Source organism: Marmota monax, unplaced genomic scaffold (assembly GCF_021218885.2).
Source record: "Marmota monax isolate L192 unplaced genomic scaffold, Marmota_monax_Labrador192_F-V1.1 WCK01_AAM20220418_F8-fsc00011, whole genome shotgun sequence".
Classification (NCBI taxonomy): Eukaryota; Metazoa; Chordata; class Mammalia; order Rodentia; family Sciuridae; genus Marmota; species Marmota monax.
In genome coordinates this window covers 26,653,310-26,941,667 of record NW_026693082.1, presented here as the reverse complement: position 1 = coordinate 26,941,667, position 288,358 = coordinate 26,653,310, and the positions used below count along the sequence as shown (strand labels likewise).

The window sequence follows — 288,358 nt, the reverse complement described above, 5'->3', positions numbered from 1 at the left end:
TAGTCCATGCTTCTTCCCAAGGAAGAGGTATAAATCCTACTGCAGAAGTACCATCTTATAATCCACATGAGAAAAAAAAAATGAGATGAACACAGGCACAAAACACAAGCACTTATTTTAAGCTCAAGATATAATAAAATTATAGTATTGTGTATGGACATCTCTCTGAAGCAATCAGGAAGTAGCAGAAAATTTACCAAACTCAAATCCAAACAGACCCATGTTCTAATCCCAGTTGCTCCACTTACCACATGCAAAACTTCCATCAAGTTTTAAGAAATATAATTTTATTATCTTCAAATGAAGATAAACCTCTTTTATTAATTCCCTAGTATGTGCCTGAGATATAATAGGTAGACACCCAAGAAATGATAGTCTCTTTTTTCTTTTAAGAGGCATAGAGATTACACCACATTAGCATGCTATATGATTGTTGGTAAACTTACTTTTTTTTAATCCCAAGAAATGAATTTGAATACTGTATCTAACATTTCAAACTCCATTAAACTATCTTTTTCTGCTTATTCATGTGTAAATAAAGGAAAATTAAAAACAACAGCAGTATGTATCTGGTATGCATTTCTATCTTTAAGGTTTAGTGGAGGTATGATTGATGTTTCTCTCTTTTCAATACATTATGACTTTAGAAAGTAACAGAAAATATGTTAAGCAATTATCTCTCTCTACCTAGAAAACAAATCATATATTTCAGAAAAGAGGCCTTTATTAAATAACAAAAATGAGAAAGATTTTATGATGTAGAATATACAGAGTATAAACAACACATTGAAGACATCAAGAGAACTAACTTATACAAAATAATCATTGAAGTATTGCTCATTGATTCTTATGTTAAAGTGAAATATGAAGCTTTTGGTTTTAGATATATAGTTGACTATATTGTTGACTGACTATTTATAAATATGCAGTTACTCCTTGAAATCATTATTTAAATTTTTTAATTCTAAAAAGCAAACCTAGAGTGTAGGTACTATTGTTATCTCCATTTACCAGAGGAACAAACTAAATCACTTAGAGATTTAGTGACTTATTCAAGATGACACAACTAATAAAAGATCTATATACAAATGAAGATGAAAAATTCATATTGAGAAGTCAAAATGTCCTAATCTTTCTGTTAAAATGTCATATAATCCCAAAATGTGCCAAATGAGTCAAAGGTATGAGATTACAAGAAATTAGCAGAAAATCTGCTTTCTGAACAAGCATATACTTCAAGTTTTTGTGACAACTTGATTGTTATCCCATTTCTCAATTATACTTCTACATACTGTTAAATTTGCCTATACCAACTGAAGTCTACTAGATAATGGCTACAATTATTGCTAAGGCAATCCACCAACACTGTAGTTGATATTCATTAGTTGTTTGTTCAGAATCAGAATCAATCACCTCCAATCAGTGTGTTAAAGTTTTTGATTTTTTATTTTGTTACATTTTGTTTTTTAAGATTGTCCACCTATTATTTTCAGCTGTGTAAAGGTTAGGTAGAATCAAATTATTAATCACAGATTGGTTTAGGGATGGACACTTGAAACAATTCTAGGTAAATTAGAAAAAAGAAGCTATTGACTGGTAAGTTCTGAGAAAGATCTTCTCCTTTTCCCTCTGAAAGCTACTGGAAAAGTACTTATTTTCTTTAGTAGATGATGTTGCACATATACAATAATTTGAGTGTGCAGCAATTATTGGCGCTACTAGGAGGGAGAATCTAGATACCAGAAAAATAAAGACAACTTCAAGGCAGTGCACAAGAAAGATATATAAGATGTTGCAAGTCTCTTGATCGGAGCCATGCTACCTGTATTGTTCAATTATGCAAATCATTGAAGTCACTTTTCAATTTAAACCAAGTTTCATGATACAATCATACACAGCAGGATTTCTTAACCTCAGCACTACTGACATTGGCCCAGATAAACATTGTTATGGGGGCTGTTCAGTGTATTGTAGGATATTTGGCAGAATCCCTGTCCTTTATCCACTAGATGCTGGCAGAACATTCCCAGTCACTACAATATAAAAATATTTTACAGACATTCCCAAGTATTTCCTACTGGACAAAATAACCCTTTGTTGAGAAGAACCAGCAGAGAATATTAATAAATATGGGTGTCTTTCCATTAACCATTCTTTCTATCTTGAGTTTTATTCATGAAGTTTGATCCTTAAACTATGCCACATAACACTACTTAACTCTTTGGCCCCAAGTTTGTTTAAAGGCTAAAAATGTGATGAAATGTAGGCTGACAGATTTCAGGAAAAGTTTATGTTTACATATAGAAAACCAACACTTCCTTTATCTTCTTAAAATAGGCGATTCCATTAGATTTGGGGAAATCAGTTGTCCTAGGAATCATGGCCAACTATCTCATGGCCATGCTGAAAAGACTCCTAAAACTTAAACCGAGTACAAAGACAAATGAATAAAGAACAAATTGTTGACAAATTTTATCTTGTAACTGAATCAAACCAACTCTGAAGACTTCCAGTTTCTTGATAAACCTATTTGATTTAGGTTATTACTTATAACTCTACATCTTCTCTAAGAATTTGCTTTGACTTGGAATATAAAAAATCTTTTAGGCAAACAAACAGATCAATCACTGTTTTCTGATAGATAGTGATGTTAATGCTCAATATTTTTCCATGCTTTCTCTATGGCAGCCAACATCATTTGTGGCTATTGAGCACTTAAAAGTTGGATAATATGATGAGAACCTGAATTTTTAATACTAATTTTAATTGACTTAAATTTCACACAGGCAGGTAGATAGTGGTCACTCATTGTCCAATACAGGGAGAAAACAAATTAGAAGAAGGTTATGCATTCAGATGCATGGTTAGCAATAAGCCTCAGTTAACAAATAAGGAAATATGAAACATGAAATTGAATTATAAGATGAACAAAACTAGGAATCAAACAATTAGTCAACTATCAATATTCCAAATGGTGACATGTTGCTCTGAAGGCTGCCTAAAGCAGGTATAAAAGTTTAATTTGGACAAATCCATGTCACCGTCTACTTGGTCTTATATGTAACAGCCAAAGCTGTAGCATATGGATTAGACAATCTTAGGTCAGACCTACCAAATAAATGCACAGTCACCTTTGGCTCTGGTTGCAAAGAATATAAGATATTCATAACAGCATCTGCCTACTTCTTTAGTGGGCCTTATAAGCATTCAAAATAATAAATATGCCAGGCATAGTGGTACATGCCTGTCATCCTAGCTACTCATGAGGCAGAAGCAAAGCTGAGGCTGAGGCTGAGGCAGAAAGATCACAAGTTCAAGGCCAGACTGGGCAACATAGCAAGACGTTGTCTAAAAAATTAAAAAAAAAAAAGTTAAAAGGTCTAGTGATAGAGCACCCCGGTTTCAATAAACAACAACAAAAACCCCACATTATTTTCCTTTAAATTGAATTTCTTCTCAGCCATCTAGGATGTGGTATCATCCAGTTTTGATTAGTGAATAAACAAAAGAACACAGCTCTTAAGCAGATGCTCTTTCTGCCACACCAAGGCAACCAGGAAACACCACCAATAAGTTCCTATGATATCTTCCCCATATAGCCTTAAAATTCCTCTGCTTCCTCTTTTAGTATCCTTTCGTCTCCCCAGGAAACAGTCCAAGAAATACTTAATTTCAAAATGTTATATATACTACTTTATTTAACTTGTTGTTCTCTGTGCAGATACCAGAAATCCAAATAATTGTCTTTACTTTTTCCAAAATTAAAATAGCAACTGCCCCCTGAAATCTACAAACACACACATAGGATGCCTATGTTTTTTCAGAGTGAAAGTTTGGTTATGTACTCAAATAATAAAAATAGTTTACCAGAGAGCAGAGTGACCTTTAAAAAAAAACAAAAACAAAAAAACTCCGACTTGTGAATCTCTATGTCAAAGCTACTTTGGAAGCTTAAAAACCAAAGGCATTAGCAGGTGGGTCCTGCTCCATATGTTTTCAGATACCTGAAAGACCTTCTATATGATAGTGCTTTACTAGCAAGTCTGAATGGTCAATCCAGTGGGAAAGAATGTAAAGAGGGGAGGAGGGATTTCCAACAGGTGCAGTATGGTATAAACAGCAAAACTCAATCCTTTTTACAAGAGTTGTAAAAACAAAGAGGTGGTAGTAGCAGCCTGACAGCTTTCCATATTACAAGGCCTTTGGTGATTTTTTGTGGTAGTTTTGTGCTCCTAGCATAACTTACATATGACTTTCAGTTTTTGGCATAATTTCTGGGTCCATATTAAACACTGCTCCTTATTGGAGGAAAGAGGATGACATAAACTTGAAATAAAATTTGCCACCAACTGAGTGGGTGCTACAATAATCTTTAACAAAGCAGCCAAAAAAGAAAATATTAATCTTGTTGCTGAGAAAAAGTCTTTTACTTTGCCCAACATTGTTGGAACATTTGGAGGGATCATGAGCAAATATTTAGGTTAGGGAGATGTCAGCCAAGGTAAAGGTCTATCAGTGAAAAGGGCTTTGGGAGCTCCTGTCTAGAGTGAAATATTTTGCCAAGTGAAAGTATCTAAAGGGAGAATAAAACATATCAAAAGATTTATGATTAGTTTTGGGAGGAGAAAAGGAAAGGACTAAAGGAGAGGAAAACAAGAGTTTGAGCATACAAAAGTAAATAAAGTTTAGAAAGTGGCCTATTTAACAGTATCCATTTCACTAAATAGAAGTATATAATATAAATGAATAATTTAACAGCGAGACAAGAGAGGATAGCAGCTATGTGGAGAGGTAAATTCCAAGCTTCAGTTAAGTGTACTTTTCAGACTATTCTCTTTGGAAGTATTTTCTGCCAAAAATATGCTCCCAGGCTCACCTCAGGTGATGCATTAGCATTCTGAAAGCTTTTACCTAAACCAATAAATGAAATTCCCTGATTAGCTACAAGCCCTGTAGACTTGGTAACTTTACCCATTAATTAACAAAGGGACAAGTGAAAGGAAGTAAAGGGCAAAGCACAGACGCATAGGGCAAGAAGTGTGGCCATTTCTATTAAGTTCTAGGATAACAACAAAAATGAAAACAATTGATTTGTGGCCACCCTTTTCTGGGCAATTTGTTGAAATAGCTAGAATTTGGTTTAAAATAACATAATTCAGCTGATCGGTGATCTGTATATGTATGGGCCGGCTTATGTGTATATGTGTAGTGTATAGATTTTCACACATGCACTCAAAATGCTAACTGGTATGTATAAATATTTATGACACATTTGTCAATTCTATTTAAGGGAACATTATGGATAATTTCATTTTGAAAATTGTAATGCTGGGACCAAGAGAAGATTACAAATACATTTCCTAATAGAAATCAGTCAGATACATATATGCTAATAAGATGAAGAGCTACCATAATAATTTCCTTTTCCACTCAAAAATGCAAGTGATGGCTGGATTTTAAAGACACGGAGGATATGTGACAATGAAATATGTATTAACTGAACCAGAAATATCAGACACAAGTAATTTTTCCTTTATAAACAACTGATCTATTTGGATAGGAAAATGTCACATTGAAGCACAAAAGCACCTGGAGTGGGGATAGACGGAAGATTGGTTGCAGGAATTCTAGATGAATTTCAAAGTAACAAATCAGCCCCTGACAAGAGCAGCACTGAAGAGTTTGATAATATAAATATGCAGAGGGTATACTCTAGCCTGGAGAAGATGTAGAAACCAACACTATCTAAATCTAATGTGATTGCAGAATAAACCATGTTTGCTTTCTGTATCTCTCTATAGAATTACTGAATTTAAAATAGCAAATTCCATCTACTCTAATCTGATCATATTTTCCCTAGAGAGTTACAAATGGTATTTCTTAAGAACTGCTAAACTGACTTCCCTAGAGATCAGAAAACAAAATAATGCTGACTTCTGATTCTAATATAAATCTTTGCATTTACCAAAATTTACATAATCATTAGGAATAATGACTAGAAGAATATTTGGTGAATTAAGTATAAGATGAGCATATATATATATAATTAGATAATTATTAAATAAGTTTTATAATAAAATCAATATATTACTTATGGTAGTATTATCAGAAATAAGATTTCTAAAATAAACATTTTCATTCACTTAGTTAATGAGCAATCTCCAAGACTGTATAAAACAAGCTGTTAAAGAAAAATAACAAACTTACGTGGGCTGGAGTAAAGAGGATATTTTATGAAATAGAACTTGACATGCCTGGAATGAAGAATTCTCCATGTAATTCTTAATTTTATTAAAAGTGGAATTTCCAAAATTTGAAATGGAAATTAATGAACTTCTGTGCATTAACATTTAATATATAAATCCAGAAGTTACAATGAGACTGAATAGTTCTCACTAAATGAAAATGTATTTGAATTTATCAATATATTTAAAGAAAGGAAGCAGCATTGTATTCAGCAGGTATACAGGTTGCTATGGAACCCAGGAACAGAGAGTATCAGTGGATATCATTGTCCTTGCTTTCCTAGTAGAGAAGCTAAGATGTTCAGAGACTATTAAATACCTGACACGCTCAATTGTCCTTTGTCTATTTTTCTAACCCCTTCTCAAGTTTCTAGCTCTAGGTCTCTCTCCTTCTAAGAGAATGTGATGAATATTAGAATTTACATAGGACAGAGTGTTTACTATGAAGAAAACCATCTGCACTCATAACTTGGCTCTGTCTCTGTATGATTTATAAAAGTTACTATATCTCTCGGTGATCCCGTTTCTAAATAGAATTAATAACTGTGGTCACTTCATAGAGTTTGAGGAAAAATAAATGGAAGATATATAATTAGAGAATTTCCCAGTACACATTGTATGCACAAAAGTATAATAATCAATTTATATGGTCCCAATGATAGTGATTCCCATAGTAAATTAATGAGCAAATTTCTCTTATGTAGCTTACATAGCAGAGAATAACCAACTTAAAATATGATATACTAAATCTTTGTGATAGCTCCTACCACCAGTAACTGGGCATTTTATTGCCATTAATGTGCTATATTTATTTTGTTAATAGAATTTCATTTTCAAAAGTGTACTCATCCTTGGGCTTCAGCATCAGTGGGCATCAATGTCATTGTATTAGAGGTCATCTCTCTCAGATTTCTTTTAAATCAACATTTTCAAATGTTCAGCTCTGTGGAATAGTAGTTCCATGGCACATTACCAAAAAAAATAAATAAAAAGAAGAAGAAGAAAAAATAAAGGTTCCTTGTCCAGAAAATGCCACATGCTGTACTATTTTTTAAACTTTCATAGAAATTCTATATCCTGTCCACACACAGGAACAGGGTTAGCTCTTGTTCCATTCTTTTTTGCAAGGATATTACTTTAAAAAATGAAATCATCATTTAATGGATGATTTCTTCCTCCTAAATCAGTGATGAAATATAAGATGGTTAATATGTTCTGATTTACATGTTGCTAAGGACTTAATATTAGTTTTCCTTGAAATTCATATTAAAGTCTTAACCTCCATTGTGGATATATGGAAATAATTAAGGTTAAAGAAATTCATAAGGGTAGAGCTCTGATCCAATAGGATTATGTCCTTATAAGAACACACACTGGAGAGCTCTACCTTTTTCTGCCCTCTTACTCCTACCCTGCATGAAAATAATAAAGACTACACAAAACATAGTAATGGGCAGTTGTCAGGAAAACAAACTCTACCAGAAGCCAAATAAGCTATCACCTTGATCTCTGACCATGGACTTCTAGCTTCAAGAATTGTGAAAAAAATAAATTTCTGCTTTTTAAATCATCTAATCTATGACATTTTGTTATTGTAGCCTGAACTGGCCAATATGTGTGTGAATGGAGATTGATTTTGTTGGTGGCTACCTACTGCATAGTGTTAGAAAAACTCAGAACCTGCTGTAGTGAACTGTGAGCAATATTCAGGAATGGTGGTATGAATTTCAAGTGAATGCTTATGACTTTCAATAGATATTTGAAATTCCTTAGCAAGGTATTCATTAGCCTGGTCCTTCTTCATGTCTTAGCCCCAACATACCATGGGAATATTCTTAAAAGAAAAATAAATGAGGGTATTAGTTTCTTTTAAAATTTTTGATCCCAAGCCCAGTGGCAATCTTAATGAGTTTCCCCAAATGTCTTCTGACCTGAGCATTCTCTACTCCTCTCAAACCTTTAATATACCTTGTTTTATTCAGCTTTTTCACCACTGCGACTAAAAGATCTGACCAGTATAAATGCAGAGAAGGAAAAGTTTATCTGAGGGTTCATGGTTTCAGAGTTCTCAGTCCATAGACTGTAGGCAGTATTCCTTGATGCTCTAGGTAAGGCAGGATATCATGGCGGAAGAGTATGGTAGACGAAGACACCTCACCTTATAATCAGAAAGCAGAGATAGATTTCCACTTGCCAGATACAAATATATACCCCAAAGTCATTCCCCTAATGCCCACCTCCTCCAGCCACAACCCACCTGCTTTCAGTTACCACTCAGTTAATCCCATTAGAGGATTAACTCACTGATTGGGTTAAGACTCAAATAACCCAAGCATTCCTCTGAACCTTCTTGCATTATCTCACACATGAAACTTTGGGGGACACCTCACATCTCTAATGATAATGATCTTGATACACAAATGTTGTCCTGTACCTATATCTGTCTATTTCCTAGCAATTGGAATAAATGTCCTTTCCCTAAAAAGAGTCCATTCCTCCACAAGAAAATCAAAATTATTCTATTTACTTTTACCAAGAATTTACTAGAGTAAATTAGTTACATAAGTGTTGGAAGACACAGAAAGTCAAAAGACAGTTCCTAGCTAAATATTATAGCAGGCAGCTTTTCTAGAGCTGAAGACCAAAGGAAAGAAACTGCGGTTAAGAGAACACAGAAGAAAGCCCAGCAGAGCTGGAAATTGGCCTTAAGGAGGTAATATCCCAGGTGCTAGGCCCCAAGTAAGCTACTGGCTCTGAGGAGTGTCACAACCTATATCACTTCATCAGCATTCAAATCCTTTCTTGAACATTCTATAAAGCCATCTCTGGACATCACATTCCTCTATAAATGCTATCTTGCATCAGTAACCTTTTTAACTACAAAACTTTTCAAAATAGCTACCTAGAAAGTCTATTTTCACTTTGGTAATTATTATTCAATTATTAACCAACTTTGGTTTTACTTGCACCTTCTTGTAGCATAATTCCATAAATACTGAGCCACAATGTTCACAGAGTGAAGGACCCTTCATACCTTATGCCCATCTAACTTAACCTCTGACTCCATTCAACCCAGGTGGATCTCTCTCCTAATGGACATACCCCTCTTTGTAGATTTCTATAACTTTCCAGGTACCTAACTATTTGATGTTCTCAGTCTGTTATATTTGCAATGCTTATTGTATTTCACTTCTAAATGTTAGTATGTAACAAGTTTTGATCCTGGTTCATACTATTTCTGCGGCTTCACTAACTCTGTAAAAAATCTGGTATAGACTTAATTAACAGCATCTATGTGTTTATTAATGCTAAATTCATATATCTAAATGATATTTCTCTTCTCAATTTCATTCATCTGCTAGCCCAATATTCCTCTTCATTGTTGTAAAAGCCAACTCAAACAAAATATAGTCAAAATGGTACTGCTGATTATCTCTTAAAACGTTTTCCTATTTTAGCCTTCTCCAAGTCAGGAACTAAAATCAATTCCTACCACTTGCTCAAGTTAAATATTAAAGAATATCCTTGATGATTCAATTTCATTTATCCTCCACACCCAATTTTTATAAGTATGCCCTTGTTTTGACTTCCAAATGTATATGAAATTCATTTACTACTTGCTATTCCCATATTTAGCACTGAGGGTTCAAACCACCACTACCACATAGTCTTCTGTAGCTTCACTACTGATTCAATCTCTCCATCATAGAGTGATCTTTTAAAAAAATGACTCAACTCTGGTTATTTTTTTTCTTTTGAAGATTATCTTCCTACAACACTTGTACATATTCCAAATGATATTCCATAGCCTAGAGAGCCTTGGCTGACCATTTATATAACTTCACCTTCTGCAAGTCTCCAATATACAAATTGCTATGTTCCAACAACATTCTACTTCCTTCAGATATTTAACAAATCCTGAGTCCTAACGATACACTACCATTATGGCAAGCACAATGCTTTTCATCATGAATATAGTCTAATAGAAAATGACTCAAATGCACTCACATGTGTGCATGCATGCATACAATCAGACTTTAATAATGTTGAACAGGAAATGAACATAATTTAGGACAAAAATTGCAGTTGGCAAAAAGTTAAGCTGAAACCTGAAAAATGAGTACTCCTATAAAGGGAATAAATATCTAAGACCACCACCATGTGAAAAAGCTCAAAAAACTTAGTATAGAGTATCATCTGGTAGGAACCCAGGATGGTTGGAGTACATAAAATAAGATGGAAACAGGTCAGGGTTATAACTGTAAGGAGGTAATAGACACAACAATTTGGAGCATTATGTATTTCTCAACCATGGGAATACTGATATTTTAGATCAGAAAATCTTTGTTGTGGGCAGCTAACATGTATATTATAAAATAGCAGAATTTATGGCCACTAGACAAAAGAAACATATGTGTTTGAATTTGACAATTATAAATGCCTCCATATATTGCAAAATGTGCCTTAGGATGCAAAATAATTCTCAATTGAAAATCATTTGACTTTTGTAAAAAGTTGTAATTATACTCTAAATGTGAATTATGAATTCTGTACTCTATAGTATTTCATTTAATGATCTATTCATCTATCCAATGAATATTTATCTAACTGACCACCCAATACTTTCCAGACACTAAGTTCTAGAGATAAAAAATTGAACACAAGTTCCTCCCTCCATGAATTGTACAATCGAGTGCAGAAGAAAAACTCTAAACAAGTAATAGCATATTTAACTAAATTTATGAAAAGTTCTATGAATAAAAAGTACATATAATAGGCACACCAATTTGGAGTATTATAACATTAATTTTCAGTTAAACAGTCAGAGTTCAAGATAGGTAGATTTAGTCATCTAGCATCCCTGCATATATCAAAATCTTCTATAACTTTCAGTTAAGGTGTATGTTCCATCTTGTTAAGCTTATTGATATATTTTACTTGAAAATAAACTTTTAGAAGTTTTAAGATCTTAGAAGATATTTTATATTGAATGACCCAACACTGATCATGAAAATTTTATGAGAAATTAAATGTGAGGTCTGAATATAGAATTTAACAGTGGTGGCCCAGTAGGATGAAAATTCAACTATTTTCATGAATGAAAGAGGACATACTGATGAATTGGATATGTGTGGTCAAACACAGCAATGAAAAATGATGAGTTTTAAAGAAATCTATAAACAGAACAATAACTACGTAACTTTTAACAGAAATAAGATACCCAACTAAACAAAGGAGATAAATTCTTCTGATTATATGAAATTAATGGAAATTCGCAAAGATAATTAAAAGGGAGTCTCATAAGTCAGTGGCAAAGTTAATCACTACAGATCATTATCATTATGTTCATCATTCTAGCCATTTCTCATATTTCTAATTGTGTAATATACTGGTCTGTATGTAATGTAAAGCAAGCTGAAAGTTGTATCTGTCCTTAACCCACAGCAGATTATAAAAAGCAGATATACTGTTGGTGCTTTCATTGTTTCAGCTTGTTTGATATGTGAATTTTGACTTTATGACTGAGGACATCAAGGTAAAGAAGAAAAAGGTGGATGTGGAAGGGCAGCATTTGAGGCAAGATTCAGTAATGGAAAAGAGCAAAGAAACCCAGAGTAGCCAAAGCAATCCTGAGCAAGAAGAGCAATGCTGGAGGCATCAAACACTGGACCTGAAATGACACTAGAGAGTTACAGTAACAGAACATGGTACAGACAGCAAAATAGACATGAGGACCAATAGAATATAAGAGAAGACACAAGAGACAAACCCACATAGAGTCATCAGATTCGCAATGAAGATTCCAAAAACATAGTTGGAGAGAAGATAGCCTTTTAAACAAATGATGCTGGGAAAACTGGATATCCATATAAACAAGAATGAAACTTGATCCCTAGCACTCATGCTATCAAATCAATGTGGATTAAAGATTCAGGAATTAGACCAAAAACTCTGCAATTGCTAGAAGAGAATATAGGCTGTACAATATATTAGTACAGGCATCAACTTCCTTATTCAAGACCCCTAAATCTCAAAAAATAAAACCAAAATGAGTAAGTGGTAAGGTATCAAATTTAAAATTTTCTGCATAGTAAAGGGGAAAATTAAGAGTAAAAAGAGAGCCTACAAAATGAGAGATAATCTTTGTCACCTGTTCCTCAGGGATTAACACTGAGATAATATAAAAGCTTAATACTAAAACATAAAAAAAACCCCAATTAAGAAATGAGTAAAAAACCTAAGGAGACACTTCTTAAAAGAATACAAGTGCCAACACATATGAAAAAATATTCAACATCTCTTGTAATAAAAACTACATTGAAGTTTTCTCTTATTCCAATGAGAATGGCAACTATCGAGAATACAAATAATAATAAATTTTGGCAAGGATGTGGGGGAAAAGGTACCACTTATATATTGTTGGTGAGACTGAAAATTTGTACAGTAATTCTGGGAAGCAGCATGGAGATTTTGTAAAAAAAAAAAAAAAACTAGGAATAGAACCACCATATGACCCATCTATCTCACTCCTCAGTATATATCCAAAAAATCTAAAATTGACATACTAATTTATAATCACACTAACAGTATAAAGGTATTCCTTTCTTTCCACTTCCTCTTTAGAATATATTACTGTTTATATTCTTGATGGTTGCCACTCTCACTTTTATAAGATGAAATCTCAGTGTAGTTTCAATTTACATTTCCTAATTGCTAATGATGAACATTTTTTCATGTATTTATTGGCAACTTGTATTTCTTTTTTTGAGAGGTTTTGCTTTTAATTCATTTTCATTGTTATATTTTTTGAGTTCTTTTTATATTCTGTATATCAATCATTTATCAAAATATTGTTCTAATTATGTAGGTTCTGTTTTTGCATTCTTGTTTCTTTTGCTATGCAGAAGATTTTTAATTTGATGCTATTCCATTTATTGATTCTTCATATTATTTCCTGAGCTTTAGGGGTCCCATTGAGAGAGCTGTTGCCTGTGCCTACATGTTGGAGCATTTAAACTATGTTTTCTTCTAGGAGTTGCACAGTTTTTGGATAAGTCCTAAGTCTTTGATCCACTTTGAATGGATTTTTTGTTCAGGGTGAGAGCACGGCCACTGTTGAAATCAGTATGAAGGTTCTTCAAAAGACTAGGAGTGGAATTACCATTTGACCCAGCCATACCACTCCTTGGTATTTGTCCTAAAGAATTAGATCATTATATTATAGTCATACATGTATACTCACGTTTATAGCAGCACAGTTTGCAATAACCAAAGTATGAAAATGGGGTATGCATTCATAAACAAATGGAAAAAAAATCTCTCTCTCTCTCTCTCTCTCTCTCTCTCTCTCTCTCTCTCTCTCACTCACACACACACAATGGAGTTTACTCAACCATGAAGAAGAATAAGATTATGTCATTTGCAGGAAAATGGATGGAACTAGATACAATTATGTTAAGCAAAATAAGTCAAAATTTAGAAGGTTCACATGTTTTCTCTCAAATGTGGAAGTTAGAGATTAAAAAGGAAAAGAATGTTGTGGGGAGGGCTTCTTATGAAAATCAAAGGGACATCAGTAATGTAGAAAAAAGATACCAGGAGAGAGAGGAAAAGAAAGGGGAAACACTGTTGAATAATGTAAGCCAATTATATGATTATATTGTATGTACATATGAATATGTACCATGCTTTAAAAAATCCCACCATTATGTACAATTATAATTCATCAATATGAAAAAATATAAATAAATCAGTATACTATAGGGATGCAGCCACATTTATAGTAGCACAATTCAATTTTTATAGTAGCACTATTAACAATAGCCAAGTTATAGATGCCTGTCAACAAAGGAAGGATAAAGAAAGAGTGAGTTTTATGCAGCCATAGAGAAGAATGAAATTATGGCATTTGTTGTTTTAATTGATAAAACTAGAGAACATCATGCTACGTGAAATAAACCAGTCCCAGAAATTCAAGGATCAAATGTTTTCTTTTATATGCATAAGATGAGCCAAGATAATGAGGAAAAAAATAAAAGATAGGAGGAATCCCTTAGAAAATAGATGAGAGATCAGTGGAGCAGAGGAAGAAAATTGAAGGGGAAAGGCAGGGAATGGGAAAAACGAAAAAAAAAAAAAACAGTAAATGAATCCGATCAAACTTTCCTATGTACATACATGAGTATACCTCAGAGAATTACTTTTAGGTGTGTTCATATTGCACTAATTTTAAAAAATAACTATAAACAAATAGAAGAATGGTTAGTAACCACATAGAGGAAAGGGAACAAGAGGAGAGAGGAGGGCAGGGTAATGAACAGTATTGGGAATTGATTGGAAGCAAATTTATATTCCATGCTTGTATAATTTTGACAAAATGAACCCTAATAGTATATATATCTTTAATGAACTAATAAGATATGGTAAAAAATAACTTAAAACATAATGGCCATACAACTAGTTCTCAGCCTTTTCCACAAGACCATTTAAAAGGCCTCTGGGAGACCATGATGTAAAATGAAAGCTCACAAGTTTATTGGGAATACCAGCTGGTCTCTGGCCTTAGTTACCAGGATTTCTCTTACTAAGCAAACATGTGTTTGGCTTTAGGGCTTAAAGCATTTCCATTTGTAAATGTTGTACAGACAAGCAACCATTTCCTTTAAAAAGCTACCTTTTGGATCCTGGGATATGCACAGATAAATGTCTGTTTACTGACAACTGACATAGAGTTCTCTCTCATTAAAAATGCTGCCAATATGAAAATAAACTGACAAAAATAAATATCACCAAACAATGTATGTGGTTTTGGATTTTGATCCACATGATGCTTCAGATTTTTGGAAGGGAAAAAACTGTTTTGGAAATCATCAGATTTGTTGATGATATGAGAAAAACCTACCTATATTAAGACAAAATAAAATAAAACTAACAAAAACAGCCACGTTATAATTCACGAGCAAGTTTTGTAAAAATCTATTTAATTTTCCATGATGGACTGACATTATGTTTATCCAAATTCATATGTTGAAACCTGAGCCCTCCATTGTGAAATCAGAGATACAGAATTTTAAAAAGGAATTAAGGTCAAATGAACTTCATAATGGTGAGGCTCTAATCTGATAAAGCTTATAAGAATAGATACAAGTGTATACAGAGAAAAGACCTTGTGAGGACATAGGAAGAAAGTGACCATCTTCAAACAAAAGGAAAGGACCTCAAGAGAAGCCAATTCTGCCAACCCCTTAATCTTGAACTTCCAGACTTCATAATTGTGAGAAAATAAATTCCTTTTGTTTTAGATGCATGGTCTATGGAATTTTGCTATGACAACCAAGCCAACTAATGCATTATACACTTTTAAAAATAATAATCTCAGTTTGATATTATTATTATAGTTTACACATGAGAAAATAAAAGACAATGAAGGTAAGATTATGTATTCTTAAGTCACAGAGCTAGAGGCTGAAAGAGTACTCCTCGCAGATCCACTATATCACAAACATCCCATGACTGACCAAAGGCAAGTCGTTTTATCCATAAACCAGCAAATTTCCCAATTCAATAACAGAATAATGCTTATGCTTATGATACAGGTATAATTTTAGACACTATTATTCAAGAAGTGGATGAAAAATACAAATGAGTCAGAAATAAAAACCCTTCCTGATACTTCTTTTCCTAGAGCTCTTCAAATTTATACTTAGTGGCTATGTAATTCAGTTTTAACACTTTTTATTTACATCATAAATATTTATTAGCTATGTTTCAAAGCGATTTTTAAAATCTAAAGTGCTAAAGAATTGAAAAGGTCCTTCATTCAGATACATTTATATAGGTATAGACACATGTCTCTTCATAAACCAATATTTACATAAGTTATTAAGAGAGTGAAGTTCCTACAGTTACAAGGAAATAAAGCACATGACACTCTACTTTTTATTTACACTAGTAATTAGAGATATTGTTATGGTAATCAAACACCAAGGCTATGTAAATGTATTTTAATTTTTTTCTCAATCATAATTTCTTTTCTCTTAGGCACATTCATTGTTATATTAGAAAAATATAAGATAATGCAACATTCAAACTTGTCTCTGGTTACTAGATATTCCAAGTGATAGAAAAATTCGATGTTTTTGAGCACTTTCATATTCCACAGTATACTATCCACTTAAATGCTCTAATTTAGCTAAATCTGTCAGAAAATTAATAATGTCACCATTTTAAACATTTAATCTATCAATGACTATCAACTTTGAGATAAGTTAGGGTGTATATTATTCAATATTATCATTTTCTATTAAGAAAATAAATTATTTAAATATTTACAGTGTTTATAAAACACCTTTTTTGACTAGAAGGTATGAAACAAGTTTTATCTGGTCCCATTCATTCTCAGGGATAAGTGCTTATAAACACTTATATATAATGCTAGAGAAATACAGAACAATTTCTCTACACCTACAAGGTTATTCCAGATTGGTGATGTAGCTGTTAACTACAGAGAGAAAAAAAAATCATCTTACACCTCACTGGAGGGAGCAAGCTTATTTCTGAGGATAAACAAAGGCAGAAGGTCTAGATTACTATATTTGAATACTTCCATTCTTTTGGGGACTTGCCATAGGCACATCACATCTTTGTGATTTAAGTTTCAAACATTCTCTAATGGAATGGAGGTATGTTCAGTCCAATATGTGAAATAACTGATTTGCACAGCAGCTTCTGCTTTTGACTAGGCTCAGCTTCCTACACTCAGTGATAGAGAAATTTTCATTATATTCATTTAAATATAAGCTGAAAGTGGATTTTATGCCTCCCCCAGGTTTGCAAGCTATTAACTAAAACTCACATACTGTTCTGAGTTCTTAGACTATATCCCCCAATTCCTTTGCAAATTTGTGTGGACACAGGCCTTCATTTCTAGTCAATGAGATACAAGTGGACATAATATATGCAGCTTCGAGGTCTGGCTCATGCACTTCTCCAACACACACTAATAATGCCATCTCCCTTTTCAGTGCCCACATAAAGGACTGTAGAAGCAAACTTGAAAGCCACTGTTGAACATGACAGAATTTCCATCAGCTTGGAATCCTGAATGTATGTATGGGGAAGATGTAGCCTCTTGCACAGGACTAACACACATTCAAGAAACAGACTTCATCTCATGTCAGCCAGTATATATTTGAGAATTCATTTGTTACTTCACTTATTTAGCCGGATTTGTAGAAAATTTTTTCTATGCAACAGTAAACTTTCATTTAATGGTCATGAGATAATTGATTTTGGCTAAATTCTTACTATGAAATCTTCACTAAAATATAGGTTTTAAATGTTGAACAAAAATAAAACACTGAAACAATAAAAATATTTGTAAATATATAATATATATATTATATAACATATAATATATATATTTTCGAACATTTTGTAAATATATATAATATATAATATACAAAAAAATCTTTGTAATATATAATATACATAAAGTCCACATGTAAGTGATAATGTGTATAAATCCATATTTTCAAAAATATTCTTGATAATTTTAAATTTTGGTGAATTTTAATTTAATTTTAAAACAAAATAAAATTATTTTGTTTTGTAATATAGCTTAAAAATAATTCATACTAAAAATGTCAGTTCTACCATTTCCTCATTGCTTCCTATTAATATCATTTCAGTTTGAAATTTTCCTCGCAGGAATATTTTAAGCCATTTGTTCATTTTGTTAAGTGAATTTGTTAAAATGAAATGATATAATCTGAAAAATCTATTGAAATGGCTGCATGTAAATTGCAGTTGCTAATAATGCAATGAGATGAAAGTGAATAAGTATAAAGGTGTCAACCATTCTTCATTGTATAAACTTAATTCCCACAGGATCATCAGGTACTAGAAGTAACAGGGGAGTGTTTCACCTAATAACCTTTGAGAGCTATGGTTAATGTTAAACTAAAAATATGAAACAAATTAGGCTTTAACATTTCCTTCCTATACAAGTTGGGATGCCCCCTTCTCTTAAACTCAACAAAGATTTTTTTTTATTAGTCCAGGGTCATAATTTGGTACTTGAAAAATCAAGTAGGCTTCTCATTAATTTAATTCCTATAGTTCCATGTGCTGGCAATTACCCAAAGTTTATTTCCAGAAATAGTTCTCAACCCCCCAGCCTCGTTATGTCTTCTGCTTTCTCCCTGTCATTTCTGAGATTTTAAAATCATCTGGAACAATTGGCACTGGAGTGATAGTATCCTTCAACTAATTTTTGCAGCCAAGTTTAAACTTGCATCATCAGGAAATCTTTGTGCTTGTCTCTCAAACCATTTTAAATCTTCTTTTCCTCACTCTTTTGAGTCCTCGGTAACAGGTTTGGCATAACTGTCAAGCCCTTGGTATCTGAAGTTCCCTGGAGCCTCCCACTTACCCAAATATCTGGCTGAAACAACTCAATTCTTGCCTGACTATTCTTAGAGTACATTGGCAAAATCAGCAAAAAGTAACCAAGGTAACCTGTAATATTCCCCAATTACAGCTTTATCCAATCACTTTGGAGTACCATAGGCTTGTAGATATGTGGTTTGCTATACAGATATCTCATAGGAGACTTTTAACAAACGTTTACAACTACATAATATGAACCACAGCTTCTCAGTCTCTGATACCAGTCTCTTTGCCAGCTGTGTTCTAATTGCTAAACCAATACACTGAATTAAGCAGAACTCACTTCAGTGTATCAGTTATAGCTATGCTAACTATTGAAATAAACAAATCCCACATCTCAGTCACTAAGTTCAATATAAGTTTATTTCTTTTTCATTTTAATCTTAATAGGTTGTGAGGCAGATTTAGGAAGGTAAATTATTAGTTCTGTACAACCATTAAGAAGTCCAAGTTTCTACTTGTCCTATCTTGGCATTTTTTTTTAATTCGGTGGGCAGATAAGAAAGAAAATAAAAAACGGTCAATTTTTTGGCAGAGTGGGGCAGGGTAGGGTAGGTCCAATAGGAGTACATCATTTTTCCTTCCATGTCATGGTCACATTAATTGCAAGAAACAGTGAAAGTAGTCATCCAGATGAGTATTCAGGGGAAAAAAAAGTTTGAAAATAATTATCTAGTCTCTTTAATGCATGGATGATTGAAATAATCTGCAAAGGGGTTCCTTGTTTTCACTTTTTTCCTTCCTGTAATTTTATTCTCAAAACAATAACAACTGAAAAAGGAGTCAAATGGCTTCATACTGCTGCTCAAAGCTCCACAAATAATGGCCTATTTTATTTTCTGTAAAAAACAAAGTCATTGAAATGGCCTGTTGCCCCACTACATTACTATCCTTATCTCCTACAATCTTCTGATTCATTCTGGTCCAGCTACACATACCTTTCTTAAGTGTACTCAAGTAGGACAGGTACAACCTGGCCTGATGATTTTTGCACTGGCTACTCATTGCCTCAAACACTCTTTTTCCAAGTGTCAGCTAGCATGTCCTTTAATCTGTGTTTCAATAGTACCATTCCAGGAGTATATATCCCCTCCCATGTGTCACCACTAATAATCTCTCAGCTTCAGAATCCAGTGCTTGCTGAGGCACTCATTAGCACAGAGTACCAACAGTACCTGATGGGATTGTCCCTTGTGGTAGGCCTCTTTAGGCCTCTTTGAGGTTAGATGGGACACCATGATGAATTCCTGCCCACAAGCTATGAATGGAAGAGATCTGATCTTTCTTATCCAAAGTAATTAATTGCCTGGCTGGAACTTTTGGATTCATCCTTCCTTCTAGTATGGAATTAGCATACTTACAACCAGGGCACTTCTAGAATTTCTTATGTATACACAGATTATTTGTTAATATTGCTACTTGTTGTCTGTTTTCCATAAAAAAAAATACGTTTATGCAGCTGGGATCTTTATCTGTTTTCTTAATTACTATAATCAAAGTAATTAGAATAATATCTATTATATTTAATAGATGTTCATTAAATATTTATTAAATTGATGAATAAATTTTTGTTCCAAAATTATATTCTCTTTAATAAAGAAATCAACAAAAAGAAATAATGGATGGGCACAAAGTCTCCAAAGAATAGTTGAGAGGCCTAGAAAAAACTACAGTGTGAAGATTCGTTCTCAAACCAATTATTACCCTATATACATATATGATTACACAACCAATGTGATTCTACAACTTGTACAACCAGAAGAATGAGAAGTTACATTCCATTTATGTATGATGTGACAAAATGTATTCCACTGCTGTGTAAACTAATTAGAACAAATTAAAAAAAAATGTTCAAAGTACTGCAACAGATACCTTACCAAGGCAGATATTCAGATGGAAAATAAGCCTATGTAAAGATACTTCATATTATGTTATCAGGAAAAATGAAAACTAGAAAGAGGTACCACTCTGCACCTGTAAGAATGTCTCAAACCTGGAACACTTATACCATCAAATTCTGAGTAGAGCATGGAGCAACTCATTCCTTGTTTGCAGGAATGCAAGATGGTATAGCCACTTTGGAAGATAGTGTGTCAGTTTCTTATACTCCCAGCACACAATGCAACAATTGCCCTTCTTAGTGTTAACCCAAAGGAAGTTAAAAAGTTATATCCACACAAAACGTTTACATGGAAGTCTACAGCAGCTTTGTTCATAACTGCCAAAAAAAATGAAGTAACTAAGATACTTTTCAATTGATACATGGTTTCAATTTATGAATGGTTTGTCCACACAATGGAGTATTATTAGTGGTATAAAGAAATGAAATCAACCCATGAAAATGCATGGAGAACCTTAAATGCATATTATTAACTGAAAACAGTCAATATGCAATACTATATACTGTATGACCCCAACTATAAGGCATTCTAGATAAGGCAAAAATATGGAGACAGTAGATCATTGGCTTTCAGGGGTTCCAGAGGAAAGCAGCAGCGATGACAGGATGGGTAGATAGAGCACAGAGGATTTTTAGGAGAATGAAACTACTCTACATACTTCTATACTGGTGAATGCATGTCATTATACAATTTCTCAAACCCACAGAACACTATAAGTATACACTCCTGTAAACTAAAGACTTTGAGGAAAAATGATGTTTTGATATAAACTCATCACTTGTAATAAATGTGCCACTCTGGTGGGCGATGTTGCTGGAAACTAGATCTGTGTGTGGATGGAGAATGTGGAAACTCTGTCTGTACCTTCCACTCAGTTTCACTGTAAACCTAAAACTGCTATAAACAAAGTATTTTATTTTGAAAAATCAATCTAAATATTGAATTACCACACATAATGAATATGGAGAATACACCAATATATTTAATAAAGACTAAGATATACATTCACATGCTTAACAGATTTTTATTTGTGCATTTTTTTTCATCTTTACAAAATCCTAAAGGATTAATATAAAACATCTGTATACACTAAAGACTGATACCTAAGAGTCTCCACTAGTCAGTTTCCTCTCATTTTTTATTTTCAGTAAAAGGATCCCTCATGTTTTAGTTGGACACCTGTATTTCTCAGTTCTTTTTGTAGTTTGATTTAACCATGTGCCTATATTTGAGCCAATGGGGTATGAACAGAATCAATGGTAGAACTTCTGGATCATCTTTAAGAAGTTTGCTCAGGATCCCATGGATCTCTCCTACCACTGAATGAGAAATGGTGATCACTGGAGCAACTGGTTGACCTTGACAGAGTTACCTTGCTATATCACTTGGGGCTCAAATACCCATGGGACTATGATATGATAAATATTTTAATTAAGTTACTGCATTTAATTCTCTTTACTATAGCAACTTAGCTAATTATTTGAAATACCACTAAAGCCAAGTATGAGGTCACTGCAAAATTGACTTCTAGGTTTTCATTGTTTAGTATAAAAGAATAAAAATATTTTGCCATTTCTTCATTGTAAGAGAGTAGAAATATTTCTTTTCACAGAATGATTCTCCCTTTGAAGAATATAATTAACAATTCTAAAAAAACACTTTAAAAGAAAATCTTATCATTAGGCAGATGCAGTATTTGCTATTATATATATTTGTATACATTTTTGTGCATCAATTTTTATAAGAAATCTTCAACAGTTGACACACAAAAAAATGCTCAGGCAGAATTTGTGTGTGTAGAGAATTATTATGTCATAGAAAAACATACATTTAACTCGTGTTAATCTCAACAACCAACAGAAAAATAATGAACATTTGCATATGAGAAAAATACAGTATTTTCTTCGTCACAAAATAACTTTTCTGGGAACAATGTTAGTTTTATTTAATATATATTCTTGGTTATACTCTTCTCATGGAAGGGAATGGTTTGTAAAAGCAGAGCTAATCCATATTCTGTATATTTGTAAATCTTACTTTAGATCAATTTGATGCAAATTATTTTTAGTTGAGCAGGACAATGTATGATTAAATTGGTTTTACTCAAAATGTATGGCTTCATCTATTTCCTGAACTCTGTCTAGAATGATTTGCATTCTATTGTTCCTGTTAGCTGACACCTTCCATAATATAATCATATCCCTCTAGTTTAGTTCTATTTCTTTTCTTACCTCCTCTTAATTACCCCTTTTGTACCTCTAGTCTATGGTCTCTGTCTCTCTAATACATGGAGGTACCAATTTCACAACCCCCAAGGCTTGTCAGGTTAAAGATTAATGAGCAGACTATACCCAGAGGCTTTGGAAAGGTTAAGCATAATTACAAATGGGTATTTTATGCAATGCTGGAGATGTGCAAGCTGTTTTCTAAAAAAAGGGCAAGAAGAAAAGTAATAAAACTTATGGGATTCATGTCAACTATTGTATCTAAGGCAAAAAAAAATCTTTAAATTGGAAATTAACATGCTAACTGAAAAAGATTAAATTATATTTTATTCACAAACACAACACACAAACACTGATAGTAGTAATCAGATACAATCAGAAACCATACAATCATTGATTTCTAATTTTACCTTTACTTTTTTATTATGAAAAGATACTTTTTCATATTTAGACCAAAAGTGTTTGCAAATAAAGACGGTAGCTAAGCACTGTAGTTACGTAGTTTTCACTTGAAATTTTATAATTTACCATGAAAATAGCTACTTTCCTGGAAAAATAACTAGGAATTTCTGTAGAGGTTCAGCTACACAATTACTGTAAAATATAAGATGAACATCTGGCCATGGCAGCACCAAGGGGATGGTATTAGGATTATAGTAATTAAAAGAAATCCAGCCAGTGTTTTACTAATTATAAAGTGTTACCAGAGTTAATATATAAATGTTTAAGAGTCAGAAAGCTGTTGATCTAATTGGAGGAGTTTTTCTTCAAAATGTTTCAGAATAAGGGAATGTTAGAATTTTTTGCTTGAGAGGGACAAAATGTGAATTTTTAACTCTAAATTTGTAGTGGGAAGTGAGTTTTTTTTGTTTTGTTTTGTTTTGTTTTGTTTTTTTGGTAGGAGAGACTGGCCATTCACAGTGTACACTCAGTTTTCCTTAAGAGTATTATTATTCATGTTCCTAGATTCCTTCACTGGCTCCACTCAATGACTTTGCAATTGTCATCTCTCTCACTTGCATCAACATTTTTCTCCTACTGAAGTTTCCATCAATGCATGAAGTCTTGACTCCATAACTCACAAACCTGAATTTACTCCTTTTCTTTGTAGTAAAATTACCTGAAATAATTTTTCTTGTCTCTTATACCTTGCCTTTCAGTCACTTTTAAACTCACTCCAATCAGGCTTTCAAATCATTTCAACTGAATGGATATTGTCAAGTTGCCAATGATCTTAAATCTAGGGTTCAATCACAGTCATCCTCTTCCTTGGGTTATCAACAACATTTGGTATATAATTATTTCTTAATTCACTTTCTTCATTTGGTATCTAAGACATTCAAAGATTTCACCTATCTGCATAATTGTTCCATTTAATTATCCTTCTGATATCTTTGAGTTTTTAATGTTTAGGATTGCCCCCAAACAGTCCTTGAACATTTTCTTTCCTTTATCAAAACTTTCCCCCTTAGTGAATTAATGGTAAATATAATTTATAGGCTGAGCACTGATATAACTTCCACTGTTGACCAAATATCCATGTTCTCCCTCACATGACCCAGATTCATTAAAGTGAGGTGGGCCCATTAGGTTGGTCATCACTAAGGGGTGATGTCTATCATTGCTGGGCCACAGCATGTAAGAATAAGATGCTTCTCCTCTGATACATGGTGAAAGTGAAGGTCTAGTGACACAAAGGAGAGTTGAGATGGAATTATTTAAGTACTTAGAAGAGTGTTTGGATACATAGCAAATGCATGAACTGACCCAGCTGTAAGTGCTGGGTCAGTAAACTTATCCTGTAAAATGGTGATTCATATGTAAGCTGATAAGCCATATGGTCTGCTTCAACTACTCAACTATGCCTTTGTAGGAGGAAAGCAACCATAAACAACATGTAAGTGAATAAGCATGGCTATGATCCAATAAAATGTTATTTATGCAAACACTTAGTGAGCTGTCTTTGACTTATGGATCCTTGTTTATGATCTCTGCTTTAAGCCCCTGAGACACTGAGGTTTCCTTTTCATCACAGTATATAACCTAGTCTATTCTGATTAGTAGAACTCTCAAGTTTATTTTTCACTGAAGACCTCCAGACACGATCAAGTTAGAGATAATCTGAGTGGGTATGTGGGATGTATTTCTTAATAAACCCATTGTTTTTTATTGGCCATGTCTAGATTTCATGCCAGTTATTACCATATTTTTACAGGGAAACATGTATTGCTTTGTTTTCTTCCTTCTTGGCAATGTAATATTGATTTGTGGATAGACTAGTCACCTAAATTTAAGTTTCAGCTTTGATTCACTAAATAATAAAGACATGCTAAAAGAATAGGAGAGAATACTGTGTTTGCAATGTGGCCTGTGGACAAATACTAAAACACTGGAAAACTGACTTGTGCAAACTGCTCTACCATGGGCTAAAGTGTGAATTGTGAGAGCGTGTGGTCAGGTAGACAGTGAATAACATTTCTATTTTGAGCAACTCTGAGGATAGATAACACCAAAGACATCTGCCCTTCTAGACAAAGTTTAGGTTCTGTCCTCATAACATCAGGGGATTGAAGCTAAACAATGATTGAAACTAAATTCTTCAAAGGTAAATGTAGCCTAGAACACTAGAATAATTAATTCCCTACTCTTGTGGAAAATGCTAAGCCATTTTCAAAGTTATGTCCATTCCACTTCCTCCCATAAGTTGAAACAGAGCCTGCTTTTGCTTAACATTGTCCCCTGATAGAGAGTCATCCTAAGACGAAATGATTAAATTGTGTGAGGTCAGGAGATGCATGTGCCTCTCAAACATGTAAAGTCCAAAGCAAGAGTAATTCAACTTTTCAAATCCATGTGTTTTTGTTGTTGTTGTTGTGTATGTGTGTGAGAGAGAGAGAGAGAGAGAGAGACAGACAGACAGACACAGACAGACAAAGCCACATCCCCAGCCTTATTTTGAATTTTATTTTGAGACATGGTCTTACTGAGCTGCCTAGTGCCTCGATTTTGCTGAGCCTGGCTTTGAACTCCCATCTTCCTGCCTCAGCCTCTTGAACTGCTGGGACTATAAGCATGCGCCACTATGCTTGACCAAATCCATGTTTATTCAATAAACATTTTTTTTAAAATCATCTGTGTCTGAATTTAAAATACATTACTTGAAGACTATATTAAGGATGGAAATCCATGTTTTTAAGTCATGCCTCATTAGAGACCATTCCATTGTTGACATGAGAAAAATTCTAAATTTCTGCAACCTGTTTCACAAGAATCACTAAGCTAAACATTCAAGAGAGAGCTTTATTCATCTTGGAGGTTTTGAATATTTTGGTGAGCAAATAAGTGTTCCTAGAGCTATTTCATAATTTCAAAATTAGGCATTGGATTATGAAAAGGCATTTTTTTTTTATTTTTAAAAGGACAAATCATTTAGAAAAAAGAATTAGAACTTCTACCTTCATCTGGAGCCAATGTTATGTTAATAAACAACGTTCAAGATTAAGATGTGGTGACTATGATTTCATTACTAGTCATTCTTTTGTGAGCTAAGATTCTGCATTTTGTTACTAGTTTATTTACAAACACATCTAACATGCTATAGAAGTCGAATGGTTTGACTCCCCCCTTGAAACGTTCTTCATAGCTGGTTACAGTGGCCAAACCTGTAATCCCTGTAACTTGGGAGGGTTAGGATAGCAAATAACAAGTTCTGGAACAGCCTGGCTAACTTAGTTGAATAAAAAATAAAAAGGACTGTGGATGTATCTCAGTGGTAAAGTGCTCCTGGGTTCAATCCCCAGTAAGGAAAATTAAAAGTAAACAAACAAAAAAGAAACAGAACATCCAGATCCAAAGTACAGAGTTATTATAATTAGAAACCTCAATTTGTCTTGCTAGCCAACAGTGGCCCTGAGGACAAAAGCTGTGAACTTCCTGATATTCTATCCCAACATGACACCATTGGAAGCTCTGGGAAAAACAAGAGACTGACAGCAGGAGAATGGACCACGCTAAGTCCTTGTTTTTTTCAACCTTGCTGCCCTGTGTGCTGAGATTTTGCATTTTAACAAGTTCCCAGGAGATGCCAATGGGCAGGTTTAAGGATTCTCCGTTCAATAGTCAAGAGCAACTGTGTGCCCAATAAATACTATCTTGAGTTAATAGGGACTACACTTGTGATTTTTCTGCTTCATAAGGTGAAAAATGATATGCATCCAGTAGAAATCATACTCTGATTTCGATCTTTCCTGTGCCTAGCAATAATGCAGTATGATTCTCTTATGGGCAGTGGTGGTAAGGAGGCAAGTTCCCATCAGCAAGGTTATCATGTTGTCATCTTATGTAAAACAGGCTGTTGGATGATTTTGCCTTGCTGTACACTAATGGTGGTGCTTTGAGCATGTATAAGGTAGGCAGGGCTAAATTAGGATGTTCAGCAGGTTGGGTGCATTTTGTCTTGCTGTATTTTCAATTTAACATAGCCTTAAAAGGATGCCTTCAGTTGTGGAACATCTGTATCCGATACAGGTATTGGGAGAAATTTGGGGCCTCTGGAGAATCCAGGGATCAGATTGGTGGGTGGGGAAAATGGAGGAGGAAGAGGTGAGAGTAAGAGTGTGGCAATCCAGGGATCTACTTAAGTCTCCATGCCATTCTTGCCAGTTCTTAAAGTGCGAGCTTTGCAGATACATGTATCTGGGTCAAGATGTCAAGCTCCAAGGCCCCTCACATCACAGCTGAAGATTGAGTGCTGAAGCAGAGAGGCTAAAGGAGCTGAGGTCAGTTGCATTTCCATTCAGGCATGGAGGACACTGCAGCTGTGGCTCTGCTTTAACCTCATGAGCATACATGGTAGAGATGCTGCTCAGACTTTATCTTCCAAGACAAAACTCAAACAGGAAAATTCAGTACTGCTTTGAACTCCAAATCTTCCTTATTATTAATGGTATCAAAATTCCACTGATCCTTGATGTTCCCCCTGGAGGACAACTCTGATCCCTGTATTTCCTCCATCCAATCTCAGAATATGAAGACTGCTCTCCTTCTACTTCTACTCCTTTTGATTCCTTATAGTTTTGGAGGGCCCAAGTCCAGCACTGCCCTGGAAGAGTCCCCTCCCCTGTGTGATACCAGGGTGGATGGCAGGAGAGCCTGTGAGAGGAAGCCATCACACCTGCAAGCCTGCAAGGGAGGTCTCTGCCTCTCCACTGCCCAGTGTTTGTGATTATTGGTCATTTTTATTGGTTCGTTATTTAACCAATACTCATATATGGGAAAGTTAAAATCAGTATGGAGAAATGATGTGGAAACTCTGTCTACCTCATATTCAGCTGAGAATACATTACAAATACTTTCTTAATGAGCGGCCTTTAACTTATATTGTACCTACAAAACTAACAGTGTTGGAGCAGAAATTATGTAAAAAACTAATGTCCCCAGAACAAAATGTTTCTTGGTTTTGTGTCACTTGGGATTTTTGCTGTTTTCCTAAGAACAATTATAGTAATGACAAGGCCTTTCAATTTAATAGCCTTTAGAGATAAAGCCCAATGTTAGAGGAATTATTTTCCTATTAATATGGAATGGACTAGTGAGTAAAAAGAACTATGAAGGAGTCAAAATGAAGATAGATAATGTGTATGCAAGAAATCAAAAAGGGCAGAGAAGATGGGATGTGATCTTTGATGCAGCTTGGGTATATACACTGGAGCGTCACATTCACACTATGGGGTAAAATAAAGCCCTTTCCCAGCATTTAATAGCGATTACAGATGTTATTTCATGTATTCTTCCCAACAACGTAAAATTATTAATTTTACGAATACCAAAGAAACTCAACCTCAAAGAGTCTGAAAACTTGCCCCAAATCATTGACATCAATAGTTCTAAAATTTCTTAGTACAGGAGGACCACTGTGGCAGGATTAACCATTCCAGTACCATAAACCCATCCCCATGCTTCAATTTCAGTGTTTAGAAAAGCAGCTTATATAATCTCTCCCCCAATTTTACCCAGAGTTTGAGAAACACTGACTTGAACAGCAAGAAGCAAACTCGGGATTCCGAACACACTTTTTTGGATCCACATTAAAAGCTAAGCCCCAACCAAAATCAGCAGTAGACAGAAAATATAGATAAAATTTATAACATGCTCATTTGAACATTAACAGTGGTCATGGCATTAATTAACCTTGGACATTAGATCTTCCCTTCAAACTCTAAGGTTCAGCACTTTTTTAAAGACCTTATTTTACATAATCTCTACCTTTACTAATTAATTTGGTTACTACTTTGCTATATATTTAATTTTAGTAGTTACAAAGTTTCTTTCAGTTGCAATATTGAAGATAAATAGAAAATGTGGTTCATGTTTTGTCCAGGGAAGTGAGAACTGCCATTGATATGATTACTGGCACCAAGTAGGCTTACAGAAGCTGAAGCTTTGAGGTTTTATGGTATTACCTATTCCCATATCACACATATTAAATTCATGAAATATGATACGTCAAGAGCTTTGTAATGTTTTAAACAACCAATAAATAAATAAATAAATAAATTCATTTGCACATAGATTTAGAAGCCTGGCTAATCATCAAATGTAATGTGTAGACACACTGTGGTCGACTAAATTCTGCTACCAGAGGTTTTTCTTTTCTCAATAATTATTTATTATGTTGTAATACTACCTCATCTTTTTTAAGTGATAAAGTGGACATCACTTTTCAAAACATTAGTTCACTTTATAATCTCATAATATCAAAACTGTTCAAGCAGAATTTTCAAATTTTATTAGGTTTGGCAAACATACATATACAAAATAAGAATTCATACCACACTTCTATATGTTTTATACCATGCTAAAAGATAAATATGTTAAATTCTTATTATAAAACAAGTTTGTTTAATCTTCCTTTAAATTTACAATCCAATGATTCATGATTATGGAGTTCAGCCTGTATTCATTTCCTAATTCAGTAAGCATGTGTTGGGTACTATTATCTTCAACTTTTACTATTTTATATTTTGGGTCTTCCAAAGATGAGAATAAAGTTATATTTGTACTAATACAGCTTAAAATTTACTATTTTAGGTGAATTTAGTGGAAAAGCAGTAGCCAAATAATTAACTGGAAAAAAATTTCAGGAACTATGTGATGAATATTTAAAATATGGATCTAAGACAACTGGTAGAACTATTTCACCATCAGAGTCTAGAATGGAGGACCTTCAAGACATTGGGTCAAAAAGATCAGAGACAGTGAAAGAACAGGGTCAGGCCAAGGATAAAGCATGAAGATCAGATCTTATGTAACAGGCAAAGAAGGTTGGGAACAGGAGGAGTACAGACAAAGGAAAACGTTGGATACAGATCAGTATGCAAATATATAAAGTAGAAAAGAATATGCCTGAAGAATCAGCTAACAGAAGAAATTTCTTCACTAAAATGCTAACAGATGAGAGACTGACGTTGAAAAATTTGTACCGACAAATTCCCTCCAAAATTTAAAAAAAAAAACTATCCCAATTATTAGAGGAATCATCTGGTAAAGCAATGACTTGCTGTTTATCACTGTGAATTGGTCTGTTTTCAGTTTAGTATGACAACTGGGAAGAGCAGTTATCAGTACACCTGGGTTCTAGACCCTCTTTTTGGTAAATATCAGACATGCTTGTCCAACTTACATGAGTCTGTACAATGATGCCAGGCAGACAGAGGACAGTGTGGAGTAGAGTGGGATGAGGAGAGATTTCAGATTCAAGATTGTGGGACACGAAAGGGGCACTGCACACAGGCCAGAAAACTGGGAGGCAGAGAAAGTCACTGTGTGGTACCTCCAGGAGGAAGTAACACTTAAACCACCTTCATTGCAGGAAAGGTATGAAAAGAAATAAGGAAACAAGACATTTTGGCAACAGCAGTGATTGGATTTGGTTTATGAAAATGTATAGAGTTGGCAGAGATAAAGCCAGCCAAGATTTAAAGAATGATCATGAGATGTCTAAGTTATGGCTGAACACTATTTAAGTATTCTTTCTAACATGACCCCATCTGCAACTTAAGGGGGTATTATGGTTTGGATCTGAAATGTCCCATGGAGGCTAATATATGAACAGCTTGGTTTCCAGACTGTAGTACTACTGGGAGGTGGTGGAACCTCTAGGAAGAGGGGCCTACTGGAAGGTAATTAGGTCACTGGAGGCATGTCCTTGAAGAGGATTTTGAGACCTGGCCATCTCCCCCTTTTGCTCTTTGATTTACCCCTCATGAGATGAAGAGCCTCTGCCATGTGCTATCCACTAAGATATACTGTGCCACCAAAGGTCAAAAGCAACAACGCCAGTGACTATGAACTGAAACCTCTGAAATTAATCAACATAAAACATTCTTCCTTCTAAGTATTCTTAGGTATTTTGTCCCAGTGACAGAAAGCTAGCAGAGACAGAAGCCCATTTACATAGCCCTCTTATCACTTCTTCTGCTACAGATCTGTGGCCCCCTGTACTCAGTCAATCATGGCTCTTTCCCATTTAACCTAAGACCACCCCAATACAGGCAGAGACTACCAATACTAGAACATGGGCAGGAAGAGTTGAAACCTATTTTCTATTCTGCTTTGGAGAAATTAAGGTTGTAGCAGAGAAGTCAGGCATGGGTCACTTAACAGTGAACCTGGGGAATGGAAGAAAGTAAAAAATGAGATCTACTACAGAGGCTTTGCCACCTGCAAGATGAGATAGGTGAAGGAGTGGGAGGCTGCCAACAGGACTGAGAAATCTGCTTGGAATGTTGGAAGATTGATGGGCCATGAGAAAAAGCCCAGGAAACAGATGGTGGGGGATTTAATTAGGGCTTTGTAAATTTAGGTGTAGGCAGGGCATATAAGGGACTAGACCTTATGGCATAAGAACATTTCAGTGGACTGGAAAAGAGCACAAGCTTTTTAGGAACAAAAAATATAATCCAAGGTAGAAATGGGTTATTGTATAGAACAATTAAAACAATAATATCCTCTTCTTATTCTTCCAGGGCTTGAAGAACCTTCCCTTATCAACATATTGAGGGTGGTCAGAAAAGCACAAGTCCTTATATAAGCAGCATGAAAAATCAGGGAGACATAAAAGAGCCAGAATAAGTCAGAGGACAGGAAGAACGTGCACACAGGGAAGGCACATGCTTAATTTCACCCTACCTAGCTCCCTGACCTGCATTAAAGAATTATTTTGTAGTCTTTGTATTTTATATGTATAATAATGGCTAAGTAATGCATTGGCAAAATATTCCACACTATGCTAATAAAACAGGCATTTAAGATACAAGGGCATTTTCTAGAGTAATGGTGTTTTGGTCCTATCTTTGTATTTAATCCTTACAATATAAAAGAAAGCTGTGGCCCTCTCTAACCATCCAGGAATCAAGAGTATGATGTTACCCCCATGATGTAAATAAAGTCCTTATACTCACTCGGTGATTCGAGTCCTTTCAAACTCTCAGAATGGAAAATAGAAGTTTCACCATATCTATGAGACAGCCCACTAACCATAGTGCTCTCACACTGGAGGTGCAGAAGCAATGTCACCCTCAATGAGGTCATCGCCATATAATTTTGCACCATTAAACTGCAGAAACGGCATATCTGCTGCATACTTTCTTATTTTAATCTCTGTATTTGAGTTTGTTGTTAGGCCATAGAGTAAAAGAATAGAAGCAAATATGAACTTAAACTGATACACAACCACCATCTAAGGTGGGTACATAGAGATGCTCAATTATCAGGGTACTAAGCTTATTTTTATCTTATGCTTTTTAAGAAATACAGTGAGGAAAATAAGCCTACATACCATAGATCATTATGGTTGTACCTGTTTCAAACATGGGTGATCAGGTTTCAAAAGGCTTACAGTAGTAGATGCAAAGTGAGTTGCCCTGATTCTGGTCATCCCTATGGGAAATAAACTATAACTGGTCTCCTCAGGATGGAAAATGAATAAATGGGTTTCACTGCTATTTGCTAAAGCAAGGTCACCATGGCTGAATAGCAATTTGGGATGCATAACAGTCAAACAGAGGCATTTGATCCTTGCTTGTCTGTAAATTAAGGTATTAAATTTGTAAGATACTGCTCTTAATTCACAGTTTTAATATAATTGTGTTTACTCAATCAGAGTTGTTGGACATTGTAATTTCTGAGTTCTAATCTGTTTTATAAAAAGACAGAGCCAGCACTGATTGTCCTCATTAAAGTTTGAACAGCTGCTATAAAAGCAGGATGATGGAGCTGAACATCAGCTTAAGAAGGAAAAAGATGTAAAATGATAGAACCAGGCAGTAGAATAAAAAGGAAGCTAGAATTCTTCAGTCATTTTCTTGATTTACTTGATATCAGCTAAAGGGCTCTGGAAAATGGGCATATGACAAGGCAAAGCACTGCGAAGTTGATGACAGCTAGGATTTATCCTAAATATTCCAAAAACAGCATTAGGGAAAACAGAGGTTCCTAGGGATTTGCAAGCAAGAGAGATACTAGGATAAGTGGGTAGGAGAAGCACCACAGAAGTTTAGAAAACTAAAAGAATAAAACAAATTTTAAAAGAAAGGAAAACAAACACTGGCAGATGAAAGCAAGTTGAGAACTGTGAAACAATTTCGATTAAATTTTTTTTCTTTACCTTTCTTTCAAACATTCTTGTAAAAAGTGTACTACACTGACCTGGTAATTTGGTATTCTTTTCCTTTAAAAAACCCAATCTTTGAATTAGTAAGTGAAATAATTTTGTAGCCAACTGTGTTACTATGTAATTAGATATATGATCAGTCAACATCCAGGATGAATGGAATATTATAGCTCATAATAACTTTAGAGTCTCATGGACAGTTAATGGCCTTTGGAAAGAAATACTACTCAAGCTTCAAATTCCAGCTGAACTCTGCATGCTATAAGGGCAGGAGAACTTAGACCAGATGAGTCCCTTTCACAAGCACATATCATGCTGTGTGGATCTGGCTGTGGAAGCAGTTTGCCAATCTTATCTTCAGTAACACATAGTCGGTGTTCAGCCAATAATGAATGTCAAAATAATACTTAGCTTCCCTTTGGGTGACTCAAAGGGCTCTGGCCAGAAAATAGGCATAATAACCTTTCTGGTATGTTTCTCATTAATTGTCCTTCAAACTGAGAGGAGTATTTTCAGAAGATTGTTTGCTTGTGCTGAAAGATCAGGGAGCAGTGAACAGTGTGAAAACTATGAAGTTGGACAAAATCATTATGAGTGATATAGTGCATGAAGAAAATGAAAGTCCAATCCAGACACTGGAATATGCGGAAAGCTTCTGTGCATCTATTATTACTATGTTGTGATAAATGGCTGCTTGCACACTTCTGAGCATCCGTGTGCAAAATTGAGATTTACATATGAGTTACATATGTTCCCTCTTTTTCTGTCTAATCAAACTCCTAGCCCTAAGTTGAAGCCGGACAAAGCCTCAAAGGAAAGAATTAGAAAAGTGGGGACAGGAAATAGAACAATCCTTGCGTGGAAATATAGAAAGAGTACTAAAAGAAGGGCTACATGTGAAAGGGAGAAGAAAGCAAACACAGCTCCCAATGAGTTTTGCCTTTGAATCCTTCTTCTCTTCTAGACAAAACAAAAATGTTGATAAAGAGACACTTTTATAAGAATATCTCATCCAAGGAAAGCAGATGCAAGCTCTAGAGATGAATATCACTTTGTATTCCAGAAAATGAGAGTGTGTAATGAATGGTAGCACACATCTGGTGAAACCAGCATGGTGGGGAAAGGCTAGCCTCTGAAGGTCAGACGGGATAGAACTAAGACAATGAGGTAAGAACTTAACAACATCTTGAAAAAGTGTTTTCCCAAACTCCCTCTGCAGGGGTAATTTAAAACAAACTATCAGCGATGAAAAGAAGATATTCCAGAGCGTACATTTCACTAATGCCTCAGAATTTCTTTGTTGCAAAAAGTATTTAAAGAGTGTTTTTCTATAGATCAACATTCTTCTATGTTATTATTGGGCTTTTGCTATTTTATGACAATATTATTGGGTTTTGGTTTTATGGTGATCATGTTTTTTTAAGCTATAAACAATCATAAATCCTTTCTGAGAATTCACCAGGTATCAATATTTTAAAAATACTCTTCAATCTTGATAGTCCATATTTTTCAAACTAGAGAAAACAGAGATTAAAATAATTATAAGTAGATTTTAAAATTTTTCATCTCTTTTATATGTATACACAAACACAGCCTGTAGGTCTCTATATTAATTACATGTATATATTTATATTAAACATAATATATATATAATCTATTACAGAAAGAGGGCAGTTAAATGACTCTTTCACAAACTAGTTTCATGAGCCAGTGATATGTTTAAGGTTAGCAACCGCCATCACATACAGCTTGCTTAGTGGGAGTATGCATAATGCACCAGAAGCAAAAATTTTTAAAAAATGTTTATAATTCATGTGCTTGGAGTAAAAGGTAAAAATTTAAGAATCAGAGGGACATAGTAAGAAAAAAAAACCTGTCTTCATGTCAAAGAAATAAAGCCCATGGATACTAAACATTTCATGAAATTTTTATGCTCTTTAGCAGCTTGTAAGATAAAACAATTCTTTACTGTAGAAATTATATAGACAAGACTGTGCTTTACTTTGGCAAATCAGACACATCAATTAAAAAAGAAAAACAGATTTAAAAAAATGATAGGAAATGGAGAGAATAAACCTACAATGGCACTGCTACCTCTTAGGAAGCTCACTGTAAGATAAGTACTTTTCACCTGCTCCACTCACTAGAGCCTTCAATTGCCTAGAGACAGGCTCAGAGGTTATGTAAGTTTTCCCAGGTCACATACCTCTTCAGTGGCAGTGTTAGCATTCAAACTCCAGCTACCTGACTCTAGAGCTCACATGCACCATAAAAATAGGAAATACGCAGAAATAGAAAAGTGACAAAGTGGAGAGATGGTTTCTCATAAAGAGAACTCTGATAAAGGGCTCAATGTTTTCCTATGACTCCTTCCACTGCCTAAAACATAATGCATTTCACACAGCTGTTTCAAATAAAGCCTTTCAGTGTGGGGCAATGAGCTGGCACTACAGCACAATTCAGTAAAATTTGAACAGGTCAAAATAATATTGGTCAACAAAATGCCTAGAAATTTGATGATCATACCTGATCCAAAGCTACCAGGGCACCCAGATGAACATATTCTTCATGGACCACAGGGAAATCCTCTACTTTCATTTTCTGGAATACAAACTGACGTTTCATCTCTAGAGCTTGCATTTACTTTCCTTAGTGAGATATTTTGTTACAAATGTCCCTTTACCAGCATTTTTCTCTATAAAGGAAATAGGATTTGAAGGCAAAACTGAGATGGGAGCTGCATTTGCTCTCTTTTCCCTTCCATATGTGGCCTTTCTTGTAGTACTTTCCCCATATGTCTATGAATGGAAAATCATCTGAAGAAAACAATGCTTGAGATACTATGAATGAGACATGTTGTTATACTTGTCGGGGTACCTATTAATTGAATCCCTCATGTTTTCTAAATGCAACACCAGCATCGGTCCAGGACAATTTGGTCTAAAACAAAACAACATTAACTTGTGCTGAACATGCATTAAAGTGAGCATAGCAATAAACAGCAATGATCTTAATAACATCAGTACTCTCATGTTCACTGCAGTCCTATTCACAGTCAGAAAAAATATGAGAATACATTCATTTGCTTGCCCAACTTCATATCTTTCCATATAAATCTTTCAGCAGCTCCATGATACATCATGAAAAAAATTAATCTTCAGTTTGGCATGCAGCCCTTTGTGATTGGGCCTTACCTCCTGACAGTGCTCCTGTAACCTGCTCTCAACTCAGAAATAGTCACAGATACTCTCTGTTGTCCAGGTGAATTTTCATAGGCCGTTCCCTCTGGAAGAAATTCTTACCACAAACTACTATCGCTTTTGACCCGTCTAAAAGAAACCCTTCAAAATTCAATTAAACATCTTTGTAAAGTCTTGGCTGAAAAATGTGGCATACCTCATTTAGGCATACCTCCCTTCTCTTAGTGTCTTTCACATTATCATTTCCAGTTCTTTTCTACTACTAAAATTTTAGGTTCTTTCCAGAACCTAAGTGATATATCTGTCACCTCCTTTACCCAGCACTAAGGTTGGATGTAAGAGACTTACAAAGATATTTGTATTAATAGATGAATGACATATTTTAAATAGCTAATGTATGTAACACATAATGATTCTCAGATTTAAATGAAACAGAAAAATCAAAAGGTACATAATCACTATTTGAGTTATTCCGAAAAATTACCAGTTCACTTCACAAAAGATTTAAGACCTCTTACAAAATGTGTTCAATGCAAAAGGAAAATAAGTAGTCAAAGGAAAAATTTCACAAGGAAAATAATCAACTCTGGGGTACAATAGGCACAGTAAAAATGCATGCCAAATTTCATTCTAGAGGAATAGGGGGATGAAATCCACAAATAAAGTATCTGGTGACAGAAGCATGATCTGTGACCAAATTCACAGGGACCATAACAAGAAATCAAACCAGTTTTTCAATAGAAGCAGAGCTGTTCTTGATTGGTAAGCCAGAGGGAAATTTCTCCCTTTGGTTTTCATAAAGAGAACTCTGTGGGATAAAGGGTTCAATATTTTGCTATGCCTCCTTACACTGCCTATAACAACACATTTCACATGGCTTTTTTCAAATAAAGTATTTCAGTGTAGGGCAATGACCTGGTACTAAAGCACAGAGAAAATGTAAATCAAAATTTAGGGTCAAAGTGATATTGGCAAACACATATATAGAAATTTGATAAACATACTTGATCCAAAGGTAATAGGACACCAGAAAAGCGTATGCTGCATGAACTTCAGGGAATCCTCCATAAAAATTTTCTTTCAAGTGGGTATCTAATAACAGAATGACAGCAGGAAATTTGAGCTTATATTATTTGGCAAGAACCTAGAAAAAAGGAACTCCTATTCTTCTAACTATAGCCTATTCATATCCATTGTCAATTAACTAAGAATAGTATGTATAAAATAAGAAGTCTAATGAAGACCTTTGCCTGAATGTATAGCTAATAATCTTCAATAAATATATTTGATAGCATTATTAATTTGAAAAAAAGTGACAAAAAAGGCTCTTGGATGAAACAATGTTACCTTACTCTGAACGTGTATTAAAGTGAGCATTAGCAGTAAACAGCAATGATCTTAACAATATCAGCACTCCCATGTTCACTGTAGTCCTATTCACAGTCAGCAAGATACAAACACAAAAGATGAATGGATAAAGGGACTGTGTCACATATACACACAACACAATGTTATTAAGACTTAAAAAAGGAAATCCTGTCATTTGTGACACTATAAATAAACCTAGAAAATGTTATGATAAGTTAAATAAGCCATCCACAAAAGAAAAATAATATGTGATCTGACTTATATACGCAATCTTAAAATATTGAATAAAACCTGGCAGTACAATGGTGGTTATCAGGGGTGGAGGAGGTCGGAGGAGTAGGTGGCAGAAGTCAGGAGATGTCTAAGGGTACAAAGTTTCAGTTATGTAAAAGAAATAAGCTCTAGAGATCTAAAGTATAGCATAAGGCTATAATAATACTGTATTGTATACATGAAGTTTGCCAAGAAAATCAATCTGAAGTATTCTCACTCCCCACACAAATATTTAGAAGATGATCTGTTCACTGTGTATATGCATAATAAAACATCACTATTTTTATTGATTTTTTAAAATAAATGACGGCAGAATGCATTACAATTCTTATTACACATATATAGCACAATTTTTCATATCTCTGGTTGTATATAAAGTACATGGACACCAACTTGTGTCTTCATACATGTACTTTGGATAATGATGTCTGTCACATTCCACCATCCTTGCTAATCCCCTGCTCCATCCTTTTTCCTCCCACTCTTCTGCCCTATTTAGAATTCATCTATTCCTCCCATGCTACCCCTCCCTACCCCACTATGAGTCACCCTCCTTATATCAGAGAAAACATTTGGCATTTGGTTTTTTGGGATTGGCTAACTTCACTTACCATTATCTTCTCCAAAGCCATCCATTTATCTGCAAATGCCATGATTTTATTCTCTTTTACTGCAGAGTAAAATTCCTTTGTTATATATACCACATTTTTTTAAATCCATTCATCCACTAGATGCAATTTCAGTTCAGAAAATTTTTATTAAAAAGGGGGAAAACTATAATGAATTCTAAATATACCAAAATTATTTAAAATGAAGAATGGGTGTGGAGAAAGTGGAGAAACAGGAATATTCATGTATTGTTAGTGAGGATGTAAAATTATATATTGGAATGATATATGATATGGTCTGAGATTTTATGAAAAATTTAAACATAGGCATAGCACATGACCAACCAGTTCCACTCTTGTGCATCTAAACAGGGACATGAATAAATATGTACCCAAAATTTCACACATGAATTCTCATAGCATTATTCACAATAGTGAATCTTATACAAAGAATGCTACTGATTAATAAAAAAAAATAGTTCTACATTTATAGATAGCTTCACGGAAGAAACCTGTAAATCATTTTGCTAAGTGAATGAAGGCAGACCTTAAGGCCACATATTGCATGATTACATTTATATGATGAAATGTCTAAAATAGCCAAACCTACAGAAACAATAATTAGATTAGTGATTGACTGGGATGAGATTTGGAAAGGATAATAGGTATGAGGGATGTTATTAGAGATAAACTAAACTATGGTAATTATAGTGATTTGCACAACATTTAAAGTTACCAAAATTAAGTCCTATTTTAAATGGGTAAACTTATAGTAAGTATATAAATTATATCTAAATAAAGTTGTTTAGAAAATGAAGTCCAAATAGTGATATTTGCAGATTTTAAAAGTGTTGAAGGAATTAATTGCCAGTACAATTAATCAAACTGTATGTCAAGAGATACCAAGGTGAAGTTCAGACTATAGGATCATTCATTACAGGAAATGGGGGTCAAGATATGCAGGAAGACTAAGCAGCACTGGGAACAATCAACATGGGCATAAATATAAAATATTCTTTTGAAAAAGCAAATGAAAGTTGGTTAACTGAATGGTAACAATATTTTGTGTTATAGGTGAAAGTAAGTGTGTGTGTGTGTATATATATATAATTAAAAAGTGAAAAAAAGATAGATTTATATGTTCTTAAATAACTCAGGAATTAGTATATTAATGTAAATTTGGAAAAGAACATATGGTGTAAACTATTATAACCACTAAAATTAATAAGAGAATTTATTATTAAAAAGTCAATAAAGAAATAATAGATGAATGCTTTATTACTAAAAATAATCAGGATAGAAGGAACAAAATACTAAAGATGAAATAAACAACATGCAAGATGGATTTAAATCTAATATGGGTAATTACATTAAATGCAAATTAACTAAACACTCAAATTATAAGATAGAAATTAGATTTAAATAAAAATAGGAGAACCAACTGTGCTTTTTATGAATAATATCTTAAATACAGGGATGTGGATATACTTAAAAGAACTGGGAAAGAAAGCAAGTGTGGCATATTTATATTAATATCATAAATACATTTTAAGACAATTAGCATTACTAGAAACAGCTGACATACTTATAAAAGCAGATCAGACTGATAAAAGCATCATTTCATGGAAATGTTACAATTTTAAATGTGCATGTCATATGTGTATTTAGCAAATACTTTTAAAGATATAAAACAAAAAAATGGTACCAACAGAAAATACTCATGATTAGAGTTAGAGATGTTTAACACAATTCTCTCAATAAGAGGCAAATAAGCTTACAGAAAACTTAAACAATTCCAATAACTGACTTAACACATATTTGTAAAGCATTACACAAGTAACTATTTAATGCACATTCTCTTAATATGCACATCGGATACTTCTTCCCAAAGAAAAATTATATATTGGTCACAATGAATAATCAACAACTTTCAAAGGTTTGACATCATACAGTATTTGCCAACTACAATAGACTAAATAAGTCAATAGCAAGATATCTAGAAAGTTTCCAAATATTTAGAAATCAAGTGATTATATTATTAATCAAAGCAACTAAGGAGATATGATGAAATTCTGGAAGCAGTTTGAGCTAGATTAAAATGCAAATACAACTGAAGAGTGTTACAGAGTTAACTCCTTTTTACTGGGGAAGGAAATGTTAACCCTGACCAGATCCACAAGTAATTATACTAATAGTGGTACTATAGGAATAATACAGGAGAAATTTAGGAGAAAAAGACTTTAGCAGGATATATCTGCTCATTCTAAATCACTTGTCAATTTTAAAAAATCACTGGAATTCACTATTTATGGAGTTTTCGGGAATGGCTAGCTAAAAAAAAGCCAGGTAAACCTTTCAATCTATGTGATAATAGAGAAGAAACCTTCGAAGCTTCCACATGGATACAGTTTCTTTTGAGAATGATGTACCATGTACATTGTTACATGTTGCTAAATTATTCAGAATATAAAATGCCTTCTAGTATGGTACAAATTGACAAATTGGATAGCTGTCCACAGGATCAATCCCTTGCAGCATTTTGGACGTATACAGCATACAAACACATCTAGGTGATTATGTATACCTATGTGCACATGTGTAGCTGTCAAAGGACCCTTAACTATATTATATAAACTTTCAAAAACTCTTACAGAAAGAGTTTTTGAAATCCAGACAATACAATCTGATGGAAAAAAAGGCCGGAAGAAAGTTCACAAAAGAGGATATCCATATGGCTAGTGTGCCTATGAAACTACCATTAGTTACCAGAGAATTGAAAAATAAAACCATGATAAAAATGCCTAAGTGTAAAATACTGACAACATCAAATGTTGGCAAATGTGGAACTAGAGTTCCAATAAATTGCTAATGGGAGTGAAAACGATATACTCATCTCTGTTTGGTTTTAACAAATTTTAACATACACCTACTATATAATCTACCACCCTTCTATTCATTAGAAAGGAGTCTGTATGTACACACAGTCTTTAGCAAGAATATTCACAATAGCTTCATTCATAACTCCAAACAGTAATAATCCAAATGTCCATTAGTAGATTGAATAAGTTAAATTGCAGAATCCATTAACCATAAGTAAAAAGAAAGTTATAGCGGTGCAACAACACGGATAAACTTCATACCACTATGTTAAACAAAGGAAGTCAAATTCATACTGCATGACTCCATTTCCATCAAATTCAAGAATGGGTAAGATTAAAATGATTAGGAGAGTTATTAGAATAATGGGTAATTCAGAGAGGGGATTGAAAAGGTAGGGAACAGAGAAGCTTTATACAGGCATAAAAATGTCTAAATTCATGATATCATATACTTTTGAGATTAGAGAATTTTACTCTATATTAAATTATACCTGAATAAAGTACTTTCAACATGAAAAAAATAGCAGATAGGCTCGATTGTTTGTTGAAAACAGGTGTTATGGTTTGGATATGATGTGTCCCCCAAAAGTTCACATGTAAGAAAATGCAAGAAGGTTCAGAGGATGAATGATTGGGTTAAAACTCTTAGAACCCAATCAGTGAGTTCATCATCTGATAGAGATTAACTGAGTGATAACTGAAGTGGTAGGGTATGGCTGGAAGAGCTGGGAATTGGTGTCTGGCTTGGGATATATATTTGTATCTGGCAAGTGGAGTTTCTCAGCTTCCTGATTATCATGTGAACTGCTTCCCTCCATCACACTCTTCCACCACGATGTTCTGCCTTACCTAGAGCCCCAAGGAATGAAGCCAGCTTTCTATGGACTAAGACCTCTGAAACTGGGAGCCCCTAAATACACCTTTCTTCCTTTATCCTGATCCTGTTCTGATCAGGTCCTTTAGTCACAGCAGTGAAAAAGCTGAAAACCACCACTGGTCAATAAAAAATTTTTCACCAAGATAGGAAAAATTACTTGTCTTAATGGTCTCTACATTACCATCTCATTTAAAATCAATTTCAGGTAAGTAAGATGTCTTGTGGGATAACAATCAAAGTTTTGTTGTTGTTGTTTTGTTTTATTTTAAAAAAATCAAGAATAGTGCTCAAATCATGTCACTGTTTTACAGGAGCCTTCATGAAAATCATAATTTATAGAGTTCTTTAAGATTCAGTTTCATATAAGCTTTTATCGTTTACAAATTAACAATGGTGTTTTATGAAATGGTATGTAATTATTTCCTTTTCACAATGTCAACACTGATAGTACAATAAATAAAGACATTAAGTTCAGCTGAAAGTACATGTAAGTACAGAAAGTACATGTTAATAGTTTAAACAATAAACTATAAAATTGTATTCTAATAAAGCAAACTAGTGAGAAAATTTCAAAAAATATTTAAAATATTCAAGATGGTCAGAGACACAAAGTTCACCTTAGCACTGACAATAAATTCATCAGGCAGAAATTTTTATAAGGTTCTATGATATATAAGATAAGCAATGGTCTAAGTAATATTCCTTCAATAAAGGTAGTAACTTATTTTCTATGGCACTCCCTGCTAAAAGCTAAAAATATAACATTATTAAACATTTCCCATAGAAATTTTACCTTTTTAAGATAAATATCATCCAAGCATATGGAATCTCTAATCTAGAATAAACTATCTAGAGGTTCAAGGGACAGCATATCATGTTTGCATGTACAAATACTAGGAAAATAAACAAGAATGATACTTTTTATAGATATCATTTGAAGATGGCATGATAGCTTAGAAGAAACTAGAGGTGAGTTATTTATACATGAAGTATATTGGATATGTAAGTACCTCTATCTAAAAACTACACAAAAATTTCAAAATAGTAGCTACAATAAATGGAGTATCCTCTCTGTTCTTATCTCTTCAGCAAAAGTTCGTCAGTCTTTCCAGTTTCTGTATCCTGAGGTATCTTAAACTGTTTTCAAACTAGCAGGGAATTCTTCCACTCTTGAGAATGTAACAATTGCAAACCACCAAGCCTTCTGAAGTACAAAATGAATTCTAGTCTGTTCTTTTCCCTGAAATCCTGCCTTTATTCTGCATCATCCACATCAATTTCAGAGACAGGTCAATGATCTCTGTTTACATAAAAAAGATATGAGGGAGTAAGACAATAAATGGTGTTTTCATACCACAGTCATGCCTTATTCACATTGTCATGTCTTAGAATTTGGCTTTTAAAATGGAATCCATGCTTTCTTGACCTGTAGGCTATGTGTTATCTAATAGATTACGTATAATTTCAGGTGACCTTTTCTCCCATTCTTCAAAATAAGGAAATGGAAGATGTTACATACGTAAGCAAAAAATCTTGAAAATCTAATTATGCCTTATAGCATAGCTGAGAATGAGGCATGGGAGCTCTGTGACTCTAGGTGTCCTGAGTGTGTCTGTGCCTGTGTGGGAATAAATTTGTATGGTTCTTTTTCCCCACTCTGGTGGACATGCTCATCAAGCCACTGTAGGACACTGTGTTATCTGCAGTTATACACACCTTATTCAGGTATTATTTTGTGAAGAAAATAAGGTGGTATCTAAGTATGTAATCCTTAACTTTTGTCACTGGGTATTTTACATGAACTAAAAGTGTTGTCTCTCCTCTAAAGTTTGACTCTAAGATAAATGTCACTTTCACGATTATTGCTCTCTCTCCAGAAAGCTTGTAACATAGGAAGTCCTGTAAAAATACAGTAGCATTATTTCTAGCCAACATAAAGTATGTATAAGTTTGAGTCAGTATATAAGTTCACACAAATTTCTTCCAGAGAAGACTCAAATCACAAAGCAAGTGAAATACCATTCAATTTAGTCTTCATATTAGTCAGAGCATGAGAGATGCTCTTATCTCTTTCCCTTCCCAAAGCATGATTAGCAGTTCAGCTATTACTGTTCTCCTTTCTGATGTCTTGTATTAATAACACAAGGGAGATTTTGTGCACTGGGACGCAGAGAACACACACTGGTATCATGGAAGTAATATTTGCAGAGTTCTAATCAGTTTTAAGAATTTCACAGATATATACAGAATGCAAACCAGTAAACTATCTGGAGATAAGGTATTGTCACTGTACTTTTGTTTACTCTAAAAAACACATTAAAGTCACGTTAGATGTGTCATGAGGAAAAACAAATTAGTTGTCTTCAGGAATCCAAGCCTACAATGAAAAGATAAAACATACTGTGGATAAAAATCAATAAATATTTGTTATAAAAATGTTATCAGGGATCATTTTGACCATAAAAAAATTCTAAAAAATTGTAAAATCATTTTTAAAATATATTGTGTACAATTAGACAATGATCTGTGGTATGCAGAAACATTTCTCTAAACATTCATAGCAATAAAGCAAGGATAAAACAAACCACACAACTTAATCAAGCATCTCTCTCTTCATAAAATACAGTTCCAATGACTTGCAATCTTTCAAAATATTACATTACAAAGCTCTTTATGAAGTATCTAATTAAAATATTGGAGCAATGGAATATTTTTTATGCAGGCAAACTGTTACCCACAGTCATGAATTAGTTGCAACTGTGTCAACTAACTGGTAGTAAATGTCAGAGAAGAAGTCATAACTAACAAAAGCTATTTATGGATCAGAGAATAATGTTGAAATCAGCATTTTAAATATTGTTTATTATTGAATTAAAATTATTCATTCTTAGGCATACAATTGCTATCTTATTTCATTTTAACAGAGACCATATAGTTTGGTGACATGCTCCAGATTTTGGAAAGACATCTGACAAAGGAAAAACTCTTCCCACATTTTATAATTTTACATTTGATGTCCCTATAATTTGTATCTATATTAGATACATAACATATTTCATATATTCCAAATGTGACATAATACATACCCCATGAGTCCATTCATACAATGAGGATATGAACATGTCTACTACAAAAGTTCTTGAGTGATCCTTTGTATTCACTCCTTCTTGCCACTCCCCATTGATCATTCTGATTGGTCACTAAAATTTGAATAATCTAGAAATTATGTAAATAGAGCCAGCATGCATAATGTATCATAGAGTATCTATTCTTGTCTACTTTCATTCAAGCAAAACTATTTCAAGATTCATCTGTTATTGCTCATGTAGCTAGACTATTTTTAATTTTAGATTTTTTTCCCTGATGTGGTATTACACTGCAAGAATGTACCAGGATTAACTGGACACCTGAATTGTTTTCAGGTTAAGGATACTGCCAATAAAGCCATTGTGAATTTCTGTATAAATTTTTGCACGGACACAGACTTTCATTTCTCTCCTGTAAGTACTTGGAAACAAAATTTCCGAGTCATCTGGAAGGCTATAATTAACAGTTTAAGACACTGTGAAAACTCTTTTCCAAAGTGTTGTAACATTCTACCTTCTTACAGTATTTAAAGAGTTCCAGTTGTTCTACATCCTTGCCAACACAACTACAAACCTTAAAAATGAATGCCTATCCTTAGACAATATTGGTAATAATATGAAAAAGCAATACATAGGCTTTAGTCATTATATCCATTTCATCTATGTTGACAAATTGGGGGCACAAAACTTTCCAAAACACCCTCTATCACTTTGGTATTTAGAAGAATCAGTGATACTGTCCATTCTCTTTCCTTATGCTGGTGATTCGTATCAAGTCTTCTTTTCCCTTCTCTTTTCTAATCTTTTGTCAGTTGATCAGTGTTACTGATGTTGGTTTCATGAACATTTCTCAGGATTTCTCTTGCAGGTTACTCATTTTTAAAAATGTACTCGTAGCTTTTTTTTTTTTTTTTAATCTCCTGGATCTTTTTAGTCACACATGACAGCAGAATCCATTTTGATATAAATATACAAGCATAGACTATATTATTCTAGTTAGAATCCCATTCTTATGGACGTACATGATAGTGGGCTTTACGATGTTATTTTCATATATGTTCATGAGAAAATTGTCACATTAATTCCACTGTCTCCTTTTCCTATTCACCCTCCCCTAATTTGCCCATTGACTAATCTACTAAACTTATGTTTTTTTTCCCTTATGGTGGGATAGCTTCCACATATCAGAGAAAACATTTGACCTTTGGCTTTTTTAGAATGGCTTATTTCACTTAGTATGATAGCCTCCAGATTGATCCATTTGCTGGCAAATGCATAAAGTCATCCTTTTTATGGCTGAATAATATCCCATTGTATATATACACTATATTTTCTTTATACATTCATCTGTTTAAAGGCACCTATGTTGGTTCCATCACTTATATATTGTTAATTGAGCTGCTATAAACATTGATGTGGCTACATCACCGTAGTATGCTGATTTTAAATACTTTGGATATATACAGAAGAGTGAAATAATTGGGTCAGATAAACAATATGCTACCATATCATATTGCGATATATTTGGAGAATTTCAACACATATGATTAAAAAACAAAATTAATGACAGCAGTTGATATAATATTCTAATAAATAGTGGATGCCCTTATTTTATATAAATGCATACCAGAAGTCTAAAATGAAATTGGAATAAGGATAAATTTTGAATTTACAGGAAATAAACACATCAATATTTTATTCAAATCCATTGTATCAGAGCAACATTTGTTACATTTAATAGAAAAATTAAATAAAAGTTACTCAATAGAGTCATAAACCAAACTGAAACATACGCATGTATGCATGGACAAAAATATTTTCTACATAATCTTCTCTTTAATCATCTAATGTCTACATTTCATTGTAGAGAATTCTAAACCTTGAGTTATTTTCAAATTTTAAAACCAGTGTTTCCCATCAAGTGACAAAGCCATTTACATTCACAGCAGCTGAGATTCTTTTTTTTTTTAAACACATGGCCTTATGCCTGAGCTTCTATTATTTCTGTTCCAGAAGAATGCAATAAATATGTCTAGAGACAAGGGACAAAGTTAATAAAAGGCTGTCCTTTCCCTTGCCTAAGACCCTGGTTTAAAATGAGCTATTTTCCCTGAACACCATATATTAATTGGATGGCTTCAGCTTCAGCCACAGACAAAAGCAGTCCAGATCATGATTATTTGCAATATAATTCTTCTTGATATGATGAGCAGTCACATAGATATTAAAAAGTAAACTTCTTCCATGAAAAGAAAAAAGATCTTAGAATGCAACCTCTTGTAGGTCAATTAAAGGACTGCTGCTGATACCATTTCTAGCATTGTGTGTGTCCCTCTCAACGAGTCATGCATATTTTATAATCCTAGAGCTTTCAAAACTATTTGACTTCTAATTGGCTCAATTTTTTAAAAAATGAGTTGTTTCAAGAAAAGTGTTGTGTGTTTGTTTTTAATATTTAGGATCTTCCATAATAAATGCTACCAGCCATAGGCACCCGGTAGGAGAAAGAGTTTAATTGAAGTAGATTCTCAGGAGATAATTGTTCATTTGAATTAGATAAAGCAATGCAGTTTCTCTCTCTTTTGGTATATTTGTCAGGTTTAAAATATATTTTTTTCATATCATATGGTGTTCTCAGGCCTTTATTCTAAACTAATGAAATTAGATTCTGCATCTAAATTTCATGTAAATCTTTTATCCTAAATAGTTTTTGATATCTGGACTCTTACTTATCCAAAGGAGCATAGAAAACAGCTAAGCCTGCATGTCTTTACCCACTCTGCTTTGGGGATAGTCATTTTAATCTCCTAAATGGCTTCTTCAATTGCCAGGGAATTCATGTGAATAATCACTGACAGTAAGATCATCAAATACAGGGATGTAACTCCTCCTCCTAATCCCCTTCCTGGCTTTTTTTTTTTTTTTTTTTTTTTTGGTACATATAAGAGATTGAACCCAGGGGCACTTATCCACAGAGTCACATCCACAGCCCTTTTGTTACACTTTATTTAGATACAGGGTCACACTAAATTGCTAAGGGCTCCCTAAATTGCTGAGACTGGCTTTGAACTCATGATTCTCCTGCCTCAGCCTCCTGAGCCACTGGGATTTCAGGTGTGTGCTGTCACACCTGGCTGTTCTTATAATTTTTGAAAGCATAACATATAAGCCCACAGTTCTCATCTGCAGGCAGATTTGTGCCCCAGGGAACATTTGGCAATGTCTGGAGATATCTTTAAAGGAGAAATGCTGATTTGTAGAGGCCAGAGATGCTTCTAAGCATCCTGCAAGGCTCAGCATGGCTCCAGACACCAAATCATCATCTGACTCAAAATAACAGTAGTGCTAAGGTTGAGAAACCTAACACAAATGAACAAAATTAAGGGTGATGTAACAGACTTATGCTATTTTACATTGTTAAACTCCTGACTAAACACCTAAAATATTTAGCTTTTTATACTTCTCTAAATTCAGTTAGCCCTAATGGCAAATGTTCAAACATGCATTGACTTTCATTCACTGCCTCATTATAAAAAAAGGGGGTGGGGGGGTGGGTTGTGGAAGATTTAAAAAGAAAAAAAAAATCAGTGGTTCATGCCTATAATCCCAGTGACTTAGGAGGCTAAGGCAGGAGGATCACAAATCTGAGGCCAACCTTCAGCAATTTAACAAGACACTCACCAATTTGGCAAGACACTGTCCTGGGCCAGGGGAGGGGGAACTGGGGATGTAGCTCAGTAGTAAAGTGCCTCTCGGTTTAATATCCGAACATGAAAATAAAGTCTCAGTTCAAATAAATAAAAGCAATAATGTAAAAACAGATTAAAACAGAACTGCACAGTTAAGGTCTGAGAAGGTAGTTGTCTGATCACTACAATTGTCTTGGAGTTCCTCTAAGGGCAAAGAGAAAACATTGAAAGCATTTAAGCTGCACAACCGACTTCTTGGCATTTTATGAAGATTACTCTTGTTTGAGAGTTTAGGTAAAGCAGTGTGCAAAGACAGAGTTCAAAATAACAAGTTTCAATTCTTCAAATGAGGAAATTTGATAGTAAGAACTGGTTGATATAGAAGACATTTTGAAGATAAAGTTGGACATAACCACAATTAAGCAGACATAAAATTGTGAAGATGCAGACTCAACAAGGATTATATCTGGATCGCTGTCGGCTTAAACATCAAGGAGCTGTTGCCATCTAGGATATAGAACATAGTGGAGGGTGGAGAGAAGGATAAATCTCATTTTTTTAATATCTTTAATATCCTCAACTCAAAAATCTCTTAACATTTTGAGCAACCAATAAAAAAAATAAATTAAAAAAGTCTTTACATAATTTTTTAGGAAAGATTCAAATTTTTGGATTAAAGTCTGTATTGGAAGCATAGAATCCCTCAAGAAGCATGAAAGTGTTATAAATTTAAATGAGGCAGAATTCATGGGTACCCAGAAGTCACAGGAAAAGTCTGGATGTTAGAGAACTTTGTTCAGAGACAATGAACTCATCAAGCTATATTAGGGTACAGGGCAATTGCTAGATCAAGAAAACAAGCAGTGTCTCAAAGAGAGGCTCCTGCCTCCTTCCAGGCCCTCCTAAGAAGAGTTACATGGAACAGTACAAATATGGCATCCAAAGTCATGAAAATGTATCGAAGTTAATATTGAAGACTGACATGCTTTAAAATTCCCAAAGTTCGTTAATGGGAATCACCTTATTTAATTCACACAACCTAAATAGGGAAGACAGGTATTGTCATTGCTTCCTCATTGTAAGTATTGTTACCAAAGCAATAAGAGGGCACTGTGTATTTCTCAACATCAAGCAGGATATAAATGACATCACTAAGTTCTGAGCCAGGTGTTCTCATCACTAAAAATCCCTTCATTTTTTCAACACAAACACTCAAAGTCTGAATACACATAAAGATATGGTTTAGAAAATGGATTTTCTTCCTATGAGAATTCTATGTATACAATAAAAATCAATGTGTCATTTAAAGACTATAGCATAATACTAAAATACTTCTCTATATCATTTGACTTAAGATGTTAAATTGTTTAAATATTTATAATGAACACATGTAGCATTAAATAGATTGCTATTGATAGTAGCCAGTCACACAGCCTCTCTCAAATTTTAGTGTGTTCCCATGATGTACATTTAGCAATAAACTATAAAATTATCTATTTCAAGTGACCTTGGATGTCAATTTGAATAGCCAAGGTTTCTTAAAGCAGGAAATTCAGAAGTAAAGGAACTTTAACACACACGTGCTCTGGTTTCAATGGTACACTATCTGGAATAAAATTGATAATGACTTCAGGACTGCAAATACTTTATCAGTCCCAGAGGCTTAGTCTCCTCACACCAGATGCAGGAAGTTGACTGTATTCATTAATATCCTTCCCTGAGGTCACAGGTGGAGAGAGAAGGAGCTCCGGAGGGGATAGCTAGTGAAATAAAAGCAAAGCATATTGAGTTCTGTGTGTAAGGGAAGGATGCAGTTTATGAAGTTCTCATTGTCTTAAGTGTGCAAGTAAATTGAAAGTCAAGTCTACTGAAAGGAACACTTTGTGACTTGAGTCTTCCACATTCTTATTCCACCAAGGATAGATGGCAATTAGAGTAACTTGCTTTTGACTTTCGCCACCATAATCCAGCCTTTGAAACTACAAAGGATGTAATTTTTTTCTGTAATTTTTACTTCATAATTTTGTTTTCTATTGGTGAAAATCAGAATTTAAACATAGCATTCTTTCGTGACACTTTCCCTGTCAATCTGGTTCTCAGAGCTGAGCTTAACTGCTTCAAGTGTGTGTGCTGAATCTGTGAAGTGACTCCTGGGGGAAAATACAAATCCTTCGAAAGTCTTGCTACACAGCTTCTGCAACAAGCACCACGGCCTCCTTATCCAGCCTAACCCTGCCTACATATTTCAGAACCGAACCCCAATCTTCATCCCCCCACAGCTTTCCCCTGGTGATTTGAGCAAGCCTTGTTAACAGTTTCATCTAACAGGCTCAGCAGGTTCAACATCTGATTATCTTTCCCTCAGGTTCACGATCAAGTCTTTTTCCTTCGTTATGCACTGACAGGAACACTGTGCTCCCAAGTTGTGTGTGTGGGTAGCTTCACACACTGAACGTGCAGAAAATGTAGAGTCGACAATCTGGATAAGTCTCACATTCAAGGAATTTAATTGTATTATTGAAATTCAGGGCTGTGCCCCTGAGACATTGATCCGGTATTGTCAGTTTCAAATCCTGGGTGCACTAGCAGCATGATGATGTGTTCATGGAATTTGCAATTGAGATAATGAGGAATCAAAGCTTGTGACAGGATCACTAACTGACAGAAAACAGGGGAACCAACACAAATCAATACGGACTAGCCCGCCGGAGCCTGCCTGGCAGCCTGCGATCTTGGCAAAGCTCTTCAGGTTCCAATTTAAGAACAGGCTCAGGACTTCGGAAAGGGGCTCAGTTGGATGTGCAGACTGGGGTGACGCTTTTGCTTTCCAAGGCACAGAGAATGTTTGCTCATAAGCTTTTATTGCCAAAGGCAAGGCGCTCTGGCTTCAGCAGCCAAATAAAACAAAGGGGACAGGAACAAAGCAGTGGAATACAAAATATGGGGGAAAGAAGAAGGAAAAAGACTCATAGCATGATTGCCTTTTGCTCTGCAAGACATTAGATGTGATCTGCTCTGCTGAAGAAGTATTGAACTGTTTTTTAAAAGGTGGGGGCCCAATTTTTTTTTTTTAAGAAATGGACAGATTTTAATCATGAAGTTAGATTTTTCTGAACTTCTGCTTAGTTTAGAACTGCATAAAGAAAGGTAATTTTCAGGTTGGAGATGAGAGCAGGTTTCTAAGACTCAAGCAAAGTGGGTTTTTGTCCTACATATTTTCCTAAAATTCAGTAACCTGTTCTCCCTCAGGTTACTCAAACCCTTGTAAAACTGAGTTATAATAACAAAAACACAGGAATCAAATAAGATATTGCAAAACAAATTTTATGCCTCATTCCTACATCTATTCTAGCAGAGTAATTATAAAATCACCTGGAAGGTCCCTGCCCCAACAGAACAGGGTGGGACACATCTCTAATCTTGAAAGTCTTGATTTGGCATGTTGCCATGTCATAATTATGAAAGACAATATCTTTTATTCTCAGAATGTATTGGCTTAGATAATCAATGATATGTCATTATATGATCACTCTGAATAACTAAAGAGACTTATCAACTCAAAGTGAGGGGATTTTTTTTTTTACTAAATACAATTGAATATAGCAAATGATACCACATAAATGTTGTAGCTTGATGATGAGTTTGGGGGAAAAAAGTAAGTATTACTTCAAGTTTCTCTGAGGTTAAAGAATAAATCTGTCTAAATGGTATTAGGTAAAAAAGAAATCATTTTATTTATGCAGATTATGCCAGTACTTAAATTACTCCTCTGATGCCTTCTGTGCTTCACGAGACATGAGAACCAGTTCTATGTCAACAGTCCTTGAAAAACTGCTGGATGGCTCTGTGACTCTAAGGGTAAACTTTCTCTATGTAATCAAAGGGAGAATATATTCCCATAGCAATAAAAATGATATATTTTATGTTTAAATGCCAGGAAAGCTAATCAGAGATATTGCTTTAAACTAAAGAAGTATCTTATCACATAAATCAGTGATGAGCCATATTTAGCCTTTTTGATTAAAAAAAATTAAAATATATACAAACTTCCCTGCTTGGTATGTAGCAGATATCCAAATATAGTTATCCAAATTACTGGAAAGGAGTTGGTACTTAAACCAGGACATACTTTGACACTTGCAACCTTAAATTAACCTCACAGTTTGACATTGTCACTTTTTTCTTACTGAATTGAGAAGAAAAATCTATGAAAACAATTTATTAATAAATTATTTAAGTTATCATATAAAATTGGCCTTTCTATGAAGATCAAAGCAGGTTCTTAGCCACATAAAAAATGTTCTTGGACTTTATTTTTTTTAAGCTATACTGTTTCATTTCAGCACTTTAACTGTACTGATCTTCTAGAAACAATAACATACTTTTACAATCACATCTACTCATTTCAAGAAAAAACACCATATTTTCTATAACTTCAGAATATTGGAACTAGAGATTATGATGACAAATTTCCCTTTAAATCCTCCCCCAAATTTACTGTATATTCCTTTCCATCACAAGCAGTTAAATCACATTCTTCCAGAGCAGAAAAATTTAGGTATTTTAATATTTGGTACTTTTAAACCATAATTGAACAAACTTCATTGTCCTTCAAACTGAGAGAAAAAATTCACTAAATTATAATCCACTGTAGGAAATAACTGATTGACAAATAAATAATCATTCATTGCCTATTGTCTGCTAGGCATTTATGAACATATAGGGAAACTGGGGAAGAATAAAGTAGAGATGTCCCTGCCATTATTTTCATTAGATTCATCTTATTTGGGAGACAAAAATTATAGGCAAAGGAAGGCAAAATGACTCTAATTTTTCTATGCTACTTCCCACTCCACCTCCACCCTGCCATCCTAAATCTAAGTCATTAAAACTTCTAAAACTCTTTATTCTCGATATTTACTTCTAAGGATTTCTACTGACTATTCCAAAAAAGCAGAGATGCAGTGTAAAACTTCAAGGCAGTTGATAACACAACAACAAATAACCCATCTATTCCCTTATTTTGCTATTTCAAAAAATTCCCTACCAATCATTGTTCAACGTTCATTCCACTATGAAGAAATTATCATCCAATTGCACAAATTACCCTCACTCCAAAATGACATAATTAGAAATTTTCAGCTAATCAGCAAATGTTCTATAGTTCTGATTCCCATTCATCAGTGCTATAAAAGGGGGAGATGTCAGGGAAAGGGGAACAGAGCTCTATTAAGCATTCACTATTAGAAAATTAATACTGAAATTGATTAATAATTGAGAAAAGAATTAAAATTCTCTTTTAGCCATATTATGGAGAAGATATTGCTATAGTTACTGGCAATTATGTGAAATATTCTGGGTAATGAAGCAACTTAAATAAACTTTGCAGTTCCCTCTCATATCACAAATAGAAAAAAAATGCCATTAAGAATGTAATATTACAATTTGCATTTAAAACCATGAGGAAACTCATCACTTGAACTAACTCAGCCTATTAGGTAATAACAATTTCAGTAATTCTAAGTGTTATTATGATTAATACTAATTATAATATTATATGCCTCATTTTCATTAGTTTGACTAGCATAGTTTACAAATATTTTCAAATAGGCAAAAAGTGTACCTAAAACCACTTTAAGAGGGCACAAATACCAGGAAGGAAGAGGTGAGGCCATTAATGCTTCATAACATATCCCCAATTATATAATTTTATTTGAATTTTATATGACATTTATACAGGGCAATCAATTTGCTGAACTCTTATTTTGTAAGAATATAGTCTCTGGTGCATTATCCAGGACCGCAGATGGTTTTAGAGAAGCAGGCCCAGTGAGAGGGGTCCACTTGAAAATGCTCTCATAAGGTTCCCCAGGGACCATCAATGGGCATCATTTGCTCACAAAGGATGGTAGCAATTTGAGACAAGGCTTTAAACTATAAAATAACTGGATATCCAAAAACCCAACACCAGTGTACCAGGTGTCAGTTATTTTAGGGTAAGTACATTTTCAATTAACTAACAATCAGATTTGCAAAAGAGATTTTCTTTAATACACAAAATTCTGAGGTGAACAAAGTTATGCAAATATATATGCAGAAAAAAAGATCATAAAGAATTTGAAAGTCTAAAGGAAATTTTTTTTCTCTAAGTGGCACACGGTATTTCATGTATTTTCCAAAATAGATAAAAATTACTTTTATCATGCCAAAATAGCCTTTGTGGAAATACTTAGTTGTGTTTTAAAAAGTTAGAAGAAAGTTTCAAAAACTTGACATATACTTTAGAAAAAATATTTTCTGAGCAATCAAATGCTAAATTGTTTCTGCCTTTATAGCCACATAAGTTGGACAAACCAAACTTACACAACCTAGGAAAGTAAAGAAGAATCACCAACACTTTGAATTAAAGTCATTAAAATATTAATAAATATAAATATCTGATAGTGGTCAAAGGTATTTGTGAATGGATTTCTACTATTTTGAACACTTTTCTAACTACTTATTGAACTATGAGAAGGTAAAGTTGTAATTCTTTGAAAAATTCCCAAACCAAACTTGTTCTTGAAAGAATCACTACCAGTTTAAAATAGACTCAAGTCTTTGGAGCATTTTTCAAGGTATTCTGTTATTTCTATGAGGTTTTTTTTTTTTTTTTGGTAAATGTTCATGATTCATTCATTTCCAGCTTCCCTAATGTTATCAAGTGGAGAAAAACATAAGCTTGAGCTTGCTTTGTCATTTTGGTCTTCTATTTAAACAGATTTTGCTTTAAATGCCAGTTATATATTTGCATTCATTATTACTGATCTGCTTTAGAGTGGCAAAATGAGAATTGTTGAGGATTTGTTGCCACAAGGAGAGCTAAATTAAATATATATATATATATATATATATATATATATATATGTATATATGTACACATATATATATATATACATATATAATGTACACAATAATTGGTATAAATATTAATTAAAAAGGTATCATATACAAGTATTTTTTACTTCATAGAGATCAGTACGGTACTAATGTGTATCTTTTCACTAAAGAATAGACTATATCTACAAAAGTTTCCAAGAGGTTGAGTATAAATATAATTGTAAAGGATTTCCAACTACTATAAATAACAAGCATATAAAAAAGGAAAATTCTAGCTTTCTGAAATGTTTGAAGTAACTACCATTTAAACTAACAATATTGTAAGGGAGTTGATTCTATAGTATATTTTAAGAAAGCACAGAAACTGTCACCCTGCTTTGTGATTCCATCTGTAAATCCAACTTGATTTGGTCCACTTCCTGTCATTTTGCCAGCTTCTGGCCTAGATCAAGCGTCTCTTCTCTTGGCTTACTTGGTTTATCACATACTTCCCTGTTTCATTGCACCTTTAATCTGACCTTCTCCAGTTCTTTTCTCCTCCATCAACTGAAACAATTTGAGGCCATGAAGAACTTCCTAATTGCCAGGTTCAATTTGACTTTTCAACATTGTTTGGTATTGTTGGTCATTTTTATTTTTTGGAAACTCTTCTGCCCTAGTGTTTGATGATGCATTTTCCCCTTCACTGTCTTCTGCTTATCTGTTCATGTCTCAGGCAAGGTCATGGCAGGAAACAGATCATGCAAATTGGATAATTTGAAGATATATTAGTACAGGGACTATGTACAAAAGTATGAGCAAAGGAGATGGGTGGAGCAGTGCCATTACCTGTGTTAATCACTAAGTGTCACCACTGCTCAGCATGCACAGCAAACTGAGGGAAGGGTTACTAGAACCTGGCAATGCCCTACAGGAAGAGTGACCCCCACATTGAGAGTCCACAAGGATGGATATGGGGAACAAAAGCCCTAAACTCCCTCTTCTTGCTGGTTTTTTTAAAATTTTTTTCCTGGTTATTGGTTTTGATTTTGCAAGTTCTCTCCTCACCAACTGAATGAATAAATAATACCTAAAATTACAGAACCATTTTATGAGATCCAAACAGGTCAGCCTTCCCAAGCACAGGACAGGGTAAAGAGGTGTAGACAGTAGATCTTAAAGGCAGGTACTGCCTACTCTCTATTGTTGAGAGGGGCTTTTTCTCCAAGTTTGTCTTCATACTCTTTAGACATCTTCTTCACCCCGACATCCTCTTGTCTTCAAACCTGTCTTATTAGTTACATTTTAGTGATTCTCTAGATCTCACTTTTAAGTATATTTTTTTAAAAATGTTGATGTATAGAATATTTTTATTTGTTCTAATTAGTTGTACATGACAGCAGAATGTACTTCGATACATTATATAAATGGAGTATAATTTCTCATTCTCCTGGATGCACATGATGTAGAATCATACTGGTTGCGTAGCCATATACGTACCTAGAGTAATATTGTCTAACTCATTCTACTGTTCTTCCTACCCCCATACCTCCTCCCCTCCAAAATGAACAGACACTTCACAGAAGAAATACAATCAACCAACAAATATGAAAAAATGTTCAACATCACTGGCAATTAGAGAAATGCAGGTTAAAATTACAATTTCATCTCAGTCTAGTCAGAACAGCAATTATACAAATGTTGGCGAGGATGTGGGGTTAAAGGTATGCCCATGCTTTGCTGTTGGGAATGCAATTTGGTGTAACTACTCTGGAAAACATTATGGAGATTCCTTGGAAAACTTGAAATGGAATAACCATTTGACTCCTCGGTTTATACCCAAAGGACTTGAAATCAACATGTTACAGTGACGCAGTCACATCAAAATCTATAGCAGCTCAACTCACAATAGCTAAACAAAGGAACCAACCCAGGTGCCCTTCAACAGATAAATTCATTAAGAAAATGTGGAACATATACACAATGTAAAATTATTCAGCCTTAAGGAATGAAATTATGGCATTTGCTGGTAAATGTATGGAGCTGAAGAATATCATGCTAAGTGAAACAAGTGAATCCCAAAAAACCAAAGACCAAATGTTCTCTCTGATTTGTGGATACTATTTTTTCATTCTTTTTTTCCCATTTATTTATTTATTTAATTGGTTGTTCAAAACATTACGAAGCTCTTGACATATCATATTTCATACATTTGATTCAAGTGGGTTTTGAACTCCCAATTTTACCCCAAATACAGATTGCAGAATCACATCCGTTACACATCCACATTTTTACATAATGCCCTATTAGTAATTGTTGTATTCTGCTACCTTTCCTATCCAGTACTATCTCCCCTCCCCTACCCTCCCATCTTCTCTCTCTACCCCATCTACTGTAATTCATTTCCCTCCTTGTTTATTTTCCCATTCCCCTCACAACCTCTTATATGTAATGTTGTATAACCATGCTGGTCTCCCTCCATTACCATGCAATTTCCCTTTTCTCTCCCTTTCCCTCCCACCTCATGTATCTGTTTAATGTTAATCTTTTCTTCCTGGTATTCCTCCCTGCTTTGTTCTTAGTTGCTCTCATTATATCAAAGAAGACATTTGGTATTTGTTTTTTAGGGATTGGCTAGCTTCACTAAGCATAATCTGCTCTAGTGCCATCCATTTCCCTACAAATTCCATGATTTTGTCATTTTTAGTGCTGTATAATACTCCATTGTGTATAAATGCCACATTTTTTTTATCCATTCATCTATTGAAGGGCATCTGGGTTGGTTCCACAGTCTAGCAATTGTGAATTGTGCTGCTATGAACATTGATGTAGCAGTATCCCTGTAGTACGCTCTTTTAAGGTCTTTAGGGAATAGTCCGAGAAGGGCAATAGCTGGGTCAAATGGTGGTTCCATTCCCAGCTTTCCCAGGAATCTCTATACTGCTTTCCAAATTGGCCACACCAGTTTGCAGTCCCACCAGCAATGTACAAGAGTACCCTTTTCCCCACATCCTCTCCAGCACTTGTTGTTGTTTGACTTCATAATGGCTGCCAAACTTACTGGAATGAGATGGTATCTTAGGGTGGTTTTGATTTGTATTTCTCTGACTGCTAGTGATGGTGAGCATTTTTTCATGTACTTGTTGATTGATTGTATGTCCTCCTCTGAGAAGTGTCTGTTCAGGTCTTTGGCCCATTTGTTGATTGGGTTATTTGTTTTCTTATTGTTTAATTTTTTGAGTTCTTTGTATACTCTGGATATTAGGGCTCTATCTGAAGTGTGAGGAGTAAAAATTTGTTCCCATGATGTAGGCTCCCTATTTACCTCTCTTTTTGTTTCTCTTGCTAAGAAAAAACTTTTCAGTTTAAGTAAGTCCCATTTGTTGATTCTTGTTATTAACTTTTGTGCTATGGGTGTCCTATTAAGGAATTTGGAGCCCGACCCCACAATATGTAGATCGGAGCCAACTTTTTCTTCTATCAGACTCAGAGTCTCTGATTTGATATCAAGCTCCTTGATCCACTTTGAGTTAACTTTTGTGCATGGCGAGAGGAGGGGATTCAGTTTCATTTTGTTGCATATGGATTTCCAGTTTTCCCAACACCATTTGTTGAAGATGCTATCCTTCCTCCATTGCATGCTTTTAGCTCCTTTATCAAATATAAGATAGTTGTAGCTTTGTGGATTAGTCTCTGTGTCCTCTATTCTGTACCATTGGTCCACTTGCCTGTTTTGGTACCAGTACCATGCTGTTTTTGTTACTATTGCTCTGTAATATAGTTTTAAATCCGGTATCGCTATACCACCTGATTCACACTTCCTGCTTAGAATTGCTTTTGCTATTCTGGGTATTTTATTTTTCCATATGAATTTCATGATTGCTTTATCTATTTCTACAAGAAATGCCATTGGGATTTTGATTGGCATTGCATTAAACCTATAGAGAACTTTTGGTAATATCGCCATTTTGATGATGTTAGTTCTGCCTATCCATGAACAGGGTATATTTTTCCATCTTTTAATATCTTCTTCTACTTCTCTTTTTAGGGTTTTGTAGTTTTCATTGTATAAATCCTTCACCTCTTTTGTTAGGTTGATTCCCAAGTATTTTATTTTTTTTCAGGATATTGTGAATGGAGTGTTTTTCCTCATTTCCGTTTCAGAAGTTTTGTCGCTGATATACAGAAATGCCTTTGATTTATGCGTGTTGATTTTATATCCTGCCACTTTGCTGAATTCATTTATTAGTTCTAGTAGTTTTTTTGTAGACCCTTTTGGGTCTTCTAGGTATAGAATCATGTCATCCGCAAATAGTGATAATTTAAGTTCTTCCTTTCCTATTTTTATGCCTTTAATTTCTTTCATCTGTCTAATTGCTCTGGCCAGTGTTTCGAGAACTATATTGAATAGAAGTGGTGATAGAGGGCATCCCTGTCTTGTTCCAGATTTTAGGGGGAATGCCTTCAATTTTTCTCCATTGAAGATGATGCTAGCCTGAGGCTTAGCATAGATAGCTTTTACAATGTCGAGGTAAGTTCCTGTTATCCCTAGTTTTTCTAATGTTTTGAACATAAAGGGATGCTGTACCTTGTCGAATGCTTTTTCTGCGTCTATTGAGATGATCATATGGTTCTTATCTTTATGTCTATTGATGTGGTGAATAACATTTTTTCATTCTTATGTGATGCTGAGGATCAAACCTAGTGCCTCACATGTGTAAGGCAAGCATTCTGCCATTGAGCTATAGCCCCAGCCATAAATGTTTTCTTAAATCAGTCCTATACATTCAACTACTTAAAAGATAACTGTTTCTTGAACTATCACAAAACCTGAACTTTTTCTTCCCATAAAACTGACTCTTTCAATATTATGACTCTCAGGCTAATGCACCATCCACCCAATCATGAAAGTAAAAACTCAGAATCATCCTTGTCTCATTTTTACTCTATAGGTATATTCAACTAATCCTAATGCTTTATAGATTATTTCCTACTGAATACTGAATTTATCCCCTCCTGTACACTGTGACTATCATCAGACTAGGCAGTGTGACAAAAAGGTACATGCGAGGTATTATGGTTTTGATATAGCGTCCTCCAAAGACTTATGTGTTGAAGATTTGGTCCCCAGTGCCATAATGCTCAGAGTTGAGGTTTTTAGGAAATAATTGAATCATGAGTGCTCCAACAGCAATGGATTAATCTATTTGATAAACTAGTAATTTGAGTGGACTAGGGGATGATGGCAAAAATCAGAAAGAAAGACCTGATTGAAGAAAGTGGTTCTTTGAGGACTATATCTTGGAACCCATTACTTTCTACTCCTCTGCTTCTTGAATCCCTTGAGCCAAGAAGTTTTCTTTAACCACACTCTTCAAATCATGATGGTTCTACCTAGGAGCCAGCTGCTCAGACTGAAACCATGAGCAAAAATAAAGCCTTACTATCTTATATAGTATTTATCAGGTGTTTTGGTCACAGTGATAAAAAGCTAACATGCCAGAAATAATAGAACCCTGATTACATGAAATGCTTAACTACTCTGAGAAATAGATTAAGTCCATTCAAACATAGGCATGTGTTACTTGAATACTGAAAAATGAACAGCAGGTAACTGGGCAAATGATAGGAGAAACACTGGACTTAAATTTGCTTATGCAAAAGTTCCTAGGAGAAATAACAAATAATATATTTGAGAAACTAAATAAGTATAGCTAGAGAGTGGAGACCATCTCAAAATACCTCCAACTGAGGCTTAGGAAGGGGGAAGATGGAAGATTACAGAAGACTTTCAAACTCTACTGTGGATTTGGGACTTAATGCATATGGTACTCAAGTTGATGAGAAAAATAAAGAATAAAGGAATACACTCAAGAACATTATCCCTAAGGCTGAAAAGTTCTAAGAATCTTAGTCTATAGAGAAGGAAAACATATCCATAACCAGGTGAGAGCTATACTTGGTATCAGAAGTGTCCTTCAAAGGCTATGTCAAAGGCATGGTAGCCACCTATTGGGTAATGGAACCTTGAGGAGGTGGATCTAGTGTAAGGAAGTCATTATGGTTGTGTCCTTAAAGGCAACATAGTACTCCTCCCTTTCTGCTTCCTAGCAGCCATGAATTAAAGAGTTTTGCTCACTTTGTACCTCATGTAATGATATTCTGCTGAGCCAGGGTCAGAAAAACAATGTTGCCAACTGACTAAAGACTAAAACCTCTGAAACCATGAGCTAAAGTTAAATGTCTCCTCCTTTTACATGGATTATTTTGTTCTATATCACAATAGTTGAAATCTGATCTGACAAAGGTAACTAACAAAAAAAATCTTTCAAGAGCAACCCAATTTGTCTACTTTTTTACTTGACTCTCTAAATACAACTCACATTTTTGTGCTTTAAACACCTTTATGTATTCAAGAAGTTTCAGATTGCATTTTGACTCAGGAATTTTCTCTTTTTAGAGAAAAATCTGTTGAAACTTGTTCTCCAGGAATGTTAGTGATTTTATAACATATTTATTCCAAATTAATGCATTGGTGTAATTAATCTGGCTCCTAGAAAAAATGTTAATCACATGTAAACATACACATATGCAAACAAAAAATACTTGTTAGAGACTATTTTCATAGACAAATGAGAATAGAAATAATGAAAATAGTGGGGCAATGAATAATGGAAAAGGAAATGCATTGTCCTTTCTCATTTTTACATTTTAAACCATCTTAAATAATTTCTGACTTGACTCAATTTTCTTTTATAACCTCTTGACTTCAACTTACCACTGTCCAGTGGAGAATTATTCATCTCCTAAAGGATCCTAAAGCTTAATTAATAGAAGAACCAGCCAAAAGGATAAAGCTAGAGATATCAGAAGTAATTACAATTTAATGAAACAAGGATGAACAAATTACTACAAAGCCCAGTAGCCTAGCAAGTGACCTGAAATGAAAATTTGGTCATCAAACTGATAACCCCTTTCTCTGCCTACCTCTCAACCTGAGATACCATTTCCTTTTACTTTTTCCCATTTCATTCTGTTTTTACTTTGGAGAATATGTGAGATTATAGCTATCATCACAAATAAAATAACAATTTATTGTGCCTCTCATCCACAATATACAAGCTCATATATTCAAAAGGTCACCATGAGGCATAATCTGAAAGATGGAATTAAAATTCAACTTTAATGAAGTAATTTACAATCAAAATTAACTAAAGATCTGTTTGGATGGACATTTACTTTTATTTCAGACATACTAGAGCCTTTTATGAATATTTAGCATATTTTGAGGCCTACATGGAACTCATTACTGTCTTCCAAGAACAGTTTCTAGGGTGATCTTTAGCATACCAAATTACTGCAGCAGATTTTAGTCACTGAAATTTAGCTTAGAAAGTATTTGGAATGAAAGGAATGTTTACAGTGCTGTGCTGTTTTGCTTTGACAAATATAATCACTTTTTACACTGCAGGAGAGGAAAAAGAGGGAACCAAAAAATAAAAATTAAAAAAAAAACATAGTCATTGTTTTAAGTCAGTTGCTATCAGATGTTAAGAACTGAAAAGGGAAAATTAACTCCCATCCTTCTCCTGAGAAGCAGCAGCAGGGTGAAATTAACTGGAAAGTCAATCACCATCCTATTCATACTTCTGCTGGGACTGACATGAAAGCCCATTCCGGAGTCCATCTTGAGTTCCTCTCTAGGGATGCAGAGCCTCTTGGGCACCCATCATGATGTCTTGCTGTCTCACTGTAGGATGCACTACAAAGCATTTTAACTTTAGGAGGAATATGGGGCATGGATGAGCAAAACTTAACTGACAGGGAAAAAATTATCCAATCCAGACCACGACATTCTTTACAGAGCCATATATCAGAAAGTGCATGATTTCTACCTTTCAACAAACATCAGACCAATCTGAACTTTGCATTTTCTATTATTTAACGGTGCATTGCCTCCTTAAAGATATTTGCTTTCAGATAAGCAATTAATTGAGATATTAAAATTTACCCTGAATTTCTGCTTTTTAACTACTTATAGTCTAAGAAAGTAACTTGAGTCAATATCTCCAAATGAATAAGCTGATTTAGTCATATGGCAGACTGTTCTTCAGAAGATAGCTCATTTCAGAAATATACTGAAGGTGGGCATAGCTATTCAAATCCTTGAATATTGATAAGACAGATACATGATGTTAGATTGGACAGATCTGATAATAGCAGGGAGGAAAATTAGGCTTAATCAAATCAGAAAAAAATGTTCCAGTAAATAAATCAAATACAAAAGTAACAAAATGCAAATACATCTGTCTCTACAGCAAGGTGTTATGACTAGAAGGAAAACTACTATGTTGCTAAGATAAAAAGGATATTAAAATACTTTTAGTAACCTCTTTAAAAACAGATGATTAAATTTTAGATTTGGCAAAGGTCTGAGACATCAAAATAGTAATAGCTACAATTTACAGAATATGTGAAAAAAAATCAATTAAGACCAAATCTATTGCTGAGAAAAAACTTTTTAGTTTGAGTAAGTCCCATTTGTTGATTCTAGTTATTAACTTTTGTGCTATGGGTGTCCTATTGAGGAATTTGGAGCCCGACCCCACAGTATGTAGATCTTAGCCAACTTTTTCTTCTATCAGACGGCGTGTCTCTGATTTGATATCAAGCTCCTTGATCCATTTTGAATTAACTTTTGTGCATGGCGAGAGAAAGGGATTCAGTTTCATTTTGTTGCATATGGATTTCCAGTTTTCCCAGCACCATTTGTTGAAGATGCTATCCTTCCTCCATTGCATGCTTTTAGCCCCTTTATCAAATATAAGGTAGTTGTAGTTTTGTGGATTGGTTTCTGTGTCCTCTATTCTGTACCATTGGTCCACCCGCCTGTTTTGGTACCAGTACCATGCTGTTTTTGTTACTATTGCTCTGTAGTATAGTTTGAAGTCTGGTATCGCTAGTTTTTTCTCAGCAAAAGATACAATAAGAGAGGTAAATAGAGAGCCTACATCCTGGGAACAAATCTTTACTCCTCACACTTCAGATAGAGCCCTAATATCCAGAGTATACAAAGAACTCAAAAAATTAGACAATAAGAGAACAAACAACCCAATCAACAAATGGGCCAAGGACCTGAACAGACACTTCTCAGAGGAGGACATACAATCAATCAACAAGTACATGAAAAAATGCTCACCATCTCTAGCAGTCAGAGAAATGCAAATCAAAACCACCCTAAGATACCATCTCACTCCAGTTAGATTGGCAGCCATTATGAAGTCAAACAACAACAAGTGCTGGCGAGGATGTGGGGAAAAGGGTACACTTGTACATTGCTGGTGGGACTGCAAATTGGTGCAGCCAATTTGGAAAGCAGTATGGAGATTTCTTGGAAAGCTGGGAATGGAGCCACCATTTGACCCAGCTATTCCCCTTCTCGGTCTATTCCCTAAAGACCTAAAAAGAGCATGCTACAGGGACACTGCTACATCGATGTTCATAGCAGCACAATTCACAATAGCTAGACTGTGGAACCAACCTAGATGCCCTTCAATGGATGAATGGATAAAAAAAAATGTGGCATTTATACACAATGGAGTATTACTCTGCATTAAAAAATGACAAAATCATAGAATTTACAGGGAAATGGATGGCATTAGAGCAGATTATGCTAAGTGAAGCTAGCCAATCCCTAAAAAACAAATGCCAAATGTCTTCTTTGATATAAGGAGAGTAACTAAGAACAGAGTAGGGTCGAAGAGCATGAGAAGAAGATTAACATTAAACAGGGATGAGAGGTGGGAGGGAAAGGGAGAGAGAAGGGAAATTGCATGGTAATGGAAGGAGACTCTCAGGGTTATACAAAAGTACATACAAGAGGAAGTGAGGGGAAAGGGAAAAATAATATAAGGGGGACAAACGAATGTCAGTAGAGGGGGCAGAGAGAGAAGAGGGGAGGGGAGGGGGGATAGTAGAGGATAGGAAAGGCAGCAGAATACAACAGACACTAGTATGGCAATATGTAAATCAATGGATGTGTAACTGATGTGATTCTGCAATCTGTATATGGGGTAAAAATGGGAGCTCATAACCCACTTGAATCAAATTGTGAAATATGATATATCAAGAACTATGTAATGTTTTGAACAGCCAACAATAAAAAATTTAAAAAAAAAGACCAAATCTAAAACACTATATATACACATATATATGGATAGATAGATAAGTGTACAAATGTAGCTCATTTTTATCAAGCATTTATATTGAATAAATAATTGCATCAATGGGAAGTCCTTGTACAGCTATACAATAAGACACGTTTTCAAATTTTACACTGGATCATCCTTGCCATGCAGGCGTGAGGCCAGATGGAAGCTTCCAGCTGCTATGTCAATACCTACAAAACATTGATGTCTTCTTAGCCTGCCCAAATAGAGCCATTCTATCTGCCATAAACACTGGGCCCAAAGGCCACATTTATAGATTGCATTAAAAATGTTGAAATTATTTTTACAGTGAAGACATTTTAATAGGTTCTGGGGAAAAGGGAACTCAATGTGTGTTCCAAAATATTTGTTCTCTGGTGACTGAATGCATTTTCATGTATGCATATATAGGGAAATAATAAAATAACCATAATAACATTTTCAGGAATGTCAGCACTAAATTAACTATTCTGTTATTATTGCTTGCTTCCTTAGGGGTAAACTCTAGCTCATTCGCTTTAGTTTCTGCAACTTCAGTCTTCCCACTATAATCACTGGTTTTATTCCTTTTTCTTCCAGCCACTTGATGGTGTCCTTTTCCAAATACAAGGCAAAGAGTGTGTGTCTCTAATGACCAGACAAAAGTTACTCAAGGACGAGACAATGGAACAGATAAAACTGAGCATGCATTTTTGTTTCTTTTGAAAATGAGATTTTTACATTTCCTAAAAACGCCATGAAAATCTGCACCCAGGTTTTTAGAAACTTAAAAGCCCAAAGGTTCTAAAGCCAAAGGATGACTTTTGGCTACTAATTATTCCAAATCCTGCTTTAATACACTCAGCATTTACAGGAAATTGAGCACCACTGCCCTGTACGCGTGATGTCATTTGGGGTAAAGTCACTGCTGTATGTAGTGTTTACCCAACATCTATGTAACAGATCATGGTGAAAGGAAACTTCTTTCAAGTTAGGATATAAAAGTGGACAAGGAGGAGTCATAAGTATTTACTTACATTTTAAATCCTAATTTCATCATAGATAAAAATATCAGACTAACTTATTTTGATTTGTGTAGAAAGATATGCATGCGTAATTTAAGTGAGGGAAAAAGAAGAATTTGAGAGAGGCTGCTTTATTTTTTTTAAAAAGTACCACCTCCTAAATAATGTTCTCATAGAATCATTAAAGGACTTCACAAGGGTAAAAAGGAAAATCAACTCTGCTCATCTTTCCTTATACCTAATTCAACATGTTGGTCATTGATTCTTAAGCAGAACAAATAATCTATTGGCAGTAATTAGAAATTCTCAAGCACTACATAAAACTGAAAGGGAAACAATCTTAACTTTTGTTAATACCATATGAATTTAAGTTATTCATGAGTATTTCTATAGTAATCAGTATGAATGGTGCTGAGGAGAGGGAGAACTGCCTGGCCAGGCAGGTCAGCTTATCAGTCCTAGAGAAAATTAAATCAATAAAAATAAGATGCCAGACCTAGGTCAAATTCTATGGCAGACATGTTCATTAACCTTCTAACCTACCCACGTCTCAAACAAATTTATCACCTAAAGCTGTTAGAACAAACAGCCTAGGTATCTAATGACCCCAACCAGCCTGACTACAGTTTATTGGTGTGGATCATACGCAAAAGATCTCAGGCCTATTATCCCTCCCAGAAATTTGGAATTAGGACACTGAAAAAATAAGCAGCTCGATAATGACATCCTGAAATGAAAGTTCTCATAGATGTGCCCAAAGTCAGAGCCAGTGTGAGCCAACAATTCGTACACGTTGAAGTTCTGGGGAAACAGTGAAAATCTAACTACAGAGGTGGGAGAGGGGAAATGGACACAACAGAAAAGCCAAGGAAATGTCCACGTGGCTCTAGGCAAAAGGAAACATGCAGCAGTTCCTAGCTTTCTGTTTCTAGCCTTGCTACAGCATGCCTGAACTTTATTTTATGCCTTAAAATTAATTATTGTTTGCTCACAATACAATTCTTTGTGTAACCATTTTAAATTTTATTTTCTGCTAGGAAGTGATATAATTCAAATTATATATTCATAAATGCACACAATATGACAATATAACAAGAACTCATCATTATGTACAACTACAGTACACCAATAAATAGGGAAAAGAAAACTTCCTTTACACACATATTCTGTATCTATAATATGTGAGCATTCTTAATGTTCTTCACACTTATGGTCTACACTTTACTATGTGTGCAAATTACTGCAATCCGGTTCTTTTATATCAGTTCATGATAGTTTTAAATTTTTTAGAAAAAAGAATTATGCCTTTAGCCAGGTGCTGTGGCGCATGCCTATGTTCCCAGCAGCTCGGGAGGCTGAGGCTGGAGGATCACGTGTTCAAACCTAGCCTCAACAAGACCCTGTCTCTAATAAAGTACAAAACAGGGGTGGGGATGTGGCTCAGTGTGGAGTGCCTCTGAGTTCAATTCCTGGTACTCCAAAGAAAAAACAAATATGTCCTCTATATTAGCCCATTGACTATGTGTCTTAGTATACTTATACATAAACCACTGCCACATGAAACACATTCACTAAACCATCATATCTTGGCCCAATTCTTGTTAATGGTGGTTGCTTAGAAGAATATTCTAAAATAAATATTATGTCTTGGCTTCCTCTGGAAGATGAAATATACGTGAAAGTAGATGAATTTGGAAGACCTGTTAGCTAGTACTAATTGCTCCACCTAATGACATCTTTACACAGATGCCTTATAAATAAGAATTTAATTAAGGAAGAGCCTGTTACTTGGAGAGACACCAAAGGAAGGAACTAGCTTGATTTGTTCCAACCTTAGGAACAAAACAGTTAATCTAAGTTGAAGGACAGATAAATACACACTGGAAGCTTTCTGAAATCTTTATAATGTGGCTATATTTATTCCTTGCATTGCTTATCTTTTCTTTGTTGAAACTGAAGGTGAGGCTCTTGAAAGTAAGAGAATCTACAAGCTTTCTTTCAAAGATGATAAAGACGCTGGGCAAGACTAACACTTTTCAAAGTTATATTTTATAGAAAGTAAGAACACTAAAACAAATGATGTGGAAGTTATAATGAGAGAATGTGTGAAAAACCAGAAGCTCCAGGAAGCTCAGTTGAACCTTTGTTCATTGTTTCCTCAAGACACAGGTACAGTTTAAATTACTGGAGAAACTTGGACATTTAGTCTCCAAATACTGACTATGAGAGATGTGTTGGGAGGAGACTTACCTATTTCTTCCTGGAATTAAATAAGCATAATTAGTATCTTTGAACATGTATGGTTTTATTTTCAAGCCCACCAGTAATTGATTCATGTATTTCAAAATTTTCTGAAAAAGAATCCACATTAAATTCAAATTGTTATTGGTAATTAAAGGCCAGTTACCCTTATTTATACATATGGCTTAAAGTGTTTTCTGTACTATCATCGTAGGAACAAGACAATCTGGAGAAAAGAGCTAGGAATGATGGTTCCATGTTCACTTCATATAAAGTCACAAGAGAATTTATTTTGTTCTAATTAGTTATACCTGATAGTAGAATATATGTACAATATGTTAAAATACATACTTCCATTCTTCTGGTTGTACATGATGTAGAATTACATTGGTCATGTAATCATAGATGTACATGAATAGTAATGTCCGATTCATTCTACTTTGTTTCTAATTCCCATTCCTCCTCCATTTCCTTCATTCCCCTTTGTCTAATCCAAAGTACTTCTACTCAAACTTCCTATACTGTGAATTAGTATTCACCTAACAGAAAATATTCGCCTTTGGAGTTTTTTTTTGGATTGGCTTATTTCAGTTAGCATGATAATCTGTAGTTCCATTCATTTACTGCAAATGCCATAATTCCGTGCTTTATGACTAATATTCCATTGTGTATATATATCACATTTTCTTTGTCCATTCATCTGTTGAAGGGCATCTGGGTTTGTTCCATTGTTTAGCCATTGTAAGTTGAGTTTCTATAAACATTGATGTGGCTGTATCACTGTAGTACGCTGATTTTAAGACTTTGGAGTTCAAACTGAGGAGTGGGATAATTGGGTCAAATGGTGGCTCTATTCCAAGATTTTTGAGGAATCTCCATAATGCTTTCCATATTGCTTGCACCAATTTACAGCCCCACCAGCAACATTTGAATGTACCATTTCCCCCACATCCTTGCCAACTCTGTTTGCATTCTTGATAATTGCCATTCTGACTAAAATGAGATGAAATTTCAGTGTCGCTTTAGTTTTCATTTCTCTAATTGCTAGAGATGTTTAACTTTTCATATATTTGTTGACCAAACTTTTTTCTTCTATGAACTGTTCAGTTCCTTAGATCATTTACTGCTAAGGTTATTTCGCTTTTGGTGTTAAGTTTGAGTTCTCTATATATCCTGGAGGTTAATGGTCTGAAGGGCAGGTGGTAAAGATTTTCTCCCATTCCATAGGCTCTCTTCACGTTCTTGTTTCCTTTGCTATGAAAAATCTTTTTAGTTTGAATCCATCCCATTAATTGATTCTTAATTTTAGTTCTTGTGCTTTAGGAGTCTTGTTAAGGAAGTCAGTTCCCAAGCTGATATGGAGATTTGGGCCTAATTTTTCTTCTTTTAGGTACAAGGTCTCTGTTCCAATGCCCAAGTCCTTGATCCACTTTGAGTACAGTTTTGTGCAGAATGAGAGACACCAGTTTAATTTCATTTTGCTACATACAGATTTCCAGTTTTCTTAGCTTCTTCAACAAATAAATGGTGCTATCTTTTCTCCAGAATGTTTTTGGCACCTTTGTCTAGTATAACAGTTTATGTGAGTTTGTGTTTTCTATTCTGTACCATTGGTCTATGTGTCTGTTTTGGTGCCAGTATCATGCTACTTTTGTAACTATAGTTCTTTAGTATAATTTAAGGTCTGTTATTGTGATACCTCCAGTTTCACTTTTCTTGCTAAGGATTGCTTTAGCTATTCTGGGTCTCTTATTTTTCCAAATGAATTTAATAACTTCTTTTTCTATTTTTATGAAGAATGTCATATGAATTGCATTAAATATGTATAGTGCTTTTGGTATTATAGCCATTTTGGAAATGTTAATTCTGTCCATCCAAGAGTATTGTAGATCTTTCCTTCTTCTAAGGTCTTCTTCAAATTCTTTAGTAGTTTTCATCATAGAGGTCTTTCGCCTTTTTTGAATTTATTGGGATTCCCAAAAGTTAATCCTCTAATGATATATACACATATGAAAGTTAGTATATTATACATTTATTTTGTGATGCAAGTGGCCAACATTGCTTCACTAAAATCTTTCTGAGAAACATCTCTAGAGTGTTTTAGTCTGTTTCAAACTGCATGAAGAGAGTACCTCAGACTGGATAATTCAGTAAACAGAATTCAGCCTACAATTCCAGAGACTGAGAAGACCAATATGAAAGTGCTGACATGTAGAAAGGACCTTCCTGCTGTTTCATAACATGACAGAATGCATCACATGGTGGAAGGGTATAAGGAGAATGAGAGTAGGAAGGGAATCAAACCCATTCATATATGATCACTCCTATGATAATGGCCTTAATTCATACCTGAGGGCAGAACCCTCATGGCCTATCACCTCTTAAATGTCCCATCTCTTAACAGTATTGCATTAGGAATTAACTTTCTAAAATGCACTTTTTTGGGAGATACTTTCAAGCCATAGCAGGAAAATACTTTGCTGAAAACAAATGTTTCCTTGAGATGTGAGGGTCCTCAACCATTCCTGGCTTATAGCCTTATATCATCTTCCATCTAGGGAGATTGTGTGAAGGGGAATTTTTTGGAGGTAATAGATTCCGGCACGCATTTCTCTCCTGGGAGAAGTTAACCTGTTAAAAGTTCCAGAGCTTAGAGACTGCCTTTTATTTTCTTCTTATCCACTTGGTTCAACCAAAAATAATGACAAGTTTGGTTCTGTTCTACAGACTGAAATTTGTCTTTGGGAGGGCTATGTCAACCTACATAGTGGGGAAAAACGAGGGTGTGGGCAGGCTCATAGTGGCTCTTACTCAATCTACCTCTTGTTAACAATGTGACATTTTTGTAATCCATTTGCTGAACTGATTTTAGTTCTACATTTACCACCAAATTCACAAGAAAATGGGGCACTGTTAGATGCTGCAACTGATCTAAAGCTCTTTGGTCTAAAGCAAAGTATATTGCATGTAAATATGAAAAGGCAATTTTAGATTGCAAATTCTAAAAGATAAATTAAGCAATCTGTATAAGAAATTACTGATAACCTATAAAAAACACTGACTAGTTAATCTAACATGATTTCAAAATTATTTAAAGAAACAGAAATTTATGCATAATTATTAGAGATTAAGAAACAGATACTTCATAACATTTGATGCAAACAAAGGCACATTTAAGTCCAGAATTATAAATTCAATTAATAATTAAAGGATTATGCACAAAGGGAAGGTATATATAAAGTAGGAAATGACTTTTTCAGGTAATTAAACATCTAAATGATGCTTCACACACACAAAAAAAGTTTATTGTGACTATATTCCTTAGCCTGAATAATATTCCTCCAACAAAATAAGAACATAGTTCAATGAAACTAAAATAGCAGGAGAGTGAAGTTCCTTTTGCTTATGAGGCTGTGAATGGCTGGCTCGACTACTTTCTTCAAGTTACTAGGGATATCACGGAGACGGCAAGGAAGAGGTTAGGTGAAGAATGAAGTGAGGGCAGTTATAAAACTGGAATAATTATGAGAGGCTGGATTAAAGAAGTGAATAATTTTCACTCACAATGATCTGTATAGAAAAGCAGTGATATAATTAGACATTTTAAAGCCAATAAGAATTTCTGGGTCATTTCTGAGTGAAGAATATTTGGATTTTATAACCCAGCATTGGTTAAGCCCTTCTCTTGACATAGTATGGCAATTATTCTCCTATAAGCCTTCACAGGATACAAATTGGACAGTGTACAAGTAATTACTAATGAATGCTGCTTGGTGATGAAATGTTTTCATAGAAACAGAATAAAGTAAATGGAAAAAGTATTCTCATCAACATTGAATAGATATATCCAAAGATAATGTGTATACTACAAAAGATATGAAAAGGAGTATTTCAGTAATGTGATCATAAAGGGTCATTTATAGATTTTTTAAAAGGCTCTTTTCTCTGTGATATTTAAGAAAATTGTATGAAACAAACAATAAATATACATTACAGCTATTCAAGGTGGGATGGATGCTGAATACATTCTATTCATTTTAAGACTGATTTTTTAAAATCCCTGTAGTTAAAAATTTATAAAAACCCTCTTATATCAAATGAAATTAGAGACTGAATTTCTTTCAGTGTAATGGTTTTAAAGGGAAGCTTAACTTCATTACAATTTTCTTGAAAACACCCACATAGTCTCAGAAAAATTAACATAGATTTTTTTTAATTGCTACTTGGTCCTATTTGGCCCACCATCTTTTTTTTTTTTTTCATTGTGTATTCTATTTTCTGTCAGTTGAACCTATAACCTCAGGATTCTTACATGCTATGGCTCTGAGGAGCTCTTCCATGCTCAGTACAAGAAAAGGGGTCCTGCACTTTGTAGCCTTTCTGACATAATGACAGGAAATGAGTTTTCTGCATTGGCCCAAACTCTCTGTACTTGTCAAAGAAATACAAATAAAAATCAGAGTTCAGAAAGCTGGATATTTTCTATACTTAAGCTTTATGTCACAAACTATTATTTGATGTAACACTTTATTAATATAGTCTACCAATTCCAGAATTATGTCCCAGCTGTATCTACTGACTTTCTCAGAGCATTATTTGTTAATTCAAGGGAAGAACAATGTTGCACACTGAAAAGTTATGGAACCTACAGAAATACCACGGCAGCCCAACAGTTAAGAGCTTGGTCTTTTCAGACAAAACTTCTATAGTTCTTGACTACACTTTTTTCAAGATGAATGACCTTGGGGAATGTAATCTTTCTTGGCCTGTGCAGGTTATTGTGGGAATTAAATGAGAGGTCAATAAATACTTAATCAGAATGCACAGATACTTCCTTAGCTTCATATCCTCTCTTAGGAGCTGAGGATATGCCACACTCACTATTAAAGAGTATCTAATTTCTCACTATGGCTGTATTCACAGGGACTCTTTCTCTTCATACGTAGTCTACATTGCAATTTGATTCTAATGATAAACATCAAAGTTTATAAATGATTTTATTTTTCATAAGTCTCAACATCTAAGTGTGAGAAAGTACTCTCAAAATGCTATATTTTTCTTTTAATTTTCTTTAATGGAAATGAGAGTGATTGACTTGAAACTGCTCCACTGGGAGTTACCCACAGTTTCTCATTAATCTGCATTTGAAAATATTCTGAGGCATAGGAGAAGTTCAAGAGAAATATGTCAGGTTATATAGTACCCTACAAAAGTAGCATAAGCTCATTCAACAACTGTTTATTAAGTGCTTTATATGTAGCAGGCACTATTCTATTCTGGATGATCATGACAGAACATGAACAAAACAGACCAACTTCTCTCTGCTCTTGGAGAATATATTAGAATGTTTGGACATTTTTGGAGGGTGCACATTTCACAGGATAGGATGAATTATTTTTAAAATCAGTGAGGAAAGGGCACATTATTCAGCAAAAGGGGCTAAAAGAACTTGCAAACAATTGGGAAAAATACTGAATAAAGCCTATCATTCATATATATATATATATATATATATATATATATATATATATATATATATGCCAAACATATAAACAAACATGCACACACACAAATCCAGATGGATACAGATTTAAATATATAAAATGGAGCCATGCTAGAAAAATGCAGAAGAAAACTATGATGATTTTTAAAAAATAAATTATTTTGTAAAGTATATGCAAAAATAAAAGTTAAAGATATATCCTACATGAGTATTTTCTTTTAAAATTTATACTGAAAAATTCAAAATAAGCTCAAATTACAGCATATTCTTGGTTTAATAGGTAAACATCACCTTGAGAAGGAATAAAACCAACAACTCAGAGAAATATTAAAAAATAAACACTTGATCTGTAGTTTTAGGAAACATCTAAGAAAAATTATCAGTTCTGCTGGTTAGAAACTGTCAATAAAAAGATGAAAGTAAAATAGTGAATATATTTTTTCACTCTATGCTTGAGTTCTATTGGCCTATGCTGCCATTATTCTTTGATAAAAATACATTTAATAAAATGAAGCATTTAGTAAATAGTTTTCAGGATTTGAGATTTTGTAGAATTCTTTAATTATGATCAATTTCTGGTTTAGTTAAAATTATGAACACTAATGCCCATTGAACTTGAGTAAAAATATTGCTTTTCAAAAAATAATTTGTAGCAACAAATTATTGGATTAAATGACTAAGCAATGGTCATAAGTAAGGAAAGTCTTCATGTTATATGAACATCCTTATCTCCAGGTATAAATTATAATGATAACCCATATGTATTTTTGCATATTTTACAATATAAAGAAAATGACAAAGATTATAGGAAGTCATTTCAAATTGTCTCCTGGCTTTTAGTAAAAAATGAAACAAATTAACTTGGTTGTGTAAAATGACTAATAATGGTGGTCAGACTAGCTCTTCACAAAAACAAAATAATATTAATGGTATTTCTTCATATTTCTAATGTGCATTTACCTAGATAATCAAAAAATAGTAACAATTCGAGTGATTCTCATCATCATTGATTTTATACTACAAAGTCAAAGTTTTAAAAATCATTATGAAAACAAAATTACTTGACCAAAAATATATAATTTAGAAATAAATACTTACTAAGCAATCAAAAACCAAGGGTAAAGACAGTTCTTATGAGGAACTTCAATCAAGTTTTATGAATCTTTAAGCCAGATATAAATGCAATAACATATACTGTATGTTTGCAAAGTAAAAACTCAAAAGACATCAATATCCAAAATCTATAGATCTTTATTCTACATTTTATTATACTACCCATAATGCTTTGCATAAGCAAATTTGGAAATAAGAGCCTTCAAGCCTCATGGAATATTCAAGATTCTATTTAAAAAGATAAAAGTTCAATCCAAATTATCATAAGAAAAAAGAACAAGGAATGTAATGAACATAACAGCTTCAGAAAGTATTGAATCAAGGAGATAAAATAATGACACCATTGATTTAGCTTTCTCCATACCACAGTTTGGTAGTCATTTTTTATACCAGATACCCTAGTAGCTCCACACACTATTCTACCAGCTTTCAGAATCTAGTACAGGAGTAAAAACTAAGTTCTGGGAATGAGTATTGCTACATCATCATGATCACTAGTCCATCCCAATCTAATTTATAATACATCAGGTATGAATTATATGCTAAAAGACAAACTGAACCTATGGGACAAGGGAAGAAGTGGTTTTTCATGAGTAATTTGCACTGGTGTTTTAAGAAAAGAAACTGGATGTGGACAGATCAAAGTCCTTACAGAATTCTCATTAGTATGTTGCGTTATGCCTCCTATTCTTTTTCATCTGATCTTCCTCCTACAGCTCATCTACTCTCTGCATCCCCTAGTTAATGTCTTCACTTTTAAAAAAAAAATCAAGAAAGGTGCTTATTTCTTCCTAACTTTTATCTTCCTGTTATGTTTAACCTCCTCTCTATACCAAGAGTGACTGATGTAAAGCACAGATCTAACCATGTCACCATTAATAATTAGAACTCAACAGATACCCATCCTCACATCTCAAACCTTTGATATATCCAATTCCTTCAACACTCAGTCTCAAAAGATAACTTTGCCTAATGACATAAGAACAAAATACAAAAATAAATACATAAGTATAAATAAGTTGCTTGTGAAATGATTTTTCTCTAAAAATATTAAAAATATGATATGGAACTGAACCATTTTTGTCATCTTGAAAAATTACTTCTAGTACAATTAAGTTGAATATTTGTACAAAGATTAACTCATAAGAATACTAGAATGATAAGACAATGTATAAGATTTTTAATAAAGAGGACTCTGTAAAATGTAGACTTGAATATTAGTAGACCATTTGCTCATAGTATAAAAGAACATTGAAGTTTTTGTAGTTATGATTAAACTTTAATAAATTTATACCCACCATATTTTCCATTCATACAAAAAAAAAGGCAGCTGGGCTAATCTTACTGACTTTATGGACTCAACATTTTTCCACAAAATAAAACTACAATAATAGTCCAAAGGGAAGTTTTGAATTTTTAAAGAACTTAAATCATTATAATCATACTTTAATCTCTGACAATGACCTAGAAACACAAAAGCAAAATATATACTTAGCTTGCTATATGTTAATTTAAAATTGGTCTTTATAAATATCTAGTGATATTAGGCAACATTAACTTTGAATTTTGTTATTAAAGTAGTTCAGTGTATACATAAGCTCTCAGTGTACAATTAACAGAACAAAAGATGCAAAACATTGGTCAATGAGATTATGGAAAGCCACACTGCCACATCAGTTTATCTTATTTTACTTAGATAATTCTTAAAAATTCTTCATGAAATATTCATAATAACTGGGAAACCCTGGGCTAGAAGTAATAAAATACAGAAAATAATAAAAGATATTTGTGGGACTTGTGAAAGAGATTCTTCAAATTTATTTATATGTTGATAAATTACTGGGAACCTTGTTTATATTTTTATTATTCAGCCTATGTTTGACAGTAATTAACAGTAAGTTCTGAGGGAGATAATTTCAAATACTGACTACCATTAGCTTCATGTTCTTTGCAAATTACTGAACCTCTCTGTCCCTGCATTCCTGCCTCTTTAGAAGAACAGGGGTAAAAATAGACCTACTTCATAGGGTCACTAGCAAGTTTATGTGGCATTAATACTAGTAAAGTGTTTAGACAGGCTTGCATGCACAGGAAATACTCTCTATATACTAAATACCATTTTATTAATGCAGCCTATTTGAAATTGAAGAGACTTCTTAGACTCCAGGTAACAATTCAACCAGAACTACCAAATACTTTAGAGATACAATGTATGGGCTTAGATGGAGTCTGTTATTCATCTCCGAATTAATATTGAAGTGATAGGATTTTCTAAAACACCTTGGCTACACATGTTCCAATATATATCCCTCCACTCTATTCTGGATATCTACTCCATTTCTCAGAACAGAGGTACAGTGATCAATTTTAGGCAGGAGGTTAGATAAGTCCTTTGTTAATAGCAAGAGACAGAAAGCAAGAATGTTTGCAGCTGTGTATAACAAGTATTAGAGATAGAAAATCTATGAAGGTGTATCCGTTGTTTCATTTCAGTGATAAGTTTCTCATGAAAGGATCATATGTTGACTATTCTCCAAAATCATTCTGCTTTTCAACAATGACAGTTATTTAACCCCACACAATTTGAATACTCAACAAATAACCTGTAGTTTTCTGAAGTTTTCAGTACTCTGGGTCATAGATTAAGAAACCAATAACTATAAACTAGTAAGACATTTTTATTGTTGGTATCTTCCACCCTGATGGATCTTCTAAAAAATAAAACAGAATTTATTCCTCTAACTCATTACTGACATAAAAGCCCTCAACTGAACTTTGGGGAAGAAAAACAATATGACAAAACTCACTTTTAGTTAGATGTCAACTATTATCTTTCTTTTAGATGAAGACCTATGTAGCAATGAACCACAAATTAGGATAACTTTTGAATGTTATTTGAATTCAATTTCTATTCATTTTAATCAATTCTTCATTATTATGACTATTTTCTATTTTTAAATAGTCTTTTCAAGTGTCCAAATAACCTTTGAAGTACTTTGTTTAGTCTGGGGAAGTACAAAAGATCTTATAATGAAACAAATAGCTTGGCAGATTTCACAAGAATATTTACTATTATAAGATTTTTCAGAAAGTATCATATTTGTCATTTTACTTCATATTAAAATAACAAGTCAAGTTTATCATCCCTTAAAGATTAATTTCTCTTTGTTCTCTATCTACATTTCCCATCTATATCCTCTTTTTAACCTTAGTTATATTCAAGAGTATCCTTTATAAACCATGATGACACACCAGGTAATCAGTTGTCTAATTATGATGACACATCAGATAATTGTGACAGTGTGCACAACAAGCCCATGAAGTAAATGTCAATGTAAATTTCAGGGTACAAACAAGTCATCAAAAATTTTAAGGAAGCAACATGACTATACTCTTCCATCAATCTAACCAGCAGGAAGATGATGAAATGAGGTTGCTGACTCAGATATGAATCAGAAAAGTAGAAGTAAAATTCATTTAAATATTTCAAAAGTGTCCTTTTGTGAGGTTGTGGGGGCACTGATGACATTCTCTGTGATTCTTTTGAGAAAAGAACTTTAGTGATTTATGGAATATAGGCCAAAGCATTACTGATCAAGTTGAAGTGTCCCATTGCCAATTCCAGATACCTTAGACCAACTATGTCTAGGTGACAGTCTTTCAAGCTCACTGAGGCTACATTAGCTCGTCTTTAAAGTGGAGAGAATGAAGACTGCATCTTCCAAAAATGTTCACAGCAATATTTCTGGTCCCACATGCCTTTCTAGAATCTTGCTTCCAAAAAATAAATCATCTATTTACTCCTCTTGAACCTGGACAGAAATTTCTACCTGCTTTCCTGCTTAGAGTTTGGTGCAGGCAATACTCCATGACTTTTCGTGTTAGGTCATAAAAGGTATTACAACTTTCACCTGGCTGGGAATAACTCCCTGAGCCACATCAAAACTCCAGCTCCAGAATCTACCACATGAGAAACAATGCGAAGAGACCACCTGGAACTGCTCAACTCCTCCCATACAATGCACCAGATATGAGAATAAGAAAATCTTCAGACCAGCACCTTACTGCCACCTCATGAATGACAACAAAGCCAGAACCACCCAGCCAAACTGCCCTTCAATTTTTGATCCATAATGTCCATGAGAGATAATAAAAATCAGTTTTAAGACACTAAGTAGTATGGAGATTTGTTATGTAACAATGATTAATAGACTAATTTTCATAAATTAACAACATAGCAAAGTTTATTTTAAAACTTCATCAGATAACTTGTCAATGAACAGCAGATGTTTAGGGGCTGGGTACGCAGCACAGGAATATAGTATTTGCGTAGCATGTGAAACTCTGAGTTCAATCCCCAGCGTTGTGAGAAAGAAAAACATGAAGGCAGATACTTATCAATTATATATCGTACCTATATTTATAACCTATGTTTCTATCCTCTCCCTGATATTTTCCAAAAAATAAATTTATCTTCTGAAATAAATTTTTCAATTGCCTGAAATTCTCTTTCAAGCATAATTTCTGTAAAACGTTTGGTAAGAAAAAACACTGATATTTCTCTGGGGCTCTTTCTTTTTAATACCTAGAAAACTAGACTGAATAGATATATTATGCCTCTGTGTCCAATAATCTTTCCATCAGTTACTTTTCATAGTCTAATTCTACACAGAAGTATAGCTTTCTGTTTTTAGTTGGGGTGAGGAATTCTGTAATTACAGCAACACAGAATACAATCAATTATCACTAGAAAAAAAAACAGATCACATCATTCTGTAATTAAACCAATAATAATTTTTGGCATAACAGACCACATACTAAAGCAAAAACTACCATATTATGTAACCAGTAAAGTGAAATGACTTATAGTCAAAGGTGTGTAAAAGAGGTATGTTTTCTTTAGACAAAGTACAGATCTGTTATGTACTGGCCATGCCAAACAGAGCTAGAACCAACTGAAACCGCTCCACAAAAAGACATGAAAGAAGTAAGGCTTTCTCCTGAGAAAGCAAAAACTTTGGAGGAGAAAGGGATTTTCAAGTAATATAATAGAATGACCCAAGACATAAATATGGTGAAATGCCAATGCCTAAACATCCACATTAGGTTGTTTGCATTTGGGCTGTTATCTATTTCCAACTTCATAAATATGATTAAGACTGCCATATGTTCCAAATGCCATCCAGGTGGTTTCTCAATTTCTGATACTAAAAATTGGTATGAATGTATTGCTCTATCAAGGAGAGAGATGGGGAGGGGAGAATGACACTGCCTTGCTTCCTTCCACACATCTCTGGTATGCAATGTTCACTTAACTGTCTTTCCTCCATGATTGGTTCAGTTTCCTAAGTTCTACATACTAGCTCTAAGCAGAATGGCTACACTCCATAGACCTCAAAGATTAAGAGTAGCACACCAAATATCAGAAGATTCTGCTCCACAACCACAGTGTCATGTTAAATGTGGTTCTGCATCACTCTCTCCCGCTCAAGTGAAGATGTAGCACCTAATCTGAAGAACTTTAACTGGAGGACTGAACTGAAACACTAGCCAAGTAGTGGGTCAAGCAATAGGGAAAACATTGCACACTTTACAGGGTTCAAAACACACAGAAAAATAAAACTTTCATACTGCCTTTCTGATTAGAGCATACTCTTGCTTTTTATTAGATACATGTTTTGCTTTTCTTGAGCTTGCTTTATGGTAGAATCAGCTCATTTGCTGACCCCTGTCTTCTTCATCCTGAATATTTCATCTTAAATGCTAGACTGGATGTTCAAAAAGATACATAATATAGAGCAGAGTTTAAAAGGCAAAGAGTCAAGGGTCCTTAGAGAGTTTTGAGTAGGACAGTCAAATAACAAGGGCACTGGAAGCTACAATTAAGTAGCCTTGAGGAACTGTAAATAGTTGATGTGAATTGCAGCCTGAGAGTGTCAGTCTCAGACCTGTAGCTGCAAAGCAAGGAAGGTTTTATCATCAATGATTTTCTGCTCAGAGTTATGTGGTATGCGTGTTATATGCTTTCTTATAAATTTATGCTATAATGTCCTTGAATTTCACTATATCCAGAAGAATATAGATAATGCTTCTAAACAAAGAGGTAGGCTGCTGTTGTATGCCAGCAATCATCTAACATGACTGACTGCTTATTTCTAATCTTTGATTTATTCACTGCTTTATTTATCAACTCTTCACCGTTACAGAGCAAAGCAAAAAATAAAACAGGGAAGAATCTTCATAACCTTATTGTACAGAGCTAGTGGTATGATTCATTACTAATACCATATCTCACAGATATTATTCCAAAACCTCCCACACAATGGTCTGTATAAAGGGTAAAATTTGTTGCTGGCTACAATGGCAAAACCTTCAAGATCATGGATAGGCACAGTAATGATCACTGAAAAACTTTTTAAAAGAGTGTCAGTCTTGTAAAGTCACAAGAAGATTTACTCAGATGAAGCATGATCAAAGAATTTAAACTGAGGTATTCCCATGTAAGATTAAGTGTGCACCCATCTTCTGAACCAAAAAGTGAGAGGTAAATCTTGATCTCTATCCTCTATCAAAAATTTTAAGTACTTTCAGTTGTAACTCCAAAACAAATTCTAAATCTCTCTCATACTCTCTCTGCTCTCCTGAGGGGCTTGTCCAAAAAGCCATCACTGGCTTGGATTGCCTTAATCTGGACTCTTCACTTGTTATCACCTCACCATGATCCAAACTCTCTGCATGGCATTAAAAATCTCCACTTTATCAAACTGCCTTGCCTTTAGTAGTCTGATCTCTTCCTGGCCCTATGACTCCATCTAGTCCCTGTCCTAGCCATATGTTGTTTTGTTTTATTTAAATCTTCTTTGAACATTTGAAACCTCTTCTTGCCCGATGGTTCTCACCATTCCTATAGCTTTACATGACTGGCTTGTCCATCCACATAGGTCTCCTTGCAAAGGTATCATTCTCAAAGACCTATCCTGGCCTTATTTTCAAGTAATTCATGCCAAGTTATTCACCATCACTGTTTCACTTTTGCTGTTACATTATCTGACATTATGTTTGTTTTGCTATTTTACATGCTTATATTTTATCTAACTGCATCTAAAATATAAAGCAATGTATCATGTTTACTTGCTATTACTATGCAGGTTATAGCATATACTAGTAATCAATAAATATTATTTGAGTGAATGAAAGATCTCTAATAAAGCATAAGATGATAATGAGGTAAAAGAAAGAAAACACATTAATTTTATCATAAATACATTTTAAATCAAAACTTGTATTATTGCCAATATTTTATGAAACATTGTCATTTTGTAATTTTTATGAAGACATGCAGAATAAAGGTTTAGTCAGTACTTTTATGAATTTATATTTATGCATGAAATGATTAGGGAAGCAAAGGTTGATTGCAAGCATTACCAAAAGGCATGGTTAGTTGAGCTTGGTTTCTTAATGAGACTTCTGAAATGCAAACCTATTTGAGAATGCAAACATACTTTTAATAATTAATGATCATTAGTGTCCTCTAATCAAGACAGAATTATTTAAACAAATAATTATCTTTCAGAATTAAAAGGTAAATAGGAAGTTAATTCAGATCTGTTTATTTTTCTCTGTATTGTTTTCAAATAGGTAGCAAATGCTCCATAGGTGAAAACAAGCAAGTATTCAAATAGTTGCACCAATCTACAAATGAACTAACTGGCCTTATAAAATATCAACAAGCATTCCACAACATGAGGGCTGTTATCCTAGAATTCAAAATTACTCAAATTTTTATACATGTATATATAAGTAAACATTTGCCCTCTTTGCATTCTCTATTAATGGAAGCCATTTTCTTAATCTGAAATTTCACAATTGCTGACTTAATAGTGAGAATATTACATCTCATTTATTTTTTCATCATATGGGATACTTTGTCCTTTTTCTGGTACTATAAAAAAACCAGAAACTGAAAAATTTTAAATCTGAGGCTGAGAAGTCTAATGGTGTTGGCACCTGGTAAGGACCTTCTAGCTGCATCATTCCATGGAAGTTTAGAAAGCAAATAAAAGAAAGGAAGAGAGCTCACATACATGAGAGGCAGCAAGATAGGGCTAAGCTTACTTTTATAACAAAAGCATTCATAAGACATTCACCCTGGAAATCATGACAGTGTTTTCGTAACTACAGAGCCCTTATGACCTAATCATAAGGTCCCCCTGTTTTATTGGGGATTAAGTTTCCAAAACACTAACTTTAATAGAAAAATTCAAACTATGGCACCTATCTTAGTTTTATATACCCCTTAATATACATTCCATATGTGAATACAGACACTAATTTCTGTTAGATCTAGGAAGTAGTCTGATACAGAAAGCTGTCACTCATAAGGCCAAATTGACTTTGATTCTCAGCCTACAACTTATTGGCTTTGTGACTGGACAATTTCAGTTCTGTAAGCCTAATTTTCTCATTTATGAAATAGTAATAAATCTCATAAGGTTACTATGAAATATAAGTGACATGCTTGCTGTCGAGAGACCTAATACAATGTTGGAGCACTGTCCTCTCCATCTCTTTGGATCTCAGTTTTGACCATAGCAATGTGGACTTGTCAATTCCTCCACCAAGTCCACACTTGTTTTGTTTTTTTTTTCTTCTTCCTTCTCTTTCACTTTCCAATGACAGCATAATTACCTATGTGTTCTTTAAAGGATTCATTATATCAAAATCTAAGACTCTCAGACATACCAGGGATCAGCCTGATCATTCATATCAGAATGTTTGCTTTAATATCTGTTAATCTCTTATGCATTTCTTTCTCTTTTTTCCCCATCTCTACTTTCCCATGTATAAGTGCAAAATTCAATGATATCCTTGAGAAAGTCACTACTAGTCATACTAAATTATAAGTTTGTTGGAAACTCAGACTGTACAGTGTTTATATAATTTAGGAGGCAATGGCAGTCATTTTGGTAATGTTCTTAAAAAGACACATATTATGAATTTTTAATTCTCAAAATAAATGCCATTTAAAACGTTTTAACTCTAACACAGATCACCTACATTTGAAAAGACAACTTGGGAGACAGAATACTTCAGCACCATGGAGACTCTCACCTTCCTCCAGCCCACTTCACTATGTGTACCAGAGAGCAAAGGACTTTCTCTCCCAGGTGAAACCCCCTTCTCTTCAGTTCCACTTCTAGAACATCCCAGAGTCCAACTTTACTTGGTTCTTTTCATATTTTGTCAAGTAGGAATAAAACAAAGAAATATGTAGTTGAAAATGCATTTGTATTTGAAGGGAGAACTGTGTATTCAGGAATTATCGCTCATGCAAACTGAGATAGTCATCAATCATAAGTGCTCCTTTGTATCTACAGCAGCTTATTACAGAGAAAAGAAGTATTTCTGGATCCTGAGAAATTTGCTGTCAGAAATGCTACACAGAACTCCTTTCCTTTTTTAATTTCCTGCTACCATCTGAAAGCAGACACGAAGTAGAGCTTTCTTCCTTTGCTGTGCCCTGAGAATAGACAGGAACTAACACTAATCTGCAGAGCTACTACTTAAATCAAAATCTGGAAATATCAGTCATTATTTTTATTCTTTAGAATAGTCACAGTAAAATAGACATGAGACTTTACAGTTTATGTGAATTTTGTGTGTATACAATTTGATTGATACAAAAATTCTATTACATTTCAACTATGAGAGAACCAGGGACTTGGGACAGGAACACAGGGCTTCTGTCTGTATATCCTATATTTCCTTATTAATCTAATTTATGGTAAAACACCTAGTTTCAGTTGAAGTAATAATTTAAGTTATTTAAATATGATTTCTTTGTATGTATACACACACACACGAACAGGAAAATGTTTTCCCTCCAAGATTTTGGTTTATCTTTTGTGACTTCAAATAATATTTTAGTACTCTACATAGATTTACTCTTAATATCTATTTTTCATATGATAAAATTTTGTACAATGGTGTGCTGTTCAGCCTTAAAGAATGAAATTTGTCATTTGCAACAATATGAAAGAACCTGAAGGAAGAAGAAATATAGCCAATAAATACATGAAAAATGTTCAACATCTCTAGCAATTAGAGAAACAAAAATTAAAACTGTCCTGAGATTTCACCTCACTCCAGTCAGAATGGCAACTATCAAAAATACAAGTAACAATAAATGTTGGCAAGGATGTGGAGAAAGGGGTATACTCATACATTTCTGGTGGAACAGCAAATTGGTGCAATCATTCTGGAAAGCAATATGGAGTTCCTCAAAAACTTGGAATGGAACCACCATTTGACCTGGTTATACCATTACTCTGTGTATATCCAGAGGAGTTAAAATCACTGTACTACAGTAACATGGCCACATCAATGTTTACTGCAGCTCAATTCATAAGAGCTAAACTATGGAACCAACCTAGGTGCCCTTTAACCAATGAATTGATAAAGTAAATGTGATATATATACACAATGGAATATTTTGCAGCCATAAAAAATACTGACTATGACTTTTGCAAGAAAATGTAAGGATTTGGAGACTATCATGCCAAGTAAAATAAGCCAATCCCAAAAAACCAAAGGTCAAATGTTCTGACATATGGATGTTAACACACAGGATGGAGAGGGGAAGAATAGATGTTCAGTGCATTAGACAAAGGTGAATGGAGGGCAGATAGGAATAGGAAAGACAGTAGAATGAATCCAATATAACTTTTCTATGTTCATAAATGAATACAGCACAGTGAATCTCTAAGTCATGTAATCCAGAAGACTGGGATCCTAACTAGAATAAGATATACTCCATGTGTATATAAATATGTCAAAATTGACTCTACTGTCATATATAACTAAATAGAACAAATTTTCAAAAAAGAAAAAAGACAAATACTATGTGACCTCATATTTGAGCTACAAAAAGGTTGATCTTGTAGAAACATTAAAATGATGGTTGCCAGAGGCTGCCTGTGGGGTGGAAAATGAGGAAATTTTGGTCAAAGGATACAAAGTTTAAGTTAGAATAAATTGTGGGGACAGATTGTATAGCATAGTAACTATTGTCAATAATAACAATGTATACTTGAAAATTGCTGGGAGCATAAACTGTAAATATTCTCACCATAAAAAGTATGTAAGTTGATGACTATGTTAATTAGCTTGACTTAATCAGTTCACAATATTTAAATATGCTTTTTGTCAATTGTACCTTAATGAAGCAGGGAAACATTACAATTCTTTGGACAGATTCTGTACATACTTAAATTTCATTTAATAATACATTTTAATCAGAGTTTAACCATATTATTGCTTTCTTTGACACTGCTTACACTCTGTCCATTATTCACTCAATGAATGTTTACTGGATACCAACTACATAAGAAGCATCATCACTTTAGGTGCCAGGTGCACAGAAGCATACTCTCATGATTTTATAATTACTCAATTTGTACCAGTACTCATAATTTTATACTATCCACTGTATTTTCTATTGTATTACTTTAATATCACTTCTCAAAAAATCTCAAATGCATAGTTTGACTCATAAGGAGTTCAAACAAAAGTGCATTAACACTATGAGAACCTCATTGCTTTTCCATATTGAATAGATCTGATGCCCAGCTATTATTCACATAATATCGAGGTTAGAAAGAAAAATATACTCAAATTTATTTATTGTTTTATTTTTCCTATACATTTTCTATCAGAGTCCAATTATAGTTTATTCTCTTACTCTGATGTAAGACAAATAATTATGAAAAAAAAAGTAAGGTTGGGACACGAATGAGAAAACAATATAGCAAAATCTTGTTAATCCAATGCTAGTACATTCAAAATAACATTCAAATTGAATCAAAAGTTATTCCCCAGTCAAATAGGTATGGTTTTCTCATTAAAATTGCTCATTTAATACAAAGCATGCATTATGAATTATTTAAGGCAGAAATTAGGTCCCAAGAGTACTTTGCATTATTAAAGAGGTAAGAATAATTCCAAAATATGCCATGAAACATCTATATATCAGCTACAGTGAAAATGTATCTGTGAACCACTTGAGGCTGCAAGATTTGGTACACAAGAATCATTTATTCACCTCTGCTCTTTAAAACATATATTCAGGAAAATTCTTGTAAATTTACGACTTTTTCTGGAAAAGACATCATCCATGCTACAGGATTATTTCATTTTAATAATTAATAAATTGAAGAAGCCATCTCTTAACCATGATCTAATTTTTCAATGAGAATTTTTATTCATCTTAGCATTGAATTTTTTAAAAACTCAAAAATTTCCACTGTGATTGCTATTCTGGAGAAATAAGAGAATCTTGCTGTTATGAAAAGGTTCTAAGTATACTTGGACGAAAAGACTGGAAGGTACAGTATTGCATTTTTAAGAGAAAAAAAATCCTCATTTTTGCTATCTTTGAAGTGGAGCTACTGTGATCTGATGCTCAGAGGATCTTTGGTGTTCATTCCAAATTTAATATGATTTTAATGCTTAAGAACCTGAGGGTTAGTCATGAGCAGGTGGTTATCCCAGTTATTCCGAAGTTGGAGGAAGGAGGATTTTTGAGTTCAAGGACAGCCTGAGCAAATCTGTCTCAAAATTTAAAAAAACAGAAAAGGGGCTGGGGATGCATCTTGATGGTAGAGCACCTCTGGTTTTCATTGCTAGTTCTTGTTGGGGGGATGTTAAGGCTTACAAGTATTATGAAAATACAAATTTATTAGGATTGTTCAAAATGTTAACTGTACCATCTCATTATAAAAAAGAAATCTTGTTTTCATCAGACTCCCTGGGGGCACAAATGTCATTTCTCTTTTAAAACCATTAAACAAGCCAAGAGCTGACAGTACAGTAAACATGGTGGAGGCTAACATTATCAGAGCAAAGTTTTAGCGTAAGATTCCCCTTCTGATCCAGGATGTGTAACCATTGAGAACAATTATTTCCTGCTGTGGCCCAAGTTGTGTCAACATGACAATTCATTTGGGAGATTTGGAAATCATTAGAAAAGGTCTGCAATATTTTATCCCCCTAAGGACCTTAATGTGCTATGTCACCATGGTGATTTATTACTTCTCCTGAATTTCCTTGGAATAGATAAAACATGTACAGCTTAACATTCTATACTCTTTAAATTAACCAGCCTAAGTATCTCTACATGATCCATTTACAGCACAGAGAGGGGTAGATTTGAAGGTTAAATCATGAAAGCATATGAGGGCAGAATCTGTATTTTTATAGTAATAATTTATAGAATAAAAACTCTAATTTAAGGAAAGCAGATTCAATTCATGCAAGAGGCATGATGGCATTAAATTTGCAATTATAATTCATTAAAACAGGCATACTTTCAGTAGTGTTTTTGGTAATTATCTTTTGTACAATTTCTGAAGTGCAACAGATAACAAAGATATCTAAAATAAGGCCTCCATCCTCAAAAATATACATTAAAAATATTTTAGAATTTCCCCTAATCTTATTATTTGGCTCCATCAAACCAAAGTAAAAAAATAATAATACAAAAAGCCTTTTCTCTCTCCTTCCCAGAATTTCTTCTTGAGCAGAGCTAATGTTATTCAACTAACAGCTAGTAAACTCTTACAGACAGCCAACTGCAATCCTCCACTCCTCAAATATACTTCAAAAACCAAAACAAGTAGACAGTCAGCTCAAGTTATCCTGGGAACACATGGAGCTGCTCACAGTGATAATGTCTTGAAGGGGGCCTGGAAACATCTTTCCATCTCTGCCCAAAGAGGGAGGGTCTTTCTCTTCCTCTCTCTTTGCAAACTCTTCCACTGTTATACCTTCACAATTCCTGCCTGTTCTCCATGGTGCAGATCTGCATCACAGAATACTTTTACTTGGTGGTGTGATGGGCTTGCTTTACATAGCTTCAGAATCTAATTTGTGTACAAGTTCTGTGGAGGCTACCTGGGGATGAACATAGGAAGTATGTCACTTGTTAGAAACTACCAATAACCAGAAAGGAGGCTGATGTTGGGTATACTTAAACAGAAAATAAATACCAATTTGGTGGTGATACCAAACACAGAAATATCCAAAACCAGATTAGTCTGTATTAGAAGAACTTTCTTTTTTCCTCATTCTTTCCAAGTTTCCTCATATATAGCAAGCATTAAGCTATTGATTTTGGTTTGGAATGAATGATGCACCTGGAATGCTAGAGACTGGTATAAGAGAAGCATGCACCTTGACAATATCAGTCTTCGTTATTAATTTGTTCAAATTTGCACTTGACTTTCTAAGTCCCCTTTTCTAGGTTTAAATTGAACACAGTGGATGGGTTTGACTCAGTTCCAGGATGGTTATGATCCAAATTATTAGCCTGTATGTATCACTACAGGTTATTAAACTGTGTTCATGTTTTCTCGTTTTGGGGGAACTTTTGGGCCTTCACCTTTAGCCTTTTCTACTGTCCTCTTCCTGACCACTATACCTGATTTAACAGAACTGCCTACTGCTGTCCTTTGTCCTTCATGTTCAGACTCTCTGGCCAATCCCTTTGCTCAAAGCACTTCATCCCTGTAGCCTAAGACCCAGCATGCTAGAGTCAAATGTTTTTCTGGCAGCCTAACACTGTGAATAAAGCTTTGGTTCAGTTCACACAGATTGTAGGGTATCAATTAGGGAACTGGCTCAATTTTAGGAGCAGAAACATACTCTCCACTGACTTCTACTACCACAATCATAATCATCATGCTTATTTTTCCAGCTTTGGGTCAAGCAACCATGGCAGGGAGAGACAAAGGACGTTGGATTGATTTTTTTTTTAATTATAAAATAAATTCTTCAATTCTAAGTGTTTGCATCCACCTGTCAAAAGGTTTCACTCAGCCACTCAAAGCTTTGCCATTTGAACTCAGAAAGCAGAACAACCCATGTTAAGGGCAAAAATCATTGTATAACAATCCCCAAGATTATGGGTCAGACAGGTGGGACAGGGAGATGACAGCAGTGTTAGTGGCCCCTCATCACCCTGTGTTTGCAGGGTTACACTCAAATATAATTAAGGGGCTGTGCCTGTGTGCCTCTGGTCTCAAGGTTAATTAACCACAGGAAAATGACACCTTCAGGTGTCCTGTACCATAACAGCACTTGCAGGGAGAAGCATGATTTTAAATTGACAACACTGACACAGTCAGACAGCATAGTGGAAACCAACAGAGGTGAAAACAAAGACTGACATAGGTTGCTGCACTGTCAACAAGATGGAAAAAGGACACATCCTTCCTGCCTTTGGTAGTGATAATACTTAAGCAAAGAAAAACTCACCCACCACGCCTCATTGGTGAGTAACCCTCCATGACTGACTGCACAGGGAAAACCCTGCCCTCTGTGCTGCCCCCTTCACCCTATCCCACTAAAGGCTGGAATTCCTGAGCCTGACGCTCCAACTCCTATATACACTCCACATTCCCAGAACTCCCTTGCTCCTCCCACAGAGCCAGCATCATGTGGTGTTGCTAAAGCCCCTACCTCTCACTGGAAGCTGAGACCTTGCTTAGGACTCTTCCCTTCTAAGTTTATTTTTTGTCTCATTTAAAAGCTTTTTAAAAAAATTCTGTATCTTTATTCCAGTTCAAAGTATGTCCTGACTGGTCTGCTCTGGGATCTTCCATACCCATGTGACTTAGAAGAGATGAATTCAAAAAGAGAATCTCTGGTCCTCATCATAAAAGATCCTTGAGTTTCTTACCAGGTATATTTGTATATGGAACTGGGCCTGTACTACCTGGTTAAGTGTTGGGGATGGGAGGAAGAAATGTATTTCTGCAGGGTGACTGGCACCCAATCAGCCAGCACAGAACCCCACTTAGGCTTCTCTGAGCACTGAATGCAGTGTGCCCAGCTCTCTCTCCAACCAAATCCCCTCTGCTATCAATTTGTAAACAACTCAGCTCTGCCTGCATAATATGTGAGCAGGCAATGCCAGCGCCTGCCAGTGCCACACTGTGCCCTTCCCTGTTCCCAGCCAAGTGCACCTGCTGCCCAGGGCTCTGGCTGCTGCTGCTGCTACTGCTGTTATTATGCACTGCCATCGCCTGCCCTGCTGCTTGCAGGGCTGGCGGCACATCTTCAGCATGGGGAGGAATGTTTATTAGTTTTAATTGGTGGACACGGCTGGACAGTGACATTTGGAGAGTGTTGTGTCGTTCACCCTGCACCAGGTGCCGGCTGCGATGGCAGATGTAGGTTTATCAACTTAGAATACAACCTACAGATCGCTGCCTTTCCAGAAAAAATGCAGCCACTGGGCCCTCCCCTACCTATAGGAGCACACATTCCTCCTGTACTTTTTAGTTCATGTGTTCTTTCCTTTTCTGAAGAGATTTTACTTAATTCAGAACACAAGGGCTTCCTTAAAAATACTCATCCTTTCTCCAAAACCCATAAACGTGTAGTAGAAAAACACAAGTACCTTCGTTTGACCCAAGCATCTTCCTGAGTTTACTGCCAACACTCTGTATGTTACAACTCCTCACACTTTTTAAATAACATAGATATCCACTTAGCAAATCTTTTTACACAGTGTGATGTTTGAGTATCAGATTCAACTCCAAGTAAGTCATCTTTTCCCCTTAAGAATCTCAAGAATCTTAAAGCTGTATGGCTTTTCAATCTAACAGATTAAGCTTTCACATATTTAGCTACCCATTGACTTTGTGGTCCTCTATCTCTTCCTCCTACAGGGTTCAGGCCATCATAACTGCAGGAAAGTCAGGTGCAAGTCCTAGTACCCTTCTGAAGTAGTAATGAACCTGTGAGTTGCCAATCATCTGTCTCCTTTTGTTGCACCAGTCTTGGACAAAAATCACAGGCACGAAGTCCAACCTGAGGAAACAGTTCTTTTCTCAGATTCCTTTCTCTGCTTCAACCTCTCAAAGCATTGGCTTCACCAGACTACCAGAAACCATGAACCTGGCTTGAAGTTGTTGCTTTATGCTTTAGTAATAGTGGTATTTGCCACATATAGCTCCAACTTGTTTATACATTTCTATCAGCCTCAGCTGCTGTAGGAATGAGCTGAGAAAGTACTTAGTAGCTTCCCAAGCGCAAAACCAGCAACTGTAAAACTCTTCTGCCACCTAGCGGTACAGCAATAGTGGAAATCATTAGGAAACAAACAGTTTTATAGGGCCTAGATATCAACTTGTTCAACTTTGACTTCAGTCTAAAAGGAGACAATTAAAACATACACCCCAAGTTCTCAAGTGTAATAATTAAAAGAGACCTAGAAGTAGTGTTTTAATGATTTCAGATCTTTAAACAGTAAACGAGTACATATAATGCCCTATACTGATAGCATAAGGCCCTGAACTGTTGATTTATAAAACAGTGACCTGAGCAAATAAAATCATTATATTGAACTTCTCCAGATTCTCAGGATTTTGTCTTTTTTCACACCATCTGTTGTTTAAATACCACCATTCGGAAATGGAAGGAGGATTTAAAGTGTGATGGTTAGTAGAACAAAGATAATCTTTGTAAAACATTTAGGCTGTGTCATAGCATGGACACAAGAAGGCGGCACAACCACGGGAGGTGGCACTCATCCTGAAACACTGAAAAGCAAGAACATTCTGGATCTATGTGGCTCATGCTGTAACAATGATTAATGAATTCTACCTTCAGACAGTTTTAAACGAGGACACATAACATTGCAAAATATTTTTTTTTTTTTTACATTACTTCCAAATCATTGCTGGGTGGGTCTCTGTTGTTGTTTCCACACAAGTGATGCTGAGGTCTAATGGAATCCCTCTTCATATCTTGGGATGTTGATTCCTCTTCAAAAGACAACAGGATTTGAAGAAGAATGAGTACTCTGAAAGGACCTTAGGAAAATATTCTAAATAGCAGATGGCATGTCTCCTTATGGACAGCTCAGCATTCAACAGTGAGATTTAGATAATGCTAAAGGTGTAGAAATTACAGAACCAAATATCTTTTTCCTCTCTAAAAATGTAAAACAAGAAAACAAAACCTATGCATAATTTATGGATGCCCCAGGACAGTCTTAAATTATGCAATCCACATATCCAGGAAAAGTTGCTTAATATATTCCTTAGTTACTTCATGACACTGATCATCCCCATATGCACACACGCTATTTCTCAGACAAATTAGAGAAGCATGTCTGTATCCACCGTGTGAGAAGCATTCATTTCTAAAGCAAATACACCAGTGAGCAGGGAAGCACAAAAGACATTTGCTAACTAAATGCTTCTTTTATCAACTCAGTGGTCTTCCCTGCTCAGAAAGCTTCTCAAATGTGCATAATGGGATTAAAAGCACTCTCAATAAAGTTCATTACCTTAGTGGTCCTTCCCATCTTCATGTGAAATTAACTGTGTCTCCTATATGTACATCTACTTAAGGTAGTAATTTAATGGCAATAACATCTATATCTAAGAGGGTTATTTTCCCCTTGGATCTGCTTCACACTCAAAAATCTTGTCATGCTGCTTAGAATATAAACCAGAAACACTGTTTTCCTTCTGTTGCAGGGACATAATGAAGAAATTGAAAAAGGAAGAGAATTAAAGAACTTTGAAAGAAATAAACTTAGAAAAGAAAAAATGCCACAAATACCTACAGTAAGATGTTTACTGGGGAGGGAGATGAATAGGCTATACATATGTTTGATTTGCATTAAGTACTTTCTAAAATTTTTAATTTTTCACTTTATACTCTTAACTCCTCTCCTTTATCCCTTTGGATCCCACTTCTTCCTACCACACCTAAAATTTTGTCCTGTCTATTTTAACAAGTCAGGCTCATCTATTTTCTATACATTTTCCAGGCAAGTATTCTTATCCATGTTAGTTTCTTCCCCTCTTATGGACAGAACACTTTAAAATTTTTTCTACCTTCTCACATGTCCCAGGAGACACTGATCCTCTGCCCAATTCCAGTACTGAATCCCAATGTGCCTAATCATAATGATCATGTTATATTCATTAATTGAGGGTGGGCCTGTGGTCATCCCAATGGAATAGGTGGTCAGCTTAGAAATGTGTATGGGGTAGGGAGCAGTTTAAGACTCCATGCTGGGAAGAGATTAAACTCCTTTGTACCTGTGGATATGGCTCTCCCCTGTTCCCTTACCCAAAGACACTACACAGCTGAAAAGCCAAAGCCAAAAATCCATTTCTTTCCAACAGGGACAGTTCCTGAAATTTTTGCCTTTTATATGATAGTACTTAAAATTATCCTAAATGTATGGATCTTACTTTCTAAACACCCCTTGAATTAACCTTTTATAATCTATTTATATTCATTTAGTTCAGGACCTCATAATTTCTCTCTTGAATTATTGTTACAGCTTCATAACTCTTCTATTTCAAATAAATTCTTTACTCTGCCCCTCTATGACCTTGTTTAATTTCATATACAACAGGTCCAACTCCAAATCCATCTGCATTCACATTTAAAACAAAACCATTCTGTGTGGAGAGCAGGTATTTTCTGCTCAACTCATGCTTGGAAATATAATTTCTTCTTTAACCTTATTTGTCTTGGTCTTCTATTATGCAGCCATACTGAAATAATTATACATCTCAAATTTCATTTCTTGCTGATAAGCCTTTGCATATTAGTTCCCTCTACCTGTAAGGTCTTCTGGCATCATTCAACCCCTACTCTTCTTTACTTCCGGTAGGTACTTTGTAATCAAGTGTCTGAGAAGTCCTCTCTCTCATCCTATTTTCTGTGTTGGTTTTATGTTCTTTTTCCTCCTCCCATAACATGTTATACTTACCTCTTAACCTAGCACTGAGCATGCTGCTCTGTGAATTTGCTCCACTAGAATATCAGCTCTTTGGGGGTTTAAAATATTAGGTTAACAGGTTCCCCATAACATGACTGGTACAGAAAACTCTCATTAAATGGTTTCTGATAAATGACTGTATCCAGTGGGCTTCCAACTTTAAAAAATTCTAAAAGCAACAGAGCTGGTTAGTGGCACAAACACAAGGAGAATTGAGATCTCTTGATTCCAAGTCCTATTATATTCCTATTACACATACAATGTTTTAGGCTTAGTTTATTCCTGATCCTGCTGGTTAAAACTCAGAACTGACATTTAAGATACTAAGGGCTTTACCAGAGCCTTACAGTTAGAATTGCCCAAGGCAAATCTCTTAATGGCCCTATCATCCTTTTTTTATTTACAAAATAGGGGTAATTGTACTGCTCAACTCTTTTTGCTAAGAAAAGATTAATGTTAGCACCAGTGAAACCAATATCCATGAAAACGATTCAAGACAAAGCCAGGAGTCAAAAACAGTGTCCTCAAGCCTTGTTTTTCTTTTTTTTGTTTGTTTGGCTGATATCCTTCTGTGTATTCATTGAATACAAGAAATGCAACCACAACTAAACTTGAAGTACACTGCATTTCCCCATCTTCAATATCTGAGAATGAGAACATTAACATGAAACAAACAAAAAACACAAAGCATCTTCTATACATATCTTGTTTTGAAAAATGAACTTCATTTCTATTTCAGTGTGTTTATGTGTGAAGCAATAAGCCCTTGACTTTGTAGAATCATATTTTGACTCATTTAATCATTTCTACAGACCACACATGTATACCCTGAAATGCTGTGTCTTTAGATTCCACACAGTATGTAGCAATATAAACATGATCCTATGGGGGAAATAAATCATAATTGGAAGGAAGTAAAATTTGAGTCTTTCAATTCTGAATATTGTAAGAACTATCAGTAACGTTGCTTTATACATAAAAACAGTACACTCTAAACAAAATTATTTCTCTCCTCAAATGCTGCCTTATCCAGGAGGCCTTTCCCAACCACTCTACAAAATGGCAATCCTACCTCATCCCCAGCACACAAACTATCTTGTATATTGAGTTTAGCTGAAGGTGTAGCTCAGTGGTAGGGCACTTGCCTATCAGGCCTAGGTCCTAAGTTCAATCTTCATCACTGCAAAAAATAATCAACACTAAAGGACGCATCTTTATTTTATCTGTTTGCTGAACAACTGCCTTTCTTCCCACAAGAGTGTAAAACTCATGAGGACAGGATCCTTACTTTCGGATTTTGGGTTTTCTTGATGTTCCTGGTACCCAAAATAGCATCTAGCAAGTGGCAGTTTCTCAACATGTATGAGCTCAAATAACAAGTCTCCTACAAAGTATAGGTCCTGTTTGTGAGACTCTTAACCACTTTTTTGTTTTCTGTAACTGACCTGCTTTTTTTTAATCTGACAGCTGACTTTTTTTTTTTTTAAACATATCATGGCTGAAATGTGTTAAAGGACTTCAATGGTCATTCTCTGGATAGTTTTAGTATATTCAGTAATTGTCATTGATAATTGTCACAGATTTGCTAGTGATAGGCATTTCACTCATGATGTGAAATATCATTGCATTATTAGAAATAATATCATTGCATTATTTAGAAATCACATTTGTTCCTGGGAATCTACAGTCTCATGCTAAGTCTCATGCATGGGATTGCATGGTCAATCAAAAGTTTTTTTTTTAAAAAATGAATGATTCCACATTTTACTTCTTTTTAAAAAATTGTATTTATCCTCTGATATACAAAAACATGATTATATAAATTTAAAAAATACAAAAATATTTTTAAGAACTAGAAGAAACTTCAGTAGAGAAAGGAATAAAAGAATAAAAGGAAGGGAGGAGAGTTGGGATAAGGAAAGAGTGGAATGAACCTGACCTAACTTTCCTATATACATTTATGAATATACCACAGAGAATCTCACCAGCATGCATGTTTATAAGACACTAATTTATAAAAAACTAGAAGTAAATAGCAGAAAGATCAGTAGAGCAGAGGGAAGGGAACAGGTGAAGTGAGGAGGAGAGAAAAAGAGGAAGTACTGTGGACTGACAAAAAAAACTATACTTCATGTTTTTATAATTATGTCAAATGAATCCTATTGTTATATATAACTAAAAAGAACCAATAAAAATTTTAAAAATTATGAATTAGAAAAAAATAAAAGTTTGAAATTCTTTGATCTTCCTATAAAATAAAAAAAAAAAATTATTCTCATGGTTTACAAGGTGCTCTCCCAACCCCATGCTAATGTTGTAAAACTAGCAGTCTGTGAGCCACTACAGAAAGATAACAAAGTACTTCTAAGATAATAACATTTTCTCTATGCCTTATGTTTTAATAATAGTTCCTAATTATTTGGAGGATCTAGAATTTTGCAGGGGATAAAATCGTAAATTAGCAAAATGTCTATTTCTTAAAAGGAGCAAAATAAATTTTTATTTCCTTGATGGAAAATATAATAACTTTATACTAATTTATCTTGATCCACCATAATGACAAGCAAAATTTAAATGTGTATAGTAAACTATGTGTTAATTTAAAAAGTGTTTGCTGATGGAAAGATACAATTTTGAAAAGACTATTTCCCAGTAACATCAGAGTACGATGGATTATTACTCATATTCAGATTTTATTTTACCATGTCTTAATGTCTGAGCTTACTCATCCTGACTATGCCCCAAAATGGAGACTAGTAATATATTTGAATGAAATAAAGGAGGTACTAGTCTTTTTTTGTGACAATAATTTCAAGAAAACATAGTATCTTATCAAGAATACCACCTATTGCAAAAAGTATCCCATACTGATTTTAGTACAAATTTCTATTATTCTATAAATGTTAGAATCTTCATTCTACTATAATTTCAATATCATAAGTTTTATTTGCAGAACATTTGTTGAAAATTTAAGTATATTGTATGTGATATCAAAAAAGGGGTGGATACATTGTGTTGAAGAATTTCTTTTTAATGAAAATATTACTTTGGCATATTTTAAAATTAAATTATATAAAGCATGTTTCTGCAATAAAACAGATTCCTTATCCTACCATTGTATTTTAAAACACGTTCCAGTTTAGTCTTTTTGCTTGTTTTTGCTTAAAAAATACTTCTAAGTCAAAAGAAGCTACATATGAGGGATTATGGTTGTAATAAATTTAAAGAATAATTAATAGGTCCCTGCCAGATGTAAAGAAGAAAAACAGGTAAACCAATGATAACATAAGCCAGATTTTGATAAATGCCAAAAGGGAGATACAATGTCTTAGACCTTGGAAATGTGTATAACTGAAGCCTTTAAGTCCCTCCTTATCCTATTCCAATTTATAACAGCATTAAGCAAGGAGCTTTTAGTTATCAGGAAGAAAATATATATGATCATATCAGATCTCTGAATCATTTTCCATTTACTCTAGTAAGACCATGAACATACTAATGAACCACATATTCACTTTACTCTTGGAAGGTTTTAAAACTTGTTCCTCTCTTCCCTTTTGTTTACTTCCTCACCAGGAACCTTCTGAAACTCTAGTTGACTGAACCCCTTGACTTATCAACCTGTCTGTCCCCACCACATTTTGTTCCTATTCCTTCAGCCAGTTTAATACATGAGGCTGCTCTTACAGCCAAGCCTATGTAAATTATTAAACACTACATCATATGCCTCACTAAAATCAATATATAATGCAACCACCACATGGCTGTAGTTCTGTCAAGGCATCCAAACAAATAGGTGCTCTATGATCTAATTAGAGTATCTATTACTCATGTTGAGTTGTCTTGAGAGTTTACTAATATATTTTTCTTAAAATTTATTATATTACTAAGGAGAAGATTAGACATTTGAGGAAAATATTCAAAATGAACCTACTTACCTATTATTTTTAAAATTGAATGACACATTTTGTCTATAATGCTTTATATTTTTCATGTTCTGTGACTTCTGAAAAGTCAATCATTCTTTGATAATGTGTTCATTCCCTTAAACAATTTCTATCCATTATGTTGTCATTTTTCATGATTTAAATACATTTTATAATTGAATTAGTTTGGTTTAAATTAATATGCTCTGTATACCCAATTATCTAATTATCAGAAAAATTTCTATGCTTCAATGTTAAATATTTTGGCTAAATTGAAAAATATGCTTGAAAAATACATTAATAGATGTTACTTTCCATGCTCTGAATAATTTATAATGATGGCCTCAATGAACTTACATAACATTAAATGTCATGACAGATTAATTAAGCTGATAGTCCTAAAACTCAAACCCTTTATGTTGAGCCACTGGTAACAGAAGAATGGAGTAAGATTTTGGTCATTCTGGCCAAGACTATTCTGAATCCCATGACTGAGAAAGGGGAAAGTTCAACATTATCTATTAATGATTAACCACCAAATATTGCAGCTTAATTATTTTCTGGTATAAAACTGTGGGATATTTCTACATGTATCTGATTTGATTAGGAAAATACAAACTCTGAAATAATCAAATCTGCTTACCACGTCTCTTAATGTCAAGGGAGTCACTTGGATGAAATTAAAGTCAGTCAAATTACTCATAGTGCCATAAATACTTAGGCTAAGAATTTCTGAGCAAAGCAGATTCCTACCTGTACTTGCTTTAACTTCCTTATCTTGATAAGGGGGAATGGGGGGGCCACTGACGACTCTCAGAACTGCACAACCATTTAGAAGCAGGGCTAGAACACGATTCTACAGATTCCCAGTCCTATATTCCTTGCATAATACCTTGCTATTTCATCATTCTCCAATAAATGTAGGATGACACTGTTGTGGAGTTTACAGGATTTGAAATCTGTATGAAAAATTATTACAATGTCTAGAGCTCTTTACAGAAATTTTAGAATTCATAGGAGTATTGAAGTAGGTAGAGAAACTATATTGATGATTTGTTCAAGATTTAATATTTTATATTTAAAATAATTAGCTCATATGGGATTAGATATAGAGAAGACCTAGAGTGAGTCAGCAGAGTTAACACTCTATTCTTACATACTCTCATTCCATTGCATGTTTTCCTCTCCCATCTATACAATGATTGCAAACTGTTTACAACCCAAATCTCTTCTCTATGTTCCAGAGCTTAGTATTTAATGGTTAACCTGATGACTATGAGCAACTCAAACTCAAAATATCAGAAGTGGGACCAATGTTTCTCACACATCCATAACCCCCTCCCCACTATAAAAAGCAAGTCAAGCATAACTGCTTTATTCTCTATTATTGGTGGATTGAACCAGTATCCATCTCATTGAGCAGCCCTAAGTCTGTTCTGTAGTGCCATCTATTTCACTTCTCACAAGCAATTAGTCACTAAATCATGCCTGTTTGTAACTCATTCAATTCCTGCTCCTTCTCCATCCTACCCCCTACCCCCTAACAGACTTGCCTAAAACCCTGACATTGTTCTTGGAGTAACGACACAGCAAATACATTTTACTTCCTTCCTAATAAATTTAAAACCTGAAACTCCTCACAGTACACACTCAACTGATCAAAAACAATCTTCCTTAAAGCCATTTAAACCATTACCTCAGCTAGGCAGTCTTCCCATACTGACAAGGATATACAAGATGCTGCTTATAACTGCTTTCATTCGAAATCAGGCACGCTTCAGTTAGGTTCCACTTTGGCAAAACAAGGGGGTTAGATTTACATTTTGAATGTAAAGACTATATTTCTTATAACACACTAAGTTCTGATTTTAAAGAAGAGGATTTAAAAGCACCTCTATGTACCAGTTTAAAGTTCATTATCTGTTAGTGAGAATACTTTATATCACTGTAATAGAAACTTCATTTAAGCAAGATTACACAAAACACAATTTTGTTAACTCAAAAAAAACTATGTAAATCACTCAGTGATTTACAGATACAAGATTTTCAGGTACAAAAAGATCTAGGATTCAGTATCTTTGGCAGGTGATATCTTCTCCATTTTTATCTCTGCTTTCCTTGGTTAGCCTGTCTCTAACAGGTCTTCAAACTAGTGTTTCTGAACAGCTACATTTTTCATTATCACTCACCTTTTACTTCCAGGATAAATAGAGTATTCCTTTTCCAATAATTTCAGCACAGATACCAGGACTAGGTCTTACTGGAATAACTTAGGCCATACACTGATATCTGAATAAATCCCTATGACTATGGATATTGTAAAGCAAAATTAACCAAATTTGATTATCCAGCCCTAAGTCAATGGTGAAAGAGTCAGAACCACTTGCACCTTTACAGATTGAGCTCAGGTAGGGTTTGTTGCTAAGAGAAAATCTATTAGAAAAGGAGAAATTTATGCTATCTAGGTAAAATTAGCACATAGTACACTACAAAGTCCAACCATATTTGAGGTTGGTGTTATCCCAACATATTTTTCTACTACATTGGGGAATAGCAAACATTTTCCATAAAGAACTAGACAGCAAATACTATATGCTTTTGTAAGCCATATGTGATGTCTCACTTTTTAACCCCCTAAATAAATAAGTGCTGCTTACTCCTTCACCACATGAAAAAAAAATTGAGGGCTGAGTTGGATTTTACAAGGGTCACAGTTCACTCAATACTGCACTAGACACGGTAAGTAAGGTAAGGGCAGAAGCCATGTCTTTTTGATGTCTGCATTCCTGGTGCTGGCACACAGTAAATGTGTATTTGTGAAATAAATGCAGATTTAGATCAATACATGAAAAATGAATTTGAGATTCATTTTATATGTTTCATTAGAAAAACCAAAAGTGGAATTGCTATTTAGATACTTTATATCATTCACCTAACCTCAGCCTCTTGGAGAAAACAATTTGGGAGAGACAGAAAAGTTGTAATTTTAAAAAGTAGTTCTTCATGCAGTTCTTGAAGACCACAAAGAGACTACTAAATAAGAGCAGAATTTTCTGTCAGTACAACCAAGGGTGAAAGAATCTCCAAAGGACCTGGTAAAATTCTTGCAGCATCACCCTGATGAGATAATTATCACCTGTTTAATGAACAAGATCATTAAGGATGAAAAGACAGGTGGGCAAGCCTATTGTTGTATTTTGATTAATTTTGTTGCATTTTAAAATATGGATCCAATCCCACTCATGTTTATAATCTACTAGAGCAATCAGTTCCCAGTGGGTGACTTGCTAAGACCCATGTTTGTGGTAACAATTACAGAAATAGAGCTTCCATAATATCTGGAATTGATATATGAAAATAAATTAGTACTGTGTATCAGAGTAATTCATGCCATAATCAGTATTTCCTCATTTATCTTTAACACAATTCTTAATTTCACATCTACATCATTCCAGATAATTTCTCGAGTTCAACAATTATTCACTCTCAGCTGGACACCCAATCCTGTAACTAAACATAGTTCCATGTCACTCACTCCCCTTGATGTCCTTTTCTGCCCCTTGCTCATACAGTTTAAAATATGCAAGCATAAGAGAGATACCTTCTGATGTCCACTTTTGTACTTTAGTTAGCTCAATGGTACTCCAACCACACACAGTATGATATGACTGTCCTAATTTTCCAAAACCTTTTAATGTTGCCTTACTTGGGAAAAAGGGTTACCACATAGGTGCAACTGTATTAAGGAAAATGAGATATGGTCATCCTCCACCAAATATCAACTGTCCTTAAAAAAATATACATTCAAAAAAACATTATGAAGATAAAGACGGAGCTTTAAGTGATGTGAATACAAGCTGAGCCTCAGAGAAAGGGGGCAATGTGGCCACAAATCAGGAGTTGTTTCTAAAACCAGGAAAAAAAAAAAAAAAAACACAAACCAGATCCCCACTCCCCCATAGCCTTCAGAGAGCTCAGCACTGCTGACTCCCGATTTTGGACTACTGACCTCTTTAACTGTCAGAAAATATATTTCTGTTGTTTTAAAATATAACTAATTTTGTACTAATTTGTTATATCAGCCATGCGAAACTAATATACCCCTTTTCTTAGAATACCTTGAGTCACTGCAAACCTTCACATCCTTTAAACCTTATTTATCTCATGCACTAAACATGGCTGCAGAAAATGAACAACTGGTATTATTTAAATCCACAATCACATACTTCCCTGATCCATTCATTCTCCTCCTTACTCTCCTAAAAAATGATTTGCTGTATTCAGCATACTTATTTTTTCTTTCCATGAAAATAAGAGCAAACAAAGAAGTTTTATAGACCCTACCATTCAGAATAGGTACCCATTTATCCTGAATATGCAGATTACATAAACACTATCTAAACATCAAAAGCAATCCCAATCCATGAGCATTTCATCTATCTCTTCTTTCCCATAAAAGATCAACACTATTTCTACTTCTCTTCTAAATTTTCTCCCTACTGAGTCATTTCCTTCATTTTTAAACAAGTTCCTCTTTATACTATCTAAAAGCCCACTTTTTTAACTTTTAAGAAAAAGTCTACTGAGAGTTGTCTGGACTGACTATTCCTTCTCCTCTTTCTCATATTCCATTCCATCAACTTTTATCCCAGCCATTCCACTAATGGTACTTTTGTGAAGGTGAATCATGACCTGAATGTTGCAAAATTTGATCAGTTCCTATTTCCCCCATTGCTTCATGGATCAGCAGCACATTACATAACTTTCATTTTTTTCCTCCTTGATATGATCTCTTTACTTGGCTTTCAGAAGCCCTCATACTCTTGCTTCTACATCTATCCGCCATTCTTTGTTTTTCTTATCTCTTGAAGTGGGCATATCCTAAGGATAGCCTTTGTCCTCTTCGTTACCTACAGTCATGGATTATAGATCACCTCCCCACCACACAGTCTCAGAAGTTTAAATACAATCTATTAACCAAATAACTTCTAAGTTTATATCCCCAATCAAGACCGATTTCCCAAATTATAGACTTTTATATTCAACTATCTACTTGGCATTTTCATTCAGTTGCATGTAGAAAATGGACATCACAAACTTTATTTTTTTAATATGTTTAAATTGTAGTTGGACACAATACCTTTATTTTATTTATTTATCTTTATGTGGTTCTAAGGATCAAACCCTGGGCCTTGCATGTGCTAGGCAAGCGCTCTACCTACCACTGAGCCACAACCCCAGCCCAGATATCACAAACTTAACACTCAAAACATCCCATTTCCCTACCAAAACATTGTCTTTCTTCTTTCCAGTTTGAGGGCAGCTCTATTAGGAATTTGTGTTAGTCAACTTTTTGTCACTGTAACCAAAATACTTAACAAGGATAACTCAGGAGGAAAAGTTTATCTTGACTCCTGGTTTCAGAGATTTAGTTCACAATGGGCCAACTCCACTATTCTGGGTCCAAGGTGGGGCAAAACATGATGGTGCAGGGCATGGCAAAGAAGCACTGCTCCATTTATGGCGGCAGGCAGCAGAGAGGGAAGGGAGAAGGGGTTGTGGGGAATATGAACCCTTCTACTCTATGCTTCCAGTGACCCATCTCCTGCAGCCATGTCCCACCTACCTACAGTTACCACCCAGTTAATTCATTCAAGCTAGGATGAACTGATTAGGGGGCAGTTCTCATAATTTAATCATTTCAACTCTTGCATTGACACAAGAGATTTTAGGGCATAATCACATCCAAATCAAAAGTGTTAAAGAAAAAAACCATGAACATGACATCACTGACTCATATTCCTCTTATACCTTACACACAGTTCATCAGCAAAACTCATTGGTTCTATTTTTAAAATAAAATACATTTTTAAAAAATCGTCACTCTCCCCCTCCACTGCAAACACCTGGTCCAATCCATAGTTATCTCTTTTCTGGTCCTCTAGAAAATATGTTTTCATTCTTCTAGAATTTTTAAATTTTATTTTTCATTGGTTCTTTTTAGTTATACATGACAATAGAATTCAATTTGACATAATTATAAAATCATGGAATATAATTTGTTCTAATTCAATCCCAGTATTTCCCTTTCCTCCTGACCCCTATTCCTTTCCCTCTCCTTATCTTTTTGCTATTTTTAATTAGTGTCTGATGGAATTTTAAAATAAATATCTACAATTGTATCATTTCTCAGACTAAATTTTCCATTGGGGTCTCTATTTCATTCAGAAAGGCATATGCTCATTTATATCTCTTACCTTATCTTCTCTGGTTTCATCCTTATTCATATGTCTACAGTGGCACTCTTGATACTTCTAGAAATACCTGGACACTATCAACTGAATTTACACTGTCATACGCCCAGATTGAGATGCCCATTCTCCAGAAACCTACAGATATAATTCCTTGGCATCCTTTTAATTTGATTGTAATTCCAATTTCTCAAGGGGGCCTACAGTGAATATCCTATTTGAAAATTTCCCACTTACAAACTCTATTCCTTAATTTCCTTCATGCTCTATTTTCCAAAGTCCTTCTCACTTTATGCAATGCTGTATAATTTACTTAATTCTCAGGTTTATTGTTTAACTTCTTTCCTCTACACTAGAATATGATGTTCATAGGGCAGACTTTTTTTTCCCATAGATGCCAAATTCTTAGGACAACATCTGTAACTTAGTAGGTACTCATTACAACTAAAATAAATAATATTCTAGTGGACCCATTCTCAGTAAACTTGAATTCCAATTCCTACATTGTCATAAACAATAGGTTTTTTGTGTCATTTTAAATTGCAACACCTCTCCTCCAAAGTGATTTAAATGCCAGTCAATTGACTAGTTAGGAAAATAAGTGATTCTCAATGCTCCTTATAGATGGCAACATTTCATAATTCCAAAATCTTATTACTAATTTATGATAGCAAAAACAAAGATAAATCTTTATTGGACACTAATATTGTTAGATGTTTTAAATCCATCGTTTCACTTACAAATCCATGAAATAAGGTATTCTCATTCCTATTTTGCAAGTGAAGGATCTAAGTGAAACTTAAGGTAGCCTGTGAGCCACAAGAACTCAGATTCTAGCACACTGCTATCTTACTATAAAAGTAATACAATACCATGACATTTTTGTTACTACAGCTCTGTACTATAAGGTTTGGTATTGCGATGGTTCCTGCTTTACTTTTCTCACTAAAGATTGCTTTGGCTAGGCCTCTTGTTTTTCCTAAATGAATTTCATGGCTGCTTTTTTCCATTTCTATGAAGAATGTCATTGGAATTTTAATAAGAATTGCATTAAATTTGTATAGAACTTTTGGTAGTATGGCCATTTGGATCAAATTAATTCTGCCTAACCAAGAACATGGGATATCTTTCCATCATCTAAGGACTTCTTCAATTGAAGACCAAGGAATAGAATCTATTCTGTTCAGGGTTTAGTCAAGGAACAGACCCTTATAAATACAGTTCTCATCCTAGACAAAGGTGTATAAGCATACATTGGCATAAAGATAGCTTCTTCAACAAATGATACAGGGAAAACTGAAAATCCATATGCAACTGAATGATACTTAATCCCTCTCTCTCACCCTGAACAAAAATCAACTCAAAGTGGATCAAGAACTTAGATATTAGAACAAAGACTCTGCAACTTAATAGAATAAAATGTAGGCTCAAATCTACCTTATGTCAGGTTACAAACTGACTTCCTTAGCAATACTCCTAAAGTGCGAGTAAAATCAAGAATCAGTAAGTTGGATGAAATCAAACTAAAAACTTCTTCACAGCAAAGGAAATAATCAAAAACGTACAGTGCCTACAGAATGGGAGAAAATCTTTACCACCTGCACTTCAGAGCATTAATCTCTAGAATACATAAAGAACTCAAAAAACTTAACACCCAAAACCAAATAACCCAATCAATAAATGGGCTAAGGAACAGACACTTCACAGAAGAAAAAAGATCAGTGAGCAAATATATGAAAATATGTTCAACATCTCTTGCAATTACAGAAATGCAAATTAAAACTATATAAGATTCCATCTCACTCCAGTCAGAATGGCAATTATCAAGAATACAAGGAACAATAAGTATTGGCAAGGATGTGGGCAAAAAGGGTCATTCACACATTGCTGGTGGGACTGCAAATTGGTGCAACCACTCTGCAAAGCAATATGCAGATTCCTCAGCAAACCTGGAATGGAAAGACCATTTGACCCAGTTATCCAGTCCTCAGTATATATCCAATGGACTTAAAATCAGCATAGTACAGTGACACAGCTACATCAATGTATATAAAAGCACAATGCACAATAGCTAAGCTGTGGAACCAATCTAGATGCCCTTAAATAGACGGATTAAGAAAATGTAATGTAATACACACACCCAGTGGAGTATTAAGCCATAAAGATGAAATTGTGGCATTTTCTGATAAACGAATGGAACTGGAGACTATCATGTTAAGTGAAATAAGCCAACCGCAAAAACTGAAGGCCAAATATTCTGATATGTGGATGCTGACACACAATAAGGGAGGGAGGAAAGAATAGAAATTCACTAGATTAGACAAAAGGGAAGAAAGGGAAGAGAAGGGGGGATTCGAATAGAAACAACAGTAGAATGAATTGAACATAACTTTCCCATGTTCTATATGAATAAATGACCAGTGAAACTTCATATCATATGCAACCACAAGAATGGGACCCTAATAAGTTATACTCAATGTATGTATAATATATCAAAATACACTGTCATGTATATCTAAAAACAAATTAAAAATTTTTTTAAAGTACACAATAGCCATTTGCTGATCTATTTCTTCAGGAGACATGTACTATGTTTACTGTCAAGGACCTACATGGTTTTTCTACCTGGTACACCATTCTCTTAGTAAATCACAGCTTTTCATCTTCCCCATAGCTCTAGAAAAAAATTTGTACTTTTAGGTGAGATCTCACAATCTGGTCACTACCAGTTTTAGAAGTGCACAGCTTATGTAAACTCAGCAAATTACTGCCCTTCCTTTGAAATCACATAGAGTAGAAGAATAATCTTTCAGGGACTATATGCAGCTAGATGTTCAGCTATATGTAGGTAATTCTTGTATGAAGATGCAGAGGAGGAGGGATATGGATTGACTTTAATACTATGTTTTAGTGTTGGTTTTGGGTACTGGGGATTGAACCTAGAAGAGCTTTACTACTAAGTTATATCCCCAAGTCCTTTTAATTTTTTTTAGTTGGAGACAGGATCTATGTTGCTCAGGACCTCACTAAATTGCTGATGTTGGTCTCAAATTTGCAATCTTCCTGCCTCAGCCTCCAAAGTCACTGGGATTACAGGCATGTGCCATAATGCACAGTTATCAGTTCTTGAATCACTGGCAATTCTAGATTCAACCAACCCTGAAACTGATATTTTGAATTTTCCCTGTATTAATAAAATAAATTATCCCATCAGTCATTGTTTTTCATATTTGCAAAAAACTTGCAAATGCTGTATTTGCTGAATTTAGAATTACAGCCCAAAATCATCTGCACTAACATACTCTGAATTCCATCCCCAATCCTCCTGAAAGATATAATACAGATCAAAATGGGCATGTCTTGGAAAGTGAAGCTGAATTAATTAGACAAACTTCAGTGCCAATAATTGAAATAAAATCTTCAGGGAATACTTCAAAAAATAATGGAAACCTAAAATAAATATCAGTGGTACCAGAAAGTTCATGAGCCTTTGGCTAAAAAGGCAAGTTTTACAATGTCAAGAGATCATAAGGAACCAGACAAGTAATAGAAAAATGAATGGCCTGAACTGGATATTTGAAAATATAAGTAGTTGTAACTACAGATAATAGAGGAATTTTTCCCTGCTTACAAAGGACTTGTCCAACTCAGTTCTAGCCATTTATGATCATTTCTGCAGGCTTTCTAAACCAATCCAGAAATTTGAGTTTTTCCTTGAAACCTCTATTCATAAATGTTAATTCAAGATTTTTACTCAGTGAAGTCAAAACAGAGTACATCTGCAGGGCAATCTCAGCCCTGGGCCTCTATTTTATAACCTGTGCTTTAAACTGTTATCTGGTACCAGTGATGTCTAATCATAGTATGATCACATGTACACTCACAGTGGCCTCCCATGAAAGTTCTTGAGAAAGTCTTATCTTTGACGTGACTTCTTAAAGTTCCTCCAAGATGGATATTTTTAAGTTGTAGGATCTTGAACTACTCCTACATACTGAGATGTATTAAGACAATTTTTTTCAATTTACTACACAACTGATTTGAACTTCCTTCACAGAAACACATGTAGGATAGTATAGATAAAAATTAAAATATTTCAATCAATGCATACTCTAATTATTTTTAATGCATTCTTTCAGATTTCTTCTTCTTCCCGTCTGCTAATTATCTGAGTTCATGGTGGAAGGAGCTCTAAAACCTTGCTGATAGTCAATAACCCTCTGGTCACCTGCAGTGACACCATTTGCCAGTGGAGTTCCTGGACACCCGGAGCACACTGAATTCTGCAATTTGTGGCCTGTAAAATAGTGGCACATTCTTTCAGTGTAAACAGGCTCTAAGGAAAGTCATCTCTCTGCTGCTAATTACCCTCAGCCTCATCAGCTGCTATGAAATACCCCCGGCTGCATCAAGACAGCATCCTGAGAAGAGGCTAAACAAGTTCCTTCATTCTACCTGGATTTCACTCCTCACCAGGATAAAACAAGATATGCATCTTTGGCACGTTTCTAGTTTCTCTTGACAAAAATTCTATAATTGAAATATCCAGGGTCTTAAATAATAGGGGTAATTAAAGAAATTTAGGAAACACTTTCTGGCTAAAACTAGATCTCTGTGAACTTGGAAATCATGTTTTTTTATGCTAGAAGATGAATATTGTTTTCCCTTTCTTTTTTGCACTCACATCACACCATTCCTAACATTCTTGAAGGTAGATGGATGCATCAGGCTAAACACAGAGACCATGTACAAGAAAATCAGAAAAAAAAATGCACCACAAAAAATAAATCACTACACTCATGTAGATAGTAAAGTAGGACATTAATGCAGCATATTTAGTTTGGATGCTCTAGTAAACCAAACTTGTCCAAACATTTCAGTCCTCAATTTAAAACTTGACCATTATTTGAACACTCAAAGATCTGGAGAAAATAAATCTTTCCACAGTGTTCAATTAGAGGATATGTCTTCTGCTTTACTTTTGTAACTTCTGAATTTTAGTGAGTGGTAACTAATATACAACTATTGATATATGTTGTTTAGTTCTCATGTTTTTCTTTCTCAACACTGATTCATTTTGTTCTTGCTCTTGAAAAATGTTTTAAACTAAAATTTCTTTCATTCTAACATCAAAGTTTCCCCCCATAGCAATATAAAGTTATCATTTCATTAAGTCATATTTATTTTAATGCACTTAATAAAACTATGAAGTAAAATTACTTATAAAAGCCATTTTTCATTTTGATATACAGAAGAATTTTTTTGAACTTTGAAAGTTTACTTTTGATTGATTTTTAATGACAAAGTCATCTTTTCTCCATGTTAAATTGGTTCTTGAATATTTCTTAGGTGATGCACCAGAATTAACCTGAACATTTCTTTGATATATCAGTGTAAGTATTATTTCTTAAAATCTGTTTTAAATTAGTGCTCTTCATTCCATGGCAAACATAGTACAATTATAGACATGCATAATTTAAAACAAATAGTCTTTTCTAAAACTTCTCTTTAAAATAATTAATCTCACTCAAGTAAGTATTAAGTCATGAAACCAAATTTTAAATTTAATTCTGAATTTCATGAAGTCTAAGTGACCTTGAAGAAAAAAACATAATTCTAAGCCATATTTTTTTAAGACAACTGATAGAAATTAGACACATTCTCACTTCTGAATTACATTTCAGACTTTAGTGAAAGGAACAGTGAATTTCTAAATTTTAAAAACGCATCAGTACAAATTCTAAGAAGAGAGATTCTGGTGTTAATTTTCAATTGTTTGTAAATCCATGGAAACTGATTCCTGTGGATCACCTATAGATTCCAGTATATACACAACAATCTCAGAGGAGTACATTAGAATCCAGCACTATATACCCTCCATATCCACGTTCCATGTAAGAAATGTGTATACCCATTTTATTCATGCTGAAGAAAATACCAATCCTGAATGATACCTTGAAAGATGATAAGTTTCTGCCCAGACTTCTGCCCTCTTCCCTTCAGTATCCCCAGCAGCATGCCCAGCCAGATCAGAGCTGCTCCTTCATTCCAGATGCTTAAATGTCATATGGTATAAACCAGAACCTGACCCAAAGGCTAGAGTAGGCTATGGCAGCCAATCCACAGTGAACAAGAAATCAATACATATTATTGTAATCCACGGAGGTTGGGGGACTTTTGGGTTAATTGCCTCATTGCATCAGCAGCTTATATAGAAATTGATACGTAGAAGATGCATGCTAGCAAAGCAAAAATCTAAAACATGTATCATGTAGCTTTGGGACCAACTTAACAGGTGGCATGGAAATTCATTTCAAACTAGAAAATGGGTGACATACAATGTATGGCAAAATATTTGGCAAAACTGTAACCTGTACTATTGAAGAAAGCAGAAAGTGTAACTAGTGATTTTAGAGCTTTGGTTAAAGAGATTTTTATATTGTCTATTATCAGCAAGGAACTTTTTTTTTAATTGGTCACAGTTGTTAACTACCAGGAGAAAGATGAACTAAAAAACGAACTGACCTATTTATAAATATAAAAGCAAGAATCCCCAAACACCTGGACCTCAAGGATTAAACTTGCAACTGATTCTCATCTCCACTCTGATTGTTAGATGGAGAAACAGCCAGAGAGAAAGTAATTTAAAACTTCTTTTAAGATCCCCAACTGAATTCAGTTGTCCTCTTGTAAATTTTTCTTTCAAAAAGAATTTAAATTTTGTTTCCATAAGAAAATTTTGAACAAGAAAATTTTCTTTCAATAAAATGGTTCAGTGAAAATATATTCAGAACACCATTTAGACTTCTAACAATTGCAAAATACCTCTAAGTATACAGATATATTGGGAATGATAGAGAGTGGACTCATATTTAAAAGTTATTTTGAAAGAACTGCACTGCCAAAGGTGCTGTAAAACTAAACTGAAGAATATTCTGACTGTTGAAGTGAAACAATTACTGGTGCCCAATTTCCTAAGGACAACAGGCAGGTTGAGAATGTAGCTCAGCCATCAAGGAGGACCCTTTCTTCAAAACCCTCCTCAAGTGTTGTAAGGAAGCATCAAAGAACAAGGCTGTCTGCCCAGAGGGTTCAATGCCTAAAGGACAGATTGGGGAGCGACTTTCAGAATAGAAATTGAGCCTACTCAGTATCTCCTACATCCTGAATAAAAATCCTCAAAATATCTGCCCAGTAGGATTTCAGACTTGCTACGGATCGATGATTATTGTGTGAGTCCCATTGTTCCCCTTTTTGAATAGGGGTGATTATTGTTGTCTTTTCTCTGACCCACCACTGTGTGTTTGAAATGTGGGAGAAAATAACTTTTCCAGTTTATAGATTTTCAAATCAATACATCTAGCCTTAATGTAGAGACAACATCACAAGGTACTTTGCTTAGTGATATCTGTTGCTTACAGAAATGAATTGAGTAAAACCTAATTGATACAGTATGAATACATTTTAGAAAAGTTTACTGCACACAATTTAATCATTTAAATGAATTCATTCAGCAAACATTTGGTACAATAACAAAATGTAATTGTCTTCTGGTAGGTGGGAAGGAAGCATCAACAAAATGGACCTGGCTAATGAGAACAGAACTTATAAAGGCAGATTTTTAAAATAATGTTTATCTTGCTTGCTGCCTATGTATTTCCCCAGTACTTGAGTCTTGTGCACATTATCACTCAGTGCTAAAATTCCTAAAAATATTCTAAATGTAAAGAACCTGAGTTAGAGAGCCATCTTGCTTAAATTCCAGGGTCAAATTCCAAGGTAGATTACAAGAATCTACCATGAAATATCCCTGAGAGGGATGTCAGATTCACCCTAAGCATTTTTTCAAGGCGCTATTACAATAGGAAGTTCCCAAGGAGAAATCAGAATCATTCTTCATTTTTAATACCTCCAATGAAATTCATCAAATTGAGTTAACTTCCTCTTATTTTTTTTAACTTCCCTCTACCACAATCTCTATGCTATTCAGACCTTATCTATACCACTCAATCATATCTCCACTGAACCTTCTTGTGTTGTTTCACATGTGAACTTTTGGGGGACACCTCACATCCAAACCATAACAACCACTATTCTATCCAGACCCTTATCATTTTTAAATCTGCAAGAAGAATACCCTAATTTGCTCTCTAATTCTTGATGAAGAAAGTCCATTCTCCCTGTAACCATCAAACCGACTTATCCAAAATCAGAGTGAAACACACTGGACATACCTCTAAGTAAATCCAAGTACTATCTCCCCTCACTGACTAGATCAAGTTTATAATCTTTCATATGTTGTACAGGATTCCCCATGAAATCGTTTCTGACTTAATTTTCGGTCTCATGTTTTCCTTTGTCCTCAAAATTTACATGTATCAATATTAAATTAGTAAGAACCAACATCAGATATTTGATGATTCCCAAATTAACTGATTTTAATAGACATACTCCTGCACTGTAGCTGGAGTAACCTGAACAAACCAAATTGACTTGAGATATTTCAACAGGAAATCCAAATAAGCAGTGATAAACTGACAAAGACATCTTTTATTTATTTATTTTTTTTGCTTCATGAACCCCATGACTTTTTCCCCCCTCAATCAAGAATTGTTTTACTCCCAGCTGCTTGGGGGGCTAAATCAGGAGGATTTCAAGTTCAAAGCCAGCCTCAACAACTTAGCAAGGTCCTAAACAACTCAGCGAGACCCTGTCTCAAAATAAAAAACAAAAAGGGCTGGGGATGTGGTTCAGTGGTTAAGCACCTCTAGGTTCAGTGGTTAAGCACCTCTGGTTTCATTCTAAAAAAAAAAAATTGTTTTACTGAATTTACTCTCAATTTGAACAAAGGTGAATTATACCCAGGTTTAGAAACTTCAGCCTTCAATATTATTAGTTTAAAAATAACAAGGGGAAGAATGATTTCTTTCATTTCTCAGAGTGTCAACATATAAAAGAAAAATATAGAGAAAGAAGTACATTGGGCAACACATATTTACAAATGTCAGATGAATTAAAACTTAGGAACACTGAGGCAGTTATATAGTTTATGTAACCACCAGAAGGAAAGCAAAACTAACGTAATCCTACAAAATGTCAACTTATTTCACTTAAATTATTTTGATTGGCTACAACAGGGTTACTCAACCCCAGGCTGTTGGTATTTGGGGACAGATTCCCCTCTGTGGGCACATGTGGTGAAACAGGAAGTATCCTATGTAGTGCTGATGTTTTTGCATCTTCCCTGGCTAGTGCCTCTAGATACCAATAGCAATACCCATCCAGTTGTAGATGTATTTACAGACATTTACAATTATCCTTAGAAAAGAGGGCAACATCCTCTGCATAAGAACCACTAGTCTACACTGATGAAAGTTATTGAAAATTGTGTTATTTTCCCTTTCATTTTACTCATCCAGCTACAACTTTGTGTAGTTAGACCTATGAAACTTGTTGGTCATTCAGATGACCATCTTGATGAGCTTTCCTTACAAATTACCACTCAGCCTGTCCAGAAACATTGGAAAACCTTCTGTGAACTAATTCCCCCCAAAACAATATCACCATGTGGCCACTTCTGTGGTAGAATTGCACAGCTGAGTACACATGAATTTTCTTTTAAAGATGTTGTGTTTGAGGTATGACTTCCAAACAATCAATAAGCTCTTGAAAAATCATTTAATTCTCTCAGACTCAGTTTCCTGACATGCAAAATAAAATTATATCTGTACAGTGGACATTAATGTGTAGTCCTGAGGAGTAAATACCAGATATGAAAGTATACTGTGAAAATTATAGAAGCATTTTTCTTCATGATGCCATTTCTCAAAATATAGGTTGAACACAAAGATTCAGAAACTCCACTTGAGTGGCATTTCCATTCTAATCTCAAACCTCTAAATTAAGGCATTTCTATAAGAAGATTGAGAATGGATAAGCTAACAGTTAACTCTTTTTAAAGTGAAATGATGTAGCAAATATTCTCTGAACCAGTTAAATTTTAATTGCTTGTACATGGATGATTCTATAGTGCTTTGCTCAGATAAGTGCTTAATAAATACTTGTGGAATTGAATTAACTGAACCAAAAGACATATTTCCTTCTAATAGATCCAGCAGTGTGACAGTTACTAGTTCCATCATGCAGGAATAAATTATGATGCCTTTAAATAGCAGCTTCATATGGAATTGATAAAATAAGTTTAGAAGTATTACCATTTCTTTGTTTCCACTGTGTCCAGTCCAACACCATAAATATTCATAATTTTGTAATTTACCTGTACTTTCAAAACAGTGTTTTACTGTGTCTTCTCACTTCACTTTCCTAGAATTCCTCTAATTTTAGTTTTAAGATATTTTACTCATCTTGCTATTTTCTAACTCCATCATTCTAAAATCCCTTCATTCTTAGAACCCCAATATCAGCATCTATGTTCCTCACAAAGTTTTCTACACAAACTCAATCACATTGATCTTTTTAAAATTCTATTTACTGACTACTAAATTATAATTGTACTACTTTATTATCTTATTATTTAATACTTCAACTAATTTACATTTTATAAATATTGTTCAGTTGATTGATGTTTGTTAGTTTTGCCTATTACTAAAATCAGTTCTACAAATGTAAGGGCCATGTCTTATGCCTGCTTTGCATTCCATGAAGTCGTTTTCCTTCAACAAATATTTTTCTGATTATCTGCTATATTCAAGTCACTGTGCTCAGTGCTTTGGGGGATAGAAAGATGTGTCAGCTACAATCCCTGTCCCCCAGTAATTTAAATGTATAATTGATAAGTGGCCTGAAGCCTATCTTAGAATTACATGATTTCCCTCAATGTAGGATATTTTAATATTTACATTTAATTTTTACTACCACCTGTTTATTGTTTAACTGTTGGTTTTTAAACTGAACATCTAAACAGGAATTCAGATGCCTTCTATTAATATCAGAGATTCTTTGTTGTGTGATGATCATGATTTTCCTTTCCCATTATATTTCTTTTATACCAAAAGAATGGCAGCAGACATATTTTCATCAGAACATTTGACCTCATATAGAAGCTTTACATTTTCCCTCCAGTTACTCTTTTAAAAATATTGTTTATTCAATCCATTACTGTAAAATTCACAACCTTTCTGTTTCACTTCAGAAGAATTTCCTCTTCCCGCTTCAAGTCTGACTGCTATTCTTTCTTTTGAGGTGATTCTGGAAAACAGTATCAATAGCTGTCTGCAGATAAATGAAGACTAAATACATTTTTACTTTTTCAAGAGCTTACCATTAAGATTTTAATTGTTAGCACAAATGCTACTAATGCCTTCAAAAGGCAGGAAGACCTTTGACAATTTACCTTTGGTCATTCATCTATTTAATCTTAATGACATCCTCTATTCCTTTGCCATTTTCATACAGAAATTACTACTTTTTTCTATTAGTCTGATACGTCTCATTAAAATTTGAGATATGAAGGAGTCTTCATTAACATTTGAAATATAAAATAATTTAAAATGTAGGTTCCTTACAAAGATTTGAATAAGTAAATGATAGTTGATTATTAATATGTACTGGCTAGAGACTGAATCTATCAAGTACCTTTCTTTATTAAAAAACTACTTGAAATTTTTAAAAAATATAGAAACATCAAAGTTTCCTCTCTGCACTTGTAATTTTCCCTACCATATGCAAGCAAAGATAAAACTCCAACCAATATTTTTCTTTAAAAAATTATACACATGAGATATTTGGATTATAAAGCACACATGAAACATTATCTATAAATTGCATATAAAACCATGCAGAACCACCACAAAAGCATGACAAGTAGACATCTAATGAACTGAGCAAGCAAGAAATCAAGATGCATTTTTAAAAGAGGAGCAATTATACATTATGCAAGATGAAATACATTCATGTCTAATGCCTAATACTTAACATATAGGAAATACCAAATATTGATTGGTTTTCAGATATAAGTTAATATTATCAGTAATCTTACTGATAATTCTCACTAGATTTCTTCCCATTCCCTAATGCTATTTTAGTTTACATAAAAATTAATGTGAGTCAGCTCAATTCTTTACAAGTACACTTCACATGAGACAAAGATTCTATGTGCAATCTTACAGCATTGTCTGGAAATAGCCTTCCAGGGATCTTATTAAGCACCTTGCCATAGTGGGCAGAGTGACATTGACAATGTTCTAGGAAACAGTGTATCCCAAGAGCTGCTTGATTCTTCTCATTGTCAAGACTTGCTGATCAGGTCCCCAGAGCTCCCTGGATTTCTGCAACTGCCAGGAGCTGGCTATTCAGCACCATTCAGAGTCCAAGAGATATCTGTAATTCCCTCCCAGCACTGCTTTCTTTTGTTTAAGCCTACCAAGGATGGTTTCTTTTATCTTCAGCAACAAAAAAAAATCATTTACTATTAAAACCTCAGTTGAAAAAAGACATATACTTGCCATCATCCCACAAAACTTCTAACCATTTGTCAAGGAAGCTTCCCTTTCTCTGTACTCTCCTAAACACATGGTATAATGATTTTTAATATCATTGACAATTTAGTGGTAAAATGGCATCTCATTGTGATTTTCATTTTTTCTTTGAATGCTAAGGAGAGAATGTATTTCATATATTCTTTAGCCATTTACATTCTTCTTTTGTAAAATGTCAGTTAAAGTTCTTTGTTCATATTTCTATTGAAGTGTTCACTTTTTTCATATTGATTTGTAGGAGCCATTAGAAATATTAACTGTTTGCTAAGTATAATGAATTTTCAAACCTTGTAATATGCTTTCCAATTATTTTGGTCCTTCTTGACAAATAGGATCCTCATTTTAAAAATACAATTTATAAATTTTGTTTCTATTTGACATTTCCTTAGTTTTTGCCATATTAAATGTTTTTGATCTTAAAAAGTTTTAATTCTTATATTTTCTGTGGATTTCATGTCAATATAACGTAGGATTCAACTTGTCTGATTTACTAGTTAATTTTTTTCCCAAATAGCTCGTAGTAATGTTTATTACTTAATCTTTTGATTTATCACTTGTAGTAGCAACTTATGATATTTGCCTCTTATCTCTTATCCTTCCTTTTTCTGATAACACCATTATATTAGGCACAGGTTAGTAGGTAAATGTCAATCATGTGCCCAATAGCTGGAACATAGGACTAATGCACCCAATGAATCAGGTGTTCTCTCAATCAGGTGTCTCTTGAAAAATAAACTGAAAACATTTGGAGTCCATTTATTGCAGCTGTGATCCCAGGATAGGCTCCACTTCATGCCACTGCCATGTGACACTGGCTATACTGTGGGATCTACCAGATTCCTTTCCCTACTGAACCTACTCTTGAGTATTCAGTTTCCCTTTAATCCACTAGGAATACTCATACTTCAGTTCATTCTTTTCTGCATTTCCTAGAGCCTGTTTACATTTGAGAGGTCAAAACTCCTGAAGAGAATGTTTACATAATAGAAAAAAGAACTGAAGGAAAAATATATTCTTGTAAGAATGTTGATGTATAGATTTGTGTCACCATCTTAGTCCAGGAAGGACCAGAATGCCTCCTAATGTATTAGCATACTAGGTATGGCCATGGATTACAGCTAATGGCAGTCAACTCAGTCTAGAGTATGCTAGCTCCTACGGCAGGTGCTAGCAATAGAAATTTCATGAGAATTTTGCAAAAATCTTTAGCAACAGAGCAGATATTCTTCCCAAGCACAGTAGTCAACACAAGACCTCCTTTTGAAGGACATTAAGCCCAGTTTGTAGAGGGTGAGACAAGAGGACTGCAAGCTCTAAGTCAGCCTAGGAAACACAGTGAGAACAAAAATGAAAAAAAAAAAAAAAAAAAGGTACAGTGGTGCATGCGTGTAATCCCAATGGCTTGGGAGGCTGAGGCAGAGGATCCAGAATTCAAAGCCAGCCTCAGCAAAAGTGAGGGGTTAAGGAACTCAGTGAGGCCTAAATAAAATTCAAAATTGGGCTGGGGATGTGGCTCAGTGCCCACGAGTTCAATCCCTGGTATTCCACTCCCCAAAAAAAGGAAAAATAAAACTAAAAGAACTGGGGATATAGCTGAGTGGTAAAATACTACTGGGTTCCATCCCCAGCATGAGGGTTGGGGGTAGACATAAGGACTTGTTTAGATTCACTCTTCTGGGCCACTATAGCATGACTGACAAAAGGCTTCTCACATCAGTGTACTTGGAGGGAAATGGATATGAAAAAAGGCCTCTGGGTATGTCTCTAGGCCATATCCAGGAACCCTGAGAAATAATTAGGAATCTTCAGCAGCCTATGGTCCCCCTTTTGATAACTCTGGTTAGACTCAAATTCTAATATGAACTACATTCCAACATGCACCTACAGAATAGGGGTTTATTCTTGAATTAAAACTACCCACTTAATTATAGTTATGCTGTGATTTGGACATAGTACTCTTGAAATTTCCCTTGAAATCAGGAGATCCAACAGCCTTCCCTCACAGTAAATGCAGTTTATTTCTTGCTGATCTGGCCGAAAGCATATTTCTTTTGAAACCTTTCCTTTGTTTAGAGGGTCCACTTGATTTTACTTCTCTAACTTTTTCTCACCACTCCATTGCTCCACTTAGTATAAACTGCCATCATCTCATCCAGTTTAAAGCAAAAGACTGCCTGCTATTCTTCCACTATTCTCCTGGCCTCCCTAAAGTCTTATCTGAATGTAGCTTTGAGGCTAATGTTATTAAAAATAGGTTTGACTATGCTGTGCTCAAAATCTTCCAATGGTCTCTACCTTGTTCAGAGTAAAAGACAAAAAATTTTCATAACCTAGGAAGCTTGACATGATCTCATTCCTCATGAACTCTGAACTCACTTCCTCCTCCTCCTCCATCCTACACCTTGCTCAGACCACACTGTAAACATAGCCGGCATGCTCACAATTCAGGGTCATACTCTTCCCTCTGATTGGAATATTTTCCCCCTCTTCCAGTACCTTGGTCAGTTTCCTCACTTACTTCTGGCCTTTACTTAAAGGCCATCTTTCCTCTGAAGCCCTCCCTGTCATCTACTTAACACATTACCTAACTTCATTATTTCACATCCCCCTGTCTGTTACAATTTCTCTCCTTAGTGAATCTCTCCAACTCTCACACCATTTACTTGCCAAGCTAGTTTATTTCCATCTCTGCACACAGCATATAATCTCCATAGGGACAGGAATATTTCTCTTCATTACACCCTTGCATCTAGAAAAATTCTTGACAACAGTTAGGGTTAGGGTTGAATGATAAATGCATCAAGGGATCTCTCCTAGTCAGGAAAGAATTTTTTTTAGATTCTCTATACTTGTTTTCTACCGAGAATGCCTAGAGGGCAAAAATCAGTCTGCTAGTTTCCTAGTAAAATAGATTGAAAAAATAAAAGGCTTTTAAGTCTATTAATATCTCATCACATGAGATATAGGATATAAAACCAAAACTTAACCCCTGAAATACAAAGGATATAGTTCATTTACTATCTGAGTGCTTTAATAAGGAACATGTGATTTGGAAAGAGTCAGATGAGAAAATTAAAGTAGCCAAATAGATGGAGTAGACTGTTGCTAGATTTTTTATATACAAAAAATGTCTAAAAAGGCTATAGCATTGTTTATATGATCATTACTGTGTGACTACAGTGAACACAAACTTGCCCAATTATCCAAGATGTTTATATGAGGAACAATCCTTGAAGCTATGGAAAACAAATTAAGGTAAAAATCAAGGCCTACTGTTTCATAGAGGAATAAAAACAGAACTCATTAAGAGTATACATAGAAGAGCTAGGAAACAAAGAAATCTGAAAAAGTATATGGATAAAATTAGCCTATAACAAGTACTTAACAAAGAAGAGGGTTCAGAATTCATCCTGTTAGTACTTGACATCATGAAGAAGTACTACCAACTAATCCCGCTAACCCTTTCTGATGCCCCTGTCATAGATGGAAAATTCGAATGTACCTTTGGTCTGACAAACTAATATTTTTTATGTTCTGAGGTTTAAGTATCTCAGCTCCATCTGGTTCAGATGCATTTATCTAGATCCTGTGTCAGTTTCTTAAATAATAAAAGTATTTTACTAGGGAAATAAAAATAGCAAATGCTGATCACTGGTTATGGGTTATGAAAGAACACATTGCTTGTAACTATAGATATATATTGAGTCCTGATGAGTTGGAGTTTATGATTGCTCACAAAATTAAATTAATCTTCTACTGATATGGCAGACTAGAGCAAATCAATGTAAGGAATAATATACCTTCTAATCAACTCATGCAAATAAATCAGATAATCAACATAAAATCAATATGCAAGTAAAAATGAAATATAAAGCAATAACTAGATGCCTAATGAGTGGTTGATGTTAAAAGTGTTAACTTTTTTTCTTAAGGTTTACAATTAGAATTATTTAAAGAGATTATTTTTTAAGTACAAATTTCTACCTTATCTCCCAGACATTCCAATTCATAAATGATATATGAGAACATTAATACACCATTCACATAAACATTTGTAAAATTATTAGTTAAGATACAGTGCAGGACTAATGGATTTTCTTACTTAAAGTTGCCACTGACCATTTCAAAGAAAATGAGCTTAATATAGGAAAAAAATATATAATTAGGAATTCTCATCAAATGCTTTTCAAAAATTATTGTTATGATTTTAGTTAGACAATAGAAAAGTTTGAAGAAGTTAAAAACATCAGAAATGTGTTTATTTGGCCCATAAAGTATAAGTAAGGCATGTTTCTGGACTCACACCACTGGATTACAAGTGTCAACGAATTCATTAGAGTAATCACCTACCCCCCCCCCCCCAAGCACAATCAAATTTAAAACACAAAGAAATTCATGTATTTCTACCTGGCTTATTTAAACAATAAGACTTTAACAATGTTCTCTCAGAGTGCCTAAATATTGCTCACTCTTCAGTTTCCATCAAAGATTAGAGATCTCTATTTGGAATCTATCCTTAAAGAAGCTGCTCTATTTGAAACAGTATCTCCAAAAATTCATTGTCCAGTCTCAGGCATTCCTTATTTCCCAATTTCTTCAATCTCTACTTTTTCAGGAAGAAATAATAATACCTTTTTCTGCTACAAATTACCATACCAAAACTTCCTTTTTTGCTCTTGAGGCTAGGCTAGCTTGAGGCTTATTTGGATTCAAAGTTTAAAGGTCATGGAGATTACATTAATTCTCTATTTTTTTATTAAATAAAAACATACTTATATAAGAACTTAAACAGTATCACAAATGCAACTGATGATCTCTATGTATCATTGATTCTATCCCTTTTCCTCTCTTTTTCTGCCTCCCGTATCATAATCACTAATTTGTTTGGTGCTCCATGTTCATAATCATATTTGTGTACTTAATCCATAAACAAATACACATAATGGTCTTGTATGTCTTGAATACTTTATAAAAGTCTTGAAAGACATTCTTCAGTGATTTTTTATGCTCAAAATATTCATGAGATTCAATCATAGAAATAAGTGCAGCTCTAGAAAATTACATTAACATTTGCATAGTATTCTAATTCCATTGTTGGTCATTTATACTGCCTTCAAGCTTATTTAAAACAGGTTGAAATAAACTATTTCCTTTGATAAATTCAAGAGTTTTCTGTGGGGGGTGGGATTTCTTATCTTTCATATTGATAAGATTTTTTTTATGTAATCTATATCACAAATATTTAAACAAATATTATACCACAAATATTATTTAAACAAATAATCTTGCTAATTTCTTACTGCGAAGTCTAGCTTGCCTAAGTATAGATTTATATTTTAATGTAAAATATTTCAATATTCTTTCATGTTGGTGATTTCAAAGTATATTTTCCAAAATTATTTCCACAGTTGAAGATCATAAAGTGATCTTCCTTTCTCCTAGGTTTTTACATTTTGCTGTTTCATATTTGATGTTTTAATCTACCTGGAATATTTTTTGAGGGTGGATAACAGGGATTGAACTCAGGGGCAATCAACCAATGAGCCACATCCTCATCCCTATTTTGTATTTTATTTAGAGACAGGATTCTAACTGAGTTGCTTAGCACCTTGCTGTTTCTGAGGCTGGCTTTGAACTCTCACACCTCCTGTCTCAGCCTCCCGAACCACTGGGATTACAGGTGTGCACCCCTGTGCCAGGCCTGGAATTCATTTTTGCATATAAAATTGAACATTTTTTTCACATGTATAAAACTTGCTTACCTTGCAAAAATTATGTGGCTAGGGAATTGGAATGAATTTTGATTCAGTTTAGTGTCACATGCGTTATTCCTGGAGTTATAGCTCTTCATTTAGAATACAAGAAGTGAGAAAGTATGGATCCTAAGCCTTTGATTTGGAACTAGTTCAATTAAACCATTAATGGAGAGTAGCAAAGGGAGTTTTGAGGTTCTTCTATATTACCAAAACCAATTCAGAACAGAGGAAATATTATATATATATGAATCTCCCTCAGGAACAAAAAGTGCACAGGTTTGGCAGAAATCTCATGTACTCTACAGTAGTTCAAGTTGAGAAGTACCTAATAGCAAGAAAACAGAGATAATCCCCGACATAAACTTTCAGTTAGAAAGCAAATACATTTTCATGCAACTAGTTACCTACTCCCACTTATCCACAGGTAAAACTTCAATATTGACTACCTTATCCCTTTACAGAGCACTAGTCAGCCTCTTTGTATGAAACAAGGCCTGTTACATAAGGAAACTTTTTCAACAGGAGAGGAAACCCAGCCTTGATACCATTGTCTTGTTAAAAAGCATCAATAGAAAATTCCGGTTTCAAGATATGAAGGAGAAAAAAGCAATAGGAAAACGTAATGATCAAGACTGAACAAGTAAACAAAAACACTAAAGCAGCAAATAACTCATAGAATAGAACAAAATTAAAAAAAAAAAAACTTATTGCTATCCTTTGCTATCCTTATGAATACAGAGTAAGATGCTACCCACCCACATACCAAAAAAAATCAGTGAATGAGAACTGTTGCAAATTAAAAGACTCAGAAGAAAGAGGTAGAGAATCAACCGAAGTCAGACATCCAAGTAAAAGATGTTCCAGAGAAAAATATTTTAAAAATAGAAGGTAGAAAATAATATAGTTGAAAAATATTTCCCAGCAGTTTAGACATAGGTCTTCACACCAAAAGTACCCCAGAAATGGGAAAGAAACCAGTCTCAGACCTAATCTTGTAAACTTTCAAAAACCAAGAGAGAGATTATTTCAGTACTTCTATTATTACAAAAGGTACAAAGCAATGTACTATCCAATGCTACAAGAGTTCTGAAAATTTTTAAACTATAATTAGCAATGCAAACTATCAAATATAAGGTTATAAAAATGTCAATATATAAGAATATATTATAGACTCATATTTCATATCTTCTTTTAAGAAAATAAGCAGTGTGATTCAAAATGAATCTCAAAATGATGCCTACACAGCTGGTCTAGAAAGATGTTGATCCAAATTAGAACAGGATGTCAGTGTGCTGTGAGCAAAACATCCTCAGAAGTACAATGCACTCCACTCAAAGGATACCCACTATGGAAGCTATATTGCTTAACAAAATGAAACAAATTATTTTTATCCAACATTAATCAAACTTAAAAAATTAGAATTCTAATACACTGATAGAATATGTGTGTGTGTGTATATATATATATATGTGTATATATATATATACACAAATACATACGTATTTAGTTTGATGTTAGAAATAGTCTCCTCCAACTTCATAGGGTTATGTTGTGAAAAGACATGTAAAAAAGAAATATAATTAATGATATACCAATTAGTTGTGTACGGAACAGTATTGCCATAATCACAAGATTAAAAAAAATGGTTTTCAAATTTTAGAAATCAATTTTTAAACAAAAAGAGAACATTTTGTAAATATGAATTTGAAAATGCAGGGATAATGATAATCAATAGAAGGTGATATAAAGGGGATACTAATATTCTCAAAAATGCAATAGAAGTAAAAAAATGGCCTACATTTGCTAGTAAAATACAAGTATATGCGTGTTACTTTAAGTAGAATATGAAATATATTAGTAAATATATAATATAAATTACATTAGTAAAAATTATATACTAGTGAATAAAAATATAAGTTCTAAGCTTTATATTTGGAAAGGAGATAAAGAGATGGGTGGAGGAGATTAGTATAAGCTAAAATCATCTTCCTTAAAAGAGAATCAGATGAACAAACAAACATTGATTATTCATCACTACAGAAGCAATCACCAAAACTGAATACTAAATTGTTTCAGCTATGAAAGGTGGTTTAATGGACCATTGCTTTGTTTTATACACTTTTTAATGATTTGCATTTTCAATATCCTTGGATTTGCTTTATTGTTTTCAAATGATTTTAAGTACAAAAATAGAAATCATAATACAAAATATCTGATGGAGAACATGGATAAATAAGTTACTTAGCCTAAGTCCATACATACCTACTAATACATAATGCAGCTTTGCCTCATTGATTCAAAAAGAATAAAGCTGTTGAAGCTGTGAAGTAGATTAATGGGTTTTCCTTGGTTGATAAAGGGTTTCAGTGAGAAAAAGAAATACATCAGAGGTAATGAAAGAACTATTTTTGTTAAGAAACTGTTACCTCCTTCTTTTTAGAGTTTACTGAACACTGGTTTTAACAAAGTATTAATAAAAAATTTTCACCCCTAGTAGCATAAAGAGTCAATATAATAGCCAAAACAAAATTTTATTAAGATATTAGTACCTTTTACAAATGCAAATAAAATTCTGTTTTTGATATAAGCCCAATAAGGCATTTTGTTCTCAAATACAAATATCCTTCTATAATGCTAAATTGTATTTTAGAGTATTATATAAGCACCATTTTCATTTCAAATTTTTAAATAATTTTAGTGTTTTTATAAAAGATAAGTGCAATATATATTTTCTAATTTTTATTTGACATTCTAAAAACAAAATTGTAACATTGGGTTTTAATGAAAAATCACTTTTATGGAACGTCTAATACAAATATTTAAAATCTTTTTTATGTAACTGCAGGTCATCGCTCTAAAATAAATTTTTGTACATATTTAAGATATATAACATGTTATGAGATATATGTATATATAGATGTAGTAAAATAGTTACCTAAAATGGAACAAATTAACAGACCCATCATCTCACTCATTTTTCCTGCCTGTGGTAAGAGCAGCTGTAATCTACTCATTTAGCATAAATTCTGAATGCACTATTAAATCTTCACTTATAAGGATATCTCTATGTAATATTCCCTGACTTTTCATATTCCTTAATATATCCTTTAATAATATACTTTTAATAAGCCCTAAATGATTACATATTCTTCTTCCAGTCATTTTCATCAATTTTAAATCAACTCTGATTTCCTAAAAGTTAACATTTGAGTTTTGAAGTTATTCATCAAATTTTAAATTTTTTCATTCCATGAGAAACAAGATAGGTATTATGAATTTCTTTTCTATGTACCCAATGATACTTTTGTTTATTAGAACAAATCTGAGAAACACTAAATTTCTTTCACATATGGGATATTCATTTTTTAAAAAATAGGGATTTTAAAAGTCTGTGAAGCTTTGGTTATGTAGGCAAAGTTACCACATTCTTCAAGTCATGTAAAAAATTTAAATTGACCCTTGAGAAACATACTTGCTTTTAGAATTAACCAAAGTGCTCAAGATATTTTAAGGCAATCAAATATATTGATTTTTTTAATGTTTAATATTTCAAAATTTTTAAATAAATTAAACCAACTTAACAGAGCTAAACCTAAGATAATGTAAGGTAGGTAAATGATATGCATTTTAAGTTTTTTTCCATATTTATACTAAATTTTTAAAAGGTAATGTATAAGAATTTTCCATCCTACCAAAACTATTAAAGCAACGTGGTTTCCATGATTAAAAATTGAGAAATAAAAGCTATGTGCCAGTTTAAGATATTCTTTGTTATAGCTCGTTTTATGAACTGTTGAAGGATGTGTAACAGAAACACTAGACAATGACTTACATAGCTAATATAGTTCCCATAGCCTGAAATTTCCCTAAGATTAGGATTACACAGGATTATTTATACACACTATAAATTGAAAAACTAAGAAATGGCTTATTTACCAACTTTTCCCCCCTTCTTTGCATACACATATTTCTTTACAGTCAGATCCAGCCATAAGAATGCAGCACCAAATGAGGTGTTTCATTTGATTACTGCAACAAAACATTTGATGTGACCACTAGTAATTTTTCTCTAGCCTCTAGCTGGATCCAGAAGTCAAGGTGGGATATGCTTAGATTCCAGAGTACTACAGAGATCATCCTCCATAATATTTGCATTGAATATGGAGAATATTTTCATAAAGCATTGAAATGTAGGGTTTTTAAAATTTGTTTTCTTATGACAGAATGCATTTATGCATTTTGATATATCATACATAAGATGGAATATAATTTCTAGTTTTTGAATGCACATGTTGTAGAATCATATTGGTCATGCAGTCACATATATGCATAAAGTAACAATGTCTGTTTCATTCTGCTATCTTTCCTATTCCCACATATCCACATCACCTCTCCTCCCCTCACTTCCCTCTACCTAATCTAAGGTAATGCTATTCTCTAGAGCCCTCCTACACACCTTATTGTGAATTAGCATCCACATATTAGAGAAAACATTCAGCCTTCAGTTTTACAGGATTGGCTTATTTCGCTTAGGATGATAATCTTCAACTCCATCCATTTACTGGCAAATATAATAATTTCATTCTTTAAAGCTGAGTAATATTCCATTGAATATATATACACATACCACATTTTTCTTTATTCATCTATCGAAGGACACTGAGGTTGGTTCCATAGCTTAGCTATTGTGAATTAAGCTGCTATCAACATTGATGTAGCTGCACTACTGTAGTATGCCGATTTTAAGTCCTGTGGGTATAAACTGAGGAGTGGGATAGCTGGGTTAATGGTGGTTCCATTCTAAGTTTTCTGAGGAATCTTCATACTGCTTACCACAGTGGTTGCACCAATTTGCAGTCTCACCAGCAATGTATGAGTGTGCCTTTTTCCACATCCTTCCCAGAATTTATTGTTGCCTGTATTCTTGATTGCCATTCTGACAGGAGTCAGAAGAAATCTGTTTTGATTCACATTTCTCTAATTACTAGAGATGAACACTTTTTCATATGTTTGTTGGTCAATTATATTTCTTCATCTGTGAAGTGTCTATTCAGTTCTTTAGTTCATTTACTGATTGTGTGTGTGCATGTGAAGATTTTTGAGTTCTTTATATACCCTAGAGATTAATGCTTTATAGAAGATGCATATAGTAAAGATTTTCTCCCAATCTGTAGGCTCTCCCCTCACGTTGTTTCCTTTGCTAAGAAGCTTTTTTAATTTGAATCCATCCTATTTATTGATTCTTGATTTTACTTCTTGCACTTTAGGGGTATTGTTAAGAAAGTCAGATCCTGGGCTGACATGGTGAAGATTTGGGCCTATTTTTTCTTTTATTAGGTGCAGGGTGTCTGTTCTAGTGCCTGAGTCTTTGATCCTCTTTGAGTTGATTTTTGTGCAGGGTGAGAGATAAAGGTTTAATTTCATTTTGCTACATATGGATTTCCAGTTTTGCAGGTACCATTCGTTAAATAGGCTATCTTTTCTCCAGTAAATGTTTTCAGCACCTTTGTCTAATATGACATGTGGGGTTTCTTATGGCAAGTAGCTTACTTTTATTCTATAAGGTTGTGCTAAGTCAACAAACATCCACAGATAAAGAATGAACAGACCTACATTAAAGTCCTGCCATCTCACATAAACAGCCATTGTTTGTATCCATGGTATTATTCAGATGAGTCTCATGTGGGCAGTGTCACTCCTTAATGATATTAATAGAAATTCATGTAGTACTATTTGTCCAACACCTATTAAGTTGTTTACAAGGCTAAGTGTATGTTATGCTAATTTCGCAAATAAAATCAAATAGGTTCAGAGATTTTCAAATGACATAACTACAGAGTAGCAAAAGCAATGTGAGAACCAAATCTCTTCTCTGGAACCCCTGCTGTTCTCCAATGAGTTCAGGAGTGTTCTTCACAGTCACAAGACTTCATGCCTCAATTTCCTTATCAGCAAAGGGAGAGAACAGAACCAGAAAAACTGAGTATGTCCAAGATTTTTCTGAGGAAAAAAACAGCTGTCAGATAACAGAAGTGTTGGCTGGTATGTATATTCATCTCTTTGCAAAATCATTACAACTGTGCTACATTCCTCAGAACTGTAGAGAGAAATGAAATGGTCTTCCTATCTTCCTTCTAACTATAGGGAAAATAAGATGTTATGAGACTGTGGAAGACAAACTTGCACGTGGGAAGCATTTTACACCAAGAAATTTTACCTATTACTTGGGAGAAAGTATTCAATTGTAAACTTTATTTTACAAACAAGGACTGTGACCTCAATATAAACTTTGACCAAGGAAGCCATCCAAAGCACAAACAGGATTTAAGCAACCTCGGAAGAAAGGTGATGATCTGTGCATGTGAAATGGGTGTAGGGTGGGGACAAGGTGTAATACATCAGTAGGAGGAAACAGGATGAGCAGTCATGAGGGCAGAAAGCTAAAGAAAAAGATCAGTACAGTACAGTATAGGGCATTTCCCTCTATGATCTCTTCTACTTCCTGGACTTAAAACTTAAGAGTGTTTCTCAGAGTCTCCCAATTTGTCCTACTTCCATGCCTACTTTTATGAAGCAGCAGCAGCAGAGACAGCATAGAACTGGAGATAAAGACAAGACAAATGAGGGATTCCATCACTCCACAGGTTCAGGGAAAAGAGGCAGAACAAATATGGTCAACAGAAGAAATTCTACAGTTCAAGGTTGTAATGCTAAGAAAGCACAGTACTGGGTCTTCTTGTGACTTTTGGAAAACAACACTGAGATGAATGAGCAGGTAACAATGAGGTTGGGAGAACAAATGTAAATTTTTAACGAAAGAAAAAAAAAAAAAGCTATTGATAGACAATGTATCTGAAGACCTCGTTTGGTGAGATTTGGGAATGCCTCCAAACCAAGCCTTTATTCTCTTCAGATAAGATTTGACCAAATAATTTCTATTCTGATTTATAATCTTTTCAGAATGTCAACCACATTCAGAAAAAGGGGGTAACTTGGAAGATGGTCTATTGTTTAAAGCAAAAGTTTCTCAGTGAGTGTGCTGAAGAGTAACAGCTCTACTGAATTTAGCAACTATCATAAGACCCAAATTGCTCAAACAAAGCTAAATAAAAATGAAATCTAGTGAATGTTCTTCTTTATTTTCTAATTTCTCCCTTCAAGTGGGCATCCTTATACTCCTTGAGAGGCGCTGAAGGCTAAAATTACCACCAAATGCTTCTTTTCTCATGTCAACCCTTAATTTTGGCCCTTTTATTCCCTTATGATCCCAGGTTCAAACAAAGACATCAAGTGCTCGGGTGACCAAATGTGAACTTCTGCTATTTGCCATTATTTGATGTAATTTTAGTGTCAACTTGTTCACTTTTAAAATGTCAGCAGTCAGGAACACTTGTTCAAACCAAGAAAAAAAAAATATAAGTGTTCTAAAGAATACTAGAGGAAGAAACATTAGCACTGAGAACTTAGAAGCCATTATAAAATGATGCAATAATAAGTACAATCCCTACCCCAAACACAAAGGTATTCTAGGATATACAAAAACTAGCAGTAAAAACTAATGGATATGAGAGCCCTAAATGAAAAATGATCTCAAAAGTTTTTTTTAATTTAATTTCCAGCTCTCTTATAGTTTGTAGAGTGATAATGGATATTTTCTCATTAGAGCCTCTGAATACCCCTTCTGCCTTATATAACTTTCTGCCCAATGAACTCTGCTTCTGCAGTTTATTTGCCTGCTTCTTTTGCAGCTGGGGCACAGGTATGCAAATTCAGTTGGGCTAGTCAGATACTTTCATCTGTGATTTCTTTTAGAGAGAGATGCAAAGAATTTAACAGTGTGTGTGGATGGTAAGGGGCAGAAAGACATCTGTTCTCAGAAGCAGCAACAATAAGAAGAATATCAGGCTCAGAGACCTGTTGTGAGCATCCTATCCCTGAAGGCAATGGCTGTAGGGTTTCTGCTGGGATGACCTGATGTATGATGTTGATTTTATTCCTAGAAGTGCAGCTAGAGCTTAATTCCTCTCCTGTTGAAAAACAGATGCCTCTTAACATCCTTTATAAAGTCTCTTTCTCCTACAATGAGAACAGGGGTTTTTTTTGTTTGTTTTTGATCTAGCATTTTATCTGTAAAAGATAAATTCTAACAATTGCTTTCAAAAACAGTGTATTAAAGATGATCTGTTTCTGTTCATTGTGCCTATTTTGCATATGACCATTTTTTCTCTTTCAAATCTCTGCAAATACATAGGGATTCTTAGCTTTGCTAGCTTCATGAATGTGTGTTATTAATTCAATTCTGATATAAAGAACATCTACAATACTTACTGAGTTTTTAGATTCTGATGCTTAATGATATAAACTCTTTGACTTCAAGATATTACCTGGGATAACAGTGTAAGTACAATACAGTGATGTCAGGTAATTATGGAAAATAAATACTGGTTCTTAAGGGAATACAAGGGAGAGTGTTCCATTTAACTCGGGCCTAGGAGGTGAGAAAGTCAAGAAAGACTAAGGTAAAGAAAACCCCAAGTTAAAAAATTAAAGAATTAATAGGATAGGAAAATGTGAAAGTAGAAATTGGCAGAAGAACAACATTTGAAAAATCTTAAGTGCAAGAAAAGAAATCATTGTATGACCAAGAAATTAAAAAGCACAGATCAGGATTCAAGCTACAAATGCAACTGGAATATGAAACCCAGAGTTAAGCAAAGAACTTGTTAGCAAAAGAAATCACTGGTGATTGAGGCCTTCAAACCCAAACAGATCTAAACTGATTCAGGATGAAAAGAATTCTGACATAATTTTTAAGAGAATATTTTTTCTTGACTAATTTAAGGTGGCTTATAGTTTGGTCAGGATATGCAAGACAATTGGGGGACATTTAAGTACCTCATTTTAGGGTCTTCATGTAAGTGTCTTTTAATCACCCAGAAGTCACATACACACATAAGATTCTGAGCAGAATTGTTCTTCTCACCCTAGAAATTTACCTTATTTATCTCCTGAAGTTATTTCTTAGCAGTTTAGCCACCTCAAGGTGCAACAAGACTCAGTTCTTAAAGATGGTCATATTTGATTCTTTATGTCAATAGCAATTAACAATATTCTTGTTATTTTTACTTTAAATGAAAACCAAAACCTTGTAAAATATACATTCTCCTTTTACTCTAAACTCACCTTCCTCTTCAAAAAAAATTATTTTGGGCCCCCAATCTCAAACTAGATATATTTTTCACTTCCTCTTATTCTACAATGATATCTACAATGACATCATGTCTTCCTGAGAAAGGAAGCTCCATTTTGTCACTTCAGTCTATTAAAGGAGATCATTTCAGGAGATCATTTCAGAACAGTGATGCCAAGACTGCATATATTCTCTATTTTGGAAAACTTACATCTATTATTTCCCCCTTTCCATAACCCTTTATTCAATAATCTATCATTTCCCCTTTTCAATGACCCCTTATTCAATAAGTAAAATCTGGAGCAATTCTCCAGTAAAATCTCTAGGACATTGGATCTTTCCAATATTCACTCAATGTACATCCATTGAACACTGGCACCATATCAACACAGGGCCAGTGAAGATACTAGAAAAACAAGACGGGTGTGGCTCCTGTGTTTTGAACTTAAATCCTAGACAGATGCATTTTCATAGTCTGGAGTTCCTTGATGGGCAACCAAGTATCTTCAAATATTCTGTTTATGACAGTTGCTCTGAAACAGTGAAGGGTATGCCATATTCCTAACAGACTCAGACTTTGGTTTTTATGAAGGTAAAAAAATTTGAAATTCTACTCACAGCCTAAATAGCTGGTGTCTGTATTATTTATAATTGGCATATTAGTAGAAAAAATTTAATGCATAATTTAAAACTAATCACAACAGTATGTCCTATACAAAGTTAATGCTCAACTACTTAAATAGTTCTCATATCTAGAACTGAGGTATAACCTTGAGATCAACAGCCAATATACTAAATAACAAATGGCAAATATAGCCAAGATTATACTGTGAAGAATCTTGGACCTTCCAATAGACCAGTGGTGCTCAATGTATTTCCCCCAAACCAGCAGTACCAACATCACTTGGGAAGTTTTTAAAAATGGAAATTATCTGGCCTCATCTAAGATATACTGAATCAGAAACTCTAGTGCTAGAGGACCAGAAATTTGTTTTAACAAGCCCTCCAGGTAATTTTGGTACACACTCCAGTTTGAGAATCAAGATGCAGAAACATCACACCAAATGGCTGCCAACTTGCCTTAAAGAACATGAATAATAACGTCACAAAAGACATAGAAAAAGGTATGGCTTCATTAAAAAATAAGTACATAGTGAACAAAGTATGAAAATATGTTAGCCTACATTTCATTTACTATTTGTCAGAACCACAATCCCAGTGTTGGTGGGAGTGTAAATATGTTTTCATTCTAGACTTGAAAATTAAAAGCTTTTAAAACATCTAACTTCTCATACAGAAATTACAACTCTAGAAATGTAGTGAGGAAATAAGATTAAGAGCTGCAGCTCTGAAATTAAACAGCCTAGGGCATAAAAAAATTTATTTCATTTACTAATTCAATGACCTTGAGGGAAATTCTTAGTAAAGTATCTAAAGCACAGTCTCCTCCGTTTGTAAAGTGTTGATAATTACAACTATCTCATGAACTTACTGTACAAAATAAATTGTATAATCCATATCAAAGTTGTAAAAGAAAAATAAAGAACATCTAGTTACATTTGCATTTTGGTTAAAAATTATCTATAGAAATAGCCTTGGATAAAAATTAACAGTATTTTGGTGCAGGCATGTCTCAAATACTGTGAAACAGTTATATAATTAAAAAAATATTAGCTGCAATTATAGTAGAACTGGGTGGTCTGTATTTTTAGTCACTAAATATGGCAACTGTACCTATAACATTCAGTATAACACTCAGCAGATGCTAGGTATTCGATAAATATTATTCATTTACTGCATTATTATTTTAAAGATATTTAAAAGTGTATCAGACAAGTTTGCTGTTGGAGATTAACACTCTGGAACTGAAAAAAGTTTATACTTATGTAAACTTCATAATATGCAGATGAACATGCGAAAATACAATCTTAGGATGTCACATATCTAGAAATACCCCTGAGCAATCAAAGACATTCAATATCTTGGCTTTGAATAAACTCAAATTAACTGGAAAATCTGATTTGTTAAAACATTTGAGCATCTCAGTTCTGCTACACTATAAGAAAATATTTGCTTATATATGTATCAAAAAACTGATAATAGAACAAAATAGAGTGTGAAAGTTGGGTTGCTGACTTTGGAAGAATCATAAAGAAACCCACATGCTATCATATCAATCTGTTACTAATAAAATGTAAACATCCTGGAAATTTAAATTGCATTTGATTCAGCAACCAAAAATAAATTCATCTTTTTTAAAATTGCAAAGTTTAATCTTTATGCCAATAAAATTTAGTGACTTATAATTATGCCCCAAAATGTATATGTGACAGTTTAAAATATAAAATATCAAGGAGAACAGTGATAATGACAATTTTCCTTTTCTCCTTACTGTACTTGGATGCAAATACTAAAAGTGGATATTGTGAGAGCCGCCGCCTTCACTATCATAGTGATTGGATCATGACTGCTCATGAATGATTGAGTCTTTCTTGCTGTCTTAATGATAGATGGATACACCTCCCTGATCAATTCTGACTGCCACTGTGATGGGTATTGACCTATGAGGCAGCTGGAAATGACTGAGTTGTGGTTGAATTCACTGGCTATATAAAATCTAGCTGAAGTTGAGGCTGTCCAGAAAATAGCAAGATTTTTTCCTACTGGGGTTATCTGAAAAGGACACATGGAAAAAATAGTACTGGACTTTAGTCTTGAAACTGACTAGCAGCCCAGGCAGATGGGAGAGGCTAAGAACATATCTCTTGGGCATCAATGATTAAAGTGGAACAAAATGTTCTTGAAGAAAGAAAGTTATTTTCCAAAGAAGTTAACTTTGTCCCTGCTTATGAGATGACAAGGAGTAAGGACCACCTAACAGAAGAAGATACCAAAGCTGTGCAAACAGAGATGATAGATACATTAGATCTGTAGAAGGGAACATGGAAAAGGTTTTAGTGGAAGAAGCTACAGATAGTTAAAAACTCTATTCAGTCTTGGCATTCAGAGGTGAGAAACCAGCTTTATGGAAGCAGAGATGACAGAAATAAAGCATCCATGATGGAAATTAAGCCTGGAGAGCAATGTTCACTAAAACGTGGTTTAAACAGAATGGCAAAAAATGAATGAAGAATACACTAGTTTTGGGGGTGCCATGACCAAAATACCTGTCAAGAACAGCTTAGAGGAGGGAAAGTTTACTTTGACTCATGGTTTCAGAGGTTCGGTCCAGGTCAAGTGACTCCATTGCTCTGGGCTCAGGATAGAACAGAACATGATGGTGAGAATGTGTGAGAGAAGAAAAGCTGTTTCATTCATGGTGACCAGGATTCAGAAACAGGAAAAGGTGAAGGGATTGCAGAAAAGATGAACTCTTCAGGACACCCCTTCCCCTGCAGTGACAGGTCCACTCCAGCCATGCCCAATCTACCTACTTACCACCCAGTTAGTCCATTTGAAATAAGATGGACTGATTAGGTTACAGCTCTTACAGTCTATTCATTATAACTCAGAACATTCCTACATTAACAGAAGCTTTGAGGAGCAACCTCATATCCAAACCATAACAGTGCAGCACAACTAAGATGCTCAATGTTTTAAGCAAATCAGGTTTTCCAATTAATTTGGGTTTACTCAAAGCCAGGCTTCTGGTAAGAAGACAGATGTCAACCAAATAAAGAACTAATGATATCTCATTAGGGTGTGTACTTGAAACGTGCACCAGAAACTAATAATGTATTGTTGAATCTTTGAAGAAAGTTCAGTGATAGACAAATATACAGACACCACTGCATAAAGAGAAATCTGAAGCAGTGACAACACATTGAAGAGAAAAAGCAGAAAGTAGGAGTGCAATTAATATTTAATCTCCCAAGTAAATCTGGTCATAAAATTAGATGCAGAAACGTTTTAAAATATGGCACCAGCAATTTTTGGATCAAAGAGGTGTAGTGTTAGAGAGGCAAATAAAATCATCTTAGAATTATGTTACAGAAACCAAAGGGGACAAGATCATCAAGAAGACCAAAGAAGAGACTGTTAGTGGAGACCTAATAATACTGGTTTTCTGGGCAGGTTATATGGAGAGAAAATAAGAACTCTAAGTGGCAATGATTAAGTTAGGAAGGAGGATAGTATGCTACTTCATACCAAGTCCCTATTCTGAACTCCCTCTGACTATATGCTTAAAAAATATTTGAAGAATAATGTTGATGTGGGAACAAATTCTGCTGAAACACCCACAGATTTCAGTGTGACCCCCACCCAACCTCATTGCTCTAGAAATTAAATGTATGTCATAGTGAAAACCCCAGTCAATAATTGGTAGCTTTGGGAAACATAATTCAACTAATTTTATGGTACAAGGGGACTTCACAAAACAGCACCACAAGATAAAAATACAGGTTTAGGAGAGACCATGCACAATTTCAACACCAGATAGATGAATGAAGTAAAGGAGAACACCAAAATGAGATTTTGAAATATGTACTATGGCTGAAAACCTCAGTTTTTAAATTCAGTCCATGATTTACTATCTAGGTGATTTTGAGCAAGATATTTTTACCTCTCTGAGCCTATTTCTTAGGCTATAAAATTAAAATACCACAACATAAACTCATCGTGGTACCTACTTGTAGAAGGCCACAGGAGGCGAGAGAAACCAAAATAAAGTGTTAGGAAGGAAATCTGTAGCAAAATGAGAAGGCAGTTCTGTTACTCAGAAATACTGCCAAGGAAAGCAGCTACAGGGGAAGGTGAACCAACCCAACCCACCCATCTTCTTCCCTTCTATCTCTGTACCATCCTTTCTCTCTCCAACTAAGGGAAGAACTATTGTTTATACCAGAAATGCAGCCACTGGTGCAGTTCATTGAAAAGACAAAGGCAAAGTGATATTAACTAAAAATCTCACTGAAAATATGGCTTTCAGCTGAGGAACCTGTTGTTCTTTTATATATCAAACACAGTGTGTACATTTGCCGCAGTCTGGCTGGGCACAAAATCACAAGCCACTCACAGCCTTGTAGATTCAAACAGCAATTCTTTATTCCCGAACTCACACCGGCACTCTACAAACACGTTCTGGGGGAATTCACGTTCTGGGCCCAAATCACGTTCTGGGCAAAATCCCAAATACTCTCTGAATCCCATGAGAACTCAAGGAGAACTCAACGAGCAGGCTCAGCAGGCTCGCCTGAGGCAGCAGGATACTCCCTATTCCCAGCAGGGTACACCTTAAACCTGGAACCGCCCTAAACCTGGATTGTCCTAAACCGGGAATGCCCTAAACCCCAATCCGCCCTAAACCCAGATCCACCCTGGTCCTTGAGCAAGGTCACCTTACATGCAATGTCACTGCAAATGACCTGGGTCATGTCATGCGTCGTTCTTACTTAGCAATGGCCCTCAGCACATCTATAGAAGCCATGAGATATAGAATTTCCCTAATATTTAGAATATTCTTTTGTTTTAGATTTTTGGTTCTAGCTGGCTGTCAGGTCGTTGCCAAATTTATTCCTCAACTAACAAATAAAAAACTACATATGTCTAATGCTAGCTGGAAAGAGAACCTGGGAATTATGACAGAGGAGGAAGTCCTTGAAGGTGCTGCAGCCAGGCCTTGAGCTTGAGACAATGGCCCACAGCTCCTGGAGAAATGTGCTCTTCTGGCTTGCAGAACAAGTTTGGTACAGTGATATGGCAACACCCTGGAAAAAGAACCATATCACCAAATAGCCAATAAATCAAAGTGTTTTTCTGCTCTACTTTGTTTCTATATACCAGAATTATATCAAAATATACTTTTATGGTGGTCAAGAGAATAGGGATGTTTGGATTTTCAAATCATTAGGAATGTTCTTTTCCTTATCCCATGCCTCTGTATGAAAACAGGCAAATACAGACATTAGTAAGTAATAGGTATGTTTTGTGGTGCCTCTTTTGACCAGACCCTCCCCTAAACCTAGACAGAAGCTCTGTGTGTCAGTGACGTGATTTCTAAGCAAAGCCACTATTTTTATATTCAAAGGAAAATGTTCTTGTTTCATGCATCTGTAAGCAAGGAATGGGTGACAATCTCTAAAGATTTGGGATGATTTCCATTTTAATCAAATGGCATAAACTATTAATGTTTACTCTTAAATTTATAATAACAAATTAAATAATAATATTGCTATCTGGGAAAACAGACACCATGGTGCCAGTTGCCTTGAAATTGCATTAATAGATAATATAGTGGTTGTTTTGGCTTTTGGTCTGTCTTTTCTTCCATTTTAGTCTAATTGATGTTTTAAAATGATAAATCTAAACTATTTCTATTAAATTAAAAAACATTGTACTTTTACTTATTAAAATAAAAGTATTTCATTTTATACTCTATTTGACAATAATTTTATAATAAAATCACTAAGTCAACATGTTACAGTCAGGTATAGATTAATTGAGCCAGAAAGCATAAAAATACTTACCTTTCACCCAAATTCAAACAAAGATACACTTACATCTTGAATGGAAAAAACTCTTCTTCTGTTAAAGGACTCCAAATACAACTCTCTTCCCTCATTTTCTTCATCTTATAAATGGGATAAAATTGACTTCATAAAGTTGAAAGATTAAGGTAATTATACAGGGCACTTAGCCCACTGCCTAGCATAAAATAGCTATTTAAAAAGTTAACTATTATTTTTTATTCCTAAAGAAACTTCATATATTTACAACTATAAACAACTATAAATGCAATTTCAAGATTGTAAACTAGAATACATTTCTCTAGAGTACCAGTTATTCCAGGCTACATTCTATGCCCCTGCACACACACAAAAAAAATTTTATTGAACATGCGTGTTGCAATAGAGGATTTACAGGGCACCAGGAACAAAACAAAAAACAAAACACTAAGAATAAGCCTTGGAATCATAGGGTCTGCATTGTTTTTTTATGATAGCAGCATGCAGTTCCTAGCATGTATCTGCAAGCTAGTTACTCTAAGGTCTTACAGAAGACCAGTTGGGAAGTTACAATTACTATTATATGAACAGTTCACTGATATAACAAAAAACACTGTATAAATTTTGTTTTTATAAATCATATTTTTACATTGCTCATAAAATGAGGAAATGAAATCTTGATTTATCTCAAAATCAACAGGGTATGAAGGATGCACAAATCAGTTCAATATCTATTATGGGTTCCAAATCTATTTAAAGGATAAACTCAAAATTTGAAACCTGTAAACAAAAGATCCTTACTTTAAGCACAGCAATTATATAAGCAGAGCAATAGCAACAAAGTGTTATCCTTCTTTCATACAGAAATAAACATGAAATACCAAGTTAGCTCAGCAGCCTATTAATATCCATCACAGACTGGTGATAAAGCATTCTTCCAGTGCCTAGATGGGGAGGGGGAACAAAAATTGAAAAATGTATGTCACAGAACAGTGTAAAGCACAATGGAGGATTAGGTAGGCTACTTAAGTGAATCAATTTGAGCTCCTCAAATAATCACTTTGGAAATGCAAATGAAGCAATGTATGACCAAAAAAAGAACCCAAAATCATTTTCTTAAGGCTATAAAATAAGAGCATTATGTATTCCACTTAAAGCAAAGACTGTTTCCAGCATGAAAGAAATCTTATTTTAAACCATCTGAGCAAGATAAATTATTTTTCTATTCATATAAATATTTGTTCCATGTTTGTACAAAATGCAATTCAATAGGAAACAGAAGATTATTATTTATCCTTCTCTTGTAAGGAGGTCTGCTGCTTTATTCTGATGACTGTCATTGACAACATCATCAATAAACACTTATCATTAAGCCAACAAAATTATACCTAGAAGGGCAAAAATCATTGTTACACATGGGTTTCTCAGTTCAAACAGTTTAAAATTTTTCATGTAACCATGAACATTCCCAGAACTCTGGTAAATAACATCAACATCCATTTACCAAAGGATTCATAACCACTACCTTTGTGCCAGATACTGTGCTTGATGTGAAAACAATGTAAGTTCAATCTATTAGTGAAATGGAGATTAAATAACATAAAATGTTGAAGTGTATAATAAAGTTATGCCAAGGGAATATCTAAATTACTTCAAAGAATATAACAACCTTTTAAACATACAAAGCCTCATAATCATGACAAAATGCAGGATTTCCTAAACAAAATTCTCTGTTGATAAAAGTAAATAGGAAAGAAAATTCAACCTTGGAAAGAAACTAAGATAAGGAAATAGCAAGAGTAAATATTGTGTAATTAAGATTTTTGGTTTTGTATCATTTCTTAAATCAAAATGTGTCATATTTTTGATGCATCTATGGATATACCACATAATAGTATTTTAGACTCCCCAATAAACACTTTTTCCATAAACTCTTGTTATTCTTCACACAGACAAGTTCAAGTCATCTTTGCAACCGGACCTATTTCTCCCACTTTATATCTGACAAAGTTTCTTAAAAAAATAAAATCATTAATAACTTTACACAGTACATCTTCAATAGTGATATATTAATATAAATAAGGAGCTCAGGGACTGGGAGCTCAATCCAGTGGTAAAGTGCTTACTTACCTAGCATAGTGGAGGCCATCACTTCAATACCTGACAATGCAAAAAAAAAAAAAAATCACCTTTCACCCTTTCTAGCTTTTAATAAAATAATGCATTCTTATGACAACAACAGGCCCCCTATTTTAAGAGAAATGGATCCGAGAAGAGGGAGAAGGAAGGGTGGCTTCAGGACAATTAAAGAAGGATCTACAGAGAGTTGCCTCCATTGCATGTTATCTGCAAGCCCCCTTTCATATTAAAGGGTGTTGCTTCTAATTACTACAAATAAATTAGTGACATACATAATAAAAAATCTCAGAAAAATCTTGTAAATTCTTACATTCATTCACTGGCCATGGTTCACCTATATTCTCACAGAAAGTAGTTGAGGGAATGGTATGTATTCACCAATGATTTCTTCCTCCACTTCTTTAATTGGAAGTGGGGAAGAGATTTTAACTACTTTATATGCAGCTGATTATGTGTCACACTGTGGCCAAAAAAGAAACTTTGCCATTTTTACTCAACTATAGCAACAACCTCAGGTATCAGTTTCCAGTGACTCCACCATCCTTCTCCAACTCCAAATGCCCCCAACTGTTACAGCTTTCTTCAACTGTGGACTATCATTCTGGTTAAGATCAACAAAAGTATTAACACCACAACACTAAGAACTACTACTCCTATAACAACTTTTTTTTTCTATCTAGGTCACAGGCATTCACAAAATTTAAACTTTAAAACCAGAGAACTCATGAAAAAGTATTTGATGGAAGAGAAATCTTAACTGAATATCAAAGTTTTCCCCATCTACATTACTTTATTGATTTTCCTCCCTTTGCTTTAACATATGTAATATTTTCATTTAAAAAATCCCAAATTTCCAATTTCCTATACCTAAAGAAATATTTAGTGATTGTTTACTATGCACAGAAAAGATGCTTCACGATAAAAAGTAATTTAGGCTTCAAAAATATTAGAAACAGGAGATAAGTTCGTTGAAAACAGCACACAACATATGAACGTATTTTATCTATAGATTTTTTCTTTACTCAACACTCAACCTCACAATCTATTAGCAGAATTAGGATTCAAACTTGTTTTAAATGGCAATAATATACATGATATACTATAACATTTCCTAAGGCGATGTCAAAAATCCTTCTCTAAACCTGTCTGAAGAAAAGTCAATAGTACTAAAAATTCGTAGTAAGATTAAAAACTTCTTCCATTTCTCCAATTTTACCCTCTAATAATAATTGGGACCACCTTCATGAATGCTATTAAATGCTATCTAAGAAGTAGGGATTTTGTTTTGTTTTGTGCAAGCAATATGTCCTTTCCTTTGTAGATTTTATTCCCCAATTACCTTCAATGACCTACTTGCTTTATTACAATAGAAATGATGAATTAGTTTTGAACTTGTTTTTATTATTTTCTTGGCAATGCCAAAATCAGTTGAAATACTTTGTCCCTCTAGACTTTTTTGGGTAGATAAAATTAATGATGAAAATCTTACACCAAGAGTTTATGCTTCCATCTCTCTCCTTTCATTTCAAATCACATTCTATAAAATCTTATTAATAAACCTATATTCTTTTTCTTTGAAAAATTTTGAATGTGCTTTCTGAGCAGCTCTATTACTCAAGTCTTTACAATTAACCTGATTCTTGATTTTAATTCTTGTGCTCTAGGAGTTTCGTTAAGAAAACTGGGGCCTAATCTGACATGGAGATTAGGGCCTACTTTTTCTTCTATTAAATGCAGGGTCTCTAGTTTTATTCCTAGATCCTTGATCCACTTTGAGTTTTGTGCATGGTGAGAAAGAGAAATTTAGTTTCATTTTGTTGCATATGGATTTCCAGTTTTCCCAGCACCACTTGTTTAAGAGGCTATCTTTTCTCCAATGCATATTTTTAGCACCTTTGTCTAATATATGATAATTGTAATTTTGTGGGTTAGCCTCCGTGATCTCTATTCTGTATCACTGGTCTACAAATCTATTTTGGTGCCAATATCATGCTGTTTTGTTACTATTGCTCTGTAGCATGGTTTAAGTTCTGGTATAGTAATGCCTCCTGCTTCACTCTTCTTGCTAAGGATTGCTTTAACTATTCTGGGTCTCTTATTTTTCCAGATGAATTGCATGACTGCTTTTTTCTATTTCTACGAGGAATGCCATTGGGATTTTGATTGGAATTGCATTAAATCTGTACAGTGCTTTTGGAAGTATGGTCATTTTGATAATATTAATTCTGTCTATCCAAAAGCAAGGTAGATCTTTCCATGTTCTAAGGTCTTCTTTGACTTCTCTTTAGGGTTCTGTAGTTTTCATTGTATAGATATTTCACCTCTTTCACTGATTCCCAAGCATTTTATTTTTTTAAGGCTATTGAAAATGGGGTGGTTTCCCCTTTTCCCTTTCTGAGGATTTGTCTCTGATATTCAGAAATGCATTTGATTTATGGGTGTTTATTTTATATCCTGCTACATTGCTAAATTCATTTACTAGTTCTAGAAGTTTTCTGGTGGAACTTTTAGGGTCTTCCAGGTATAGAATCATATCAGCAGCAAATAGTGCCAATTAGTTCTTTGTTTCCTGTGTGTATCCCTTTAATTTCTTTCATCTGTCTAATTGCTCTAAGTTTCAAGAACTATGTTAAATAGAAGTGGTGAAAGAGGGCATCCCTGTCTTGTTGCAGTTTTCAGAGAAAATACTTTCAATTTCTCTCCATTTAGAATGATATTGGCCTGGGGCTTAGCATAGAAAGAAACATATCAACATCATAAAGCCTAGTTTTTCTAGAGTTTTGAATAGGAAGGGGTGCTGTATTTTGTCAAATGCTTTTTCTGCATCTACTGAGATGATCATATAATTCTTTAAGTCTATTATGTGATGAATTACATTTATTGATTTTGATATATTGAATCAACCTTACATCCCTGGGATGAAACTCAAACTAAAAATTTCTTCTCAGCAAAAGAAACAATCTGTGAGGTGAACAGAGAGCCTACTTCTTGGGAGCAAATTTTTACCCCTCACACATCAGATAATCTCTAGGATATATGAAGAACTCAAAAAGCTAAACATTAAAAAATATAACCCAATCAATATATGGGCCAAGGACATGAAAGACACTTCTCAGAAGATGATATACAATATACAATATACAATCAAACAAATATATGAAAAAATGTTCAACATCTCTAGCAATTAGAGAAATGTAAATCAAAACTACTCTAAGATATCATCTCACTCCAGTCAGAATGGAAGCTATTATGAAGACAAAACAATAAATGTTGGCAAGGATGTGGGGAAAAAGGTACACTCATACACTGCTGATGGGACTGCAAATTTATACAGCCAATATGGAAAGCAGTATGGAGATTCTTTGGAAAACTGGGAATGGAACTACCATTTGACCTGGCTGTCCCTCTCCTCGGTCTATACCCAAAGGACTTAAAGACAGCATACGCAGGGACACAGCCACATAAATGTTTATAGCAGCACAACTCACAATAGCTAAACTGTGGAACCAACCTAGATGCCCTTCAGTAGATGAATATAAAAAACAAAATGTGGCATATATACACAATTACTCAGCATTAAAAGAATAAATTTATGTCATTTGAAGGTAAATGGATGGAGTTGGAGAAGATATTGATAAGTGAAGTTAGCCAATCCCCCACCCCCCCACCCCCCCCAAAAATTGAAATGTTCTCTGATATAAAGAGGCCAATTCACAGTGGGGTAGAGAGGGGGAATAAGGGAGGAATAGATGAACCCTAAATAGGCAGAGGAGTAGGAGGGGAAGGAATGGGGCATGGGGTTAGAAATGACAGTGGGATGAGATGGACATCATTATCCAAGTACACGCATGAAGACACGAATTGGTATGAATATACTTTTTATACAGATACAAACAATTGTTCTCCATATGAGTAATATGAATTGTAATGCATTTCACTGTCATATGTACACTAAAAAAACAAATAAAATTAACCCATCTGGTACTTCAAATTTGTCTCCAAAAAGTGAAGGATGAAAATTAAAATTTGTAATTTTCATCATTGAGGTCTTCAATTCTGATCTATAACACTTAAAATCATTGATTCACTACCTCAATTATATTATGAAATAGGTATTGTATTTTAGTTACCTGATTTAAAATTGAAGAAATGATTTTTTAACTAATAAACCCGAGAAAAACTTATTTTGTGGAGGATTCAAATCACCATCAGTGAAAATATTTTAATATATGAGTTTGGTGATATAGAGTAATTTTTCAGTATATGGCACTGCTTAACAGATTAATTTTTAAATTATATTAGAACACAAAGAAAATCACACATGATTTTAAGACTAACATAAGGAGGAAAAAAATCTTCACTGTCAATTTTCAAAACACTATTTTTTTAAAAATAGCTCATGTTGTTGATTACATAGGATGGAAACCTATGTATTTAAGGCTGCTAGACTTAAAAAAAAAAAAAAAAAAAAAAATCGACCATGAGAATGTTTTCAAATTTAGCATATTTAGAGTATGACATGGAACACTTTTATGTGAAAATTTGTGCTACAAATGATTTTTCATCAAGTCTCCAAAATACATAAATGAATACAATATTATTCATAATATTGGGCACAATCAGGAGCCACTTGTCAAAAGAAACTAACTTTATTTTTAGAACCACACACGCCAAACAAAACAGCTCCTCAGGAAAAACCCTCAGAGACCCAACTGCCACCACCGGCTTCCCACAAGCCTCTCTCTCAACCACAAGCCTCACCACCTCCCCCCATCCTCCTGCTCTTGAGGCCAATTGGCTGGGTCATATGGGCGGAGCCAAAAAAGTCCCCCAATGAGCAGCTCTGTGGTCTGAAAGGGCAGGTAAACAGCCCAATGAGCATCACCGCAGAAGAGCCAATCAGCTACATGTTGCTGGGGCCGCTGTGAGCCAATCATCAGCTTGCAGTCTGAAAGGGCGGGGAAACAGCTCAATGAGCATCTCCAATGAGCATCACCGCAGAGGAGCCAATCAGCTAGATGTTGCTGGGGCCACTGTGAGCCAATCATCAGCCGGCAGCTGGAAGTTTGCTGGGGCCCCTTCGGCTGTGGCTTTCAACATCTCCCCCTCTCTGTTTAAACAACAAGCATGTGGCTTAGGGACCGTGCTTGCCTTAGGTTGTCCAATAGTACATATGGTCCTTACCCGTTAGGTTGGTACCATTGCAATTGGATCTTACCAGTCACTGACTACCGGTCCAGTATACAGCCACACCTGTGGAGAGGTCTTTGTACCAGTGGGGGGGTGAGGTTCTTTGCCTCACCTCTGTTGGCCCCAAAATTTTAGCTGAACAATCATGACAAGCAGAAGGGAGGAAGATACACCAAGCCAATTGACGGCTCCTTTTGGAAAAATTGTACCACCAATGACATCATCAGCAAAAATACCCCAACACTACCACAAGTCGCTGCACCAACAGATAGTTCACAATGCATACAGGTGAGTTCGCAATGTGTCCAGGCAAGTTCTGCAAGCAGTTCAGTGATGGCTACTGCAGAAGCTGTAGATTGGTTTTTATCTTTGACTTCACCAGCACTGGGATGAAGGTAGGAATTCTGGCAATAATGGCTAAAGAAAAAATTATGTAACATTCCAGAAGGCAATAAAAGAAAACAATTTTCTTAACAATTTACATTGTCTTCACCGGCACTGGGATGAAGATAGGAATTCTGGCAATAATGGCTAAAGAAAAAATTATGTAACGTTCCAGAAGACACTAAAAGAAAACAATTTTCTTAACAATTCACATTATCTTTAAGAGAATTATTAAATATAATGAAAAGGAAAGGTGAAAGTAAACAAACAGATCTGTTAACCTCCTTTTTTGTTCACATATTAAAACAATCCTCAACAGTTTTTACCCAATTTAAATTAAACCATTTAAATCACGTGAATAAAAAAATATATATTTGGATCCATTTTTTCATGAGCGCTCATCATATATATATGGACATACGTACATTCAAACATATAACACAAAACACAAGTGTGCACACATAATATAATACATACAACACATAACCTAATAGTAAAGGCCTTATAACTTTTTACAGGTGAAATCTCCATTGCAATGTTTAAAAACTCTATAGTCAAAAAATAGAACTGATCAGCAAAACATTAACCTAGGTCTGTATGAGCTCAAAAAACAAAATAGAACTTCATGATATGGCAAAGGGCAATAATAAAATAGATATTGAAAAAAGCATCCTGGTTCTATCGCAGATGTAAGGATAGCCAAACTGGAGTTTTGGATATCAGCTGTTATGGACTTGAGTCAAATCATCTTCTTTTTGGTCTGTAGAAATTGCTTTAGTTAATCTCTCTGGAATCCAAATCGGCTGCTGTTCTCCCTGGGGAAACACAAATAGGCCTCCGACTCCAGACAATCACTGGGTCAGGACCTTGGTTAATCTCTCTGGAATCCAAATCGGCTGCTGTTCTCCCTGTGGAAACACACAAACAGACCCCCGACTCCAGACAATTACTGGGTCAGGACCTTTCCATTGTCCTGTTAGAATATCCTTCCAAAGTACCTTGGGCTTATGCACATTTTTTGGACACATATGCCTTTCTGCAGCACTAAGTCCTGATGAATCCAAATATAAAAAGTTTAGAGTAAAAAGGGTTATTTTAAGTTTATCTTTGGGGAATATAGACCCCTTCCCAATTCCGTCTTTTTTGCTTTAATAAGTATATTTTAATAGTTTGATGAGCTCTTTCAACTATGCCTTGTCCCTGTGGATTGTATGGGATTCCTGTTATATGAGTAAAGCCAAATGATGAGCAAAATTGTTTAAAAGAGGTAGAAGTATAACCAGGGGCATTATCTGTTTTTAACTGTTTTGGAACGCCCACAGTGGCAAAATTTTGTAAGCAATGAGCTATAACATCTTTAGTTTTTTCTCCAGAATGAAGGGAGCTCATCAAAAATCCAGAAGAAGTATCAACTGTAACATGCAAATATTTTAATTTTCCAAATTCTGGCAAGTGTCTGACGTCCATCTGCCAAATATGGTTAGGTATCAATCCTCTAGGATTGACTCCAAGATTAACTTGTGGTAAAAAGGTCACACAATTTTGACATTGTTTTATTATTTGTCTAGCTTGTTCCTTAGTTATTTTAAAACACTTTTGTAAAGTATTAGCATTGACATGGAACTTTTTATGAAAACTTATAGCTTCTTCTAGTGTAGAGAAAATATGTATGTCATGTGTAGTTTTATCTGCTAAATCATTGCCCAAACTAAGGGCTCCAGGCAATCCTGTATGTGCCCTGATATGTCCTATAAAGAATGGATCTTTTCTGTCCCAAATTAGACTTTGTATAGTGGAAAGCAAAGAGAAAACAGAGGAAGGGGAAATCCTACCAGTATCTTCAAGGGATACTATAGCGTTAACTATATACTGACTATCGGAAAATAAATTAAATACAGAATCTTTAAACATCACAAAAGCTTGCAATACTGCATTAAGCTCTACCTTTTGAGCTGATTGGGTACTAAAAATGTAAAAGTTTGATCAGGTGTAACTATTGCTGCTGTACCATTATTTGATCCATCAGTGAATATATTTGGAGCATTCATGATAGGTGTTTTTCTTGTCATTTTTGGAAAAATTACAGGATGCGATGACCAAAAAGACAATAAAGGAGTAGATGGTAAGTGGTTATCAAATGAAACATTAGATTTGCACATGATTATTGCCCAAGTATTTAACTCATTAGCTAACTCATCAATTTGATTCATAGTATATGGAGTAATAATTTTATTGGGAGAAATTCCAAACACTCCCTTTGCTGCTTTTATTCCTTTGAGTATTAATTGTCCTACAGCCTCAGGATACCTAGTAAGGATAGTGTTAGGAGAATAAGATAAATTATCCATAATAATGGACCTTCTTGCCAAAATACTCCTGTAGGAATATTTTTGTTGGTAGTACAATAAATAATAAAGGCAAAGTTATATCAATTCTATACAAATGCATATTTTCCATATATGTTTCAATGATTTTTAATGCCTTTCTTGCTTCAGGCGTTAACATTCGGGGTGAATTTGGATCTGATGGACCTTTTAGGATATCAAATGAAGGTCCCAACTCTCCTGTTGGTATACCTAGATAAGGCCTTATCCAATTTATGTCTCCTAATAACTTTTGAAAGTCGTTAAGTGATTTGAGTTGATCTACTCGTATTTGAATTTTTGGTGGACGGACCATGGTTGAGGATAATAGAACTCCTAAATAATTAATTGGGAAATTTAATTGTACTTTATCTATTGCTATCTCTAGATCATAATTTTTTAATAAGTTTGTAAGTGTGGCATAACATTCTAGCAATGTGTTTTTAGCTTTGTGTGCTAATAATACATCATCCATATAGTGAAATATTTGTAGTTCAGGATTTTGATTTCTAAGTGGCTGGATTACTTTGTTAACATAAATTTGACACATAGTTGGGCTGTTAGCCATCCCTTGAGGGAGTACTTTCCATTCATCTCTCTGATCAGGACCTTCATGATTCAGTGCAAGGATAGTAAGTGCAAAACGTGGACTATCCTCAGGATGAATTGGAATTGAAAAAAAAACAATCTTTAATATCTATAACTAAAACATACCAGGTTTTTGGCAAAGCAGACAACTGAAGAATCCCTGATTGAGCAGGTCCCATAATAACCATCTCATTATTAATGGCTCTTAAATCTTGCAATAATCTCCATTTACCAGATTTCTTTTTGATGACAAAAATGGAAGTATTATGGGGAGATACAGAAGGTTGTATATGTCCTTCCGCTAATTGTTGTTTGACCAGGTCATGGGCTGCTTGTATCTTTTCTTTAGTCAGGGGCCACTGAGGAACCCATACTGGTCTTTCTGATTTCCAAGTAATTTTTATTGTCTCAGTGGCCCTTTCTGAAAATCCAACCCATGTCTGTCTGTTCCTTGATCTATTTGTATTGGTGCTGCTATACCTTGTTCTTGTTTTTCTAATCTTTTTCCTTTCCTAAAACCTTGTCTAGTCATAATAGTGGGTGCATTTTGGTTGATGTTATTTGTTAATGTCAAACCTAATTGATCTAGGACATCTCGTCCCCATAAATTTATAGGAAGATGATCCAATACATATGGCTGTATAGTTCCTTCACATCCTTCAGGATCCTTCCAATCTAATACCATTGCACTTCTATGGGGATTAGTTGCCACTCCTAGGCCTCGAAGCGTTTGAGTGGCTTGTTGTAATGGCCAATGTTTTGGCCATTCTTGACGAGAGATGATGCTAAGGTCTGCACCTGTATCCAGTATCCCATTAAATTCATGTCCTTGAATATTTAGTTTCAGCATGGGGCGAGAATCTAAATTTAAAGAAAGCATAGCCCAATCTACACCTGTGGAGCCTAATCCCTTGGAACCTCTTTCTACAGTACGACTGGAAAATTTATTATGTAGGCTGGGTATTATTAGTAACTGTGCTATTCTATCTCCTGGTGAAATTACTGATATACCCTTTGGAGAACTGGCTATAATTTTTATTTCACCTTCATAATCGGGATCAATTACCCCAGGACTTATCATAAGTCTTTAGAGTAGAAGAGCTGCGTCCCAATAATAAGCCTACTGTTCCTTTGGGAAGAGGTCCTTTTACCCCTGTGGGAATGATTTGAACTCCCATCTCTGGAGTTAGTACTGATCTGGCGGAGGCGCAGATGTCCAACCCTGCGCTCCCTCTGGTTTGTCTGATGAGAGATCTGATGGACAATGTGTCCTGGGCACTACCCTGATGGGGTTGCTGGGTTCCTCCAGTGCTCCGTATATTTGTGGTTTTGGGCCCCGGAGCATTGGGCCCCCCTGTCCATTTTTTGGCAATGGAGCCCGATGTCTTTCTCCACGATATCGTGGATAAACACCTGGTCCTTGTTCATTTTTTGATAATGGAGTACCCTCTATGGTGGTTTGAGAACGGCATTCATTAGCCCAATGTCTCCCTCTACGGCATCGTGGGCAAATACCTGGTATTCTACTCCTTTTATACCTAGTTTTGTTAAACCCTCCTCCTATGGGGCAATTCCTTTTAAAATATCCTGTTTGTTCACAATTGTAGCATGTTCTTGGCCTAGCATCTAAAGCCTGTTTTACTGCAGCTGCCACAATTGCCCTTGTTCATTAATGTCTCTGGCATCTAAAGCCTGTTTTACTGCAGCTGCCATGACTTGCTCTTGTTCATTAATGTCTCTACATAATTTAATATATGTGTTTAAATCTTCATGTTTCCATGGTCTAATGATATCTCTGCACCAACGATTCGCTTGCTCATAAGCCAGTTGTTTTAGTAATGGCATTGCTTGTTCTGTATTCCCAAAAACTCTGGTAGCTGTTTGAATAAGCCTATCTACAAATTCAGCATAAGGTTCATTAGCTCCTTGTATTACCTTAGATAATTGACCTTGTAAACCTCCATGTCCTTGTAAAGTCTTCCATGCCTTAATTGCATCTACAGCAATTTGTGCATATACACCAGGATCATATGCAATTTGTTGCTGCTGATCCTCATAAGGTCCCTTTCCTAACAACATATCTAGATTTCTCTGAGAATAACCAGCTGCTGCATTTTGCCTAGCCGTCTCCTTGCAAAATTCCTCATTGGCAACCTTCCATAACAGGTATTGTCCTCCATTTAGCACAGCTTTACACATATTAGCCCAATCTGCTGGTATCATGTTCAAGTTGTTAATGGATTCGACCATGCTTACAGTGAAGGGTGCTTGAGGACCATAGGTCGTTACAGCCTCTTTTAGCTGCTTCACTGTTTTGAAATTTAAAGCATGGTAAACTTGCTGCCCTCCTGCCTCAAATACAGGGCATGTTAATATTTGAGATCTTGTCTCAGGATCCCAACTATCAACTGCGGGGGTTGGGGGCCTCCCAGCATATGGAGGTGGCCTTGTTAGTTGGACACTTACGTCCTCTGGTGATAGAAAGGTGTTAGTAGCAGTCTCCTATAGAGGTGGTGCTGTTGGTTGGACACTTACACCCTCTGGTGATAGAAAGGTGTTAGTAGCAGTCTCCTGTTGTAACTTCCCCCCTGATGGCTTTTTCTGTTTTACACTTTCTTTCTCTGTCTGACTAGCTTGAGAGGCCTTCTCTTTTACTTGAATTTTTTCCCCTGTCTGACTAGTTCGAGAGACCTTCTCTTTTACTTGAATTTTTTCCTCTGACTAGCTCGAGAGACCTTCTCTTTTACTTGAATCTTTTCCTCTGTCTGACTAACTTGAGAGACCTTCTCTTTTACTTGAATCAATATGTCTTCTCCTTCCTCTACCATTGTCTGAACTGAAGGCTTTGGACTAAGCAAACAAGATACAAACGTCCACAATGGCAATGTGCCAACTGGCAGAGTCCCTGGGCTTTTCTATTCTTTTTAAATCTTCACCATGATGGTTGCTGGCAGCAAAAGTCCCCCAATGAGCAGCTCCGTGGTCTGAAAGGGCAGGGAAACAGCCCAATGAGCATCACCGCAGAGGAGCCAATCAGCTAGATGTTGCTGGGGCTGCTGTGAGCCAATCATCAGCCGGCAGCTGGAAGTTTGCTGGCAGCTGGAAGTTTGCTGGGGCCCCTTCGGCTGTGGCTCTCAACAGTTTTCAAATTTAGCATATTTAGAGTATGACATGGAACACTTTTATGTGAAAATTTGTGCTACAAGTATCTATGATTTTTCATCAAGTCTCCAAAATACATAAGTGAATACAATATTATTCATAATAAACTTTCTTTCTGGTCTTGCTAATGCATTAGTGTACATGTGTACTTTACACTTGAGTTTTATGATAAATCAGTTATCTTTGTGCTCAGACCTAACATGGAAGTTTCATTTCATGTTTGAATTATGCAAATTAATAAAATATATACTGATGAAAATGAGCATATAATAGAAACCTTTATGCTTAAAATGATAACTATTGGGAATGCTTAGGAAAATGGCCAAAAAGGTGAGCTATAAACTTTTTTTTTTGCTGTTAAATCAATTGTGAATGAAGCAATTATAACAGACTAAGAATTTTAAAAATCTATAAAGATTGACCCTTTGAATGTGTCACAAGGGTTGCTAAGATTCCACTGCACTATAAAGAATAAAACCAAACTTAAAAAATCATTAATGCCTGCTTTACAAGCATAGTTTGGGCAGGAAAAGTTGTCAAAAACAGCCGTTGGCCTCTTACTCAAAAGTGAATGAATATACTATTCATGTGTTATAAATTGAAATAATTAAAGATATTTGAGCACAATTTTTTAATGATTTTATACTATGCTTTTGATTAGTCAACCATAGGCACATCCTGACAAAAATACAAAGTTTCTGCTCTAATCTCTAGAACCATGACGGGAAGAAGGAAAAAAAAAAAAAAAACACCATGTAACGTAAATTTCCTACAATTTTTAGCATTTGGAAGATAGTGATGTACCTCAATGCCGCAGTCTGGCTGGGCACAAATCACGAGCCACTGAAGCAGGAACAAACTTTTTTTTTGAACTGCAGGAAAACACTTCACACAGCTCCCAGACGCCACGCGGCTCGTCCAGGAACCCCCAGCCGGAAATATCTCTCCTGGAAATCCCTCCTCCTGCACTTCCCCAACCAATGGGAACTCTCGGGGAATCCCTGGAAATCCCCAAGAGAACTCAAAAGTTGCAGCAGAGGCGGATAGTAATGCCTCGCCTGTCAATCAATACTGTTGGCAAAATGCCAGGGGCCATACAGACTCGGCCGTGGCTCTCAGCACTTCAAACTACAGCTAAATTATGAGATTCAACCTTTTATTTCATATAATTAAACCAAAGTCTACAAGATTAATTCTCAAATATAAACTTTAAGGAAATCCTAGTTTATCAACCAACCAAAAATGCATTTCTACTTTTGCCTCCATGTCTTAGGAGTAACTCCTTCTACCCAAAAGAGATAAAGAATCATTTCCTCTCCCCCATGTGAATACTTACTTAAATTTGGACTCCTGAAACATCCTTCTAGAGACCTGTCTCCACTACTATTCTAATATAATAGAACTCCTGGGAGGACTTGGCTAGTTATGCTGCTGTATTAAAAGACTGATAGGGAAAGACACTGAACCATGAGCCAAAGATTGGGTTCTATTCTCACCTCTTTCTCATCTACATGAGCCCTGAGAAACTACTTTGAGACCTCAGTTACTTTATCTGTAGAATTAGGCTGTAAAATTAGAAACATGACTATTTATAATATACCATAAACTATACTAAATTCACAATCATTTAATTCAGATGCCACTCATGTAATTATTATTTAACAGGTTTGAGTCAGAACTGCAGACATAAAAGGAAAAAAAATCTAGGTCCGCCTATTGGAATTCAACTGAACAATTTGAAGCCCATTGTTTAAAATATAAAGGAATGTTATTCTAAATTAACCAGGCTTACTGATTACATGACTCAATTTAATCTGGATATTTGCTTAACTGTCTACTTTGTCAACTCAGTTATTTTATAAGGCCCAAACAAAAGCACAATAGGATAAACCTGGAATGGGACAGGACAGCGATTTCTCTTTTTATAACACTTATTACCTGATGTCAGATAGGTCTTCTCTCCTCAGGTCTTCTGATACATTCTTAACATACATTTATATTACCCTGAAAGCAAACACACAGTTCCTGGATCAAAGACTATTATTACTTACAATAACCATATTGTTTTCCCATGACTCATTCTTTCCCCTCAAGGTAAGGCATGCAAACAACAAAAAGAAAACACCATAGGTCCTATGCAAACCAAAGGATGGTTGCTTTTCTTGCCACAAGAGGAACCCCAAAATTATGAATCTGGAAATTTATACAGTTAGAGAAAAGCTTCTCCTCCCTAAACAAATTGTATCTGAGAAGAGGAAGAAAACAACAAGCATTTGGAATAGATTTTATCATCCTTTGAAAGAAAACAGATGGTTCCACCAGAAAGGAAATAAGCAACTCTGCCTCTATTACCCTTAGAATAAGGAATGAATGACTCTGGAAAAACATTTACACCATTCATTTTCTCTATGTTTATAGCAAGTTGCTTTTCTTCACTCAGAAATCCTAACCATACAGTAACATGAAAATATTCCTGTTGCTTCTCAACACCTTGGTGTCCTCATCTATAAAAGAATATTGTTGCTACACAAAGTCCCCAAATTGCACCCATTTGAGAGGGGTTTTTTTGCCTTTTTTTTTTTTTTTTTAATAAACACACAGAAGGGATAGCTCCACTCAGGAAAAACAAAACAGCTAGAAACAATAAAATAAGACATCCATTAATGAAATAGTAAACTGTGAAAAAACATGGCTTAGGTGTTATTACCTCTCCAAACAGGGAGGAATAACTTAAACTGTCACCCTCCATATTCTCATGGGTGAAATTCGTAGTTCAAACCAATCTAACATTCAAGATGGTAAGATTTCTGAGTCACAGCAATGAATATGTATTTTTAAAGATTTTTCATATGGAAGTCCATTTCCAGTCTCAAGTTTGTACCCATGACTTTATTGGCTAAATCTGTAGTTGTTAAGGAAAGAAATATTTGAGTGACTCAACTAATTCATGCCATGAATCTAGTTTGCATTAATCATAGTTTAGACCAAGTACTGGTTTTATTTTCCTGAGCCTGGGAAAGATGACAATGTTTTGCACCGGGGAGCTCAAACTTCAACATTAGAATTTCCTGGAAGGCTTACTACTATTATGATGACCCCAGAGGCCTCACTGTGGCTAGGAGTAGGTCTATGCACTTGCCTTTGTCAATGATGTTATTTGCTTTTGTCAGGTGCTGTTAATGCTGCAGGTTCACCAACTATACTTTAAGAATCACTGACCTATACATCTACCACTATGTTATATAAACTTTAATTTACAGGAACCACCTGGGGATCTTTGACAAACGTGCACTGTGATTCCAGTCTAGATAGAGCTTGCCATTGTGCAATGTAACAAGCTCCCAGGTGATACTACTTTACCTGATCCATCTAAAATAGAAATAATCAATGGTCATCACCTGGGAGTTGATAGACATGCAACAATAAACTTGGTGACTATAGCTAACAATATCATACTGAAATTTTATACTGCGAGCTTAAGCATTCTCACTCCCCTTTCAAAAAAAAAGGTAAGGAAGTATTAACTTGATTGTGAAATCATTTTACAATACATACATGTATCAAATCACATTACACTTCACATACAGTTCATCACTGTACATTAAGAAAAAAAAATTACAAATATTAATTGCCTACTATGTATCACATTGTTTCCAGTGCCCAAAAATGAGTTAGACACCATCTGTAAACTCCATGAGGTTTAGAGAGAAAAAAAATCAGAAAACTAAACACACATATAAGCATAAACACCACGATAAAAGCATAACAGAAGGTGATGTCGAAATACAAATAATGAACCAATTAGCTTGGAGAAGGGGTTGATATCTGGGGGTAGTAGTTCTTAGAGAAATACAGATGATTTATTTACCTCAAGGATTGAAAAAACAACCTCAGTTATGAGAACACTGGACCTCACTAAATAAACACACACTAGAAGTGACCAAAAACAAAACAAAACACCAACAAAAACACTTTTATTAGGTAGCACACACAACCATTTTCACTTTTAAAGGACCTGAACTTCACTAACCAAATAAATATCTGTTACACCCACTTTTAAAAATAAATAATAAGGAGGCCCGTAGACCTTCTGGTAAGGTAAACAACATTCTAGAAAATTATTCAGATAATACTAAGGACTTACTGCAAATATCACAAAAACTAAGGCAAAGACAGACTTACCAGCTTCCCACAGGCCTCAGGAAGGGCTGAGCTGCTGGGCTGCTGACAGCACATTTAAACCCTCCACCAAGCTCTGATTGGCCAGGAAAGCGCTGCCTCCCAGCATCCCCTGCACGGCCCATGCTGCAGTCTCAAGCCTGAGGAGAGTTAAGCCTTATGCAGCTCAAAATCCTTAGCAAGTGTTTTCATCTGCAGTAATGGAAATCGTAAGTACCCCATGGGCTCAGTTGTATGTGTACTGTAGATAATATAAACGGAACAACAAACCTGCAACGTGCAAACCATCCATTTTGGAGGTCCAAGGATTCTAAGTTGGAGGTCAGCCAGGAAATTTAGCAAGACCTTGTCTCAAAAGAAACAAAAAAAAAAAAAGGAAAAATGGCTTGGGCTGTAGCTGACTAGTAAAATGCTTGTTTAGCATGCTGGAGATCCTGGGTTTAATCCCCAGCATCTCAAAAACTAAAACAGAACAACCTGTGGCTTTCTAAACAGAGAAACAAGTTATAAATTAAAATTTAAAAGCACCTGTGTAAATAAATTTGCATAATTCAGCCAAACACAGAATGGTTTCTTGTAGAATTTAATGTCATTTTCACAGTATGAAACTGAAGAGAATAAACATACCACTGTGTATGGGGAAGTTTTGAAAACTCTTTGTTATTTGGAAGAGGAAATAAAAGTAGGGCTACACCATCCTCCCAATGTCATCTGTTAAGAGAATTGACCTTTAACTTGTGGCAGGTGAGAAATGGCTGGCACTGAGGCTAAAGCACTTCTGATCACACACTCCTATCTTCTCTGCTCTTCTCTGGATTTAACCTCAACACTAGATCTCGTTTTAGAAAGTCAACAGACACCCAGAAATGATTTCAAGGAATATAGCAAACTAACAGATGGGTGGAGAGTTCAAATTTAAGGATCTTCAGTCTCTTTAGGTGGAGAATTTTGAGTCTATGTTCCATAGTATGATTTCCACAAAGGGAGAAACACACCCACCCTTAGGTAATGAACTTAATGCATAGCTCATTATGCTAGAATGAGCACCTTTGGACAGGACTTAGCACTATCAAATTTTGTCACTTAACACCAAATTGTGAGTACAATGTCAATGTAGTCTTTGAATCCTTCATTATGTTCAGCAGTTATTGAATGCCTTGCATATGTAAACAGTTACAGATACATACTCTCTTGGAAAAACTGTTATGGAAATACTGACCAGTTTTCAATGTAGTTTACACATGTTGGAATACAACCAAATTCATAAAACAATTGATCACACCCCGTGAATGGCATCTTTTGAGTACATGCTCTACTGTTCTTGCATTATATAGCAACTATAATGACAGGGCTCACCTTTACAACATTGAGGTTGGGGCCATCACTCATCTTTTGTTTATTTACTTCATTTTAATGAATGCCAGAACCGAAGGGGTTTTTATATGCCTGGGACTGAAAGTACTGTTCCTACTTAATGGAATAATACAAAGTCTGGATGATTCACAGCCCAGACTGCTGGCAAAACAGGAAGGAGAGGATGCATACGAAATAAGTTTTAATTTTTGTGGGTTTTTTTTTTTTGTAAGAACAAAGAACAAAAAAGAAAGAAAAAGCATTACCACTTTCCATTTTCCTATGTAGTGTTTTGAATACCTGTTTCCATAGTTAGACATGCAGCCATTAAAGAGCATGCAATAAAATACAGAAAAGAAAATGAATGTAAACATTTTATGAGAACTGATATTTATAGATTTTAATGTGTTGTTATTCTCTATTTAAACATATACTTGTGAGTGCACTGACTTAGATTATATTGAATGTGCCACAATGTGTTTTAATAACTAGGCAAAATTCTCAGATAAACTTGACTCTTATACATGAACAAAAATGTCATTCTTTTTGCAGATAGATTTTAATACATCCTTCAAGGTATAAGGAGTGTTGGAAATCAATATCAAATCCCAGGGTCCTTCTGCTGAGATATTCAAAATGTTAACTCTAATGGGAGTTGTATTAAAAAAAAAAGTTATAACCTAGGGCTGAACAGTTCATGCAAGAACTAGAAAAATTATTGAAATTATTGCTCAAAATTGAAACACATATTGTGTCTTTAAATAACAAAACCTTTTCTTCATCATCATAATTTTAACAAACATTATAACCATTTTTCAGAACTGAAAGCCTGATATGAAGTTAGATAATTTTGGAGAAATTATTTTTTCTTGTTTAGTAATTATCATTAATGAAAGAAAGATTTCTTAAATATTAATAAATCAGGGCTGAATTGACTGACCATGCATCCAAATTGCTGCATTATTCACACTGGAATTACTCCAAAGATTAGCTGCAAATTGCCCTCTAAATTGAATTTATGGTTTCATTTTTCATAACTACTGTGTTGTGACAGATGAGAGGAATCTGAGAAGAAAATGACAGCGATGGACCCAATTTCTTAGTGTTCTATCCTCAAGATAGAGCCAAACCATCTCTATAATTTATTTTGGCAAGCATAAAATCCTGGTAGGCTGAAATCCAGGAGGTTGTGTCCTTTATCCCCCTCAGGGGAAAAGAAAGGTCAACATTGTACTTTCCCCTACTGAAACCTACCAAATCAATAGTTCTTATACATGATGCAATTATTTTATGTTTTTTTTTTTAATTTCATATGCATGACAACCCCCTGTGATAGGAGGTAACAATACCCCCATTTTCAAGAAAGAGAAAGTGAGACTGGATAATCTGCCCAAATCTGGACTGTTAGGAGGCCTCAAACCTGGATCCAGGGACCCCTGCTTGATACCTTCCACAAAAGGCTACTATTCTGATGCCATTACCAATTCAGAGCTATTGATTTTATGTTTAGCAAATCACTTGTTTATTTTGCATCAAAGAAAACAAAAATGACTAGAATCCAAGTTAGACTTAGGAAAGTACAACTATTTCTGCAAACTGGGCACCATGAACACATCTAAATTTTTGGTACAACTGTTTTAGACTATTTTTGAAAAGCTGAAATAAAGTAAGTACTTCCAGATCAGAAAGACAGTAAGGCCTTCTCCTTTATATGAGATAGATAACGTGTTGCAATACAGAGAGGGGAAGACAATTTTGTTAGCCTTTAAATTGGGTTTGTATCATCCAGGCCTCTTGGGTTAGAAATGATTGAAAACAAATATTGGGTTGGAGTTAGTGACAATTGCAGTTGATGCCTTCAGGTTTATAAGGCACCAGTATGTGAACATATGCTCTGTTTGTAAGACAAATGATTAGGCAGCCTCCTACAGCTTTCTGTTTCTAAAGGTTTAAAAAGTGTCACCATTATTCTTTTGTAATGGCCTTGGGTAACCTCTCTTTCATCAAAATAGCTCTCAGGTTAACATACAGATATCCATGCTTTAACAACATTTCTAAAACTTTCAGTAGCAATTTGTGTTTTTTTACAAATAAGTATTTTCATACCATGCTTGTTAATAAATAATAAATGTTCCTTTAAGATGATAGAAATAAAATCATTACCAGTAAGGGTGGAATTGAAAAGCTTTGAGTTTCTAGATAAATCTATTTTTATCCTTTAACATTTTAGTCCAATTATTTTATTACTAATTTTGTAATGTATTTTCTTCTAGTGTGTTATGATTTCATTATTGTACCCTCTGAAGATTATTTTTAATATTTTTACTGATGCTAGTATGGTGTGTTTTACAAACATATATTCCTACTCTGCTGGTGCCAGTTGCGGTCTCTATCTCACCACACTGATCCATTTATAATTTTCCTTTATTTCATATGAAACTATTTGCATTTGAATTTAAGTCAAACACTATTCTTAGCTGATGATCAGTGTGAAAATTGAAACTTTATCATCCCATGAACTTAATCTAATATTAACTCTGAATGTCTAGAACAATTAAAAACTTTTCATTTTGAGTTTTGCTCTTATATAGAAAAAACAAGTCAAGGACCATGGTACATAAATTATTTCAATGGAGGAAGTTCATATGTTCAACTAGCTGTATGAGCTAAGGGCATTTCCTTAATATATCTCAGCCTGCTATTATTCACTAAGGATTGGATAAAAATGCCAATTCATAGGAATTTTGTGAAGATGGGAGAACTAACTCTCTGGATCTTATTCATAAGGTATCACTCTGAGAAGAAAAGGTTGAATGTCACTACTGGACAAAATGAATGGACTATAATGATAAAAGAGCAAAGCAATACTAACCTAAGCCAGTGATTTAGATTTTGGTTTTAATGGTAATGTACTTGTGTAGTATATAAAGACATATAATAGAAAAAAATTCCAGAGGAATATCTGCAACCTATGAACAGTAGGAACCTTGGGACCTGGGTTAGGTATACTTTCCCATTATGCTAAATATGTACAGAACAGTTGAAGTTGTTTATATTAATCATGTTGCTTTTGTGATCAGGAATTTTAATAAATATTTAAAAGGAAACATGCTTAGAATACAGTAGCTGTACAGATAATATCAGCTTATTTTTTCATCTTTCAGATTTACCAGCTGTAAAAATAAAAGCATTCATACATGCATTCACACTAGTATTTATTAACTTCCTACTAGTTCATAGCTCTTGTCAGTGTCAAGATTTCAAAGTGAAAGAAAATAGATCTCTGTTGTCTGTATCTTTCAGTGAATAGGGACAAATAATATAAATCTCAAGGAAATTTTATGAAACTTTTCCTCAATTAGATTCTCTCTATTGAATTCATAGTACAGAAATTTCTTCCACATGAAAATTGGCCACCATCCTCTGAGAAATGGTGCTTGAAAAAAAATTTAGGCATATGTGAACAAAATAAAAATTGTCATGATATTGCATTAATTTATGGGTAAAATATTAATATAGATATGTTTGAGCTATATGTTATTATTATTTTTATATGTCATAGTGATCAAATTTTGCTTGATTCAACTTAGTGTTTACTCTTAAAATATATTTAAGACAGGGCTGGGGATGTGGCTCAAGCCGTAGCACGCTCTCCTGGCATGCGTGCGGCCTGGGTTCGATCCTCAGCACCACATACAAACAAAGATGTTGTGTCCGCCGAAAACTAAAAAGTAAATATTAAAAAATTCTCTCTCTCTCTCTTAAAAAAAAATTTAAGACAGTATTGCCTCCAAATTTCATTGATGATACCCATAAAATAAATTCAGTTTTCAGATAAGCTAGATTCATAGGACTTGTAAAAGAGTCCTTTATGTAATGCATAGTTTGCCATTGTAATACATTTTTTCCCCTTTACACGGAGTCTCTTTCAATGGATCCACATATTCTGCAACACCTGTCAGTCCTTTTATTTTACCTATTTTTATGTGTGTGCTTTGTGATTTTAATTGAGATTATACTGATTTATGACTATGAACACATTTTCATATGCCAATTGCCTCATTCACTATCCTCTTTGGTTAGATGTCTCTTGAAGAAATTTCTCCTTCTATTCCAGTATGCTGATTATATTTATCTTGTGCATTTGTACGAATTCTTCAGATATACTGTTTATAGGTCTGTTGTCAGTATATGCATATAAGTATTGGTCTGTGGTTTTCCTTTTCACTTGCTTAAGGGTGAATTTCAACAAACAGAAAGAATTACATTAAAATCCATCTTGTTCAATTCTATACTTGAATATGATTGCTTATTTTTGTCCTTTTTAAAAAATCTTAGCCCTTTGAAGATGTTATTCTATTTTTTATGGCATCTAATTTTTCTTTGGGGATATGTACTGTAAATTTATATGTTGTTTCTCTGTAGATCTCTTTGCTTGCTTTTAAAACATTTTTTTTTCTTTGCTCAGAAGACTTTTATTTTGACTCTAGGGTTCTGCAGTTATAACTTGTGTCAGTGTGAATTTGCTTGTATTTAATCTACTTAGAATTCTTTGTGTTCCCTGAATCTGAGTGATGAGGTCTTTCAGCCAAGCTGTTTCAACAGTTCTCTTCAAATTTGTATCTTCAAACCTTGCATTGCTCTCATTACTTCTATTGCTCCTCCAGGAACTCATGTTAGATGCTTGTCAGACATTTCACTTTCTCCTGCATGTATTTGAACTGTTCCTATTTTCTATCCCTGTATCTCATTCAACTGTATTCAATGTAATTCCTACAATGTATTTTCCAGTTCACTAATTAACTCTCTAGCTCAGTATAATCTATTTAACCCATCCTTTGTGTTTAGAATTTCAATGACAATATTTTTTAGTTTCAAGTGTACTATGTGGTTATTTTACCTTTCATCCTACACTTCTATTTTCTTTGTAATACCAATTATTTTTGTAAATTTCTTTAATTATATCTTCAATCATTTCTAACTTTTTAACCTTAGTAAAATAAAGAATATTTACCTTCATAACCATTTTTATATGCACAATACAATTATCCTGATGATATGCACATTGTTGTACAAGAGATATCTAGAATTTATTTCTTTTGAAAAACGAAAACTCTATAGTCATTGAGCAAATCCCTCCCCACCCTTCACCTAGCTCCTGGCAATCAGTGCTCTACTTTCTGTATTTAAGAGTTTAACTGCTTTAGACGCCTTATGTTAGTGAAATCATGAGGTATTTGTCTTTTTGTGACTAGTTATTCCAGGTAGCATAATATCTATAAGTTTCATCCATGTTTTAGCCTAAGACAGGATTCCCTTTTCTTATGGTTGAATAATACACTGTTGTATGTTTATAACATATTTTCTTTAGCTATATGTCTGTTGAGACACTTAGATTGTTTATACCTCTTGAAAATTGTAATATTACGGTGAACATGGGTGTACAAATATCTCTTTGAGATCCTGTTTTCAGTTTTCTTCATAGATATACACAGTGACAATATTGCTGGATTGGATGATAATTTGAATTTTTATTTATTGATAAATGTCCATACTGTATTCCAGAGCATTTACACCATTGTATAAATAACTGCTGTACCACCAACAGTGTGCCAGGATTCTAATTTCTCAATGTTCTTGCTAATAATTTTTTTAAGTATTTATCATTCTAATAATGACATTCATCTTACATTCTAACATAATAATATTGTGAGTTGATTTCCAGTTATCTAATGATTAATAATGAAGAATATCTTCTTATCATTATCATATCCTCTGTGAAAAAAACATCTATTTCAGTACATTGCCCACTTGTTTGGTTGCACACGTTTTGGTGGTGGTGGTGATGATAGAGAGGAAGGAATTTTAACATATTCTGGATATCAAGCCCTTATCAGAAAAATTATTTGCCAATATTTTATTTCATCTATAGATTGACTTTTCACTTTATTAAGACCTATTCTACACGTTTCTGTGTTTGATGTAGTATTGTTTGTCTACTTTTGTTTTTGTTGCTTGTCCTTTTGGTGACATATCCAAAATCATTATCAAATTCAGTGTCATAACGCTTTTCTCTTGTGTTTTTTTTTTTCTTCTAGGAGCTTTATAGTTTTAGGTTTTACAATGAAGACTTCACTTTGAGTTAATTTTTCCATGTAGTGTGAGCACTATGTTAATTTCATGCTTTTGCATGTGGATATACAGTTTTCCCAGCACCATTCATTAAAAAAAATCTTTCCTGTTGAGTCACCTTGGCATCCTTATCAAAGATCATTTGAATATATATATATATATATATATATATATATATATATATATATATATATATATATATATATTTAATTCTGGGCTTTCTATTCTATTCTACTTATCTATATATCTGTCCTTATGCCAATACCAGGCTATTACTGTAGCTTTACATTATGGATTACTGTAGCTTTACATTATGTTTTGAAACACCTCCAGCTTTATTTTTCTTTTTCAAGTTCTTTTTGTCTATCCACATTTGCATGAGATTCCAAATAAATTTTAGTTTATTTTCCTCTGTTTATGCAAAGAAGGCTGTTATAATATTAGTATTATATTTAATCTGTGGATTGCTTTGGTTAATGCTGTGTTTGAAAAGGATTTAAATGTATCCTCCAAGGTTTCATGTGCTAAAAATTTAGTTTCCAGTGTGTTGTTGGGACAGGTGTTCAAACTTTTAAGAGGTGGGGTTTAATGGAACATAATTAGGTTTTGGGGGCATAATCTTCAAAATGGAAGAATACTGGTCTTAAAGCCAGAATTAGGCAGATAGGCAAAGGTATGATCCAGAGAATGAAGGAATTGAAATGTTAATTCCTTCAGAGACCTTCCTCCACCCTTATCAAGACAACCTGCCCTGCTCCAACATGTTGCTAAGGTAATCTGTCCCAGGTGTTGTTCCTCCCTACAGGGAGTTGTAAAAGTTGTTAACTAATGCACCCTGGGCCCCCTTCCTGCCTGAATCACTCCACCTTGGCGCCTCTGGCTCATCTGTCTCACCTTTTGGGCATCCCACTGAGCATCTCCTGGGCCTAGTCACTACACAGGAAGTAGAAAGATAAGAAGAGAGCAGGAGAAAAAAGGAAGCCTAGGATATATAAAAAGTTAGAATACCCTCAATTATTGGGATACCAAAATACCAGCTATGTCCCCCTTCTCCCTTCCAGAAGTCTATGTTACCCCTTTTTAAATAAATGCTACTTTATATGTTTGCCACAGAGTGCTTCTCTAATGTTATATTTCAACATGTGAGGAAGAAAAACTCTGTCACTGGTAACCAGTGGTATCAGTCTCATGGAATTAGTTCTCAGGACAACAAGTTGTGTGAAAAGATCAAACAGGACCTTCCAAATTAGTTCTTTAACTCCCTGTCTCAACAGGTGATCCCTCCATTTTACACATGCTTTTGCCATGATGCTATCTGCCATATAGTTTGGTTATGGTTTGCATAGGAGGTATCCCTCAAATGTGTCTTTATTAATGTAGTAATGTTCAGAAATCAGATGATTAGATTATGAAAGCTATAACCTAATCAGTGGGTTAATCCAATATATAGATTAATAATTTGAATAGACTAACTGGGTTGTAACTATAGGTATGTGGGTAAAAGCTGGAAGAAGTAGGACAATAGGGCTCTGCCTTTGTCCCTAGTGCTTCAGTGTTTTTAGCTGCTTTCTGGCTGCCATGAACTGAGCAATGTTCCTCTAACCTTGCCCTTCCTCCACAATGTTTTGCTTCACTTCAGGCCCAGAGCAATGGATTCAGCTGAATGTGAACTGAGACTCTAAAGCCAGGAGCCCAAATTAAACTTTTTCTCTGCTAAGTTGTTCTTGGGTATTTTAGCACAGCAGTGAAAAACTAACTAACACAGAGGGCTTCCCCAAACTAAACATAAGCTAGTGCCTGCTGTTTGATCTCCAGTACTATGAGCTATATACACTTCTTTTCATTATGAAATATTCATTCTTAAAGATTTTGTTACAGCCACAGAAAACAAATGAATACAGGTAGTATGAATATTATAGCAATATAAAGTCTTCTAATACATTAATATGAGCTATATTTCCATTTATTTCTTTTCTTTGAATTATTTCAGCAATGTTTTGCAGTTTTAAGTATATTTTACCACCTTGATTAAGCTACTCCTATGTATTTTCTTCTTTTGATTCTTTTGCAAATGGGTTTGTTTTCTTAATTTCCTCTTCAAATTGTTCACTGGTAGAAAAGCAAATGTTTATTTAAACATTGACTTTATATTTCATAACATTGCTTGATATCTTTATCAGTTGTAATAAGTTTTCTTGAGTTTTCTATATATAAGATTGTGTAATTTATAAACAGAGATCATTTTACTTCTTCCTTTGCAGTTTATATGCCTTCTATTTATTATTTTATTTTATTTTTTTACCTTAATACTTTAGATAAAACTTCCAAAAATATATGAATAGAAGCAGTGAAATTAGTGCGATTTTTTTTTGTTGTGGTAGCTTTCTAATTTGGTTTTGAGGTTTTTCTGTTAAGAGTGATGGACCATGTTTCCCTGTTTCTTTGTGTACATTGTTATTTTTGTTGTGATTTGTTGATTTGAAAAAAAAAGAACAAAAACAAAAACAGCCATTGTTCCAAGTCTTTGCAGTAACTTATTAAAGAGGAAGACCTTCATCAATTAACCCCCCTCCTCCATATAGTCTATGATCCTCTCAAACCTTTTACTGGGAATGCTTCTTTCCTCAACTTGTGTATATAACATCCTGATTTGAGATATTAGTTGGTTTCTTTTTCAAAAGTTGTAATCTTTTCCTTCCTTTGTGTCTATCTATGATATTGCAGGCTTCCTGAGCTGCCACAAATCACTGAGCTCTGTTTTGTTCTATACAGTTCCCAGACATCCAGAAGATGCTGATCCCATCAGCACTCTGCATCATGCAAAGGAGTCCAGGCAGCCCTCCAAAAAGTCAGAGAGGATTGGAGTTTCATTCTCTTTCTTCCTTCTGAGGGGTAAGCTTCAAGCTGAGAATTTACTCTCAATCATGCTGAGCCTCCAGAGCTTCTGTCTGTGGTATTACAAGTTGTCTGGCACTACAATTAGCTGCAGAGCTTTCTTTTGTTCTCAGTAGCCTGAGACTTACAAATTATGCCAGTTCCCTGTCAGCAATGCAAGTCAAGCAAGACAGAAAACAATCTCTTAGGCAGCCCACCCCAAACCTGTTATAGTGGGCACATGTCTCACTCTCTTCTTTTCCTCCCAAAGGATAAGATATCAACTGGGCTTTTTTCTCACCAGTAAGGCAAACAGTGCTGGCTTGGGGAAGGGGTGATATGATTGAAATGAAATAGCTTTTTCTACTCATTTCAATGTTGCTATTCTTAGCTTTGAGCTTGTTCAAGGTAATGTGACTACCCACCTAATATCTAGAGTTTTCAAAAAGGCTTTTTGAATAATTTATTGTTCCTCATTTGTGTCTATATGAGCAAAAAAGACTTGGGGCTTACTATTGGATGATCTTACTAATATCACTTTCCTGTCTGCAATTATTTTTGGCATACAGTTATACTATTATTAAATTATCAATCATATAAAGTGTTGGGTAGTCTATTACTATAGTTTGATGTTTCTGCAGAAATTTATTTGTTGTATATTTCTTTCTTTATTATCTGTGATTTGGGATTGCGAGTTCACAATTTGTGAGTGAGAATACTGTGTCACCTGACTTAAGTTCTGACATATGTAGAGCAAGTTCCAATGGCTTCAGCTAGTCAACCATAGGGATCTCACAACTGCAAAGGCAATCTCATGGAATGCATGCAAGTGAGACTCCAAGAGCATTAATAAGGAATGTAAATAAAAAGTTGCATACAGTCCCATGAGTACTATTTCTAAAAGAAACTTTCAATATTGCCTTTACTCAGATCTATAGCTGATCAGACTGAATTGTGAATAGTGACACCAAGTTAGTGCCAGGATTATATTGTAGCATACACAGTTGGGGAGGAAATAAATGTTTGAAACACAGGAAATAAGTAGCACATTTTCCCCAAACAGGACAATATTATTGCAAACTAAAATAATAAAGTAAAATTTCATAAAAGTTACTATGAAAACTATTCAGTATATCATATTAAATATTAAAAAATATAAACACTTTCTAGTGCAACTTGTATTGATTAAAAATATTATAATTAAGCCATTTTTATAATTCCATCATTTTCATAATTTTCTTCAAATTTTAGTCTGCATTTAGATGAATGTTTGTAATATTTTATTATAAACCAATAAAAAGTTTAAAGAAAGTTTACAAAAATTGGCTCACCTAATTTCTGAAAATTAGTGAATTTTAAAATATAGTTCCATTGCCTTTGCAAAATTAAAATTAGCCAATTGTGTGGCTTAACTAAACTGGTGTTTTAGTCAGTGTAATTTGTACCATTTAGAGTTTATATTCCCCTAAATATTCAATAAGATGTCTTGAATAATTTTCATAATAATATTTATGGGATATTACTTTCTTGTTTTAGTTTCCAATTATAATGTCATGTTTGGGGAAAATGTGCTGTTTATTTCCTATATCACAAATATTCTATTTCCTTCCCAAGTGGCTGTATTATAATATATTCCTGGCACTGACAAGCCTGACTTACTGTCAAACTGCATATCTTTAAGGGCTTAACCCTCTACCAGACTGCCCTCAGCTTAGATGCCAGGCACAAGTATCAGGGGTAGCCCACAATTCATCCTGACCAGTTATAAATTTAGATTTTCCTTATGGGTTCAATAATCCACCTAAAATGAATCACAGACATCAGGAAAATTCTATGCTTCTGATTACAGTTTCATTATAAAAGACACAACTTGCAAATAACAAAATGAGAAAAGAAAGTGGAAACTGAGGGATTATTCAACACATAGCTTCTATGTCCTATCCCAGTGAGTCAAAGTGCCTACCCTGCTGCACAAAAGTGACTTAAGCAATACATATACTCTACTCAGGTTTTTAAACTATTATTATCATTTAGTTGTAGTTTGACACAATGACTTTATTTTATTTATTTATTTTTATGTGGTTCTGAGAATGGAACCCAGGGCTTCACATATGCTAGGTTAGTGCTCTACCACTGAGCCATGACCCCAGCCCCTTTACTCAGGGTTTTTTTTTAACATTTATTTTTTAGTTGTAGGTGGACACAATACCTTTATTTTATTTTTAGGTGGTGCTGAGGATCAAACCCAGTGCCTCATGCATGCTAGGTGAGCGTTTTTCCTCTGAGCCACAAACCCAGCCCTCTACTCAGGTTTTAATTCAGTTTTATTCGGATTCGATTATGTAGGCATGATGAATTAAAGCACTAACCTCATGACTGGATTCAATTTCCATTCCCTCTTCCCTCCGTGGACAATTTGCTGGACTCAAAGCTCCAACCCTCTCATCATGAAGTCGATCTTTCTGGTGACCTGTCACCCTCTTGAAGCTTTCTAGGGGCCCACCTTGAGTCATATCATTAGCATAACATAGTCACTCCAATCATTCAGGAAATTCAATGGTTTTTGAAACTAGCAACAAAGACCAAATGTATTCATTACTATATCACAGTCACATGTATCAAAAAAATAATAATATGTATTAACTTATTTAGTATTTCAGAAAATCAGCAGAAAATAGAACTAATGAATACATTGATCATTACAAATATATTTTACACTATTGTGAAACTCTAAATAGTCTAAGTGTAAACATTGTTTACATGTGTTCAGTGCTTAAAAATTTAAATAAGGTGTTTTCATTATCACATAGCTTCATCTTTGTAACTAACCTGCAAAATAAGTATTATAATGTCACTTTTGTAGATAAATTAAGATTTAGGGGTTTGCCTAAACTCACAAAACTAATATGTAGCAAATCTAATGCCAAAGTAACTTCTAGTTAACTGATCTCTACCTAACCCCATAATTTCCACCTTAACGCCTATAATTTTGTCACATAAAATAGAATATATTTTTTATTTGTTATTCTTCCTCACCACCTAAAGTAATGAAATCATCTTTGTCTTTTATTTCTTCAGGGTCATTTAACCACAAATAATTAATTTATACTGTTGTTCTTTTATCCAGAAAGAAGATTGTTAATTTGGTAAACAAGCACATGATCATTTGCTTAGTGAAAGTTAGAGACTAACTAAAGAAGTTCACTGAAAAGCAGTGGTTATACTCCCTTCTCTGAAGGAAGGCTTTTACTGAACTTGATTTAATGCAAGTACAGTGCTACATAATGAATATTGCATTTTCCATTTCTATAGTGAACTAAAATAACCTATTGTGAGTGTTAGAATGCAATGATCCATACATTATTATGTTTTATTGATAGAGTTTTATATTTTAGAATCCATTCAGGCATATCCAACCCCAAATACCTTTCACCAATTTCAATTCTGTGTATGAAAGTTATTATATTACATCATCACAACTTTTTATCTAACTGCACAACACATTTAGTTTCATGACTATAATGGAACTGGTGGACATTAGCTCTATTTCCACATATTGGATTGGAAAAAATGAAATCCTCTTTTTAATATGATTGAGGGTAAATTGTTATACTGTGGCACTCAATTGAAACTAATATTCAGTTAAGATAATTCTTTAGATTTTTGCAAAAAGTAGAGGTGATGGATCAATTAAAATTAGGAGGTTATAATTTATCAAACTACACCTAGTTGCAGATACTTTTTGTAGGGCAAACAAAAATGTCTTACTTTTATATTTTTAGATAGTAAACAATTTTTATGTCTAGAATTAAAATAAACATCTGATTTTTTCCCTCAAATACATGCAAAGGGTATTTTGACATAGAGAAGCATAGCAAAGTAAGACATATTGTAATAATTAACTGAATTATTCCTGGCATGCCATGAACAATTACAGGATTAATAACCACCCAACCAAATGGTGTTATGTTGGAATAAATTGACCGACAAGGTTTTTCAGCTAGGAAATGAAGCTCAGATAGATCATCAATAAAAATGACTGTGATGAGTATACTTGTGAGAACTCCACTGTTTTACATTTACAAAATATGGCTGCAGTAACTGTGTTTAATGATTGGAAGAGGGTATTTAAAAATTCATTTAGCATATTTTGCCCTTTTTAATTGCAGACCAAAAGACATAACATTTGATGGTCACTAATGTACCATACAACCTACATTTAATTAAATACCTGTAAGTTCTGAAAGCAACTAAAAAAGTCTTTCCTGTATGAATCAGTGCAAAAGGAATTTTAAAAGATAGATTAAGAACTGCAACTTGTTTAGAATATGTGGTTTACTACATGCATCCATATTAAGGACAAAAAATTAGATAAAAACAGATAATTTTGAGAATGAATGATGTGATGTGCTATAAAATGAAGTATTATGCACTCTCATATGAGATAATGGAGTGTGCCATATGAATATATCCATTAAACATTTTGACTTAATATAACTTAAAGACTGGCTATAGCATGAATGTTTATTATTATAAAATTTTTATTGTTTAGAGATTTTTTTTAGATCATTTCCAACGTTAAATCAGAAGGAGGGGGAAAAGATGAGAAATAACAATAGTGAAGAAAAGAAATGTTGGAATTGTAAAATGTTGTGTGTGGGATTATTTTAAAATATTTTTAAACTAATTGAGATCAAGAGGATGTGATATCCAAAACTACATTCTACTGCAATTGGAAGAAATTAAATTGTAAACCAGTTGGAATTCTTCTTAGAGCTTTACTTTTTTAGTCATCCTTCAAGTAAATTAAAGTCTCTCATTTTTATCTTTTTCTCTTGAACATACATACCCCATACATACTTCAAAGTCAATGCCCTCAAAATTGTCATTAGCACAGTTCTCTATCAAACTCTTCTGTGTTCCCTGCCAGCACACTTAGTAATAATGTCTTCTCATCTTTATTCCTTACATCCATTGCCACAGATATCCTCTGATTGTTACTAACTGCTGCCATGATATTATCTACCTTTCTCTATCTGAGGCTCCATAACATCTTGAGGGGCTTCGATGTTTCCACCCTCACCATATCCCAATTGATGCCACCCATAAAACCTTAGTCTTTTGCTAAAAATTTCAACAGTTCAATAATTTTTAGCTCAAAAAGCAGGTTTCCCAACATGAGACACAAGTTCCTCATGAACTGGATCTTGCCTACCACTTCGTCATCAGGTCTTTACACTTTCTCTCTTGCCCATGGGTTCAAAGTCCCACTGCTCTATCAAAAGTTTCCAGAATGTGCCAGGTCTACTCATAGGTCTTTTCCTTTGCACATAGTAAATTCTATATTTAGAGAATCCTAATAATCTCCTCCCTGCCCAGACCACTTCATAACTCTTACTGATACTGAAATCTAAGTTGAAAAGTTATTTTTTCTGACTCACTTACACCTCAGTACAGGTAAAGGGTATTTTTCCTAGTCACATGGGCTTACCTCTACTAGATTTCAAAATAGCTTTGCAATTGCTGATACTGTTAGTGGTCCTCCCAAACAGACTGAATTTTCATTATGGCATGTTTTTCCAAAATCAGATTCACAGGTGGTGATGTGCACTCAGGAATTTTACCAGTGAGTGCACTTGTGTTCTCAGTATTAACATTCATGGAAGAGTGAAGGAAGCAGCATGGGTAGAAAGAATTAAACTGTGAATGGATGCAATTAAAACAAAAATCTCAACATTTTTAGGGGGAACTCCAGAGTCAAGATGGTCCTTCAGAAATGACCCAAATTAAGTAAAGGCAAATCACTTTCCATATTAACTTCCAGGCTTTCTTTAGAATGTGGGCATAACCTTGGATAGGTGGCTTTCTTCAGCTGTGGGCCAATCTTCAGCTGTGGGCAACCCCCAGAGGAGGCTTAGCTAAGAGCTATAAGCCACCAATACTCCCAAATGAGTTATTCAATCTTGAAAGATAGTATATGGGCAGAGCACCAAGGAATACACTATAGTTTCTTAAAGACAAAAACTTTTCCTCATTCATTTGTATGTGTCCTGAGCTAGCACAGGCTCTGAATTATAGGAGGCATTCAAAAACTAATGTTTATTGAATGAATGCATAGTATGATTTTTAGTCAAATTCATCTTTTTGAAAGCAATCTGTGCTGCAGATACCTTATGTTCAATCTGAAAATAAGGACCAAAGAAAATACAAAGTGCAGAATAAATAGCTTTTAATCTAACTGCAGTCCCTTGGCTTCTTAGAAGAATCATAATGATCCTCTGTCTTTAATCTCCCCAAAAGAATGAAAAGTTAAAAACACAGCAGCAAAAATACAGAAGAAAATCTTTGTATTAAAAGGACATTTCTTCATTTGAAGAAAATGTAAGACTGCAGCATTGCTAGTATTTGTTGAATCCCAGAATTTCTTGTCTATATTTGGTTAACCATGAGTATAAGATCAAGTATGGGCTTAGATGGTCACATTAGAAGCTTGCACATAACACATAAGAGGGATCAAATATTAAAGGCCATTTTTAAACACCATAGAGCATGTTTTCATGCTGAAATTTTATCTGAGAAGTATAGCAAAACAAGGAAAATGGCAAAGACTAGATTTAGGTTACCAATAAGGAGATGGAGTAACCAATGATAAAAAACACTAGAGGTTATAAGGAGGCTGGGTATGAATCCTGTGAAAATATAAAGATCACTAGCTTTTAAATGAGTAAGGGTCCAAGATCAAGATCCAAATTAAGATACCACCAAAGAAGTCAAAGATTGCTGAAGATGATATTAGGTGGCAGGAGTAGAGGGAAAATAAATGTCAGATACTGTAGTCATTGAAGCTAGAAAAGTTGGTCCTTTTGAATGACAGTGAAGAAGAGATGGGAGTTTCAATGATTAAAACTGTATAGAGAAGATATGTAAATCTATTCTTGAAAATCAAGGAGTTATGCAAGGGAAAATTATTCCCCTTTCCATACGGATACTCATCAAATGAAAAAGAAGATGAAACCAGAAGACCTATGTTATAGAGGGAGAATGGAAAGGTGTGTGAACTAGTCAGGAAGATGTAAGATCATAAAGGTCTTTGTAGTGTGATTGCATAAGAATCATACAGAAGCATACTATTTTTATAATAGCTGTTTAAAAGTGTAAATTGGCGTCAACATTATTGATATATTTATAACTCCTTGAGCATAATGCAATTGTTTTGCTTATGAACAATTTCATCTAGAGAAACAGATGAATTCAGAAAACTATGCCCAGCTAACCTGAGCCACATTGGAATGCACAAAATGTACACAAGTATGCACTTGAAATTCCTCCTAACTACTTCACCTCACCACGTGTTCTATAAACACAACCTTTGCCCATCTGTTATTACAACTTTCCAATCAATTTCCGTCAACTTTCCTTGTATTACTTGCCAATAACATAAGCTATAACTCTCCCAATGCCCACTCCCACAAGTGAATTTTTTCAGGATTAAGGGCCATTTCTATTGTAGTATTTATGCATTTTCTTAATAATTTGCCATATACCAAACTGTATTACTCTATTCATTGTCTTCCTATTTTTTGAAAATGTAAAATTAATAAAATTTTTGAGTTCTGTGTTTCTAACTTCATTTTTCTCATAAACCCTGTGGTTTTTACTGTGTGACTTGTACAGTCCAGTGATTTATAGGACTACTTAAGTCACACTGAAGCAGGACTGATTGTATTTCAACATGCATACTCAAATTTTTTTAAATTTTTTTTAAAGAGAGAGAGAGAGAGAGAGAGAGAGAGGAAATTTTAATATTTATTTTTTAGTTTTTTCAGCAGACACAACATCGTTGTTTGTATGTGGTGCTGAAGATCGAACCCGGGCCACACGCATGCCAGGCGAGCGCGCTACCGCTTGAGCCACATCCCCAGCCCTCATATTTTTTTTTCTAAGATTCTGATTCAGTAGGTTGGAGGTAGATCCAGTGTAATGGAGAACTTAATTCCTCCCCCCTTTTTCCCAGCCATTTTCAAATGTTCTCCCAATTTTGGAAATATACTCTATTATTCAAATTTATAGAAAATTTAAGATACAGATTTTTAACAAATGTGTGTTCCAACTTGAATAGAAATTTGGAGTGACTCAGGAATGAATTGAGGAAAATACAAGGAATACTGAAAAGTTATTCCCAGAGATCGCAGAGACAGTTTTGTCAAGTGGTAGCAATGACAAAAGCCCAGTAGCCACAATGCCAGATGTAGAACCCAACCACACTTATGGCCACAGCCCAGACTCTGCTTCCTAATCTTCCTTAGTTCCTGCCCATTCTCCAAACCTCATTTTCTGGCCCCTGTGTCAACTTTGTGAGCTACCCAATAGCCTGCAAGCAAACTTCTTTTCTAATTAGGAAAGCTATTCCTGCCAAAATGAACACTAATGCTAATTCAACCTCAGATCTGCATTATAAAAGCATTCTGATGATTCCAATAAAGCTGGTCTGTGTTATTCAGTTTAAAATTATTGTTCTTAAGTGGATCTCAGAACTATTATTTTGGAGCAGTTTAACATTATACTGTTGAAATTCACCAGTCATTTAAAAATGTTTTTCCTTTTTCTGAGATCTTTATTACCAATCAGTAGAACTTTATAAAAAAATGTCATATTTGCCATATGAACTCAAACAGAGGTGATTTTCTTCTACTTATGCATTTTACAGATGGAAGGACAAAGGCAGATGATACTTGCATCATTCTTCCCACCTCTGGTCACTTTCTCTATACCAGACTATTGGTCTAGTTACCAGCTTTCTAAACAAACAGTGTGTGTTAACAGGAATTAGTTCTGGTACCTACACAAAACTACAAAGAAAAGTGTTTTAAGTGTTTGTTCCTCAAGAATAAAGGTGATAGACACATCAAGATTAGTCATCTCCCCTGGAAAACATAAGTTTGGATGACAATAAAATTTTATCTCAGAGTGAATCACAAAGTTTCATACATTCTCCTCAGTAATACAGTTCTGCTCCTTCAAAATATTTCCATTGCTTAAAACGCAGCTGCTTTGGTAGGTAGAAAACCACATGAAGTCAAGGTGGTTGCATTTTATGAATCATTTCAGTCTAGGATACTGATTTCATTGCTTGTTAAAAAAATGATGCTTATCCTGTGTATATCTAATGTTTGACATCTAGCACAAATTCTGAACTACTCTCTTACCTCATACATGTAAGTGATATGTTCTTGTAAAACTGCATATTGCTTTATTATTCATATAGTGATTAATACTAATTAACAAGCTGTGTGATTGGGTTTCAGTTCCCTCAACTGTAAAATGAAGGGATTTGCAGTTGGTAATGTCCCTGGTCAATTCTTATTCTACCATTCTATTGTTAATGTAAGTAATAAAAGCAGTTTATTGCATATAATCTTATTTCTTATTCAAAATGATTAATAGATCTATTAATTTTCATTATGGTAAACAATCACTTCCTAATTATTCTTTTAAATATAAATCCCTATTTTCCATTTCCAAGTTAACTTAAATTAGAGTTCAAACATTTTACTATGCATCCTCTGCATTTTACAATCATTCAATTTATTGCTACTAAATATTCAAAGATAATCCTTCCTCAAAGATCAAGTTACATAGCACCTATAAAACAATGATGAGAAATCAAGTCAATAAAGCAGTATTACAAGACTTGAGCTATCTGGCAATAGTACTTAAATTCTTTTGTTTTATATAACTGAATTTTCAAGTTCCATGTGCATCATCATACCTGTATAGTAAATTCCTTAAATGAAATGTCCCTACTTTGAAGTTATATATTTAGGAAGAATATCTAATTAACTCTTTTCTGAAAGATGAAAGATTATCCAGAACTTGAAAATAAAGTTAAAAAAAAAAGAAAACAGGACACACATTTTTTCCAACAACATTCACGGGCAGAGTGAAAGCCATGTAAGCATGATCTAGGGGGATATACTAAGAACAAATCACTGTTTACTATTGATTACAGACCTCAGACTAAGTGGAGTGACATGTTTACTTAAAGACTTCTATCTAGAAAAGAAGTTAATTCCTGCACTATGGAAGGGGTAACTTCAATGTTATGCCTTCTTTTAATATAATACCTGAATCTAAACTGTAAATATTCTATTTCTAACTTCCTTTACTGAATCAATCTCTCTTCCCACCCTTCTTCTCTCCCTATGTGCATGCCCCTCTCTCTCTCTCTCTCTCTCTCACACACACACACACACACACATGCACACACACTCACTCACAGCTTCTCAAATGTTCTCAAATGCTCTTTCAACCAATTTTGGTATCTTATTGATTCTCTTATAAATTAACAAATAAAAATTTTGAGATTTTTTTTATATTTATATAAGAATTATCATTTTACTTCTTATGAAACAAACTACTTATTTCAAATATTTTTAGCATCAAACATGTTTCAGTCATTGTGCTCTGGCCTGCAGTGATAAAACAAAAGTCTATCTCAACTCTAGAAAATCTCACAATCTCATCAAACAGCTAACTAGAGAGCAAAGAGATAAATGATCTGGCAGAGGGTTGATCAAATTTCCAAACAGCTCTAAAGGAGTCTTACACTGACTTGGAAATAAAATGAAAAATAAGGGTTTCAAAAAGAAAGTAACAATTGGAATGATCCTTAAAGAATGTATTAGTGGATTCTAAGCCTACAAGGTAAAGATGTACAGCTGTATTCTAAGCTAGGTACATCATGCAAAAGTCATCCATTCTCGATAACCATTAAGAAATCTCTTATATTCACTCATAAAGTATAGTATGCATTTGTGCATATAATCCTGCATGATATCAAGTATGTATAAATGTCTAATGTATAGAGTAATGTACAGTAAATAATCTCAAAGGAGATCATATTCAGAAATATATTCAAATGTCTTGTTGTTAAGACAATTTTAAAGTTATGATTTGTTCTGCTCTTTGTTTTCAATTTTTCTGTAGACCATTTTTTTAACTCTTTTCTTTAGAGCAGTTCTTTTAGCTCTTCATTAGGGTTTATTTCTCTATGAATAATTCTGCAAATAAAAGTCATCTCTAACAATTTCACAGACAGCTGAACAATATATTTTACTTCTTTATTAATTGTCAGCAAAATATTGAAATTATTCACACATTTTTTCCATGGTTTGGCCAACAGACATTTACTGCTTCAGGCTTGATTGCATCCATTTCTTGGATTATACACTCATCTTAAAAATGTAGAAGAGAAAAGCTCACAGGCTCTACAGGATTTTTATGCTACTGTGTGGAATTTATTTTGTGCCTCTGTGGTGAACTGCAGGAGAAATGATGTTTGCTCTTCTCTGAGTGTATTTAGCTGAATTGAAGTAAGGTAAATGTGTTTATGTACCATGGAGTTCTAGTTTTATAGTGTAACTACCCAAATGTGTATAAATGAGGGGACAGTATAAATAATATCAAGTAGCTTGAACCAATAGGGAAAGTTTGGGTAGCTGTGAAAATCTTGTATTTATTGTGATCAACTTTCAATACATTTCTTTTAATACAGCACTGTGGATATGAAAAGCACCTTCATAAATCACCAAGTTGGAGTTACCAAACTTTCACATAACTTGTTTGGTAAAGATATTAAAAATGAATGCTGATGAATTAAAAGATAATTAAATATCATTCTGTATTTGTTAACTTTTAGAAAGTGAGGGAGAGAGGGAGCTTATAAGGCTCACATATTTATAGTGAAAATTACAAGATCTGTTAGAGACCAAGGATACTGGTAGTGTAATTCCAGTCTGAATCCAAAGGCCTAAAAACCAGATGAGTTGATAGTAAACATTTTAGCTCAAAAGCCAACAGAAAGGAGACCCAAGAAGAGCCAGTTTTCCAGTTTGGATCTCTAAATAGGAAAAGATGATTCAGTTGGATGGGAAATTTTCTTTTTACTCAGTCTTTTTGTTCCATTCAAATCTTCAGTTAACTGGATAAGACCCACCACATTAGGACACTCTACTTTACTCAGACTACCAATTCAAATATGAATCTCATCCATAGAAACACTTTCAAAAATACATCCATAATAATATTTGACCAAATGTCTAGGCACCCCATGGACCAGTCAAGTTGACACAAAATATTAATAATAATGCATACCTATTAACTTTGAAAACAGTATGTTATCCCATAAAATTTTGTAGGAATAAAATGACATCCAGAAATCTAAAGTTAGAAAATGAAGAGAAATTGATTATATTTTTGTCATTAGTCACTTTATTGGAAAATTAATAAAGTGACTAATGACAAAAATATAATCAATTTGCTTTTGAATATGTTAATTTAATACAAAACACAAAAGTTATTTTTCAGAGTAGAATGAAAACAATTAAAAATTCTTGGGAAGTAAATTTTAAAATATAATTTTTAAATTGGAAGGTGGATTGGAGAAATCTTCTAACCTAACACTTCCTTTAATAGTTAAAGAAAATGTTTCAGGAGGTTTACTTTAAGCACTAGGATCATAAATTCCTAATTCAAGGTCAAATCATGATGTCAGTAATTTCTTTTCCATGAAGACAAAATAACTGGAAGTTGAGAATTGCTATGATTTAGATAAGTACTTCCAAATGCCCAAATTTAAAGGCTCAGTTCCCAGGATGCTACTGTTGAGAGGTATTGCAGCCCTTTAACAAGTGAGACCTAATGGGAGTCATTGGAGATGTGTGCCCTCAAAAGGGAATTGTAGGACCTTGATCTCTCTGTCTCTGTTTTTCATTTCTCTATGTCTCTCCTTTGCCCTCTGCTTCCTGACTCAAGATGTGCATACTCCTTCTCACATGTTGTCCTACCATAATGTGCCACCCTTGCCAGAGGCCCAAACCAATAGGGTTGCTTGATCTTGGATCTGAATTTTTGAAACTATAAGCCAAAGTAAAATTTTCTTTACTTCACAGCCTGTGTCAGGTATTCTGTTCTAATGTTTCAAAGCTGATAAATATAAGTACATAATGAAAATTGAGAAATTAAAAATTGAGAAATGTGTGTTGATTTAAAAAATCTAGCTTAAAATGACCATTTTTGAATAGGTTTTATCTTTTTGTAGTTTTAAATGATTTACTTTAGTGCTGCTTATAAAATTTCACATGTGGTTTAATCAAAAGTTGATGTTAATTGGTTAAAGGAAACAGAGGCAACACTCTTAAACAGTAAACATTATGTAAATGATAGTAAATATGTAAAAGCATTTAAAAACTATTCTTTTGGTCAAGGTTTTCCAGAGACTTAGAACAGAGAAGACAGAGAGAGAAAAAAAAATGGAAAGGGATTTGCAGTAGTCACCTCTTATCCACAGGATATATGTTCCAAGACCCAATAGATGCCTGAAACCTCAGATAATATAGAGAGGTTTCATTACTATGTTTCTTTTTTCTTCATGTTCATGCCTATGATAAGGATTCATTTATAAATTAGGCACAGAATAAAATTAACAAATTAATAAAATACAGCAATTAAAATAACATATTATACTAAAAGTTACATGAATTTGGTCTCCCTCTCTCCCAAAATATCTTCCTGTACTTTTCACCATTCAGGAGCACTTTACCACTCCTCTTTGACATATCCAGATAGCTGGTAACACTACTCTTGTGTTTTGGGGCCATTATTAAGTAAAATAAGGTTTACTGAAATGAAGAACTCTATTAACTTTAATAAAAGATTGAAAAGGAGATCTTAAGATATAGCATTTATTTGGGGAACGGAATTGCAGTTTGAGTACACTGAATCAGGGCTGCCCTAAATAGAATGTAATGTCCCATAAGGCAAGCACTGGAGAGGGGATTTGTTTTTCTTTTGTTTGTTTGTTGTGTTTATATTTTTAATAGGTGATTTCCACAAATAGTTGTTTTCTGAGACAGTTCCTTGGCTGGGGAGAAATCCTAAGTTGTAAATCCATTCTGATTGGTCAGTTAATTAGGGTACTCTCAGATGAGAGAAGTTGAAGTACAGCAGATTCTGACTTCATTTATTTATATAAATCTACTGGAAAGTTGTGTGATTTGACCTTTAGCACGTATTGAATGAAATCTTGTAATCACCTTACTCCACTATGGAAAGTTTCAGCTTTAGTTAACTTCATCTTTCATCACTATTATACTGAAAGTCAATAGGATGATCTAGACACCTACTAAGTGTACACACTAATAGGCAGGTGACACACCAGGGTGGATGCACTGGACATTGGTGAGTCATGTCCAAGCAGGATGGAGCAGGAACAATTTTAAAGTATCAAATTGTTTTCTTCCAGAATTTTCCATTTAATATTTCCAGATCTCAGGTTAAGTGCAGGTAACTGAAACTACAGAAAGCAAAACCAGGATAGCAGGGGACTGCTATATCAAGGAAATTGGCTAACTTTATGAGGGAAACTGAGAAGTTCCCCAGTGGGTTATCTGCAAGCTGGAGAACTAGGAAAGCCAGTATCTTGACTCAGTCCAAAACAAAGGCTTCAGAAACGAAAAAAGCTGTTGGTGTAATTCCAATCCAAGGCTGATAGTCCAATAGCCCAGGGCTACTGTTATGAGTCCTGCAGTGCAAAAGCTGGAGAACACAGAGTTCTGGTGTCCAAGGATAGGACAAAAAAGGAATCCTGGTTCCAGGAGAGAGAGGCAAGAATTCACCCTTTCTATTCCATTTTGTTTCACTCAGTTTCCCAGTTGATTGGATGGTACCCACACATGGAGGACAGGTCTTCCCCATACGGTGCTCCAACTCATCTGCCAAGCTCCCCTGGCAACTACCTCACAGAAACACATGGACAAGCTCAATAATTCTAATAAAAAACACAATCATCTGAGTTTCCCTTTCAGAAAATGTACATCCTCAGTGCCTACAGAAGCATTGAGAATAACAATGCTTTTCCAGCTATTTGTATATATCTTATCCAGTCAAGCTGACACCCCCAACCAACCACCAAAGATACTTACTAAATATATGATTTGGAATTACTTGCTCAAAAAATGGGATATATCATTAATATACTTCCAATACTTTTTAAAAAAGAACTTACTAAGGAACTTAATAATATTAGCAAATTCATATAATTTATATTTTAATTAGCAGTGAATCTATCCAAATCTGATATGCTATGTATGAAATTCCTATAACCTAAAATTATTTTATGTGGTTATAAATAGAAAACTAACCAAAGATTATAAAAATGAAACAAATTATATATAAGCCAAAACTATAAACATTCGAAAATAGTTCTCACCATGGTGTAAAGATTTCTTAGGTATTACTCTAAAAGTATAATACATTACAATTGATAAATTTTAATTAAACTTTGGTGTTTTGAAAGATAGTACAAAAATAAAAGTCAAAACAGACTAAAAATATTTGTAGATCACATATCTAATAAAATATAGTATCTAGATATTTAAATAATTCTTTTAAGTTATTAATAAGAATAACAACTAATAAAAAGGTCAAAAAATTTGAATAACACTGCACTATACTATCATGCAGCACATGACAAAATGCTTCCAAACATTACTCCTCACAATAAAATGTATTCTTTATTTAAAATGGGAAAAATAATGATAGTTAAATTATACATCAATAAAGTGTGTAAAAAAAATAATATGGTAGATTCTTTTTTTAAAAACATTCCATTCTTCTGGGATTTTTCTATTGACTTTTTTTTTTAACCAATCTTCTGCTGGGTCAAATCTATTGTTTTTCTGCTGAGTTCTTAATTGAGGTATTATATTTTGCAGATCTAAAATTTCCATTTGATTTGTTTTTACAAATACCATTTTCCATTAAAATACACCATCTTAGCCAGGTACGGTGGCACATGGCTGTAATCCCAGTGACTCGGGAGACTGTGGAAGGAGGACCGCAAGTTCAAAACCAGTCTCAGCAACTTAGTGAGGCCCTAAGTAACTTGGTAAGACCCTGTCTCTAAATACCATATAAAAAGGGGCTGGGGATGTGGCTCAGTGGATAAGTGCCCCTGGGTTCAATCCCTGGTACAAAATATGTTTATATAAATATATATATATATATATATATATATATATATATATACACACACACACATACATTTATATATATCTTATCAATTTTTAGAAATATAAGCATATATTTTTAGAAATATTTATAAAAGTTCTTAAATGTCCTTTTCTGATAACTTCTATAACTGATCATTGGTAAGTCTGGTTTTTTCCTTGATTTGGCATTGTCTTCTGGCCTATTGATTTATGTTGAATGTCAAATAATATGTGTAAACAATTGTAGATATTCAGTCGGATTTTTTTCTTGCTTCAGAGGTAATTTCCTTTCCCCCCCAGGAAGTGATTGGATGGCAGGAAACTCACATGATCCATTCATAGTTTGAATGTATTTGAAACTGATTTTTCAGTTGTATAGGTTTAGTTTATTTATGCTTGATCATATTTTGGACATACCATCCTCTAGGAATATCTTTAAGAGTCTGGAATATTTGTCATGGTTTCTCTTTATGGGTGGAACTCTAAATTGCATTTTTGGTTTTTGCCTCTCCAGTACCATGAGACTGTGGTAAGTGAAACTTATTTTATTAATATCTTAGGCAATGGTTTATTTGCTCTTACTTCCTATAATCTAATGCAATTTCTGAATGTGCACGTACTTTTAAGAAAGATTGCAGAAGCTGATGTTTCAGTTGCTTTCTTTTCTCTGGAACCTTAGTCTCTCAGATCCTGGCTGTCTTTGCCACCCTATCTGATGATCTATTCTTGTCTCTCTGATGTGGTGAGATTGTGAAAACCCCTAAGCCATGCCCATCTGTCCAGCATTTCAATTGTTCTGCTCATGAACAGCTTAAGTAGCAAGAGTGTCTGGTTCCTCTCCCAATGTTTCTGTTTATCCCTGTAATAAGACTACTTCAAAATGCTGGCTGCCATAAGTATTCTCGACCTGCTCTTGAAGCTGATTTTTAAATATTTTACAAAAATATTTAATAACAAATCAAATAAATATCAAATTTTTATTGAAACTTCTTAGCTGGAGAGTTGATCTGATGTGATTCCCTCATAATCAGAAACGAAAATCAGAATATCACTTAATAATTTGTGGGTTACTATAAGTTGAATAGTGATCCCCCAAAAGATATGTCTTCTCAGAACCTCAGAATATCACCTTATATGGAAAAAGATTATCTTTTCTGCCTCCTTCAGTTTCTAACTCATCATCAGACTACCTAAAGGATTTTTTATATCAGCAATATTCCATTGCAAAACAATAAGATTTTTATTCACATCTTTTCTCTAGTCTTCAGTATAATCTAATTTCTCATCCTAAGAAATCAGAATGTGGGAATGATTAAATGGATCTAGGACTTATAGCCATAAATTCCTTACATAAAATTTATATAATTTGTTACAACCTGCTGTGATTGCCTATCATCCTCAAAGAACATAGCTACATTGCTTTATTTGTCTGAAATTAAACATTCTAGTTTATATTTTACCATTTAAAAATGTGATAAGGATTTATCTGATAATACACTCACTTAGTAGCATCCCTTAGATCAAAGGCAAATATTATTTATAGTCCAAATGATATAATTAATGAATGCTATTATTAGTGGGCAAAGTAGTAAATAAATACATTTAAAAAAGCATTTGTCTATATTTTTTTAAGTTCTTCCTAAAATATTCAGATCCATAGCTAAATTTGGAGTTCCCTTTTTTTATTTGTTTTTCTTTTGGAATAAACTTAAGCCCAGGAAATAAGATCACTTTTTCTTTGTCTTTCACCTTCTTTTGCAGTGGACATATCCCATTTAGAATGCAATTTCATCTTATGTCCTGTCAATATCCTTATTTTTGAAGCAGTATTTTTATTTTTATTTTGCCTCTAGGCCCTGCAATATGATTTCTAGTTTCTTTCTCTGCTATTGATTATTTTCCAATATACTGATCAGTTGTCAAGTATTTGATCCCTGACTTCTATTTGGTTTGTGGATAAGGGAGACGTGGGTTGGCAACTCTTTAGAACATACTGGGTTCTCTGTTGCAAAACAAAATTTTAGTCCTTTAATATTTCTTTACGGTTAGTGAAGTATAACCTTCTGACTTGAGGGAAAAGGGTTTAAGAAGGCTAATCCAAAAGACATACAAGGTTTTTCAAATATCAAAAAACTTTTAAAAAAGCAATGTGTTGATGAATCAAATACAATGAATCATAAAGTTTGCTTGAGTCTTATTTGAAATTTATGTGCATTTAAATAGGCACAAATGAAATGACTAAAAGAATTCTTTCTTGATAAGCTTTGCATGAAAATACATTACAACTAACTACCACATTTAAACCATTTGAGTTCTCAAATTCTTGTTACTCAAATTACCCATAGCCATTTGTTGCCTCAATCATCTTGAAATTTACTTCCAAGCTAGAAACACACAGCTATTGAATTAATAAACACAACCATTGAATTCATGGGCATCTTTAAGAGCTTTGCAAAATTTATTTTAAAAAAATGATTTGAGGAAATCAAATCGGTCCTTTAACATTACCACTTCATAGTTCTAAAAAGCTTTCTACTTTTCCTTTGTGTAGCACCTGCTCTGATAATTTTTCTTTTAAGAACTTCTTGGGCAGAATTTCTTGATTCATTTGGACCAGGTTTTCTCTACTGCATTTGAAGAGAGGTTTTTTTTGTTTTTGTTTTTGTTTTAGCCAAGCCTAGTTTCCAGCTCTTTTGGTCACATCCCTGTGTTTTTATACAATAACAATGGCTTCAGGTTTGCAGGTGGGTAGAAGTTATCCATTTTCTCAGCTCTTTTCAAGAACCAAGGTGTTATTGACAGCTCTTTAGGAAGGTTGAGAAATGCAGGTGCTTGTGTTATCTAAACTTACCATTTAGGGTTCTATGATCTTCTTTGGGGCCAATATTATGAAAGAAGCCAATACATTCTCCTGTATAAGCTTACTATATAATGATTTCCCCATTCCAAAAACTTTGTTTCCCTTGGTATAAGACAACTATATCCCTTAATTTACTTATCAGTGTCTTTCCATTTTAAAAGTTTTTTGTGGATTTTCTATTAGAAGACAGTTCTTTTTTATTTATCTTTTTAATGAGGAAATAAATTTTACTGCCTGTGTTTTTCTTTGGCATATTATAACTCTTCAGCGTCATCTGATATCTACAAATGAACGACTTTCTGCTAATATCTTTATTTATCAACTGAACTCTTTGAAAACCAAAGAAGCTCAAAGATTTAAATTATTTCATTACAAACTTTTAAAATTCCTCCCAGTTTTCTATTGTATACTTTATGTGATGTGCTTGTCTATTTTCTAAAATTATCTAATTCATTTATTCAAGTGTCACAGACCTTAAGAAAAGTCAAGTAAATATGCTTACCAGACATTTACAAAATGGTGTCAGTATAACTTCAAAATCTGAGCAAAATTTCCAGAGAGTAGTTGTAAGGAAAAAAGAAAAACTTAACATATTACCACATATAATTTTGTACATGTTACGTTGTAAATGTTAGACACATATAATTTTAATGCAGAATATATATGATAAGCCTTGACAAACTATTACTACTATTTAATTCTGATATATGTCAAGATAGTGCACTTATTCCTGACATTATCTAGAGCTTAAATTAACATTTGTATAAATATGCTTATTTTGATAAATTTGCGTTTATCTATAAATGTCTACTTTTGTATTCAATTTTAAAGTACAAGCCAAGAGTATGTTAATTAACCAGGCTTATAAAGTATTATTCACACCCTTTTATTTTTGATAATTGCTGATCATTAGAGGTGCTTAAATTAGTTGCAAAATTAGTAATTTTCTATTTATATTTTCCATATTTAACATTAAATGAATAAGCTTGAATGTAGCTGATTTCAGGTTTCAGCAATGAAAAGTCGTTGGTCCAAATAAAGTAAAAGCAGTGATAAGGAAAAAAAGAAATACAGAGTTTTAGAAAAGTAAGTATGAAACACATTTAAGTTATTTAAAAAGTGGCATTATGATGAGAACTACATAATCTTGAAAGTAGAAGGAAAATTAATGATCATAGAAATCATCCTTTCATTTAATCAGTGAGGAAAGTTATGCCCTGAGCAATTTTAACATTGTGTGATTAACTAATGGTTAAACTAGGCTAACAGATTTCTAGCTCCTGTCTGCCATTGTGGTTTTGCTATTTCCACTAGGTGTTATAGCGATTATGAGCAGATGATAAGTTTAACTGAACACAAAGTATGTGCCTCTACCTAATCTTATGTTATAATTTCTTTTGTTAATGACTTTCAACTAAGTTACAAAGTGATTCCTGGAAAGTTTCTCAAGTAGAGAGAGCCTTCAATATTTACCATGTTATACTAACTTAAAGGCAATTTTATGCGTAGATGTTAAGTTTGCTCATCAAAATATCACAAATCTTATTAGACACCTCGAATACTTTCAGGAGTTGATTTCTCAGTGATATTTTACCCAGGCTACATTTAAACAGGGTTTCCATATTAGATCAAATAGTGTCATCCAGTTCTACCATTTGGTGTGAAGCAAGGCTCCTAGAAACCTCAGGAAAGTTGACATACTGTCCCTATATTCTGACACCTTTGAGTTCTGCCTCTTCAACCATTATCAGTTAAAAAAAAAACTGAACAATTGTTGCCTCAAAATCATGACTCTGAAATATAGAATTGCATATTCTTTTTCTGCTTTAAAGTGCTTTGATAATGTTCCATATAATAGCATCATACAGGCTACCAAATGTGAAAGTGTATATTACAGAATATAATAAATGCATTTGAAAAAAACTTTGTATTATTCATTTTTCTGTATACTTTTGAAATTTTAACTGTCAATCACTTTCTGATTTGAGGTTTAATTTTTAGAAGTTTTTACTGAAGTATAACAAATATAGATACCTTATCATATTACAAATGAACTCCTCAGTGAATTTTTCTAACTGTACAAAATTGAATAACCAGTGCCCCCCCAAAAAAATATTGAAAAGTTCATATTAAATCCCTTCTGGTCAATAAACACCCTCCCAAAATCAGAACTACTTTCCTGAATTCTAATACAATAAATAAGTCTTTTTTTTCTTACTTTTTCCTTTATTCCCCTCCCTCCCTTCCTTCCTCTTTCTTTTTTATGGAGTGGGGGGTACTAGGAATTGAGGGGCTCTTAATCACTGAGAGACATCTCTGGCCCTTTATATTATTTTTATTTTGAAACAGGGTCTCACTAAATTGCTGAGGTTGCTCTCAAATCTTGAAATCCTCCTGCCTCAGCCACCCAAGTCACTGTGATTACAGGTGTGCACCACCTTATCAGTCATTGTCTTTCTTTTTTTAAAATTTTTATTCTATTTTTTATATATGACAGCAGAATGTATTACAATTCATATTACACATATAGAGCACAATTTTTCATATCTCTGTATACAAACTGTATTCACACCATTACTGTCTTCATATATGTACTTAGGATAATGATGTTCATCTCATTACATCAGCTTTTTTTATACCCCTTGCCCCCTCCATTGCCTTCCCTCCCCTTTGCCCTATCTAGACTTAGTCAAATCTTCCCATGCTCCCCTTTCCAACCTCACTATGAATCAGTCTCCTTATATCGGAGAAAACATTTGGCATTTGTTTTTTTGGATTGGCTAACTTCACTTAGCATGATATTCTCCAACTCCATCCATTTACCTGCAAATGCCATGATTTAATTCTATTTTATTGCTGAGTAATATTCTATTGTGTATATATGACACATTTTCTTTATCCATTCATGTGCTGAAGGGCATCTAAGTTGGTTCCACAGTTTAGCTATTGTGAATTGTGCTGCAATAAACATTGATATGGCTGTGTCCCCCTGTCTTTCTTTTGTATCTCACAAGTGAAATCTGCAACGTGTTCTTTTATATCTGTATTCTTTTGTTTGACATTATATTCATGAGACTCATCCATGTTACTGCAAGTAGATATTGCTCATGTGTTTTCATTTATATATAATATTACTTTGTGTGGATATGTAAAAATTTATTCTTGTTCTGGCTTATGGACTTTTGGTAATTTCCAGTTTTAGTCTATTTATAGTACTATTGTGAACATTCTAATATCTGTCTTTTGGTGAACATATGTCTACAGTTCAATAATAAGAATGCTGAGTCAAAGAAATGTGTAAATTTGGTTTTAAAACATACTGCCAAATAATATGCCAAAGTGGTTATACCTATTTACACTTTTACATTCTGGCCAACATTGGTATTTTTTTTGTTATTCTCTTTTCTGTCATTCTGATAAAGGGTATTTTCGCATCATATTGTGGTTTTAAGCTGGTTTTTCTTCCCTGACTCATGAATTTAGGCACTTTATCAGGTTTTCTTGAAAATATTTCTTTGTAGAAATTATCTTCAGTTCTTTTGCCATTTTTTGCATTGGTCATCAGTATTTTTCTTTTCAGTTTATTGGTGTCCTTTATATACTCTGGATGAATCCTTTTGCAGGTGAATGTATTGCAAATACTTTTTGTTATTCATGTGTTATCTTCACCTCTCTTAATAGTGTCTTTCAGGGCTAGGTTGTGGCTCAAGTGGTAGCGCGCTTGCCTGGTATGCACGGGGCGCTGGGTTCGATCCTCAGCACCATATAAAAAAATAAAATAAAGATGTTGTGTCCATTGAAAACTAAATAAATAAATAAATATTAAAAAATTTTCTCTCTCTTTAAAAAAATAGCATCTTTCAATGAACAGAAAGTTCTGATTTTTAATGTTCTAGTTTCTCAATTTATTTATTGTATAGCTAATTATTTTGTTTATTTTCTACTAAAATATTTATTGTTTTACTTTGCATTAAATTTTTATATACTTGGAATGTGTGTGTGTGTGTGTGTGTGAGAGAGAGAGAGAGAGAGAGAGAGAGAGAAAGAGAGCGAGAGAGAGGGAGGGAGGGAGAGGAAGAGATGTGAAGGCAAAACACATTTATTTTCTACATAGATATTCAGGTAACTCAGTATCTTTTTTATTTTTAGTTATAAATAGGTACAATACCTTTGTTTTTATTTATTTATTTTTATGTGGTGCTGAGAATTAAACCCAGTGCCTCACATGTGCTGGGCAGGTGCTCTACCACTGAGCCACAACCCCTAGACTCAACTCAATATTTTTTTATTAAACAGACCAGATCATTTCCATCATTCATTTTTAAGTATAATCACTATAGGTTTGAATAACCCAAGCATATTTTTACCAATAAGATTTTTAGAGAGAGGATTCATGAATTTATTAATTTTTTTAGTGATGATTTCTTCAGGAAGAAATTTTTTAAAGAATTGGGAGAATACAGATGTCTAGAAAGAAATTATAATTGTGTTGCTGTTAACTCGATTTGCGTAGTATGATATAAAGTAGTTTATAATATTTTTGTGTTCAGACATTTAGATTTTCTTAGGAAAATTCAATGTTTCAAATAATTACCAGTATATTCCCATCACTATATCTTTGAAACTAAGTGTACTTCATATAATAGGTAAAACTAATTTTCCCAATTTCATCTCCTTTGATAATGATTTCACAACATTTCTACCTATGCGCATTAAGAGGAACTGATATTACACCAAATAATATTTTCTTCTCTTTAGACTATCCTTACAAAGAAAGGAACCAGGGGTATTACATTTAGATATAAATGTTTCAACTATGAATTTAGGGGGAAAAAATCCAACAACATGTACTTTCTGAGTTCAGGTTTTTCACCCTAGAAAAATGAAAATAGTTTTAAAAATGAAAGCAAAAACAATGCCTGCCTATGCCACAATATTACTGTGAAATAAAATGTTTTTAAAATACTTAGCCAAATAAGAGATGCTGAGGAAGAAAGATCTTTTTGAAAAAGAGAGAATGTAGGGAAATGCAAATTGCTTAAACTTGATAGTCAAATTGATTGAATTCAAGTGCCAGCTCTGAATTCACAGTTTAAAATAACTTTGGTTCTAAGTTCATAATTCACATTAATCTTCCTCTCCCAGAATACTTACAAAATTGTAGAAAATGACAGAGCTTCAAATACTTAATAAAAAATACTAAAATTATCTACAAAAGTCACTGGAACTTTAAGCAAAACAATAAGAATTTTACTCATATTTACCTAATGAAAGAAAGGAAAATATCTCTCCCTCCCTCTTGCCTCTTTGCCCAAGACTTGGAGATCAGTGGGTATCAGAAAATTGGATACCTGCTGCAGTATTATATTTTATTGTGTCATTGTGTCCAGTTGCATAGTTTTGTATCCTGTATCCTGTAATATTGAATCGTATTCCTTTGTATGAAGTAATTTGAAAATAATTGTGCCTCTCCACACACTTATACATTTTTTTTTTTGAGCTCTGAGAACTCAATAGAGCAGAAAGTAGAAAGACTGAGTAACCATAGACAGTATGACTTGAACACACTGAGATCTGGGACGTAAAGTATCCTTAAGCAAAGTACTAGAGGAAGATTTTTACCAAAACATTTGGGAATTTCAATTTTTCATAAATTATCCCAAATTCCAATGCCATAAATTTCCTAGTTGTCTAGTCAGTACAAAAGAAATATGCTAGAAAAATATTTCTAGATTTCAAAACTTTGAACAAGCGCTATGAATTCCCATCTGTCTTTTAAATGTAGAACAGAGAAGTCAGTTGTTAAAAGAGTAGATACTATGCAAATATCAGTAGCAACCCAAAATCTCAATGCTGGGTATAAATAGATTATTCCTTTAAAGTAATGGCAGCTGCAAAACTATAATTCAGCTCGTGACGTAAGCAAAATGAAACACCATCTTGGATATTTAAAAGACAAAATAATTCAAAACCGTTATTAAAATATAGGCATACAAAGTCTATAACATTATTTGAAGTTCTTAACACTGCAGTTAAAAAGAAGTAGGAGCAGAAAATAAGAAAGGATGCAGATGAGACTAATACTACTTAGATGAGATGAGCATACTAGGTAACATGCTAAGAGAGTGGATGATTTTTCCATTGGAGGCAAAGATAAAAAATAGTACTGAACGGTATTAAAACAAGATATACAAGGTATATTTGTGAAGTTTTAGAATCAAGAAGAGAAGCGCAAAAGAGTTTCAAATGGTGATATAAGAAAGAAGGAAATAATAAAATATAAGAAAGAAGGAAAAATAAAATAAAATATAAAGAAAGAAAGAAAAATAACTGCATTATATATTATTCAATTGATATTAACTTTACTAGATGTGGTAATGATATTCCAGATATATCAGAAAATGCAATTATGCTCAGAAAATATACCCAAAATACTTATGGGTAAAATGGCATGATGTCTTCAAATTAATTCCAACCAATTGAGCCTAATATACAAAAGAAATACTTGACACACATCTATTTATGGATTAATAAATCTGTTATGTATGTGTATAATTTACATCTCTGTGTGTACAGGGTGTGAGCAGAGAGAAACAATGAAGGAGAGAGGGAAAAAGGAGTGAGGGAGAGAAAGAGATGAAGTAAATGTGGCAATTTGTGAATTATGTGAAAAGTTAAGTTTATTGGCTTGTTATTTTCAGTTTTCCCTAAGCAATATATTTTTAAATTAAAAATGGGAGAAATATTTGATATATAAAGAGTTAATTTCTAGCCAAAACTAAATGAATACAATTTATATAATTTAACCAAAATTTTGAATTTTATATGCACACATTCTGATATGCATATCAGAATAGATATATACATATACATGTATGTGTATAATTCACATTTCAGTTTTCCTTATTGATAGGTTTTTAAATTAAATCTCAAGTTTTAAGAAAAGCAACACAAAACAACCACTACCTAAATAAGGATAAAAATATTTATATATGATTTTTTAAATTGTTTAAAGATAACACTGGACTTTTTAAAAAGGCATGATGTGTCTCTTTTAAAAAATTTTATGTACATACCAAACTTAAACTCTCTGAATCAAATTTTCCCCTTACATTTTTGTTTACATTCTCATGTTCAAGATTATGCACACAGATTTTAAAACTCTCACATGTGAACAAATCAAACATACTGGAGAATATCCAAGACAGCTTATCTCAGATTCTTCTGCTCCAATATAAAAGGCCAAAAGACAATAGAGATATCTATAATTTTTTTCAAAGAAAGTATAACAACACAGATATGTTTTGTAACTTATTAGACTTTAGTAAAAGTAATTAAAAGGGATTTACATTACTAAGATAATTAAATATTTTTCATTCTTGTGGAAAAAATTAAAATTAAGGGAGAAATCACAAGTAAGAGAAGGAAAGACAGAAAGAAAAACATAGTTATTACCATCATATGAAATGTATAACTGTCAATAAAATATAAGATGGCATGGTAAAAAGAAACGTTATGATGAAACTGTAAGATAAACTGATCCAAACCGAGATTCTATTAAGAAATGTTGAAAATCTGAAGGAAAGGGAAAGGAAGTGTGCATCAAAAAAAAAAAAAAATCAGAAGGTGCCACTTTATTCTCAAGTTTAAAAACCAAGGAAGCATTATTGTGGGCTGTTAAATGTTCATTACATTGAGAAAAATTGTTTTTAAAAAGTCTACTTTACCAATCAATATACGAATACAATGTAAACAGATCATGATCCAAAGAGCAGAGGAAAAAACAGGTAGAAAATGTGCATTTGAAAAACCAAACTAAGGCATAAGCCAATATTCATGAGTTAGAACTCTTGAATAATGTTGAATGTTCAAGTGGAGAGGAGGAATAGATAGATATAATCTGATAGTCTATGTAATAGTATCCTCAGTTCACAGACCAGCAGTGCATGGCTCAAAACAAAGAATGAGAAATGAGAAAAACATCACTGAGTTAGAAGTAGACTTTCTTTTTTCTTTTCTTTTTTTTTTTTTAACAAAGGAAAATCCTCTTTAATTCAGTCTTCCCTACTAGATTTTGAAAACATGATGTCAGGTATTTTTTTTTTATTATTAGTTGTTCAAAACATTACATAGCTCTTGACATTTGATTCAAGTGGGTAGACTTTCTGAGACCAAAACTCTATGCAAACTGTACTTCTTTGGGTCTTCTTATCTGTGCATTTCTCCATCCCTTTTGAAATGTAATTTCATCTAAGTCTAGACACTCTATCTTCTTTCATGTAGACCAACTTAATGAAAGCTATTTCTTTTAGATGTTCATTTATCTTCTAGTTCTCAGACCAGATTTCTGATGCCCTGAATATCTGAAAAGAGCAAGCCTCAACTTCAAAGGGTCAGGAGTCTTTCCTATTAGGATAGGCAGTTCACTGAGCCTAACCACATACAGCTGCTTGTGATCATTCCGAGCAAATGTACTTCTCCATTGTCCCTATTTATAATTTTAATCTCAAGTTTTAACAAAAGCAACACAAAAACAATCACTATCTAAATAAGAGTAAAAACATGCATATATATGATCTTTTTGGAGTACCTAAACATAACAGTGGACCTTTTTAAAAGTCCTGATAGGTCCCCTAATCAAAATTACCCTTTGTACAACCAAATTGAAACTCTCTGAATCAAATTTGCCTCTTATATTTTGTTCAGAATTGCATATTGAAGGTTATTCATAGCTTTACATTAATTTATCAGTAATGTAGGATTCAATCAGAATGCATCTTTATTAAAAATAAAAGATTGTTTAATTTTAGGCATGCTAAATTGTTATGAAAAACATCACAGGTACATTTTATAAATATTTCATGCTTTAATATGGGGACATGGTAACCTACTAAACATTTAGTCTGGTCTGAAACTTTAATGATATATTTGTCCTAGAATAAAAACATTAAAAATGGTTGTATTTTTCATATAATTTAAAAAATTCTGTTAACTATGAAAATTTGAATCAAATGCTAATATTTTAGAGCTAAAGATACTATATATTATAAAAAAGAAATAAAATTTAAATAAAAGATAATTATAAAAAATCCCCCAAATGATATAAAAATAGTTGAACACTCAAATTTTTAGTATTCTAAAGTTATGTACCCATAATAAATTCTATTGTGTAGGTATGGAAAACCATAATGATATAATAATAGTGTTATTTTCCAAAACAAATCTCCACAGTTTAGCCATTGTGTGATTATATTAAAAGACCAAGTCAATGAATAATTTTCTATGAATAATTCATATAAAATATGATAAAACTGCTCCAAAAATATAGTCTGCTACATGTTTGTGCCACTGTTCATACAAGTTCAAATTATTCTTATAAATAAATTCATCATTTTTATTTAAATGTGAAGTCTGTAATTATAATAAATGAAACAATATCATAGTTCCAATTTATTAGCTTGAAAAATAGTACTGGACTTATATATGATTTCTGCTCTAAGATTTTTATCTCAAAACACTTTGCTAGCATATTATTTTATGTCCAGCATTCATTTTGCTGCATTTATATACTCTGACTATTTTAATTAAATCATCATTGCACTCTGATGTTTTTGCTAATTTTGGATGATGAATCCATCATTGTTTGTTTATAAAAGCTGATTGGAAACAAGGCATTCATTATGTCATGCCTGATAATCTGTTCACTTCATTATCACAGGGCAGTTTCTGTACTTGCATCTTTGTTATCATCAAGTTTTTATAAATATTATGTTCTCTGTTGATTGATTTTTATTGGCAGTGTAGTCTTTCTAGTTGTTGGCACCGAATTCTTGTCACTCGTGCTATCTTACAAAACTCTCTCCTAATACACAGAAAATTATGTTTTTGAGAAAACCTACATCTCAGTCATTTCTTTAATAAATCTTTGATCCACAGATATGCCATTTGGGTAAATTAACAAATAGGCTGTTATTCCCGAAGTGTATTGCATTCGCTGCTGCAATCAGCTTCCCTAATGAATTGCCTATATTTGTTGCCTTGTTGAAATCTAGTTATTTTAAAAACCTTCTCAATTCTGTACATCATGGCAAATTCCACTGTGGAAAGTAAATTCCTACATACAGTTTATGAACGCTTGAAATAAAATAGGAGAAATGTTAACATTTAAAGTAAATCTGCGAGTTGACTGTCATTCCAGAAAATGTACTGGAGAGGCAGGTGAAAGGAATAATTGAGCTGTGATTTTCTTAGCTCTCTTTCGAAGTTGTAACACTGAAATTGATATTGATTTTTATGAATAATATAGAAGGAAAATAATCAAAACATAGAAAGATTGCATAAAATACAGGAAAGTGATAACTTGCTTCTCCCTTTTAATCATATGTATATATCAATGATGGACCTACGAAAACATACCCAGAGATTTCCTAAAGAGCCATCATTACAAGATGTCAACATCCTTTGCAGTCTGTTGTTCTTAGCTATCAGCAAGGAGACTCAACTTTCCACATTCATATAGCCAGCTCACTCAACTCACATTCAATGGGAACTTGAAAAGTTTCTAACTCTGACTTTGTAATGTTTTATTTGAGAAAAGGTTCTCTATAGTCAACCTCCACATTGTCAAGAAATTAAAATTTACAATTCTAAGATACACATCTATGAGTACTGCAACAAAAGCCACCAAAATTAGAAATATTTATGTAAAGTCAATTTGTGCAAGCACTTGTGCTAGGCATTATTTAAAATGAATCACAAATCATGTACTTAAGGTTAACTATGAAGAATTGAAATAACTTACTCTCACTCATTAAAAACACCAGAAATTTATGTATAGAAAGAGCTTTAGAAACAAGCATGACCTCTTTTTGATATTTTAGAAATTGCCAAAATATGACTCTTCTTTCAGGTATAGAGTTCACATAAATTCATTAATTTTAAAAATAATATAAAATATTACAAACATACAAACATCTTCTCCATATCCAGTTGTATAGATGTTAACATTTTCTAATATACTCTTCTGATCTCTATTTAGGAAATACATAAAATTTTATAGTTTAAAAATCAATATCTCACTCTTTACCTCTTAAATTTTCTTCACATGTAATTATTGATTCATAGTTATTGCATAAGATTTCAAATGCATGTACTTGTAATTTTACTATATGTACTTCCATAAACAACATAAATATCATGTACTTTAAATTTCTACTAAAGTGCTAGTGCATTCTGTATATTGTTCTGTAACTTCTTGTTTACACTGCAACAACTGTTGTTCATTTTTTATCTACTACATATTACTCCATTGTATAATTGAACCAGATTTTGTATATTCAACTCTCTTTAGAGAAAGGGACAGAATGTTGTTTTACATTCTTGCACTTAAAAAACTATTATTTCAATACCATTCTTGTATATATCTGTAAGAGTTTTGTGTAGAAATAGTACATGAATGGTTGAATTTTGAGGTACATGAGTATTCAATACAGCATCACCAAACTTCTTTATATTCAAGCCCTCTGAATATGAATCATATCATTGCCAAATGAAGAATTTAGAAGGCTTTTTTTTAACATTTTGCCAATACAATTCATATTTGTTTAGTTTTTATTATACTATTAGTGTGGCTGGACATCTTAATATGCATATTGACATTTGTGCTTCTTTCCCTGTAAATTGCAACTTCATATTCATTATTCATTTTCCCATTGAGTCTTGTCACTTTTATATTGATTTATAGGGTTCTTTGGACATTCTTTACATTGATCCTTTGACATTTTATATGGAGTGCAAATGTTTTCTTCCCATCTATGACATTTTTTTTTTTCATGTTGTGATATCTTTTGTCACATTGTGATATCTTTTGTCTCATAGTTTATCTTTCACATGTTATATTGGAAATTTGGTCAAAGACAAATAGGAATACAAATTTATTGTTTTTCCCTAATGGCTTGAAGATTTTCTGATTTTTTTTTCAGTTAGTATTGCTTGTGATCTGTATCACACAACAATTTCTCATTTTTCGATTGGTCTCCCAACAGAGCCCAGTCACTCTGGAACATGTGCTTAGACAAATATTGTGTTTCAGACTTTTGATATTTTGACTAGTTTTTCCTCTGTTTAATATAGTTCTTTTTTCCTTCTTTCCTTTTCATACTAGAGATTGAACTCAGGGTTGTTTTACCATTGAACTACATCTCCAGCCCTTTAAAAAAATTTTTTATTTCAATTTTGAGACAGGGTTTCACTGAGTTGTTTAGGACCTTGCTAAGTTGCTGAGGTTGGCCTTGAACTTGTGATCCTCCTATCTCCCCTTCCCTAGTCACTGAGAATACCAGAATGTGCCTCCACACTCATTGTAATGTAGTTATTTCATTGTTTTTTTTCTATTTTATTGATATGTTTCAGTTGTACCTGACAGTTATATTATTTTGACATATCATGCATGCATGGAATTTAATTTATTACATTTTACTCCCCAGTGCCCCCCTTTCTCTCCCCACCTCTTTCCCCTCTTCTACTCTACTGTTCTACCTTTCGAGCATATATAATTTAGTTATTTCTAACAGCAGTGTTTTAACATTCCTTAACATACTATAGAATTAAATTAATAATTTTATTCTGTGAAAACCTGCTATTAGGATTAAACTATTACAAGGCTCTGAATGGTCTGGCCACTGCTATCTTCTCCAGGTCATTTCTGCTACTCTGTTTCACTGTCTGCACTGTACACGTGGAATTCTTTCAAATTCCAATTGATTCCTTGTTCACTCTTGCCCCTAGAGCTTCACTCAGTAATTATCCCCATTCTTGTCATTTGATTAGATTGCTTCTCTAACACCTTCTAAGAAACCCCATTAGATTAGGGAACGGTCCCCTTTCATATTTTACTCTTCCATAAGATTTTGGTAGTATGTTCTAGTTCTCTTCTGTGAACTTTCTGAAGGTAAGGTCAAAGGCTATCTTCTTCATGGCTGTCCTCCCGAAATATAGCACAAAATCACAAAATCTGACACAGAGAAGGTCCTGTATACACACACACACACACACACACACAAATACTCCCACGCACATACTCACAAAGGGAATGAATTAAATACCAACACTGAAATCAGTAGGTAAACACACAGACCTAAATATACAATTTCTCGTTTTTAAAGTATTCACACATTCCAACAACAACAACAACAATCCAACAACAATTCACACAATCCAACAACAACAACAACAAAAAACCAAAAAACCTTTTCTTAGGGATAAAAGAATACTTATTTAAAATGTAGTCTTTTAATTAAATTCAGCAACTCTGGTATCCAGCAAGATGATAGCTACCAATCTCAAAAGACATTAGAAAAAGAGATGTATTCACCTCCAAAGATGAACTTCTCTTCAGTATTGAGTGACCCCTGTTACTTCTTTAAGATTATCATCTTTGCTGCTTATTAGAAAGAAAAAATGATTCTAAGACTGAGAGTGTGTTTTCTACATTATCCCGCTAGATTGAATATTCTTTCCTGTTGGTAATTTTCTTAAAGCTAATGGTTTCTTCTATGCATATATTGCAAAATTAGAAAAAACCTCTTTGTACAGTGTTTCATTTCCATAATAGCCTGAACCTCAAAAAAGGTTGGGGCCCTAATTGCATAATATTATAACATACAAAAAAGACAAGAAATCTCATTCCTGACCTCCACTAGTCAGCTTATTATATATCATCTTTCTTTTAATTCAGGAACTAGTCAGATACTGTTTTCCATGTGTCTTATTTTGAGTCATTCTCAGTAATTTACTGCCATAATTTATAATCACATAGAGTCCCATAGGTTAATTACAGAATCTTCTTTGTAAAAAATGTATTTTCCTTTCATTCATTTCAATGATGCAGCCTTTATTTAAGTTAACGTTCTCTAATTTTTCTACTATAAAAATGGTAAGTAGACTGGCTCAGGATGACCCATCCATAATTTTATATGCCTCTTTCTTAACCCTTACCTAATTCCTTTCCAAACTTATGAAACTAGTTCACATATCTTCTATATTACATTCCACTTCCATTGGCCTTAAACTTTTTGCTGTTGACAGGGGAAAAAGTCTATCATTTATTTTCCTAAAAATTTTGTATTAATTTGTATAAAGAACAGTTTCACAAATCTGAGTTTGATGGGACATGTCCATATTTTATAATTGACCCAACTCATATATACACAAACATCCATAATCATTGCTTATCCATAAAATTATAATTATTCTCTTATTAAATGGAATATGTTTATAAAATTTTTTTATCTTTTTTAGTAGAAAATGTGTCTTTAGTGGTTGAAAATAAATGCTTCAGGACCAGCTTTTTCATCTCATGGAAAAAGCATCATTAATACAAGTTGTTCTCATATAGAACTCATTTTTAAAACAAATTATGATCATATGATTAATTTCTTGGGAAGCATTGTTTGCATAATGTAGGCCACTTCTGTTTATATTGGAGTAAGGAAGTTGAGATAAATATGGAACTTGAGATCAGGAACTAATCTCTCAAGAAGTAAAACAACAGAATATAAGTAAAAGGCCTTTTTTGAGTTGATTTATGTTTTATTGTAACAACAGGTGATAATGGATTTTTAATAGTTATAGCTTCTACAGTAAGAAAAGAAAGGTCATTACTCTTCAGATAAAGCAGAATACAAACACTGGATATTCTTGGTGATATTCAGGTTTTGTAGCTTTCCTCTTAGACTTACTAAATATAAAAGCAAAAACCTTTTTTGGTAAGTTTCCTCCAGTGTAAAACAGCATTGTGGTGTTGTTGTAAGTCTGAATCAAGAGACTAACCACCACCCTCTTTTATCTTTTCTCTGAAAAAAGGAAATGAGGATTTTTCTTAGAAAACACTTACAGTAGAGGCTGTACATCTGCCACAAGGTTTAATAATTGGAAGTAGGGCTTTGGAATTAGATTGCCAGAGTTTGCAATTCAGACTTTATTATGCACAAGCTATGCAGACTTGGGCAAGTTAGATGGCCTCCCTAAACATCATATTCACCTATGAAATGGGAAGTAATAATTAATAACTCAATAGTTGTCATATTAATTGTCACAGTAATCAGCCTACATTTGCATAACAAATCTTATTTGTCTATTACAAAATTAGGAAGTTGCAACTTTGAATGTTTTTATGTCACTAATACCTAACCTTCACCAAACAAGAATCCTTTAAACAAAAACTTACCTATAAATTTAGATTAAGTTTTAAGTAAATACTTTATAACTTTTGTAGCAGTTGTTTCTTTCCTATTCTTTAATCTTTTCTTTTTCTAATAATAATTGGTAGCTTGATGGTTTTTACTGATGCGACTTTGAAATATGGCCAAAGTTAAGAGAAGAAAACAACTTACTACAAAAATATCCAATTGCTATGGGCACCTGTAGAAGAAGGATGGAGTCCCTCATACCCAAGATTTGCTTTAGATGCTGAGATTGATTATACCATATACTGTGCTAAGAAGGTGTGGAACATAATTAGGTTTGGGGGAACAGCAAAGCCAGCTTCCAAAGCAGGGTTAAAAATGCCTTCAGAGAGTAGAGAAAGGTGACTGGTTTGGATTACATTGTAGATAGTGGGTGGGACTACATGAGGATTCCTACATGCTGAATTTGAACTTTTAATATGTCTACAAAGGAAAGATCACCAGACTTTTTCATCAGCTTACCCAAATGTGGAGAAAGGAAAAAGGGCAGTGGTTGGTAGGGCTTGAGAGCTTTAGCAGTGAAATATCAAAAATGGAGTTGATTCTAATTTTGCAGAGGCAAATAATCTAATGAATAAAATTTTCTTAACTTTAATTTTATGCCATACTTTTGAATACATACCTTCTTTAAGTATTTGCCTATTTATACTCTATTTTTTATAAAATAGAATAAGCTGGGCATGGTGGTGCATGCCTACAGTCCCAGTGGCTCTGGAGGCTGAGGCAGGAGGACTGTGAGTTCAAAACCAGCCTCGGTAACCTTTCAAGGCCCTAAGCAACTCAGTGAGTCCCTGTCATTAAATAAAATGCCAAAAAGGGCTGGGGATAAGGCTCAGTGTTTAAACACCCCTGGGTTCAATCCCTGTAGAAAATAATAGCAACAACAATAAATAATAATAATAATTATTATTGTTATTATTAGAATAAAATTACATTTGTAGCTAATTTAAGTTGACTATATCAGGAATCATGGGATTGTAAAAGGTGTGCGTATTTCTCAAATGCTATTCCATTTAAACAAGACTGAGACTCATGAAGCCAGGTAAACTGTTCACTAGTTCTTTCTAATTTATGTATTAAATCACTTGCTAACATCAAAACTAAAAGCTAAAGATGTGGAGATGTTGAGGAGAGAGTTCAGTTCAGTTCAAATAATAATAGGAGGTTTTATCATTTTTTTTTTCTTTAAGCATTTTCTTGATTCTTTTTCCTGATGTTTGGAAGTGAACGTAGACTGAGGAAGATAGGCCAGAAGGTGGTATTCCTGTAACGGAACCTGGAGAGAATCAGGACTAAGGTAGAGCTCCACATGTCCATGTACTGGGTGTAACAGTTACAGAAGTCAGGGCATCTATGCCATTTTTCCCCAGCATGCCATGGCTAAATAAAGATGGAGACTGGCACATTTTAGTAGTCATAGAGACATCTGATTATGAGGAGATTTCTAGAATATAGTAGCACTATAGAGAGAGCTAGGCCCACGGACAGAATGCAATGAAATGTGATGGATATGGGATTGAGATTTAATAGACAGTTGTGAATGAATTCATAAAGAAAATGAGGAAATGTTTTAAAGCCTTATGCAAATTGACATTTCATAGTTTCTCTAACAGTTATAAAAGTTGGATAAAATTTTATTTTGATATTTTTGAAGCTTGTACCTTCTAGCATTCTAGTTTTACTTATTTTTGAAGACCTTTAAATGAAGTTTAAGAAAAGAAATATACGTAGGAATTGTTTGTGAATAAAATTGGAGTCAGGGAAAAAACTTAATGATGGGACTGCCAAGCCTGAAATAAAAGTTTCTTCTTTTGCCATGGTTTGACCAGTTATCTGGTAATTCAAATAATAATATAACATCATAATGGCCTATAAAATCTAATTTAAAATAAAAACCTGCTAAGAAATAAACTCTCTGTGCCTGCTTTTCTGTTGTCTATTTGAACTTATAATTCCCAGAAGAAACAGGGAATAAGGGCCAGAGGAATTGGGGTTATTGATGTGAGGGAAGACATCATATCTTCGAAAAAGGGACGTTGGAGGACGACAGAGGAACAGGAGCAAGAACAGGAGTCATGCAGGGACCAATTTGGGTTGAAGAATAATTATTAGAACCAAAGATGAGTAAGTCTCTAGAAGCAATATGAAGAGATTCGTCATGTTTTGTCACGGAATGCTCATAATAACATCTAATAGATCACATGGATAAAGGAGAGAGGAAGAAGGGAGATACAACACAAGCAGTAATAGATCTGTAAACAAGGATTAATTTTTCTAATGTATTTTGGTCCATATAAAAAAATTGGAAGAAGATACTATCTACCTTCTGTGACCCTAACTGTGCTTTTGTTTTGATTCATATTAGCTTTGTACTTTGATATATATATATATATATATATATATATATATATATATATATATTCCTCTTTAAATATAAAAATACACATATATGAATGTGTGTATATCTATGTACATATATATAATCTTTAATTCTATTTGTGCCATAATATCTGTGTAATATATTAGATCTCATCCAGCATGTCTGATTTCAAAGACAAGAAGAATACTTGTAACTAGACCATTTGTTTCATTTTGCATTCTGAATTGCATTTGAATTTATGAATCAATTCTCTGAAGCCTTAGATAGGTTTGTGGGTAATTAAAGAGGTAGAAATTTATTGTGCTTCATTTATAAAGAAAATCTAACAATGTAATAAAAGAAATGGGGTTGTAAGGTATAAAATCTAATATTCATATTAAGGAAAAAGAAAATTGACAATTGAGGGTAAAGAAGAAACTCAGTCAAAACAAAAGAGAGAGAAAAGGAGAATTGCCTAGATATAGTAGTTAAGTCCTAAAATTTGGTGAGGAGTGAAAAAACTAAGAATAACAAAATACCTTGCTGAATTTTTCTGAATTCTGGTATGAAGATATTCTAGGAAAACTGAAAGAACTATATAGAAGACGAAAAAGAATTTTCTTGATACAAAGGTCAAGAGTATTAATTAAATTTAAAAATAAAATACCATTTGTAAAGCTGACTTTAAAACTTAAATGGCTTAGGAAAAGACAGTTTAGTGTTCTCCTTATATAGTATTTGTGTGGTATTTTGCTATAAATATTCAAAGATATTTAAATTTATACATCCCTTGAGTCAGTGATTCTACCTCTAGGAATTTTTCTTAAGGAAATTATGATTAATAGCAAAAATTATTTATCTGCCAGAAAGATCGCATAGCACTATTTATAATAGTGAAAAATTGAATGCAATGTAAATGCAGAACAATAAGTGATTGGCTCGATAAATTATGACACATAATTATGCACAATTATGAAACATAATTTATTGGCATGTCCTTAAAATGGACTACTTTGGAACCATTAAAAATCATAATGAAAGCAATTAATGAATTGAATAAAATTACTCCAGATATCAAGTAAATTTAACATAAAGAAAATTATTTAATTTTTATTTTTACAAAGCAATTTTCATGCATTGTTAAAATAATTCTATTATAGAACTTTAAGCAATTATTTCTGGAAGACATGAGTACAGTTGTTTTTCTTTTTTTCCTTCATTTTCTTCACATATCATTACATTTTGCATGATACTACGATAAAACTGAGTTTTACCAGCACTAATTTTTAAATTAGTATTATTTTAAAATTATAGAAGAAAATATTGCATAATTCCATTTATATGAAATACCAAACTTTTGTAAGTTAAACTTACTGAAGCAGAAAGTAGTTTGGTGGTGGGTTCTAGGCAAGGGAAGTAGGGAATTGCTATTCAGTGGTTATAACTTTTAAGGTATACAAATCGGATGAGCTTTTGAGATTGAATGTACTATATTGCACTTCTAGTTTATAATAGTGTACTATAATACACATAAAATTGTATCAATGGAATGTTTCATATTATCTAGTCTTATCACAAAAAAGATGTTTTTATGTTTTAGTAAGACTTCTTCTTCTAGCAAGCATAGAGTAAGAGGGAATAGTTGTATTTCCCTGCCTGAAACAACTAAAAATAAATAAAAACAGGTAATATATAAAATAATAATTCTCAAATATGACATCAGATATAAAAACAGTAATCCATGTAAGAAGAGAAATAAATAAGATGAGTCTTATAATTCTTCTAGATTAATACCTGAAGAGAATTTCTAGACAATGCTCAAAAGGGAAAACCTGGGCAGAATATGCCAAACAAAAGGATTTGAGGAAATGTAACTGCAAATCCAGAGATATGGCATCTGGAGGTCACAAGGTGAATATCGGAGGACAGAGCTGGTCAGAGAATTCCTGAAATCCCTCGGAGTATTCTTATGATGCTATTCAGTGGAGTATTGATGAGGTCATTTGAAATGATCACACAAAAGAACTAGAGGAGATAATTCCTGATGGTTACACAGGATTGAAAATCATGATTGTTACCACAAATAGAATAAAAATCCTCATAATTCATGGAGAATTGGGAAAAAATCTCAAGTATTTTGTCACAGTTGTCAAAGCAATAACTACATAACCACCTTAGCAAAGAGGAAAGATCTCAATTTAAAAACTTCATTTTACACCTTAAAAGTCTAGATAAAGTAAAGCAAATTTGACCTAAACCAAACAGGAGAAAGAAAATAATGAAAACCAGAGCAGAAGTCCATGAAATGGAAAAAGGAAAAATGGTAGCAAAAAAATCAGTTAAGACTAAACATTGGTTTTTCATAAAAATCAATAAAAGTGAAGAGACTGTGCTTCATTGATTCCCAAAGAGAGAGAGAGAGTGAGAGAGAGAGAGAGAGAGACATAAATTACTAGTGTCAGATGTGGTGATTTCTCACTCCATAGATGTTAAAATGAAAATCAAGGAATATTCAGAACAATTTTATGATGGTAAATTTGACATTGTAAATGATATTGACAAAATTATTTGAAAGGTATCAATAAATGAAGTTCAGTCAGGAATCATAGATGATCTAAACTGCTTTTAATGTGCTGAAGATATGAAATTTGTAATTAAACCCCTCACAAAGAAAACTAATACTCATGAAAGAAAGATAAAAAAAAAAAACTTCAAGAAAAACTAAAACCAAAATGGAAGCAAATTGACTTTAAAACAAAAATGATAATACATTATGCTCAAGTGAGGCTTATCCTTGAAACACAAAATTAGCTGAACATTCAAAATTTGCTACTGAGAGTATAGAAAGATGGTGGATACGTGACAGCCACTGCATGCTGACTCCTCCCCACTTGAATTAGATAAAATATTTTTGAGCAACTGGAAGCAGAATGTATTCCAATTAAGAGAAGCAATGATAAACAGAAGCATAGGAATGGTGTTTTGTTTGTTTCAGAAAAAAAAAAAAAAGAATTTGGGGAGGTTATGTAGTGTTTTACAACAACGCCAGGCATGTAGCTGCTCAGTGGGAGAGGGGAACCCTCTTATAGAATCCTGGGTGGCCGGGGAATCACAAAGAATCTCCACACTTCACCATCAGATAGATATAAAAATTGAGTAGAAAGATTAAAATACAGCTCAACAAACCAGGATGACTCAGTACCTGATCTGCACTTCATGCTGGAGAAGTTTTTGCAGTTACATGTGATCTTCAGTTTGCCTTTAAGGGGTGTGAGAGGTTGACCTAAATACTGAGAACACATTGACTGGACCCTCTGACATGGATATCTTTCCTTGCTTTGGAACACATAGTAAAGTGAAAGCAGCCTACAAAAGAGACCCCTAGTGAGCTAGTGAAAAACCCATTCCAACATCAGGAAAATCTCAACATGAAAATAAAGGACATAAGAGAAAGCAAGGAAATTAAAGCCTCCAAAAGTATATAAATCCTCAAGAACTGAATCCTCAGATATCAAGGGGAACAAAATGCCAGACAAATAATTTTTAAAAATTGATGGTTAAAATATCCAAGACCTATAAGAAGATGTAAGGAATGAACTAAAAGAGAAAATACAGAAGGTGAAGGATCATTTCAACGAGATAGAACCAAACAAATATTCTCAAAATAAAATAATCAATAAATTAAATTAAAAATCTAATGAAAAGTATCACTAATAGATTATACCACTCAGAAGACAGATTTTTCAGGTTTCAAAGACAGGGTATATAATCTTGAAAGTTTAGTCAACAATAAAGCAAAGACAATAAGAGACTATGATCCTGAATAGGCCATCTAGGACAAGATTAAGAGACCAAATCTTAAGATCATTGGCATTGAGGAAGGTAGTGAGATAACAAACTAAAGGCATGTATAACATTTTCAGTGAAATAGTGTCAGAAAAAAATTCTTACCTTGGGAGATAGAAATCCAAATTTGGGATGCATCCAGAACCTCAGAGAGATAACATAAAAACATCCTCTCTAAGAAATTACAATTAAAATGTCTAATATACATAATTAGGATAGAACTTCTAAAAGCTGCCATGGATCACAATTGAATTACTGCTTATCTTTCATATGAATTCCTGCTGATCTTTCAGCTCAGACTTTAAAAACCAGGATGGCTTGGAATAATATGTTCCAAACACTGAAAGATACCATTGTCAACCAAGATTGCTTTATCCAGCAAAGATTTCCTTCAGAACTAAAGCTGAAATAAAACCATCTATGATAAATTAAAAGAATTCATGACTACTAAGCCAGCACTACAGAAAATACTTAAATAAATATTTCTTGCAGAGGAAATGCAAAAAAAAAAAAACTTTAGAGCCAGAATATGAATGAGTCTCACTAGCAGAGTAGATTAGTAAACGATAGCTAAATCAAATAACACATTAGAAATAAACCAAAATAGCAGAAAATAAAAATTATTGCTCTGTAATAACACTGAATGTAAATGGTCCCAACTTATATTAAAAGACATAGACTGGCAGAGTTTATTAAAAGACAGGACTTTTATTAAAAGTCACATTACAGGCAAAGACATTCATAGACTGGGTATGAAAGGGTTAAAAATAAATATCTTGCAAATAGAGACAAAAGGCAAACAGGAGTAGATACTCTACAACAAAGTGGACTTCAAGTCAAAATGAATCAGAAGAGATAAGAAAGGTCACTTCATACTGTAAAGGGGTCTTTTAATGGTTATATATATATACACCACAAATATAAGTGTACCTACTTACATAAAATATAATGTCCCAAATAGACTCAAATACAACAAAAAATGATGCTTTAAAAATATTTTTACTCATAGATGGACACAATATATTTATTTATTTGTTTATTTATATGTGATACTGAAGATCAAACCTAATTCCTTACATGCGCAAGGCAAGCACTCTACCACTGAGCTACAACACCAATTCCAATAATTAGTGCTTTCAACACATCTTTCTCACCACTAGGTAAGTAATCCAGTCTTAAAGACCCCTTAGATCATATATATACATATACAAATTATTGCTCTGTAAAGATCCCTTAGATCATATATATAAATCATATGTATGTGAATATATATATATATATATATATATATATATATATACACATATATATATAATAATATATATAATTATATGTATGTGATCTAAGGGGTCTTTACAGTGCAGCAATTTTTATTTCCTGCTATTTTGCTTCATATATATGTATGTGTGTATATATATATATATATATATATATATATATATATACACACATACATATATATATCAGTGATTTTGGTATATATATATATACATATATATATATATATATATATATATATATATATATATATGAATGAAATGGATCTAACAGATATCTGCAGAATATTTCATCCACAGACAATTGAATTTATTTTCATCTCAGCCACATTTGAAGCATTCAAAATAGACCATATCTGGGCACACAAAAGGAATTTTAGCAAATACAAAATAAATCTGCCGCAGTCTGGCTGGGCACAATCAGGAGCCACTTGTCAAAAGAAACTAACTTTATTTTTAGAACCACACACGCCAAACAAAACAGCCTCTCAGGAAAAACCCTCAGAGCCTCAACTGCCACCACCGGCTTTCCACAAGCCTCTCTCTCCCACACAAGCTTCTCTCCACCTCCCACAATCCTCCTGCTCTTGAGGCCGATTGGCTGGGTCACGTGGGCGGAGCCAAAAAAGTCCCCCAATGAGCAGCTCCGTGGTCTGAAAGGGCAGGGAAACAGCCCAATGAGCATCACCACAGAGGAGTCAATCAGCTAGATGTTCCTGGGGCCGAGGAGCCAATCAGCTAGATGTTGCTGGGGCCGCTGTGAGCCAATCATCAGCCAGCAGCTGGAAGTTTGCTGGCAGCTGGAAGTTTGCTGGGGCCCCTTCGGCTGTGGCTCTCAACATCTCCCCCTCTCTGTTTAAACAACAAGCATGTGGCTTAGGGACCGTGCCTGCCTTAGGTTGTCCAATAGTACATATGGTCCTTAGGTTGGTACCATTGCAATTGGATCTTACCCGTCATTGACTACCGGTCCAATATACAGCCACACCTGTGGAGAGGTCTTTGTACCAGCGGGGGGGGGTGAGGTTCTTTGCCCCATGCTAAAACTAAATATTCAAGGACATGAATTTAATGGGCTACTGGATACAGGTGCAGACCTTAGCATCATCTCTCGTCAAAAATGGCCAAAACATTGGCCATTACAACAAGCCACTCAAATGCTTCGAGGCCTAGGAGTGGCGACTAATCCCCATAGAAGTGCAATGGTATTAGATTGGAAGGATCCTGAAGGAGGTGGAGAGAAGCTTGTGTGGGAGAGAGAGGCTTGTGGAAAGCCGGTGGTGGCAGTTGAGGTTCTGAGGGTTTTTCCTGAGAGGCTGTTTTGTTTGGCGTGTGTGGTTCTAAAAATAAAGTTAGTTTCTTTTGACAAGTGGCTCCTGATTGTGCCCAGCCAGACTGCGGCATTTGGTGGCCCGCACGGGGAGCGACTGAGGGTAAGTGAACTGCTCGCCCCTGAGGGCAGGGCGAGAGGATGGGTAGCCATTTTAAGATTCTTCTTTTGTTATTTTGTTTCACTTTTGTTTTAAGTTGCCTGTCCCTGGAGATGTGTAAGATGGAAGAAAAACCGCTCACATCTGAGGAACAGATAGGGAGAAAGGACGGATGGACATTTCAGGAGGCTATTATAATGATTTTGTGTTGTTCCAATTTTGTTTCACTCAGTTTCAGTTTTGTTAGGCATTATCTTGTTGGGTTGTATTATAGTAGAAATACAGGATCAGAAATTAGTGAAAAACAAACTGAAAGAGTGTTAAGTAAATTGTTAGAGGAAGGAGGCATCTCAGTAAAATCAAGAACAATCAGGGCATACGTTGATACAATACAAAAATGTAGCCCATGGCTTTTTAAGATATTTTCTCTACACTAGAAGAAGCTATAAATTTTCATAAAAAGTTCCATGTCAATGCTAATACTTTACAAAAGCGTTTTAAAATAACTAAGGAACAAGCTAGACAAATAATAAAACAATGTCAAAATTGTGTGACCTTTTTACCACAAGTTAATCTTGGAGTCAATCCTAGAGGATTGATACCTAACCATATTTGGCAGATGGACGTCACACACTTGCCAGAATTTGGAAAATTAAAATATTTGCATGTTACAGTTGATACTTCTTCTGGATTTTTGATGGGCTCCCTTCATGCCGGAGAAAAAAATAAAGATGTTATAGCTCATTGCTTACAAAATTTTGCCACTGTGGGTGTTCCAAAACAGTTAAAAACAGATAATGCCCCTGGTTATACTTCTGCCTCTTTTAAACAATTTTGCTCAACATTTGGCATTACTCATATAACAGGAATCCCATACAATCCACAGGGACAAGGCATAGTTGAAAGAGCTCATCAAACTATTAAAATGTACTTATTAAAGCAAAAAGACGGAATTGGGAAGGGGTATATATTCCCCAAAGATAAACTTAAAATAACCCTTTTTACTCTAAACTTTTTAAATTTGGATTCATCAGGACTTAGTGCTGCGGAAAGGCATATGTGTCCAAAAAATGTGCATAAGCCCAAGGTACTTTGGAAGGATATTCTAACAGGACAATGGAAAGGTCCTGACCCAGTAATTGTCTGGAGTCGGGGGTCTGTTTGTGTGTTTCCACAGGGAGAACAGCAGCCGATTTGGATTCCAGAGAGATTAACCAAGGTCCTGACCCAGTGATTGTCTGGAGTCGGGGGTCTGTTTATGTGTTTCCACAGGGAGAACAGCAGCCGATTTGGATTCCAGAAAGATTAACTAAAGCGATTTCTACAGACCAAAAAGAAGATGATTTGGCTCAAATCCATAACAACTGATATCCAAAACTCCAGTTTGGCTATTCTTACATCTGCAACAGAACCAGGATGCTTTTTTCAATATCTATTTTATTATTGCCCTTTGCCATATCATGAAGTTCTATTTTGTTTTTTGAGCTCATACAGACCTAGGTTAATGTTTTGCTGATCAGTTCTATTTTTTGACTATAGAGTTTTTAAACATTGCAATGGAGATTTCACCTGTAAAAAGTTATAAGGCCTTTACTATAATGTTATGTGTTGTATGTATTATATTATGTGTGCACACTTGTGTTTTGTGTTATATGTTTGAATGTATGTATGTCCATATATCATATATGATGAGCGCTCATGATAAAATGGATCCAATTTTTTTTTTCACGTGATTTATATGGTTTAATTTAAATTGGGTAAACAACTGTTGAGGATTGTTTTAATATGTAAACAAAATAGAAGGTTAACAGATCTGTTTGTTTACTTTAATTTAATATAATTTCTTGCATATTATCAGATTATAATGGAATTAATCTACAAATCAATAACAAGATAAAAACAGAAACCATTTTAACACATAGAAGTTGAATGATATGCTTTTGAATGAGAAATCGGTCATAGAAGAAATCAGGGAAGCAATTGAAAAATTCTTGGAAACAAACCAGAATAGACATACAACATATCAAAATATCTGGGACAATAGAAAAGTAGTTATTAGAGGAAATTGTGTAGTAGAATCCTTGCATTAAAAAAGAGAAAAAAAAAACCCAGCAAGATCCAAAATAAACAATCTAATATTACATCTAAAGGCCCTAGAGAAGCAAGAACAAACTAATTCCAAAACCACTAGAAGATGGGAAATAATTAAGATTAGAGCCAAAAATTAGTGAAATTAAGAATATAAAAAGAAAACAAAAGATCAACGTGATGAAGAGTTGGCTGGTGGAATGAGAAAGAGGAGTATTGTAGAATGAAATTATCCAAACTATGCTGTGTGCAAGTATGAATATATCACAATGAATTCTATCTTTAGGTATAGTTATGTACAAACTTAAAAAATAAATAAGAGGAAGACTAGTAGATAGAGGAATAGAATGATGGAGAAGGAGAAGGGGGAAGAGGATAATACAGGGAATAGAAATGAAGATTATATGCATTTGTAAATATGTCAGAATGAATACCACAATTATATATAACTATAATGCACTAATCAAAATAAACAATTTTTAAAAAATTTGTACTGATTTTCAACAAAGATGGAAGGCAACTAAATGAAGAAGTGATATATTTTCAGTAAATTAAGTTGGAAAAATTGAATATATACATGTAAAAAAAAAACTTTGATCTCTACTTTATACCATATATCCAAATAGGAACTAAATGTACAGCCTAAATCTATAACATGTCCGAAAGAAAACATAATATAGTATTATACCTTGTGACTTTAATTAGGCAAAAACTTTTTAGATATAAACCAAAAACACAATTTATAAAAGAACAAAAATTCATCAAATTCATAGACAATCTTGGCTGAGATTGTGGCTCGGTGGTAAAGTGCTTGCCTAGGATGCAAGTGGCACTGGGTTTGCTCCTCAGCACCACATAAATGTAAAATAAAGATATTGTGTCCACCTAAAACTAAAAATAAATTACAAAAAAAAGAACAAACAATCTATAACCTGGGAGAAAATATTTGCAAGTCACACGTATGATAAAGGACTTATATCCAGAATATAAAAGAATTCTTGAAACTCAATAATAAGAAAATATAATTTCTTTAAAAAAAACAGACAAAATACTTAAACAATGACTTCTGTAATAAAACTATTGATTCCATTTAACCATTAGGAAAATGCAAATTAAAACCTTAATGAGAGACTTCTATTTCTACTAGAATGTCTAAGATTTAAAAATTGTCCACACCAAGAATCAGCAGGAATGTAGAAGAGCTAGAACTCTCAGACACTATTGGTAGTTATTTTAAATAGTATTACCACTTTGAAAAACAGTATGGCACTTCATTAAAATGTTAATCCCACAACTATAATATAAAAGGAGTCATTCTACTCCTAGATCTTTAACAAAGAGTAATAAAAGTATATATTTATAAAGATTTATATATACATGTTTAAACCTGCTTTCTATGTAATAACCAAAAATACTAGGAACTATCCAAATATCCATCAATTAGTGAATGGATAAATAAATTCTGGTATGTATGTGTACTCCATACCATACAACTCAGCAATGAAAAAGAAGGAATAATGAATGAAACACATAACAAACGTGAGCCAATCTGAAAACTATTATATTCAGTGGGGAAAAAAAAGACCAAAAATTTTGTTGAAGTAATCATTTACATTAACTTCTAGAGAAGGTAAAATAGTCTATGGTGACAGTGATCAAATCGGTAATTTCCAGCAGATGGGAGGAGTTTAGAGACAGAACAGATGGATAGACGAATCAAAAGGACTAAAATTATTTTTGTTTTGCTTGTTTTTTTGTTTATTTGTTTGGTACTAAGAATTGAACCCAAGGGCATTTAACCTCTGAGCTACATCCCCAGCCCTTTTTTATATTTTATTTAGAGACAAGATCTCACTGAGTTGCTTAAGGCCTCAATAAATTACTGAGGCTGGCTTTGATCTTCAGATCCTCCTACATCAGACTCCCAAGCCACTGAGGTTACAGACATACACAACTGCCCTCAGCAAAACTATTTTTTCTGTTGTTACATAGTCGAACATGCACACAATACACTTTTGAAGGTGATAGATACATTCATTATCTTGATTGTGATTGTTATGAATGTATACTTATGTCAAAAACTTAATATGTTTCTATAATCATTACATGATAAATAAACAACAGTAAGTCTATTAAAATGCTACTGGATATTCATTTATCAAAAAAAAAAAAGGAAAGCAATTATACTAATCCAATTAACCCAGAAAAACAAATATCTAATGGAAGAAGCCTTATAACTAAAATAGCTACTGAACACATATTTATTGGTGTCAGGTGATTAATTGAATCCACATAGTAACAAGTCTTTGATCTCTCAGTCTACTGAAGATGGCCAAAATGTAGACAGTGTCTTGTGATCATTTTAACATAAAGGTCCAGTGAAAACAGAGGAGGAAGTACTAGGCCAGCTGAACCAGTCTTCTGTAAGGATCAGATGTTTGAACTAGTCTTTGAGAATCAGGATGAGGGTTTTGTTTTGTTTTTCCCAGGGAAATGGGGAAAAGCCATGAATCATGAATAAGCAAATGATGAAGTGAAAGAGAGAGACCATGAAGAAAGAAGCAATTGAAAATGTGAAGCAGGCCACATCACGAAAGCTCTTGTATGCTGGGCTGTGAAAGTCACACCTTATCCACTTTGCTCTAGGAAGCAATTTAAGAGGAAGAGAATGACATTATCAAATGTCGTATTGGAAAAGCCACTATGGAAATAACATGGAAAGCAGTTTGGAAGAAAATAAGACCAGATAGAATATGATCAGGTAGAGAATACTGCTGTAGGTTGAGCAAGAAACAATAAGTGCTTCAACCAAGGTGCAAGCATGAAGCCAGTTGGGGTTCCCTCAACAAATGTTGGAGACAGATCTACAGACAACCAGACACCATTAATGAAGGAAAATGAAGGATACAACAGGCACTGTACTTGGACAATCAGGTGAACAGTAGTGCCATTTGTTAGGAAATGAAGGACAAATATCAGGTTGAGAAGAAAAAAAAACGTGTTCAGTTTTGGGAATGTTGATTTTATGTGCCTTTAAGATCTCTCTTGAACAAATTTTAGTAGGCAAGCTTCCAGATAGATTATAGGGCTCCTATTGCTCAGTGCAACTCTGGAGTACCATATTAGAAACCTCACTGATTTATGTAACCACATCTGTGTTCTTGTTAAATAAATAATAGTTACCTTTCATTGATCAGAGTTTTGTACTCGTTATTGGGCTAAGCAATTCACATAAATTATGCTATGAAATCAGTATGTTATAATTGTGCTACTTGGAAAATGAGACTTAGAGAAGCTATGTAACTTTCCAAGGAAAATTTTTCAGCAAAGTTGGGATTCAATAAGCCAGTGCTCTTAAATGTGCAAAGTCATAATACTATATTTAAAGGGTCCCTATGGAAGAAGTGTTACTGTATCCATAACTCATCCTTGGGCAACTCCAACCGGCCTTTGAGTAAACATGATCTTGAGAAAGTACCTACCTCCTGTTTGGAAAATGTAGGAAATAAACTATGTAGTGACCATGAGATGAATACATTCTGTCACAAAGTTACAATCTGCCTTTGTCTAGGTTTTCTCAATTATCTGTGTTTTCTACTTAATATTCTTAGACATTAATATTTTGCCTGAATGATTTCACACCCAAGTCTAACCCTTTTTCCTGCATAGAATGTGGGCTCATATAAAGTTATGAGTCAGTAATTTAGCACTTTTACATGAGAATTATCTATGAAAAATAGGCCTAAGTCTGCCTCTTAAAGAATAGTTGATGTTACGTAAACTAGTCATTTAATCTTTCTTAGCATCCATGATCTCATTATTTAATGGGAATGATATATCCACGCTATCTACTTCAGCAGAATATACTTGGAAAATAAATATTAAAATGCATTCAAAACTAAGAAGCACTATAGAATTGTAAAAAGCACCATAATTTTTTTCTGTTTCTTTCTCTATATTGTCTTGATGCCCTTCTATGTACAGTTTTCAAGGACAGACACAAGACTCAAAATTATCTGGAGCAATTTATTCCCTAAATTTTGCTTTTCCTTGAAAAGGCTCTGATAAATTGCCTGTACATTACAAAACAAAGAAAATACTATTTGCTTTTATCTGTCCAATTGCATGGCTTCCATCTTTCAAAGTGTTGCTTACAATCCAGTTATCAGTCTGTCTTTTAAGTTCACTTTCTTGCATAAAAAATGAATTTGATACATTGCCCATAAAATACAAATACCGGTATGTTTCTCTCTATATTTTATTACTACATTTTGCAATAAGATGTAATTTTAAGCTCATGAGCTCGTGAGTTAGGGACTTGGATCCAAATAATAACTCCATTTATTAGTAATGTGACTTTGATCAAATGACGTTCCTTCTAAACTCTCATTCCCTTATCTATAAAATGGAAATAATCATAACATTAACTCATAAGGTTCTGAAGATTAAAGAGATATGTAACATGAAACAATTAATATGTTGCCTATCATAAGTAAGAATTTAATAATATCAGACAGTGTTATTCATTAGCATCATTTGCAGGCACATTATATGTATACACCAAGTTGCTATCACAACTATGTATTGATTGTTTTTCATCTTTTTTCATTTTTCCCTTTTATATTCTATAACCCCATGTCATCTCTCAATAATAATGTTTTCTTGTTGCTATGTCTATTTCTCTATTGATAAATGAGTTTCCAGCCAAAAAAGCTAGAACATTCTGTAATAAATTCAGACTCTTTTTTGTTAAATGAAACTCCCCAGAAAGTACTGTCAGCATTGAACTTCTACTAATATAGAGATAGCATGTCAGTTTAGACTTCTCAATAATTCTGAGATACCTGGGGATGATCTCTAGGTCTCTGAATTTTTAATTGATGTCCTTATATTCTACTAATTTGCATGACCAGATCACGCTTCCTTATGTTCCTCTAATTTGTTGTAGCAACAACATTTGGTGAATGTTTTAGAAGTTTTAGTAAATTTTATGGCATTTTGCCCATGTAATTATGCAGCTATATTCCAGCAATCATTGTATAATATAATCTTTTACACCCCATTTTTCTATAGTCTAATTTCTGCTCCAATCATGTGACCTATTTGCAACCACTTTCTCTCTCAGGCTAGCGTGCACAGAAATTTTATCTGGTTATCATACTAATAGTGAATCTACTTCTCAAGGCTAGAATCATCTCATGCAGGCTCATAAGAACTGATCTATAAACCTGGAATGATAATTTACTAATTTCAAGGAAAACTATTGCCTGGATCAGGACACTGGCGTCAACATTATCACTACATTCTCTGATTAGTGCTGTATGTAGGGAAAAGAAAATCAAATGCCACACAGAAATTATTTCCCCAAATAATGAACAAATTGGAAGCTTCATGCACAGGATATTATGTCCCTCAGCAGACTTACTTAGGCAGCAACACTGCAATCAGCTCAACAAACAAAGGATCAGAGCAATGGAAATCAGGGAAATTAAATAATTAATAGGACCAGAGAAAGACTTCCTTAATGGGTCCTAAGGTTTCCAGTCTTCTAGCTAAAGTTTCCTTTCCTGTACCACTGCTTTAGCTGAGCCTCCTGCTCATGGATAAGAATTTTCTTTACTCATAGTGAAATACTCATGTATATAATTAAGTCTCCTTATGAAAAATTTGCATTTTTCTACTCTGATCTGACATTTATTGATTTTATAGTTTAATTCCCTATGTATAGTCTTTCTCTCTTCCTGGGGAAAACATCATTTGAATTTAGGTGGTGATTCCAAACTTGTAAGCTTAGCCTACAAATATTAGACATCTCACAGTAATGTTCTTTCATAAGAAAAAATAATATACATTCACAAGTATTTGGGCATGTAAACAATTAAAAAAGAAGAATTTTAAAAGAAATTCACTTTTATTTATAGACATTTCTGACCTTTCTCTTGTCTATTTGGCATGGCCTTATCCTGGAAAAGTGATTGGCATTTTTGATTAGTAAATTTGGAAAGAATAATTATGTAGCCATAATTCAGTTCAGTGTTACCTTTCAATGTCTGGGAATCAACCCTCCTTCCAAATCTAAGCCTTTGATCTGGGAGTGGTGGCTGGGGTATGCCTGTTTCTGGAGGCTAGTATTCGAAAATCTACTTGGCCTACAGAAACAGAGTTGTGTTCTCAAACCTGGTCTTGGCAAATATGCTGTTTTATCCTTATTTACTTCTTGTTTTTCAAGTCACTCATAAAACCAATAGGGATGGGTATATAATTTGCCAACCAACCTTGGAAATTCCATGTCTTATGCATGAGAAATTATTGGCCACTTTAAACCTGATTTTTATTTTGGTCCATTTATTTTTATCTGACATCTCTCAGTTTATATAATTGCAAAGTACTTATTTTTTTTTAAAGTATGGACCTATAAAAGTCATTTCTCCTGTATGCCTGTTAAAGAGTAATGACAATATTTATAAAACAGTATTCAGTTCCATGATATATTGAATCTGAAAGTACACACAATCTTCTGAACTTCAGGTGAAATAACAACCACCTTTGGATCAACAAGTTACTCTTTAACATAGAGAAAATGCTAAATTATTTCTTTAAAATGTTTTCTAGGCCTGTGCACACATATTTCTAATATGCAGCCATGGGAAGCACTCCACATGCCATTATAAGCACAAATATGATTCTGAGACCACCAAGGCCTGAATTTTTCCTGAGACCACCCTGCATTTTCCCTTCCCAAAGACATCCCTAAGCCAGACACTATAATTAGTTATTTGGGAGGCAATAAAATGAAGGAAGACTACTGGGACCATTTCTACTAACCCCACCAGCTTTTGTGGGAAAGGTGAGATGTGTTTAGCTCCAAGTCTCAATTACTCCTGACTTTTCTCAAGTTGCTGACATTGGGTCATGTGACTGATAACAGAATCTCCTAAGAAACCTCATGCAGCCGTGAAGATAAAGCATAACTGACTTCTTTTTAATAAGAAAGCTTTTCCAAACTTGACAAAACAGTACTGTATGATCACTTGATTTTAGTCTTTATGAAGTAAATTTATTCCCAATCAATTCCCTCTGTTCACAGGTAGATTTAGCTTTTCATTAAGATTTGTTAGGATAGTGATATTCAGTATTTGCTGAGTCTCTTAGTCAGACACTGAATTTATTGGCTACCTTTTCATCTTCTTTCAAGGCTGTTCAGCTTCAGCAAACAAATTTTAAAAAGTCATTTTTCTGCTGCAAGAATGATGTTGACTCCTTGTTAGAATTCTGATTACATAGTACACCCTTTAAATGTGAATTCAGAAGTAGATACAGTTGCCAAAATGTCTCTTTCTCATTTAATCTGATTAGAGTATTCTTTGAAAAAAAATGCTAATTCCTCCTTCTCAGATCTCTTTGACATTCAGAGGACTACCCTGCACCAGGTCAAGTGGTTGAATGAATGCTTTGAGTGGCAACCTCATCCAAAGAATATGGTCAAGAAAAGTATCACTGACTGTTCCTCTTTAGAATGTCTGTGGAGTGAAACGAATTTGGAAATTGAGTCATACACATGGGCTTCCCATATGGCAATGAGGACACTTGTTCATTGTTGACCTCACTTGGGCTTGCATAATAGCCTATTTAATTTCCTAAAATTAAATAAACTCTTATTTTTCCCTAGGTATCAAAGTATCTTTTACAAGCAAATGTTTTTTTTTTTTTTTTCTCCTTTGAAATCAAATCACAGAGGATATGGTTAAGATGATTTCTTCCATGTCGCCCCCCGCCATGACTGCAGCCTGCTGGAGGGAAGCTGTTTGAACTTGCTATGCATGAATCCACCATGGCTTCCTAACTGTGGCATCCTTTGAATCAGCTTCATTGCAGGTTAGGCTTTATGAACAAAAACTAAATAAAATAGTTGCAGATCTCTGGACTTCTACCTCAAGGTTCCAGATATGCCTTAACTGTCATCAGTTAAAAACCTCTTTGTGACCATGGTTAAGGGAACTATGGGGAAATAACTGGTCTAAAAATCATCAACAAACTGTGCAAAGTTGTTGTTAACTTTAGACTGACCTGTAATGGAACCAATAGATCCTATGTGGTGGTGATGAGTCTTGAAAATAGAGGAAGTCTGGGAGGAAGGAAGACAGTGTACACTTCAGCTGGAGGTAACCTCAGCAGTAGACAAGCTCTGAAAGCCCTGCAGACAAGCACTGGCTACATATCACCTCGGCTGATGTTAAGGCAGCTGTTTTTTACTCAGGAGTCTACTTCCTTCAGGCTCTGTGAAATCTTTGAGATAGCACTGTCAGCAACAGATGAGATGAAGATTTACAGGTGGTGTCAGAAGCATATTAATGCCTTTCAGTACACGGTGTCTTATGAGTTTCCACAGTGGTTCCACATAAATTTTGAGTTAAAACATAAAGGGATGAAGCAGTCTTTGGGGATGGTGGAGATAAAGCCCTTAAGTTAGATGGATGAGGGAAGAAAGGAGCAAAAGAATCAGGGACCCATAATGTCATCATAGCCTCCCACTGGTTAGGATCCTTTAGCTACCTAATCTGAAAGAGCACATGTTACCTAGTGTCACCCAAGGCAGGATTTCTCAACAGCAGCACACTGACATTTTGGAGTGATAATTCTTTGTTGTGGGTAGTTGTCCTGTGTTAAGGATCATTTCTAGTCACCATCACTAGATTCCAACAGCATCTACCTCCCTAGTTATATAATCAAAAATGTCTTCAGACATTGCCCACATGGGAATAATTGCCATCAGTTAAGAACGACTAGACTAAAAGCACCACAAGTCCTTCCTACTGAATTTTCTATCATTTTATTCAAAATGTTCACAGGTTACATCTACATAGATGAACCATATTTAGACACTATTATTATTAATTTGTTTTAAAAACACAATTGGTTTTATGGGATTAAAAATTCTCTATATGAAGAATATTTTGTTTGTGTATTTATATTTGGGAAATAATATAGTCAGTCAGAGCACCCAAATTTCTGCTTACACGTCTGATTCCAGAACTTTTTAGAAAAAAAAAAAGTCAAGTATTTTAGAGTATTTTCAGTCATATTCATAAACTTATAAAAAGAATGACTCATATATTTGTAGTACAGGATAGTTTACAAGGACATGTTTTTTCTTATTTAAACATCACAATGCCCCATGTACCATATGCATAGTCTTTATTTTATATAAGAGATTCTAAATGACTTGCCTAAAAATACATAACAGATTCTGGAGGAGCCAGAAATCAAACTCATGTATTTGAGCTTCAAATCTGGCATTTCCCAACGTAATATTTGATTTCTCTCCTAATGAAGCTTTAAGGATTGAGTGAGATGTTCTCATTAGGATGAGAAAACTCAGAAAGAGAAGGCCAGTGCCCTCTGAATTTCCACACCTAGTTAAATAAGTTTGCTAGTTTTTTTTTCTTTAAAAAGCATACAATTTTATTTTAAAAAATAGTTTTTAGGTTTTAGATTTTGTTATAAAAGATAGATGTAATTCCACATGCCATATCCTCCCTGGCCTCAGAGCACATAATTATCATTTCTTTGAACTTCTCCTCGGAAGGAAATTAGTTCACCCCTTTGTCAGACATAAAGATATCATTGTCCAATAGAAATCTCGCTTAAAGGGCTCACTTCACCTGGAGTAAGTCAGGTGAAGAGTGGAAAGATGTGGAAATGAACAGAGGATCACAGGACTCCCTGAAAACAACTTCAGAAGATTCCAGTTACTATTGAATTTAATGGATGTGCATTCTAGTTGGAGTATACCCTGAGACAGCAGGGAAAACAAGTTTGATCTGACTTTTACTCCCTGATTTTACACAAGTCACTTTGCCTTTCCTAACCTCCATGCCCGAGCCTGCAAAATAAATATGATAATGGTATCTGCCTCAAGGGTTTGTTGTGCAGATTAACTACTACAATGATTAGAATAAAATAAATGCTCCAAGTGTCAATGGTTATTAACTGTGCTATATAAGTATTACCAGCTTCCTTTCTTATGCCACCATACTGGTAATATTTTTAAGTAGTCTAATTCTCTTTCTACTTTCTTGCATGATAATGTGTCTACCTCATGCTTCCGCTAATTAACACCTGTTTACACAAATAACTTCCCTGAAAACTCTGTTCACTGAAGTCTTTACCTTTGAAACCTTTTCTACTATGTGTTTTAATATTCAAATATGTTTTGTTCCAACAAAAATGGATGACATCCTCTTGTAACACCCCTTTTAATAGTCTTTGCCAGTGTTACTGACAATTTCAGTTATTTTTCTATATAAATAAGTTAATGGAAAATAGAAAAAGAAGTGTCCTAGAATATATAGCATCTTTGTGTAGCCCAGAAGGAAGTAATGCAAAGAATTTAGCTACCATTAAATTAACTTATGAATGAAGATAGTGAAAAAATGAGTAGGATTAAAAAGGCATCTGTTGAAGCTGAAGAATCTGACCTATTTGTACTGGTCAAATTATTTTGATATCTTCCCATCCTCTTCCTTTTTAATACCAGGTAGAAGCAAAATATTAACAGTCTTAGAAAAATAATATATTAGTTATATAATATGTTAATTATCTTACTGTTGAATAAAAAATTACCCCAAAATTTAACAGTTTAAAACAACAGATAGTTACTAGTTCACTATTTCTATTGGTTAGGAGCCCATGCCCTGCTTAGCTGAGTAGTCTGATAAGGACATCTCACAAGGATGCGATCCACATGTTAGCTGGACCAATGTCACCTCAAGATTGATAGGGGTAGAATACATTTTTAACGTCACTCATAAGGCTTAGAGTCTTTGCTAAATGTTGTCCAGAAATATAAGTCCTTGTTGTATGGCCCTCTCCACAGGTCAGCCCAGAATATAGTAGCTGGCTTCCCTCAAAATGAACCAGTTAAAAAGAGAGAAAAGGTTCTCAGTAAAAGGGAAATGAGAGCATTTTTGTAACCCAGCCTTGGAAGTGACATTCCACTACTTTTGCTACATTCTTTTCACTGGAAATGTGTCACATAGTGCAGCCTGCACCCAAGGGAAAGGAATTTGCCATGGGTGTTTATACCAGGAGATAGGATCTTTGAGGGCTACCCTAAGCAGCCCCCCCCCCACCTAGATCAATGGAAAGTGAGCAGAAAGGAAAAACTGAAAATACTTGGGAAGTAAAGCAAATTAAGTTCTGTGCTTTTTGGATCTTTTACTCCTAATGCAGGTCAGATAGCAAGAGAATATAAATTGTTTTTGAGTGAAGCATTTCCACTTTTTTTTATGATGCCCAGTTTAGAAGTGCAGTATTTAAGAGGGATTCTTCCAGAGAAACATCTCTGTACCAGGCAAGGCTAATGAGCGAACACTATGGTACTATTTCTAGAAGTGTCACCTTTCTGGTAATCTTTTTCTTTATAATCCCCCTGGAGGTCTGCATTTATGTCCTTTGAGTAGGGAATGTGCAGTAGCTCACTGCAGAAAGATGGAGTCCCGCAGGAGGAAACCTTCTACAAGATATTATTTATTCTCTTCCTCCCTACTTATTCTAAAAGGAAAGGAAATTGAAATAGAGGAAGCTTTTGAACACAGCATGAATACAGAGCTTGTAACTGTCGTGTTACTTTTAGTTTAAACTTAAGCCTCCCTTATTCTTCCAGTAGACCCTTTGAAACTGCTGCTGCCAATGCAGAGGAGACCACATTATGTCAGAATGACTACTTTTCAAGCAAACACTGTATCTAAGTTAATTAAAATGCCTACGTTGTTTTCTTTCTCAAGCCTCAACAGCTTCAAGGAAAAAGGCAGACAATTCAACTGCCAAGGGGACAAAAGGAAAGTCAAACAAATTGACAAAAAAATCATGGGCTGAATGTAATCATCACCACATCCTTCACGTTGCACGTTTCTTTTATTGGACCTTTGTTTTCCACTTGTTCTTTCTTTACTTGTAGCACTCTGATGACCTACTATCCATTTACCTCAGGGTTTTAATGGCCATGTCATTATCAATTACAATGCTTTGGGCTCCCTTCCCTCCCATGAGGGCCCTGGGCTGCTGCTCTGAGCTTTGCCAGGTCAGAGGGGAGGTAACTGTGCCCTACTCGCTCAGACACATATGTAGGCGAAGCAGATGGCATCATGCTGTGCTACAAGCAGAGAAGCCTATTATTAAAATGTTCAGTTCTTATATTCAAGATCCCTCATTTTCTGGTAGTCACCCACTTTTTAAACACTCTTGAGGGGGAGAGTAACTCATGCAGTCACAAATAATTTCACATGAATTCACTAATCAGGTTGCTTTGCTTCCAGATTATAATGACAAACAAAGCAAAAGATCATGGACCATTTATAGAAACTGTAGCTTCAAACTCGGTTCCATCTCTTTTCCCATTACCCCTCAGCAAAACAAATGGAGTTCACTGGAAAAGATAACATGATCACATAACAACCTCAGGTAGCTTGAGTCTGTACTGGAAGCTGGGAAACTACTCTCATTTGTGCTGTTTTATGTGTCAGTATGGCTAGGCTCTAATACCCAGTTATTTAATCATGCACTAATCGAAGTATCACTGTGAAGCCATTTTTCAGTTGACTTTAAGCATGGGAAACTACATTCCACAATGAGGTTGGGGCTCATCCAGTCAGTTAAAAGAATTCAAGACCCAAAATTGTGTTTTCCTGGAAAAGAAATTCTATCTCACGAGTGCATCATCAATATAAAACATATTTGCATACAAGTCATTTTGGAAAGTTTTCTTCTCTTTCATCTTCTTATCCAGTTAAATCCACTCTACTTTATAAATGTCTCTGAAATGAGAAGAAGGTGAGTAGGAAGCAGTGAAAGGCAACCTCAGTACTTATAAGATATGGTCACCAGCTAAATGTTTTGGATGAGGGGAAAGGAGCAAACCATTGTAGTCAACCATTGTTAGTTACTCTATAGAGAAAATACCTAATTTTCAAATGTCTCTGACATAAACATTAAAAAAAATTGGTCAGATGGATGGAATAATCAAATAAGTGTGGGAATTTGTGGCCCCAAAATGGTCAATAGAATCTTTAAAGATAAAATCAAGAGAGAAGCTAGTATTTTATGCTAGATGGAATAATATACACCTCTAAAAAATAGAGGTTTTGAAAGACCTTACAGGGTATAGCAGTGGATATATTTGGGCAAACATCAGTTAGCCATGAGATATATAAGCCACTGTGGGTATGATAAAAGAAAATCTAATGTTCTTTAATATTTGCCAGCACATTAAAGCACTAGGCAAATTTCATATTCCTTGAAAGTAGTCCTTTATTTTTAAAAATTAAACTAGTATTATATATCTCTTACCCTTTCTGTTTTTTTGACACATGACTTTGAATCCCAAACAAAAGTCTTTGGTTAAATATGAATATGAAATGAATTTCCTTGCTCCAGGAATGGGGAAAGATTTGAACAAAAGGCAACCCAGTTAGCCTGGTATTTTGCCTCAGTCTCTGAGAAGGTTGTATGTACAGGAGGAGAAGAGCCGCACTTATTTCTAAGAAAATTCTTACAAGCATTTTTCTTAATGAGGGTCTGGAGAAATAGCTGAGAAGAAACCTTAATGGGAGGCAGTCCATCTTGAAAGATTAACATAGAAGCAGGTACTAAACCGAACAAACCACAAATATTTAAGTTGTAAAATGTAAGGAAAGAAAAATATATTCTAAATCTATATTAAAAGTAATGCCATGTAGCTGTATAAGACTCTGGTGAGGGTTGTGGAATGAATCTTTAATGGTATCATTTATGCTTGTCCCAATGCACTGTGTTCACAATGAGAACAGCCTACAAATCTTGATGTACCATTTTATTGCACAGAAAACTGGCCACCATCTCACAGAGCAGCCATTGTAAATTAGAAATATATTCTGTTTAGTTTGAGCACAACACATTTGGAAATTTATGAAGTTGCATAAAAGCACACAAAAGCATTTCTGAGACAGTTTAGCCCTGTGGCTTTCTTCTAGTCTCGGGAGTTGGAAAGTGGGGGATTGGGGCTACTAACTGTGCTGCTGCTTCATCAGGAGTCTTGGAACAATTCTAACTAAGTGCAGCCTCCCACTCCTCATTATCCAGCTAGTAATCACTCCAGCAGCCCCCCAGAAGGGCCTGGTAGAGACTACCCAATGACCATAAAACATACATCCCGAGAAACAGTGACTTACACTACATGAGCAAGGGGAGATATGTTCCCATCCCTCATGTCATTTGCTTACATTTTAAGTTAACAAGAAGTTATTATAGCTAAGATGATACATGTCATGAAAATTTCAGACATAATACTGAATAAATGTTTTCATGATTAAGTTTATTTGTGTAAAAACACTGTATTTTCAGTGTTTGTCTTAAGCCTAGTTTTCTTGACATATTAAAGAGCTTGGGCATATATTAAAATTAGCAAAAGAGGAAATTTCTTTTTCCCTAGCTGTATTTTGCTAGAAAATGCTGCTGCACTTGGTGAGCATGGTCCTAAATTAAATATTGATACAAATCTTGAAGAATGGACTTGACTTTCCTTTAGTCTTTTGAACACTCTTTGAGAGATTAATAATTATTTTATATCAAAATCTAATATAGATGCTCCTCAATTTACAGTGGGATTACATCCTGAAAAATCACTCATAGGTTGAAACTATCACAAGCTGAAAATGCATTTGATACTCCTAACATGCTGAACATTACACCTTAGAAACATAAGACTTGTAAAGAAGAATATGGGTAGTTTGCCTTGGTGATCACAAGACTGATTAGGAGCAGTTGCTCAGAGCCTCACAAGAGAGCATCATACTCTAAACCATCAGTCCAGAAAAAGATCAAAGTTAAAGTACTGTTTCTACTGCACCCATGTGACTTTTTTGCACAATTGTAACATTGAAAAATAGTAAGTTAAACTATCAGGGACTCTAACAAATTTAACCATTGATTTCCAGATTTCCTTCTTGAGTTATAATGATCAAAAGAGAGAACACTAATTAGGTAGAAATGATAATTGTATTCTGTTTTTACCAATTAAATTAAAATTAAATATGAAAAAAATATATCTTTATTTAAATAGACTTACTTCTTTACTTTCATCTAAAAGAAATGAATTTCAAATAAATAATCAGACGGCTGAGTATTGCAGAAAAATTATTATCAATAAGGATAATTCTGAATAATTAAAAGTAGGATTGGAAAAAAGAAAAAGAAGAAAATTTTAGTAGATAATTTCACTAGTTTGGAGGAACTCATTTCCAAATATAACTTCTACTAATTTGAGATACTAGTGAGGAAATGAGATAGAAAACATGAGTTGAGTGACAACTGGAAATATATTAACAATTTATCATTGTATGTAAACAAAAGAAGTGTTTATGTTAAAGGCAAATTTCATAGCAAAAATATGCCTGATGATTAAGGTGGTCTTATTGAGACAAAGGAAACTATTCATTAAATACATCTCAGAAGGAAGTTACTTGAAATTATCAGAACATGTTTGAACGATACAAAACATCATCTATAAAGGTTTAGAGCATGCCATAATGAAATATGCCACTCTCATGTACGAATTATTTTGAACTAAAAGAAATTGAGGGAAAAAAATCCTCCCATCACCCCAATCTGCCTGAAAGCAGAACATAAACTCTTCTAAAGAGGGTTCTTACCTCTTTACATACCAGAAAGGGGAGGACAATCTTACCCCTGGAGACAAAATGGTCCTGAAATGAATCTTCACAAACTTTGCTAAAATAATCTTATTCCCCAGCATTCACCTCCCTCCCCGATATATTTACCTTCCCACAGCCTGCCACCACTGAAAGCTTGAGGCCCTTTTCCTGTGTCTTCTCACTGCTCTATGCATGAATGGCTCTTCTGTTAAGTTGCTATAGAAGACCAAGTTCTACCACTCTTTTGTGTTACCCATCACTGTTTCTCCATGTGTATGTAGGCTCCCTGTGTGTGTTAATCATGATTCTCATCATGTTAATCTGTCTTTTGTCAGATTATTTTTCAGAGTTCTAACTGAAAAACCTCGGAGGGTAGAGTGCAAGAGCTTTTCTACAAAGTTTTGAGTACTCAAGATTTCCAGCTCCCCCAAATCTGTGAAAAATATTTGAGCAAAATTACAGATATGTTTTACATACTAAATAATGGCTGACAAAGCAGGTATATGGTATAAATATTTTTGTCCTGTTACATTATATGGATTTCTTTTTTGAAGGATAATTCTTCTTCAAAATATAAGATTTGTTTATTTTCAAACATGTATTCATCATTGCCTATTTTTTTTTCAGAATTACTATGGTTACTCAGGTTCTTATGCAGTACTAGAAGGAATATTTACTTTGAGCCACTTTGTTCGATATTGAGAAATTGCTTAGGAATAGAAAAGTCAGGAAATCTGTCTTCTAAGGACTGAATAAACAGAAAGATGTTGATTTAAAAAAAAAAAGGGTTACCAAATGAATGAAATTAGCTGACAAAATTTCACATTCCTTTAATGAATCAAAAATCAAATTTAAATATAAAAATCCTAAATTTTATTTCTACCTTGTATAAAAATTCCAAAATTAATAAACTTGGTTTTTTCCTGCTAATACGACTTACTTAATATTATTTTAAAAGCATATTGTAGTTTTTCTTCTGATTACACTTAGTAAAAATATCTCCCAGGTATACAAAATTAATTGTTGAATTAGATGACCTACTTCACAGACATCAGATAGCTGTAAAAAATAAAATAACAAAAGAATGGTTAATTTTTGTGATAATGTTGAAAAAATAATTAGAACAAAAAATTTAAATAAATCACTGTAATAAATGTAATGCATTTTAAAGTCTATTTCATGTCTATGGTAAATAACGTCTAAAATGTCTCCATTTGGCTCATCCATATCCTTCTGTTATCTTTTTCCTTTGAGTGTAGATCAAAATGAATGACTTCCCTTTAGTGCATAGAACACAGCAAAAATGATAGAACAACATGTCTGAGATTAGATTTCAAAGTCTCGTATCTTCTGTCTTGCTTGCCCTTCCTCACTCTTTTGCTGTTCTGCTCAGAGGGAAGCCAGCTGCCTTGTTGGAAGCTGTATTATGAGAACTCTAAATGGCAAGGAAATGGTCAATATTCAGTGAAAACCTACAGCGTGTCCATAGCCACATAGTAAACTTGGAAATAGATCTTCCTCCAGGTGAGCCTTAAGATGACTGCAGCCCACGTAGCACCTTATGAGAAGCCCTGAACTGCAGACACTCCACTAAAGTTGTGCCTAGATTATGAATCCATAGAAATTTTAGTGCAATCAATGTTCATTGTTCTAAGTCACATATCTTTGGATAATTTGTTAGGTAGCAATAGATAAGTAATACATCATCTAAACATTTTATCCATGCTGGCCTTTCCCTAGGAAGTTTTGGTATCTGGGAAAAATTACATTTTACGTTCCCAATGGAAGTGTTCATAAATTTTGTATGGTAATGATATCACCAGTTACTGGTTACCTTGACAAGTCCTGCTTCCTCCAATGTTGAAGGGAAGCGTAGAGTAGAAGGTAAGAAGCTTTATTAAAAGGATAGTAAAACAGACTTCTCCCAGGGTGGAAGAAGGGGACTGGAAGGGGGTATCTGTGGGATGAGGAAGTCCTGTCCCTTGTTCTTCTGCATTCTTCTCCCTTATCTTGTTCATTTCCCCTCATTCTTTATAGTGAGTTGGGGATGTTGGTGGAATGGTCAGGGGGTGAGCAGGCGGGCTGGAAGGGCCTAGGTGGAGTGCTAGGCAAGAAGGGTGTTGATTAGTAGCTCTCTGTCTGCTCAGGAGTTGCTTAATCAACAACATTTTGGGGGGAGAGGGCTCTAGAGACAGGAGCATTACAATCTCCCAGGGGATGTTACCAATTTCCTGAACTTGAATGGAACTCCATTTTCTCCATCAGACCCAATTTACCTTGCTACACTAACTACCTGTCTTTAAATCGGGCTTCAGTAACACCAACCAAGCAAAAATCATGATTAAAAATATCCTGAAGAAGAAGAGATATAGCCAAGGGGGGACTTTCAGACTGAGTAATATAAAAGTAATAACAAAGGGGAAATTTCCTTTCTTTGCTTTCATAATGAAATCATGGTGATGGAAGTAGAACTTAAGTGCCACCTATCAGCATTCTGACAGAGGTAGGATCCACTATTCTTATCACAATTATTCTTATCTCACCTACTCTTCTCACAATTATTCTTGAGTCTTTGGCTATGTTGTTTCTAAATCTGTAGGAATTTCCTCAAATTATGAGGCTCTACTCCTACTTAGCTCACAATCTTCCTGAGAGGAAATGTATCTCAGTGGTAGAGCAGTTTCTTAGGATGCACATGGTTTTAAGTTCAATCCTCTATATGTGAAAAAAAAAAGAAAAAAAAAACAGTTTGCCATTTTCTTGTCCTTTATGGTACTTTTAAAAGCAAATGCTTCCAAACTATTTCTGTTTGTCTTTTTTAAATAGACCATTTTAATAATTGTTAACCTAATTTGGCAAGGATTTTGTTTTTACTTTTTGTTTTCAACCACTAAGAACCTTTTTCCTAATTAAGTGATATCTTAATATTGCAGGACAATTTTTAGAAGAAAAATTATATTGATGTTTAAAATCAAAAAGTTAATTAAAATTTTTAGAAAATGTAAAAGAATTCATGCAATCCAAACTATACCATTGGGATCCCTGACTTGAATTGCCTCCTCAAAAGATCTTTCCACATGGTTCTTTAAAGCAAGTTTCCTCATCATTCTTTTCTTGTCCCCCCAAAAAAGGGGTTAGCAGGAAATGAAAGGGGGAAGTAGTTAGATCAGAGGACTCACAGAGTTGACAGATCTTATAGTAAAACTGTACCACAGCCCTGACAACATGTACCACATCTGGACTTGCTTTGTTGCAAGTGCCTCTAATGATTTTTTTTGTATGTTCAGAACTCTAAGATTTAGATAATTATCTATTAATTCATGTGCCTACTCTCAGTTGTTGGTAATGTCTCTTTTAAGGCATTATCAAGAAAGAAATTTGAGAGCTTATGAACAATGATTGAGAAGGTAGAGAATGTGTATACTGCATTTTCATCTATTTTTCATCCATAGTATTTGCTGAACAGTCTTAAATACTATAACTCTTCAAGTAGATCCACCATTCTTGTTTGAATAATATTTTGGTGACAAGACAGAGAATAATTATAATGATTCTTCAATGGCTGGATTACCTCTACCTTTTCTTGCCCAAATGGATGCCTTTTTCTTGACCTTAGTATAGTGTATCTAATCAGCTAATCCAGACATGAAAGATGTGCATTGCACTAAGAAAGGTCTGATTCAGGAATCACTAATGATAGGCCTAGTGGGAGAAAAAAAAATACTTGAAATTTAAAATGGAGGTAAGTTGAATTGTAGGATGAACTCAAGTTCTGATTCAAGATAAAAATCCTCTATTATCACCTTTGCCATGTCCTTAATGTAAGTTGAGAATGAAAATCCATAGACAAAGTATATAAAAGACAAAGTAAAAAGGATAGTATGCACTTTAAAATTTCCAATATCTAACTGAAAAAAACCTTTTCATAATTATCTATCTGCTATTGTGTTGCAAATATTCGTAGATATAATAATGACCCTTACATCTTTTCACTCCTTGTACTATTGTGCCCTAGTTCCATATTGTCCCATTAGAAGGACAGAGGTGGTTTAAGGGCTCTTAACACCCAGTCTGCCCAATCTGGAGAAGTAGCTATTAATTCTAATGTGTTTTTTATTAACACACCAAGTCAAAGAAATCCTTTATATTTGAACTAATGGATCCTGTGTTCTCTAAAATGTCTATATTTTCTACACTTTCAAAATAATCTTTAACAGTGTTGTTTTCTTTACGTTCACATTCAATATATATATATATATATATATATATATATATATATATATATATATATATAAAGTTTAAAGAAAGTTTTTTAGTTAAAGTATATAATCCTCACAAAAAAATTTATAAAATTCTCACCATCTTAAACTTCAAGTTAATTAAATACCTGTGCTGTAAAACTTAATTTTACTTTCTTCCACTACTGCAAAGCTCATAAAATGCTCTCACTATAACTTTCTGCCTTCTTCATTTATATACATATTTAATTTAATTTAAACTTAACTGGAGACTTTCTATTGACTCTGGGTCTTGATGTCTCCACATTGAGAGTAATGTGGGTGTTTTATAAGCAAAGCTTTGGTAATCTTCCATAAATGCAGCATAGATGGACAACAAAACCCCTTGTTCCTCAGTAATATTTCTGAAGCCCACCTCTACTCTTAACACTGTAGAACTTAAGTGCCACCTATCAGCATTCTGACAGGTAATAGAGCAGGGCACAGCCCCAGTGCCCTTTCTCCCCTTTAGAGGAGAAGAAAGCTTTCTCCTTCACTTTTGAGTAGCAATGTAAGAACTATGATTAAAATAAAACTCTCAGAAATCAAAAGATATTCTCAAAAACAGAGAAAGGGAAAACCTCCAAAAGAAGGAATTGTTTATGTGTGCTATAACTCTCTCATGAGATGTGTCAAGAGGTACATGGGACAATCTTTTACATGATTAAAAACATCACTTAACAGCTCTTATTAAACCATAAATTAGAGGGTGGAATTACTCAGGATACAAAAGGATTTCTCATTTTTTTTTAAATTTCACAAATTTAAAAACCTTATATAATGAGAAACTAAATGCTGAAGTGTTTCAAGTCATTCTTGATTAATCATCAGAAATTATTAAGAAAAATAGTAGACTAAAATTATAATAATTGAATGACATTTACACAACAATTTTTTAGAAATTTTCTAGACAAGTAAAAACTTTTTGGTCAAATGCTGATTTATCTATCAGCTGCCAAGGCCTCACTTTTTGTTACTATGACTGCTATTTCTATGACTACTGTGACTTTGATAGATATAAAACTAGATAAATATTATCTATCAATCGATCATCTACCTGTTTTTCTATATCTCCATGTATCTTTTCTTCCTTTCTCTGCTACTTACCTAGTCCAAGCTTCATCATCTCCACTGATTTCTCCAGTTGACTCTCCACCACACCCTTCTTAGCCTCATCTCACTCTACACCTACCACTCCTTTGCTGCCCTTCATGTTTCATCCACATCACATTCTCCTCCTTGCATTTTTACCTACCTGTGGTCACTTCTACCGCTGAGCCTTTGCAATCCTCTTCCTGCTATCTCACTTTTTCAAATGCTTTTTGATTTATTACCAACTGTTATGGTTTATATCTGTGGAATCCCCCAAAACCTCATATGTGAGATAATATAAGAACATTTAGAGGTGAAATGATTGGGTTAGAAGAATAGTAACCTCACTAATGTGATACCCATCCATAGAGATTAACTGGTTGGTAACTGTAGACAGGTAGGGTATGGCTGGCAAGGTAGTTCACTGGAGGCATGTCTTTGTGGTTTATATTTTGCCAATGGTGAACTCAGCACCCTTGTATGTAATCTCTCTCTCTCTCTCTCTCTCTCTCTCTCTCTCTCTCTCTCTCTCTCTCTCTCTCTCTTTCCTGGTGCCATGTCCTGAGATGCTTTCTTCTGCCACACCATTCTGCCATGATCTGCCTCACTTCAGGCTCAGAGCTATGAAGTTGTATGGACTAAAGCCTCTGAAACTGTAATCCAAAATGAACTTTTCTTCCTCTAGTAGTTTTGGTCAGATCTTTTAGTCACAGGGGTGAAAAAAAACTGACTAAAATGTACTTCCCTCAGTTTGACTTTTGCTCTCATAGACTAATAAAAATATATATACACAACGCACATACAAACACATATGCATATTATATACAGGTACAAATATGCTATGTATTTGATGAGAACTACAAAACAAGAGTAAATGTAAAGATATCCTAAGGATGAAATGAAAAATATTTTTGGTAGTACTTATTATGATTAAGAAGCTATTTTCTTCACATACAAAAAATGCTTTCAATATTTTGGAGAGAAAATGTGATCGAATATGCCTTGATGTAAAAGCCTGCTCCTAAGTTCTCTTCATCTTGATTTTTTAAATATTAATAGCCATTGTAGTGGAATAAAAGTGGGCTCACACAGGTTCATAGATCACAGTGGCAGTAGTGAGTAATTGTCTCTAGAACCAAACTGGCCATATTAGCATGGTTTAACCATGTTCTAGCTGTGTGATCTGTGTGGGGTCTTATAACTTCTCTGTGCTTCAATTGCCTGTTCTGAAAATGAGTGTGATAATCGTGTCACTCTTCACAGAGCTGTGATGACTTAATGAGTGAATATGAAGAAATTAATGCCAGCTATCATTGTTGTGTTTATATTCAGTACATGCTGTAGCATTTTGTGTACTCCTGGCTTCTGCTACTCTATAATGTTATGAATTATCATGCAATGACTATTTTTCAAGTATGATACTAACTCTGAATCCTTGCCCCATAATCATTTGTATAAATTTCTGCCAAGCTGCCTCTATGTAAGGGTTTATACCTCTTTAGTTTATCTATAAAATGTTTTAATTAAAGAAGTCATAAGTCCAACACAGCTTTTCTTTAGGCAAGTGGCTCACAAAATAATTACTTTTATATTTCATTACTAAAACAGAATCTTGAAAATGCCATAATCTCAGGCATGCTAGAAACATCTGTTCCTTTATCTAACTTCATGACAAGCCTCCCACATTGTGAATTTGCTCTAATACTTGTTTCTTCAAATATTAAACAATATTTTCTCTGTCAGTATTTACTGGCAAAGAACTGTATTTTAGTTTGTATCTTATTGTTCTCCATGTCTGGTTTCAGCCATTTTTATTATGTCATAAAATCCAATTTTGCATTTCTGTTAATAAACAGGAAATCTCAAGAGAGTTTTCCAATCACATGTCCTTATGCTTCATGAAGACTTATGGACTGGGCATCACGACATGCTAAACATAGTTGAAAAACATTATATACAACTTAGTCCCTTAGTCTTATTGCTCAGGATCTTAGGCTGCTTAGTATTAGCTAATTTCTCAAGGGACTCTCTATTGGATAATTGCTTTAACTCCTACATGTCCTAAGAAGAGCTCAAAGTAGGAATGGGAGAGTCAGTTCTTCAGTTTCTTTTTCACTTTTCTTATATTATTAGTGTGATCTTTAGTCTATAATTTCAACTGAGCCATTTTTTAAGCCACACTTCCATTCTATGAGAATTAATTTAATTGGTAACATGAGCTGATGTGATGTGACCAGGGCAAAAGTATATTGTGATCTATCTCAGTATACAAACAGAAGTGAACAATCCACTGTCAGCCTCTCCACTTGAAAGTTGCTTTTTCCTTTAATCTCAAGTCCTGAACATGGCTCAGGTTGGACCTAGAGACCAATTTAGGATGCACATGTGTCAACATAGTATTCAAACATGGTCAAGTGTTTTTTTTCTAATTTGCAGATAACATAAACACATATAATTTCTAGCACTCTATTGGTGCTCCTCCAGTGGAGGGCTTCCTACGTGCTCAAGACTCTTCCTTAAGCTCTCAGTCTTCGCTACTTCAGAAGAGCTTGTCAGGAGAAGAGCCCTATCTATTGACTCTCTTCAGAAACATGTTCTTTCTAGCAGTTGTCATGCTTCTTTTCTACCCCAGACAGATAAAAAATCAACATGACAATTATATAGAACTGGTCTAGCAATGTATGGTGTTCCATAGGACAGAGAAAAACCATAAATTGATTTTAATATGACATTCTGGCCATTGATGGGCCCATATACTCCCTGATTTGGGGTTAGCATCAACATAAATTCATTATTCTTTCATATTATTTTCTGAATTAATTTGAATTTTTCCAAATTACATCTTTTGGCTCCTCCTTAGCATCTCTCATTTTAAAATTCACAAGTTTTTCTAAGTGAATTGGAAGATGCCCAAGAAACTGAGTCTGAAAAGAGGTAGACATTCACGGATTATAAAACCTAGAAATGATATCTAAAAAGAGTTTAGTGAAGGGGAAAAATGATAACACAAATAGATTTCATTTATGATTCCTTTTCAGAAGTTGTGTATGTGTGTCTGTGTGTGTGTCCATGGGTATGGGTGTGTGCACATTGTTTGATAAGGTTCACTACATGATAACTATCTACAAATCCTCTAAAGCATGCACATTGGGGAGTAAAAAAAAAAATTCAAAATAGAACTCAAGGAATGTAGTTAAGTGACAGTAAAATGCATGCATTGTTTCTGGAAATACTTTTGAGAGTGGAGACTGTTAAAATAAGAAATAAAGATTCACCAAAGGAAATGGTAAAAAAAAAAATATTATAATAATAAAAATCACCTGTTGTTTTTAATGACATAGGACCAAATCCTCCTGAGGGTATGTTATAAAGAATAGTCCTGCAACCCCAAAACAATGTATTGGACTGGTTGGATTACTTGATTTTTCCACATCTGATTTTTCAAATTCAATCAATTTCCAGCCAGCTTTTCTACTTTGCCATCTGTTTCTAAAGCAAAACTTAGCACAAGTCTATGGAGAATGAGGTTTGTTTTGTTTCTTTTCAATCTAAGATTTAGTGAATCATGTCTAGGCTAAATTCCAGGTTGAATGGATCATCAAAACCCAGCATCGCGCCCACATGTTTTCTTTAGTTCAGAGTAGAGCATGTTGTCTTTCTTGTTCCGTTACTTTGAACCATAGAAATAGATTTACTGTGTTAACAAGCATCTGAATAGCACGTGCAGGAGCACTTCCTAAGGAAAAAGACAGTTAATAGGCATTTCAATACCGTTCATCTCCACCGAGTTTCAAATTCTCTGCTGTGTTAACTCTAATACATTTTGAAACTGTTTATTCTGAATCTGATAGTTTTTATGTAAATGAGTCTTACATATTTTGTGTAGGATAATCTGGCACACAATGACATGTAAGAATGAAAAACTTTACACATTTAATAGTCTGATTATGGTATTGAGATGATCATGAGTTCAAATTTGTCCCACTGGGGTATAAAAATTCACAATAAATGTCCATATCCTAGTAATTATTTTGTTCTCTCAATGGATGAAAAATGCATTTGCCCTTAAAGTTTAGAAGAAAATGATATGAAAACACTGCACAGGTATATAAAGAAAAAAAAACTATACCAACACAATCATCCCTACCTACTGGGGCAGAAATAGTTAAGAGGCTCACTGGAGAAGTAATACATGAGAAGTGGTGGTTCATAAAAGTATTCAATAAATATTAGTTGTTATTGTTACTAGAAGCCAAACAACTGTAAAAATTCTGACTTTTGTTTGTAAAGGAATACATGAAGCAATAAGATTTTTTCCTTTTTTTTCTAAAATTATGACTCATTTAGGATAAATTCCATATTGAAAGAAAACGAAGGCTATCTGCATCCTCTTACACCTGATACAAAGACTTAGGCAGACACATGCATGGAAAATGGCAGAAATGTACAGAGCTGCAGAATAATAACTTTGTGTGTGATTCAAAATGTTTACTGCATTCCTATACAAATGTTGTAGTCGAGTATATACTTGATGCGTTTTACTTAGCTGAGACTTGAAAGTCTGGAGGTGAAAAAGAAGTTTGCTCCCAAAAGAAAACTGACTCCCAGAATCTCGGCAGAAAATCCTGAACTTAGTTGATTATTAGTAAAACCTGCAAGACCTCAGGTACTGAATTTATTCCACACTGAATCATTTTTCTATGATTAAACAGTTGTTATTTCTAGGAATGCATTTTTAAATTTTAAATGCAAATTTAGTAGATTATAAATTTCTGAAAGGCAGGGGTTATTCTCCCCATCCCAGTTTTCTAATACAAGTAGCATATTACCTTGTAGATTTTCCTTACATAGCTGTTATTTTAAAATACAGTTCATTTATTGCAACGATTATGTTCAAGTAAGACATATAGGGGAGAATGCCGTTATTTGATATAGTTTAAGGCCTTAATTTTTATTTAACAGTTTTACTGATGTATAATTAACATACAACATATATATTGAAGTGAATAATTTGATATTTTAGTATGTATACATCCACGAAACCATCACCACAACCAAGATAATTAACATATCTCTTATTCTCAAAGGTTTCCGCATGCCCCCTTGTAATCTCTTCTTCGGTCCTTTTTTGTGTGGAGACAACTGATTTTTATTCTGCCACTATTAAAGAGTTTGCATTTACAATAATTTTGTATACATGGATTTATTAAAAAACTACTCTTTCTGATGTAGATTCTTTCATACAGCACAATAATATTGAAACTCATCTTTGTGTGTCATGTATCAATGGTTAACATCTTTTCATGCCCAAGTAGTATTCTGTTAAATCGATATACTACAATTTGATGATTCGTTCACCAGTCAATGTGTAGTTGTGTTTTATCCAGATTTTATGTACTGCAAATAAATCTGTTATGAACATCAATGTATATATCTTTATATGGACATATGCTATCATTTCTTTTTGGGAAGTACTTTGGAGTACAATGGGTAGGTCGAATAGTAGATATATGTTCACTTTTAAAAAAGTACCAAGCACTTTTCAAAAAGATGTAAAAGTTGTACCTTTTACATCTCTATCAACAGTGTATAAGAGTTCTAATTGTTTCATTCCTTGACAGCACTGTATATGATCAAAATTTTGTTTTGATCTTTTAATGTTAGCCATTCTATTAGAAACACAGTAGTATTTCATTATTTTTTATTTTAAATGTATTCATTTATTCTAATTTGTCATACATGATAGCAGAATGCATTTCAATTCATAGTACACATATAGAGCACAGTTTTTCATTTCACTGGTTATACAAAAAGTCGTCACACCATTCATATCTTCATACATGTACTTAGGGTAATGATGTCCTTCTCATTCTGATAGTTTACCTACCCCCCATCTCCCCTCTCTTCCCCTACCTCCCCTTTGCCCTATCAAAAGTTCCTCCATTCCTCTCATGCTACCCCCCATCCCCATTATGGATCAGCATTCACATATCAGCGAAGACATTTGGTCTTTGGTTTTGGGGACTGGCTTACTTCAGTTAGCATGATATTCTCCAACTCCATTCGTTTACCTGCAAATGCCATGATTTTATTCTTTAATTTTTATTAATACTGTTTTGCAGTTTCAGTGTATGGGTCCTTCATATTGACAAATTTATCCATATTTCCATACTTTTCTGTTTTATAATTTTTTAAATTTTGGGTTATTTTATTGCTTTTATAGAGAAATACTATACATTTTGGTAAATAAACCTTATAACAGATAATTTACTAAGCTCATTTGTTAGTTTTAATAGCATTTTTATAGAATCGATTGGATTTTTTAACATATATAATTCATGTCAGTAGAGTTTTACTTCTTCCTTTTCATTCTGGATGACTTTCCTTTTTTTTTTTTCTGAAGGCTCAATCAACTCGTATCTACCTGTACTCTTTAAATAGATGTCTTCTATAAATTTATCTACTCCTAATTTGCTGAATTATATCACAAATGGATGTTGAATTTTGATTGACAACACTTTTTCAACTATTGAGCATATTTCCTTCTCTTTCCCTGATGAGATGATGAGTTGTTTCAATTACTTTTTAAAATGTTAACCCAAACTTAAAACCCAAACTAAAGACCATAAATAAATTCATGCATGTATACGATCAATTGGTTTTTGACAATTGTACAAGATATTCATTCAGAAAAGTGCAGACTTTTAAACAAATGAGGATGGAACAATTGGATATTTATATACTATACAGAAAAAAATAATTGACCCTTACCTCATTACATACATAAAAATCAATCCAATATACATCAATAGTCAAAAAAACATATTAAAAGATGTCCACCATCATTAGTCCTCAAGGAAATGTAAATTCAAACCATACCACAATTTACTAGCTTCAAATTGATCTGTAGTCTTAATACCATCATAATTAACCAAGAGGGAATTTATTTGTAGAAATCGACAAGCTAATTATGAAATTTATGTGTAAATACAAAAGTTCTAAAATAACTCAAACACTTTTAAAAAGGGAAACAAAATTGGAAAATTTATAATGTCTGATTTTGAGACTTACTAGAGGGCTGGGGATGTGGCTCAAGCGGTAGCGCGCTCGCCTGGCAAGCGCGGGGCGTTGGGTTCCATCCTCAGCACCACATAAAGATGTTGTGTCCACCAAAAACTAAAAGACAAATATTAAAATGTTCTCTCTCTCTCTCTCTCTCTCTCTCTCTCTCTCTCTCTCTCTCTCTCTCTCTCCTAAAAAAAAAAGACTTACTAGAAAGCTATAGCAACACTATATGTAATTGGGAGTAAAATTATTGTATAGATTAATAGAAGAAAACAGGAAGTCCAGAAATCAACTTCTGTTGAAAATCAACAAAAGTACAAAGGTGATTCAATGGAGGAAAAAATAGTGTTTTAAACAAACTGTGCTGGGAAAAAAACTGTATATCCATATGGAAATAAAATGAACATTGACTTAGGTGCATACCTTTTACCATTTCCAAAAATTAATTCAAAACGATTACAAATTCAAAGGTAAAACCTATAATTCTAAATTTTGGTGGAGAAAAATCTTTCTGATTTGCAGTTAATAAAATAATTGTTTAGATATCACACCCAATTATGAGTCAGAGAAGAAAATAAGTGATAAGCTGAATAACATAAAAATAGAAAAAAAACAAGACAACATTAAGAAAATGAAAATATAAGCACAGCCTGAGAGCACATAGCTTTAAAACAATTATGTCTGATAAAGGACTTGTACTGAGAATATATGTATATGCATATATATATATATATATATATATATATATATATATATATTTATATGTATGTGTGTATGTATACGTATAATAAAATAATTCTTGCACTATTGTATAAATAAAAAGTATAATAAAACACCAGGATATCTACTAATTTTAACTTTACTTGTTTTCAGCCTTGTCTTTTTCCTTTCTACTCAAAATTGATCCTCAAACTACACCACTGAAATCACATCAGAGCTTGTCAGAAATTCAGCATCTTGCAACAACTTCCTGCAACAACTGAATAAGAATCTGCATCTAAAGAAGTCCCCAGGTGACTCAAACACACATTAATGTTTCAGAAACTCTGGAATACTTTATCAAGCTGGAATCTTTCTAGACTGCTCAAAGTTTCTTGAGCTTCCTAGTATGTTTCACAAGGTATAAAAATCCTTGACATCTTTGCTCTCCAACTGGAGAACTTTATCCATGAGCATTTTTCATTCTAATAAGGGTTTTAGTGGCCTCCTCTGAATCTTTGCCTACCTATTGGTATTTTCAGGAATGTGTATCTATCTCTCTTTTCCTTTCAAACCATGGTAAGAGGCGAAATCTATCAAACTCCTTCTTGCCTTTAGATGTCATTACAACACCTAGGCCTGTCATCTCTCCTCATCAGTGGGGGATTATTTCATTACCTGCCCACCTGCTTTAACATGAGCTTTATGTTCTTTAAAGCTATAGTTTTCACATGTATAATCTGCAACGAATAATCACTATTTACACCTAAATACTTCCTTCCGTAGACCAGCAAATTTTACACCTTAAGTTTTGAAATTGCTCTCATCTTTATAGCGACTCTGCTCTGAAAACACAATTTGGAAACCATTTAGATGTGCCATAAATATGCTTCAATATAAAATTACAAAATTGCTTATTCAATGCATAGTGCTTTGGTTGTCATTTAGTAGCACTTTAAAAAAAGGTAAAAAAATGAATCCTAAATTGAAGTATAGAACAATATTTTTAATGGTCAATGCACTGAGTGTCAAAAAGCTATAAGAAAAAATAAAGAAATTCTTACTCTTCTCTTGCTTTAACGGCATGTGATTTTACAAATAGAGACAACACACGTTTAACTCTGGTTACCACTGATATAAAAATAGATGAGGTGGTCAGTGAATGGTCTTCATATGTATGAAAGAGGCCATTGCAGGGGATAGAGCAGGTAGGGATTAATGAGTGATATTGGCCAAATTATATTGTTATATTGTGCATGCACAAAAATTGTAACAACAAATCCCATCATTATGTACAGCTAAACTGCACCAATAAAACAATGTGGAATGAGAAAAAAAAGGAGGCCATTGCATATAACTTGTACATGAAAGAAACTTGTAGCATCTCATTTTTCACTGTAACATGGCTAATTATTAAAAATCTTTCATCTATAACCAAGTAAGAAATTACCTGGGACTTATGTTGCAATTATTGGGGCATTATTTTAGACAATTTTTTTTCATTCCAGAATGTCATATAAGATCTTTACTAACTGCATTTTCTCTTTTTTCTCATATATTGAAAGTTAAAGTAACAACTTCTCTATATTTTTCAAAATTACTACCCAAAATATTGACATTATAGCTATTCCTTTTAATATATCTCAAATAACTTAGATGCTAAAGGTCCCAGGGATAGAATATTATATTTTCTTAGGGATTATCAAACCTAAGAAAGAAAATGGTCACGCCTCCCATATTTTTTCCTTCTATTTCAGGTTAACATTTGACATGGCTCAAATATAATGAGCTCTTTTGCCAAGCCTGCATTTAAAGTGGATATACTTCTCACTTGAAACATAAGCTACTTTGCCAAAGCTTACATTTTATATGAATATATTTCTAATTTGAAACTGTAGTATGATGTAAAGTTTGTGGAACTAATAAAACCAAGCTTCTAAATGAAAAACAAATAATTAAACACTAGTGAGAAATGCTCCACCAGAAGAAATGAAATAAAGACACATCAATGGCTTACTTCTGGTCTCTAAGAAATATCATCTCATGACCTTTTCTGTACTTGATTCTCTGAAGTTCTTTCTAAATACACTTTGCATCGACACAATTCACTTCTCTTTTTAACCCATTGGTGTCATTTCAGCTTTTGTACCTACTCTTTGTCTTGCTTGTCTTTCTTCTATAGGTTTCTGCAACAGCTGTAAATAAGCAGGGTTTGGAAAACAAGAAAAAAGGAGATCAAATTGGTTCAGCAACAAGCTTCCACTTTCTGTTCTCTGATGCTTTTGGAGGATTTAGCTGGTTTTATCATTTCCCCCCTGTGCTGTAGACCATGAAACAAAATCTTTAAAGTTCAAATGCGCAAACTTGGCTGGAGAAGCAAATAAAGAATTGACTAGTCTCAGCATTGCAATGTTAATTGGTATCTCAGAGGTTCAGTTTCCATCAGAAGGACTATTGGCACTGATTCTTTCCAGAAGAGGAAAAAAAAATCATCAGGATATTAACTAAAAGAGAGAGAAAAAGAAAGGGATAGAGAATACTAAGTGGGCTAGTTGAATAGGGAAAAGTTCAAATCTTCTTTTTTATATTAGTATACAGTCAGATGATTCTTTGGGCTTTCATATATTGGGAAAAAAAATCTCCTAGGATATCTCAGATTTTTGCACATTGTGCAAGCAGATGCACTGAAGAATTTTGTACTAGACAATGTTTCGAGGATATTTGGAAATAGAGAAATGCTTTCTTCCATAGCAGAAGGTAGGTTTGTTTATCGTCTAGCATAATAAAGATAATTTCTCCCTCTGGGACAAAGTTTAAGCAGGTTTACTTGTAGCTCATTGTAATAGATTGAGGATTTGTAAACTTGATGTTTCTCAGCAGAGAAACAATTGCCCACACAGCATTCATCTTTATCTACCTGTGTTGCCCTATGAGAAAACAATGTGAATGTCCAGCTTATGCTGCCTTTTGTGACATGAATAATAAAGTCCTTTGTCTCTGACCCAGGATCTTATGTTTTCACCACTGTCTACAAAGCTGTGGAAGGTTAACTTGTCAAATGGCAAACAGGGCAGAATTACAGACCCTTCACATTTCTAGATGCCAGACTGCAGCCATTTCTGAACATTCAACTTACCTGACTATCTTAAACCACACGCATATTTAAAATTGTTCATAAAGAGGTGTTTAGCCAAACATTTAGGCTCCAAGGTTGATTTATACATTAGTTGTTACTAAGCTTTAGATAAGAGGTGACCACAAGAGCTCATATGAGACAATGCAGCATGAAAGCACAGAGCTGAAATGATTGGATTATGAGAGCCTTAATATCATCAGTGCATTAATCCAATAATAGGGATTAACTGGGTCGTAACTGTAGGCAGATCAGGTATGGCTTAAGGAGGTAGTCAATGGGAGTGTGCCTTTGGGTTGTATATTTTGTCCCAGGAGAGTGGAGCTCTCTCTTGCTCTGCTTCCTACTGCCATATCCTGAGCTGTTTTTCTCCACTATGCCCTCTGACATAATGTTCTACCTCACCTCAGGTCTAGAGTAATGGAGTTGTCTGTCTATGGACTGAGACCACTGATATCACAGAATACATATATGATATTGTGAGGAGGAAAAGAAAAAGAAGTGTGTCACACTAGATTGGGTAGAAAGAAGTGATGGGGGGAGGGGAGGGGAAGGGAGAATAGGAAGGGCAACAGAATAAAATAGACATTATTATTGCTGTATGTATATACGTGACTGTATGACCAATATGATTCTGCAACCTGTACAATCAGAAAAATGAGAAATGATACCCCATTTGATTCAAATGTATGAAATGTCAAGATCATTGTGCTTTCATGTGTAACTAATAAAATAAATAAATATACTTTTCCTCCTCTATTGTTCTTGTCAGATCTTTTGGTCACAGCAATGAGAAAGCTAAAACAGAAATTGGTACTAGGAGTAGGGCTATTTTTGTGACTAATCTGACCATGTGAGAAGCCTGTAGAGCTGGTTTGCAGGAGGAAGAATTTTGAGATGTTTATAGATGCATCTGGAAAATATTTAGAATGTTGTAAGCAAAGCTTAATGGATTATTCTTGTGGTAGCTCCTAAGACCAGAATGCCAACAGGACTGGACTATAAAGACTTGGTAGAAGGAGGACGCTATTAGACATTGAACTAGACGCCATTTGTGTTACATTCTGGCTAAAAGGCTGCTATAGCCATAGTTCCAGGAGGCCTGGCTACTATTTGAGGTGGTGGCAGACCTTTGCATCAACCACAAGGTGCAGGTTCTAAAGGATGCTGGAGTTAGGGGGTCATGGAGGCTTCCACCAAGATAACAAAGGAAAGTCTGGGAGGCCAGGTAAAGTGCAGCAGAGTCAAAGCCTCTGCAGGCAACCCTTGAAAAGGTGATGAGTGAAGATGTGAGAAGAAAGCCAAAGCTGCAGTGAAGACCATTGAGATTAAGAGATGTCAGTATCATGGAACATCTCCCAAGAAAAGCTGTAAGAGAAAGGCCATGTAGGCTATAATCAGCAAAGCCATAGGGGCAGAAATGCACAATCCCTTCAGAGAGAACATCACAATGCCATGTGCCTCAGATGCTGGACATGGAGCTACAGGAATTGTCTACCCAGTTGCATTTCAGTCTTGTTTTGGTTCTCTCACTTCTTTCTATTCTGCTATTTCTCCACATGAAAATGTTTAGTCTGTGTCTTTGTATATTGGATGTATGTGACTTGCTTTTCATTTTTATGGGGACTCACACTGAAATTTTGACTTGAGATTCAGAAGAGACTTTATAGTTGGACTTTTGGGCAATGATGGGATTGTTAACACTATAGGGACTCATGGAAATGGAATAAATATGATTTTTATTATGAGATGGGCACGAGTTTTGGGGGGTAGGAGAGCAATGTTAAGATTCAGACATTAGGTGACCCCTAAAACTCCTGTGTGTGACAATGCAAGAAGGTTCAGAAGTGAAATGATTGGGTTATGAGAGCCTTAACCTCAACAGTGCATTAATCCACTGACATGAATTAACGGGATAGTAACTGTAGACAGGTTGTGTGTGGCTGGTGGAGGTAGGTCATTGGGGGCATGCTTTTGGGATCTATATTTTGTGTCTAGTGAATTGATTGCACACTCTCTCCTTTCCTACCCCCTTACTTTCCTATTGCTATGTCCTGTTCTACTGCCTTCCACCATGCCCTTCTGCTATGATGTTCTGCCTCACCTTAGCCCAGAGCTGTCTATGAACTGAGACCTTTGAAACTGTGAACTCCAAATAAACGTTTTTTAAAATTAGCTTCTTTATTTTTTCTAATTTGTTATACAAGACAGCAGAATGCATTTTAATTCATAGTACATATATGGAGCACAATTTTTCATTTCTCTGGTTGTATACAAAGTAGAGTCACACCATTCTTGTCTTCATACATGTACCTAGGGTAATTATGTCCATCTCATTCTGCCATCTTTCCTACCCCCATGCCCTCTCCCTTCCCGTATCATACATATACCCTATCCAAAGTTCCTCCATTCTTCCCATGCTACCTCCCCCACATTATGTATCAGCATCTTTTTATCAGAGAAAACATTTGGCTTTCATTTCGGGGGATTGGCTTATTTCACTTAGCATGATATTCTCCAACTCCATCTATTTACCTGCAAAATGCCATGATTTTATTCTCCTTTAATGCTGAGTAAAATTCCACATTTTCTTTATCCTTTCATTTATTGAGGGGCATCTAGGTTGCTTCCACAATTTAGCTATTGCAAATTGTGCTTCTATAAACACTGATGTGGCTGTACCACTCTAGTATGCTATTTTTAAGTCTTTGGGGTATAAACCGAGGAGTGGGATAGCTGGGTCAAATAGTGATTCTGTTCCAAGTTTTCTAAGGAATCTCCATACTGCTTTGCAGATTGGTTGCTTCAATTTGCATTCCCACCATCAATATAAAAGTTTGCCTTTTTTCCCACATCCTCACCAACACGTATTGTTGCTTGTATCTGAATAACTGTCATTCTCACTGGTGTGAGATGAAATCTTAGGGTAGTTTTTATTTGCCTTTATCTAATTGCTATATGTTGAAAATTTTTTTCATATATTTGTTGATTGATTGTATATCATCTTCTGAGAAGTATCTGTGCAGTTCCTTAGCCCATTTATTGATTGGCTTGTTTGTTGTTTTTTTTTTGGTGTTAATATTTTTGAGTTCTTTATATATTCTAAGATTAGTGCTCTGATGTATGTGGGGTAAAAATTTGCTCCCATTCTGTAGGCTCTCTCTTCACCTCACTGATAGTTTCTTTTGCTGAGAAGAAGCTTTTCGGTTTGAATCTATCCCATTTATTGATTCTTGATTTTATTTCTTGCACTATAGAACTCTTGTTAAGGAAGCCACAGCCCAATACAACATGATGAAGATTTGGGCCTACTTTTTCTTCTACTAGGTGCAGGGTCTGTAGTCTAATTCCTAGGTCCTTGATCCACTTTGAGTTTTGTGCATGGTGAAAGATAGAGGCTTAATTCCATTTTGCTGCATATGGATTTCTAATTCTCCCAATACCATTTGTTGAAGAGGCTATCTTTTCTCCAATATATGTTTTTGGTGCCTTTGTCTAGTATGAGATAACTGTATTTATGTGGGTTTGTCTCTGTGTCCTCTAATCTGTACCATTGGTCTAAAATTCTATTTTGTGCCCATACCATGCCATTTTTGTTACTGCTGCTCTGTAGTATAATTTAAGCTCTGATATGGTTGTGTTACCTGCTGCACTCTTCTTGCTAAGGATTGCTTTGACTATACTGGGTCTCTTATTTTTCCAGATGAATTTTATTATTGTTTTTTAGGATCCAGAGAATTTGACCAGAAAACTTCTAGAACTAATAAATGAGTTTAGCTAAATAGCAGGATATAAAATCAACACCCATAAATTGAAGGTATTTCTGTATATTAGTGACAAATCCTCTGAAAGAGAAACTAGGAAAACTACCCCATTTATAATAGCCTCAAAAAAAATACTTGGGAATCAACTTAATGAAAGAGGTGAAAGACTTCTACAATGAAAACTACAGCATGCTAAAGAAAGAAATTAAAGAAGACCTTAGAAGATAGGAAGATCTCCCATGTTCTTGGATAGGCAGAATTAATACTGTCAAAATGGCCATACTATCAAAAGCACTATACAGATTTAATGCAATATCAATCAAAATCCCAATGACATTCCTCATAGAAATTGAAAAAGCAGCCAAATAAACTTTTCTTCCTCTATTTGTTCTTGTCAGGTCTTTTGGTCCCAGTGACATAAAAACTAACTAAAACAATTATCTATGCTATATAATCCACATACAGAACACCAATAAGACACATTATATGCCCAAAACCTTTAGTTTTAGTGAGACAGTTCTAGTATCTTCATGATAAATGTACCATATATAGTAGTTTGTCTCTTCTGATTTCTGTTGAAATATGAATTCCCAGCAGAAGAGACTTGAACTGGTACATAGAAATAATCATTAGCAATCTCCTTATGAAAAGCATCTAGATGGAGTTAGACACAGTTGTGAATAAAATCTTTCCATTTATAAACAACCCATAGAGAAAGTAAAGAGACATTAAACCAGTACCCAGGAGGTTTCACTGACACAGATGAACCCATTGTGTGTACTGCATTAGATGCTACACGGGCTTCAGTGTTTATGTAACAGTGGTCCACTTTATGCTTTGAATATGGTCGTTGCTGCTCTGCCACTGAGGCTTATTTTTTAAATGGATACATTTTCTTTTCCTCTTTTCCCTCTCCTCCTCCCAAACCTTGGAGGAAAGCTTTTTCCCATTCTGAGCCAAGTTATTTGTCTTTGAGCACACAGCCATCATAGGAAATAAGTAATTCACACTAAAGTGATGGTACTAGAAGATCTTATGGAAGTGAATCACTCCCACCACAGGGAACACCTGGAATGGATCACTTCTTTGAAAACCCCCTGTTCTCCCTGATGAGCAGAATCACAGCTTCTGGGACAGGAGTCCCCTGTGCTTCTCCTTAGCTAGAAAGCAAAAAAAAAAAAAAAAACACAAAAACTTATTTTTTCTTTCTTTCTCAAAACCATGTTCTCTATATTGAACTGGCATCAGGGACAAGGACCAAGCTTTTGGTAATATTTGTGGCTGGCATCTCCTCTGACTGGTCATGTATCTAGACTGTCTTTGATCTCTGCTATCAGTGCATTTTTTTCTGATCCTGGGTGGGACAGCCAGGGGTATATAAAACACTGGGATCTCTTGCAACAATATTTTATCTAAAAAAACTCTTTCACAGTGTAGGGAGAGACAAGGAAGAATCAGAAAATAGCAAAAAGATCCTGGGTAGAATAAGCAAGTAACAACAATCAGAAGGGATTTTGTTCAAGGGAAATTTTTAGTTATTATAAAACTGAGGTTGTGTGTAGTACACTCGGATTGAATAAAAGCTGCTAAATTATACTAAGATTAGAAGGAATGGGTGGATATTTAGAAAACACAAGAATAAGAGACTAGTGAACTAAAAGAAAAGATTTCCTTTGTTTCTGTGTTCTAAACTGATAAATTATTTGTAACATGTATTGACTCAGAACAACAACTACAAAAAATCTTAACACAGGAATAACAACTAAACAGTTCCTATATGCTATGTAAAGATAATTCTTTGAATACTTCTTGATAAAGTTATTATTAACCTGTATTTGCAAATGAAGTTTGGCACCTCATATAGATTCACTAAGCCCAAGAGCTAACAAGGGTAGAACACAAGTTTAAACCCAGGTTTCTCTGATTCCAAAGCCTCATTTTTAGTACAATCATCCATGGAGTTGTGAGGATTTAGACATAATATGCAAAGTGTTTAGCAGAATATTAGACACATAATAAATAACAATGCTATTATTTATTATAACTTTAATAAAAGAAACATGATAGTTGAATTTAAGATTTTTCTTCGACACAAGCAGTCCAATTCATTAATTCAGTAGATATTTTTCAAATGCTCACTCCTATTCCAACACTGAAATGTTGTACCCTAGAAACTTACAAGAGCACAAAACCCCCAGAGAGCCCACAGCTTAGTTGGAGATAAGCAAGGATACAAGGGATTTCATGGCCGTATAGTAAGACAAATTTTGGTAATGTTAATACAAGCACTATAGAAGAACTTAGAAAACATATCTACCTGGCATAGGGAATCTTATTACAAAGACATTTTCCCCTTTGGTTTCATTTTAGTCAGACACATTGAAGTGAGAAGACTCGGTTGGTTCCTAGATATGACAGCTTGTTCCAAAGAAGTCTCTGCCTGCTGTGGCAGATTACGGTCTCTAGAACTTTCACAGACTGAACAGCCTGTAACAGCAGCATCCAGACAAGCCAGCAACATCAGCACATGCTTGGAATTCTGTTATCTGATATTATCAACATCAGAATTTCTGTTGCTGATTTAAGTTCCCTCCTGAAACTAGTCTACAGCAATGAGCCAAATGTGATATTTTCTTTCTTGGGGTTGTCAGTGCTCAAGAATGAAATTACTGAGTGTGGCATTATCCCCAAATTATTATCTATACATCTAAAAGGAACATAAAAAGAATATCTTTAAGGAATGTATTCCCTGTACAATCAAATTTGAAGTAAAGCAACTTTTGACTTCAGAAACTTCCTGAATCCTTTAGGACTAAACCAACATACTGTAAGTAAGATAGTTTAAGCCACTTATTGTGCTCTGGAGGCACATCTCGAACTCCCTTGAGCTTCTCTGCCTGTAATACCTGTGTACAGTTTGGAACCAACCCAAAGGTAGAACAAATCCCCCAGACACCAGTGAATTTGAGGAGAATGATAATTACCTCGGGGAGAGAAAGGTTCTAAAGCCACATTTCATCCTCTCTGCTTCTCTATGGTCTCTCATCAGAGAGATTTGAAAATGAGCACTGCCCTGTCCTTTGTCCACTTTTTGAACTGGAACAACTGCCTAAGTTTACAAGGGATTGAAATAGCAAGACACAGAAAAGGGATAAGCAGACCATTAAGCCCTTTATTGCTACAAAAGCCACTCTGGGAAGCCGTATCCTTCATCCCTGCAGTGTACAATTGCAAGCACAGGAAATAAAACCACACATGTAGACTAAATCTGAGTCGCTTCCCAATATGCAACACCAGGCTCATCCTTCCGCAAACAAACACCTTCCTCATTCTGTAAGCATGTCACAAATCCTGGAGCTGGGCTGACATTTACTTTGCTTTTAAGTATACCTGAAACATCTACTAAAAATGTGATACTCATAAAAGATAGACCCCCAAATGTTCCAATTATTAGCAGGAAATTACTCTATAACCTCATAAGTGATTTTCTTATAATTCTGGGATATCAATAATGAAGATTTGTACAAATAGTGAAATTAGTTATCCATACAATGCTACCTGAACCCCAAATAGGAAATCAAGAGACTAAAAGTTATTTCATATATCTGACTTCTTTTTAAACTCTTACAAACAAAATTGGGATGTGTTCCATTTGCTTATGGGGAGCAAAACACATAAATACTCCATCATTTGGCTTGATATCTTGGAGCAAAGCACTTGGTGAGCACAAGAGAGGCTAATGGGGACTTTATCTTAGACTGCGATTAATTGTGCCCGAATCAGTGTGCAACTGTCACTGCCAATGATTTACATACTGAATGTTTGGCTCTTCAAAAAAGGTTGAGCATATGAACATTTGTGTTTACCTTTGAGGTTTACACCAAAGGATTCCTGATGGGAAATGAGACAGTGAAAAGGAAGCCTGATTAATTCTGATGTGAGGGGCATTCTATGCGATGGAAATTAAATCTTGGCACCTTGGGGACTGCTAGTTTCTTTAGCTCCTGAATAAAATGGGAGGTTGCAGAGGCTTTTGTGAGAAGTACAGTCTTTGACTTTTATAGGAAAAAGGTTAAATGCTTTGTTTCTTTTTTCTTCAACAGTTATTCTTTTAATAATCTTAGACTTTTCACAGGGATTTTCTTGAAAAGCTTTCATTTCCTTGATAGGTATGGAAATGTGCTCTTTTAAAAAGTAAAATGTTCTCTGCATGCTTGTCTATACAAGAGAAACACACCCTTTCAGAGACGAACAAGGCAAGCTCTCCTTCTTAAAGAAAGAGAACTAGCATTGTGGAGAAAACTCTCTGTGTCCCAGGTACATATATTAATCTTATAACCTCAATGACATAATAGGAATAACATAAATATCAATGTAAAAGACTACACCAACCTGACAATTTCAAGTGACTATGCTATTAGAACCAGTGTCACTGCTTTTATCATCTTTGTTATTAGTATCATTAATTGTGACTTTAGTAGTAGTAGTAGTAGTAGTAGTAAGAGCAGTGGTGGTGGTGGTGGTGAAGCACATGGTGTCTCAGGTCTCTCAGGTTAGGCACATTATATAAATTATTTCTAATCTTAATAATAACCTTGATAGTTATGATTATTCTCACTTTACAAGTGGGAATACACCATTTAAAAAAGAGTATGCTATCATTTTTAAAGTTCAACTTGAGGAACCAAGCTTTCCAGAGAGAAAAGTAAACCCGGAAGAAGCAGAGTTCAGACAGCTATAATCAGGCTCCCTCTCAAGGAGATGCAGAAGTTATACATTTCCAAATCTGTTAAGTCTGTATTACATAAGAAAGCACATGCATTGGAACTGACTTTTACAAAACTGAGCTAATCTTTATTAAAAATATGGAAAAATACTATATTCCACCAGTGCCAAATCTGTTGGTCAAGGTTTCATCAAAGAGTTGAAGCGAGATGGCCTAACATGGAAAGGAAGTGCCTGGGCCCTGGGGGATTCATGAAGATCTGCTTATTTCCTCTGGTCCTTGACCACTGGGCTACATGCATAAGAAACTGTAACCCCTTGACCTGTGTCGAGGTCTCTTGGCTCTCTGAGCTGGTGAAGAATTGGATGAGAATAAAAATGCAGGCATAGAGCCTCATTCTGACTTATTCCAGAAAATGAAGAAGAGACATTGTATTAATCAGAAATATTTAATTATCATCTAGTCCAAAACTGGGTGGACTCATTGCTCAGGCTTCTGGTGAATGTGTTAGATGGCAGTGGCAAGGAATACAAGGGACAGCAAAGCCATTTAAATCATGAGCCAAAGAGCAAGGGGCAGAACTCCCACTGGAACCCACATCCTGAAGGTTCTACCATTTCCCAATAACTCTACCCTGGGGACCTTGCTTTGAACAGATAGGCCTTTGGGAGACTTTTAAGATTCCAACTATAGCAGGTTTTCAGGTTAAATGACTTTGTGGAATACAATACTGGAAGAAGCGTTAGCTTTGAGATCTAAATCACAACAAGGTCTTGCACCTTCTAACTTCTAGCTGGTTTGCTATGAAAAAAAAAAAATTTTACCTCTTAATTCTTTAGTATTGCTTCTCAAAAAAAAAAAAAAAGCCTCTACCACTAAGTAGCCATATAACTAGTTGTCCACATTAGAATCTTTTGGGCACTATAATAATAACACTAAGACAAGATGTTTAAGGAAAGAATCTCTCAGGGAAACCAGAACATGAGAATATCTTTATGTTAATGTGCTCTTCAATATTTTACATAGGACCCACTCTCCGAAACCAAAAACAAAAGTAGTTCCACAGTTCAATCACAGTGGTATTTGCCCCACTGAAGACTAAACATGGTGTGATTTTCATCAAAAAGATAATAAAAAGAAAATCAAGCCATATCTTGGTGTTTAGTATGTCCAACCTTCATATCAGATTTCTCTTCTACTACCAACCTACAATCACCCTCTCCTGTCCTGTTCTCTCTCACCAATAATCTGAGGAAGTTCTTTATCAGCATCTTTGCAAATCACATAACTATTCTATCCAGAGAGATCAATCCAGGTCCTGGCTGAAAGCAATAGGTCAGGCTACACTGCCAAATTCCCTTCAAAGGAAGACTCTCCTTTGCTTCCCACCAAAAGTATTACTCATCATCCAAAGGGAAACTCCTCTCACTCAGTAATCAGAGTTTTGTGGTGGTTGGACCAGTAAACCTCCATAATGATAGGAAAAATGTGCTTGGTCTTAGGTTCTTCCTATTTTATTGCTGTTTTCCAGGCCCAACTCACATTTATTTAAACTATATTGCACCATTGATGACTCACAATCTGTCTGCAATTCAAAATAAATCAACCAACATCAATCAATGCATATGTATTGAACACCTATTTTAAGCATACAGGGAGTCTGACCTTTGTTTTTATGCAACCAATTATTCCTCATTGTGCTGATGAAGGGTTTGCTTTTCCTTTCAAGGCTCACTACTTTGTCCTTGCCCTCATTGACCCTCATTTGGGTTGTCTTGACTTCCTGCCCAGATCAACAAGAGTACTTTGAATTTTGATCCAGGCTTTCTAGATGTTGGCCACCCTCCCATATCTCATGCAAATAGAAAATGTAATGGAAATTTTTCTTATTGACTTTTCACCATGTCCAGTAACTATTCACAAATCTGAGTGCAGGAATGTAAGGGCCCAGGGCAAAATGTTATTTTTATATGTGTGTGTGTGTGTGTGTGCGCACGCGCACACTGATGCTTATATTACTGCAAAACATTGTCATAAACACAGAAGCCAAAATAATAAATATTTATTATCTCTCATACTTTCTATGGATCTGGAATCTGGAAGCAGCTTTCCTGGGTGATTCTAGCTTAGGACCACTCTGAAATTTGCTGTCAGGATGTCTGCTAGAGTCTCAATCTTCTGAAGACCTCACAGGGCTAGAGAGTCCACTTCCAAGATGGGTCACAAAGCTATTGACTGGAGGTTGGGGACTTCTTCTTTATTGGTGGGAGAGCTGCAGTGAACTTTATCAATGGTTCATGACAATAGGGTTCCCTAAACCCCTCCCCTTCTTCAGGAGATCTGGGATAGAAAATGGAAGGAAGGAAGGAAGGAAGGAAGGAAGGAAGGAAGGAAGGAAGGAAGGAAGGAAGGAAGGAAGATTCTCAGTATGTTGGGGGACTGATTTGGAGCAGCAACTCCCCAGCAACTGAGGGCCTCTCTCTTCCTCTCATGTTCTTGCTGGGGTAGGTGGTCCAGGGGCTGTTACTCCTTGGAGGCCATGTGGACCATTAAATCCACCACCTTGTTACTATAACCAAATTTATTGTCATACCAGAAAATGAGCTTAACAAAGTGGTTGTTGAGGGCAGTACTAGATCCAGCATCAAAAGAGCTGAGCATGGTGGCGCATGCCCATAATTCTTGCAACCTGAGGGTCTGAGGTAGGAGGATCACAAGTTCAAGGCCAGACTTAGAAACTTAGTGAGGCCCTAAGCAACTTAGTGAGACCCAGTCTTAAAATAAAAATAAAAAGGTCTGGGCATGAGTCTCCGTGGTTAAGTACCCCTGGGTTTAATTTCCAGTATCAAAATAAATAAAAATAAATAAAGAGAAGAGTAGGGATCACTATTAAAGTCACAGGAGACATCCTGGTCCTCAGTGTAGACCAGAACACTCTTGATGGGTTCCTCTGACGCCTGCTTCACTACTTTTTTATTTTTAATTTTATGGGCACTAGGGATTGCACTCAGGAGCACTCCACCACTGAGCCACATCCCCATTCCTATTTTTTATTTAGAGACAGAATTTCACTGAGTTGTTTAGCACTTCACTGTTGCTGAGGCTGGCTTTGAGGTCACGATCCTCCTGTCTCAGCCTCCTGAGCCACTGGGATTACAGGTGTGCACCACTGCACCCTGCACCTACTTTCTTGATGTCATGATATTTGGCAGTTTTCTTCAGGTGGCATGCCAGATTCAACAAGTTGTGGGTGGGCACATGGAAGGCCATGCCAGTGAGCTTCCCACTCAATTCAGGGAAGACATTGCTTACTATCATGGCACCAAAGGATCCAAGGATGATGTTCTGGGCAGCCCTGTGGCAGAACAGCTTTCCATGTCTTCTGAACGGGAGTGACAACATGGACTGTGGTCATGAACCCCTCATATGGACTTCTTTCTCGGGCTTCTTGAGTGTCCTTAAGTCTTGGCAATGAGCTTTCCATAGACAAAGTGACTTAGGAGCAGAAATAAGAAGGATGCCATATGCCTTTTTATGACATTGCCACATATTGCTTCTTCTGCTCTATTATATTCACTTGAAGCAAATCCTTAGTCCAGCCCACATCCAGGGGAGAGATAAACTAGGCTCCACCTTATTTGGAAGGGAAAATGTCAAAGAATTTGTGAGTATATTTTAAAATCACCTTGGAAGGTATATTTTTCAGGGATATAGAAGATTCAGAATTGAAAAGCTTTATGGATAGATTAATAAACTTACACATTATTATTATATGATAATAAATATATTTTATTTCAATTATATTTCATTTTCAATTTGGGATCCAGCATATTAAATCCTTCAAATTATATCAAAAGTTTGTGCCTTCACATATTTCAAATCAATGCAATTAAAATAAATTTGACAAACACTAGTTGGGAATTAAAAGGTTCTGTGTTAGTCCAGAAGATAAAAACAAAGAAAGATACAGCCTTGAGAAACTCTCAAGGAATCTAGAAATAGGCTAGATTCCTGAAGTTGTTTTATTGTAAGAAAATGGCTCACATGATTATGGATGCTGATATATCCCAAACCTACAGAACTGAGATCCCAGATCAGTTCAGAGCTGGAAGCTATTGGAGAAATAGGAAGAGCTGATATCCCAGTTAGAAAGCCATCTACAGTCGGGAGAATTCTGTCTTACCGAGGAGAGAATCAACCTTTTGTTGACCTCTATTTAGGCCTTCAACTGACTGAATGAGTCTCACATTATGGAAGGCAATCTACTTTATTCAAGTTCACTGATTTTAATGTTAATATTTTCCAAAGACATTCTCACAGAGATACCCAGAATAAAATTTGCCAACTGTCTTGCCCAAACTGACATATAAAATTAATAATCACAGTAGGCATTCAAAAAACATAATCAGTAATGACATATTTATGTTCTTTTAGAATTTCATTAATTTACTCACCCTTTCTCTAGAAAACAAAATGCACATATTTGAATAGAATATTATAATTTGCTGACCACTTTTCAAAAGCTTTATTACAGTTACATTTTATAACACACAGCATGAGAAAACTAAGGATTAGATAGGTTGATTTTTCAATGTCAAAAGACTAACTGAAGGAGCAGAATAAAATATCCAAGAAGGAGTTCTTTGAATTTAGACCCACAGTATTTTTCTTTAGACAAGTTTTCCAGCAATTGTATATACTGGCAATAATTGTGGAAACCATGTTTTTTTGTTTGTTTGTTTTGTTTTGTTTTGTAATGTTTATGGTAACCAAATTCCTTTTGTAAATGAAATTCTATACATAATGTAATATTTCCAAAGTGAATCTGCTGAGATAGATGAGTAGTAAGCTGGGCATGAACTCACCTTTCCTTACCTTGGGGGACTTTTAGTATCAACAAGAATCTGTGAAATCTTATTTGAAATCCACTAGCCCAGTATCTGCCTTTGTCTGGAGAAAGAGGATTTGTGGAAGGAACAGAAAGTTCCATCTCTCAAGTCAGGAAGGATTACTGGGATATCATTGTCATTTTACTTTCAGCCAGACAGACATCTAGCTCTGGTATTTGAGGGAGCAGCTTCTGGAGACAAAGTGGAGTTTAGATTTGGGAGGCACAGTATCATATTTTGACTTACCTTACACTGCTTACATGCATAACATCGTTTGTTCTAAGTTATATCATTTCTGAAGTTGAATTTTCCTCAGTTTTCTGTGATGTGAAAAGAGAGTTTTAAAAAAAAGGAAAGAAAGAAAATAGGATGCAAGAGCAAAAAGATTTTGGAAAGGTACTTGGCAAAGTGAATGGGAACAAAATTTAGAATGTCTAAGTACATTACTTTTTATAATTAGAACATTTCATGATTAGAAATGGTTGATTATAAAACCTCAGCCAGCCTGTCAGCCAGATACTTCAAAAGCTCTGAAAAGAATAATCTCAAAAAAGCCCCACCTCCACAATAAAGTAAGGTAAAATAACACTCCCATGTCCCAAATGAGAAAAGAGTAGAGGTTCCCGAAAAGTCAGGCTAAAATCAATACACTCAGCTCCTATTGTCTACTACAGACATGGGGTTGCACTCTACACATTTCTCTACTGTCTGGCAGCTCAGACTCACTAAATTACATCATGTCACTGCAAGTCTTCCAAAGCATCAATGGCTCCCCAAAACCTACAGAACACATTTTCAATTTGGGACCCAGCATATTAAACCCTTCAAATTATATCAAAAGCTTGTGCCTTCACATATTTCAAATCAATGCAATTAAAATAAATTTGACAAACACTAGTTGGGAATTAAAAGGTTCTGTGTTAGTCCAGAAGATAAAAACAAAGAAAGATACAGCCTTGAGAAACTCTCAGCTTAACAGGATAGACTAATAGATACTCATACAGACAATCCTGAAATATACTATGGAACATGCAATAGTAGCTTTAATATAGGAGACAGAGAAGCAAAGGATAAAGTTGGAGACTTCCCAGTAATCTTGTACATGTTAAAAATAAATGTTTTTTTAGCAAATAGAATAGTTAGCCTAGTGGGGGGCAGGGAAGTCAAATAACAGAAGAGGGAGGAGAGATGACTTCTGGGCATAGAAAATAACCACCTAAAGCTTTGCAGAGAGATTTCCAGAAGTTTCCAATCCCAGATGCTGGGAGCCATTAGCCAAGTAAGTATGACAATTTCCTTGCCAGCGTACCCCATGTTGCAGTGACATTGAATGTACTTAACCTTGCTCAAGGACCAAGGCAGATTAGGGTGTTCCCGGTTTTAAGATAATCTTGTTTAGGGCGTTCCCAGTTTAGGTTCCAGGTTTAAGGTTTAAGATTATTCCTGCTGGGAATAGGGCGTATCCTGCTGCCTGAGTTCCCCTTGAGTTCTCACGGGATTCAGACAGTATATTTTGGAGATAGAAGCCCAGTGGAGGTGAATTTGGGAGAGAAGGAGGATTTGGGAAGAGAACGTGGATTTCCCCAGAACGTGATTGTAGACGGCTGGTGTGAGTTCGGGAATAAAGAGTTGCTGTTTGAATCTACAAGCTGTGTGGTGGCTCGTGATTGTGTGCCCAGCCAGACTGCGGCATTTGTGCCCAGCCAGACTGCGGCATTTGGTGGCCCGTACGGGGGACTTCTGAAGCTTAGAGGTAAGTGAAATTTCTCACCCTTGAGGAAGAGAGAAAGAATGGGTGAACATTTCAAAAAACAATGTGTTATCGTTTTGATTTATTTTGTTTTTATTTCAAGTTGCCTGTTCCTAGAACTTTCTCAGGCAAACTGGGGAAAATGGTTGACTCAAGGTTTGAAGTTGTTCGCCTCCGAGGAAGAAAAATTGTTAGAGGAAAGAGGCACCCCAGTAAGACCAAGAACAGTTAGGACATATGTTGATACAATACAAAAATGTAGCCCATGGCTTTTTAAAGATGAGTTATTAAGTATATCAATGGGACCATCATGGTATCCTGTAGAAGGATTTTTCTTCAAGAAAGAGATGGCTAGTTCTGTTTACTACACTTGTCTAAGATCTTGGTTTTTACAGATATCTGATTAATTTACAATGCTAAAGTGTTAAAATATCAACCACTAAATATAAAATCAAGTACTTTTACTTATTAAGTTCCATAAGGTAATATATTTAAACATTATGTGTGTTTTCCTAAATTGGTAAATGGAAAAATGTTTAATATTGCTTTGGTCTGTGTCTTTGCTGAAACAAGGTTACTAAGTGTTAAGATTCTATCATGTGTAATTTATATACAAAGAGTAGAAAAATTTTCAATTGGGTTTCAATTATAGTATTATAGGATCATAAAAACATGGAAGTTTTTCATCTTATTAAAGTGGAGTAATTTATCTAAATCAGAAATTTTATAAGAGTTGTTTCAAAATGCGAATTTATATAAAGGGTTAACGGTTAAAAAGAGATAGAAAAAGATTCAAGATGTGGAAATATATTTTAATATATAAGGTTAAAGGAAAAAAATGTTTTTAGATGAGATAATCTCTGTGTGGTAAAGTAAAAAGTTGTAAAATGCCATTTAAAAAATTTTTGAGGAAACTAGACTTACTTTAAAAGCTTGAGAAAAGAAGAAATAAAAAAAGGTATTTGTACATGGCAGATTGAGACAAAGTTTCTCAATGGAGTTAAAAAAAAAGCCTTTGGTTGAAGGGCAGCCATGTAAACTAACATTAAAGAGATTTAAACAGAATCTAAGCCTCGTTTAAAAGAGTGAAGCTGTAGGTGGTGAAAAAGTATATTTAAAAGTACAGTATAGATGATAATTGGAAGGCTTTAAAAGGTTAAATTGAAGGTGGTCGAGATACCTTCATGGCGGAAAAAAGATTGCTTTATTGCATCATTTGAAGTCTAGTTAATCTTAAAGGCATTACTTTAAAAAAATGGGAAGATAATAGGATAAAAGATATTTAGATAAAGAAGATTAAAAATTTAAAGTGAAAAACTTTAAAGACAGAAGTATAGAAAGTTAAAAAGAAAAGATAAAGAAGATGTAGAAAGATAAAAAAAATGTAGGAAGACAAGAATTTTAAACCCACAAAATAGGAAAAAAAAAAAAACTAGGAGGAAAAAAAAGCAACTAAGGGTGAATGTACTAACCTTAAAGGAAAACTAGAAGATGATCTTTAAGGGGTATATATGCCCCAAAGATAAACTTAAAATAACCCTTTTTACACTAAACTTTTTAAATTTGGATTCATAAGGACTTAGTGCTGCGGAAAGGCATATGTATCCAAAAAATGTACATAAGCCTAAAGTACTTTGGAAAGATATTCTAACAGGACAATGGAAAGGTCCTGACCCAGTGATTGTCTGGAGTCGGGGGTCTGTTTGTGTTTTTCCACAGGGAGAACAGCAGCCCATTTGGATTCCAGAGAGATTAACTAAAACAGTTTCTACAGATCGAAAAGAAGATGATTTGACTCAAATCCATAACAGCTGATATCCAGAACTCCAGCTTGGCCATTCTTACATCTGCGACAGTGATTAACCAGGATGCTTTTTTCAATAGCTATTTTATTATTGCATTTTTCCACATCATAAGGTTCTATTTTTATTTTTTGAGCTCATACAAACCTAGGTTAATGTTTTTCTGATCAGTTTTATTTTTTGACTGTGGAGTTTTTAAACATTGCAATGGAGATTTCACCTAGGTAAAGCTACAAGGCCTTTACTATTTTCTTATGTGTTGTACGTTTGTGTACACTCTTGTGTTTTGTGTTGTATGTCTGTATGTGCGTATGTCCATATTTCTTGTATGAGGAGCGCTCATGAAAAAATGGATCCGAATTATTATTATTTTTTTTATTCACGTGATTTAAATGGTTTAATTTAAATTAGGTAAACAGCTGTTAAGGATTGTTTTTAAAGGTGGTTAACAGATCTGTTTGTTTACTAGTTTAAATTAGGTAAAAGGCTGTTAAGCATTGTTTTTAAAGTAGGTTAACAGATCTGTTTGTTTACTTTCACCTTTCCTTTTCATTATATTTAATAATTCTTTTCAGGATAATGTCTCTTTAGCATCATTGCCAGAATTCCTATCTCCATCCCAGTGCCAGTGAAGAACTCAACAAGTAATGCTCAATCAAAGAGTCAACTTACTTTGGGAGGAAACGGATTTTGGGAGGAAATGGACATATTGATAGATTCCTCTGCTTTGAACTGCTTGCAGAACTTGCCTGGACTATGTAACTATCGTTTGATGGTGTCACTAGTGATGCAATTTTTATTTCCTTACCAGCGCACCCCATGTTAATTGTGATAGTGCTGACATATCTTTGCTGATGGTGTCACCAGTGATGCAATTTTTCCCAAGGAGCCGTCAATTGGCTTGGTGTCGTGGCATTTCTGTATCCTCCTCCCTTCTGCTAGTGATGGTCTAAAATTTGGGGGCCAATGGCTTATGCTGGACCGGTAGTCAGTGACGGGTATGATCCAATTGCAGTGGTATCAACCTAAGACAGGAGGCTGACGCCTAAAGGTCAGTTTTCCGATGACGGGTAAGAACCATATGTTGAATTGGACAACCTACCAGGCACGGTCCATAAGCCACATTAACCTCACTCCCCCACTGGCACCAAGGCCAAATTTTGGGGCCAACAGAGGTGAGGCAAAGAACCTCACCCCCCCACTGGTGCATAGACCTATCCACAAGTATGGCTGTATGCTGGACCGGTAGTCAGTGACGGGTATGATTCAATTGCAGTGGTATCAACCTAAGACAGGAGGCTGACGCCTAAAGGTCAGTTTTCCGATGACGGGTAAGAACCATATGTTGAATTGGACAACCTACCAGGCACGGTCCTTAAGCCACATTGCTTGTTGTTTAATTAATCAGAAGGGGGGAGATGCTGGGAGCCATTAGCCAAGTAAGTATGACAATTTCCTTGCCAGCGTACCCCATGTTGCAGTGACATTGAATGTACTTAACCTTGCTCAAGGACCAAGGCAGATTAGGGTGTTCCCGGTTTTAAGATAATCTTGTTTAGGGCGTTCCCAGTTTAGGTTCCAGGTTTAAGGTTTAAGATTATTCCTGCTGGGAATAGGGCGTATCCTGCTGCCTGAGTTCCCCTTGAGTTCTCACGGGATTCAGACAGTATATTTTGGAGATAGAAGCCCAGTGGAGGTGAATTTGGGAGAGAAGGAGGATTTGGGAAGAGAACGTGGATTTCCCCAGAACGTGATTGTAGACGGCTGGTGTGAGTTCGGGAATAAAGAGTTGCTGTTTGAATCTACAAGCTGTGTGGTGGCTCGTGATTGTGTGCCCAGCCAGACTGCGGCATTTGTGCCCAGCCAGACTGCGGCACCCAGCAATCTTGGGGGATATTTCAGTAACATAGCTAAGCAAGGAGGCTCCTAGCTTCCTTCTTAGTAGCAGCAATGAGATACCAGCATTAGCTGAAGCCCTGGCCATTCTCCTGCATATTGACCAAAGCACTTTTGTTTCTAACACTCAGCCCGAGGAGGCAGCAGCTTCTGATTTTGAATCACCAATTGTTTTTCTTTTTTGCTGCTTTGATCCCTTTGATATGTTTTTTTAAACTAATTCTCCAATTCTATGTTGACGTCTAGAATAATTAATTTTATCTTGATAGCATATTGACTAAAACTAACTCCTAGCACAGTATTAGCCTCAAATAAGGAAAGTTTTCATAGATGAACAGATAAACAATGAATTAATAAAGATGTACTTTTTCTAAAATTAAAGCCTAGTGTAATATCAGGGGGTTAAAGGACAGGTTAATTGAGGAATGGAGAATCTCCTAAATATTTTTAAATAAAATGAGGAATGACTGGAGCTTCACTGATAAGTTCCACTGATGAGTTCCTCTCTTCCATCAACTTTCTCCAACAAATAAGAGAAGAGAAAATTAGTAATCAGTCTGAATTCAGATGAGTTACAAAACATTCCTTGTCTTTTATTTCTGTTGAAAAATGAAAGTGACAATGGAGAGATTTTACACTTTTCATTGTAAGCTTTCTTAATCCATGTGTTTACTTTAGCTGTATTTTCAGACAGTCTTTGGAGATCAAATCAGAATTATCTGCAAACAGTTTTCATTTTCAATGAGGCCATAAACTTTCAAATGTACAGAAAATCATGTATCGACTATATAGCATTTGAGGCTATTAGGGCTAAAGTGAATAGACTATACTTTTCTTTTGCTAGGGGACAATTTTGTCAGTATGTTCTAGCAAGCAAAGATCAGATGGGGAATTAGAGGGACAGTTTGATTTCTTAGGGAGATCAATGAATATGACAGGTTAATAGATGGTACACAGCTGGTGTCAGGCTCAGAAGAAGTGATGACAAGGGACAAAAGAAAGGACAAAATGAGCATTTATAGAACCAGAGTCCAGTTCTATGTGAAAAATCAGAATGCCCTGGGGAAGAGAGGAGTTAGTGGTTATCTTTCCTGGGATAAGCGGGACAATCAAAACATCTTAGACATTCGGAGGGTCCCCTAGGAACTCTTGTCACTTCTTTCGCAAGGCCATCAAGACTTCAAATAGCACTCTAAGCAGTAAAAACCTCGGGCATGGTTTCTAGTCTAGTATCCCTGCATGATATGCTCCCCAGGGAAGACAGGAAGAAGTTTGCACCTGGAGAAGGTCAGAGAAGGGAGACAATTTTTGCTTGTGTCCATTCCCACCCATGGGATGCAGTGAAGCTGAGAAGGGAAAAAAAATTGTCACAAAAATTAAATATACCTGCATCTATATTCAGTCTCTACTGTTTATTAACCAAGAAAGTAATTCAGCCTCTATGATCCTGTTACCTTAGCTATAAAATAATAACTCTATCCATTGATCACTGAAGGTTTAAAGTGAGAAAATGGGATGATTATAATGATGGTGACAACGATGATAGACATTTGTGCAAAATTTACATCAGACACTATTCTAAGTGCTTCACACAGGTCACATTATTTAAGATGCATGATATTCCCGAAGTGCCCATGCAGTAACTAGCGCACTAAGTGATAATACACGCCAGTGGCCTTGCTGGTGCAGGTTGGTGGTGCTAGACATGGCACCGTTATCATTGCTTCCCTTTGAGGTCCAACCACTAAGGCTACGATTGATTGGGAAGCTAAATACGCCTTCCCACGTTCATGCTACTTCATCAACAGACATTCTTACTCAAGAACAGTGTGACCTAAGCAGAATTTAGACCACCTGCAGGAGACCGAAGCAGTGTTATTTATAATATTTATCTCATCTATGCAACTAAAATTTAAAAAATAAAATAAAAGTACCACCAGCAGGGCAATTTTGGGCATGGTGAATAATATTGAACTATGAACTAAAATATGTTTTAATACCACTTGTCCAAGATTTTTTTTTGAATGCTTATTAAGGAAAGGCACATTAGAAATAAAAGTGCATGAAAATATGATAACTGAGGGGAAAGGACAGATACAAACAATATGTAGATATATTTAAGGGACATATTCAAATGACAACTTAATAGTAATTGTAGATGTGGAACATATTCAAGAAAAATCAGAGGATAATGCTATATATCAAACTGTTGCAAATCCATAGAATGTAAAGATAAAGGCAGAGGACTATATGTGTCTAGAAAATTTAGTTGTAAATGGACATAATACATTTTATTTTATTTTTATGTGGTGCTGAGGATCAAACCCAACGCCTTCCACGTGCAAGGCAAGCACCCTACCTCAGCCCTAGTATGATCATTTTTGTAAATGATTTTTAAATCAGATATAAAGTTATCTACAGATGATTAAATTATGTTATATGCATGTGTGACTGTGCCACAATGAAACACACTATTTTGCACAATTGAAAGCACCAATAAATAAGCTTTAAAAATAAAATATTTACAGAAACAGTGAAGGAGTAGTGATAAGTGCTTTGAAATCAGAGTTGATTCCTAACTGCCAAGTTCTTATCCATATCTTAAGGTTCTCATCCTTGTCTACTAATTGGGATATTAGTAACTGCTTCACAGATGTAGACCTGTTAAAAAAGTCATGCACGTAAAATGCATCATGCGGTAGTCTCTACATAATACTCAATAAATGTTAGCTCTTCTGCAAAGTAACAGCTCTAAATCCTTCACTATTTGTATGAAGTGGGGTGGAAGTGTGAATTTATTAGGTAAAAAAAAATACTATTTAGTGGATTCTTCCTGTTCCAAATAAGATAATATCATAGCTCTTGCAGGTTTAAGGTAGGGAGAAAAGAAGTGGTAGCATTTTATGAGTAAGGGTTATTATTGTAACTAGGTAAATCATAATAAAAACAGCAAGGATCTATAATCAGCTTCATTTGTCAAATCTTTATAGACTACAAGATAATTTTAAATGGTAATCTTTAAAGAGCTTGATGGAAATAAATAGAAAATAAAAACTAAAGAATTAGATCACAATATTTTGAGAATAATCCTTAACAATAAACTAACTGCCCTAGGAAATCAAGGAAAAAAAGAAGACTTTAGAAGAAGACATTGTATCATTGTATATAAGAAATGAAATATGTTGCTTGCAAAGCAACATTCATAATAGGCTTGCACTATAGAAAATTAATTTCCAGAAAGTTAAAATTACACATTAGAACTAATAAAACTCATGGGAATGTAACTACATCACTATTTTCATTATTTTATTGCTTAACGAATCTTAAATAACTGCTGAAATTCAGTAGTTGGGGTTTTGGGAAATAGATGGCACACAGTGTTCCAAGAAATACAGTTTAAAGCGGTTTGTTAGGACATTGCTTCAATGTCTAGTCTTTACCCAGTGTCATCTGGGGCCATTAGCTTGTATCTACAAGATGCACTTCAAATAGAGCACCAGGGTGAATGCAGAAAGGCTGCCAGTAGGGTGTCAGCTGGACTAGTACAGAAAAACCTTTTCTAAGAATTCCCTCCCGTTGTTAGGAACCAGTTTGCTATAGAACAGAAGAACCTACTGTTTGCTTCTCTCTGCTCTCAGCACCCTTGACTAGTAGTGCTACAATGTTGTCAGACATCATCTCAGGTGAAACACGCATGTTTCAAACCCAAATCGTCCCAATTTGTATTGTCTGAGTTGCCTGATTTGACATTGCTCAGGATGGTACTGGTGTTTACATCAACCCACTCACTTTATAAGGAAGAAGTCTCATTCTATTGCAGGATTTGCTTTTTAACAAAATGTTTCCCATTTTTCTAATCTGTCTGCAGTGAATCATTTTAAAGAGCAAGTGCTTTCTCTGGATGCATGCAGCAATAACTTTTTATTAAATATGACTTTATATTGTTTGCATTTTGGGGGAAGAGAAGAGAAAAAGATTGAACACATCTTTAGCTTTTTTTACCCTGTAAGTCTAGATATAGAGTAGAAATTACCCTATAATTCCCTTCATTTATTGCCACACAGGATATTTATTGAGTAGTTACTAAGTGCTCAGACTGCCAAGCATTAAATAATTAAAAAAATTAAAATCCACCTCATTCCCAAAATCTCTACAAACGGGAAATGAAAATAGGTAGAAGCTGTAAGAAAATGATTGAGTAATAAATTATAGTTTTTCAATTATAACTCAAACAAAGAATATATTTATCATATATTATCTTAGGCAACAAGTTATATTAATTAAGGGGCAATCTAATGCAATTTATCTCTCATATCTCTCTCTCTCTCTCTCTCTCTCTCTCGAATTCAAGGTCAAAGAGACAGATTTAAATATAGGTGCTACCAATGTATTAGCTGCAAAAATAAACAATTTATTTCATCTCTCTCAACTTTAATTATATCATTTAGAAAATGGGACAATATTATGAGAGAGTCTATATACATGCATCTAACATAATATGTATAAATGAGATACTATGCATGTCTATGCCCATTACTGAGGAATACTTTCTCCATTTCCTATGCCCAGAGTTATGTCCTGGAAGTAGGGTTGAGGAACAGCATGAGTGGCAACTAAAGAGAATTTTAAAGTATATTATATTTTTACCCTCAAGGAACTTCTAATTCAGGAAAGTATGACAGATCCTCATTTATGAAAATATCATTCATATTATTGGAGCATACAAAGGTTTACAGTGAGATACCCACAGAACTTTAACTCAGATTTTATATCTGAAGTTCGATTTGTAAAGTTGTACTGGAGGAAATGTGTCATCTGGGGAACAAGTACATACTATCAAGCATCCACAGACACAAGCCCAAGGAGGCCTGGGAAGCTCTCACACAGTCAAGCACACAGGACATCCACTGTGGTCGTGGTGAGATAGATGTCCAGGAAACCCTGAGTAGTAGCCACTCATGTTCCCATCAGTTTAGTCAACAAGTATGGAAGCTGACCTTCATATTCTTTGTTCTGATACCAACCTCACAGTTTTGTGATCATAATTTGACATCCCATGTAGACCTTCATCCTAGAGACAGGATTTAATGACCCACAACAAAAATATTCCTTTGTAAATTATCTTTTCATTGTAAATGTTTAGCTATAAATTAATAAATACATCAATTTTCTATGAGTTTGATAAGCAGAATCACTCTCCTTGAGTCATTTTTGGGTACAAAAATCTCTATGAGGCTCTGGACAACAGGGCTGTGACCAGAGCCCAGGTCATGTAAGGAGGAATACTTTTTTCAGTCTCAATAAATACTAGACAAATATGTTGTATATTCCAGATTAGTGTTACAAATTAAATCCAGGTTTAAAAAAAAAGAAGAGGAATGCTGTATTTTAATGTTTCTACCATTGAAAATATAAAATAACCAATAAAACCCCCAAATGTCATAGCAATGGTCCTCAACTACAGTTAAATTAAAACAGCCTGCTTAACACTTATGAACCACTCTGGAAAGCAATAAGGAGATTTCCCATAAAACTAGGAATGAAACCACCTTATGATCCAGGCATTTCACTCCTTGGTATTTATGCAAAAGAACTAAAATCAGCATCCTAAATTGATACACCCACTTCAATGTTTATAGCAGCACAATTCACGATAACCAAATTATAGAATCAACTCAGATGCCCATAAATAGATGACTGGATTAAGAAATTGTGGTAAAAATACACAGCAGAGTTTTACTTGCCATAAGAAGAATAAAATTATGGCATTTGCTAGTAAATGGATAGAAACAGAGAACATCATGCTAAGTGAAATAAGCCAGGCACAGAAAATCAAGGTTCAAATATTTTCCCTCATATGTGAAAGAGCAAAACAAAGGAAAGCAGAGAGGTGGATCAGATATCATGGATCATATATCACATGGATATATAGGGAAGATCAGTTAAGTAGAAGGAGATTGAGAGAGAGAGAGAGGAGGGATAAGAAAGGGGAGGAAATGTGTAATGAATTTTTAAAAGGTTGATGCTATGTGCATATATAAATATACCACAATGAATTTCACCTTTATGTATAAGGAGAAAAATAACAATAAAAAATAAATAGATGAACAAAAGGAAGATCAATGGAGTAGAGGATAGAGCATGAAGGGAGGGAGGAGGGAGGGCAAATGGGTGATATATGAACTGAAATCAAATTGCATGCATGTACAATTTTGTCAAGATGAACCCAACTACTCTGTATAACTATAATGATCTAATAAAAAATTTTAAAAATAGCCTACTTTTTTGATATATATATACATTTATGTATATGTACACACACATACACACACACATATACACACATAAACAGACACACACACACTCCAATGATTAGTTCTACTGGACCCATAAATCCAAAGTTCAAAGATATATGGCTAGGATTCAGCATGAGGGAGGGCTGGGTTTCCACTCTCATAATTCTCTCTCCACATGACTCTAGGGTGTAGGTAAGGCTTGTGAATCCATAACCTGTAGCAATTAATATAAATGAAAAAACAAGCCTGGAGGAAGCTATAGGTTATTAGAGACTATAAACCCAATTTAAATAGACAACTTTTATTCCTCTAGAGCCATTTCCATGTGGAATCTCAGGCTTGCTTTCAATGGATCACTGGCATGTTTGAAAAAAAAATTCAGAAATTTGCAATTATTGAAAATTTTCTCAATTTTTAAACTTAACAAAAAATTCATAATTTTAAATATTATTCTGTAAATTTCTGAAAACATATCTTTAGACCTCAAAATTGTGTCCTTGGAACATAAAGTAAGAAAAGCTATGTGACATGCAATGCCAACTCAGAGACAAAAAAACACAGGTTCTTCAAACACAAGGAAAACAATGAGCACTTACACTGATTCTATTGTTTAACATTCTACTGACAAAATTATCAACCAGAGCAATGCTTTGCTTTTCCCATTGATATCTTATCTTGACTTTAGTCAAGAGCATAAGTGTCCTGAAAACAAAAACTACATTTATTTTCTTCATTAGCTTTACTTCCCTAGCCTTGAACACATATATGAGTGTTTATAAGTCCTTGAGACTGTTGTAAATTGGATATACTCATGTTTTACATATAGACAAAATAGTCTTCTTTGTCATATATACTAAGAAAAAATATGTTGTGAATTGAGCAAGTATCTAAGGAATGGAACTAGTGATCAAAGCCATCTGTTAATTGTGATTTATTCTCTCTCTTTACCACCTTTCATATCTTCTCAACTTCCCTCCCTTCTCTTTCTCCCTCTTTCTCAAAAACTGGTATCCACTCATTCTTTCAGATGATGCATTCTATGTGAAAACAACCTGTATGGAAACTGAAAGGAGTAACTCTTCTTAACACAAAACAGTGAACAGTCATGAAAAGGCTGGAATATTGACTGTGAAAGATTTTAATTACACTGGTATTGATTAGGATAATAGCAATTTAATTACAGGGAAGAGTCAAAGTTCTGTCCTCATCACATTGTTTTCTGTTTCTAAGAGTTTCCTTGTCTAGTTTTTATAGGGAAGAACTTTTTTTGTTGTTGCTGTTTTGTTATTTATATATTTCCTGGAACTTTTCCTAAAAACTCAGCCAAGTATGATAAATCAGATTGAAGCTTGGGAGCATCTCGAATCTAGTTATCAACTTATTATTTGATTTGAAATGCTCAAGAGAGTATGCTGTTTATGAAGAGAAACAATGCAAGCATTTTTGACTTTGGGGGAAAAAAAAGCTTTTGAAAAAATGCAAAGTGCCCTGAGAAATGTTGATTGGAATTCTATGAGGTATGAGAAATCTACTGCACATAAGTAAGGAATTGAGCATTTAGGAAACAATTGGAAAGGCTAGCATTGAAATTCAACTGAGATGAGTAGTAATCACAGTACTGAATTTAGAGTGAAAGAGTTGAATATGAAATAAAATATAAAAATGTACACTAAAGGACAGTTAAAGAAATGCAGTGCTTGTAGTTGAGGGGCCTTAAAAATGTACCTTGTGCATGATACAGGTTATAAAAATATCCTGAAAATATTACTTACTTCAGATTTACAATGAGGTAAATTCTTTATTATGTTGTGGTATTATAGAATATAAATACATTATAGCTTCTAATTAAATACTTCTTTTTCTGGAATTTATTTACTCAAGGGAAATCTAGAAAACTTGAATCTAAAAAAATTGATAAGAAACTTATAAGTACAAGTAACATTATAAGAAAAAAACTTTAACTTGGTTACTTTGGGTATTTGTAATCGTTGGATTGAATTGCAATTATTTTGTTATATATGGATTTGGTTTAATGTTCTTTTATTAGAAGGAATTTGACCTCCGTAAGATATATACACATAAATAAGCAATTAGAGAAATACAAATCAAAACTACTCTAAGATTTCATCTCACTCCAGTTAGAATGGCAATTATCAAGAATACAAGCAATAAAAGTTTTTATGAGGATAAAGGGAAATAATTCACTCATACATTGCTGGTGGGAATGCAAATTGGTGCAACCACTTTGGAAAGCAGTATGGAGATTCCTTGGAAAACTTGGAATGGAACCACCATTTGACCCAGCTATCCCACTCCTCTGTTTATACCCAAAGGACTTAAGATCAGCATACTACAGTGATGCAGCCACACCAATGTTTATAGCAGCTTAATTCACAATAGCTAAACCATGGAACCAACCCAGATGCCCTTCAACAGATGAATGGATAAAGAAAATGTAGTATATATAAATAATGGAATATTACTCAGTCTTAAAGAAAAATGAAATTATGGCATTTGCCAGTAAATGGATGAAACTAGAGACTATCATGCTATGTGAAATAAGCCAATCCCAAAATACCAAAGGCAGAATATTTTCTCTGATAATATTCTGTGTACGGGGAGAATGAAGGAACTTTGGATTGTGCAGAGGGGAATGAGGGGAGGGGTGGGATGGTGGGGATGGGAATGACAGTAAAATTAGACAGAAATTATTACCCCATATATATGTATTATTACACTACTGGTATGACAGCACCATGTACAGCCAGAGGAATAAGAACTTGTGCTCCATTTGTGTACAGTGTGTCAAAATGCATTCTACTGTCATGTATACTAATTAGAACAAATTTTTAAAAAAATAAGAGACCAGTAAAATAAAGGAAGGGGGCAGGGGAACAGTGGGGAAGGAAAGGGGAGGTACAGGGGAATTAAACTGATCAAATTATACTGTTTTATTGAGTGCATGTATGAATATGTAAAAAAAATTAAAAGGTTATAATACATATAGAGAACAGTACATGAAAAAACATGAGGAAGAACATAAAGTATTTTAATACATGAGAGCTCACAGCCTTCTTCCCTCTGTAGTCCTTTCTTCCTTGGGGGTGTATAGCTCAGTGGTAGAGCACTAGTCTAGCAAGCTAGAGGCTCTGGGTTCAATTCCCAGCACAGTCAAGCTGTCATAGAGCATGTACTTAAGCACTTTTAGAATTATAAGAAACTAAGACTATGAGAAAATTTTGTCTTGAAAAACTAATTTAGATAGAGTACCAGCCATATATCCAATAGGATTTCCTTCCACCAGGAAAGTAAGTACACTGGAACTATAGAAATGTACCAAATGGGAATTGCTTGGTATAATTTAGTTCAATCCAAGATTTCATCAGAGTTATCAAGTTCCTATTGCAAGTTGCTTAACCCAACAGAGGCAAGGATGCCAAAATGAACTAGAGTGGTATGGCAGCACCTAAGGATTTCAGGGCAGTGGATTAGAATCATTTCTCTGTACAGATGCTTTTAAGGAGTAGCAGCCACAAATATATCCACCACATCAAATATATCCAAGAAGATCCCATCCAGGCCACAGTCATCCCAAAGTCAAAGAACAATAACAAGTCAAAGAACCAAGCAGGTGAGAGGAAGTTAGAGTGGACCACAGAGCTGAGTGACAAAGCAGGCAAGAGTGGTGAATCAGGAGCAAGGCGGAAGTCAAGTCTGTCCTGGGAGTCTATTCACAATAATAAACAATTCCTGAAGCGCTAACCAAGCCTCTGGCACCACCTGATACTTAAGGTGGGAAGTACTGATCCTGGAGCATAGTCATACCTACCCCAACATCACGTGCTCTGTTACCTCCACAAGATCACCAAATCCAGGCAGACACCCCAAAACGCAAGTGAACACCAGCAGGTCCTGTGGTGTAAGATAGGAAAGCTCTTTTCTTCATATTGACTAAAGGAGAAAAGGGCTTCCTTCATCAGCCTGGTTTTTAAAACTAAGAATTAACTAAATTACTTCTAGTAACTGTATGCATGTATGATTCTTACAGTATATATAAACAAATGAATATATTTGTATCAAAATTTAAAGTCAGAAGAGATTTTATGGAGCATCTTGTCAGACATCTGCACTGAAAGAAATCAACAATCTAAGAGTTGATGCAACTTGGTTAAGTTTATAATGCTAGTCAGTATCATAGCAAATTTGGCAGAAGAAAGACTAACATTTTCTGGCTCAGTTCAGGAGTCTTTCCAGAAGGGCAACATTAAAATAAATTTGTTCTACTAGTGAGGAAAGTTTAATTAATCATAATCCTGATAATCCTCAACTGTTGGCACACTGCCACCTTGGTCCACTTAAAGCCCTTTTATTTATTTATTTTTTCAATTCTTTTTGTTCTTTCCTGTATCCTTAACCCTGAATTCATTCCCCTCCTTCACATAGGAATCTATTAAAATATCAATACATGACGTCATGTATATAAAATTTCTTTGTGCATTGCATTTCTGTGTGTAAGTGTACAAGAATGTGTATTCAACTTACCTTAATAGTATGGATACAGTTCTAACTACCCTTTAAAAATCGAAGATGGTACTGCATGGTTATCCATTTCATTGTTTCTAACCATTGCATAAATCCATAGTAAATATCTATAATGATTCAGTTGTCTATTCCCCTAATAATATAATATGAAATCTTAAAGAGTTTTTGATTTATTTTCTGTAAGTGCCCATTGGTTTTATTTTGTTTTGTTTCTGGCATTCAAATAATCAGTACAATTTACATCCAGATTTTATGGTTTAAATAGCTATGTTTTTTTTGTTGTTGTTGTTTCAGTATTGTTATTTCTGATGTTAATATTAGGTAGATGTCTATGGACATCCTGTTTTCAACTTAAGTATGTCGTTTCTTAAATAGACTACTAATAGCTAATAACATGAAAACATGTCAGTGATTACAGGAATTTGGGATATCAATACATCATAGCAAGGGTGGGTGTAATAAAATTTTCTATGAGATTAAAAACTTATTTTGAGTAAATTAATTTGTGGCAATTTGTACTAAAATTACTGTCTCACAATTGAAAATAGCTTTATAATGTTTGCCCATTAAAATTCTAAAAAAAATATAAATCAATTGTTCCCTTGATGACTTTAGTCACAAGTAAATAAATGAGAAAGTATTCACAGTACAATGTGTGGGAGAAAATATTCAAAGCAAACAATAAACCAGTGATCCAGTATCACGATGACTAAATATTACAAAATGCTAACACAGATGTCCAATATGAAAAGAAAAAAGTTGGGTTCTGTTAACTAGGGTATTTATTCAAATCAGACAATGTATTCTATCCAATATGTAGAGTGCCTTCTTACTTATAATTTTAGACTGGAACTTAGAGACGGAATGATCAGACATCAGGCATGCAGGAGATTGAGATAAATGGAGACTCTGGACAAGCAACACAGCATGGCAGGCTAAGGACTCAGCCATACATATTTAAGAGCTACATTAAAATGCAGCATGAACCCCAAGCAGTGACTGTCAAGAAAGCTGGTTCTAAATGGAACACCTTGTTTAATTGATGTACGACTTTAGGTTAGTCCTCTAACCTCTCAAGAATGTCCTGTTCCTCTATTAAATGAGAGAAAGAACATATCCCACCCTGTGTAACATGTTGTGATCATAAAACCCAGTGACAGTAGGGCTGTTTGAGTAAAAATGAACATAAGAATTTTAATATTCAAATAGAATGATTCATAACTGAAGCTGATGTGCTGACCACCAAGAAGGAAACATGAATAACATAGAAGCTGGTGCTACAGGCTTTTGAGAATTCTCTCTTACCGCTGAATATCTTTTTATTGAAGTCGATGTGTTATAACTGGAGAATAATTTAGAATAAAAGTGTGTTTAAAAGACCAAAGAAAAGTATTTAACAAGATTATTAGGCTTATACATACTAAGTCATCAACCAAGAAGTGTTATTTGGTACTGTTGACTGCAGAGTACTGCACTCACAGTCACAGTAAGGGGATGAGATCCAGGGAGCTTAAATAAAGGCCAAAGCACTCTCCATACCACTACCAAACGTGCATGCACATGTGTGTGGTGCACGCACACACACTGGAAGTACACACATAAATTAAATAGTAAAAATCAAGTTCAAAAAGTTTTTAAAGAGTTGAGACAAAAATGATAACAAAAAATGATGTTTCCTTCTTCTCAGGCCAGAAACGTAGAGGACAGATGAAGTGCACATTTTAAAAGAATTTCAAAAGGAAAGCAAGAAGCAATGGATACGTAAATAATACAAGAAAGATCTACTCAAATCTAAAAGGATATTTTCTAGCAGAATTCAAGTTAGAGTACTCATTTCTAGATCTATCTTGGTAAATTTTGGTCTTGTAAAGATAAAAATAAATAGCTAATAATGGTAAAAGTGGGAAATAAACTAATTTGCCTATCAAACATAAAATAGCAAGTTACAAAAAATTAGGGTAGAGAGGAGAAGTGTTTTGGTATGAATTGATAAATACAATCAATAGGAGTCTAAGACTCCATTTTGCTGCCTTCTATTAAAAAAAATTGTTACAACAGCTGTTTCTGAGATACGGAAATGAAAGCTGTTTTCTTATTTAAAAAATGGACTTTCTATACTTTGCACCCCCCAAATTGTACCCTACTCAGGATGCAGCAGTGGTCGTGGTGAGCTACATCCTGGGTATGAAGGCTCTTGTGAGTCTACAGGACTTTGAAGTAGATTCTTGCCCCACCGACCCCCACCCAAATTCAGGATGTGACTGTCTAGCACCTGCTTGAACCCAGAACTGTGGTCAACTGAACTGCAAAGCTCATGTTTTTTAGCTTCTGTTTATCACTTGCTAAACAGACTGGAAAATTCCAGTCTTGCCTAGAGCTCACAGGTCCCACATATTAATGTTTTAATTTCTATGATTGGCTAGCTTACCTGAGGACAAGCAAGTCACTTATTTGTGGGTTTTGTGCTTATATTTTCTTTGGATGGATCAGGAGATTGCTGTCCTCCCACAGAGCTTGAGTCTCTGCAGTGGGTGACAGTCCCTGGCCAGGTAAATAAAGCTCTCTTTTGATTTGAAATTCATACTTAGAGTGCTTTCTGGAGCAACTCCTCATAACAGAAGAAAGTGTATCCATTGCCCATCTTATATGGAGTAGGTAAAACAGCAATTTTACCATTTATAATTAGATAAACACAGATTCAGAAACATTTTCACTTAAAGATAATAATAAATAGAAGAAAATGAAGGTGCATGGTTTCCAAATCACTAGAGACCAAAAAACAGAGGAAAAAAAAATTATGGAAGAAAACTAAAAGTATTAAGGTAAAAATAGCAAGAGTATATCAGAATTATATCATATTATTCCACTATGATAGTATAATCAACAAAGACATAGAATGACATTACTGGATTTTATACCCATTCTTTCCTCCCAAATTTATGTTTTTGTGAAAGTTCCTGGTTCTTTCCCCCAGAGCCTCATGTCTCAGAGGATCTGCACCTCACTTTCAGCTCCACAGAGAGCTCAAGGTCTGATTCTTTTTGACAATGATTTGTTCAGAAATGGTTAAGTGATCAATTCTGACCAGTGAGATGTAAAAGAAAATCTAGTGTGATGCTTCTGGTAACTCATCTTCACTGTAAAGCAAGCTATATGACATTATCATCTCTCTTTTTCCTCTTGATATTGTTATGACTGGGTGCAATGCCTAGAATTGGTACCACCCTGAAACCATTGTCTTGCCATCTTGTAGCTATTGTGTAGTTATTTGCACTCAGAGGTTTGATAACTTTCCTGAGATGAAATCGTAAGTGGAAAAGCGGTATACATCTCCACACCTACTTCTTATTCTGAAATTAATGTTCTTTCCAACACTTCTTATTGCTTCTAGCCAAGCATATGTTAGAGCTAACATTGACTTTATGTGTTTATAAAGTTTTGTTAATCCCAGTCCACTATTTATTCTACGACATCGTGGTATAAAATATTCCTGCATTTTGGTTAAGGATAGAGCTACGCTTACTGTTTGTTGATATTATTGTTTAGGGTGATGTACCAAGTAGATGTCTATGAGCTTCCTGTTTTCAATCTGTGTAATATTTTTTTCAACATATCGTTTCTTAAATATACTATGAATATCTGATAGCATGGCTAATGATTGCTCTTTTGTGTCTTTTCCAGATTAACTTTTGTCTCTCTTTGTATGATTGGTTAAATGCTTTCTCTGGCAAATCCTTTTGGACTTGTGCAGACTCTATTAAGCTTCCCCTTTTTTGCCCTCCTTGCTTTAAACCTTCCTTTTCCCCTGTGAGCTGCTGTTTCACTCCTCCTTTATTCCAGCACATAATGCCATGCCTAGTGCATCATGCATGATTAATGGTAATGGAAAAGTCCTTGAATGAATTGTTCATTGATTAAGTGAGTGAATGAATGAATGATGGTAGATGCATCACCTTGTAGTCTAGTCCTATTAAAATTCCAAAAGGATACATCAGGAGTGTTATGCCTTCATCCTCTGAATCTCAAAAGCATTTTATTCCTCTTACTGCACTTACATTCTGCCTTATATTAGTTTGAGTACACTTGCTTTCCTCCTAATCCATAAATTCCTTGAGTTTGTTATCTTTGTCATCTCTAGTGATGCCCCCATAGCACCTAGCACAGCATACTGTCTTTCACTTAATAAAAGCATATGAAGTATATTAATCAATTTAAAGGGATCTTGTTAGTAATGGGAGAGATTTAGAATACTCTGCATTTTGAGGATGGTGTCTTTGAAATCTGTTCCAATATTCTGAGCTCTGTTCACAATAGAGTATGTCTCCTGCACTTGTTGATTTGATATTTTCATAAACATTTTTGAATTGCTACATACTTAACATTTGCATATCAACATGTAATGTTTGTTTACAAACAGCCTTACATTGTTTACTAAATTTTTTAACAACTGCAAGTATAGTCTTCTCAGAAAGATTGCAAGTCTCAAGTGATAAACAAGAATACAGGCTCTCTAGCTTGTGCTTTCCTTTAGAGTCTATTTCTATGTTTCTCTTCAAGAACTTAGACGTGTGTTTCCTTTTATGGTGCCTACCAGTGTGGTTGACACCACAAGTATTTGCATATCATTTGCATATCTGGGTGTGTGTGCCATTCAAATGTGGACAACTGGCTCTGAGAACAGTGAGATTATTAAAAGAGGAAGATATGTTCGTGTTATAGCACCCTCAGTCTTGAATGCCTCAGAAAAGTCATTCTCCAGTGATGGAAATTAGAGGATAACCATGTGCCCAATTTGGCTCATTGCCCCAATGTGAAGTGATTATGTGTGTGTGTGTGTGTGTGTACAAACATTCATGTATGATCCTCTAGAGTAACAGAGAAAATAGCACTGTTAATAGTAACCTATAAAACAAATTTGACTAAAGAATATAAATAATTTAAGTAGAATATTTGAAAGTGATACTTTTTTTTTCCACATCCCCATGCCAGAAAATGGGTGAGGGGGTCAAAAAAATACTATATTCACAAGCCAGTTACCTGTTATTTTTAAATAAAGCTTTCTTGTCAATCAGACACACCCACTTATTTCCACACTGTGTATAGCTGCTTGTGAGCTACAAGGGTAGAGAAGTTACAACAGAGACCAGGTGGACCACAAATCTAAATATTTACTCTCTGACCTTTAAAAAAATAAGCAGTCTAAACTACATACAAATATCAAATGATTATGATGGTATTCCACCACCGTCAAGACACATTCCATTAGATGTGCAAGAGCTGGTGTGTAACCTGTTTAAAATTGATTGAAAACATTGTACTAGCTCTAAGGGACAATCCTTGGGCAGCGTGGGTAGAGAGTATAGGTGAAGCATAAGAATTTATTGAATTACTCAGAATGGAAACTTGTCTTTAAAATGCCAAATGGCCTGTTTTTCTTTTAGAAAATTCTCATTAATACATGCACAGTACAGATGCTTCATAGCACCAACATGCTAATTGCAGGAAGTAAAGAATTCTAATTGAAATAATATTAATGAAGAGCCATGCCAACCCACTGCAATATCACAATCTTTGTGAATCCTTAGCTTCTTATGATTCATTTTCCTCCCCAAAATAACTCAGATTAAACAGTGACTTCTCAACACAAGACAACATTTCCATCCAGATTCCTCTTTTATGTTTTGAATCATGTTCCAGGATACAGCACACAGAGCAGGACTCATCTTCTGCCATCAGCTAATGTTGTTAAATGTCAGGCATTTAATAAAGTTAAAGGGCAAAAAACTTTTAAACAATTTATTCTGCCTGGCAATCTTTCCTTGAGAGAGAAGTTGCAGGGAAACTCATTGCTTTATTGACTTAAGCAGAAGAAGAATTTTTTTTAAATCAAGTTCTGAAAACAAAACCCAGTGACTTTATAAATTCTAAATATCTAGGCAGTATGTTCATATATATATATATATATATATATATATATATATATGTGTGTGTGTGTGTGTGTGTGTGTGTGTGTGTGTGTGTATTTAGGATTGTTTGTGAAATATAGTAGTAAGTATACCTTGTAACACCAAATGTGGACTTTGCATAGCAGCAAAATGCTTTGTGAATTCAGATGTTTGCAAACCAAGGCACAATTCCTAGAAAAAAACTGGTAGTATGTCTCAGTTTCCCACATAAGAAGTGTATTGGGGCCAGGCACAGTGGCAAATGCCTGTAATCCCAGTGGCTTGGGATGCTGAGGCAGGAGGATCTTGAGTTCAAAGCCAGCCTCAGCAGAAGCAAGGTGCTCAGCAATTCAGCAAGAACCTGTCTCTAAATAAAATACACAATAGTGCTGGGGATGTGGCTCAATGGCCAAGTGCCCCTGAGTTCCATCTCCAGTACCAAATATAAAAAAAAAAAAATAAGTGTATCGGCAAATGGATTAGAGAACTTTAGATGCTTGTTGATTCTGCAAACTAAAAGAAAGACTGTCACTGGATATCTTTCCAGTGTCCTACAGGAAGGACATCCTCTCAATCTGCCTCCTCTATTCTGCCATGGGACTAGGGTGAAAAGATAATACTTCTCCTCTATTGCCTTGATATCCTCTCCAAATATGTTGTGAGGGGATAGAACCCATAGGTTAGTTTGAAATGCCACCTTATAAAGAACAAAGCACTGAATTTTCTAGGAAAGGATGTTAGGAAGCTATGGTAATGTTGATTATCCTCTGCTGTTGTGGTTTGGATGTGAGGTGTTCCCAAAAATCTCACATGTGAGACAATGCAAGAGGTTCAGAGGAGAAATGATTGGATTTTGAGAATCTTTACACAATCAGTGGATTAATCCCCTGATAGGGATTAACTGAGTTGTCACTGAAGTGGTAGATTGTGACCAGAGGAGGTGGGAATTGGGGTATATATTTATATAGGGTATATATTTTATATGTGGAGAGTAGAGACTCTCTCTCTCTCTCTGCTTCCTGATCATCATGTGAGCTGCTTCTCTCCACCATACTCTTCTTCCATGATGGTCTCCTTACCTCCAGCCTGCAGGAATGGAGCCACCCTTCTAAGGGCTAAGACCTCTGAAACCGTGGAGCCCTCACATAAATTTTTCCTCTCCTACAATTGTTCTGGTTGGGTCCTTTAGTCACAGCAAAGAAAAGCTGGCTAAAACATATGCTTATTGAGTTCCCATTCTAATAGTTAGAATGAGCTCCCATTCTAATAGCTTAGTTCCCAATAAGCATAGGATTTAATATAAAGCACCTTAGTAAGTATGTATAGTTAAGAATTAAAACATTGTAGGGTTCTCCTTGTTTTCAGTACATCTCATGGGATTGATGTCTCTTAGCTTTCTTAAAATGGACATCCTACAAGGAAAAGACTTATTTTAATGGCCTATGTATTAGGAACAAAGCATTAGTAACTGACCACCCTTCTACTTAAGGAGCAAATTTCAAAGGAAGATCTATGTATCCATGGAGCTATTTTTAAAACCTCCAGAGCAAGGTGCCATGAGCCTGAGAAATTGTTTCTTCTGATCTCTTAGGTTTTAATGACTAGCTAGCAGCATTCAATTACAAACTGATCATTAACAAGAAATCTAATTGCTATTAGCAGACAGGTAAACAACTCATATTGACGTAAAAAAGAGCATGGAGGGCCATTTTATGGTAAGAAGTGAAATACAGATTCTCTTAAGGAAAAAAAGTAACATCACTGTGTTTATAAAACTATAGTGCCACTCCTTTTCATATACATGGAATATAGGAATAGCTACTGTCAATAGTTATGAACTATGATATCTTATTTTTTTTCTTTTTATTGATTCTTTTTAGTTATACATAACATTAGGAATCATTTTGATATGATTATAAAGACACGAAATATAATTTGTTCTAAGTCAGTCCCCAGTATTTACCCTTTCCATCTATTCTCCTCCCCCCACTGTTGATGATATGTTTTTTTTTTTTTCATTTTCAATATAAGGTTTTTATTTATTTTTAATTTTTTATTTGTTCCAATTAGTTATACATGACAGTAGAATGCATTTTGACACATCATATATAAATGAAGTATAACTTCTCATTCTTCTGGTTGTACATGTTGTAAAATCATCCGATTGTGGAATCACATATTTATATAAGGTAATGTTCAATTCATTCTACTATTTTTCCTACTCCCACACCCCCACCCCTCGCCTCACTGTCCTCCACACAATCCAAAGTTAATTCATTCTTTCCTAGCCCCACTCCCTTATTGTGAATTAGCATCTGCATATCAGAGAAAATATTCTGCCTTTGGTTTTGGGGGGATTGGCTTCTTTTTCTTAGCATGGTATTCTGCAGTTCCATCCATTTACTGGCAAATGCCATAATTTCATTCTTCTTTAAGGCTGAGTGATATTCCATTGTGTTTATATACCACATTTTCTTTATCCATTCATCTGTTGAAGGACATCTAGGTTGGTTCCAAGGTTTAGCTATTGTGAATTAAGCTGCTATAAACATTGATGTGGCTGTGGCACTTTAGTATGCTGACCTTAAGTCCTTTGGGTATAAAAAGAAGAATGGGATTGCTGGGTCAAATGGTGGTTCCATTACAAATTTTCTGAGGAATCTCCATATTGCTTTCCATAATGGTTGCACCAATTTGCATTACCACTAGCAATGTATGAGTGACCCTTTTTTACAATATCCTTGTCAGCATTTATTGCTTGCATTCTTGATAATTGCCATTCTTACTGGAATGAGATGAGATTTTAGAATAGTTTTGATTTGCATTTCTCTAATTGCCAGAAATGTTGAACATTTTTTTTCATGTATTTGTTGATCCATCATACTTCTGCCAAGTGTCTATTCAGTTCCTTAGCCAATTTATTGATTGTGGGGGTTTTTGGGGGGAGGTGGTTGAGTTTTTTGAGTTCCTTTTGTATCTTGGAGATTAATGTATCTGAGTTGCATGTGGTAAAGATTTTCTCCCATTCTGTAGACTCTATCTTCACGTTATTGTTTCTTTTGCTGAGAGGAAGGTTTTTAGTTTGAATCCATCCCATTTTTTATTCTTGATTTTACTTCTTGCACTGTAAGAGTCTTGTTAAGGAAGTCAGGTACTAAGCGGAAATGGTGAAGATTGGGCCTACTTTTTCTTCCATTAGGTGCAGGGTCTCGGTTCTAGTACCAGTCTTTGATCCACTTTGAGTTGAGTTTCATGCAGGATGAGAGATAGGGGTTTAATTTCATTTTGTTACATATAAATTTCCTTTTCCCAATGCCATTTGTTGAAGATGTTTTCTTTTCTACAATGAATATTTTTGGAACCTTTGTCTAATATGAGATAACTGGATTTTTAAAAATATTTATTTTTTAGTTATAGGTGGATGCAATATCTTTATTTTATTTTTATGTGGTACTGAGGATTGAACCCAGTGCCTCACATGTGGTAGGCAAGCGCTCTACCTCTGAGCCACAACCCCAGTCTAAGATAACTGTATTTATTCTGGTTTGTCTCTGTGTCTTCTATTCCATACCATTGGTCTATGTATCTGTTTTGGTGCCAATACCATGCTGCTTTTGTTACTATGGTTCTGTATTGTAGTTTAAGTTCTGGTATTGTGATGCCTCCTGCTTCACTCTTCTTGGTAAGGATTCCTTTGGTTATTCTGGTTCTCTTATTTTTCCAAATGAATTTAATGATTGTTTTTTCTATTTCTATGAAAAATGTCATTGGTATTTTAATAGGAATTTCATCTGGGACACTCTGAAGACAGTGCTAAGAGGAAAGTTTATTTCATTAAGCTCATTCATCAAAAGAATAGAAAGTCAAAGAATAAATGACCTAACATTACATCTCAAAGCCCTGGATATCTTGTTTTTTGAAGTATAATGCACGTAAAACTGTTAATTAAGACACAAGTTCCATTTTGTAGGAAGTAAATCATCAAGGTTTCAAAAACTTGCTTGCTAGTGTCTCTAGCTCTCTACTCTAAAATATCTGTTAGTGATGATAAATTCTGTAGGAGGGTCTATTCTGAGCTATTAATTTCCTGTAAGGGGAAAATGGGTGTATTACCAGAAATATCCATTGAAGAAGGGTGGGATGTGGGTAGAGGGTTGTATATTTGTCTTGAGAATTAAAAACTATAAAACGTTCTTATGCACAACTGATTTTTTTAAAAAACACACATTTTTAAAGAAAAAACATACTTAGAAACCTATCTTTTGATGATAGATAATCAAGAAAATTTACCTGTAACTATGTTGTATTGTTTAAAATATGTACTTATTTATTTAAATAAGTACTTATTAAATATGCACTTATATACTACATACATTTATTAAAATAGAACAGTGAAAATATAAAAATAACTGAGTTTAAGGTAATGAAAGACCCCATGTTTTATTCCAACAGTTTCAAATTCTTCTTTTAAAAAGTTTACATTAATTTTGTGTATATGTGATGTATTGGGGATTGAACCCAGGAGCAATTTACCACAGAGCCACATCCCCAGCCCTTTTTATTTATTGTTTGGAGACAGAGTTTTACTAAATTGCTTAGGGCCTTGCTAGGTTGCTGAAGCTGGCTTGTAACTCACAATCCTCCTGCCTTAGCCTCCCAAGTCACTGGGATTACAAGCATGCAGCACCACACCCAGTCACATTAGTTACATTGACTAGAGTGTTAAAGTGACTCCTCATCTTTGAGGAGTCTCCCAAGGTGATTCTGCATCACTTTCATCAGCTTATCAATTAGAACTTAAAAATACAATCACATGACAAAATGATCAAACATCTTACAGAATCTTTCCCAGTCTCTGTAGAAGAGTTACAGCTTGAAGATTCAGTTTGCAATGAGCTTCGTATCCACCAAATCATTAAGAGGTCATGTAAAAGTCTTACTAGAGCAGATAGCACAATACACTTGCCCAGAGTTTCACTAATACTTTAAGACTACTGGGGCATTCTTTTATAATTGTAAAAGTTCATAATTGAGATTTAGTAGACATAAAATGAATATTACATTCTGGTGTCAATGTCATAATCCAAATGTGGAAAAACTAATTTCCATCTGGAATTATTTAAAAAAATAAACTTCTGAGTTTATTTTAATCAGATTTACTGATTTAAAAAAAAAGCCTTTGAAAAAAATCATGTAGCTCAAGTGGTAGCAAGACTGTTTCAAATGGAATCCTAATGATTTTGTCCTCGGTACTGTATAGCTTTGGTCCAGGAAGGAGCAAACCAAGTGATGTGTACCGTGAACATCAGTTTAGAAAAGTCCATAGTCTTCCCCTCCCCTACAAGTTACCCTTTAAGCATTTAACATCCCATGGTTAAGAAAATATATAATAATCATGTTCTTTCTTGTCTTCAGTCTAAGTCTTTGCCACTTTGCAAATTCATTTTCTCTTGTTTTCCTCTTTGGAGACAGAGAACAGCTGGTTGTCATCTTCCAAATGCTGTAACAATCCCTCATATATTTGAAGATAGTAATTAAGTCATCCTCTCAGCCTTCTCTTTTAGAGAAACTCAAATTTCTTTTTAACACAAATTATCAAAAAAATTACCACAGCCGTGGACGTGAAAATTGTTATTGCATAGACTTTCTATGTAAATCCCTCTTGTTTCTGTAAATACTCCTTCTCCAGAAGCAAAAGCAGCAGCACGTTGCTTTGATGAATTCCAGCTCCCGCTGCCCAGCCTTATCCTCTTTCTGACATCCATTAACTTCCCACGAACACTTTGCTGTTCTCAGGTAAACTGATGTGACTCCTACCTTCCAGTCACCTTTCACTCTCTGTCTCCACCCCCTCATGTTCTAAAAGGAGAAAACATCATGAGGAGCAGGTTCTTTAGCAGCTATAAGAGTGCAGCTCTAAATATTACTTAGGCTATTTCAAACCAAAGATATCATTCTTAGATGGGTGAGTTTTCCCCATAAGATATTATCTGGTAATAAGATTTTAAAACCACCAAAGATTTCTTTTTATTATACTAATATAAAAAAATAGCACTCATTGCATGGAAATATGAAAGAAAAAAATCAGACTTACTGGCTATGTGATTTTGGGGAAGATATTTGATCTCATATTTTCTTCATCTGTAAAATGGGCACAATAATAGCCATAGAGATGTATAAAGAAACTAATAAAATAGTTTGTGACCCATCACACTGACTGACGAAATTCTCTTCTCAGTCATCCAGGTGGCATTTTTATCTCTTGGTTTTGTGTTCCTCATGAAAGTACAAGGAATTAATGAATCCATTCTCCTGGGTTGCATATTTTCATTTAAGGAGGTACTTTCTCATGTTTTAACACATAAAGTAGTAGATCTCATGATAAACATTCCAATTGGCAAGTCAAATTTGTTAGGACAATGTTTTGAGGCAGGATTATCCTATGCATGAGGCAAGCTGCTCACAGATGTGTGATTTCACCTCATGTCTGAGGCGTAAACATGTTTATTTAGAGACAAATTATCCTCAATCTCAGTGATCCTGAGTGGTTTATCACAGGATTTTCTCTGAAATATAAAACTATATATATTTTGCTTTATATTATTTCATTCCGGTAAAAGAAGATAACCCTAGTCCTGGGAAGATTTGACATGCCAATTTATCTGTAACACGGATCTGGAATATTAATGTATCAACCTTTTACTTCATTTTGCTTTGAATAAAGTAAGACAATTACTCTTCCTGAAAATAGAGTATTTCAAGTGTGAAAAAGTCAGAAATCTTTTTATTTTTCTTATATGACCACAATTTAACTATTCATGCTCCCCGCCCCCTCCTCTGGCCTTCTCTCTCTTTCTCCCCCTCTCCCCTTCTGTCCATCTACTGGCTGTTGATTTAATGGATGACTTTTAGACTTTCATGATTCCATAGTTTACCTATTTCCTGTCCATACATGAAGATTAATGGTTTATCCGGTAATTATCTGCTTTTAAATCTAGA

The 288,358-nt window shown here is 34.4% G+C and overlaps 1 non-coding gene across 1 annotated transcript; it reads left to right on the top strand.

Annotated features, from left to right (window-relative positions):
* The first annotated feature begins 273,974 nt into the window (after window positions 1–273,974).
* Window positions 273,975–274,046, top strand: Trnaa-agc (transfer RNA alanine (anticodon AGC)). Its single transcript has one exon. It is a non-coding gene; the product is annotated as a tRNA-Ala (tRNA).
* The last annotated feature ends 14,312 nt before the right edge of the window (window positions 274,047–288,358 follow it).